The 288358-nt window shown below is 38.8% G+C and overlaps 5 protein-coding genes and 1 pseudogene across 7 annotated transcripts; 5 read left to right on the top strand and 1 right to left on the bottom strand.

Annotated features, from left to right (window-relative positions):
• The first annotated feature begins 50480 nt into the window (after nucleotides 1–50480).
• Nucleotides 50481–71384, top strand: dkk2 (dickkopf WNT signaling pathway inhibitor 2). The gene is made up of 4 exons (XM_041784592.1): nucleotides 50481–51029; nucleotides 64400–64550; nucleotides 67994–68119; nucleotides 69372–71384. Exons 1-4 carry the CDS (start codon nucleotides 50826–50828, stop codon nucleotides 69620–69622), a joined length of 732 nt encoding a protein of 243 aa, XP_041640526.1. The 5' UTR covers nucleotides 50481–50825; the 3' UTR covers nucleotides 69623–71384.
• Nucleotides 71385–123368: 51984 nt separating this feature from the next.
• aimp1a (aminoacyl tRNA synthetase complex interacting multifunctional protein 1a) lies at nucleotides 123369–143082 on the bottom strand. The gene is made up of 7 exons (XM_041785926.1): nucleotides 142940–143082; nucleotides 136646–136776; nucleotides 134488–134601; nucleotides 130433–130594; nucleotides 128188–128396; nucleotides 126272–126440; nucleotides 123369–123659 (listed from the first exon to the last, which is right to left on the bottom strand). Coding segments are annotated over exons 1-7 (954 nt in total). The 5' UTR covers nucleotides 142942–143082; the 3' UTR covers nucleotides 123369–123492.
• Nucleotides 143083–143367: 285 nt separating this feature from the next.
• tbck (TBC1 domain containing kinase) lies at nucleotides 143368–241245 on the top strand. Its single transcript, XM_041785922.1, has 26 exons — nucleotides 143368–143482; nucleotides 143809–144021; nucleotides 144905–144977; nucleotides 145239–145353; nucleotides 145472–145545; nucleotides 146206–146347; nucleotides 146469–146529; nucleotides 146620–146681; nucleotides 147767–147828; nucleotides 148100–148248; nucleotides 149132–149270; nucleotides 149370–149469; nucleotides 149821–149870; nucleotides 149989–150118; nucleotides 150337–150435; nucleotides 153155–153217; nucleotides 153319–153445; nucleotides 153647–153697; nucleotides 153795–153878; nucleotides 157033–157118; nucleotides 161571–161607; nucleotides 170104–170265; nucleotides 192626–192798; nucleotides 218203–218366; nucleotides 224872–225031; nucleotides 238662–241245. Exons 2-26 carry the CDS (start codon nucleotides 143829–143831, stop codon nucleotides 238770–238772), a joined length of 2667 nt encoding a protein of 888 aa, XP_041641856.1. The 5' UTR covers nucleotides 143368–143482; nucleotides 143809–143828; the 3' UTR covers nucleotides 238773–241245.
• Nucleotides 241246–241358: 113 nt separating this feature from the next.
• LOC121508827 (arachidonate 12-lipoxygenase, 12R-type-like) lies at nucleotides 241359–254544 on the top strand. Of its 3 annotated transcripts, none has more exons than XM_041785925.1 (15): nucleotides 241359–241474; nucleotides 241658–241834; nucleotides 241958–242162; nucleotides 242301–242382; nucleotides 245581–245703; nucleotides 245802–245905; nucleotides 246139–246305; nucleotides 246447–246590; nucleotides 249105–249308; nucleotides 249429–249515; nucleotides 249613–249782; nucleotides 252483–252604; nucleotides 252735–252835; nucleotides 253751–253921; nucleotides 254102–254243. In XM_041785925.1, exons 2-15 carry the CDS (start codon nucleotides 241682–241684, stop codon nucleotides 254108–254110), a joined length of 1842 nt encoding a protein of 613 aa, XP_041641859.1. In that variant the 5' UTR covers nucleotides 241359–241474; nucleotides 241658–241681; the 3' UTR covers nucleotides 254111–254243. The 3 variants fall into 3 exon arrangements, with proteins under 3 accessions (XP_041641859.1, XP_041641858.1, XP_041641857.1); XM_041785924.1 differs by having other exon boundaries at nucleotides 241360–241474; nucleotides 241658–241808; nucleotides 254088–254544; XM_041785923.1 differs by having other exon boundaries at nucleotides 241361–241474; nucleotides 254088–254544.
• Nucleotides 254545–256921: 2377 nt separating this feature from the next.
• On the top strand, nucleotides 256922–270179 carry LOC121508344 (annotated as a pseudogene).
• Nucleotides 270180–273999: 3820 nt separating this feature from the next.
• Nucleotides 274000–284792, top strand: LOC121508343 (arachidonate 12-lipoxygenase, 12R-type-like). The gene is made up of 15 exons (XM_041785134.1): nucleotides 274000–274104; nucleotides 274307–274466; nucleotides 274619–274823; nucleotides 274962–275043; nucleotides 276320–276442; nucleotides 276556–276659; nucleotides 276920–277086; nucleotides 277258–277401; nucleotides 278883–279086; nucleotides 279244–279330; nucleotides 279826–279995; nucleotides 280439–280560; nucleotides 280866–280966; nucleotides 282912–283082; nucleotides 283218–284792. Exons 2-15 carry the CDS (start codon nucleotides 274314–274316, stop codon nucleotides 283395–283397), a joined length of 2013 nt encoding a protein of 670 aa, XP_041641068.1. The 5' UTR covers nucleotides 274000–274104; nucleotides 274307–274313; the 3' UTR covers nucleotides 283398–284792.
• Nucleotides 284793–288358: the final 3566 nt, after the last annotated feature.

Raw genomic sequence — 288358 nt, 5'->3', positions numbered from 1 at the left:
TCTTTATCAAAATTGTGCTAAACTGCACTGGTTCTACACAATGCTATCAGTGCTATCAGTTCACCATTGTTAACATTCTGGTTAAAGAGCATGATGACAGCAGTGCATGAGCCAAACACCACAGTCAGCAAATCTCATGAAGAAAGGGGACCTCAGAATTTCATCTTTGCTTTTTTGCAGATGATGTGGGTCTGTTGGCTTACTTAGCTAGAGACCACCAACAGGCACTGGGGTAGCCAAAAGTATTAGCTAAATGCATCCATACCCATCTACACGCCACCAACGAAGCAGTGGGAGCGTCTTGCCCAAGGATACATCGACATGTGACTGCAGGAGCTGGGGATCAAACCACAACCTTCTGATTGTGAGACAACCGACTCTACCTACTGAGCCACAGTCGCCCCAGGTAACGCTGGAGATATCCAAAGTCTAGATATCAGATCAGCTCATTTAAGACTTTTGTGATCGGGGACACAGAGCAGTCAAAATTGGCCGTGGCAATCTTGATTGTTTACTACACCAGCTGGCAGATTCATCCTGTTTCTATGGTAGTGTCTTCTACTGGCCTATGTTACTCAAAATAAAAGAAAGCATGAGCACACTACAAACTTACCATATTACAGTGAAGGGCTTCAATACGCTTAAAGGACATTGAGGTGATATTGTTTTGATAACCTGGAGACGGCACTTGTTAAAGGAAGCGAATGACTCACAGCAGGATGCTGGATGCTCAGTAAATAGAGCTCAAAATTCCCACGTATGTCTCATAGAGTTTCTGCAAAGCCACAAGCTGAGACATACAATGATCTAATGTTCAAAATATGACTGTTATTTGACCATTGTTTCCAGGATTTGAGCCAAAAGTTGAGCAGGATAATCCAGGGAATGTCATACTTTCAGGAGCAGCAAAACCAAATTCCATCCTCATTAGTTTGAGATAACAGCTGAGCACTTATCTGGACCACTAGTATCTAATAAAGTTTTACGGAACTCTTAAACCAGACATAAAACTACTTATGACAGATTAAATCCTTTGCCAGCACCTCTGTAAGAGCTTCCTCTCACAGGCCTTCATGTGAGTTCAGAATGAGCCCCAGCCCTGTAGTGAGTTGTGCAACACTCTGTTCTTTGTCGATTTCCACAACAATTCTTATTGGAAAACATCTTCAGTATACATGTAGGGAAATATGCACCCACCAACAGTATCAAATGTGTCTCCTGAGGGAGGTCATTACTTTGTGATGTGGTGTGTTGAGATGCCAACCTACAATGAACCACCTCAAGACGGTTTGTTCTCTGTCTTGTGCTGGTGATCTCTGGTGTTCAACATAAATACTCCTGACATATCCAGGGCCCAGGATTCAACCATGTTCACACGGCTCACTTCTGCCTTGGCTTTGTTACCACACAAATACCAAAGAGAAAAATCATCTTATTTCAACAATGAGCTCAGAGAAGAGTTTTGTTTAAAACGTTGAATTTTCTTATCACGCAAAGTGACGCATCTGGGCCAGAAATGACAGTGACTTAACACCAAGAATTACAGACGTGTTTTAGCTCTATTTCAGTCATGAAATAAATACCTCACTAAAACTGGATACATTTCAAAAATAGTCTATTGTGTGCTTTTTTGCTCAAATTGCAAATGATATAAGTGTAACAGTTGAACTTGTGTAATGTTCCTTTAACCCTCAGGCCCTCCTTTAAAAAAAAATCTCACCTTTCCTCTTAAAGCCCTTTTAGGACATTGGATATATTTCAAAGTATTAAAAATGAATGAAAAAGACTTTTTAAAAAAAAATTTGTTCCTCAACTCCAGTCCTCGTCATGTATAGCAGATGTGAATTATTTTTCATAATTTTAACCCTATAAATGCCAGTTTATTTACATAATGCCACATTTTCTGACACAAAAATGAATTATTTTATTTAAAAAATTCAAAGCAGATTTTTTTTGTGCAGGGATTATCAGTCTTGGATATGTCAGTGATTAGCAGCAACACTGATTTTGACGTACTATTAAGTTTTGTGAAATAACATAAAAATTAAAAAAATCACACTCTCCCTCTTAAAGCCATTTTAGGACATTGGATATATTTAGAAATATTAAACATGAATATTTTTGGTCCTTAACTCCAGTCCTCATCATGTATAGCAAATGTGAATTCATTTTCATAATTTTAATTTTTCACCAGACTGACATCCAAAAACACCCAAAGTAGTTTTAGTTTAAATAATTAATTCCACTGGCCTATAGTCACTGATATATCCCATCAGTTCAAACAAGGTCATTATCTCCCACAATATCTCTCTGCAAACATTGAAAAATTGTGAAATTTGGTGGTATTTTTTTTTATTTTTTTTCGTGTGCAAATATTTTTACCTCTGAAGGACTGAATTACAGAGGAATTAACAGGATTTCTTATTTCTGTATTGCAGTGGCAGTAGAATGAAAATAAGTGGTTTTAATGGTAGTCAAAGAGGCCTAAAAGGGCTTTAGGAGGGAGTGTGAGTTTTCTGTCTACACAGTGGAAAATTCTGTCAACAGTGTGGGTAATGAAATTTCAAAAAATCATCAAAAAACAAACATCTTTGTCAAATATCATCATCTTCGCATAATGACTGCAAAGTAAGAGCAAAAAGTACAAACAAAAAGCCCTGAAAGGGCACTAGGAGGGCCTGAGGGTTAAGAAATACTGTGCTGCTAAATTACAAGGGGATCAACATCAACATTATGAACATTAAAAACCATTATTTAAACAAAAAATACTGAGTAGTACAGCTTAAATCAAAAACTGGTTTGCAAAAACTGTCTACATCTTAAAAACCTAAAACCAAATTGCTTTGCTGAACCTAATCCAAGCTCCTGCTTTCTGTCTTTTTATAGTGTTCTTAGTGGTTTTGTCAATTAAACACCTATAAATTAATTCTGATGTGTATCCACTTAAAGTGAATCCTTAGGGATGTCATTTTGTTGACTTTTTCAAGCATTTATTCAGCTCTGTGTGGTTGGTATCCTGCCTGGGGCTCAGTTTGAGTTTCAGTCATCAGCTGTGTCACAGCCCTAACCTCAGCATTAGAATTTCCCTCATTAGCCTGGGGATAAGACCTCCAGTGCATGAATACTCCATCTGTGGTAGTAATATCGTACAGTGTAAACAGATAAAAAAAAAAGTTCAAAGTTCCTGGCTCTTTTTCAGGATCACAGTTTGTTTGTCACTGTAACAACCTGTTAAAAAGGCTTCTCATATTGCAAACATTGTTTTCATTACACTTCCATTTGGCCTATTTTTCTGTTGTGGCTTGTCTCAGATTTAATTTTAAATATTCACATGTGGTTCCATGATACTGCATCTGGGTTGAAAGGGGGCTAAAGGTGCAAAAGTGTTTGTAGTAAATATTATGTAATGCCATCTTGGTGTTCTAAGTCTGCTGAGATGTGCTGAAAGCTCTGGGAAAAGCATTAAATGGACCTTGACTTTATTTTTGTTGTATTGAATAACATGTCACAGCAACCCAACTCACTGGTTTTTGCTGTATATAGAGTAGGTAACCAGCTTCTTTTACAACCAATATTACAAATCAAAAATTAAGACTCTGGGGTTATCATGAACTTTATTCACAGGTGACATATACCCCTTTTCCACATTTTAACACAGTGCTCTGTGCTTTGGTCAAAATATATTAAGTTTCAAGCACCAGAGGTGGTTTTTGACCCTGTATAAACCAGCTCTAACCAGCCTTAGAACACCTGAGTAAGCCGGGCATACACTGTGCAAATTTTACCTAATACAGACAAAGATTTCACCACTCACTTGGAAGTTATGCCGACTTTCAGTAAGATTGTTCTTCCTGTGTTGTGCAATGTAAACGGGGATATGTTGGCTGACCACAGCCTGACTACAGTCTGACCAGCTGCTCACAACTGGTGGGGTGGATTTCTGACATGTTGGATATTTTCGAATGTGGGAGCAGAGCCAACTTTGGAGAATTTTTATCTTAAAACTGTCAAACACCATCCTAAATCCCGACTACATCAGCAGGAATAACTTTCTATAAAGGACCAGGAAGCAAAATGGGCATGATGGAGTAGCAGACGGCAGGGACAGAGTGCAAGATGAGGTTGATGAAGGAGTAGAAAGCAGGACGTGAGCATGGTGAGGATGATAGAGAGGAAAGCAGGGACAGTGTAAGTTTTTAGATACTCTAGATACCTAAATATATGAGCAAAAATACCAGCAAATAGCTTTTTGTGACAAAACCCCTTTAAAAGGGGTCAGTTGATCCCATGGTATTGACTGACTTAATTAAAAGTTCATAAAATGTGCACAAATAAAAGCAGAGTCACAGAAACCAAATGTGAGATTGTGTAAATTTGTACAAAATTGTGGGTTCATTGGGATGACATACAGTGAGCACAGTAACCACATCCCACTGAAGAAATGACAGTGATTCCAGTGCTGACAGGATAAATAATGATTGTACGTCAGCTCAGTTTAAAGTAAAACGGATAGTTTTCTTTTAAAATCAATGACAATACATCTTTAAGATTAACCACAAAGTTTTAGCTCTCAGGGCTCTCTATCCTCTGAACAGATGTGAAAACATGATGAGTCATGGGAATGTAGCATGACAGTACCAACATGCAATATTAAATATGGAGAAATGGCTTGCCTTTTATTGATCTGGGTCCTTTATGGTGGTCTAAACAAACTGTTTCTCATTAGAAATTAAAAAAAAAAATCTAATCTGATTGTGTCATTAAACCAACAAAAAGCCAACTTGACCTCCTTTGCACGTTCCTTTGTGTTGTAAGAGTGATGTAGGCGGTCAAGTCAAAATCTGCCATGAGAGCATGAAAACAGAAACATCTATTTTTTTTTTTTTTTGCATCAAAAACATTATATTTTTAATTTATTTTATTTACATTAACTTTGAACTTATCTAATTCTTTTTTAATTTTCTTAATGATAAGCTCTTTATTTAATAAAAAACAGTTGAAATTTATTAATCAACTTATATAATAATTTTATTAAGTATTTCTTAATTTGTATTTTTATTTCATTTCCTTGTTTGTTTTTTATTTTTGTTAGTAATTTCTTTAAGGATTTTTAAATTTCTTTTTGCTTTGTCTTCAGTATTATTTATTTTTTAGTTTTTGATTTCATAAAAATTGTACATTTATTCATTAACTTCTAAATTTTTATTTTATTTTTTATTTTTAATATTTTTATCTTACTGAATTTTATCTGTTATTTTTCTTTTTTACACTTTTATTTATGTTAATTTCTTTTCCTTTTTTAAATTTAAATCTATAGTTTTTTATTTCATTAAAATATTGAGAATTTATTAATTCTTAGTTGGGCCCATTTTGATATTTCATTTATTTTTTTTGTATTTGACCTATTTTTTTTCTTTGTTATTTTTTTTTACCTCAGTTTCTCTATTTAGTTATATCTTGTTTCTTTTTAGTAGATAAAGTTCCTGCAATTGCTTTTGAATTTTTTGCACATGCATCACCAAATGCACTTAAAAAAATATGCAAGTAAAATACAGTGTAAGTATCATGTTCACTGCATTGCCAAAGCAGCTTGAAATTGATTTAACTTTGCATACATCTCAATTAAAAAAAACTGTCTGTTTGCACTTGAGTTTAAAAACATAAATATTCATAAAATAAATTATCAGGAAAGCAACATATTCTTCCTTTCACTGAATTATTAGTAATCACAGGGGTTCAACTGAGAATATCCAACAATCTGTGAAAATTTGGCTCTTTGGCATTGACAATAAAATTATTGCAGCCTTCTTGGTAACCAGAGTTGCTCATCCCTGGTATCGATGGACGGTGTTATGCATTTTCAAACATATCACATTTTGACTTTGTTTAAGAGATTCAGGACTCGGGCAGATCTGAGGCACCCAAACAAAGAGCTTTTTGAGCTGTTGTGGTCAAGGAAGCAGTGCCACAGTCATACAGCAGGAATTGAGACAATGAAGAGGAGCTACTTCTCTAAGGCTCGGACCCTGACTTTATCAATATTGAAAAAAAGATTGACTGTTTTAAAAATTACTTATGGATGAACCTCTAACATAATCATGAAATAGTCCGTTCACAGTATTTGTTTTGTGATGTTTTACCTGTGCCGTGTTGGAGCCAGTTTTGCTTGAGCATGTCATGTAACACATCAAGGGTTTCAGTGGATCAGGAGCTGTAATATTACATAAAAACATTCTCAGAAAGTTAAGGGTGTCGATTACATGCATGAAAGAAAACATTTTGTTTCCTCAGAAATTGATCTTCTTCATGTCGCTGACCACACACTTTGTTCCCTTCTCAGGGCAGAATTCACACCATCCTCAGATTCTGCAGGGGTAAAGAAGAACAAAACATGCCCAACATGGATCACATCGGACCCAAACAACTCTCTGGAGAGAGGATGGGTCGACATGCTTCTCAGAAATTCCCAAGACCCTTTTGAGTTTTGTCATGACAAATGTGTTTCTTGGCCACAAAAAGGGCCAGCTGAGATTTGACCAAATATTGTAAAAGTTTGTTCATGACATGATCTTTAAGAAGAGCGCTTCTTTGACTGGGCTGTGTTCGTCTTACAGCAAACCATTACTGTTTCATTTGGTTAGACTTTGTGCTTTTTAGACTTTTCTGATGTTTTTGAGGCAGTCAGAGTAAATCATTTGTCTTTTCAAGTAGCAGACCTCCATGAAGTCTAACATCTGCTATGTAAATATGCCTGCCACAGCTCTGCTTCACATCACTCTGCATGTTGTGGCGTCATCTCATATAGTCACAGAAGCTTTCTCTCTGTTATGCTAACTTACCTTCCCGTGGTGCACCATCATCAGTGCTAGGTTACTTCTGCCTTCAACAAGCCTACCCATCAGGTCCTCTGCACTTTATTTCTCCTCTATGGGAGAGAGTCTGGCATCTATTAACAGCACATATTGGATTCACACACATATAGTCCAACATGTTTGTGTAGTCATTGTTGTCATAGCTTCCCAGCTCGCACGTGGATCTTATTTATCAAAATGGAGCCAACAGGCCTTTTCATCTTTTATCTCGGCTTTAATTTTTTCATTAGGCCTTTTTGCAAGTGACACATTGTTTGAAACCAGTGGCGTTCCTGAAGGCGGTGAGGGCTTCGGCTTTGACTTACACAAGTGAAAACAGAAACCTCTTCACACACGGCCCGTAAGAAACTTGAGAGAACTTCCCTGTATTTTTCAACATGGGTTTATTCTCGTAATTGATGCCGTTCTGACTACAAGTCGTGCAAACTTTGCACTCGTCTACAAAAGATAAAATATCTGTTTGAAGAAAAGCAGTGTCAAAATACTGCGTATGATGAGAGCAAGCCATTTGAGCCTCCTAAAGCTTTAAAATAAACTTCCATTTTGTAGAAATAATTTAAAACACTTGTCTCTAAAGCTGACCTCATGTAGACACAGACTTATGCCCTGAAGCTTTTAGCTAAACGCATTAGGGATTACCCTCTACAGCACTTGCTAACAAAACAAGCATATGGCGATTTTTACACAGCCTGTATTCATGTATAGGAAATAGTAGTTTTTGACATTTCCCAGCTGCAGAGGTAATGTTACTGGTTTAGGCTCCTAAAGCCCCAAAAGTGTGATTAACTGCATTATTTTAATCAGGAGAGACTAATAAATAAATCAGAGATTAACATTTATAAAACATAAATGTGATTTTAGAGAGCCAGTGTTGCTTAAACTGTACTGGTGCACAGGGTGACTGAAGGGTGTCTGCCCTGAGTGGCAGCAAGATCGTTTTCAATCCCCTTCCCAATTTATCGCTTGTGATTTTAGTGGGTATCCTGTTAGGATAACTTTCAGAAACCTTGGTCCGCAATTGTGTCTCAAAACCCCCTCCTTATGACACACTGCATACGATAACTGTTGCCTGGGTTCTTCACCAGTCAAAGCTTTAGAGGAGTGGTATGTTGAAGAAAACTCATACTAAATCTTGACTTGAGTTCACCAAAAGGCATGTGGGAGACTCCATGGTCAAGTGGAAGTTCTTTGGTCTGATGAGATCAAACTGGTGCTTTCTGGCCGTCAGACAAGGTGCTATGTTTGGCAGACACCAAACACTGCTCATCACCACAAACACACCATCCCTACTCTGAAGCATGGCGGTGGCAGCATCATGTTGTGGGGATGCTTCTTGGCAGTCAGCCCTGGAGGGCTCTTAAAGGTAGAGGGTAAATTGATTGCAGCAAAATATAGGAAAATGATCATTTTATTCGGTCTGTAAGAGAACTACAGCTTGGGAGAGGATTTATTTCCAGCAAGACAATGAAAGCTACACAGAAACGGTTTAATGACAACAAGGTGAATTTAGTGGAGTGGCTGAGTCGATCTGTTTTTACTTTGACATCAAAGAATTTTTTATTAGCATTTTTTGTCTGAAAAGCCAAATTTTTATTGACAGATTGATTTATTAAAAACAAGGAAAGAGTCAAACATCCAAGGGATGAGTACTTTTTAAAGGCACTGTATCTTGCTTTTTGTGTGTGTGTGTGTGTGTGTGTGTGTGTGTGTTTTTTTTCTTAAATAATGGAGTCCATTGAAAACTTTTACACTAAATCCCTACATTTTTTATGCATGTAACTTACAAAAAATAGTCTTGTTCACTGTTTCTATTACGGTTTTATAATGGTCAGTTTGACAGTATTTACATAAAAAAAAATTGAGATTTATTTGTTGGCATTTTAAATCTAAATTGTATTTTGAATAGTATCAAAATAGCATATTTATTATAGCCAAGCAAAAACAAATTCTGGGAACGCCTGTCCTGGACCTGCCAAGGTGCGCTCTAAGCCCTGGATATTTAACACCTCTGGCTCCACCCCAGCATGCAACACTGTAATGACTGAACTATAGCGGAAGAGAAAGAGGAAGGAAGAGGAGCAGTGCTATTGGATATATATGACCAGGCAATACTTGTGATTACACAGAAATAAGAGAGCATGCATAAAGAAATGCATGAAACACAAAGAAAGAATGAACTATTAACACATGCAGAATAAACAGTAGTCTGAACTTTCACTAGATCCACATTAAAATTCCAGTTTTAACAGCAGGAATAAACACTTTTTCGCTCGGTGTAAATCTTGATATGCTTAACTTACTGGTTTTGACTATATCATGGCTCCAATATTTGCATCCATTTGCATAACTAGGGGTTTGTAGCATTGTAGCTGTTTGTCAGGAGGCAAATATAAGTTTCTTGTTTTTAATCTTTCCTTTCTTTAACAGCCATGTCTCCTTAAATATATTGACTTTGGTTGGCTACTAATTTGTTTCACTCAGAACATTGTCATGTCAAATACAATGGATGAAGTTCAAAGACTTTCGCTTTTAAAGTGAGCGGAGCTCTTCATTTGTGTTCTGTCACAAACAGGAGGTTTCCATGGAGGCCTGAGAACTATTTTTGTTAGTGTTCGCGAAAGACTGTGTTTCATTGGTTATGTCAAATGTTAGTAATCCAAATGTAATCCAGTGGCATTGAATTTCCCCCATCATGTATTTGATGTTGAAATAAGCAATTCATGATGAAATTTATTGGAGAAAGGATTTATGTGAAGCAGAAAAGACAGCCGAGGAACTAAATCAAATGGGAAAGGGATGACAGAGAAGGGAACAAAACTGAAGACACTGTTGGTGTTCCTGTGGTCACTGCTCTTTACAGCTGAATGAAAACTTGGAGAGTCAGACTTTTATTTAGGGAAACAGCAGCAACAGAGCAACATTTTATAATGCCCAAATGGAGAACAATTAGGGCTGTCATTAAATTGTTAACAATGTCTAATCCATGATAGGCTTTCCAGTAATTTATATTAATCAATCACAAATTCTGATAATACAAGAAGGATTGCAGTACAGGTAGATTTAAAAAGACAGGAATGAAACAAACAGAAAGAAGGTACTTTTGAGACTGAACCTTTTACAAACTTGTAAAACAGCGACATTTTAAACAGTAGTAGTTTGGATGAACCTCTTCCTATGGGTGTGTTTGGGAATCAAACGAGAGGCAGACAGGCACAGGAGGAGGAGACACTGAAGGCAGATATCCATGTATTTATCAATCTCAGATGCAGATGAGCCTTCTGATGGAATAAAAGAGAGCACAACAAATTGTTGGCACGTTTTATTAAATTCATGAAAATACTGTTGATATTGTGATACTATTTAACTGAAGTGAGTAGAGGTCTTTAAAGAACGCCAAACTTGTTAAAATCCTGGCTGACAGTGATCCTGATATGATTGTTAGGTTAGGTAGACTCTCATCCTGGTTGCTGTTTTAGCGGAAGGAGCTCCACTTTGGCAGATATACTGGTATGTAACCATCACTGAAGTGAAGCTCTGGCTGGGATTTTTTTTTGTTTTTAATTATTATTCTAGTGATTGAAATGGTGTCCTGGGTGATGTTAGGGTCCAATGTGGCAAAATCTTACATTTTGAACGAACATCTCAGTATTTCTGCAATTTTCAGGTGATATAAACATGCTCCAGTGTAAAAAGACTGAAAATAATTGCAGAGACTGAGAATAACAATGCACAGTTAAACCTCTGCAGATGATCCAGAACACAGCAGCATGTCTGGTCTTCAACCAACCCAAGAGAGCTCATGTCACTCCTGTTCTGTTGTCCCTAGATGGTGGACTGAACTACCCAACTCCATTTGATCCACGGAGCCCCTCTCTACTTTCAAGAGAAAGCTAAAGACCCAGCTCTTTAGAGAACACTATGCACTTAGCTAGACTATTTTCCACTGTTGTCCCCAGTGGTAGAATAAGTCTCCCAAATACTGCTGGCTCGCACTGTCCTGCTCTACTTCTGGGATTTTTATGCTCAGCTCTTTGTGAGTGAACCAGCACTCAGTACTTTGGTCATTAGTTTATAAAAAAAATGAAAACAAAAAAATGTATACCGACGTTGTTTCTTCTTGTCTAGATCTTTGCTTGTGCTGTTCTTGCTCTTAAATATAAGTTGCTTTGGATAAAAGTGTCTGCTAAATGACATTGTAGCATTGTAACCTTGTACTAAAATGCCTGGTGCTGCAGCTCCACATAGTGGTCAGTGTTAGCTGCCATTGTCTTCAGCTCTTTTTGCCCCTCAGGCTTGTTGGGAAATGAAAGCTAGAAATTGTACATGGGAGCATATGAACACCCACACACATAGGCTGACATGCATGCACATGCACAAAAAGTATCCCATGGATCGTAATAGAGGGGGTCAGAGCTAAGGATTTGAAGCTGTGCTTACGGGCAGTACAGCAGTACTCAAGAGGTGAGCTGAAACCTGTCTATGCTCCCAATTTCCTCAAGTATAAAAATGTGCCTTTATCCTTGATGATTTAAGATATCCTTGTTAAGTCACAAAATCTGAAGAAGTAAGGAGTAAAAATGATTAGTTAAGAAGTCATGAATGTGGGAAAATAAATTAATTTGTGTTTTAATTTCACATTTTCCTCTCCTTTTAGAATCTCATAATTAGGACTCAAACTTAGGATTCTGACTTTTAATTTCATACTTTGAACATTTTAACTCACAGCTTTGACTTCTCATATAATATTTTGAGCTTTAAGATTCATAATTCTAATTTTTAGGTGATATTTTGACCTTTTAAACCAGTTATTTTGTTTTTTACCTCAAATTTTCAACTCCAAACTTTGACTTCATAATCCCATAGTTTTATCTTTTAGACTCACTATTTAAAATCTGGAATCATATTTTGACTTCTAATTTCATGATTACAAATTTTTTTTCATATTTTGACCCTTTAAACTCATGATTTTGTCTTTCTTTCTAATATGGTTATTTTTCAATTTCAATTTCTTGTTTTGACTTTTTTGAACTACTAAATTTACTTCCTTCAGATTGTGAGCCTTTAAACTTATCTTTTTAACTTTTTAAATGTCAAAATTGTTTATGATCAGTGCTAAGTTTTTTTTTCATATTTTGTTGCCGGTGAAACAAGGATCACAGTTTATTGCTGAAAAGGTGACCCTGTTAGGCCCTCAGGTTAGTCCTGAATCCAGAATCCAGCCCCTGCTGTGATTGAGTTTGACACCCCTGGTCTATAAGAAGGGGAAAAACTTTTGATATTAACAGGCCCAGACAATGCTGAAGCACTGGCACTGCTCCTGGTCCATCCTGATTTCACTTGTCATTGTGAGAACTCAGGCCATGTGGATCCCAGTGTGAGGACAGAAATCTGGAGTTTTGGTCGTATGAGGTAAACATTTCAGTCGCACAGTGAACCAAAATGGAAAAGTAAAACTGCATGGCTTGGTTTGGCTCGGCACGGCCAAAAGTCATAGTGGAAAAGCCCCACTGGTCTGACTAGGGCTTGAACCAGCAACCCTCCAAACCCAGTAAAACTCTATAGACTGAGATATGCAGCTGCTGAGCAGCATAATGTGTACATCAGTGAATGTTATACTGTATGATTAGTAACAGATGATCTGCAGCTAATGACTGATGTCACAAGTTTAAGAGGATATTCAAGCTTCCCATCTTGAATGCTCTGATTTCACGGCTGTTTGTGCCTCTGAGGAAACAGTAGAAGGCAGGCTTCTGGAAGATTAGCTGAAGAAAAGGATGCAAAGTAATCAAAACGCACTTTAAACATCAGCTGTGGTCAGCAAAGCACAAAGGAACCAGTGATTTTCTGTTGTAAGTGGAGAGGGTGCACCTCGCCACATGTTCATAAAACATCATTTCTGAATGATGAAATCATGCACTGTCAAGATAAGCCCTCAAATCACTGAATGGGTGGCTCAGAAGAAACAGTGCTGTCCTTCATTTTCTTGTCGTCCCGGAAATGTCTTGGAGTGCTTAGCGTTCAGTAATTTGCAGAAGACACATGAAAGGAGGCCCTCCTTAAAAGATGTTCTTTCAAAAGTTGCCAGGTTTGAGTTATCACTCTTAGCATACAAATTACTTTGGTTTAGCTTTGCTGTAGAGAAATTGGAAACATACCCAAGGAAAATGCCTCATTTTCCCCCCTTAAGCTTTTCTTTCCTGCAGGACAAAGACAAAAAAAATCTTACCAGGTCAAAGTGAACACCTCCAGACATCTGGCCGCTTCACATCAAACCAATAAAAACACAGAGGACCAGGACGGATGACAGCAATAAAAAACACCCTCATGTCTTCTCTCTCAGTTGTTCTGTGATGTATGCATGTTAGACATGCCGCTGCGGTCTACAAGGCGTCCAGAGGTTGTCCAGGGGGTTAAGCCCGGTGCCTCTGGGATATTGGTGAAGCTCAAAGGGTGAAAGGCTTGGACAACTGGAGGGGCCCAGAGCTGGAGAGAAATTCCAGTAGGATTATTTAATTAAGAGAAGAAGGTGTCTAGTGAGAAAACAGTCTTTTAAGGGGAGCATAATTCATAGCTGCACCTCTGCACACATGTGGCTGCCTCACTCAAGAAACAAGAAGACCACAGATTTGCCTACATCTGCATTCTTAGTCCCCCCCCCCAAAAAAAAGAAAAGGAGAAGCTGGCATTTTAGAAAATCCTTCATAGCGACATCATTTCTGCCTTCAACACTAGAAATTTGGATAGCACGCAAATTTAAATTTCGTATTTCTATAGATTCATCCCATCTGACCTCACAACAGTGTTTTTACCAGGTTAATTCTGTAGTACTTAAATTCAGCAATATCACTGCGTGGATATGAGTCCATGTGGATAGGTCTTGCCCTAAGGTCTAGGCTTTGACACAGCCACTCTAGAACATTCACCCTCTTGTCTTTAAACCATTTCTGTGTCACTCTCGTTGTACGCTTCGGGTCGTTGTTTTGCTGGAAAATAAATCTTGCAGACTGAATAAGATTGTCCTCCAGGATCATATTACCTTCTACCTTCCAGAGCCTTCCAGAGGCTGCTGCTCAAAAGTATCCCCACAGCATGATGCTGCCACTACTGTACTTCACAGGGGGATGGTGTGTTTTTGGTGATGTGTAGTGTCTGGTGTCTGCCACACTTTTAGTCTGGCCTTATCTCATCAGACCAAATAACTTTCTCCCACTTGACCACAAAGTCTCCCATATGCCTTTTCAAGTCCAGTTGAGATTTAACAGGGATTTTCTTCAGTAGTGGCTTGACTGGTGAAGAACCTGGGCAACGGTTGTCATATGCAGTCACTCCCAGCACAGCTGCCAAAGCTTGTAACTCCTTCAGAGTAGTCATAGGTGTCTTGGTGGCCTCTTTCACTAGTCTCCTTCTTGCACGATCATTCAGTTGTGTGCCATATTCCTTCCATTTCTTGATGATCGATTTAACTGAAAGCCAGGGGATGTTCAGTGCCTTTTGGATTTTTTTGTATCCATCCCCTGATTTGTACTTTTCCCTTACCTTTTCTGTGAGTTGCTTGGGATGTTCTTTTGTTTTCATGGTGTAATGGTAGCCAAGAATACTGATTGATCAGTGACTGGATCTTTCAGACACAGGTGTCTTTATACTAAATCAACTGGAGTAGACTGCTGCTGAACAAAATTTAATTTTATTTGAAGTGCTAAAAAAGTCTATCTGGGGGTTTCTAACAGTGTTCTCTCTGAAAGACAAAGCATGCTGTTTGTCTAACACAGGGAACATCTTTTAGCAGAGCCTTGTACGCCAAGTAAAACTGTATATCCATTTTGCAACAAGTGGTGAAATGTATGACAAGAGTTTTCCTGAGTGAAATGGTATATATGTGCAGAGTAATGGGAACTTCTTGTATATAAACCACTGAGGCTGCACCTACAGAGTGTTTTGAGTCATATGTTGCTATTCCAACAGTTTGGTTAAAAGTAAGTGAGTAAGTAAGAAGACTTTATTTATATAACACTTTGAAAACACTTGGTTACAAAGTGCTTTACAAGCACAAACACAAAGATGACAGGATACAAACAAGCTGTCACAGAAGTACACAAAAAGATAATATCAAACAGAAGTCTAAATCAGAATGGGCAAAGGAAAAGAAAAGAAAGCCAAATGAATTATATAGAGGACAAGAATCGTGGGTTATGAGAAAGCTTGTCTGTACAGATATGATTTTAGCTGCTGCCTGTAAGAGTCCACAGAAAGAGCAGATTTAACAGATTGCGGGTGCTAATACAGCAGAAGCACAATCACTGCTGGTTTTACAGTTTGAGTGGGGGATTAATAAAAGGCCGAGATTAGATTACGAGAGTCAGGGATAGTTTTAGCAATGTGGAGGCCCCAACTAAAGACCAATTTGGGGCCCTTACCCATTTTATTAAAGGCAATCATAGCTTTCTGAGTGAGGAGGCTGAAGCTTTGAGAATGCACGTCTTCTGGGTCAAAGCAATTGGATATTGGGATTTGGAGATGTCTTAGATGCTGCCATCGAATCTGTATCTGTGAAGGGTGAGGGCATGGAAGTTGTAGATCAGTTCACCTAACCTGGTAGCATAATCCATTGATCCGCTGAGGAAACCTGGAGAGATGGAGCATGCCTGGACAGGCCTGGACTATGGCCATCAGGGGGGGCAGAGCAGTACAGGACCAAGGTAAACACACAGAAGTGCCACACTGGCATATGCTCCCATACCTGATCTGAATTACAGGAAGTGAACAAAATGTTTGGAAGCATCTCTATTCAGGTAAGAAGCCAAAGAACTACAGGACATGCCCAAATCTGAATCCCAGTGCATCATACCTTAAACCCACCACATCATAATTTTTGAACATGTTGCTAGTCCAGGTTAAGTTACCAAACTTAAACATAAACCCACTGGTACAATATCTGTTGTTCTGGCACAAATCAGAAGTTTTTTTTAATCTCCATCTTACCATACACCAATTCATCGTTTTAATATGCCAATCCACGTAACTGTAATTTGCTTGTTTCTGCAATATTTCCTTCCTTGGGACTTAGAGGTGAAACAGAGTCCCTTGCTCTGCGGACAATCCGCCAAGACATTGCTTGTCTCACTGGTGAGTCAGTTGATTTCCACGTGGCCTCCCTTGAACAGCCTACAGAGCAGCACCCGGTTAAGGGTGCCTTCAAAGCAAGTCAGCTAGCACTGGCAGAGCAATCTTACCCCATGACTGCACTACAGAAGCGTTACAGACACTTAAGGGGCCTCCCACTGCGCACATTCAGTAATGTGCAACCACTACTGCTGATTGGTGCAGATTGCACCCACCTGATAACGGCTAAAGAACCTGTCAGGTTTGGCTCCAAGGGTGGACCTGCCGCTGTTCACACCCAGCTTGGCTGGGCCCTCCAGGGTCCAGATGGTCTGGTACCTCCTGTTTCCTCGTGCTACTTCACTGCTTTAAAACCGGCACCAGATGACCTGCATCAACATGTCGAACGCCTCTGGCAGCTTGATGTGCTCCCTTATCGAAATGAACGATTAGCAGTGAGATCCCGCCTTGACCAAGAGGCTATAAACATGCTGGAAACACGCACTGAGAGAGTGAAGATTGGAGATACATTATGGTATGCCACGCCTCTGCTCCGTTCGAAAGGTGCACCATCACTCCAAGCCACTCCTGATGCAGCTATGCCACTGCTCCGCAGTACTGAGCGACGGCTGGTAAAGGACCCAGCTCTGGCTGAAGTGTACGAAACAGAGATCCAGAAACTTATCAGTGGAGGAGTTGTGACCAAGCTAAATACAGATGAGGTGAATTCTTCCAGCGAGTCATGGTTTATTCCCCATCATCTCATCCATCATAACGGCAAGGCTCGTCTGGTCTTTGACTGCTCCTTCGTCCACAAAGGTCTCTCCCTCAACGAGCAACTTCTCCCGGGCCCAACCCTTGGTCCATCACTCATTGGTGTCCTCCTGCATTTCCGGCAGTACGCTGTTGCCATTAGTGGAGATATCCGTGCGATGTTCCACCAAGTACAACTTCTACTTGAGGACAGGCCGTTGTTGAGGTTTATCTGGAGGAACCTGCGGAGAGAGGAGCCACCAGGTGTCTACCAATGGCAAGTCTTGCCATTTGGTACAACGTGCAGCCCATGCTGCGCAACATTCGCGCTGCAAAAGCATATCAGGGACCATATGGAGGGGAATGAAGACATCCAGCAGTCAGTGGAGCAGTCCTTCTATGTAGACAACTGTCTACAGAGCCTTTCAACAGCTGAGGAAGCTAAGCTGCTGGTTGACAAGATGAGACAGTGTCTAGCCTCGGGAGGGTTTGAAATCCGCCAGTGGGTGAGTAACATACCCTCTGTTGTTTCCCATCTGCCACCTACAGCTCGATCAGAGAGTGCAGAGTTATGGTTGACTGAAAAGTGCACTGATCCTCAGGAACCAGCCTTAGGTTTACGGTGGCATTGTCCAACTGACCAACTTGGTTACAGGTCTAAGCCTCCAGAGAGAGAGAGTCCCACTATGCGTCACATCTACAAGGTGCTTGCACAACAATACGACCCACTTGGAGTCATTATTCCCTATACAATGCGAGCCAAGGTCCTTGTCCAGAGGCTTTGGGCAAAGAAGAGGAGTTGGGACGACCCGAACCTCCCTCCCGAGATTCTTGAGGCTTGGGATAGATGGGAGCGGGAACTCCCTGAGCTGGCAAATATCACCCTGCTGCGGACCTATGCACCACCAGAAGTCGCCACTGAAGCCACAGAGTACACTCTGCACATCTTCTGTGACGCCTCGGAACAGGCTTATGGTTCAGTTGCTTACCTGGCTACAAAGATGGACAACACAGTCTATGTCTCATTTGTTATGGCGAGGTCTAGAGTAGCACCAAAGCGTCAGCAGACAGTGCCAGGGTTAGAACTCTGTGCAGCACTGACCGGTGCTCAACTGTCCTCCCTTCTCCATTGTGAACTCACTCTGAACATCATCGAAACCTTTGTTTGGACGGACTCTGCCACAGTTTTGACCTGGTTGACATCCGAGTCATGCAGGTTCAAAGTCTTTGTAGGAACAAGGGTCGCTGAGATCCAGGACTTGACAGCTATGCACACCTGGCGGTATGTAGATACAGCCAATAATCCAGCTGATGATCTCACTCGTGGGAAGACCTTGGCTGAGCTAGCAGCACCAAGTCGGTGGATCCAAGGACCATCGTTCCTTCGCAGTCCATCTAGCGAATGGCCATCACTTCCTGGGCCCCCAGAACCAGAAGACACTGCTGAATTCAAGCAGATTATCGCCTGTAACCTCACACAGACCGATCCAGTATCTCAGACACCAGATGTCAAGCAGTTTGATACCTGGACAAACTTAGTCAGAGCCACCCAGCAGCTGCTTGATGGGGCGGCTACTGACCCATCTTCTCCTCTAACCAACCTTCATGATGCTGAAGTCCTCTTGCTTAAGACTAGTCAAGCAGAAAGCTTTCCTGAGGAGATTAAATGTCTGAAGGCCGGAAGATCAGTACCACCCAGCAGCAAACTCAGTGCACTTTCACCAGAGCTTGATCAAACAGTGGGTCTCATTCGTGTTGGTGGACGCCTCAGGCACATTGACCCTTCCTGTTCCACCAATATTCACCCCATTGTCCTTGATCCTCGCCATGCAGTGACACAGCTTCTGATGAAAGATGTCGATGCCCGCCTACTCTACCCGGGGCCAGATAGGGTCTTCGCAGAAATCCGACACCAATACTGGGTCCTGCGTGGAAGACAAGCTATTAAACATCTTCAGAGGGCTTGCAGCGAATGCAGGAAATGGAGAGGGAAGCCTGTGGTTCCCATGATGGCTGATCTACCTCCTGCCCGTCTCCGACTTCTGAAGCCTCCATTCTTCTCGACCGGAGTGGATTGCTTCAGACCATATATCATCAAGTATGGACGGCGCAGTGAGAAGCGCTGGGGAGTCATTTTCAAAGGTCTTACTACACGATGTGTCCACTTGGATTTGCTGACAAGCCTTGACACTGATGCTTTTCTCCTGGCTATGAGGAGATTCATTGCACGCAGAGGAACACCTCACGAGGTTCTCTCAGATCAAGGAACGAACTTCCGAGGTGCTGAGAGGGAACTAAAGGAGGCTTTCATGGAAATGGCACCACAGCTGCAGGAGAGACTTGCCAAGCAACAAATCGAGTTCAAGTTCAATCCACCAGCTGCTCCTTACTTTGGTGGCGCATGGGAGCGTGAGATACAGTCTGTCAAGAAGGCTCTACAGGTGGTTATTGGAACACAGACTCTACAAGAGGAAGTCCTGCTCACACTTCTGATCGAAGTGGAAGGCATCCTTAACACCAAACCTTTAGGATACGTCTCGTCTGACGTATCTGACCCAGATCCTGTGACGCCAAACATGTTGTTGATGGGGCGGCGGGACGCCTCCTTGCCCCAGGTGTCCTATGCTCCAGACACCCTCACAAGGAGACGATGGCGCCACTGTCAGATGATGGTCGATCACTTCTGGGCACAGTTCCTCAGGAACTACTTACGAACGCTTCAAGTCCGCCAGAAGTGGCAAAGACCTACGGATGATCTCGACCAGAATACTGTTGTGATGATCGCTGACCCTCAGCTCCCACGCGCTCACTGGCCCATCGGGAAAGTGGTCAGGTTGAATGCCAGTGCTGATGGACATATAAGGTCAGCTCAAGTCCAGGTGGGAGATAAGACTTACCTTCGACCGGTAGCACGACTTGTCCAACTGTCTGCCATCCAGGATACTGACGCAGATCCAGAGACTTCTGTAGCTGTCTAGGGAATTTATTTGTGTACATAATAGCCATGCTATTCTGGGGGCGGCTGTTCTAAATTCCCCATTAGTAATGCTAAAATGCAGTTTTATTGTTTATTTTTAGTCAGGCATTCTACTGAACAGCCTGGGGTCCTTTCAATCTCCTGCAGGCATATTGTTGAGCAGCTGGGGTCCTAGGGTGATATGAGGACCAGCTCAGATGACAACGTGTGTATTACCTGCAGAAACTCCCGATTTGTTGAATAGAGGTTGCGTTCGTGAAGAAAGTAAGTGTTAATGACCTGAGAAAGTGTCTAAGAGAGTGAAAATGAGAGTTATATTTCATCCTGTTCATAATAGTAGCCTCTGTGTGTGTTACTAGGCTGTTTTTTCTCCCGCTATCTTGCTAGTTATATGCTAATGCTAATCAGCTAGCTCCATTCTATTATGTGTTGTTGATGAGGGCGTGTTTAAATGCTAACTAAGCTAATTCATAGCAATTTGTATGAAGCATCTTTGTGCTTAATCTCCTGTGCAGTTTGTAGCTGCAGCATTGCACTGAACATTAAGAGAGATATATTTTCAATGACTTAATAAGCTCCTTAAACTGTAAAAAGGACAGCATTTTGATATTCTGTACATGTTTATTGTTTTACAGAAACCATCCTCTGTTCTTCATTGGTTGTATCCCCCTTCTGACCTATATAAATGACATAAACAGTTCTCTGTGTACGTCTCTACTCTCTGACCGGAGTCACTGTTGTGGATAGAGTCGATCAGCATCACACACAACATCAAGAAGCTCTTAATTTCTAATAGGGACATTAAACTAACTGCAGTGGAAAGAGTTCCTGGTCCTATTAACTGTATTTTCTTCAGGTTGAGTAAAAGATAAGAGAGTTAATTTAGGTTATTTATCTTATTTTATTTTTCAGAGAAATATATTTGAGTGTCGTCTGCAAAGCAAGTGACAGGATACGTCATAAAACTAGTTGAGAAAACCCAGGGGCAGCATTGTGAGAAAAGGACTTGGGTCATAAGAGAAGTCCCATCATTTACTCTTTATATCAGGAAAGCTCAAAAGCATGATATTCTTTATGGTTCTCAGACAATCTGTTGGCTTCTGATCACAGGATATTTACTGTGAGCTTACTTTACCATTGGGATGTCATCGTCCTTTTCCCAAATTCCAATAAAAAACTGTTATGGAAAATAAAAGAAGGATATACAGTACTACATTGTTCAGAAATCCAGATGTAATAACTTGGAAATGTGAAAGGATATACTGATAAAAAATGTCCAAAGATTTACATCCCCAGCTGTGGGAACAACAAGTTTCTCATGGACCATGGCCTGACAGGACGTCTGTGATTTAGGACTTATGCACCTAAAACATTTGTGTATGAGTCATGGGGAAAGCAGGAAGCTGTGGCCTGAATAAATGTAGTGGTTGTTGTTGTTGTTGACTGAATGCTGGCAGAACGTTTGTCCATCTCTGACCAAGAAGCCCAGATGTCCAGAGATGAGTGATCTCTTTATGACGGGATGGTCACTGAGTTTGGCCGCTGACTTGACACAGTCTTTATACTTATCCAAACCAGAAATATTCGGAAACTGACCAGCTCATCTTAGCTCCATAAACTTAACACGAAAACACTGAAAAGTCACAGATGTTTGTGGAAAAGCAGGGAAGGGTGATATACTGATTTTAGATGCATCAGTGGGGTCTTTTGACACTCCCCTTGATTGATTTAAGCCGTTTTCATTACTGACATCAAGACTTTGATTCCTCAGATCCACCACCATCAGTCTGGTTGGGTGAAAACTAAAAAAGATTTAGCAAAGCTGAAAGGCACTGAGCAAGAGAAGGACAACTGATGGAGTTGAAAACAGGAATGAGTGAGTGGGGATGATCTGCAGTAGCGCTGAGGGTTGGAGTTGAACCTCTCTACATGGGTTGCATGGCATGACCGCTAGGCTATCCCCTACTGAGAAAGAATTATTAACATCCAACTCTGTTTCCAGCTTCAGAGTATGCTCACTATCTCTTCTTTTTGTGGAAAATGGATCAACTGTGGCCCCTCAGCCTCCACATTCTTAACTTTGGTCATACAGACAGCTAATCAGTACAGAAAGCACTCATGGACAGCCACATGTGGTCTGAATAGAGCTGGAGATCTTTAAGGTTGAGAAATGGTCAGAAAAAACTAATTTGTGTCATCAGATTTGATTTATCATTACTGCTTATTGTTTGGGAATTTTGATTTCTTGTGTTGGTAGTAAAACATATGAGGCATTTTTAACATTGATCTGCTGAACCTGACGTACATAATGCATCTGCATTTCTCTCTAAAGCACATCTATCTGATCAAGGGTAATATATTACAGTAGAGAACATCCTATAGGAGAAGATACAGGTAGTTTTGGTCAAATCCTCCCAGGTTGATAGAGAAGAAAGAAAAGAAAAAGAAAAACAGATAATAATGGAAATCAGAATAACAGTGAAAATCATTAGTGCTTTCAATAAGTTCATCAGTTTCCATTAGTCCACCACAGCATGGAATATTGGGGCAAATAACAAAAATTGAAATAGGAAAACTTTTGTGAGAAAGTAAGAGTGAAAATCTGGCCTTCTACTGTATTTACCGATCCAATTGTATCCTGTAAACAGTCAATGTAAAAATCAGGAAGTGCAAGAGATCTGTCTGCACTTAGATTACAAATGGAATCAATGAACAAGTCATTAGCAAAGTAAAAAGCCATTTTTGGACTAGGGTAGAGCTGGGTGATACGGCCTATAATTAATATCAAGATATATTTTGCCTTTATTGTGATTCACAACATATATCGCAAATTATTAAACTTCCTCTAAATTGCGGTATAAAGTTAAATTCAGCGATCTGATACATAAAATGACCCCAGTATGATGACTAAAGTAGATCCTTCTACTGGATTTAAAAAAATGTATGCAGAAAGGGTAAAAATCAATATCAAATTAAATATAGCACACTCTTAAATTTTGAAAAGACTTCACTAACAAGCTTTGAGAAATAAAATGAATAATGGCAAGACAGGCCAGCTAAAAAAAGAAAAAACAAATCATAAAATACTCAGTCTTTAATAGTGAATATAAAGTTACAGAATGTTTTCTCTGTTATGTTTACTATTGTTGATATAAAAAGAAAAGAAAAAAGAAAAAACCTCACCAGTCACAGGATGCAGCCTTCGGCCAAAACACTCTAGTCCAGTCCACCATTCAGGCTCACAGCTTTGGCTACTTTAGTCCGTTGTCTGTAAGGATGCACAATAGACCATTTTCTCATCAATTACATTACATGAGAGCATCTTTCAGACGTTGTGCACGGAGCTCTCCTGAGTGTTCGTATAAAAAGTCTGATACGACTGATGGCCTGCCAATATGCTGGTTCTGACCCAAACAAAGCCCATAATGCACTGCTCAGTGACATCTGTTACCAAGATCTATGAACTTTCTCTGTTAACTCAATCTCTCTGCTTCAGCATGAGCATGCACTTAGATAAAAGTGGATGTTAGCGCATCATTTCATGCTTCTTTCACAGAGAGATGATCAGTCAACAACTGTCTGAATATGTCAAAGTTTTCTGGTTAAAAAAAAGAAAGAAAAGGAAAAGTCCTCCTTTTATTCTGTTTCTTTCTTCAGTTGTCATCACTCCTCTGTGTTCAGCATGGTCTGTTTTCATTATTTATTTATTTAAATCACGTCAATCTGGAGTTTTCCTCTCTTCTCTTAAACATGCTATCATTAATCCACTGCTAAAAAACAACAAACTTGACCCATCAATAATCAACAGTTACAGATCTATCTCTGACTTTCCTGCCATAAGTACAATCACTGAAAAAACTGTCTTCAAACAATTACACAGTTACCACACCTACCATAATCTATATGATGTGTACCAGTCAGGTTTCAGAACCAATCACAGCACTGAAACTGCATTGGTAAAGGTAATCAATGACCTCAAAATCAACAGTTATTCAAACAAACTTTCCATCTTCGTACTACTAGACTTAAGTTCTGCATTCGATACAGTTGATCATAACATCCTTTTACACTGACTAAAAAATCACTTTGGCCTATCCGGATCCGTCCTTCATTGGTTTACATCATACCTGAAAGAATGAACATTTTCTGTATCACTTGCCAATTTTACATCTGACAACTTTAACATTCATTGTGGGGTGCCACAAGGCTCAGTTCTTGGACCTTTTCTGTTTAGTCTCTACATGGTACCCCTGAGTTCTATCATACAAAAACACAACATTTCTTACCATACCTATGCTGAAGATACGGCGCTGTACGTTTGACTTTCTCCTGATGATCACAGTCCTGTACATTACCTTGTAAGATGCATTGATGAAATAAGCAAATGGATGTCCAATCATTTCTTATAACTAAACAAAGACAAAGCTGAAATACTAATAGTAGGTACACTAAAACGAAGGCAAGAGTTCGTCTCCATGTCATCATTCCCTCCACAGCACAGTGAGCATGTCAGAAACCTAGGAGTTATCACTGATTTGAATCTAAACTTCCAAAATCACATAACAGCTATTACAAAGACAGCATTCTACCACCTGAAAAACATTTCTTAACTAAGGTACTTCATGCTACGATCATGCTCCGAAAAGCTGGTTCATGCATTTATGTCCAGCAGGTTAGTTTACTGCAACGCCCTTTTTGCTGGACTTCCTAAAAAGTCAATTGGAAGGCCCCAGCTCATCCAAAACGCTGCTGCCAGAGTGCTTAAAAGGACAAGGAAAACTGAATATTACACCTGTACTCAAACATCTTCACTGGCTTCCTGTTCAGTACAGAATTGATTTCAAAATATTACTTCTAGTCTATAAATCTCTGAATGCTATGGCAGCCCAATATCTTTCTGACCTTCTCACTGACTACCATCTCATCAGACGTCTAAGATCATCAGGCATGTGTCTCCTCATTGTACCTAAAATTAAAACTAAATCTGGCAAAGGTGCATTTAGTCACTATGGTGCTGTCCACTGGAACAAACTGCCTGCTGAGCTGAGATCTGCTGAAACACTTAGTTCCTTCAAAAGTGGCCTTAAAACGCTGCTTTTCTTGCAAGCATTTGGCTGTTGGGTTATCTTTGTGTGCAAACTTGTTCATGCATTTGAATATGCTCCTTTAAGGAGATCCCAACATTAGTATATACAAAATGTTGTACAGACTGTTGCAAGGTGTGTCCAAGATCATTATTTGCCTAAAATTTCTGTTTTTCTGGACTCAATAGTGTATCTTTGTTGCTGTTTGTTTTGTGTCTGTTTTCATCCTCTGTAAAGCACACTGAGTTTAAATTTGTATGAAATGTGCTATATAAATAAAATTGAATTGAACTGAATTATTTAGGCTGATGTAGGTGGGACTAATCAATGTTATTTGAGGAATTCCCTGGAACCACATTTATTTCTAAACTCCTGAAATTTCTCAGATTCTTTCTTAGGTTAGCAACAGCATGCCTGTCTGCAGCCTCTCAGCAGCACATTGTATAACTCTTAAGTTTAATTCTGTTAACATGCTGAAGCAGCAATATGTAACATTACCCTCAAAACCTGAAAACACTGTTGCTGTACTCAGACAGGTCTGTGAGTTTGCAGACCAAAAATTGTATGCTGTTGTAATTACTGCAGACATTTTTGAGCAGCACTTTAGGGTAAACTGCAGAGAGATTGCATGAGCCAGACATAGTAGGTACACCACCGCGGCTCACATACATTTGGCCAGGACTGGCTTCAATTAAAACACTATTACTGTCAAAACTAATCAACACTCCTCCTGGGGATCTCAGCAGGAATAATTAAGTGTACATTTATCTTTGCTGTCCATGCAGCACTCAGCTCGAAGTATGCCATTAAAATCCCACACGTGGTATTATCTAATTTTCTGGTTTACCATATTGATTCAGTGGAATATTTGGAAAATCACAGTTTATCATGAGAACATGGTATTTATAGCCTATATTGGTCAGGCACATCATAAATCTCACTTGGAGAGTCGGCCACAAGCTGCCAGACTTTCTCCTCAGTGCGCAGAGCTCTGCTGAACATGTACCTGGTGCCTGTTATTCATGGTTCATGCTACTCCGAACCACAGGCTTTTCTCTTCAAATATGTCAAACTCAGCATGGACAACTAAATTTAATCCTGCCACCCCTGTGATTTTACAGAAACCTTGGTGTTAAACAATGAACAAAGCACAGTATGTTTGTATGAACACTATTGTGCTGTGTGATACCTGTGCTTTCAGTGTAAATCCCTGGCTTTACCTCTGAGACATCACTGTGGAATGTCAAAGATGCCTTTTCTCTCTTCTCAGTTGTCTATCTTGAAACTTCAGGAGGTTGGGCGGCCACATCCTTAAAGAAGACTTCAAAAAGGAAGCGCAGCAGTGACAGTGTGCTTCTGTGTGTCCCCACTTCAGACAGCCCCAGGCAAAGAGGGCATCGTTTGATTTAGAGGTAGGAACGGCCCTCTGGGCCCTTGATTACCCAAACCCTGTGAGCTTTCATGTGGTCAGCATTCTGCCACAGAGGGGTCACTGTTATCGATTAAATAATCTGAGTCAGTTAAAGGCAGAAACAGGCGGCATTCATGTTCCAAACTGGAGGCATGACTCTTCGGAAATGGCCTAATCCATCTTCCTGTGAAGTGAGAGGATAGCAACAATTATCTGCACAGCGACGTGTCTTCCTTTAAACAGAGGCGCGCCCACGCCTCACAGCAACCTTCAGTTCATCTGCCTGGAATGTGTTGTTGCAAAAAGTTATGAGCAGTGTTTGACTTTTGATTAAAGTGATGTTAACAGTCCAGATCAGAGCAGCAGGATGTGAACTGTATGTGGACAGAGTACCGCTAGAACAATGGACTGTTTGATTTCAGGAGAGGTTATTTGGTGGTTTTAACCCCAACGGATCAAATCTACTTCAGTAAAAGCAGTGAACCTCTAGAGCTTTCTAAAATCATTTTTGTTTGGTTAATTCTTTACTTTCCTGCTCTCATTCATGAAGGCACACACATATGGCACAGATTATATTCCTGCAATTTATGTTGATGACTTAAGAATTACCTTAACAAATACATTCACATGATCAAGCTCTTTGAATACTTATGTTTCTTTAAGATTATAACAACATATAACATTCATACATTCGACACATTTGAGACATATATGCAAATATTTAGATTTATGTCTTTAAAGCCCTTAATGGTTTGATTTCTCTCTATTTTTCTGTCTTGTTGATTAACTACAGTCAAGTTAGACTGATCCTATTAAGAAGCTGCGGGTTTCATTTGACTTTGCCTCTTTGTCCCTCGTACAATTTGTGGATAAAGTCGAATTTAATGATAAAGTACATGTTGCAATCTAATCTGATAAATGCTCACACATTTAGACTTAAATACTACCTAAGGTTGTCCTGTTTTTAGAGTACTAAGATGCAGTGTTTTTATCTCTTCTTCTCTTGATTCCCTACACTCTTGTATTAAAGCAGAAAAAAAATCTAACCTTTATTTATACCTGAAAGATGAATCAAGGGCAACACTCATTTACAAAAATGTTCAGTCATCACAGAATCAAATTAAAAGGTCAGACAACAAATCATTAAAGGAACCAAAGATCAGATGGATGTAAGTCCATTGCAAACAACAGACTGGAGGATTTCTAAGAAGCCAAGAAAATTAAAAAGGGTAATAAGGAATCCTAGAATACACTAAAAAGATTAAATGAGTTGAAAGTTCACTGTAAAATTATTTCTAAATATCAGAAGACAGTTATGTAAAACAAGGTTGGGAGGTTCAAAATCAGGTTTCTTAAATGTTCAAGAGGTATAAGTGGATTGCCCTCGAGAAGATGTTGTATTTTGTTTCAAGAGTCAAGTGCAGAATAAGAAAAAGCAGCTTTTTAAAGTTCAAATTCTACAAGATAATTGGGTCGTGTTTAGGCCTGATTTCACTCTTCTCACTAAAGTCATGAAAGGCTTGATAGTCTGGTGGTTTTACAAATTATTTTGTTAACTTTTCCTACGGTGTGAGGTGTGCTAAAAATGTTTTTACCCTCTCTGATTTGCACAGACAGAGACATCCCACTCTTAAATCCTAAATATTACATTTGTTCAATACAATCAGAAATCCTCTGATGTAGCAGGTAGCTAATACCTAACTAGAAATGTAGCAACAATACAATGGATGTTTTAACCTCTGACTGATTTATTCAGTCATGGCCAATATAATTTGGCTTTTTTTTTTTTTTTGAGAAAAACAAAACATAAGAAAACAGATTTCTACAGAATAATGCCAATTAAATAAAAATATGTAAGGGAAAATAAGTTATTGCAAAAATATTCACTCTCTTTAAAGTGACTGAGCTAATTCAACAGAGGACAAGCTACTGGTCTCACAATTAGTGAAATGGGGATCATCTGAGTGCTGTGAATGTGTCTGAAGTAACTGTAGTGGAAAGACACCTGTGTCCAGAAGGTCCAGTCACTGGTTAATCAATATTCCTGGCTACCATTACACCATGAAGACAAAAGAACACTCCAAGCAACCCAGAGAAAAGGTTATTGAAAAGTGTAAGTCGTATGGATGCAAAAAAAATCCAAGGCACAGAACATCCTCACAGTGGAAGGAATATGGCACATGTTTAAATCCGCCTAGATCAGGCCGTCCTCACAAACTGAGTGACTGTGAAAGTAGGAGACTAGCGAGAGAGGCCACCAAGACACAGATGACTAGAGGGAGTTACAAGCTTCATCAGCTGAGATGGGAGAGACTCTGCATACAGCAACTGTTGCCTGGGCTCTTCGTTAGTCAAAGTTTTATGGGAGAGAGGCAAAGAGAAAGCCACGGTTCAGGAAAACATATATCAGATGTTGACAAGAGTGTACAAAAGGCATGTAGGAGACTTGATAGTCAATAGAAAGTTCTGCACTGCACATCACCACAAACACACCATACCCACGATGAAGCACGGTGGTGGCAGCATCATGCTGTGGGGGTGCTTCTTGGCAGCCAGCCCTGGTAGGCTTGTAAAGGTAGAGGGTAGAATTAATGTGACAAAAACTCCAGGAGGATAATCTTATTCAGTCTGCAATGAAACTACAGTCCTCCTGGGTTTACACCTGACATAGACTATAATGGTCTTGTTTTTTAAGACCTGAACCAGGCAGAACAGCAACACCCACAGTATGCTCAAAACATTGCATACCAGTGGTTGCAAGGAGAGAAAGAAACCATTGCTTAGCCCCTACAACTTGAGAAAATCATGAATTGATTTATGTAAGCCAGAGCTACAAGTTTCATTAAGTTTAAATTAAAATCATTTGCACATATACTGGGATTCTGCCAACTTCCTACACTTGAATCCCATTAGGAATAAGAGTTAATGTTTATGGTCTATGTGAGAGTTTATTTAAAAATGGTTTAAATGTAAAATCCTACAGTAGATTAAACATCAAAAACAGTAATTAGAAAGCATTTAACATTTTAATAAGGGGATAAATCTATCAGTTCATCTGTGGTAGTAAACTGTTTCCAGTAAAAATATTTTATTTTAGCAACAACACAAGTGTCACTTTGTCCATTCAAGGTCCAACAAGACCCTTTGATCCAATTTCTTAATTTCTGTCTGTTTCTGTTACAAAGCTGACCCCTGATGATAAACACATGCAAAGGATGTTTATTTTGTTTGATTTGGACAGAGCTGAAACAAATCTTCCCAGATATGTACTCATCTCCACAACTATTAGTCCTTATCAAAGATTATGTTGGAAAAAATGAGTAAACCATAATCCTGTGTGGAAACAAGTCTAATGAAAAGGACTTTCCAGATAATCAATCATCCATGTCATCTTGAAAGATGTTGGTAATAAAATTAAGAACAGTCATCTGCATTTAAAATCACAGCAACTCCCAGCAAATGTTGTTTTCTAATGACGTCCAAACGCCTCATTTTCTGGAACTGGACCTGCTTCCTCTTGGCCCGACGTACTTCTGGTTAGCCACCTGCCTTGTGAGCCGCGTCATCAGGCGGCCAGCTCACATCTGTGGCCCACAGAGGTACTGATCCTCAAAAGAAGGGAACGACAGACAGACTCTTGGATCATTTGTTTATCATCCAGCATGGGTGTAGTCCATATGCATGTTCTGTGTGAGTCACATCAAAGTCAGTGAGACAGCCTTTCACTGAGCTCCACCGCACCAGCACAGCATGATTTACAGACATGTTGCTGGGTCCCAACTGTGGGGAACCCCGTTCTGCACAAAGCATAAACACCCACGATTCTGAACAACCCCGAATCAAAGGCAGACTATGGGTGGGCTGACTGATATGTTGTGCCGATGCATGCCTGCGGGTGGTCAACCAGGAGGGTGAAACCGGACTGTGTGATCCATTAATAAGAACCAGTCTCTTTGTACCATAGTAAAAATGGTTTGCACTGTCTCCAGTTAGAGGAAGAGCGTAACCCACAAACTCCTCAACCTCAAGACTTTGATGTAAAACTGGGACTTCGAACAGCGTGTGAAATGTTGTAAATTGATTTTATACATAGTGTCATAGTCGTTTAACACATACAAATTAATCAGTGTCTGAGGGTTGCTTGCAGCCTCTGTTGACTCCTCGAAGGCATTCAACCCGGTGAGTACAGATGCCCTCAGGAGAGGGTCTATGAGCTCCCACATTCGCTCATCCAGCTGATGCCTGCCCTATACCTTGGTACAGAGAGTGCTGTGAAGTGTGGTGGCTCCATCTCTGACTTCTTCCCAATTGATTCTGCATTGAGGCAGGGTGAGTCTTAGCCCCTACGTTCTTCAGTACCTGTATGGACTGGATAATGGGGTGTGCAACAGGGGAAGCAAACTGTGGAGTGACACCTTAAAATATACTTTGTCTTTATTTGTTTTCACCTGCAATCTGATTTTAAAACAGCTGATCTGCGCAAGGAAGTTGGATAACGTCAATTAATTCCTGGTCAGAACCAGCGCAGGAACTTTACAGAGTTTTACCATATATTCACAAACAAAAGGATAGTAGAAGCTGACTTTTGACAAGAGAGGTTGCAGAATAACAGGTGGATAGATACAGTATAGGCTACAGGACAGACGTGATTAGAGTTTCTGTGCTGCAAGCATCAGGAGAGAGAGAGAGAGAGAGAGAGAGAGGGAGAGCGAGCACACACTGAGCACACTTCATTGATCACAGATGGCACTGATTTCCAAAAATAAGGCCTAGATACTAATTGGTCTACATATCTACATTAGTGCACGCATTTGTGGATCTTTGTACAAATTTGCAAATCTTTGCACACATTTCCAGATCTTTACACACATTTGCAGATCTGAAATCATATTTGCAGATATGTGCACGCATTTTCAAACACAAATTTGTGAATTTTTGCATGCATTTGTGGATTTGTGCATGCATTTTAAATTTTTTCAATAATAATAGCTCTGTAAGTATCAGCACTTATTTTTTTTACAATAAAAGCACTGGGAGAAAAGTAAATCTTTTCATTAATCTACTTAGCACTGATTTAAAAAGACGTTCAAAACGAACAATTGCTTTCACAAAATACTCAGACTTTAATACTTAAAAAAACATATCAATAAATATAATAAAATAAAAATAAACTGAAGCTTTATTTGGAGAATGATAAAATATCATGTCTTTCTATCTGTTCATGCACTCACACGCACGTTATTTGTTGTCATGGAAACAACCTGATGGTATATATACGGCCTCAAACCTTCAATTCTCCCCTTTGCAATTAAACTTTGAACGAGTTGACATGCAAACCTGAGCTGACTGAACTTTGGAAAGCGCACAACAAAAACTTCAGAGACACTTGGACCGGAACTCTGCGAGGATTTTAAATTTTTTTTTTTTCAGCGAAAAGCGGATAAGTCAGTAAAATGACTATAGGGAGAGAACTAAACGACGCCAGATGCCTGCTGCACCTGCTAGCAGATGGTATTGCCCTGGTGCAAGGTAAGATAACTTTAAATTTAGCTTGATTTATCTAGACTAGTCCTTACTGAACAGCGTAGTCTGTTCTTATTTCTAATCCACTTGAAAAAATATCAGTAGGTCTACAGGAATAAGTCAAACTTTTAAAGACTAAGCTAACTTAATTAGGCCTGTTTGAATGGAATGACCATCAGACTTGTTGATGTCAGTTTTTCACTCAACGATTTTTTCCATTTAATTTACTTGTTTTCAAAGATTTCTATTTTTTCCATATCCCAGGAAAAAGGGGAGGGAAATTTCAGTTGATATTGTGATTTGAAAGCACATTTATTTTGGTTTGGGATTTGAGATTTTTCAATATGTTCAAAAAGAGCTAGCTTAAAAGCGTCATTTGAAAATTGCTTCGAACATAGACAGTACGACATAGACTGCCATCATCTGATCTTAGAACGTCATGACGTACACAGGCAGGGTCACGTGCTCTTGTATGGATTTAGAGCTGTGTTAATGTGTGCGCAGCTAAAGGAGACTCACATTCATGAGCCGGAGAGTTAAACATTTTTTATGTTCTAAGGCTGACCCTGTTGAGACATAATTTTTTAGTTTAAACAATTTTATTGCATTCTGACTTCAAAAAATTAGTTCTTACAGTAAATGTGTAGTTATTTTGTCAAATCTGTCATTGTCAGTGATCTAGATCAGTGGTTCCCAACCTGGGGTCCACTGGAGTCCAGGGACCCCTTGAAGGGGCGCCTAATAGGTCGTTTCCACCGAGCAGTTCGGTTCAGTTCGGTGCAGGGCGGCACGCTTTTTTTGTCGTTTCCATAGAGAAAGGGTCCCAAAAAAGCAAACTGTACTGTCCCACTTTTTGGCACCCTTCCGTAGGGGTGCCAATCTTACCTAACCGTACGAAAAAGGTGGAGCTACACACACAACAATAGGGGCTGCACTGACATCACGTCAGCGTGCGACTCAGCTGCTCGCCTCCTGGCTTCAAAGACGGAAGTCTGCGCTGTGAGAAGCGGGCGAAAACCGGAGAAAAAATGGACCAATATCTGCCTAAATGGGAAATATTTGGACTCGACGGAGATCCAAACTGTTCCCTAGTCTATGGATATTGATGTCTGCCCATAAATCAAGTTTCCTGACGTTTAGCTGAATGATTTTAAGAACACAAAGCAGAACCTGAAGGCTCACATCAGCCTGATCCATCCACGATGGATGAGAAACTAAATTAATGCATAAGTTTTGTGAATACGAAGCCTTTGAACAGTTCATGCTCATCAGTAACGAGTTGTTAATCTACGTCTCACGTTAGATAAACTGTGAAAACATCGCTCTGTGGTTGTTTAACGGGCTCGTAAAACTTCAGGCTGCAGACTATTTTTAAACGAGATCAGCGCACCCCGGATTTCTGACTTAATCTAGCTTGATTTTAACACCAGCTGAACTTTAACTTTATTTTGAATATGGCGAATTCTCACAGTTCAGCTCTAAACTTTCATATTTTGTCCTATAAACTGTTCTAGACTAGATATATTCACATATTAACGTAGCGTTATGACTTAAACCATCTCTATACACGTATTCCATCAGCTGAGGATCTTTACTGACAGCAGTTAACATCATTAAGATGTACTTTTTTTAAAAGCACTTTCAGCTGAAATAAAGCTGTTTAATGTTTATTCCCGATTGATTTCTGTCACTCATTCTCTCTATAACTCTGCAGCTGGAACAGCTGACTCGCGCTGTCTGTGACTCCACATGCATGCTTTCACAGCCCCGCCCACCCAAGTGAGAGCACGGGTGTCTGTGGACACAAGTAGAGTTTCAAAAGTCAGACATTAACAAGAAAAATCAAAGTTTTATAATTTAAAAAGTCTTTAATTGACATTAGATTTTTTTTTTTAGGTTCAAAGGTTTTTCAAATCCTAATTTTACAACAGTGTAAAGTCAAAAATTTACAAGAAACCAAACTGAAAACAGTGGTCAGATTTTGACTTTTGGGCTTGATTATCCTAAAAATTCTTATCCAGGGTTCATGGACATTTACTGCCTTTTAAAGTCATAAAAATGCATTTATTTAAATAATTAATTTTTTGAACCTGATTTTTTTCTTGAAATTAGTCTTCCTTTTTTAAAGAGTGGTCCTAATGCACTGCAATAATAATGGATGGTTCTGACATAGATCTTTAGTCAAGAACAAGTCTATATAGGTCTGTTATGTTGGGATTTTGCCAATGAAAAATTTGTAAATGATGTGTCCTTTTTCCGAGTGGGTATACGGGGAGTAGCTTTCTTGGATGCGAGTAGGAGGGGCCCTGAGGAAAAAAGGTTGGGAACCACTGATCAAGATCATCATTTTGACATCCAGTGATAATAATAAAAAGTAAAATTGACTTAATAATTAGCATATTATCTCGGGGTCTTGTTCACGTGTGAGGGAAGAATGGAGCAAGAGATCGACAGGCAGATCGGCGCGGCATCTGCAGTGATGCGGTCTCTGCACCGGTCCGTCGTGGTGAAGAAAGACCTGAGTCGAAAGGCGAAGCTCTTGATTTACCAGTCGATCTACTTTCCCACCCTCACCTATGGTCATGAGCTGTGGGTTGTGACCGAAAGAACGAGATCATGGATACAGGCAGCTGAAATGAGTTTCCACCGCAGGGTGTCTGGGCTCTCTCTTAGAGATAGGGTGAGAAGCCCGGCCATTTGGGAGAGACTCGGAGTAGAGCCGCTGCTCCTCCGTGTTGAGAGGAGCCAGATGAGGTGGCATCTGGTCCGGATGCCTCCTGGACACCTCCCGGGTGAGTCCCAATGGGAGGAGACCCCGGGGAAGACCTAGGACACGCTGGAGAGACTATGTCGCTCGGCTGGCCTGGGAATGCCTTGGGATCCTCCGGGAAAAGCTGGACGAAGTGGCCGGGGAGAGGGAAGTCTGGGTCTCCCTGCTTAGGCTGCTGCCTCCGCGACCCGATCTCAGATAAGTGGAAGAAGATGGATGGATGGAATTAGCACATTTAATTTCTGTGATTTTCCATTAGAGTTTATTGGTTTATGATCAAAACTGACATCTAAAGTAGGGTCCGACTGATTGCTCAGCCCACTGATTTAATCTGCCTATTCTAGCCTATTAAAAATAATTTTTAATGGGCCAAAAAAAGGCTGATTAACGATTATTCATAATGTTCAGGAAGATAGAGGAGAGAAAGTGTAAATGTACTTTTAGAGGGCATCAGAGAAGCACATTTCAAATCCTGTTTTACCACTCACCTATTACCTACAGATAATAATAATGTCATCATTTGTAACTCACTGACCACTTTATTAGACACATCTGTGCCATGTACTGTACACCAATAACAACATTTTTACAGGGGCATAAGGGTTAGCTGTTAAAAGGCCTCATTATGTGCAGGTAGATTAGTAGAGTAATACAGCTGCAGTAAGCAAATGTAATACTTAACCTTTTTATTGATTATTTACTGAAAATCAGTAAAAGTTCTTCTTCATATTTTCAAACACTGACTTTGTCTCTTCCAGAAGACGGACGATTCTTTTTGGTCAATTCTCTTGGAGATGATGACCCAGAGATTGTATGGGTCATCCCTGATGAAGAACAGGAGGCAGGTGAGTTAGAAGGTGAGTTTGAAGATCCTTTCTTAGGTGAAGGTGCCCCAATCTCTGACGACGAGTTCGATGATGAGATCGAAAACATCATCGCTTTACATTGTTGGGTGGATGATGAGGATGGAGAGACAGACGACAGCAGCGACTGGAGTAGTGGGGCTGAGGTGGTGTTCTCTGATGAGGAAGAAGACGAGAGTGAAGATGAAGAGGAGAGTGAAGATGAAGAGGATGAAGAAGAAGAGGGAGAAGTTGAAGAGGATGACTTCGGTTCCCCTCTCGTGCAACGCTTCCAACTGGAGGACTTCTGGCAGGGCTGGCGCCAAGTCTTTCTTCCTGCCCCTGCTGGACCTCCAGTCCCTGCTAGACTTTCTGCTGGACCTCCCATCCTCGATCATCCTCCTGCAGGACCTTCCTTCTCCTCTGGACCTTCTGTCCTAGAAGAGTCTGCTCCATCCTCCTCAGGCCTGGGCCTGAAGAGGAGCAGGGAGGAGAGCGCTGCAGCAGAGCAGAATGCAAAGAGGCAGAGGATGGATGAAGATGTGGAGGATGAAAGGCCTTCCACCTCTGGAGCCACCTCCTCTTTGCAGAGCAGGTCCTGGCAGTGGAAGCCTCCGTGTGATGACAGCGACTCGGATTAAAACCTGTATATGGGACAGGCTTTGTGTCCAGCAGGCTCCATGGGTCTCCTTCAACCTTGGATTTTATAATTTTTCAATTTTCATCATCTTTTTAAATTTCATTTTCCCCTTTTTTAGTTTGGGTTAATTATTTTTTAATTCCAGTTTGTACGTTTAGTTTTTAATTAAGCAAAAATGAAATTATTCATTTTAGATTTTTTTTTCCAGTAATTTTGGGGTAGGCCTACCTGTGAGACCTAAAAGGTCATGAAACAATTTATTTAAGTTTGATATTTGAATACATGTCAAGGCTTAAAATGACCGTTGTTTTAAGTATTTATCAGTCAAATCAGGCCATTTTACATCTCCACTCTTGGGTGTACATGTTAGTCAGTAAAAGCACATTTATGTATATATGTATTACATAGTTTAACACTTCAACAAATTTAGATGATAAAAAATAATTATTGTCTAGTTTAACAATTTAAAAATTAAATTAAAGTAGTTTTAAGAATTTAAAAAGCAGAATATTGTATTTTTTCAGTAAAATAAAGTTATTTAGTAGTAGTTTTAAAAATGTAAATTAATTTAGTATTTTTTTCATTTAAAAAAAGTCATCTGTCCTCCAATGATGGGAGGTGGTGGAGGGATTAGATGACAACACACACTAACTGTCTAGTCAAACAAAATTGAATAAATGTAGTTTTTAAAATAAAAAAATAAAATATTGTAATTTTCCCCGAGAATAAAGTTATTTTTCCTCCAATGGGGGGGGGGGGGGGGGTGTTAAGATTAGAAAAGATTATGATTGTCTAGTTTAACAATCAAAAAATAGAAGAAAAGTAGTTTAAAAAATTCAAGAAGTAAAATATTGTAATTTTTTTACTAGAATAAAGTCATTTGTCCTCCAATGATGGGAGATGGTGGAGGGATTAGATGACAACACACACTAACTGTCTAGTTCAACAAATACAAATTAAATAAATGAAGTTTTAAAATTAAAAAAGTAAAATATTGTATTTTTTCAAATAGAATTATTTGTCCTCCGATGGGGGGGGCGGGCTAAAATTAGAAAAAGTAATGATTGTATAGTTTAACAGTTAAAAAAATTAAATAAAAGTAGGTTTAAAAATTTAAAAAGTAAAATAATTTTTTGTTCACTAGAATAAAGTTATTTGCCCTCCGATGAGGAGTGGTGGTCATTATAAATCATTATAAAAGATAATGATTGTATAGTTTACCAGTTAAAAAAATTGAATAAAAGAATTTCAAATTCAAAAAGATGGGAGTGCAGATGGTCGAGTGGTTTAAGGCACTACCCATGTACGCGGGCGGCCTGGGTTTGAATCTGGCCTGTGGCCCTTTACCGCATGTCTCTCCCCACTCTCTTCCCTGTTTCCGAGTCTATCCACTGTCCTTACTCTATCAAATAAAGGCATGAAAAGGCCCAAAAAAAAAGAAAAAAATTCAAAAAGATAAATATTGTATTTAACTTTATTCTAAAAGTTTTTTGTCATCCGATGAGGCGTGGTGGTGGCAGGTTTAGATAAGAAAAGATAATGATTGTGGCAGGTTTTGATGACAACAAACACTTAAATGTACGTATGTATGTATGTATTTATTTATTAATTTATTCATTTATCTATTTATTCATTTACTTTAGTCCCTGCTAACTAAAATGATTTTCACATTTGTAATTGTAGTTGTTTAAGGTAGTTGTAGTGAACTCTAATAACCTAGCTTCACACATGTCTGACATGGTTGGAGACCACTCAGGTCAGGCTGTTTTAGTTTCATTCATAATTATTCTGCTATTTAATGTGATTGTTTTAATGACTTTGACAAACACAGGTAAGTTAACAATTCATGACAGCAGTACTACAAATATAATTCAGATTTCAGTTATTCAAAAATGAAGACGTTGTTCCTGCTAACTCTTTTATACCATTTATCTTCATAAAATGTTACTGAAGACAAAGGTAAGTCGGCCAGAAAAGGTAAGGCTAAACTTTTAGAAGAATCAAATGAAAATTTAATTTGCTTTAAGAAATTTCAATTTTAACTGATTTGAAATATTTAAATTTTCAATTTAAATTTGGTTTATTGTTAATGGAGTAGATGGCTGTAACTAGTTGGCCAAGGGAGAGTTATGACTTAAAACAACTTAAATGAAATTCTCTTGTCTTAAATGTGATGTGATAATTCAGCTGTTGTGATTTCTCACTCACTATGTTGTATCTTTCTCTTTTTTAGCTGCTGACATGGAGAGAATTGTTTACCCTGGACCAGATCAGAAGGATGGATGCCTACAGGACCAGCTGGAGAACCGTGGCCGCCTTTTTTTCAACATGTCAAAGTACCTAATCCCTTCAGTGAGTGTTCAGTGGTAGCAAAAGATACATCAAATAATCAAAAGCTGTTGTAAATATTTGGATTTTGTTTATTATGCTGTAACATTCCTGGAAGGCAGATTTAACATCAGATCTCTCAACACAAAAGTGTTTACATTTTGTTCTAACGTATTCAAACTTGTCTTTCTGTCTCACAGCACAGGAACCTTCTGTGTTTTTGGTGTCTATGGAGCAGCTCAACATGAGCCGATGGATCAACCCTCCTGCCCTCCTGTTCCCCCCATGGAGAAATATCCACAGGGGGAACAATGACTGAGGAAGAAGGAGAATGGCAGTGTCACACCTGTCACTTAAAGAAATGGACAAGAGAGAAGATGAAGGGATGCAAGTCACAAGATAGCAAGAAAGATGGAGGGGAAGGAAGATAAAATATCAAACTGGAAGCTGGGGCAGCAGGCTTTGGATGAGTTAACCTACTAGAGCTATCAGAGGCACTCAGAAAGGAACTGGGGCACATCGCAAACCTCATGGTAGTACTTTAAACAATGAAGCACTAAAAATACTTTACAAATCATCAGGAGCCAAGTGCACCAAGGGTAGCATAGAACTGTCGTAGCTACACCTGGCCATATCAGGTGTGTCCATGTGAACGTTTGCTAGCTGAGTGCTGCCAAGTAACACTCCCACTCTAACTTCTATCTAGGGGTGACCTGAAGTAGTCGGCGATTCGATGATTTGCTTCAGAGGAGTCTGATTCGACTATGAGCCTCATAGTCGAATCAGACCCACCCACTGTCCTGCGGTGCTGGGGTTGTTTATCGCCTCAGACAGCAAGCACATGGCTAATTATGTATGCACAGTGACATCAAAGCAAGCCTATCTCTCTGTGCAAGCTCAGTAGCTGGGGTCTATGCAGGAAAAGTGGGAAAGTTTGACCAGAACTTTCTTGTAAAGCAGAATTTTAATCTAAGTGAGGTTTTCCTGGTTAACCAAAGGTTTAATACCATCAGCGGTATGGAGGGATTTTGTGTCATCGCTGCCAGTAATGAAGAGGTTGAAACGAAGTGAACTATAGCTGAGCGGCTAAAACACAGATGCAGCAGCAGGGAGAGGGAGAGAGGCCTACACCGGCTAATTAGCAGAAGTAGTCTTGGATAAGCCGTTAATGAGAGGAGGACTGGATGGGACTATCTGCTGTGGAGCTTTTGTCTTTTCGGGACTTGTCCAAATAAACCAGGAGGGTTGGATTTACAGCTTTAGCAGAGGTTTCAGTTATATCATCATGAGGACTGATATTAGCAACTGATGGTACGACCCATTTCTCATTTGAAATGTAGAGTTCTAACGCAGTGTCTAGTTAAGAGAGCACTTTTGTTATGTGTTTGGATGCTTCGTTGTTGTCACTGGAGGATGGTATTGGCTGTTGTAAGCTGCTAATTTATAGTAATGGCCAATGTGCTAACAGGCTAACGGTGCTAATGTGAAAATGACTGTTGTTGTTTATGAGTTTAACGTGGGCATATATTGTGTAACTTACTGCGTAAGGAAAAGCACGCATCTTTCATTTTGACACTTTAAACTACTTACACAAAAAATAAGAGAGAGCTTTATGCGTTTTGCTACTGTTAATGCAGCAAAATAATGTTAAAGCAAATGTGAGGTAGTTGTTCTAAATGGCTGGAATTCTTGGGGACTGCCGGTCCGGGGACAAAAAAGTCTAGCAGAAACACTGTTCAACTATTAGCCGACTAAAGGCAAAATCTGACAAATCAGATTCGACTATGAAAAACCTTAGTCATTGACACCCCTACTTCTATCAGACTACTGTCAGAAGAATTAAATAAATAACACAGACCAAAAGACAAGGAGTCATTATTCTTTATAGCGCCACAAAAAAACAGCTCTTGTGAGCCAGCATGATGTCAGATAAATATGAACCTGTTTCTCTGAGGGTTTAATGTGCCCAGGGCTGAACTGGGGAGAAAATTCTGCACTGGCATTTTTGACTCAGACCAGCCCCTAAAAGCGGGTCAGAATATAACATATTGTTACACACATTCTTCTGTCCCCCTTACTACATACAGCTATGAAACAAATCATCAAACTATGACATAGTTAAGAGCAGGGGTTCTCAACGTTGGGGTCAGGACCCGATTGGGAGTCGCGAGACACTGAGATGGGGTCTCCAGATGCCTTAAACAAATAAAGAACAATTTTTAAATGACACTGTTGCCACTTTATACCAATTGTGCCAAATGTTAACATATTTTTGCCACTTTAAACCCTTTATTTCCCTCAAATTTTAAACCCTTTCCACCATTTTTTTCCTGCCTTTTTTTTGCCACTTCTAAACCAAATCTTGACACTCTCTACCTATTGTTGGCTCTGTTGTCCCATTATTGCCACTATGAACCCCTCTTGACCACTTTTTAAGCCACATTTCACAATTTGATATGCCCATTTTTGCAGTTTTAAGCTAGTTCTTCCAATTTCTGCCTCAGCTAACCCTTTTTTTGCCAGTAAATATCAATTTTTGATCCCATTTCACCAAATTTCCACCTATTTTTGGCACTTTAATGGCATTTCTGCCACTTTTTGATCCCCTTCTATCACTTAACATGCCTTATTGCTATTTTTGCCATTTTTTTTTTGGTTATTTTGGCCACTTTTATCTAATTTTTGGCACTTCAAACCCATTTCTGTTAATTTTAAAATCCAATTTCACCACCTTTTACACTATTTTTTTGTTGTTGTCATTATCAAACCATTTTAGCCTTTTTTTAAACTTATTTTAACTCTGTTTTTAACAAAAGGATTTACACTTTTAATAGGGCTACTCACTACACAAAAGAATTTAAAAGATATTTGTTTCTTTGATTCGCATATACCACAGCTTAACTTTAAAATACACCATGATTTTGCTGTACATGACTATTTTTGAATGTGCATGGCTGTGTTCAGCCACCTTCAGGTACAGTAGGGATCCTCGGTTTCTTGTACTTTTATTTTGTGGGCTGGTCTGGGCATCAGGGTGTGGATGGTGCAGCTGGGTTGACACCTGGAGAGACATGACATGGGCCTAGCACAGGCCTGGTAGGAGGCCAGAGTAGCACAGGACCAAGGTTGATGTGGCGAAGTGTTGAACTGGCATATGCTCCCATACCTGACCTGACCTAACCTCCTATGAAGTTCTTGCTGGCAAGACATCTTGAGACCCCTATGTTTTGTTTTGTTTTTTTTTTTTCAAACTTTGCACAAATGTTCACTATTAGTCAAGGAAGTTCTGATTAGATTTAGAAAGTCAGAGGTCAAGGCCAAGGTTATTAGACCTAATGTTACCCCTTTCACGTGAAAGCAGTATTTCAAGAATACTTGTAGCATTTTTCTTTAAACTTTGTTCAAATGTACACTCAGGCCTCATGTACATCTTTTTCTTGTGAATGCAATATCTCTGGAATACTTTAAATATTTTTCTTTAAACCTTGCACATATTTTCACTATGATGCAAGAATAAAGTGAGCTTTTTTAGTTTATAGGTAAAAAAGTAAGAATATTAGGCCTCATGTTCATCCCTTGCTTGTGAATGCACTATTTTCACAAGAATTGGAGGTATCTTCTTTAAAATTTGCAAGAATGCCCACTATGACTTAAGGATAACCTGATTTTGGAGATGAAAAGTTAGGATTATCTGGCCATTTGCTCATCCTTTGCTTTTGAACATGATTTCTCAACAACATGCTGAAGGATTTTGTTCCATTTTTGCATGAACTTCCACAATGCATCAGGGATGAACTGAGTAGATATTGGAGGTCAAAGGCAAAGCCTCCTGTTTAGCCCTAATTTATGAGTTTGTGAAACACATTACCACAGACACCACCATTGACCCTCTTCTTAACGCAACACTCTATTTTTGCCAATTGTATACATTTCAGAGGCACAGAACTGCCAGGCAGTAGATCTAGTTTAGACTTATGTTAAGTACTTTGAATAGACTAAAATGAACTGTTTATTCTTTGCCTTTCCTTAGGGAAAATTGCCTTGACTTAAAATGCCATGTGCACAATACAATATGATTTGAACATGATAATAATAAAAAGTAAGATTTAATACAGCGGACATTTCTGCAGCTGCATGTCTTTATCTGTGGACAAAGAGGATCATCAGAAGAATGTGAGAAACAGTTTGGGAGATGATCACTCAGTACATTAAAAAAACCCCACTTAGCAAGATTGCCAAAATGTTTAAAAGAATAAAAACTTTTTTTTCTTAAAGATTAGTTTTTTGAACTACCAAGTCTCTCAGGGACCAAGGGACAACTTCAGAGATTAGCTGCTATAGGAACAAGTGAGTCCTTATGAATCTTGTGTTTAATTTTGTCTGCCTTTTATACCAAGTTTATGAAACGAGAACATTTCAATGGCAGAATGATTTGTGCCACACACGGACATTTTCAGAAGATTTAGAGTTTATGAGCTTTGACAAAAGTGAATGTTCTCAAATACTGTTGTTGTTTTCATGCAAGCTTGTCCCTTTTAATTCATTTTTTAACTGTTGTATTATAGAACTCTGATGTTTTTCTTCCAATCCCCAATAAACCTTTTCAGTGCTTTTTTTGTATTTAATCAGTTTCGAGCCACTTGGGACAAAACTACTAAATCACAGCCACTGTCCACTGTCAGTTCAGTGTAGCGGTTTGTCAGGAGGCTTAAGACCCATCACAGCTCCATCTAGTCTGTTTCTTGGTTGATCTGAAGCTAGTTTTAGATCATGTTTTCCACCACAGATTTGTTTCAGAAACCCCTTTCAATAACCAAATGGTCGACTCCGCTCAGCTTCTCACAACAACTGTGCTTGTCCATGACACTGCTCCCTCACTGACCAATCAAAATCAAGTAGAGCATGAACTTCTGATACCAATTTTTGTAAACAACAATAGCTTAAGAGGAAGTAGCCCAACTCGTCTCTTGCAGGGCATGAATTCCAGGTCTGAAGCTGCTGCTAAGGCAAAAATATGATTCCTTTACATACTTCTTAAAATGGTTTACTTGTAAATACCCTTGAATAAAGGAAACAATAGGGAAATAATAAGCAGTTTAAAACAAACATTACAAGTCAATGCAAAAGACCATGCAAAATAATGGATAAATCTGACTGATACCCACCATTTGGTTACTAAAGGTAACTTTTGAGGCTAACTTGTGGTGGCTGCGTTGAAAATGCCATCTCAAACTAACTTAAAAACAAACTGGGAAACAAACAAATAAGTGGAGTTGAGGTGGGTCTTAAGCCTTCTGAATAAAGCTACACAGTACTAGCTTGCAGTCATATCAGCCATGCTCCAAATCATGCAATACTCAAATAATCTTCCAAAAGAATATGAATCAGCTATTAGAAAATTAACCCACATACATTGTCAGGTTAGGTATGGGAGTATATGCCAATTCAGCAATATGCTGTGTCAACCTGGGCCTTGTGCTACTCTGGCCTCCTGATGGCCATCATCCAGGCCTGCAACAGGGCCATGCCTCATCTTTCCAGGTATCCTCGCAGCTGTCGCCTCGACAAAACATGTGGTCGTCCCTGGCGTCTGGACTGGCCCAGAATGCGCTGAGCTGGATCAGGCCCAGGAAAGCACGCCAGGTGCCAGTAAAACAGCTGCCATATGCCCTGTCACCTGAACCATTTGCCAGTCCAAACTGGTACTGAAGGGCATAGGGGCCGCACCCCTGCCTCAAACCAGAATCATCTGGGAAGTCAGACGTGGAGCCAACACAATTCACAGCACTCGCTGTACCAGAACATAAGGCAGACATCAGCTGGATGAGCGAATGTTGGATCTTGCGGAGCTCCAGAATCCTCCAGAGGGCATCTCCACTCACCGAGTCGAATGCCTTCGAGAAGTCAACATAAGCCATAAGCAACCCTCCAATTCCCAGGAGCACTCAGTGAAGACCCAAAGTGGCAGGATGGGGTCTACCGTAGACCTCTTAGGTGTAAAGCCTGACTGTTCAGGTCGCTGGTGTTGCACACCATGCATTGTGCGTCCATAAATACTTAAACTATTCTGACAAAAACTGTCTCTTACAGCCAGCCTCAGGTTGAGACTCAAGGAACTGCAGTTTGTTGTATGTCTGCACTGGCTTGATTTTTGAACAACAGAGGTTGCCTATTTGTTTGCATCCTCTTCCCTAGGATTTGCAGCCTGTTAGCCTTGCCTCTAACATCATCCTTTTGCCATTTCTTAACAATAACAACAGTGGTGCACTCCTTGGTGAACTCATTGGCACAAATTTATTGTATTTTTCAAGGAAGTGAAATGAGTTGGCACATTTTGGCATCTTTGTGCCTTTGGCTTCATTTTTCAACCATGAAGGTGCTGTTAGGTCATTATAGCAGGAAGTAAAAGTATCCAACATTGGTAACCTAGGATCAGGGAGCACCAATAAGAGGCACTCTGAAATTAAATGCATGAGTGCTACCAGCATAATAAATACATAATATAACCCTAAATGTCTAGCTAAGTTGTTGGGGGTTAATTGTCTGACCTATGATGCAGGTAACATGCGGTTGGTTCAGCAGAGCTTGTTTTGAACCATCTGGAAAATGGCCACTAAATTTAATCTTAACAATGAAGCTGCAAACTGTGAAACCAAAGAATGCTTTAAAGAGAACTAAATGTAAATAATCAGGCATTGGTTGGTCATTTAACAAAGCTATTTCATCCTTTTTAGCATGGAAAACAAATAAGTAAAGCAACTTTCACCGAGGCAAAGAGAAGAGAAAGTAACTAAATAAGCCAGTTTTTAAATTTGTACAGGTCTAACTAGGTATTTTGAACAACTCTTAACACTTTGCCTTTCCTTAAACTGTGTCAGAGTAGCCTCGAACTTTCAGCCACGTCAGCAGAGACAAAGACCGAGAGACTGAGACTGTGGCGCCTGGCAGATGACCACCTGTGTCTCATGACTGTCTCTGCAGCATTAACATAACTATTATTCCACTGAAGAGGACCTTTTCCAGTTATGATTCACCTGCGATGGATGCCAGAGTTTTCCAGCCAGCATCAAGGGAATCTACCTGCTGATACGACCTAAATCATTAGAGATTGCACACAAACACTGCTTTCTATCTTTCTGGTCTTGGGTGATATTGATATGTTTCCTAATACTATTTCACAGATGGTTTGGATTTTCTGCTGGGGCTTTGTGGATGTTGTGTTGTCAGAGTGTTCACAATGTAAAAAACTGGTCAGAGGGTGATTACCATGTAAAAGCTGAAGTGATGATAACATGTAAGAACACAATAATCCTACAATAAACTCTTTCCAATTGTGTGAGCCAAGAAAACAATCACAGATCTTGGCTCAGGTGCTCATCTCTGTACTTCTGTCAAGCCAAGCTGTGAAGAGCCTGTTTCCTGTCTCTTTTTTTTCATGCTCTAATTGGTGACATCCTAACGGCTCTTTCTTTTAAATCCATGCGGCTGAAACAATTCACAACGCATGATGAGCAGACTCCCAACGTTTTGTCTACAAACTTCATAACAGAGTCACAACATGCAGAACCTTTAATGTCCAAAAAATTCACCTCACCTTCCCTCCACAGGGTTACTCTATCACCATTACTCAGGCCTGTCACATCTTATCTGCTGCGTTTCTACTGGACGTCTCCACACTTTTCAGCAACGGGGCATCGACATGCTGCTTTTTGCCTTCCAAGGTTTCAGCAATATGTCATTTTAAGTGACTCCATTTTTTCTGCTTGTATGCTTCAAAGTGATTAATGTGTTTAAAATACCATAGATACTCCAAACCAGGCCTGCTCTGGCCTTCTGGTCCAATTTGAGCCTCTTCTCTGGGATTTTTCAGCTGTTTAATCAGCAGCATTACAGGCACCCAAGTTCAGCTGGGAATCACACAGAGTTATGGAATAAATCAAACTGTTTTCTATGACGTTTGGCTTTTTGTTTGGTTTGGTTATTTGAACATAATCTTTCATTTATCCCACAGAGAAAGATACTTAAATGTCAACAACTGGTACTTATTTTGTTCATGGATATCTGATGAAGTCTCACGATTTTCTGAAATATCAAAAGCTCTCAATTGCTTTTGAAAAGTTTGAACATACAAACATACTGTGTATATATATATATATATGACATAGATGTGGACTCAAAATCACATGGCTGAAACTCAAGTCTGATTTTTGTCCCTAATTTGATGACTTCACAAAATCATAAAAAACAACAACTTGACTTGGACTTTCACACCAGTGACTCGTGACTTTTCTTGGACTGACTTAAAAATACTTGAGATTAGATATTCAAGAAGAACCCCAAATTAGTTGCAGATAATGTTAGCTTAACAGCTAGCTTAAGTAGCTTGGTGTATTTCTTTTTAACCTGGAGAGGCTGGGAACTACTATGCTGAACTTAAGGAAGCTGAAGTTAAGGAGAATGCATAATGTTACGTCATTTGGTGAAGAAAGCTAAAGACTTGATAAGGAAGCAAAAGCTAAATTTAGAACTTTGGACCTAACTTAGGCCGGCCACACTAGACGATTTTTAAATCTGAAACGACTTTAAAACCGTGGGAGACCACAGACTTCAGGGCAATTTCATCTTTAATCCTCTGAACGCACACACTAGACGACTCAGCCAGACTGTCAGATCACTGGAGACCACACACTTACCACCCTGCCTATGACCTCACGTGATCACGTGACTTCAGAAAAAAAAAACGTGGATGTCTGTCGATACCGTCTTGCTGTCTCTCCACAATAGGCTGTCCTGGCATGCATTATAGGTAAAGCAAAAATCCTAAAACAAGGGAAAGACTCAGGACGAAATCCTGGCTGGAATTAAGGTACCGTTGTGTTTCTGGTTGTGAGCAGTGAAAGTATGTATGATCCAGCTGGTTACGCTTCCCGGTATGCTCGTTGTCATTGGTTGTTGATGGTACTCCATCAGCGGCACTATGGCCTAGAATCGTAAATATCAAACATGTTTGATATTTACGATTCAGGGTCTGGGAGGCTACGACGCAATTTGGAGCAGTAAATTAATCGTGTTGACACCACACACATGCAGACGACTCAGAAAAATAATCATTTGCTATGAGGCTCCAGTCGGTATACGCCCACACAATTGTGGGGGGAGTGTGTGTGTGTGTCAAATCTTGCCTAAAATCGGACTTAAAATCCTGTAGTGTGTGGCCTGCCTTAGTCTTTCCTTACGACTCGACTCAAGACTAGTCCATCTTTACGTGGGACTTGTCTCACTACTTGCCTGTCTTTATATAGGACTTGACCTAGTATTGGTTGGTCTGCTCTTGACTTGAGCCTGTCTTTACTTTGGACATGAGTCTGGACTTGTCTGTCTTTACTTGGAAACTGGCTCGAGACCTGTATGTATTGTCTTAGGACATGAGTCAGGACAGCCTGTCTTCACTTTGGACTCAACTCAGGACTTGTTCATCTTTTCTTAAGATTGAAGCAGGTCTTGTCTGTCTCGACTTGGGACTTGACCTGGGACGTGTCAGTCTTTACTTAGGATTTGAACCAGGACTTGTCCGTCTTTACTTGGGACTTTACTCAGGCCTTGTTTTTATTTACTTTGGACTTGTCTCGCTACTTGCCCGCCTTTATTTGGGACTTGACCCAGAACTTGTTAGTCATTTCTCAGGACTTGAGCCTGCCTTTACTCTGGATTTGATTCTGGACTTATCTGTCTTTAGGTATTTCTTGACTTGGAAATTTTTTGTGTTTACCTGGCACTTGATTTGGGACTTGTAGTTGACTTAGTGCTTGCCTGCCTTTACTTGGGACTTGAATCAGGACTTGTCTGTCTGTACTTAAGACTTGAATCGAAACTTGCTTGTCTTCACTTGGGATTGTCTCACTACTTGTCTTTATGTGGGACCTGATCTGGTACTAATCAGTCTTTACTCTGGAACTGAGCCCGTCTTACTTGAGCCTTGACTCTGGACTTGTTTGTTTCTTACTTTGGGCCTGAAATGTGACTTGTCTGTGGCAGATCTTGCTTCAAGACTTTTTTTCTTTACTTGGGACATGACTCAGGAGTTGACCGTCATCAAATGAGACTTAACTCAGGACTTGTCTGCCTTTTCTTGGAACTTGATGCGGGACATGTCTGTCTTTACTCAGGACCTAACTCAGGGTTTGTTTGTCATTAGCTGGGACTTGAGTCTGGACTTGTGTGTCTTAAGATGAGTCTGGACTTGTACCTTTCTTCATTTCGGACATGCTCGACAACAACTTTGTCAAACGTCTGAACATCACAAAGACAGAATACAAACGAATAAAAACAATAATACTCAGAAATGTAACTTTACACTCGTCACTGTACGACAGGTATCACAATACCAGTTTCATGACATGATTTCATCAGGATTTCAGACATTTTTTAAAGAAATATTAAAAGACTGGCAGTAAATTGATGGCTAAACAGGATGATTTTATGTCCATTTCCTGACAATAAAAAGCGAATTATTGCTCTTTTTGGTGTTTTATAGGTTGAAGTACACATGTTAACTCATTGGATTTAAAGTTCCTTACGAATCATTTTTGTTACGAAATGTTGTCACTGGTCATATCTTAAAAGAGATGTTTTTAAAGTATTTATTTGAGATACAGGATTCCTAATTTGAGAGATGAAAAATATAATGAACAAAAGCGGTCAGAGGCAGACATTCTTATATTTTTGTACTATTAATTTAAATTATACATATTTGTAAAAAAAAAAAAAAAAGGTTAGTTATTGTGAGGTAATTTTATAGCTTGGTCATCCTAAATACATTTAGATTACACAATGGAGGAGTCAATCAGGTGCATTGGATGTTTAAAATGAACATAATGCTGTGCAAAGCACCTGTCTGATGGCAGTCTTTCAAAGTAAATCACTGTGCACTCAGGTGACAGAGGTGGCTAGAATAGTATCACCTCTGAGCATCTACTGTTACATCAAACAAGTCCAATACTTCCTCCCACTCCCCAGTTCAGTTGGTTTTCCATTGTTCAGAACAAAAGGACTTGACACTTTGAATTGGAGCCTGTGATGGATCGCTTTTGAGGTCAGAAGCCTTTACCGGTGTACTGGTTTCATCTCAGCCCAGCCGAGCATCAATAGAAACTACTAACTGGTGTGAAGCATCATGAGAAGTGATACAGCCAATGAAGGGGAGATAGTCACCACACATTTTCATCTTGTATTACATCTGATCATACCAGCATTTTATGCATATGTTACATCAGTTGGTTTGTATGTGTACTCTTAGTAGGGAATAGTTTGTGCAAAGAGAGGATGATCAGATAGCTCATTCTCTTTTACAGCTGCAGAAAAATGTAAAAAAGCTCCTATCGCACCAATGTACATAAAAGATAAAGCAATAAATGTCATCCATTCATAAAAAAATGTAGATTAAAAACTGACAGCAGAATCAAAATGCATTATCAAGCAGAACTCATGTCTTGTTTCTATTCCCCCATTATCTTAGGCTTTACCTGGCTGCAGCTGAAAGAGTCCATTGTCCCTCCACATATATTATCAAGCCAACATGAATATAACTTATCCTGATTAAGGCTCAGAAAGTCAAACAAAGGAGCCACTATAATACCTCTATCACTAACTTTATCACTGTGGCATTCTTTGCATCATGAGGGATGCCTTTCCCACAGAGGGGAAAACAATGGTTATCAGATAGCTTTTTATTCTAAATTATTCCGGAATGCTGCTTAAATGGACTCTGGAACGCCTCCTGATTATTTACATTTCACATTAGCTGGATGTTTTATAAATTTCTGCCTAATTCAGGATGATTTTACATTTTTGCGCACAGATAGGACTTTCCTAGAAAAACGGGTGCCTTCTTATGATAACTGAAAATGTTCCACATAACCTCGAACACCTCTACAGAGCAGAATAACATATTTTTCCTCCAGGTAAAGAGGGTCAATCGCCCAGTTAAAACACACAGAGTATGATTTTATAGCTCCCTCCCAACGGGGCTGCTGGTGCCGGCGTGGAGACGACAATGCCCGAGCAGCAGTGGCGCACACAGATCAGTTTCAGTCTTTGTCAGTGGAGGATAGGGGGCGGAGGAAGCAAACTCATTAGAATCCTATAAAAAGAAACTATCCGAGATCATAAAACAGCCGGCAGCAGGACTCAAGTACGCACTCACAGCCCGAGTGGAAACCTCCTGTCAACTTTCTCTCTGAGCCCCACAGCATCAGCATTTTCACAGAGCGTCTTCTTCATTGTTTCCCCTCCACACTGGGCTCTCTGTGTTTTTCAGATGACTGTCGATGGCAGTCATTCTTCTGATTATCTGATTTTCAGGAACAAAACCTTGGCTTCTTCACCACTCCACGCAGACGGGCAAGCGTGGCGCATGGACTCTGTCAGGGCGCACACTCCTCTTTGAGAAACGTCTTTTTTTTTTTGCAGCACGATATTATTATCTTTTTATTTTTTTTGGACTTTTAGTATTTCCTTTCCCCCAAGGATGCTCGTCTTAACCTGGAATAGATGCTGTGTTGTGATGTTTCTCGTCGCCACGCTACAGACGGGGACATCTTACGGATCTGACGCGCGCCCGAAAGCGAACTCCATCAAGCCAGCTCTGCTGGAGGAAGCACCTACACCCGCTACAAACCGATCCTCACCCGGTCACAGTGGGATCACCAAGAAATACAACATCCTCACACAGGTACGTTTCAATCTGAGCGCGTAATGATTGTGCCAACTACATTTACGCACAGCTTGAAGTTGGTTTCGTGGATAAGAGGCAGTGGAATAACTTATTATTAGTTGCCATTAAAACTTAACGACTCCTCAGAGTGTTATCGTATTTTATTTAGTATAATGGAAGGATTATTTTTGAGTTGTATTAAATTATAAGGGTTTAGTTTGCTCGTAATTGTGCGGAACGTCTCCAAGACGGTGTCCGCATGCGTAAAATGGCGTTTAAATAAACGCACGCTCACGTGTGAATCGTTATTGGAAATTGCAGGGATCGGACCCCTCATAAACCCTAATTGCCTCACAGACCTGACGCCACCGCCGGGTTCAGCGCACTTCCTCATAAATCATTAATGCCAGCAGAAATGTGAGAAAAAGTTAACACTTGGGGTAATTTTCTGTCTGGGTCTTAGTGTCATTAAAGTGGCCCAGACGCTTGCTTGGATTATGAGATTCTTACTGTGGGGCCTCTGAGGGATACTCTTACCGACTACTTAATACCTACTCAAAGAGTTATCAATTCCTGCTGTTTCAACAAAGTGCCACAGTGCTGTAGCTTGAGGGCTGCAAACGGTGAAGATTTGTCAGGTTTGATTTGGTCAAATGGGAAATTTGGGAACATTATTGGCGGTTTCTATTGAATTAGGAATTCAAGTAACATGTGTCCTATTGTTTGATGTGGTTGCAATGATTTATGTGAAAACTAATCCTCATAAAAAATCTTGTTTTAGTTTGTTTTTCTCCTTCTGAAGATGATCCAAAAATTGACATTTACCTGGAAGAGAAACAAAGGAGATTAGTCAAAAAGGGCCTTGATGTGCTTTAAAGATCACATCTTCTTCATATTTAGGAGTCTGATTGTGTTTAACTAAATGACCCATCACATTCTGAGCAGCAGATGGCACTGCCACATCTCAATCATGTCCTCCACAGCAGTCAGTCTCTACCTCTCCTCTCCCAAACAGCTGATTTTCCCCCCTTCTGTCTCTGATGGCCTCACCTTCTAGATTTAACGCTAGCTCGTGTTTACATTTGGCCTGCTCAGCTGTCTGTTATATCACTTGCCGCAGTGATAGTGTTGGATATCTGTGAAGCGTTGAGAGCTGAGAGCAGTGCTCTGACATCCAGCTCAGACAGGAGAAATTATGGAAAAGCCACTTTCTCTCTTCTGCGGAGTGTGTAGCTCCAACCTCAGACAACCCTGCCAGACCTCAATTTGAACGCCTGCTTACATCTCTGCCATCGCAATAATGTGGGGCGGTTTGGACGGGTGGACTGAGGGGAAACAATATGAGTGTGCGCAGACCACCAAACTGTCACAAAAGTAAAATGTCATGGTATACTGTACGGTGTGACCAAATGAAGATGGCTTATAACATTTACAGCAGGAGGGGTACTAATATGTGTGCGTTCCGGCTGCCAAAAGGTTTTTCAGAGTTGTAAAGAAACAGCCGCAGCTCAGCCTTGGCCAGATATGCGGCTTGGGGCTGGCAAACAAACTGTGCTGACCCTCTGCATCTCATCAAACAGTGGCCTTTTATGAGCAGAATAAATCAAAGATAATAAATCTCCTCTCTTCATGAGGCTGTAAAGGCAAAACATGGCCTATGTTAAGTTTATGAGTAATTACGGAGGGATTAAGACTGCAATTATTCAAACTTGGACATCTTAATTATTATATAAGCCTACAAAAAGGCATTGCAACAGCTCATAACTTTCTAAAGTTGTTTACATCAGAGTACTTTCTTCTTCTGCTGATTAAGACTTGGGTGTAAGTTTGGAAAATGGGCACGCACCGACTCAAATTTCTCCTCTGACATCTGCAGGGAAACCTCAGAGCTGATATCCTACAAGTAGATTTATGTTCGAGTTGTCATGTTGCTGAGTTTGTTAAAATTGGTGAGGAATAGCTGGCAGATTTTCACACCTCCAGAGAATTCAAAGTGGGTTCAGGATGTGAGAGAATGGGTGCATGCCAGCTATTTGAGTGTGAAAATCTCCATAATTCAGCATTAAAAGTACTTTTAGCTTTTTTTCTGACATCCAACAGAAGACGAGACAACCTTTTATCACAATGTGAGGCAGGTCTTTGAGGCTGTGAAGACATATCTTACGGATGAAAATAGATTTCCCTTGAAATGCACTTATTTGCTTGCATAAAACTTACTGGAAGTGTGTGACAGTTTGATCTTACTTTTATTTCCTATTCTTACAGTCCTTTGCGATAAGGCCTACAGTAGTTAGGGGAAGGACAAAGTATCGATTCTGCAACATATCGCCATCCAGACTCCTTCTTTTCAGATGACGTCACACTGCAGCGGAGAACACCGCTTAGGAGGCGAGAAGTGATTTCTACATAGAGAAATGGTACCAAGGCTAAGCGTTGAGCTGTTTATGGCTATGCCAAGTGTTTAAAGTGCAGAAATAAAAGCATTCTTAATTCTTAAGCTACTTTTGTGTCCTGAAAGTAGTGAAATATTCATATCAGAAATGGCAGCAGGCAGGGAAAAAAAATCACTTTTTGTAAAGTGTAGGAATCGTATTCAATGTAGAAATTTTCTGACGACAATCTCAGCCTAAAGATCCACTTTGAGCTGTTAGGTACAAACTTATCTGCATTCCTTTTCATTCCTTATGGTTGCCCCCCTCTACCTGACCCCCAATGCACTGGACAATCCTGTAACTAGCTTTACTAAGGGCAGATTGATTTCTTCTGCTAATCAGATGTATCATGTATCATTATGTAGTGGTCTTGAAATTAGAGATACACCCATAGTAAAAGGGCAGATGGCCAATATCGATGTTTTCCGTTACTTCCTTTTGGTGTAAAAGTCCCACAATGGCAACATGTTCTGTCATATTTGACAATAAAAATAGATCAAAGTTTGTCCAACAGGTCACATCTTCTGCCCATTGCCTAATACTAAATCTCCTCTCTGAATCAGTGGTTAGGTCTAATAAATGCCAGCCTGAAACTGATACAACAGATAAAATCTGCTACTGACGTCAGTTCGTGCCCACATTGTTTGCCGATAGCTGGTGTCTGTGAAAAGGGATGATATTGTGGGTCATGCAGGGTTTCCACAGATGGTTTGAGTAGTCAGCATGTGGAAAAAGATTGCTAGCTAGGGAGGTCTGAAAAATTAGGCACTAATAGGGCAAAAGAGGGCATCTGGGGTCCTCCACCATGATTTTTTGGGTAGCAAACTTGATTAACTTCAATCTGGTAAATATTTCAGCAACAATTTCTTTTTGAAAACATTTTTTTGGCCAACTGTCAACATAAAAAATTCCCTTTCTAAATATATGAAGCTCTTATTGTTGCAAGAGTTGATTTTTTTTCTAGCTGGTTCTTTTTAAAATGAGTGGTTTAATGTTTAAGATAAAACAGAAAATAGAATAGAATTGCTTCCTTCTTTGAATGCATCAAAAGCATGATGACTTTGAGAGTTTTAAAACTTTGTCGCAGTCTTACATAACAGCCAAATGAAGTGAAGTTAAATGTATGGATGCCTGTCTGGCTCAGTTGGTAGAGTGAGTGATTTGCTGCAGTAAGGAGGTCAATTTCATGGTTATGTTGCTAGAAACATTCTTTATCTGAGTCTAAAATATGCAGAAAAAGCCAGCTGTAACTTTTTCAGTAAGACTATTTCATTGAGCCAATGATAGGAAAAAGTAGTCGGGCATAATTTGGTGAGTAGTTGGCTGTTTGGCCAACAGCTGGCGCTAGTGGAATACCCTGTCATATATTGTGTTGAATTTTATCACATAATAATCCCGTATTATTGCTGAATTGGTGGAACTTGCTGTGCACATTCCTGCCTTCTTGCCTATTTTCCGTCAAAACCAAAATTGGGTGGTCTTTATGAAAGGGAAGCAACAGATAAGGATAGCTCAGACAATCGTTAATCCAACGAGGGAACCCACAGTCTGGCCGGCACTTAGGCGGGACGTGTCTGTAAAACTTAAGCAGCCGGTCAGTCGGCCTTAACTAGCTGCTTAATTTAATCTGAGACAAAGATTACAAGGCCTATAAAAGTAGATCCGCCCCCCCACCACCACTGACTGAAGTGATCCTAATGAGCTGAGAAAGAGAGAGACAGCGGTAAGAGGGTGTGAGTGCTTGTTAGCTCAGTTTGAGCTTGTCCTGTTGCTTTCGGAGTCTGTGGGTCCCCTGGGTGCTGTGAGGGCCTCACACTGGAGCCATTGGAGGCCTCCTGTGGCAACCTCTTTTACTGTAATTGGACCTGTTAATGAGAGAAGAGATGCTTCGCACCGATTATACCGCCTATATTTCTATCACCTTTTTCTTTGATAATCATTGAGGAGAGAGGCCACGTTTCTGTCTTCATTTCTCATGAATAAGATCTGCTCACATTGTATACTTAACTTAAGGAGGGCCTAGATTTCTGAGACCCTGGGTTCTAGCAGTCAGACCATAAACACATGTGTTTTGAGTGATGAAAGACGCCAAGAAGCGTTTGAAGACATGGTTTGTACGAGTCACTTGTGCGCAGCCATCCCTATGTTATCTGATACCGGCTGTCTGTGCTTTCAGGGCATATGAAGTTTGTTTATGGAGTGACATCGTTTATTTGACTCTGTAAGGCCCCTGCCACTCATTAACACCATTCACGGTTTCATGTTACATGCCTGATCCCTGAAGGTCAAGTGCAATCATGACACAAAACTTAGTCAAGCTTCCATGGAGTTTTCATGCTTTTGTCCTGAGCAAACATGGGATGAAGCATTCTAGTATTCAGGCCTAGGCTCAAAGAAGACAATAATAATTTTATTTATTTATTTATTTATCCATTTATTTGTCAGGGACAATACATAAGCATTGCTCCATTTAATCACATTGCAGTCTGATGCAATGTGTAAAAGACTTCTAGCCATGGCTAATTTGCAGTTCTTGTCCCTGGTTAGGCTTTTATGAAAGGGAGAGAACATTAAAAAAATGAGGTTCAAGCCCTGTAAACATCCTGATAAATCTCATACTGTCTCTAAATCTTAAACCCACACACAAAAACTAAGCAGGAGACGTACCTTGTGTTATTTTTAAGTATTACAAGGTTCTTCCAGCCTGTTATATCAGCACATTGGAATGAGTCCTTAGAGGTAAATAAGGGACCCAAAGTCTGGGGGTGGAGGGTTCAAAGCCCTATATATCCTGCAGTAAATCCCTTGGAGATTGTTGCTCCCGCACATTTAAGGTTCCTCTTCAAAGCTGAGGCTCTTAACCAGCACGAGAGCAGCACGAGACAGGGCCGGGGGCTTCCCTTATGGCTCTCCGTCTGTCTCTTCCTTTATCGTCTCACCAGCATACCAAGAGAAGCTACGGAGGACATGCTCTTCAGCCCACTTCCTGCTAAGGATCCCAGGCAGGGCTTTTATGTGTGAGGACTGTCTAGGGAAAAATAAGGGAGCAACAGAAATAAAAGATGAGACGAATGAGATGCATCCAAATGAAGCGCCGTTTCTCAGATGCTGTGAAAGAGGCGTTTGAAAACATGACAAGATAAGCCGAGATTATCTGTTCAGATTCGAGGGTCAGGCTTGTATCATTGGGTTTCAAAGGGTTGTCTCACAGTTTGAACCATGATGGAAGAGGTGAGGCCTGGTCTTCTTTCCTACCACCTGGCCCCCCACCCCCCTTTCATGCACTTTACACTGTAATTGATCCAGGCCTGCTGTCCAGAGAGGCAGATAGGAATCAGAGCAGGTAGTAAGAAGGACTACTGCACATGGTCTGACTCATTTATCTTCATATTTACAGAGCAGCACATTTTTCATGGTGAAGAAAAAAAGGTCTCACAGCACTTTCTTGAACTCTTCAGAGCATATTTCCAGCACATTTTCCTCCTCAGCTGTGATTATACCAATTGTCCATGGCAATGTTAAAGTTTCTGTGAATGCACAGAAAACCTCCATGAGGTTGAAATTTCATCTTTGGAGGAGTAGTTTGCCAAAAATCCTGATTGTCTCCCTCCGCAAAGCAAACTCCATCAGCTGTGGACTGTAAGATGTGATTAAATGATCTTGAAAACCTATTAAGTAAGATTTACTTTCATGTTAGGTGTAAGATGAGAACATTATTACTGTGGTAATGTCTGCATAATCAAAACAGAGCTTGAGCTGGGATGTAATTAGCCTAGCTTAGCAGTGATCCTGTTAGGACTTTACCAAGGTCTGGCTCCTTTAAAATCTACATGATTTGGTGGAGATCAATCAGATTTAATTGACTTATCTTTATTGATTGAAAGAAAAATTAAGCATATAGTGATAGTTCAGGCAAGCCAGCTGATTCGCTCTAAGACGCTATTGGCTAATTGCTCTCATGCTGCCTTTTTTCTTAAACTGCTCCTCCCTGGCTACGCTCTGCCGCTCATCCACAAGGTGTTTTTGCAGTCCTCCTCCACCCCAGCTCCTCCTTCATTCTGTTTCAGTCTTCATCAGTGCCATTCTGTTGTCATTGATGCATACTCTGCTCTGGGTTTTTGCCGCTTCTCTCACTGCTTTATGCCTTCCTTATTGGCACAGGAAGAACAGGAGCATGTGCCATTCCTGCTTAATACTTTCCACGCAGGCTTGTTGAAAGGCAGGGAGGATCCGAAAACAGCCACCCCACCAAATATAAATAGTAGCATAAGTGCAAAGTAATAACTGCTAATAAAGAAATATTTATGGCTGCATTCATGTGTGTTTCTTGACAACGTGGTCTGGACTGAATCACAGTAATGGCAAAACAGGAAATCTGTGGGTTTAGATAGTTCTTGGTGCTGCAATTGTTCCTTGCCCCTGATCAGTAGTTTTTAAACTTTTATCAGATTGATGCTTGAAGGGCCTGTGTCTATTAACAGCCTTTATTGAAACTTCTGTCTTTCATGTTGCACTCCTGTGTCCTTCAGTAGTGACTATTATCTTGAAAATTGCTCTGCATTCTTGACATTTGCTTTTATCCAAGAAAATGTCACCAATAAATCATATAGAAAGGAATCGTGTCCTGGCATCAGCTGCATCTTTAGACCTTAAAAATTGCAGCCTCGAAAAGACGAGTCAAGTCATTTCCTCTTCTGCCATTGCTGTTGACAAAGTTGATATTAGAAGTCATGTTCTTGATTTTGGTTGGTCAGCGCCAGACAGAGATAGATAAGTGCAGCAGTCTTCCAAAAGATGATTAATTTTCAACTGAGCAGGCAGCTGATACTGTCCAGACAGCATTAAACTCACTGTATGTCTGCTTTTGAATGTAGGACTAAACTGCCATTTTGCAGAAAAATTACAGCCCATATCTTTTTTTAAATGATTAGTTTTGGGCTTTTTGCCTCTATTTAGAAAGCAGAGCTGAAGAGAGACAGGAAACATGGGGAGAAATAGTGGGGGGAAGACATGCACCAGATAGCGCCAAGACCGGCTATACATCCTGCGACCAGTAAGCCGAGCACTTTAGCCTCTGTTTTTGGGCATCTGCTCTACCAACTGAGCTAAACTGGCATCTGATTAAGGGATATATCTGTAAATCTGCAGCCTTGTAACAGGACATGATAATCTTTACAGCTCTTTAAAAAGCTCACAATCTGACAGTGAACTTGGCAGAGCCGTACAGTATTATGCAAAACCATTTTTAGGAAAACAATACAAGGTAGGAGAGAAACAGAAACAGTGCAGGTACTCTGGGGATTTTCTTTTGCTCTAGTGACAAAAGGTGAAAGGGAAATAAGGAAAACTACTTCTACAGTTGCCATATAAAAACCGTCTCAAACTAGCTTCAGATCAATCAGGAACCTGGCAAACAGCTACACCACAGTGGCTTGCAGTAGTATCAGCCATTGCACTAATAATGCATATCATGTATCCCACTTGAAACCCAAACAGATTAGAAAAAAATACCCCTTGCACAGTATGTGCCCTGAAAGACAAACTATTCAGAACAAAACTGCATTTTAAACCATGATGTACACAAATGTATCTTTTGTACTTACTACACATAGTAAACTACACTTTTGAAACTCTTATGTAATTGATAATACAACAGAGCTGCAGTAACTCTTAAAATCTGTGGCAAAGTGGGTCTCTTCTTGCACGAACAAAGCAGAGAGTCAACATAGCAAGACATTAATACTGATGAATATGCTCTATGTGTCCTTTAGGAGTGCCTAAAGTCCAAAGGAGGGAATTCTAACTCAGTGGATAACTTCACCCATGGTGCAAAAGCATCACACATCAAAAACAACAGTCATGCAGTAGACATGTCTATCTCTGTTGTAAAAACTGGCACTTAAACATGTAGTACTTATGCGACTTCTAGTGCTTCTGCAGTCAGCCTCTGTTGGACACTCAAGAAACTGCCGTTTTTTGCATTTCTGCAGGGGCTTCATTTTTCTAAGAATAGAGATTGCTGCTTGCATGCATTCTCTTTTTTTTATAGTCAGGCTGGCCACACAATTGATCAGAGCTTCTCAACTGCTTTGGCTTCAAGACCGACCACCAACTCAGCAACCAGATTTATTTTATGAAAAAAGTAATGCAGTTTGGACCTCAGTAAAAAACTCTGACAAAACAAAGAAAAAAAATGTGTTTTAAGGGGCTTCATATTTACTTTTTTTTTTTTTTTTTTTTTTTTACCAGTCACATCTTCACAAACCACTGAAAATGCCACTGCAACCCACTTTTGGGTCCCAACCCACCAGTTGACTATCGATGCTATAGACGATTTTAGGCCACATTTGTCCTCCCAGATGATCATAGGGGCTTTACCTGATTGACAGCTTATCATAAACATTTTTTCCTGAATTATCCTCAAGTTTGTGTTAGTCTTTACAATTATTTTACTGCCCTCTACTGTGCTGGAGTCTCCCCACCTTCGATTGTAATACAACATCCAATGACTGTGAGCAGACAGTAGGGCTGGGCGATTATGGCAAAATAAAAAATTCTAAAAAAATGAATGAACGATTATTCCACCCCCAACCTCCAACTCGGTTTCAACTCGGTTTCAAACAACTGAAAGGAACATGCACAGATTAATAATTTATGGTTATTTATTGAAAAATTTGAAATCTAAACACACATCAGCTGAAATGAAAATGTTTTTTTGTAAAAAGTCAATTTTTTTCAAGAAAAGGGGAAAAATTGAGATAATTGCCAAGACAGGTTTATGTCAGTTAGAGGCTTTAAATGTCAGTTTTGATTATCTTTCGATTAATTGCCCAGCTCTACTTGGTAGCATCACCAGCCTGATGTTAGGTACTTTACACAGACAAGAAATCAGTTCTACTATCTTCTAAGATAGGATTTAATCTTAATTCTTTATCTTGTTTTTTTACATTTTTGCTGTAACTGTTATACCTGAAATGATGGACAGTCAATTGTCCTCCATGTTTTTTATCTATAATTAGTGTTCATAAGGTCAATGGTTGTCTGATTTAAAAATTGTCTTGTGTGTAGCCAACCTCAGGGAACTTGCAAGAGAGAGATTGAAAAACATTTTTTCTTTTTATAATTCAACTGACCCTTATTCGATATCCTTTGCCTTTTATACCCCCTTCATTTGGTAAAATGGACCAAGAAAACTGCTGGAAATTTTGCGGTTGTGGTCACCATGAGTGTCATTTTTCAGATTTTTCAAGTTCTACAGCTGTGCTCCCGATGTCTCCTTGAAAAGGTAAACCCATCTTGTCGTGGTCCATTCCTGTAGTTTGCCATTAAAATAATACTTTTGACTTTTGAGTACTTGAGGAAAAGTTGTGCACAGCAGAACTTTAGAATATTCAGAACTCATCAGATATTATGGCTTTGTTACTTTCATCAACACGTTAAGCATGTGCGCTGTGGGACTGTGTCATGATGATTAATGAGTATTCAGCTTAATATTCCTGCTCATTTTTCTACGTGTGTATCATTGCCTCCATGTGTTTCCAGCCTGAGCAGTCCGTATGGCATCAGTCCAATATGTCTAATCCTGTTCACTCTCTGAGGCACCAGAACATCAAGTAACAACTCCTAATGTGCTGAAATACTCATGATGTCGGGGGTTGGTTTAAACATGTGGCGTACATTCGTACTTGCCAGTTCTCGAGGGAACTGAAGACCCTCTCAGCTGACCTTTCTACCAAATGATTTTGCTTTTTATTATGGTTATAATGATTTGACTGTGTTTTAAAGCTCTCTCTTGTTCCGTTTAATGTTTATTGTTCCGTGTTTGTCAGTGGTAAGCCACACTAAATCAGATCTGTCAGAGCAGTGCCAGCTCAGTGTGGTTGTGGTGCGGATGGTGGAGTGCCAACCAAGCATGTTGTTCTAATGTCTTCACTGGACATGATTTACTCAGCCAGAATTCACATCCTGCTTATTTTCCTACATATTTGAATAGGTGTTGTGTTGTGGAATGTTGTAACAGAGATATCCTAGCATCAAACTGAAGGGCTTTAAATGAGACAAAGATGTGCAGATTTTAGACACACAGACTCTCACCCAGTGGATGTGGACTTCTACTGATGCTTTCCTGTAGCTCTTTAAAATGTCCCCTCTCTCCTTTTCTTTTCATGAGATCTGTGCACATTTGTGACATTACTTTATTTGTCAAAGGAGTTCATTTGATTTTGAGAAACAATTTACGTAGAACTCCTTTGCTCCTGCTCCAAGTGAGCGTCTGACTTGCATGTGTAAGGAATTATATAAAGACAGCAGTTCCAGTAAAACTTCCCATTGCTGCACATACTTGTTATGGAAAAAGTAAACTTGGACTTAATTGTACTTCTTGCTGCTGTGGACTGAGGATGTTATGTTAGTTAAGGTGGTGGTTTTTCTCCAGTGGCCATTTAGTTCACTTCTGGAAAAGACTTTTAGGTTGTAGGTGTGCTTTGCTGGACAACAGGACAAAATGTCCAAACCTTTGGGGATAAAAACAAGACATTCTCAAATGAGGCAAAAATTGACTTTTAAGGAACATAACTGGCTTCATTAGCTTATCCTTGATGTCTAATAATTCATAAGTTTCTGTAAACTTTGTCGTGAAAGTGCTAGAATGTCGCTGATATCAGTAATGCCATAACTGCTGCCCTTCAGTCCTCTCTGCAGGTTAACATCCACATTCCTGAGCTGAATATCATCACTCAGTGCTTCAGTAATTTTTAAGAACAACCTGACACAAACAGGTGTTAAACCACACTGTTCCATCAAGGTGAGCAATTAGTGCCATCAGTTCACTGTTTACATCAGGTGCAAAAGCTTAATGGCTGAGCTACAGTGGCTAGTAGAGGCATGCAGCTGCTGCTTCCATCAGCTCCGCTGCAGCACGTATCTGCTACGGCGGTCTGGGGCCCCCTGCAGCAGTTCAGGAGGACTTCTATCTTTGCCAGATGCCGGATCAATGTGCATCAGTTGAGTACAGAGAAGATCGAGCAGGGCAGGAAGTTTTGCCAAAACCAAATTGAAATGTCAGGTCAAATTTCAGAATAAAACGCTCCATGTTGATGCTAGACAAAGCCAGAATATATTTCACTTCACTACATCAACAAAACGTCATCGGGGGGGGGGTAGCCGAGCCCGGGTCAACAGGTCAGAGGGACAAGAAGAATAGGTAAAGTTTTTTGACACTGTACTTCTCAAACACATCAAATAAACTGTTTATAAATGGGTTACATAGTAGAAAGTCCAAATTTAAGGACAAAAAAAGAGACAAGTCCAACCCTCACAAAGTCCTTTCTAACAATAGCTTGACGTGTGTCAGTGACATAGTCAAACTACAACACGCTGGCGTACTGAGTGGCTACATTTGACCCCAAGGGGCTTTCAAGGTGAAACATGATCTTTCCTGAAATATAAACAAGAAAATATGGTTGTTTATTATATGGTGTGACTTTACCTGAAAAGACACTCAAAAACTCAACTCAATCATTCTCGTGCTGTTTTCTACTGGCCATCATATGTTGTAGAAGTCAAACTTTTTACCATTTTCTTGCTTAGACCTCCTTGTTTTTGATTCCAGTGTTTATTAATTTTTACTTAGAACAGAAGATTTCTCCCAGAAGACTTGAGTACAAGTAAAAGTAGTGTTTTATAAAGTACTCAAAAAAGTAAAAGTACTCAATTACAGTAATTTCAGTAAATTTGATTAGTAACTTAGCCGTTATTCCCCTTTACCTTTTCACATCCCCCACACCTCTCTTCCTCCCAAACCCTTTTTGTTCTTTCTTTCTATTCATAAGGCCCTTAGGGCATTTGATGTGTATGGGAGCATTGGGGATCAGCAAAACGTTAAACACCGACTGATTCAGAATAATCATTCTGATAATTGAATAATTGTCCAGTTGCACCCTGCTGATGGTGTAGTCCATGCTAATGAATGCATGTAGCAGAGAATTCACGCCACACCACCTTAGTTCTGGTTGTGTTCCTTAAACTTTAAGGACGGACTAGTCTAACCATTTTTTTTATTTGTACAGAATCTTAAGTTTCCTCTCTTAAATATGACATTATTTCTCAATATTTCATGGCACTGATGCACATTTATTACACTCAAATTCAGGCAGACTACAGTCTGGCATGTAGTTCAACTGCTATGAAATATTAAGTACCAAATTAACAAAATTTCATTTAATAACTTTGGACGAGAGTGTTTGGATCCAGCTAAATCCTGTGGGGTAGGGTTGTGCTCTCCAGTCTTCTGACCTCAACAGATTTCTGTGCTGAACATAACATGGCTTTTATTTGGCTTGTTAACTGCTTCAATTTAAGTTTTGAAACCCCCAGGTGCATGGTGAAAATGTGGTCTCTTGAATGGTATTAAAAAGATTACAGTCAGTGTGTGAGGTCTGGGTAAGTAGGGTTATGAAATTCCTCGTCTGTCCTTGTGCAGCAGAATTACCATCGTAAAATAAATGCTGAATTTAATCAAATTCCATTGGGAGGAGAAAGAACATTGGTTTACCATCCCAAGAAAGCTCATTCATCTTCTGGAAAGCCACAAGTATGTAACAATGGTTGCACCTTGGAACATGCACCTTTGACCTGTCTGAGCAGATAGGCTATGCAAATGCAACCATGTAAGCAGCAACACTGTTTTTAGGCACTTGATCCTACTGGTCTTATCTCTGTGCAGCCTATTAAACAAATGTATCAAGCAAAATAAAGCACCATACAGTCCTGGGATGTCTAACCCATGGACACTTTCCAAATTTAGTAGTCTTTACTCTGCTAATTCTACGTCTGTATCTCAGAAATCATTCTTAAACTACACCTGTGTGAAGATAAATATGTGCTTGAACAATAATTAGATCTTACTTTTCCAAGCGGGTTTCCACAGGTTGACTAAATGCCTCTTTCTCTCAGCAGGTGTATCCATGCAGCAATGATAAGGAGTGCAGCGTAGGAAGCTACTGCCACAGTCCTCAGCAGGCCCCGTCTCGCTGCCTCACGTGCCGCAGGAGGAAGAGGCGCTGCCATCGAGATGCCATGTGCTGTCCTGGGAACCGCTGCAGCAATTGTACGTAACAAAAAAAAGAACATAACTTTCACTCCGTCTACATTCATTTTGGGCATTTGAAAACCAAGCTGTAACCCTTAATGTCTTGTGTGGATGAACTTGAACGCCAGCTGAAAAAGGTTTGATATACAAAAGCTCATACTGCCCACTGCGGTGGTCAGGGATGCCTTCATCTGGAGTGAATTGGTTGTGTAGACGCAACTTGTACTTGTATGAATTGAAAACAGCTAGTCAACTTACGTGATCTGCTGTATTCTGCTAGTAAACAAAAATCATGGCTTTATTTCTATCCAGCCTTAGTCTCAGAGTGATGGGATTTGAGGTGCTTTTTATTAGTCCAGGTTTTTTGTCTTAGCTCAGTAATAAGAGCCAGCCGTTGTTCAACAACTGGTTCTTTATTTGGTAACATTTTGCCTTTTAATATCTTTGAAACAACACAAATGGAAAAAAGGAAAGAGTTGGCTCCCGTTGCCCACAAGAGGAGCCAACTGACCGCTGCTCTCAGACGCCTGTCTTTGCAGACCTCCACTGTCAGGACAGATACACAAGAAGAAACTGTCAAAGTCAAATCCAATTAAACTTCTGGTGAGAGTTAAGGGAGGGTAGGTAAGGAACTGCCTGGATGACAGTAAAACAGGAACACTTTTACAATTTTTATCACAAACTTTTAGCCTTTTACAACAAAAGTAACTAACCTGACCTGCCAAATCTAATTAGAAACTTTGAAACTTTAAAAATAGACTAATAGACTAAACTGTGCTTACAGAGTGAAGCTTGTCCTTCATGAAAACCCAGCTAACGTAGAAACAGCGAGCCACTTCTTGCATAACTACTACTGAAACAGCAAATACGTCATCCTGGCAAATTCCGTCACTTCTGACCCGACAAAGGTGGTGTCTCACAGTGCACCTTGTCATTTAAAATTAAGTTGTCATTTCGACTATTGTGTCCTTTAAAAGTAACCTGACACACCAGACGGATTTGTCTCACACATTCATCTGGAAAACCTTTGATAGACAGCATTTGGGAGAGGGCAGAGCCTTTAAAAAGAAAACTCGGAGGGTGACTGGATGAATGTTCTGTCTGTCAAATATTTACAGGCCAATCAGACAACAAAACACGTGACATCATCGCCGCTACCGAGGTACACGTGCACCGCTACCGAGTAATAAACTACATAGAACAGCATAACATGAACCATGGCGACTATAGACATGTCAGTACACAACGTTTGCCATTTTTGAATAGAAAACAACTCACTGCTGTTCTTTGTTCTTCTTTTAATGAAGAAATGTCATCAAGTTCAGATAAAACTGGCTTCCACGCTAATGTCTTCTGCAATAACTGCACTGGCTTCTTGTTGCTGCTTGCTTACGTCACGACTCCGCCGTGCCCAAAAGTACGGCCCCTCGTCACTGACTGGTCCTACTGACTGGACCTTCTAACTGGGCCGAAACTGTTCAGAAGGGAGCTTTGCAAGATAGATTCGCCAGTGAGAAACACAGAAACGGGTGGATCCATCTGCTTTACAAGGTTGCTTAAAAAGTACGTTTATGACAACATTAGGGAGAAAAGCTGTTAGGAGGCAGCTCTAGTCTCTTAGCTCGTGGCTAATTTGCTTCATTTATTCTTATTACCAGCATCTTCACTGGTCATAACGGAGGGATACCAAGCCACCCTAAGAGACCTTTGGCAATGATGTATAGACTGTTGTTTGCTAAAGAGGCAGGCAAGTTTGCTCTGATATCAGGTCATTACTGAAGATGTACTGTTAATGCAGAGGAGGACATAACCATTAGGTAAAGGTGAACACAGCTTAACTTTTTCCTGCATCTGTCTGTATTCTGAACGTTTGGAATTAAAGGGTTAACTCACTTATCAAGAGCGTGAAATATAAAGTAAACTTGGTCATGTTATAGTTCATTTAAAAAACACCAAAACAAATCATTTGGTGTGACTATGTTATTATTACAAATATTTTATAACCAATATTATACAAATATATTAGCACATTTATACATATTTGGGTTTGTTTGGTAAAACATTACCGAAAAGAAAAAAAAAATCCAAAATGGAACAAAGATTATTTTTCTTTGTATTAATTTGTGTTTTTTTTTTTTTTTTTTTTAAAGTCATTCATTAATGAAATAAACATGTAAACTTTGTGATATAGCCCTGATGTTATTTGATCAGCAGTGATCATCAACTGGAGGCCTGGGGGCAAGATCAGGTCCCCCACAGCTTCCCATCTGGCACCCAGAAGATTATTAAATTCAGAAAATGTGAGGAAATTGTATTGTGGTATTTACAGTGTCTTTTATTTTCAAAAATCCCTGACTGAGAGAAAAAAATCTGGATTTGCTTCATCAATGTCACAACCAGAAAAACACTCGGAGAGCAATCGCTGACATTTCCTGAAAAATTCCAGCAAAATCTGTCCACAACTTTTGGAGTTATGTCACTAACAAACAAACAAACAAACAAACAAACCCACCTGTCAGCCATTATTAGTAAATAAGATGCATAATAAACACACACTCATCTAACCATTCTTGATGAGAACTGCCGGTACAGTGTCAACCTACTGGTTTCCCTGCCTGGATATCAAAAACAAAAGACCTGTTTACTGCATGTGTTTTTCACCAATCAGGATTAAACATATTTGACTCAAACCCAGTGATGCACCGCATTACAGCCCTAGAAATACGTGGCTAAAATATCTCAGTCACCCCCTTGTGGCTGGCTGCAGTAGGCGACAGGGACGGAATTTACTGCTAATGCCTACAAATAAGGTACACGGTATTACAAAGGAAATCAAAACATCTCAATCATCTCATCTTGGCAGACACTAATTTGCTCAATTAGTGTCTGCCAAGAAAAAAATCTGGCCCTGGTGTAAATGTAGTTGGTGATTCCTGATCTAGAGTCTTCAAATCCACCTGGACATTTCTATACAAACATACATTTGTGGTTGGTTTTACACCAAAGTACAGGTAGGACTCTATGAGAAGTAGGAATTTGCCAGGGCTGAGAACTATGGATGTGCATGTGCATGCATGTGTCACTGTGATAATGCATAGTATGGAGGCATGTAGTAAAGTGCAGTTATTTGGTATCCAAATGCCCAAAACTGGTTATTAATGCAATATGTAAACAGGGGCAATTTCACCTAGAGAGTCACTGCTGGGATGTAATTAAATATTTGACCAGTTTAACCCAGTTACTGGGAAGAAATGATGACATTTTTGAAGATGTTGTTTCATTAATAAATAGTGCAGTGCCACTCTGAGGTTGAGCTGACATTGCCTTTTGTTTATGGTGGACAAAATAGACAAATGCAAGGTGCTTTCACTGTCATTTACACTATCTTATTTTTAAACCATCTCTTAGGTTGTTCTTTATAATGTCTGACCTTCATATTTGTCTGTTTTCTCCTTCTGCAGATATTTGTGTCCCTATCTCAGAGAGTGTGCTCTCGCCTCACCTCACAGCTTTAGACGAGCACAACAAACTCTCCACCAAAGAGCACAACTGGAGGAAGAGCGGGAAAGCGAAACATTCTCTTAAAGGTAAGATTTCATTACTGAAGTTACGCATTAAACATGTCCACTAAATCTCATGACACTGTCACATTTGTATTTCTTTCATCTTTTCTCTAGTCATCCTCTCTGAATTTCATATTTTTTAGCCCAGTCTCTCTGTTGTTCACTGTCTGCGAGTCCTGCAGAGTTCATGGGCAACACCAGTCCACAAACTATGTTGATAATTACCCCTCTGCTCGTATGTCAGTGTCTGTGGGCACGAAATCACTGCGTGGGGAACCACAATGCCTGTGCTGTTTCTGCACCTACATAAAGCCATACACACACTGACAGCACACATTATATGATACACAAGTGAGAACCACAGAATGCAGGTTTGGCACCATTATGGCTGGTAACTCTCAGAGCCCCCTGCTTAGCATCCATGTCACCTGATTTAAAGTCAATGTAAAAGGCCTCTATATAAAGCAATGCATTTAATGAGACACTTAAATTACTCAACTCTAAATGCACCCTCAGGACAGCAGGCTGCAATGCTAAAATCAATGTGAAAATAGCAGCGCAGCTTCAAGTTGCTATAAATAAGTCTTTTATGTGCACTAAACTGCATTATGAAGTCTGTGTGCAGGTTGCTGTTTGGAAAAAATCCAACAACACAATCAGTAGTGTTAAAGCAATGCACAAGCAAGTCTCTTTTAGCAGCCCACTGCAATGAGAGCTGGAAATTTCTATTGAAAAGCCATCCATACGGGATCATTTTGAAGAGCAAAGCAGCTTTTGGCAAGGGGTGACACAATTTTGGAGTTTTTTTTTATTTTGAGCAAAAAACCTGCATAACTAATTCATACTAATTATGTGCTCATTGGAGGACTGCTAACTTCTTGCCAAGACTATCAGACTCAGACCAGATGGGGCGATATGGTCAATACACAGAATTAGCAAGTTGTTTGCTTGATTTATGTTGAATGCTCCGTGCATTTCTTTTGTCTCTAAAGGCCGAACATAATGCAATCAAATTGAAACTTAGAGAATGGTTTGCATTAACTTAACCGTATGGAAAACATAACAGCTTAATGAAGCATAATCATACATTTCCTCTGCTTTATTTCACTGAAGACCTATACGTCTGAGATGCTGGATGGGTTGTAATGTCACACAGCTCTTTTACAGCCTTGATGATGTATTTAGTTCTGTTTTTCTAAGAAATGCCAACTCCATGTACTGTTTGGAGTTGTATTGATTGCTGGTTCACCGCTCCATGTGCTTTTTCTCATCTTAGGGCATGAAGGCGACCCCTGTCTGCGCTCATCCGACTGCTCGGAGGGCTACTGCTGCGCACGCCACTTCTGGACCAAAATCTGCAAGCCAGTACTGCGGCAGGGCGAGGTGTGCACCAAGCAGAGGAGGAAAGGCTCACACGGCTTGGAAATTTTCCAACGCTGTGACTGTGCCAAGGGCCTTTCCTGCAAGGTGTGGAAAGATGCCACCTCATCGTCCAAGTCCAGGCTGCACATGTGCCAAAAGATCTGAAGTGGAGGCAGCTGCAGTCGGCATCCAGGCCTCTGTCTCCATCTGCCAGGGGAAAGTTTTCTTTCTTTTTTTTTTTTCAAAGGATGGGTTGTGGCTGTATTGAAAGGAGAAAAAGACAGAGACTAACAAAAGACAGAACAGACTGCGTGGGTTCAAGCTCGCTATTCTGCAAGCGGCGAGTGAACGGGATTGCTTTTATGTGTCTGCTGCGAGTGCTCCATCCCTGCACCGACAAACAAATACACACAGAAGCACACATGCGCTTCATGGTTTTCTGAGAGTCAGTGATCTTCTGGTTTGCTTGCTCACAAATATGACAAACTTTATACAATCTCATGACAATCAGGAGGCCACAAAGTTAGCTCATAGATGCTGTGTTAGACATGAAACTTTGTCTAGATGGAAGCAATAGAAGTAGCACTCCATCAAGCTATAGCTTATAATAATAAGACTATTTACAAACAAGCCATATTTCTATTTACTGCACTAGAAACTCCAAAGTGGAAATCAGTTCTGTTATATCCAGTCTTTCATTACCGGGCCTGATTTCTCCCACAGTGTGTTGACTGATTTGTTTAATTCTAATATCTCACTCTTCATGTTGTTTGTAGTAAGTCTTGAAGAATTTAACTGTTTGTATGCAAGCCATTTACAGCCAGTAACAACGTCCAGACCCATCACATACCAGCTATGTTTTACCAGCAACTAATTGCATATACAGTTTACTCCAGAGCTCCACTTGTGTACTGCAGCAGCACGGACTTCAATGCAGCACAAAAAATCCTCTTAAACCAAAGAATGAAAGAACATTTAGATCAGAGTGATGAGTTTCATCTGGGACATTAGCTCCTCGGTCGATTTTTAGCCACAAGAAGAAAGATAAAGCATTGTGTCCGTTGTGGGACCCTCGTTTGATCTGTCATGTACAGCTGCAGTCTATTGTGATACAACTTTTGTGGGTTTGCACTGAGGTACTGCTCCTCTGCAGACTTGGTAGGTCTGAGTGGTTCTGCTTTTCCGATCACAAAAACAGGACTCGAGAAGGGTGATTTTTCTGACATTTCCATCTCCAATAGGAAGGGAATTGCAAAGAATTTTATGTGAGTTGTCCAAAACACTCGTTAAACCTTAGTTACCAAAGAGAACTACTCTTCGAATCACCTTTTTTAACCTTGGTCAGATGCAAGCGCATTTTCTCTCCTCATAGATACCATGCAATTCTCTTGTGCTTAAGGCAAAGCCATGCTTGATCACAGTGGAACTTAATCTAACACCCATTTGTCAGCTACATAGTCCCTATATCACATCTTTGCATTGTCTTTAGAGCATCAAATACACATATTTTGTACCCATTCAAAATATCAATAAGCTCTTATATTGTAAATAGATTGGAAACGATGAAAATGTATTTAAGAATAACTGTATATCATGTACATATAATAAAAATATTAATCTTAAAGGATACAGCAAAATGATCTAGGTGAGAAGACTAATGAGGGGTGAAATAGAGCAAGCACAGTTACACAGTTAGACTCAGAGAAATGTAGTTCAAATGAGAGTAAAAGTTGTGTTTAGATAGACTGGACTGATGTTACAGACCGGGACAAGGAGAGACAAGCACATTATTTCCCATGACAGTTTGTGTACATGGTGTGTAAATGGTGTTAAGATTAATATCCCACTAAAATGTTGTTTTTGTCAATACATTGATTTGTTTTGTGTATTTACAATGATGGATGAATAAAGAATGTATTTTGTATCAGCTGTGATACAGGACTGGTTATTCACTCACTTATGGGCTTAAAGCTTCACTGATGAACTTATAGTTTCTAGGGATGGGCAAACTGTACTGCATTAACATAACAGACGAGCTGGGAAGTATGTCTTACTTAAAGGGCTAATGGACTTAGCACTGAAACATGTAAATCAAGAAGTAGCACAGGTTATTAGAAGTTAAATACATTTTGAATCATAAATCATACCCTCTTTTTTCCCTTCTTGAAGTGCAGCTGTGTTGTTCCAATGATGCTATCCACGCCTTCGAATTCCTTATGGATGCTTTTCTGGCAAGCCTGGACCTTTAGTGACTTTTCAGGGTCTTTAAAGATTATATCCTCCACACCAGTGAATCTGATATTCCAAATCTTTTTTTTTTTTTTTTTTTTTACAATTTTCAGTCATTTATGTCACTAAATCTGAATGGTACAACCGCATTGTATCCCACAATGCTTTGACTGTGACAACCAATGGCAGGCTGCTCTGAAGTGGCATTATGCTTTGTTGAACTGGGTATCTTTAACCGTACAGATCATGCAGGAGATGGCCTTAATAGTTCATAATAGAGAAAAAGAGAGACAGAAAGTCTGTGATGTGGCCCTCTGTGTCACTGCAGACAGAACTGTTTTGAATAATGTCATAAATACAGCCAATACAAAAAAGCATTAGGACTTCTTTATGTGAAACTGTTGCTATTTTGAAGACTTTTTGTCACAGAATGATTTTTTTCACTTTTTGGTCCCCAAGAGATTGGAGAACAAGTTGGTACACATTTAAATTTCTGTTCAGTTTTTTCTTTTGCCTTTATAGTCCCAACTGTTTTTGTTTTAATTCAAGTGACATAACTGCGGTAATCATATTCTTAAAGCTCAGGATGTCCTGAAATAATAATATTTAGAGCTTGACTGTGCACTTTAGGGTGGATGTTTTACAAGCTTTTCAAGACAATAAGTCCAAATGAGACAGAAGTGTTAAAAATCGCTTAGGGCTTGAAGGGTTAAAAGCCTGTCATCACGTGTCTTTATTGGTTACATTTTTCTTGTTGGCTAAACTAGCAACAAGCTAGCATGTCAATCTGTAAATTGGAATTCAAGAATAATGGCAGCATGGCAGTAATTGAAGCTACAGTGGCTACAGTAGAAAGAAGCTGCATTAATGTTTAAACAGAGCATTTGATCAGGGTTCTGGGCCTGAACTGATAAAATGAATAATGATCACTAAAACTAATTTACAATTCCAGTGCCAACAAGAATTCAAGATTAACCCTTTGGCTGGCTAACCACAAACAACCTTATTTCACCTCCTAAGTCCCTGCATGTACATATGAGGACATTAAACTTTGGTGTTTTCATTGGAATTTAGGAAAATTGTTCAGATGTTTGGGGAAATAAGTTCTAAAATTTTCAGGTATTTTCATGGACATTTGGAAAAATTATTAGTACAATTTTGGGAATTTGGTTGGGAGAGTTTCATTGTAAGTTTAAGGGAAATTTGTTTTGAATATTTCTCTGACATTTTTGGACGTTTCCATCATTTATATGGAAGTATGGGGAGGTATTTTAAATTTTTGGTAATCCAACAAGAAATGGGAGGGAATTTGTTTTGAAATTTGGGGGATTTACTTGACAATTTTCAGGAACTTATGTGACATTTTTGGAGACATTTTTATGCTAACTTTAAGGCTTTATGATAAAGTTTTACTGAAAAATTTGGAGACCATTTAAAGAAATTTGTGTGTAATTTTCTATAGGATACTTTAAAAATATGTTGAATGTTCAAAGAAATTGTAGTTGATTTTTTGAAATTTTAGGGAATTTGTTTGGTCTTTGGAAAGGAAAATTTCCTAGAACTTCCTGTTTAAAAAAGGCTTATCACATATTAGGTCTTACCCATCCAAAAAGTGAAAGAAACTAAAAATAAATTCCAAACTAAAGATCAGGTCTCAGGAGGTTATAAGAGCTTCACATTTATTACAATGTGATTTCACAACTTTTAAAATGTTTACCAGTACATTACTTTAATTGTTACATACTATGCTAATGAATAGTCTGACAGCCATGTTGGTTTATTTTAAAATATTGTTCAGTCTCTCAAACGTCTCGGGATTTCTTTCATATACAGAATGCATGCTATGACTTTAGATTGCACTGCATAATCAATGTCACATTTAGAATGGCTAGTGTCAAAGTACGCCATTTCTGACTAAGCTAATATCTTCTGTTATTTGATGGAAAGTGACAAACAAGATTTAGCCAGCCTCTGGCACTATAAAAGTAATAGAAAAAAAAACATTTTTAAGATAAGAGGCGGATATAATCTATGAATTTTATAGATGAACAACTATTTGAATATTCCAAAATCCACCCCATTGTGTGTTTTGTGTAAATGTTGTCGCCCCCTGTGGACAAAGACCTCTTACCACAATGCTGACTAATCCTAATATTTCTGTTGAAGGTCTGTTTTGGCAGTGCGCTGTTTTTAACCTCATGGGACACCTCCCTCCCCAGCAGATGGCAGGCATATGAAATTAAATCAGTCTTCTCTCTGATGGTCCTATTTGCATATATTTATACATCATGTAGATTCATCAATATGATTTCAGTCTGTCTTATAACCTGGTTAAAAAAAAAGACCTCACAGGACCTTTAAGTAGGACAGTTGGCTTGTTAAGTCATCTTTATATTAAAAATATTCAAAGCCCATTCCTTAGCTTTCCTCTCTGTTTAACATGAAAACAGCCCAAAAAAGAGTTTCAGATCTTGAAGGAGCTCTATGAAGTTCTCCTGTAAACAAACTAAGTCATGTTTACGTTCAGCTTTATTTACAAAAATGCTTTGTATATATTCCTGAAATTTAATAAATGTGTTGTTTGGCATTCTTTCCTCACAAGACATTTTAATAACAGATTTTTGGGACAGATGTTTTCATCCAAGTGTGCCAATAATTTCAACAAAATGTGGTCAAAAACTACAAGTTTTTCCAGGTTACATTACATATGCCTGATGTGTTACCCAATAGTAAAGCTTACGTTTGGTAATATAGCATCTTTTGGGAACTGAATGTGTTTTAAAGCTTATCCAATCAGCTTTTCCTGATCTTTGAGGGTGTGGTCACATTGATGGACAGCTGTTGGCAACGGAAGCAAAAAATGTCAAACTGATTTCTAAAAAAAGCCAAATCCTGAGTGCGTGAAAATACACTTTTTCCATGTACTTGGCAGACCCTGATTCTCACTGTAGGCCAAATAAGAAACATAGCCCTTTAATAGATATCATCAACACAGCTGGATGATATCAGAGTGGCTACAAGGATGAGAGCTTCAGTATATGGATTACGATTTTCAACATATAAATGAGGCACCAGTAACATCTGTGAATTTAAAGTTTTTTACAAATGTTAAAAGTTTTTTGCAAATACTTGAGGCTACTTACCAGAGTCTTGAACACTGAATATATTAGTCAGATTATATGCTGTCATGTCAACCGACCATATAATCCCAGCTGAAATAATCACAATTTAAAATGCATTTGGAGAAAGACCGGTGCGGTAAATCCTGAAGCAGTTCAAGGGTCACTAAAACCGCCAAACCAACTGTGTCTGCATTTGAAATCTTTTCATGAGTACAAATAAGACTTCATGAGAGCCATTACAGGCTGATGCTTTGCAGATGTGATCTATAGACAATCAGCTTTCATATGGTCCTGTTTCAGTAAAAATGTGCAGGATATGTTGGTTGAGGTGGAGATCACTTATTTTTTCATTGCCTATAATGTTTATCTCATGCTGTCCTCCCAAATCAGACCATGACCCAAAATATCTCCAAGATGCCACTTTTAAACCAAACTAATGATTTTCAGAACATTTTGTACAACATCTTCTTTAAAGAGGTCCCTAGAGAGTGGCATATTTTTCCATAATTTCAAACAGGAGACCCCCAATTTGCACAAACATCAAATGCAGTGGCGTCGATGTAGGCCTGCTACATTGTTCTTCCCAGTGGGATTTTTTTTGCCTGCAGGAGTTGCTCTTTTCATATTGTAGTTTAACTTTTCATGCCCCTGACTGCAAATAACAAAAACCTTCAATAAAAATAAAGTTGTTGAAAAGTGTCTGAGCAGTAATGTCATGCTCCCACTTCCAGGCTTTTGTTCAGGGTTTTATAAATGCAGCTTGAACCAGATGTGAAGTTACGCGGCCCCTTGAAACTGCCACAATGCCACAATATGACTGCAACGATATTATTTGTGATTTATAAGTGCAGTGAAGTAAGTTTTGTAGCCTTTCTGTCAGTTTACATTTGAACTGCAGTGCAGCCCACATGCTAAGATAAGGCAAGCTAAGGCAGGTATATTTATAGAGCCCCATTCTAACACAAAGCACCTCAGTGTGCTTTACTGAGATAAAACACAACATTTATGACACAGAAATCAGACACATCACTTTGAGTGAAAATAAGACTTAAAAAAAAATACAGTTTATCTAAATGTTTGATAACTTAAGCTACTGTCTGGCATTTCTATGCCTCTCTGATGGGTGTTTCAGACTGGGTGCATGTGTGCAGCATGTTGGCTTAAATTAACCTTAATTGGGCAATTAGTGAAAAGGCTCTGTGCACCTATTGTGCTCTGAAGTCTCGGGTCTTATCTTCCCATTCAACACAGATTCTCCTACTGGCCTGGCTTATTGACATGTAATTGTTTAACAATCCCCACAGTAGTGATGTGGTGGTGAAATTCACTAAAAAAGCTTATGAGCCTCAGCACTTTACCAGTTGTAGTTAAAAATGCGCCAGACATAATTCACAATTTTAATTTAGCTTACTAGGTAATTATTAGATATTTTGTACAATCAATAGCTTTTGTTGATCGTAACTATTTTACTGCTCCTGGTCGAGTTTTTGTCTCTCTGATCTAGAATCCTTAAATATCAAATATTCCTGGATGGGTGGCCTCCAGTGGATTTACAATAGTAAAAGAAAGCAAGTAGACCATGTAGTGTCACTAACCTGATGTTTCCGCAGCTCAACAAAACAGGCTTGTGCCTTTAGGATCACTGCTGTGAAGACTGTAATGGATGGATGTTGATTTTAGGTAGAGAGGCTAGCAGCATTAGCAGAAGCTCCAGAATAGCATGTTAGCTCAAACAGCCGACAGGAGGGTTGTATGGAGATTTCCATACAGCACTTTATTCTACAAAACGCACTTAAGCCACTAATCATATATGAGCAGTAAAATATAGACATAACCTTCATCAACTCATCACGCAGTTTGAGAGAGATAGAGACATACTAACTACTTTCTGGTTCATACAACGTAGGGAAGAGGGCTTCACCTTGTGGTGAATTTAGGTACAACAATAAGATTCTGACTGTTACAAGAAGTTACTTCAAACAGCAGATGTGTGTCCTCCCAATCAGGCAGAATCATCACAATCACAATCACAATTGCAATCACGATGACGATCATAATCATGATTCAATCCCATATGGTATCAATAACGATACTGATTCTTTGGACAGCAATTTGATTTGATATGTGAGTCTACAATCAATATATGATGATTTTCTGCACCAATTTCATAAGTCAGGTTAAGTCAGGTATGGGAGCATATGCCAGTTGAGCCGTTCCACTTTGTCGTGTGCTGCTCTGGCCACTGGATAGCTTTCATCCAGGGTCCTTGGCATCCAGTATACGATGAGCTGGATCAGGCCCGGGAAAGCAAGTCTGGTGCCTGTAAAAGCATAGCTGCTGTTCCTGTATCAAGCAGCTGATCCTTTCCATCTCTGCTCTCCTGAGCATGTCAGCATTAGACACGCTGTTATGCCGTAGATACCGGAAGATGCACCAAAGAGAAGTTGTCGAAAAAGGGTCCAGTTTGTGGCTCTGGCATCAGTCAACATCCAGGTCTCACAAGACTATTGTGAGACGGGGAGGACCAAGGATCGAAACACTCTGACCTTTATCCATATGCTCAGACGTCAGGAACGTAACAATGTCTTCCTCAGCAAAACCATCGCCCCATAACCTGACACGCCAGATGGATTTGTTTCACCCATCTGGTAAACCTTTTAATAGAAAGTGTTTGGAAAAGGGCAGAGCCTTTGAAAAAAAAACACAGAGGCTGATTGGATGAACGCTCTCTGTCACATCTTTACGGACCAATCAGGGCAACAAAACACGTGACGTAGCCCCTACCAAGGAGTAAACTCCATGGAGAACTGCATAATGCGCACCATGGCGACTGTAGATATGTCAGTACACAACTTTTGTCATTTTTTAAAAGAAAACAACTCACTGCTGTTCTTTGTTCTTCTTTTAACAAAGAAATTTCCCGTTCTGATAAAACTGGTGCTTTAGCAGCATCCACACTAATGTCTCCCACAGTAACAAGAGGCCAGAGCAGTTATGGTGGGAGACATTAGTGTGGTGCTTTAGCAGCATCCACACTAATGTCTCCCACCATAACTGCTCTGGCCTCTTGTTACTGCTTGCTTACGTCACGACTCCGCCGCGCCTAAAAGTACTGCCCCTCAACGCTGATTAGTCCCGTCACTTTCTAACCGGGTTCAAATGGGAGATTTGCAAGATGGATTTGCCGGTGAGAAACACGGAAATGGGCGAATCCATATGCTTTGCAAGGTTAATCGCCCCATGCACGAGTCCACTTTCAAGAATTAAGACCTGTGTTTCACTGTACAGTCAATCTACCTAAAATAGATGCCCCCTGATTGCCTCTAAATTAGGAACATAACTATGGACATTTGTGTTAAAACATGTTGACTTTATAACAGCAAACACTTTCTTTTCCTTTTCTGTGTACGATCAATCAACAGCACCAATATTTACCTTTTCCGCACTGTTTCATAATCATGATCATGTCTTTTGGCCTCTTTTCTTCCTATCTTAAAATTCCTCTTGAACACAATGGCACACATTTGGACTTGATTAGTTATTTCTGCTCTATTTGTAGTTTTGGAAGACATTATGAGGATTTGAATCACATCGATATCAGACAATTGAAAGCGAGACATCAGACTACATTCAGTGGATCAAAGGAGTTATGATACAGCAGACTTTCTCGTCTCTGTTTAGCTGCAGAGCCTGTCTCAGATACCACTTGTGCTACTTCAGCCATAGGTAGATAGTGAGGGGTAATCAACTTATGCCTATAAAACATCATTTGGCAATTTTTATAAAAATGTAAACGCAAACTATCCTGTGTAGTCTTTGTCTGAAATATGGCCATACAGCTGAGACAGGAGGGGATATCCTCCCCATCCTTTTAATTTTTGCTGCTGGCTGTTAGCAGATTACTGCTAGCTTGTTTGAAAGTTCAGGATGGCACACAGCTGGGTGGAAACTGTCAACAGGCATTTTGGAGAGTTTTCAAAATAAAAGTGTAACTTAAAGGTGACGGTGTAGATCAATGCTTTGTCTTTCTACTGATCTGTCTGTTTAATTGATTTACCAGTCGATAGATCATTACACCCTAAGTCCTTATGTCTGTTGTTTCCCACTTCCTTTGAATTGTAAATATTAAAAAAAAAAAATTCTAGTGTATTGCAAATCTTAGTAAGTTCAATTTGTGTGTTTAATAATATGATACTAAATAATAGAATAACCAGTAAAAGTCTTTGGGTTCATTATCTGGAGCGTCTATAAAATTTCCAGACACCATTGGTGGGTTATTTTGTTTTCTGTTCAAAAGTCTTTTTGTAAAGATGCTGAGTTTCCTCTCCAATCATTCGTAATTATTTTATAATGCATATCCAATTTTTCCATCAGTCATTTGCGTCTTTTACAGACTCTATGGAAAGATCTGGGAGTGATCCTTTTATTTAAATGTGTTCACCAGATGTTTAATACTTGTATTTCAAATAAGGTCAGAAAAAAAGGTACAGACTCTTTAAGGTAAACCCGTATACACCAGGTATCACTTCTTTAGTTCCACTAGTTGTGTTTACTTATAAAAGCAATAGAAAATTTTATGCAAAAGAAATTGGGACCTTTTCTCCTCCAGTCGATCAGATTTGATCACTGTGTTATTGCCTTTCCTCAAATTAATGGTGCTGAGAGGCTCAATAAATCATTTTCTCACACTGCCTCACAAGAAAAAAAGCAGAAACCTGCTGTAATTATTCAGCATCAAACTCAGCGCTCTGCACTTTACAAGCTTGTGTTTCCAATCCAACAAGTGTCCATCCAGTCAAGTTTTTTTTTCCTTGCATGTGCTTTTGATTTTTTTAAAGTAATGACTCTACCCTACCTTTGTTTGGATAAGGTTTCTATTTACTGAAATATTGGATGCCTTTTTATCTCCACAGACACTGGAAAGGCTACATTCAGGGGGCCTGGAGACTGCAGGTCTCTATGGAAAGAAAAGGTAGATACAGATTCCGCAGCTCCAGGCCACCCACAGGCTCCTGAGTCTCCACCAAGAACCTGCTAATGAGAGAGTGACTGTCACTGGCTCTGCACTTTCCAGTATGTGTCAGCAGAAAACACAAATGAAGGAGTTTACACAGACAGGTTTGACTGGCCGTGAAGCTGCCAGCTAAATAAATATGCTAAATGATTCAGTGGAAGGCTTTGATTTTGTGCCATGTTGGCACAGTGAAAATCATAAATGTAATTTGGGTTTGCATGGCTCATATCATTTACTGTGGCAGAGAGGGAAAGTCTTGTCAAGCAAATAGGCTTCATGACTTAATCACATGGACTTCTACATCTGTGTGTGGCATTACACTTACACTCTTTGTGAGCTGATGAAAATGATCAGGGCCATCAGTTTTCTTGTTGATCTTTGCACGCAGTTTGTCTAATGCATCCATCAGTCTGTTTGATTTTATTCAGAAGGAACACAAAAACTCACAAGAACCAAGCCAGACTAATATTCGACTATTACAAGGACAGAAGCTTTTTCCTTAAATAGACAGAAACAATGAAAGTAAGAGGTGCTATACGGCATGACTCAATGTGCTGTACAGTTTTCTATAGCCAACAGAACTGCATCATCTGTAAAACACTGATATCGGAGTCTAAAAGTGAACACTCTCCCTTACTCTGACTGCATCTTAAGAGCCTAAGGGACAATCTTGTTGGAGGCTTGTACTCACTGAGAGCTCGTTTTGCTTTTTTTGTCACAGAGCTTCTGTTGTAGGCCGGGCTTCAGGTTTAAAGTCTTCTAGGATTTTGTTTCAATGCTAGACAATTTCTTACAGTCCGACTCGCAACTTGAGAAAAGAGACAGGACTTGGTGTTGGAAAACAGCTTCTCGGGGAGAATTTTAGCTAAACTTGTAGGCAAATCTGTTTATGCACATAAATTAAAACTAAATTGCTGTAAGATGACAGTTAATGGGCGCCAGTGTTATATTACAGTGAATGATGTTCCAGCTGCTCTGCCATACAGACTTTATGAGCACAACCAATGCCCAAAGCCCAACTAGTTGGAACAGTAAATCAAGTTAAAACAAGTTACTGCCTTTTTGTGTGTATCCTGTGTTTGTAAATGCCAAATATGAATTATTCCTGAAATATTGTACCATGTGTAAAGGTGAAAACACTGAAATCAATGTGTGCCTGAATTTTGAATTTAGTCCGTGAGAAAGTTTTTCACCTCTTTCCTGCTGACCTTTCCCCCCCACGCTCCAACAATATAAAATCACAAGCAGTTTTTCTAAATAGTCTGCTGTTAGCTGATGCCACTGCCTTCACTGAAAATTAACAGCCAGCTAGAAGTTGTTTTTGTTCACTTTGAGGGAAATCTGCCAACTCTGTCAGCCACAGTAGCCTACAGGTCATTAAAAGCATGAAATCAGGGTGGTTTGTGACAGAAATAGATTCCTGTCTCTTCTCTGGCGCAGAGCCAGGCAGCTGCTCTGGCCATAGTTCATGGTAAGGTCAGGGAGCAGGCTTATTGCTGGAGTGCTTCTCTATTTTTCTTTTAGACAAGGCGAAACAGGGTCAAAAATCTCACCTGCTGAAGGTGTGTTGTGGTCGATCCACATTTCACTTGTCTTTAGTCTTGGATGAGAAACAGACTGTGGCTTTGTCTCTCTTAAATCAGCAACAGTTCAATCCCTCTTGTCTGGTAGCATTGTAACGCTAAAGTTTAGTAAATATTTGATGAAAGATGTGTTATTTTCCTGCCACGGTTGTCGCAATAAAAATCTCCATTTCTAATCATCATTGAAGACACTGATTTAAAAGAGCAACATCGGGAAATTTTGTTTTTAGCAGCAACTTAACAACAAAGACAGATCATAAATGGGAGGGAAACATAACTTCACATAACCCAGAACATAAAATATTAGGAATACATAAAGTGTTAAATACAGGATGAGAAAATGAAACTGGCACTTTTTAGCTCTAAACTTTCTGCCTATCATGACATAAAAAAATGTTGTTCCTCTGGTGGCTTACAAAACAGAGTTTTAACACAGCAAGGACACATTCTGTTGTAGCTCTTTTTTAAATCTTGAGAGATGGTCGTATTTCTCGTGAGTGGGTGTGGCTTCAGCGCTTTCAGTGGACACACCCACAGCATCCTAGAGCAGATTTAACTGCCTCATTTTTCATGATTTTGAAGCTTAATTTTATAAACTTAGACATATAATACAGATTTTTTAAAACCCCATTAGGGAACTTTAGGCATAGATAATCATTCACTGAACTCGTTCAGGCACAACACTAAATGTCTTCCGCCATAATTGCATCGGCCGCATCTGAAAGTACTGCCCCATGTCGCTGATTTGTCTTGTCACTTTCTAACCAGGCCCAAACAGCTCAGATGGGAGCTTTGAAAGATGGATTCACCAGTGAGAAACACGGAAACAGGTGTATCCATCTGTTTTACAAGGTTGCATGAAACAATGATGAGAAGAATTTCTTGCACAAACTTGTTCTCCCATCTTTTGGGAACAAAAAGGTGAAAAAAATCATTCCGTGACAGAAAGTCATTTACTTTTTTGAATAAGGTGTTGGTGAGCCATTATTCAAAGCAGTTCCTGTCTGCAGTGACACAGAGGGCCACAGCACAGGCTTTCTGTTTCTTCATTATGAACTGCTCAGGCCTCATCCTGCATTATCTGAGTATGAAGACATGCGCAGTTTGGAAAGGATTATGCAATGACGGGACAGCCTGTCTTTCGTTGTCACAGCCCATGTGACATAACATCTTGGTGCATAGTGTCAGCCACTAGTGTCAGGAACGAAAAAAAATTGAATAAAAATTGATTTAAAAAATATGTTCAATATCAGAGTTAGTGGCCTGGACTTAATCTCTAAAGACCCCATAAAGTCACCCAAGTTCCAGGCTTGATAGGAAAGCCTCCATAAGGGTTATGAAGTCATGGATAAAATCATTAGAATAGCACAATAGCAGGTTGCAAGAGGGATAAAAAAGTAAGTGACAACGATTTATGGTTCAAAAGTTAGTTTACTCTAAATAACCACTGCCTCTTCATGTCATTTACGAAAACGTCAGGCTCAGAGGGTTAAAAATTGATTTGAAAATCATCTTTGATACTTGATGATTAATGGACTAAAGCATGTATGCCTTGCTTTGACTTTCCAAACACATTTTTTGGTCAGTCATCTGAGTTATTGTTCAGAAAATACATCCATTAACTCAGCGGTAACATGGAAGTATTGAGTCAGCCAAAAGATTGTCAGAAACAGAAAGTCTCAGTCTGGAGTCCTTTGTCCTGCGCCTATCTTCTAAATCTAAATCTGAAACCTGCTATGATTGAAGCAATCATTACATCTGGCAAGGTTTTGATTTTATCATTGCAACAAAGATCAAGGTTTAATGTTTTCCATGACCTCTCTTTGCAGCAGCGTGTGCTCCAAGAAGGGAACCATTTTAAATCAGAGGTTATCCAAATGGATGAAATGTCTCTGCCAACACTCAATCCCTGGACCCCTGCCTATTCAACCGCTGCTTTTTGTCAGCTTTCAATATCTCTGCTCCCCTGTTATTAAACAGTTGCTTTATTCCTGATGGAAATACCACAGTGTGGCTAACAGAAGTCCAATAAGTAACACTGTGCGAAAGGTTCATCAGAGGAATTGACATATTACGACTGATTAAACATGACTTATATGGCATTAGGTCTTATATTTGGACACCAGGTGTTTCTTCCACTCATACAGCACCTCATTTATATCTTTGCATATGAAATTCTCAAAATAACCATTGTGAGTTTCCTCTGTGTTTCTTATACATCTTATTTCAATAGTCCGGGACGATTCGTTCCTTGCCAATCAAACAGTACAACGATAGCAGTTGTTTGTTTGGTCAGTGAGTCACTAGCAAAAGCACACGATGGTGCTGGGAGGCTTTTCAATGTGGGCTGCTTGACAAATGAAATCATTTATATGTATTTTTTCTTCTTTTTCCCACTACTCAGTACTATAAATCACAGCTAAAGCAAATACAATAGCGGAGTATCAGTATAAATTGATGAGCAGTTGGGCTCTTGTGTTATTTAATGTTATGTAAGAGTTCCTGGAGTTTAGTTTGTTAAAAACATAGAATACATCCTTAAGGAAAAGCTCTCAATTTACTGCTACATCCCTGTTCTAACCCTCGCCCATGGTCATGAGTTTTGTGAAAGTGAGATTACGGATTTAAGCGACTGAAAGTTGAGCGTCCTCCAAAGGGTTGTTGAGCTCAGCCTCAGAGAGAGGGTGAGGAGGCCAGACATCTGGAGAGAGCTCCAAGTAGAGATCCTTCTGGATGTCTGGAGTCTAGGGTGCTTCTTTGCATTTAAAGGAGTCAGGTGGTTCAGAGATCTGATTAGCATGCCTCCTGGGTGCTTGCTTTTGGCATGTCCAGCTGGAAGGACACCCAGAGTAGACTGAAAACCACTAAAGAGATTTTTAATCCCATCTGGCCCAGAAACGCCTCAGACATTCCCAGAAGGAGGTGTTCACAAATGATGCAGTGGAGAAGGCTGTCTCGGTCAAGCTGCTGACGGCTCTACTCTACCCAGGACAGATTAAAAAAAATAAAAAATAAAAACTGATATCCAAGATCTGACATGACATTTTAAGATACCCTCCAGACATAATTCCATACTCTCTACCTAGAATAATAATCTGACATGGTTTTATTTAAAACAGTATATAAATGACCAACTGTCAAAAAAATAAACAAAACGATTATGTTTATGCTAACAAGTTCATATTCAAAGTTCAACTTTATTTTTCTTCTTGCTAAGCCTGGGTCTGTTGAAGGTGGCAATGCTTTTAGCCATGCTGTAAGGTTGGAAAGAAAGAGAATGTCTCCATGTTGGCAGGGTGGAGGGTGGTGGCTCTGGGGTGCTGGTATGACTGTTCAGCCCTCTGGAGGTGTCGTGGGACTAATTGGAGGAAACACAGACAAAGGAGGGTTCCCACTTAACACCCCTGGTGATGTGGCAGCTTTTGCTGCTTATCCATTGGCACAGGTAAAAAGTTAGGATTTAACTGAGGTTTTTGACTTCTTCGCTGAGTGCTTATCCTTTCTGTAGAACTCAAGCATTTTGTCTTTGCTTCAAATTTTAGTGTGCTTGCAGTACATTCATACTTTTAACAAGTACTCTGGACAAAGATTGGAACACAGGGTGTGGTGCCGTCACACAATAAGGTCTTATGTTGATTTGTAAAGGTTAAGATGGACACTAAGTATCACCCACCACAATGTCTGATGTAAAAGGGGCATATCTTTTTTTCATCTATTGATGCAAAAGTTTGCCAGTATAAAATGTTTAAGCACATGCCGCCACTACTACAAGTGGAGCTGCTGCAATCACATGTTGCACATGACCTACATGACTAAAATCTGCCCCCATTCACTGTGTTCCTTCACTGTGCTAGGTGCTGTAATCGACAGCAACACAGACCAGGTTAATGGTGCCACTTTCAACACTTTTTCTCCCTAATTAGTTCATATCCCTGCATTTAAAGAAAACTGTGGTAATCCTTTAAACAAATGAACTTTGTGTGTGCCGGTAGTTGAGTGGTTAAGGCGTGCACCATGTATGCAGGCAACCCAGATTCAAATCTGGCCTGAGGTCTTTTGCCGCATGTCTCTCCCCCACTCTCGCCTCTGTTTCTGAGTCTATCCACTGTCCTCCTCTATCCAAATAAAGGCACGAAAAGGCAAAAAAACAAATCTTGAAAAAATAAAACCTAGTGGATTACTGGTTTGATTGTAAAGACTCCTCAGTTTAAGACAACAAGTGACCGGCAGAGGTGGGCAGTGCTACTCGCAGGCTGAGTCTGTACTTCGCAACTATCACTGCAGACAGAGAGCTCAAGTACTATGCTGTTAGCTAGCGGGAACACAAACCCACATGATGAAAACAGATGGAGCTCAACAGCTTCACAGAAACTGAGCCTTGTAAATTTCGCTGGATGCAATAGAAATTGTCTTGCAGAAACACAATTTAAACCTTTTTCCCTCTGGGAGAACCCCTAAAACAAAATGGGTCTATGAGCTGGTGCAACAAACACTATGGAGTCTAAGGTATCTCAAATCATGCATTACTCTTAATTATGAAGGGCAAGTACGGGAAAGAAGTTACATCACAATGAGCAGATTTTATGGGAATAAAACTGCGGGAGATGTGAGTTGACAACAAAGAAATGTACCATACTCATGTTTAGTTATTTTCCTGTTAATTTCATTTTCAAACACTTTTGTGTATCCGCCCTGTAGGTTTATGACCACTGCTGTTCTGTTGATTCAGACCGCCTTGTGTTTGTATGTGTGACACATGTTCTCTTAATTCCCTACAGAGTTCCTCATGACTTACCAAATAAATTGGGAATTTGGTCACAGACAATTTAACATCTTTGAAGCTCTGTTATTTGTCTCATGTTGTTTTGAAAACCATTACATTGAAACGCTCATTGCCAGATTTTATTTATGGTTTAAACATGCTGAATTCAACTTCAAATGACCTAACTCTGTTGTACTTTTTCGTCTTTTTTATGAAGTAGCTTCAAAGTTGCTGTATTTTATTTGCAACTTGTGTGTTTTTCTGATCAGCAGTATTGAGGTCATGCTGGGTGGTGGTCATGAGAAGCAACATTAAACGTTTTTCATCACCAAAAGATCAAAAAAGAGATGCTTACATGCCAGACACATCCTTTTTGTCCATATTGTCTATATATACTATTTCTTGTTACTTCTGGTTATGTATTATTAAGGCTTTTAAAGCTCCTCAGGCCTCAACTTTTTGTTGGAACCTCCGTAGACAAATATGTGTTGACAATTCAGTCAGGAACACTCTTGTCACACATTTAACAGTTTCATTGCAAAGTGGATATAAAGTTTTACTTGGTGGAGAAGGCTCTGCTCAAAAGATGCTCCCTGGGTTATTCAAGCAGCGGGCTCTGACTTTCCAGGGAGTGCATGGCTAGAAACCCCCCTATAGAGAGATACATTTATGAAAATGCATATTGAATACAATAACATTAGTTCAAAAGCAATTAATACATAGTAGCTTGAATCTGAATATTAGGGTGCAACAAGCTTTATGCTATAAAGGAGGTGGCTGGGGTGGAAGAGGTGAAGCTTTGCAAGCAGCAGCAGCATGGTGAATCAGCAGCGATGCAAGCAGGGATGAATGAGAAGTTCATCATATTTAATACACAGAAAGAGTTGTGATTGGCTGGGGGAGCTGTGAGGCAATGATTTGGATCAGCTGACCATCAGCTGATCACGCCTGAGCGTTTGACTACTGTGTCCTGCATGAACTAATGCTAAGCTTCATTTTTTCAGATTTTCTCCTGTACAGTGCTTTAGGACAAAAAAATGTTGTGGAAAAATGTAAAACACCTTCCCCCCTGGCAGTGGTTTTAAGCATAAAAAATAGAGGCTAGATATTATTAGTCTCAACACCAATGGTTCTATCTGCTTTGGTAGGACAAAAAGTGGCATCATAATAAATTATAGTCAGTTTCATGACTGGTTAAAAAAAGCCTCACAGGAGCTTTAACCACCAGGATTGAGGAACATTAGACCTGCGTCCAAACCAAGACAACACACAGACATGGCGCACTACTAATAGGTATCCTGAAAAGTTTCAGACGGACACTTCAACTGGACACTAAACAGGGCATCCAAATTATAGATCCAATTACTTCATCCTAAAGCTATGAATCAGACAACATATGCTCAGAGTATATCCAAGGCCTCACATCTGCATAACAGCCCACTTAAATGACATCTGGCAAGCGATGTCTGTATATACTAATATATACATAACCTCTTGTATGTTTATTTGTCAACCTAATTTATAGAACAAGATCTAATCAAAGCTCAATGCTTTGGTTTTATTCATTAAATGTTTTAAAAGGAGGTGAATTACTCAGCTATCGTAAAAAGATTATAAATGTAGGAGTATGTGAAGATAAAGAGTTTATTTTGACTTGGAAACTATGCCCTGAAACAGCAGTTCAATCACATTAACAAACCCATTTACACCTGCTAGAGGCTGATTTCCAACTCTCTCTCAGGGTCATGACTCTTTTACTCTCAGAACATCTGTTTTCGGCTTCCTGTAGCTCTGACTCTGCCAGACTACAGAGTGTTGAAATTTATGAGAAGCCCAGAGGGATCTAGTTGTTTGTTGGTACACACATTGATTTTCTCTTCAGGAAACAGCACAGGGAATCAGGCCAATCGAAAGAATGAGTTATTACGGGAGGAAGGCCACCCTGGTGAGTACAGAACACGAGAGGCTAAGTGAGAAGTGAAAAAGAAAAACATGGCAGGTCCATTTTATTTAGGTAAAAGGAAATTAACATGATCACGTTCTTCCTTGCTTGTTGTCTCTTGTTTGTTAGTAATCACGGCTAATTTTAACGCCAAACATGTGTTTTTGCGTGACCAATTAGGTGTCTGTTACATTTCACTATGAAGCTGAATAAATATTTATGAGCTAAGAACAAACGGACTAACTGACTCAAACATGCTTTCCTTTCTTATCCCTCTCTCTTCTGGGTCTTAACCTTTCCCTCTGCCTCATATTAGAACTCATCCGCTATTGTCCAATGAAAATTTAGCCTCTCAGAGTGATAGTTAACTTTTATAGACTCTCAGTGTAGCCACATCGGCAATACAGGATTTCAGGCCAAGACTTCTGTCATGCAACTACATTTTCAGATGCATTTATATAAAGATGTCTTTTGAAGAGATGAAATTAATCACGGTTGTCAAACAAATCGAGGTTTCTATTATGACTGATTGTTTCTGTTTCTATAGCCTTTCACACAGCTTGTTATCCAGCGTACTGCTAATGTCATCAGAGACACTGGAGGACAGCAACAACTGGAACAAGAGGGTTTTCCATGTCTTTAGGTGTTGAGTTAATATGGAGTTGGCCCCCTTTTGCAGCTATAACCGCTTCCATCTTTTGGGGGTTTTTTTGAGGGAATTTGTGCCCATTCATCCATCTCAAAGGTGCTTGATGGAGTTAAGGTCAGAGCTCTGTGCAGACCAGCCAAGTTGTTCAACACCAAACTCCTTAAAGCATGTCTTTATAGTACCTGCTTTGTGCGCTGAGACACAGTCATGTTGGAATAGAAAAGGGCCTTCCCCGAACTGTTGCCACAAAGTTGGAAGCATAGCATTGTCCAAAATGTCTTTGTATGCTGAACCAGTCAGATTGGCCTTCACTGGAGATAAGGGGCCTAGCCCAAACCCTGAAAACCCCCACACCATTATCCCTCCTCCACCAAACTTCACTGTTGGCGCAACGCAGTCAGGCACATAACCTGCTCCTGGCATCTGCAAAACCCAGACTCACCCATCTGACTGCCAAACAGAGAAATGCAATTCGTCCCTCCACAGCACACATTTCCACTGCTCAACAGTCCAGTGTTGGTGTGCTTTATACCACTCCGACACTCTGTATTGAACTTGGTGATGTGAGGTTTGCATGCAGCTGTGCTGCCATGGAAACCCACTCCATGAAGCTCCTGCTGCACAGCTGTAGAATCAGCAGTGTATGCAGCATGTGCCTTAGTAGTCATTTATTCTGCTCTGTGGTCCTCATCTTTGTGGCTGAGTTGCTGTTGTTCCTTAATGTTTCCACTTTATAATAATATCACTAACAGTTGACTGTAGAAAGTCCAGTAGGAATTAAATTTCACAAACTATCTTATTGCAAAGGTGGCATTCATCACAACTCCATGCTTGAAGTTACTGAGCTTTTCAGAATGACCCATTTAGAATCACAAATGTTTGCAAATGGAAATTGCATGACTAGGTGCTTGATTTTATACACCTGTGGCAACAGGTCTGATTCAAACACCTGAATTCAACAATTAACAGATGTGGCCGTACACTTTTCTTTGTTCGGTTCTGTTTTACATTCCATGGTGGAGGACAGCAGATTAACTTTACCATCATAGGCATTTTAGTTGTTGTTGGCAAGAGTTGTTTGTTTTTTAGAAGTTTTTAGAAAAAAGGAAAAGGGTGTCCTAGTTGTCTAGTGCGGTGGTTCTTCAGTTCAGGGTAGGGACCCAAAAATAGGTCCTAGAGAGTTTTTCAGTGGGTCACTATTGTGTGCCTAAGAAATAACATTTATCGAAAAATGTTCATGATGTACGCAAAGCTGTAGCGAACATGCATACAGTGCTTAACAACTTTATTAGACCACCCTCACCCTAACCAAAGGAAGGTTTATGCCACAGCTGCCCTAAATTAACAACATTGGTAATTACCAAAATCATTTTTTATGTTTCTGCAATGGTTAATACATCAATATGTAGAAGCTCTTTAACCCAAATGATATTCTTAATGCTAAAATATAATTATTATTGTTATCCATGGATTTTCAAATTTACTGATTTACAAAAACATCACTGAAAAAATAATAAAGCATATTAATATTTCTTGATTAATATGTCAAATTATAGTTATTTACTTGCATTCCTGAACAGAAAAATGACTTTTAGTGGTTGAATGTTATGCTTTATTAATTTCTGACTTCTCAGAGAAGCCCAGTGAGCCGGCTCAAATTTGGGTGAATTCAGTTTGAAATTCCTCATTCCTGTTCAAAATGGTAAAACGTGGGGAGCTCACTGAAAATGAAAGAGTCCACATTAAAGCACTTCATGGTGCTGGATGGTCTTTGAGACAAATATGACAGGCGGTCTAATAAATTTGTTAAGCACTGTATATAAATATTTTTCTTTTTTCCCACAGTGTTAATGATAAATTCTAGTTGTGTTCTCAAGATCTTGACTTATCATTCAGTTATCTTAGGATAGCAAAGGTAGTTTCTGATATTACGTTACCTTCTCAAGCTCTTTAGAAAACAACCTAAACTCATATTTTATCACAGGAAATGAATCAAAATAAATGTATACATGCAGGGTTTCCATAATGATGTGCTTTTAACCATTCATTTGTCCTCTATTTTTGTTCAGTTATATATTTTGTTCCATCTAAGGTCCAAGCTGCAACATTTCTTGTTGGATACATTTGAGTAGTTGGGAATTTTCAGAAATTCAGGTTGCCATTTCTTGGGATAAACAATATTACCAGTATCATATTGGCATCGGCAGATATTAGCTTATAAGGTTAATTATTGTATTGGAAGATATTAAAATCTGTGTTGATATTTACAACCCATATTTTGCCCCAAAAATCTGCTTATGACAGCTGTAAATACTGGCTATTTGACAAATAAGTTAATAGAGTTTAACTTTGGACCAACAGACCTACATAAACCGATTTCTTTTTCTTTATTATTTATCATCCCTTTCACCTTACAGTTTGTTTGAAAGACTGTAAGTTTTAACTCATTTGTCCTCAAACTTTAAACTGTGTATTTTAAGGATTGAAGTTTTAAATTTAGGTATCGATATTGGCTAAAGTTATTTTGTAAATATTGGCTATCAGCATAAATCCAATACTGTGCAGCTATGAACCACTGGTCTTTGGGCTGTTGTCCTTGAAGCAGGTCTCTGGCTCCTTTCCCTCATGCCACTCCTCTTTCTCTCTCTCCTTGTGAATATTCACTGTCCTAACACTCTATCAAAGGCATATAAGCCCAAAGACAAAGCTGTGAAATCTTTGTTTTGTTTTGTTTTGTTTTTTTAAGATTTACTTTGGGCATTTTTGTGACTTTATTTGATAGAGGAGGACAGTGGATAGAGTCCGAAACAGGGACGAGAGCGGGGGATAGACAGGCCTCAGGCCGGATTCAAACCCGGGTTGTCCGCTTACGTGGAGCGCGCCTTAAACCACTGGGCCACCTGCGCCCCAAAGCTGTGAAATCTTAATAAAAATAGAATAAAATCCCCAACCCAACCACATGCACAAATCAGTCTTCACTTTTCAGCTTCAGTATGAAATGAACCTCAGCATTCTTGAAATGGATCTGGGGTCAACAAACAAGTGCTCCGCTTTTCAGCGCAGCATGTGAATGTGTTTAGCGTGGAATGCAGGATATGCCATGTAAGATTCACAGCCCGTCTTTGATCAGCGCTCACCCTGATTTACAGGGTCTGGATTGAAGATTTGTGTGCGGTTTTATTGGCGAGGAGAAAGTTGAGGATGGCAGCCAGCAAGTTCAAAGGCTTTTCTTTCGTACATAGGTGAGGGCTTTATTGACTTTATGGCCAGGTACGTCAGAACAGGTTAGGCATTAGGCATGAAAATGTGAGTCTGTGTGGGGTGAGAGGGCTGTCTTGTACGTTTGCCCAGAGACAGTTTGTTGATGTTGATCCTCTTAAATCTTTCTTTAGTGCCTGTGTGTGTTTCTTATCAAACGCTACAGTAAAAGCTGAAGGAAACATGATGTGAGGTCCAATGAGCTTGAGTCTACTTCTCATCCCTGTGAGGAGGGCTTGGGTGGTTTGCAGGTGGGGATACATCTATGTTAGAATTGAAAATGGTTGGAAAAGTGAATATTTACAAACACCTTTTTCACATTTAAGTAGAGAGTTTTTACGGTTTTTATGTAAACATCTTTTTAAAAGTTGTAATGAACTGTGAGTACATTATACATGTTTGAGGTCTTATTTTAAAGCTTTTCTGCTTAGTCAGTGGCTAAAGAACAACCATACATATTTAAAGTGACATAAAGCATGTTTATTTTGGCCGCTTTTATGTGTGGGACATGTTCAATCAGATAGTTTACTCTGAAAATGTTGTATGGATTTAACTTGACTGGGTTCCTCATTGACTTCGCTGATTTCAGACAGCCAAGCCCTGGTCATTGAGTCATTCATTTGCACGACAGTCTTTGATTCTATCATGTTTGACATCTCCAATTTTTTGGGACATCGAGTGTGACTAACAAACACAGTCTGTGTTTATTTTACAAGGTCCTCTAGGAAGTCACGAGTATTGAGGATGTAGTGTTCTTCAAGGACGAGTTGTTTGTTGCTAAATCAACATAGCAAGGCTTATATAGTAGCACCTCTATCCAACTGAGTTTCCTGTAAGTCACTGAGCAGCTTTGAACAACATTCCAGATATGAGAGACCATAGTTACATTTTGCACCTGAGTAACAGCAGCCATGTTTACATGGGACTGATGTCCATATAACCATAAATCTACAGATGATGCCTCCGAGGGTCCATCTCAAGGACCTGCACTTCTTTATGGATGGACCTGATAGAAGCTACCTGTAGTCATCAGCAAGAAGACAATGTTGTATGTTCTCAATCTTTTGGAGTAAGTGTTTAGAGAATTGCTAAAGCAGAAAGAGGACTAATATAACATGCCAAAGATAATGTGAATGGGTTAGCCTACCAGGAGCTGATAAAATTTTGATATTAAATCAAACCGCCAATTAACAGCTGGATTAGCTAGGCTATGCTCATTTGTTTCGCCAGTCAAATGTTCATGTTTATTTAGGCTGGCCACACACCAGTCAGATTTTTACGGGCCCAGTTTTTCTCCCCAGATGGCCATCAGCCATATGGTGTCAACATGATCATTATACCGCTCTAAACTGTGTCATAGCTTCCCAGACCTAGAATCCTTAATATCAAACACGTTGAGAGGGGTCTTGCTGCAAACCGTACATCTCTGACAGCCACGCTCATAGACTGTTCATCTGAGATGCCATAAATCTCAGAGAACAAGTGTCATGATTTGCAGGTACAACATACAGTATTTCCAGTTTTAGATTTTTTTTGCAAACTATTGCAGCTACATTCATTCTGCTCTTACTGCACACGACTGCCTCTCTCTGTAACTGCACATCTAAAAGTCTTCCTGCAGAACTGAACTGTACCTGCTTTTTTTCAACTGCAGAAGAACTCAGTACCATTAAGCTTTCAGTTTAATCGAGAGAACAGCAGAAAAAGGATCGCCTGCAGTGCATAATACAGATTCATTTTTAGATATGACAGAAAAAACAGACTTCTTATGCAAAAGACAGGAGATTGCAGGAGAATTAAATCCACATCGCACAGTGAAGGGTATGCAGCAACTGCAGTGTTTGTTTACACAGGCAGAGTTGGTGACATGCATACCAAAAACAAGACTGAAATAATAACAAGAATAAACGCAGAACAGAGCATTAGTTCTGATTAAACTGGATCTCATTCTGGAGAAAAACTTTATGGACATATGCCCATTAACAAAGACACGAACTTGACTTGTCATACTCTATTACCATCAAAATGTTTTACTGAATGCTGCTCCTGTCTAGTTTGTTGACTCATTAACACTGAGCAGAGATCAAGTTGTTCTCAGCCAGAGCATATTTTTTAATTTATCATAACCTTTGTGTTGTCTTAATTTCCTGCTTTCTCTACTCGTTTTACGGTGAAACACAACTTCACAAAACTCCTATAAAAAAAGTCGCTTTACTAAAATGTAAATGCTTTACATCTAAAACCACTCATTGGGCCGCACTGATCAATATTTTCCCAAGATTTTCTTACCATTTCTTCTCTTGTTTTTAACAAAATTTCCAAGACAAATTTCTGTGGGATTCATGACATGTTCGTTGACAGCTACATTTTTTGCACCTGTGATTTTAAGTTGATTAATGCCAGGTGTTCATAAGATGGAAGCGTGTGCACAGCATAGAGAAACACCTTTTTATGCCCATATAAGGACATACAAGAGCTGTGTGCGAAAAAATAGAAGGCAAACAGGAGTGAGAATAGAAGAAGCGTCCGAATTAAAATTAAAACTTAAAAAAAAAAGTTATAAATTTTTTGAAATTTCTAAAGCGGATGTATTTCTACTCTAAATAACATCAAAAGAGGAAGATTTGTTTCTATTTTTAGCACCAGCAGTAGATATTAAATACATGCCAAAACACATTAAAATCAATGGTTCAGTTGGTGCTTTCATCAGAACTGACATGCATCTTGCTGTAACAGGAAAAGATCAGAGTGGTGGAACAACTCTGCATATGACTAAATGCATTCATTCTGATCAAATGCTTGATGCATGTTTGAGCATGTCATAATCAGATTACTTTTCTGATAGTTGAAGATAACGGTCCAATCAGGACAGTTTTAAATGTCGCACATGTGGAAATATTGCTACTGTTGTGTTTTTCCCTACTATTTCTGGATTTTTAAGTGATGCTCCATATTTATCTCTATCTGCTGTTGTTTTTTTTTTGGAGATAAAGCTCTCGCGCTCGCCACGATCACAGCAGGAGATCCATTTGTCAAACAGGCTAACCCGATACCGGGCATCATTGTGCTCCTTTCAACAGCTCCAAACGGTGACACTGCCCCTCCTACTCCCATGAGGGCGAGCTTTAACCCCCACCCCGTCCCCGCCTCGCTGTCATCCCTCATCTCTAAAAGGAGGCTTTGTCACAACGTCTCACTTTGGCAGTTTAACTTGATAGTTACCATTGAGTGCTTGTGGGTGGCAAAGGGTACAATTTCCTCTGGCTAGATAATAAACTCCAACAATTACTGGAAGCTTCCCATGGATGATCTACAGATCCTTTCTCTATTTCTCTGTCCTTGATCTCTTGGTTCTCTGTGCATCTATCTATTATTCTAAACCTGCAGCAATCCATCTCTGGGTCCCTCCCTTTGCTCCGTGGTAAAGATAATAGAATATTCCAAACTGCACTACCTGCTATGCTTTAGCTCCACTGCTGGCTCCAACAAGCAGGAGCCAACCAGTTCTGAAAGCAATCAAGCCAATGAGACATTCACATGCAGAGTCCTAGTCATGCAATCACCATTTACCGGTATTCACACCCAGAGAAGCCCTGACCTTTGTTGAACATCTCCTTCACACCATGTACAACTACTTGAGCAGCTTCTTGACAGTACTTTTCAGTCTATGCTTTAAAGAAATGCAAGCTTCCCTGTGGTTATTTCTGTTGCAGAAATTGGATAGAGCAGCTGAAAATGTTGCTGAAGTTGTTTCAGAGTCCTCCTGGAGAGCTGGTCCACAGCAGGCCAAGGCTGCACCGTACTTACTGAAGGTTGCTCGATGGGTGGTTTGGATCCCAACAAGTTCCTTTGCTCTCTCTGTTCATGGCTAGAGAAAATTTGTTTAAATAAGCACGACTCCATGCACCGCAGGGAGATTCAAACCCACACTTGTGCTTGATCATGTATTACAGCTGAATGAGTGTATTAATAGAGGTGAAATCTTCAGCCAGCTAATAACTCTGTCTTGTGCTCGAGCTGCCACTCAGGTGTTTCTGCACTCACAGAGAATGTGGTTGGATTTAATTTAAATTTGGGCTGCATTGTTAATCAAACTAAGAGGTTTCTCATAAAATAACAGCAAGCTGTGGGTGTTTATAAGAGAGGAAACTTCAGAGCATGAGCATGGTGCACCAAAAGGACAAGACCACACAGAATCACGATTCAATTCTGTAACAGTAACGTTCTCAGAGTTTTATAGCATGTTTGCAAAAGCATTGAACTTTTTTGGTAAAGCTCCTGTCAGGTGTTTTTAGCTGGTTTTGAAACATACTGAATAGATATTGTTATTTCAGAGGTTTGAAACTGCTAGGGATGGGTACCTTTCACATTTGAACCAGTACGGTACCGATTCCTTGTACCTGTGAACCGACCGGTACACAACAGTACCCATTTTCGGTACTTTTTTGTGTGAATAATATGCCATATTAAATGTTATATAACCTAACAACTTCTGAAATTTTAGATATTTATTTCTCAATATCAAAACACTATCAAATAAAAGCAATATATCAAAACGACATCAAATACTTTTTGTAATGCAAGTGTTGTATTCCAAGAACCAGAGACAACGTCAACAGCGTCTCACCTGAGCAAAGGAGAAAAAGAAGTGGAGTGTTGCTCAGTGCTCCACAGTCCTGTTTTCAGATGAAACTAAATTTAGCTTTTCATTTGGAAATCAATGTCCCAGAGTCTTGAGAAAGATCAGAGAGGAACAAATCCAAGGTGCTTCTTTTTATATATTTAAAAAAAGCAACTGTTGACCTACCCTGTAACATTTAAACCCATTCATAACAACAATATAATAATCACCTCTCAGTTATGAGTTATTTGCTTTGCATATAAGGCATCTGTTTTAAAATGCATCTGCTTCATAATCAGATTAAAATTCCTCAAGGAGCTTTAAAACCTGAAATAGAGATCTTTCTGACACCATGTGGTGTTAAAACCTGCAGCAGGAGACCACATGTGTGATCTAAACCTAAGCTGTGTATTTATGGAAAATCAAGCACAGACAAAGGAATTTAGCTAAAGCAAGTTACGTTAATGCAATGCACTCTAAAGCCATTTTTGTTGAGTTTATTTTGTCTAACACCACCATATGCTGCTGCCACTACTTTTTCCCTCCACCTGTAAAATCCCGCCTCCTCCTTCCACTCACACACAAACAGAAACTCACACACCGTCCCTTGAGGGCGATCCTTTACCAGGCTTCCCTCACTCTCTCTGAGCGGCGTGCTCAGCAGGGACCAGGCCATGAATGAACGACCTGGAAATCTCACTGTTTCACATGACAGGTGTGCGGAAGTGGAGCTGCGAGCTGGGTCCATTATGCTTCCCAACATTCATTCACTAAAAAAAAAAAAAAAAAAAAAAAAAGAAAGAAGAAGACACTCACAAGCACACAGAGAGAGGGAGGACAGAGCGGAGGTATGGCCCCACCCAGCCCACTTGTCCCCCCACCCCCACACCAGGGACTACACTAACGTGACATCATGTCTCTGTCACAGAGCAGACTGCATTGTTGTCAGTGACTGGCTCTCTAACTTTCTGCTCTCCCTCCCACCCTCCCGTCTCTCTTCCGCTCCCTCGTGCTCCTTTTTTCTCCCTTCCTCTCTCCCCTTGTTCTCTTCTCTTTTTGTTTTGTTTTCAGGAACAACAAAGGGACGCCAGAGTCAAGGCTGGAGACATCCTTCTTCTCTCTGGCTGCTTAAAAAGGCAGCTCACCCCTATCACCTTCTAATTGAACAGACGGCACGCACACCCAAATACACCCATATAAGCACAATCTTGCACACATAAATGCCCGTGTGCAACCTGCTATCATTCACTCTTTGTTCTACAAAAGCACTCTAGTCTTCATAACACCAGATTTTTAAACTTTAATATAAGTCCAGTTCAAATCCAAAAATATCATCTCTGTTTGGATACCATGGCTACAAGTCCTGGCACTGAATACTGGAAAATAATTTCTTCTTAATTTACAAAAATTGCAGGCAAGCTTATTCACATTCTCTAAATCAAACAAGTACATACCCAAACGTTGCCAACGATGTTTAGACTGTGGTCTTTCTCCCTTACAGCAGTTTTGGGTTAAAAATATGACTTAAGTACAGAAATTGCCAAAAAGAACGGGTAATTTCTGGTACAACATCAATGATCACAATAACACAGATTGTATTCTTCTAAAACACATGGTATCAAAAATTTGACAACTTTTAAACACATGCAAAAAATATGCACACACAGATTCACTCAAAACCGCAACACCTGCTGTGCACCCGTCATTTATCAACAACTCGCTGGGAGGTTTTCTCACATTCACTCGAAGTGACATTTCGCTCACTTCTTGATTAACTGCTACCACCCAGATTCATTTACCAAAACCGATAGGAGAGGTCCTGTGTGGCGCTTTCACCCGTGGAACACTTTACCTTTAAAATGTTCAGACACTGACTCCATGTTCCATAACATAATATCATATGTGTTAGTTATAAATCATTGCAATGATGGATTCTGCAGCCAAAACTGTAAGAAAAAAATCTGATGATCAAAGGTGATCCAGAGTGAAGATTAATGGCAGAGCATACACGGTAGATATAACCGTTTCAAAGGCATTATGCTTTTTATGATTCGGTCCATTTTGTATTAGTCATTACTCTTTTATGTGCTCTGTATTTCTTCTTTTGTTCTTTATCTGTGTGGAGTCACTGAAAGTGTCGTCATGTATCATTAGAGGTCATGGCGCTTGTAAGGAATAGATTTATAAACTGCTTTCTCTGCAGGACTCTGTCAGTGTTTGAACTCAGAACAATGTGCAGTTTAGTTGCCTGATAAGCTCAAGTGCTTGCATAAAAGAAGTCTGTTGAAATTAATGATGCTTTATTTAAAGCCCCTGTGGGGAGTTTTTAGCTGCTTATGAAAGCGACTGAAATTAATACCGCTATCCTTTTATGACCTACACAGGCAAACAAGTCTTCAAGTGACAAGACTGATTATTTGTGTATTATCATGAATCACTCATCACTGTTAACTTCGAAAATTAATGTCAGTGTGGACATGTATTAAAAACATATCCAAACCCTTAATTTCCAGTAAATTTGGTGTCTGTTAATGTTACATTCATGGTATGAATTCCCTTTTTCTTTAGAAAAAATATCTTTAGATACTGTGTACCATGTGGCACTGAGATTCATTACAAATCTGAAGTCCTCAATCTGTATGACTGAGTCAGGTGGCCCTCATTATCAAAGTGTAGGAGCTAAACAAAAGAGTGATATTTGCTGTTTTGGTATGATTGAAGATCCTATTTACTGCTGCATTCTGGATGATCTGTAGAGGTTTAGATGTGCATGCAGGGAGGCCTGCCACTATGGAGTTGCAGCAGCCAATGCATTGTATATTGCACTCATTCAGCCATTGAAAGAGGCATGGATAAGGAAATAAGCTTCTGATTAGGGATGCATGATAATGGATTTTTGCTAATGTTTACAGATTCATTCATCAGCCGATCCCAAAATCGATACCAATATGTAAGTATGCATTTTGGACAAGAAATTTCAGTCCTTTTTGACACACTTTAAGGTTTGATGATGACAAAGGAAACAACTTTAGTCCTTAAAAAACACTTTAAAGTTTAAAGAATGAGGATAAATGAAAAAAAATTCAGGTCTGTTGGTTAAGCCTAAAACTCCACTAATTTATTTGTATATATGGACAAAATTTACAGTCGATATATGCTGAAATACACAGGCGAAACATTGGATGTAAATTTTGATATCTGCCAATACCAATAACAAACGGATACTATCGTGCATCCCTTCTTCTGATATTTTCAGATGGCAGCAAGCAGATTTAACAAAGAGACCTGCAGTCACCAAACAAACCAATCACAGGGCTTACAGTCAGTTGCTTTGTCATGTGGTTATATTTTTGAGCTTTTGCATGTTTGGCTATGTGCTTAGGCCAGTGCGCAGTTTCAGGGCTAGATGAGATTTGATGAGATCCGGCTTTATGAACTTAATATGGATGAGTTCATATTAAGCACTTTCCTGCTTCAGCAAAATGTTTCTCGCTCTGTTCTTACTGTTAACACTGAGAGGCACTAAGTGGACTTATTACAACTCTTGAGCTCAAATGGGTCGTCCTCTGGCTTTTGGAAATCTACATTTCAGTTTCAAAATAACTAGAAGGTCCATTTAGAGGTATTACTGACAGGCTGTGGTGCAGAACCAGAAATAACACTTTGTGTTTATGCAGTGCAGCCAAGCAGGAGGTCTGTGTTCTGCTGCAGATATGTAGTCCTTGGCAGGTAAAGTGATCTTTTATCAGAAACTAGATCCTTTACTGTCATAACAGATTAACAGCTTCCCCCCTCTGGATATTTTATGCTTTGCACTAAAAAGAAATATGTGTAATCTTTAAGTTTTAATGGTACATCACACTGAGCACCCTAGGTTACTGAAGAAAACAAGACATGAATGGATGCAGGAGCAGAAATGTGCAGAGTGCAGATCATTAGGAAAACTCCTCATATATGACATTTACGACATTCACAGGCTTAATACTTTTCCATGTAAATAATTAATGAGACCTGAACTATTCATATAATGTCCCTTCTCTATGTTTTGTTTGGACAATAGGTGCAATAAAGTACTTCTCATATGCACGGCTCCCTGCATATTATTAATGAGCGTGGCGTTTTCCTCTAGTAACTCTAGCCATGCAGAACCAAGCAGAGTGATTTCCTTTGGCACAGTGAATCTGACACACTTGATTACCATTGAGTCAAGATTATACAGTACATGTGCTCTCATATCTGTTTCACAGCATCCTGATAAAAAAGCCCAATGGGGATTTAAAGCCAGCCTTCATGTTGAATGAATTTAAGTTTGGTGCAGTTAAAAGAATTCCAGTGTACAACAAATGTCTCAGCCTTTGTTGCTGTATCTCATAGCTGAGGAGAAAAATCAACCCTGACAAATCATGTTTTGACTGTCAGGATGTCTGCAGAGCTGAGGTTATTTCATCGTCATCTCCAGTGCTCATCAGTAACCAATGCTTGTTTGGGTTGAGTTTTTGAATTTTACTAAAAGATGAATCCTGAAGATCATATGACTGGTAGGTTTTAACTGCCAAAAACACTATACCAATCTAGGCTCCACATACAGTATGTCCTTGGCATGATCGGTTTAAGAAATGAAAAGTGTTTTTTGGAAAGCTTTCTACTAAAGCAAAGATCAACTGTTCCCAAAGCCTGATGTAACACCATACTGTGCTTATTGTTTCTCCACAATAGTCATCAGATTTGAGTTATTTCTATCAAAGTGTTGTCCTTTGGCACATTTATTGTTTCACTGTGACACATGACTTGATTAAAAACACAAACATCTGTGTTAAAAAGCCCCCTGCAATCACACTCTTGTTTGTTTTTATTGAATCACTGCATTGATTATGCTCAGGCATGCTCTTATTCTTGCCTCCCAAATGATATCATTCAATTTCAAACATATCTGCAAGAGGACAGAAGAGAAATAAATATGTAAGGACAGCTCGAAGATGTACATGTCAACCCCACCAAAAACTCTTTGACTCAAGATACTGATAGTCTGACTTTGGTTTCCCAAAGCTCATGTGTGATTCATAAGGGGAATTTTACTTAGGCGTTTTACTAAAGGTCTTGTTCTTTAATGATAAGGTGGAGCTGAATGAATGAGTCCTGATTGAACAACTGAGAAACACAGCAGAAGATTTGTGGGTAGTTTCAATTGTGCATGGCAGTAACTTGGCAGATTGCTAAAAACAACAGAGCGCAGATGTAAAATGTTGCAACGCAGCGCTTAGCTCGCTGATTCAAACAGTGATTCAAGCGTCAGTCAGTGGAAGTCTCACTGTCCGCTGACTCCTCCAGTGAAATGCTAAGTGATGACAGTTGTAAGTGACCTCTAACTTTTCATAGTACTTTTCTGTTTCATTCCTTGACCCCAATGACCGTCGACCGATACACACGGAGAGGTCTCCAAAAAAAGGAAGCCTCATTGGTCTGGCTGTCTCCTGAGGCCATGGCTGACTCCTGAGAGCCACTCTGCTCACCCAACTCCAATTATTATATCAGGTCTCCAAGCCTTTGTTTTCAGGCTTTGAAGGATGTTTTCTCGTGTTTGTTTGAGAAATTATGGGTGTCCGGTCTGCAAAGAGCGGGAAAAAAATTACCTGGGATAGAAAATAGAGCGACTACAATGCTTTCACAATGCTTTTTGTTTCTCCTTTCTCTTACCAATACCTCATGGTGCAACCCGACTCCCCTCCTATTTTAGCTGTGTGTTTATCTAAGCGTCTCCACGGGACACGCTGATGTGATTCTTTAGTGGACATCCTTTCAGTGTTCCCCTATGAGAAAAAAACAGGATTCCCATGCAATCTATTATTCTCACATAGGCCACAACTGGCCTATACACAAACGATACACACACTTTCACACACTAAAATGTATAGAAACTATTTAGTCTTGCTATAAACATATCTTTAGGCAGTGTCAGATAACTTGAAATAGGAAGTTGAGAACATTTAATCATACATAAAGACAAAATTAATGATTAGAATTAAATGGATTTATGTTTTAAATACACATAATTCTTAATAGGCACACTGAGAAGAGGTTTCGACAAAGGAAATGTGCCATTTTTCACGTTATTGTCATAAAAGTACATTTTTGTACTTTTTTGCTGTATTTTACATCCTCTTCCTCTTGATATTCAGCACATTGGACAGCTCACTTTCAAGTTCCTGGCGACGCCTCAGTGCCATAATCCTTAACATTTGTCCACACATACACGGGAAATATTCAAATAATTCCCCTTAAAGGGGAAAAATCCTTCCTCTACACAGTTTCATCTTATAAAATATCATGAAAACTCTCCCAAATTCTTCATCAAAGCAAATAACAGCGATGGCTCAGAACTGATTTAACTGACATATTTAATCTGCCCTCTAAAAGAAGAGGCCATTAATGATCCGTTTATCAAGGGAAATGATTTGCATGTCTTAGTCATTTTGTTGGGGAAAGGGCCTGTTGGGAGCTCCATTTATCTCAGGGACTTTTTTTGTTTACTCTTGTAACATAATCTGAGGCCTCCTGTGAGATAAGATCAGTGGAAGAGACGGCTTTATCCTCCTACGTGACACTGAGCGTATCTCTCAATCAGCTGCTGGTTGATAAGGCCCATCTGACTGACAGGGCTTAAACTGCTGGATTTAGAGCCGTTATTTTTCTCCTTTAAATCCTTAAATTAAATGTTGGTGCTTCAGACTGGTTTACTGCAGCATGGTGGTAGTTTGGCATGCAACTTGTGGGTTTGAAAACATGTCAAGCCACCAGAATGGGGGATGGCAAAAAAAAATTAGGAAACACTATTCAAGGTATCTAATACAATAAATACGCAAAACAAATTAACCTATTGATCCTAATTAAAAAGTAGGCATGACCAAGGGCGTGGTTGATTTTGGTTACAGGTGTTGACCACATCCTAGATATCATCTAAACTAACTTCAATGGTGATCTTGACTTCTTGGATATGCTTATGGTTTTACTTTTATGTAATTGTCCGACAACTGAGAGGGTTTAGAGATGCCTTGATTGAACCAGAACTAATCCTCATCAGACATTTTCACTAAAAATATATGATTGCTACATCAGAATTCATGCTTCCAAAAAAACAATCACCCGTGGTTAATACTCTGATATCTGCGGCTGGCAGAAGCGCCACACGCCAGCATGAGACACAGTTGAATTGTGTGTGCACTGGCTTGTTATCTAAAATTCAGAATAAAGTCCATTTAACAGAATAAATAATCTTACCTAATCATAAAAAGGTAATGTAGCCTATTTTTTTTAAAGATTTTTGGGGGGCTTTTTGTGCCTTTTATTTTGATAGAGGAGGACAGTGGATAGGGTCGGAAACAGGAGAGAGAGTGGGAGAGATACGGGGCAAAGGGCCACAGGCCAGACCCAAACTCGGGCTGCTATACTATAGCTACATCTGAGCTAGTTGCTACACCAGTGGCTGGAGATGGGTGGTAAACAGGTATTAATACCGTTACCGGTAACATTTCTGCCTCAGATTGGATTTTTGCAACACCGTCATTACCGTTTTAAATGCCTACGTTGTGCTGAGGTGCACTTGCAAGGCATATCTACTCCTAAAGCTGGCAGAGGGAGTGATTTGTGACAGACAGCTCAGGCTGAGTCCAGTCATTAGCATGCTTTGCTTTAGCATTACATGTTGCCAGTAGAGGTGGGAGAAAAAAATCGATTCTTGGATTCATCATGATGTGGAGGTGTAAGATTCTGAATCAATTTATAAATGTCCAATAATTGATAATCATTAGTAATCTAAATGTTTAAAACTGTGGAATAGTAGGAACAAAAAGGTGGAACTCTGACACTCAGCGCATAACAGCAAGATTTAGATTACAACTTGTTCATCTGTGAAAAAGGACATTTTAAATTTCCAGTTTACACATATCTTCCGTTAGAGGACAATGGACATTTAATTTATCTCCATTTTTGTAAATACAAATGTAATGTTTTTATTATGTCTGACACGGTGAAAACAACAGAAATGTAAAAAAAAAAAAAAAAAAACAAGTGCAAATGCATCAATAACCGATTAAGAATTGAATCTTAGCCCTATGAATCGTAATTGAATCACACTGTGAGATGCCTAAAGATTCCCACCTCTAGTAGCCATGTAACTTACTGAGTGTCGCTTTTGCCGTTGTAACTAAGCACGGTCAACATGTAAAATGTGTTCTTTCCTCTCAAAGTTTGAGGACTGTACCGCAACATCATCAGTGTACCGTCTCTGTCCGCCTGCCTGGGGCTTTAACACAAGCTGCGTGCTGCTTTGGCTGGTCTCAATTTGTCGTGAGCCCAGCGCTGCAGCCATTCATCTTACAATGGCTGAAACAACTGTTTAAAGGTGTGTTTTTAACTTCTGACTTTCTTGTCCAAGTCCATGGTGAGTCAAAGATCCAGACTGCGATGTTAAATGAGGTCAGAGAAGCAGCTGTAAAGTAGCTTCAAAAACTTGCTGGTATGGCAGCCAAAGCCAGTGTTGCCAGATACAGCTGATAGTTTCCAGCCCAAAACTTGTCCAAAAACCTCCAGAAAGCACACACACAAAAAAAAAAAAAAAAAAAAAAAAAAAAATTTAGTCCTTTTTCTTTTGACAAACGTACAAACTCAATAAAAGTCCACTGACAACTTAAGTACACCAAAAATAACCCCTATAATGACAAGCAACAACAGTCAACCAACATACTGATTTGAGGTGCATGACCACCACCTGCATCTCTATTCCTCAAGAAACGGCAGATCTTACGAAGCTCAACAACACAACAAAATAATCTGTATTTTTCATATCATCGATACAGTAACTGGTTAGTGTTGTACACACACTTCACTTTCAGAGAGATAAATAGACCTATTATCACGATTATCAAAATTTTTAACACACCGATGAAGAGCACAGAAACATCTGATCATAACAGCTGTCTACATCAGCGTGTGTGGTAGTTGGGTGTGCAATACAATAACATGGGGCTAATTCATAACTCCTTTCACCAGAATGTTTTGCTGGTTATAATGTATAATACTGAAGGGTTCAACTTTTTGTATATTTCAAAAGGACCCCCACTTTTCCTATACAACAGGACGTTTTCCAGCTTTTTATAAACTTTAGCTAACTCAGTGCAGGGTACTGTGGGCCATAGCCAACGCCAAGAACAACAAAATTTGCAGTCTTTATCGGTCTCTGAGAGTTTAGTTCTCTTGCAGAAACGCATGCACACACATAAAAACACACCCGGCCTGATGTGCACAGCCATCTCTCGCTCACGCGTATTCTCTCCCAATCAAATCACGACTCCCTTTATTGAACTCTACAAGATACTCAAAGTGACTGACAGGCTTCAGAGGTGCAGCTTTAAGTTTGACACGTTCACTGACATCAAGGAAAACTCACTTGCTGTCATAATTGTCATTTTGCTAAATAAACAAAACAATTAAGAAATGTTAAGATACAGTTAAAAACCCGCCTTACTTAAGGAAAACCAGACCAAATTATATCAGCCCGCCAAAGCCCGTTTTTATCCACACAATTGGCCGAAAAACCACCCAGTTGGGCGGAAAACCGCCCAATCTGGCAAGACTGGCCAAAGCTAAGCTAAATCAGTCTAAACACACTACTTCTGTCAAGCTTTTCATAATAAAAGTCCTCGGCTGTTATTTTTCTGAAACGCTTTTATTGTGAACACCCCCCTCAGGAAATGTTCTCAAGTCATTAGCAGCTTAACACACCTGAGCAGGATAGAGATGAAATGTGAAACTTGGAGCGCAGTTTGAACGTATTAAACATAGAGAGACTTTAAAAAAAACATTTTTTTCTGCACTCCTAAACTTAGACATAAGTTGAGTATGCAGAGTATTTTAATTGTGTAATAACGTGATATAATACCAAAGGCAAGAAAAATACAGTGATATGAGATTCAGGCCATATCGCCCAGGCCTACCAGTGGAAACCATTACCAGCGGCTCCCAGTACAACTTAACTCACAAATGGTCCAGACTGGAGCTTCGCAAGATGGATTTGCCTGATGACAGACATAGATTTGTAAATATATCTGCTTCTGCTTTTCACTTTTGTTAAAACTGGACCATAGGCTGTAATAAGATGGATGAAGTGTCCTCCTTCTAACTGGCTATATTAAAATACATTTTAATTTTTGTCTAGCCAGATTAGATAGTCGTGTCATGATAATAACTTATTATCACTTTAATTTATGTGCAACTGTTCACTTTTCCAAGTAGTTTTGTATTTTATTGGTTACTTTGAGTCAAATAGAGAAGATATGTTGTCACAACCAACAGCTCTGTTGACAAATGAGGCTCCATTATCATAAATTAAATTCACGGAGAAGAGGAGGATAGGTGACAGAAAATGGAACAGAAGAAAATAATGACATGAACTTTCCTTAACTATAGGTGTCTGCTCACACTGACACAAGAATCTGTACTACTGTGGACTGTACATATTAGAGGGATTATATTATATCATTCAATAAACAGTAAATATGCTGTTTTCTTTTACCTTTAGGTTTAATTCATGAAAAACAATTATAAATAGTATTATTATCACACACCAGAATGTGTGTACATTAAAGCATAACAATTCATGGATTTCCCTGAAAACAATAGATTTTAGTCAGACTCTAGCACTACAAAAAAGTCCAAGTATTACCAGGATTCTTATTTGGAAAACATGAGTGTCTGTTTAGAAATTGAATTTCAGTCCGTTAAACTGTTGAGATACACTTGAGTCAGAAAGTGTTGAACCAGCTGACAGACAAGACAAGGCTGCCATCCCACCTCTCTGGCATTGCTTTAAACAAACCTCAGACCATCCAGGCACTGAACATTTAACAGATGTCTCAATTAGAAAATCTTTCAGAGCAGAAATTGATGATGTTATTCTTAAAAACTGAGTATTGCTTCATCACTGAGCAAGAGATGTCACACATAGTTCATGTGCGTCATAGCTCCTGTGTTTTTCCACTGAGGGGTATCATCAGAGCCCACCATACCCTCTTGGCGGCTGAGTGGCATTAAAACCAGGACACACACACAGCAGTGAGTCAGCAGCATGGCTCAGGTGTGTATTTTGAGGTCTGGAGTTCAGCCCTTTGGTCTGACTGTTAGGAGACACTGAAGTCATTTCACTCAGTGTTTCCATTGTCTAATGTTGTGTTACTTGAGTGATACAGAGCTTGAATGCTTTGGCACGGGTCATTAACATTAGTCAGCTGCTGAGCTGTACTAAGTTACAAAGTTATTTCAAAGATGGAATCACCTGTTTCACATCTGAATAAATGATGATGATATGATAATGAAATCACAATATTACTGTTCTACATGGAAAACATGGATATGCATATTAAGGTTGGGCCATAGCGGGTTTTAATAAACATCACATCACCGCAATTTTAGCATCTTTACATTGGCTTCCTGTTACTTTTAGAAATGAATTCAAGATTTTACTCATTACTTTTAAAGCGCTAAAGGGTCTAGCTCCAATCTATGTAACAGAACTTTTAACCCCATATGAGCCAGCCCGCACCCTGAGATTCTTGAGTGGGGGCCTCGTGGTCATTCCAAAGTCGAGACTTAAAACTAAAGTTGATAGGGCTTTCTCCATCAGGGCCCCTCAACTTTGGAACAACCTACCTGAAGAGTTAAGGCAGCAGAATCAGTGACTTCTTTTCAAATCACTTCTTAAAACTCATTTTTATAGACTTGCTTTTATGTGATGTTGTCTTCTTACTCCTTCTTATTCCTTTAATAATCTTTCTACCTTTTTTAATCTCCATTTTTATCATTACCATTACTACTACAATGCAGAACAAGCTGTTTCTTTGTCTGTGGCTTTAAATGTTAATGAGCTGTCTGACTCCGCCCCTGGTCACGCCCCTCTCAGAAAAAGGATGTGGCTTAATGGATTTGGCTCTCAGAGGGAGATCAGTAGAGGAGGGCAGCACTTTCTTCCAAGCGAGGAGGGCCGAACGAACCTGAGGGTGGTGCTAACTACATGACATCATGAGGGGAAAATTTGAAAACGGCTTGTTTCAGCACACATTTTCTGAAAGGTGTGTGTGTGTGTGTGTGTGTTGGGAGGGGGGGTATTCTTGGAGTGATTGTGGACAGGCCAGGGGCCAAGTTGTTAGCATTAATGCTTACACAACTTTGGTTTTCTTTAAACTTAAACTGAAACATCTGCGCTGGAAAACTACAAGAGGAAGTTGTGGTCAAACTTGGTTGTATGAATAATTGCATTATTATTTTTTCAGTGCGTTAAGGTTTCCAGATTACTCACAAGCTTATCATTAGTGTGGCAAGCCCTACAGGTAAATAAGCATTTTCTTAAAGGATTAAATGAAATATGTAAAAGCCAGCACTCCCAGTGTGTGCATTGCACATTACATGACAGTAATGCCATGTAAATCAAGTTTTGGTCATAGCTTGCTTAGGTCCTGTTTAACTCAACTCCTGTCCTTGTCCCACCGCACAAAGACCAGGGTTGAATCTAGAGGTGGGTGGTAAACCGGTATTAATACCTTCACCGCTAAAATTTTTGCCATGGAATGGATTTCTGCAATACCGTCATCACCGGTTTAAATGCCTACGTTGTGCTGTGATACACGTGCGAGGCGTATCTGCTCCCACAGCTGGCAGAGCGAGTGATTTGTGACAGACAGCTCAGGCTGCGTCCAGTCAATAGCACGTTTAGCTGTAGTATTACTGTAACTAACCGAATGTCACCCCTTCTAAAACTAAGCACAGTTGGCAGGCAAAAACATGTGTTCTTTCCTCTCAAAGTTTGATGGCTGTACCGCAACAAAGTCAGTGTGCCGTCTCTGTCAGCCTGCCTGGGGCTTTGACATAAGCTAAGTGCTGCTTTGGCTCATCTTAAAAAGAAAACACAACCTTTTTTTTCTGTGTTCCTTTGCTTAGACATAAATTGAGTATGTCATCAAATGTCTGTTTTAAGGGGAGAAGGGGGTTAATAACACTTGAATTTCACTCATTTCTGGTCATTTTAATATACATATAGACAATTCTGCTAATCTGGACACAAAGCAATTTCTTAATATCTTCGATAAATTTGAATTTACTCAGCATGTTACTGGACCCGCACATAAGCATGGACACACCCTTGACCTGGTTCTATCAAAAGGCCTCAATATAACCATAACAATCACTGATATTTTGGACATCGCACTCTCAGACCATTTTTGCAGCTTTTTCAATATGACCTGTTTCACCAGTAATGACAATGTGGTCAGAACTGTTAACAAATGTTTTATTGGTGAAAATGTACTCTAAGGAGTGCACATGACTTGCACTGTACATATATGTGTGTGTTTGTGTATGGTGGGTGGGGGTGGGGGTTTGCTTGAATTGCTGACTGCTTTTCTGTTCGTTTTTAACCTTCTGTGAGGCACACTGAGTTTACACCTGTATGAAATGTGCTATACAAATAAAGTTGAATTGAATTGAATTGAATTTGGATTGAAAAGCATCGTCTCTTTTCAATTTTGCAATACTGCGATAAAACACCGTTACCATCAAAGGCAAGAAAAATACCGTGATATGATTTTTAGGCCATAATGTCCAGGCCCAGTTGAATCTATTCATGGGTAGAGGTATGTCTGACTCTGCTGTTGAAGTGGTGATATGACCCCATTTGACTTTACAGCATTCAACATGTCAGTGAGAGGCTGAATGGTAAAAGCATGTACAGCTCTGAACATTCTGGTTTGCTTTACTTTTGTTTATGTTCATTCAAAGGCAGAAAAAAATTTTAAGGTCAAAGCTAAAGACAGGAACTATGAAGAATTCCAAGAATGCAAAAGCTATATAGAAAAAAAGAGGAAGTCCACCCCCAACGTCATAAAATGGGTGTGCAAATCACAAAGTTTTACAGTCTGATTTCAGTCAGAATAGTCTGCTTACATTTATTTTTTAAGTTCTGTTTTGTTTAAACTAAATATGATCAAGATTTTCCTCATCAAACCTTCCAGGTTTCATCTATGATCTTAAGTTAGCTGCTCTTTGACTGATTGTGTGTACGTGTTGTTATTTAATCATTCAGTGCCAGGATGTTAAAACCTGACATCAGCACCTCCTCTTCTGCCTGTGAACCAGGGGTTTTCCCCCAAATGCTGTGGGCAAATTAAGCAAATCAACAAACATTAAAAGAGGAACATTATATCCAATGTGGCAACGGCAGTTTGGACTGTGGGCACTGATAATGCCTGCCTTTGTTGTTTATACCTAAAACAGCTGCTTCGCTGAGTGCACCGAATGTTATTCAAGACAAAGCTGGATTACATGCTGCTTCTCACTAATATCACTATATCATTTGTCCGCGTATGGTAATTGACTGCATGTTCACTCCATCTGCTTTCACGTAAGCTGGATTTTGTCCTTAAACAAAACCCCTGACGGAGCTTACAGAGGTAAACCGATCTCATTCTCTGAATAATAATGCATTATAAGACAACAACCACAGCGAAACAAGAGCTCCTTGTCCAACTCATTCTCTGCAAATCAAATTAGTGTGTTTGCCAATCCACCAGGTATAAAATTTCCCTTACCTTACACTTCTGACTGTCATCCAACATCATACCCAAAACCCACTAACTGGTGGCATACAAATAACCCAAAGTGTTATATGAGGGCCCTTTAACAAGCAAGAAACCATAACCCAAAACAGCAAAGAGTCTCAACTTCAAGCCTTAATTTGCCCCCAAAAAAGAGGCTCCCATTCACATCTCTCTTCCTTGTTTTCTTGGGTTTCACCTGTGGATGTAGGGGACAGTGGTGTCCTTGTTTGATTCTAATCACAGTCCTCACCTCAAAAGTTTCCCCCTGGGAACTTCCCTCCTCCCTCTCCACGGGGCCTAAAGACACTCACACTGACTCATTAAGTGTGTAGGAAAATTAAGACACAGCAGAGCTGTCTGAGAGGCCTGAGCTTCAGCTGGAGACTCTCTCTGTCAATTGTCTCACTAGAAGTGTCTCTGCAGGCCTGCTGACTGATGAGAGATGAATGAGTTCATCAGGATGCCGGCTAGACCATGAGCAGTGTCTGCATTGCTTCTTTTGGGGTCAGTTTTGAGTGGGGTGTTTTATTTTTAGCTTAGGACAGGTCACAAAGTGAATCTACAATCTGCGCTCACAAATTTAGCTCTTAAAACTGTTTTGAATTAAAATTTTTCTCAGCCTGCTCAAAAGACAAATGAGGTTAAAGAGCGAAGGGTGCAACAGAAAACACATGTCTCAGCAGCCTTTTCCCTTTCCCATTCTTTGGCAACAGGTCTTGTAATTAGCGCGGTTAACCACATCCTTATTTATTCCGCTCTGATAGATTTTTTAAATCTCAAATATCTGTTTTTAATAAAGCCTTTCTTCACCTTGTACATTGATAACAAATGGATGGCAAGATGTACCAGCCCCGCATGGATCAGTATCACAGAAATGATCAGATAAGCAGAAATAAAGCAGATAATTATACAGTCATATAATACTTCCTCCTGCTCTGCATCCTCTCACACACTCTGCAGCTATGAATGATTCTGCATGAGCAGGACTTTCCTTCTGCCACTTCAAATCGGCTTAAATGTCAACAAAGGAAAAAGGCAGTTCTCCATACTAAAGGTCAACTCAATCAAGCTCATTTAACTCTTCAATGAAACACACAAAGCCTGTCCTCTGTGTGTACTGTGAATGGTAATTTAGTGGTGGGGCTCTGCCCTCCTGTGGTCAGCACAGCAACTCTCAAGGTGTCAGAGGTACAATAAATTATCCCCAAACTGAGGTTTCTACTTATGTAGAGACAAAGAGTCTTTGGTTACATAAAATCTTCCCTTGGTTTCCAATTATTCAGTTTGTCAGCACAAATGCATGCCCTTTTCGAAGAAAACATGACATTTCACAGAAGGAAAGCACAAGTGTGAATAATATAGTTAATTATGTCTAAATACCATTCATCTGATTCAGTTTCAGGATCCTGATGTTGTGAAAAGAGCAATCCTTCATGTAGAAAAACAGAGCTTGTGCTTTTCATAAAATGACAAGTGAAAATAGCTGCTGTGGTGGAGGGGAACACTGAAGTGAAAAATGGAAAATTTTGTTAGCTTGGTACATGTTAATTTATGAGCACATACTACATTAAATAATTACCCAATCTAATTAGGTTTCACACATACACAAGATTACTAATCTGTCATGCCAGATAGACTCCTAAACCCACTGCATGGGATTCACAACCATCTGAGCAACAGCCCATACACAGTCTCTGGGAAGGGCAGAACCTTTCAGAAAATCTCAGTGGGTCACTGGATGTATATTTTGTCTGTCACATTCAACACTGATAAATCAGACCAACAACACAAATGGCACAGTGGGCATGCTCTGTCCCGGGGAGTAACCATACAATGTGAGTTCAACAGACTGTCCTTATTGCAAGTTGGTAAATCAGGAGGAACAAGAACAGCAAAAACATATTTTCCTCCATGAAAGGCTTTGAGCGCTTTTCTTTGCTGTGCTTTGAATCTAATTCTGGTGTAAGTGCCTCTATAGCTGTATCTGTGCTCATCTCTTCCCTGGCCACCACTGTTTACAGGCTTCTTGTACAACTAGATAGATAGATAGTTGTTTATTGTCATTGTATTGTAAAAACACAATGAAATTATGTTTGGCAGTCTCCTCTGTAGCAGCAAGCCGTGGTTAGAAATCCGCAGCCTTTACATCGTCCATCCAGCTGGCGAGGGAGCGGGCGCCTGCAATAAAGATGCAGGTTTGGTGGGGCTGCTCTTAGCCTAGCCTGCTTGTTTGCCCCGCCACCGCCTTCTCACACAAAGCTGTCTCTGCCTCCTCCTCCCCTGGCTGTAGGTGTCGTGATGCTTTGCATCCTCCTCCTCTCAGTCCCTGAGTGCCCCCGCTCTCCAGAAAATCTCCATCAGGAAAGATGTAAACTCCATGGACATGCTTCCTTTGCAGTAGTCGAAGAAGCAGCCTCTTATGACGGAATGTCAGTTCTGGTATGAGTGTAGGGCTTTGTTTTGCTGCTAGTGATTGAGTGCCGGGCCGCTGCATTCGTACGCGGCACCCCATGCTGTCTCAACAGGTAGCATTAAGTCTCCTGTTGATCAGGCAGTGTTTTGTGGCAGTTACTTATTCTGTATGATTCATATGTTTTTGATCCCATGTAAGTTAAACTGTTTACACCACTTTAAAGTAGAGTAGGGATGTTTTCAATTCATTTTTTAGTTCAGTTTTTTTTGTGACTAATACAGTCAAGTTAATTATCACGTCTAAGTGGAACTGTAATATTTAAATTCATTTATTGAATTCATTTGTTAGTGTGACTATTGATTCTGTTTTTTTTTTTTTTTTTCATTTTGACTGATCAGGTGTTTCTGCAGTCTTGACCACTTTAAGTGGATTTTTGATTGTCTGGTTTAATTCAAACACTGCATTAAGTGAATAGTAAACAGTAACAATTGAAACTCTAATCTAAGTAACTATGAGTATTGCATCGGGATTCAGTATTGGCAAATATTCAATATTAAAAATTCTGATTGGATGTTTTGTGTCCAACTCTTTTGCTTAGTCTGCCATCTTGGATTTTGGTAATGTCTTTTTAATGCGTACCTTATGTTGTGTTCACACCGAACGTAAATGATGGCAAAACTAAAAATGCAAAATAGGGAGTTTACTCAATTATTAATTATTACTTAAGTTTATTCATTCATGCCAATAAAACTCGAGAGTATGAAACTGGGTGTATGCGAGCGCCCACAAGATGCGAAACGGGAGGGGCTTCTTCTCCCACATCCAGCCATGTCAGTTGTTGACAAACATGGCTGAGCTTCACATGTTATGTAGTCAATATGATCTGTCAAAAGACTTAAACTAAGGATATTCTGCCCTTATCTTAATTCTTTAGTTTTAATTTTTTGATAAAGCTACGTTTTTATATTGTTTTAGTGTACAGCGTAAAGCGTGTACAGTGTAAAGCTACAATTTTTAATTTAGTTCATTTAACTGAAGTCATTATTTATATTCTAGTTTCAGTTGTTCCAGTAGTTTTAGTTGCCATAAATACCTTGGTTGTAAGAGACATGTGCAAATAAGCAACTTAGGAGGATTTCGAGGGCAGGTTTTCTAGAAATTTTCAGGGGTGAGTTGAGAAAATAGCTTAAGGGGAATGTATTGGAACTATTCAAATGTATAATAGAAACAGTCTCAAGATGACAGGTACTGAGTAGTCTGACAGTGGAAATTTATTGATCTGTCAGTCTGTAGGTCTATCTATCTACAGTCAGGTTTGTAATTACTTGGACACTGACAGTTTTTTTTTTGTTTTTTTTTTTTTATCATTTTGCTTCTGTTTACTACCATTAAAATACTTGGAAAGCGCAAAAAGTCAAAATCTAATCAGTTCTTCCTTATGCCATTTCTGACATTTCCTGAAAATGTCATCAAAATCCATCCATAACTTTTTGAGTTATGTTACTAACAAACTAACTAACAAAACCTGCCGATCACACAGCCTCCTCGGTGGAGGTAAAAAAAAAAACAAATCAAGGTGTGACTTAAGTATACACTCTCAATTTAACTGACTTTTTTTTTCTTTAAAGTATGGCATGTACCATTAAGGTATAACAGCCATTTTATTCAGAGTATCTTCATTATGAGGGGCACAACAGTATTAGAAGTAACAAACATCATAAAAAATATAACCACATATTATAATTTGCAAATGAAAATTCTTTGCAGCCAGTGACTACCTGAGGTTTCGAGCCCATGGACATCACAAGATTTTGAGTTTCCCTCTTGGAGATTCTTCGCCATGCCTTTACTGCAGCTGCTGCTTGTTTGTGGGCCTTCTTTCTTTAGTTTCTTCTTCAATAATGGAAAAAATGCTTTATAAGGTCATAAGAGCACAAAATTTTATTTCCTTTAATAATAGGAAAATAGAAAAAAATATCTATATAACTGTATGTTTATATTAAAAAAGCATCAGATAAACCCAAAAACTGCTTTTGCCAGTGAATACTGTTGCCTGTTTATGATTGGTGAACACCCTTTTCTATTTATGAATGTAGACTGTCAGAAGTCATGCAACATCAAGAACCTTTAAATTCAAAATTTTCTTAATTTTCTCAAATCTTCATGTTAATCATTTTATGTTAAATAAGAATATTGACTCTAGGTTATACCGCATGATTTTAATCAGTTGTTCTTAAATGATCATCTTCTTTATAAGTACAGTTTCTCTCTTTTTTTAATCGTTTACTTTGTATACAGAAAAGCAGTGGCAGATTTCCTGCTTCAAATCAGAGTCTGAATGATACTCTTGATAATCTACAGCTGTTTCCTCTGGTAAAAGTGTTATATATTCATCTTTGCTCCTCAGGAAATAACAGATCCTTTGATTCCTGCGGTTGTCTCATTTTTGCCTAATGATGACAAAAACAAACAACAAACAAAAAAAAAAAAAAAAATCACAACAATTAAGCAATGAGTGAAGACACAGCACAGGAGTTTATTCACTAACGCTACCAGCTGAAATTACAAAGGCTCTTCAAATTTCTATGAAAACACGCACTTCGCCAAGACGATGTTAATTTCAGCGTGAGCAATGCTTTTATATGTCAAACAGGGCCTGTAATATGGATAATAGATTTCTTGCAGCTGAAAGAGAAGCTTGGATAATTAGGTTCATTGTGAATGCTGGTGAAGCGTAAAACCACATACAGAGGAGCATGCAAGAGCTTCACTTTTAACTGCAGCCAAAATATGTATGAGGAGAACTGTCGCTTGCTCTCTCAGCACTCAGCCTTTTTTCCTACTTTCTCATGTTTCTGCACATATTTTGCTATTTTTTAAATACGATGAAGATAATTGTAATTTGTAGGTTCCCTGATTGGATCTTAATCTGAATCGGTCACGCTGTGCAGAATGTATTGTGACATATGGTGGAGCATGGAGGAATTTGGCAACTACTACTCTGCTGTGTATCTCAGACTAGTTTTTATTTTCCTGGTAAGTTTCTTCCTAGACTCTTTGAGGGATAAACTTTCTGAATTAACACTGATTCATTTAACGGCATGGTATTAAAGGTGTTTCAACCCTGCATATAAGGACATATCATCCTTATTAAATCAACATTAGTGTCTTTTATATGTATGTTATACAAAGAAACAGACTAGATTTTTACATTTTTCAGAAATTTTAAGATAAAATCATAAATAGGTTGTACTAAACTTGATCTACACTACAGTTTCTTCTTTCTTATTGTTGTAAAAACTGCACTTGATAGAAATTAAAAAGCATTAACAATGACAATAATTAAAGATGTAGGGAGAACAATGCAGCCATTTGAATCACCAACCAGGGTACATTGCACAAAAAGTTGTCCATTCTTCAATACTATGTGCTTTAAACAATACAATATGCATTATTTTATGTTCAATATCGAAAGTTATGAAGAAAGAGATGGATCTGCATTCTCATTTTAACTAAATGAGTGGAGAGAAAGAGAAAGAGAGGGCACAGTGATAGACGATCAATGAAAACAAGTGCCTGTGTCCTGTTGCTAAAACAGAGCAGTGATATGGAGAAAGAAGATGTTACATTCCCAATCCCAGTTACACTCTAAGACACGGGTGTCAAACTCAAGGACCAGGGGCCAAATCCGGCCCATGGCACAGTCTGGTGGGCCGGGTTTACCGGCCCACAAGATCATATTTGAAATCTAACTGGCCCACCAGTACAAGGTCTGCCGATTTCCTCCAGTATAAAAATGTAAACTTAACCTTGATGACTGAAAATATCCTTGCTAAGACATAAGAATTAGAAATAGTAAAGAGTTAAAATAATTTGATAAAAAATCAGGAATGTGGGAAAAGAAACTTGTGTTTTCATTTCCTATTTTCTTATTTGCATCTCACAGTTATGACTTAAAGTTTTGGTTTGGTTTTGGTTGACTTTTTATATCATATTTTGACCATTTGGATTCACAACTTAAATTTTAAGTCATATTTTGAATTCATGAATTTGAATTTTAACCCCAAATATTAACCTGTTCAATTTAAAATCTTAACTTTTGATCTCATCTTTGGACCTTTATAACTCAATATTTTTAATTTCATCTCATATTTTAAATTTAAGAATTTTATCTTATATTTTGACCCTTTAAATTTGTGAATTTGTATTTTATCTCATATTTCCCCTAAAAACTCCTGCTTTACATTTTTTTTTTTTTTTTTTTTTTACATCTTGACCTTTTTAACTCTTAACTATAACTTTGATTTACAATTATTGACCTTTTGGATTCAAAAATGTAACTTATTGTTTTGATTTTATCTCATATTTCACCTTTAAAACTCTTGATTAAGAATTTTTTGCTTCCATCTTGACCTTTTCAACTCTTAAATTTAACTTTTATTCCCAATTATTGACCTTTCGAATCAAAAATTGAACTTATTGTTTTGAATTTTATCTCCTATTTTGACCTTTTTAACTCTTGATTTTGAATTTTGTTTAGTACTTTGTTAAAAACTATGAGTTTAACTTTTAACTTTTTAATTTCAGAATTATTTATAATCAATGTTACACATTTTCCCCTATGTTTGGTTACCGCTGAAGATGAGGTTGACAGTTTATGGGAAATTTTGACCCAGTTAGGCCCTCAGGTTAGACCCAAATTCAGAATTTGGCCCCTGCTGTGATTGAGTCTGACATCCCTGCTCTAAGAGGTTAGAAACACACCAAACACACCACACCTCTGCACAGACAAGAAGGAAGTTTCTGGATTTTGTTTGACCTATGTTGAAGACGTGCCTCTCTCTGCCTGCTGCATACCTCTATCCTCGCAAAGAGCTCATGTATGCTCCATACATGTATGAAAATAGATTTCACTGCAGATACTTATTCTGCTTTAGCCATGATAATTTAAAGGATATATTTGATTTACGTAGGCCCTAGAAAAATCATTTCTATTTTGCTTTTTGTTATTATAACCAGTAAGGTTTTGGTGTGTTTACTGTTTAGAGAACCTTTTTTATACAGAGGTTGTGAATGAAAAAAATATAACTTTCAAATACTTTAGGCCATTGGTTCCCAACCTGGGGTCCTGGACACACCCGGAGGGGCGCCAAAGATCTAGGGGGTGGTGCTAGGCTTTGTCTGCTCTTAGGCTGCCAAAATTAGATATGCAAATATGAAGTAAAACCATGATAAAGCAGTTATTAATTAGCTTATACAGAGGTATTTTGGTAAGAAAATCATGTACAGGCCTTTTTTAGGGTTTTATCAGTGAAACAATTAGGTCCTGGGGTCTCCACTGATCTAAGGTACATATTGGTGGGGGGGCATGGACTTTGTCACTGTATCAGTCTAACAGTACCAGTTTTGGGTGTCCAGGAGATCATTTTTGAGGCCATAGTATTGAGACAGGTGTTGATATTTTGATTTTAAATGGAGCTCAGTGAAAGTTCAAGCAGGAAGACTGTTTCTACCTATTCATAAGTAGCCACTTGTTCATATCTCTCCCCTCTTCTTTTTTTTCTCTCCACCCTCTCTGGCGATCAGCTGATTATCAAGCCAATCAGATTCTGGCACAATCTTGTTTGACCAATCATCATGCACCTATCGTATTTTAAATCTGTTGTTCTCTCTTTCACAGTCAGTCATTTCAATGTAGACGCTGCAACCCTCCTCCACCCCAGCCACCTCCATTCAGTTCATCAGCATTTAGTCCAGATCCTCAGAGTACCTCAGTCTCTGCCAAGCCACCTCACTGATTCCTGGTTCAGCTTCTCAGAGGTCTACTCCTCATCTGATCCTGCATCCCTCAACACCACCACCAGTGTCTAGACTCCATGGGGGGCATCCTTTTCCTGCCATTTGCCTAACTACCTCTTAAGGTAGATGAAGCCAAAGAACTTGCACATTTCTCTTTCAATAAAAATCTGTAAAATAAATAAACTTAAATTTAATCTCTTCTGACTGAATTGGTATTGCATTGAAATTCTAAATTCCTGTGTAGTGACAATATGAGAATCTATAAATAAAATTTCCCAAAATTTTGAAATCCAGAGTTTCTTTGCACAACATAAATATAAAAGGCACTAATGAACATATAATATATTATAAAGCAAGCATGTCTTTGTGTGCAGGGTTCCTTTAAGGGTGCAGTTGGACAATATGCTGCATTTATTGTTTATACATTCACTCAGGTCTGAAGAGAAAACCACAACAGACACTGAGCCATAACTACTACATTAAGCAACAAGAAGACTACGCAAAGCTTAGCCTTTATTCACTTGCAAATATAATTTGTACCCTTTATATGGATATAAAATAAAAAATAACTGTGTAATAGGAAAGAGTGGGGCAGTGCCAGAGAAAATTAGCACCCGACTCTGCAGCTCCACTTGCCTGGGAACTACACGAGTCTGTGGGTCCGTGCTTTATTTGGTCTGGCAGATGTGTCTGGTCCTCCTCCCACTCAGACAGTTATCCAGCCCACCTGGTCAGGCCAATCACAACACTATTATCTAATATGTTGCAGGTTCAATATCATGAATGTGAAAAGAGTGCGGGCATTTTAGTAAACAATATCTGTCACAAATGTTGCTTTAAACTCATTTTGGGAAAGAGGGGTCCTAAAATAATGTGCATACAGATGTTGGTCTGGATGTCAGGCCTTGGCTCCCCTTGCTGTTTTTTTAATCTCAGCTCATAACTTTGGTTTTACTACCTGAACGTTTATGGTCAAAGTCAGTGTGTTACCTACACAGCTGAAATAACACATTTTCAGAGGATAGTGAAGAATGTCTTCATCAAATCGGAGGACAGCCTGCCCCTGAAATCTGCATTTATTAGGTGAACTTAGATCAAAAAGGCTGGGAAGCTGGTCCAGGATGTAAATGCCTTCAGTGTTCACTCATGGTGATTTGTTCTGAATACTACACATCAGATCACACTGACTTCTTGCTGAAATTATTCAAGGAGATCACACCAGGAAAAATCTGTTTCAAGCCAGGGTGAAAACTTCAGCAACCTTTGTCTACACATGAAGCTCATATCAAAAGCTTTGGAACTCTTAGATTTGTACATGTTTGAAAAGGATACATCGTTTGATTATAAATCACAAAGACTCTCTAAAACTACAGGAAAAAAAGGATTCAGTACCTGTTAGCACCAATAATCTTGGAGGGAATGCACATCTTCTGGCTGCTGCTTCATCATGCCTCAGGCTCCACAAAATGCTCATCATTCTCCAACCCTTCCAGGATATCCCACATTTCAAATCATCTCGAATGGAAGGATTTTATTCCTACAAAACAAACGTGATGAAATGATCAACAGCTGATACATCATCTTAGAAAAGAGGTGGGGAATATGTTGTTAAAATAAGAAGCAAAACAATAACACATTTATCAATCTGACAGTGCCATACACACATCCAAAGGGTCTTGAAGCAATCAGAAAACACACCATCCCTTTATTCACACCAAAAATGATCACTTGTAATAGTGAAATATAAATCAAACAAATAAATCATCCATTATAAAGCCTGGCTGCAATCCCAGAGGTTTACATTCCTTCATAAAGACCTGTCTTAGTTTGACTTTAATGCTTTCCACAAACTGACTACTTGGCCTCAGAAATGAGAAATACATTTCTCACGCCCCTCCTGTTTCATAAGGATCTGGCTATTGGGTCACACTTTGTGGATCTTTGAACAAACATTGAGAGACAAATACTATCAAATGTTTCTGTTAGTCACAGTTACAAAAACACCAAATCCTGTTTTCAGATGGGTGGGTTAGCTGCCGTGGCATCAAAGGTTTTGTTTTGGTTTTTTAAGGATTTCTTTTCCTTTCTCCATATGTTATACCACTCAGCCATGTCCAGAGGTGTCACATTTGTATGTGTCTACCTCAAAAAAGGCATCAGGGAAGAATTCTTTTTTTTTTGCAGAGGTCATATTCAGTGAAGTTTAACCTGGATGATAAAGAATGGGGTGGAGAAGATTAAAGCAACAGCACCTAAAGGTGTCTTTTCTTTTAGTTTTTGGCAAAGAAAAGTGAAACTTTCTGTCTGCAAATGACTGACTGAAAGTATTTTGATATAAGGCTGCAACACTTCTTGTGGACCCAGAAAGAACAGTGTGGTCACTTATGGAGCTGTCTGTGTCATTTACACCAAATTGAGAAGTTTTCTTGTTTAAGGAACCATTAACAGTTATAACAATAACTTTAGCTGCACATAAAACTTAAAAAATTAAAAGGGGATATAAAATACTTAAAAGATAGTTTAGTAGTTACTCATATTCCAGATGTTTTCCTCTGGCATACAATCAAGGTGGAAGCTTAATCGCTTACTTTGGTGCTACATTATTTTTAGCCAGGTTCTTCTCTAAATGTAGGAGCTGACAAATCACTTTTACCATTTCTATACTGTCTTGCTATCTCTGACAAGGTATTTAGTGGACAGTCATTGGACATTACATTCAATATAAAACATACTGGTAAGTAAAGGTGGAAGTAACTAATTCCATCTACTTAAACAACTATAATTGAGTAGCTTTTGCAGTCAATGCTTCACAGTTTAAAACCAGTCATTTTACTGAAGTATATTTTGGAGAAGTTTCGTACTTCATTCTATCAAGAAAAATGCCTCCATGACAATACAATAGGCGAACAGCTGCTTCAATTTGGATATTGACTATGTGCTACAAGTGAGCAAGCTCCCATGCCCGATCATGGATTGACTTGGGCACTTTTTCCTACTAGTGATATATGCAAGCATGTAACTGTTTAGTAAAACAAACTATTCATATTTTTTCCATAGGAGAGCTCATCATAGATACTGTTGCTTGACTGATGCAACACAGTCAATTTTAAACCTGTTTCAAACATCATCCCCTGATTTAACATTACATTCCACTATTAACATAATCTTGTAACAGCTTTCAAAGGTCATGTATTTGCTTTACTTTTTAATACTGCCAGACCAAACTGTGGACACTGATTTATCAGCTAAAGACTCTGCAGCCTGCTATATGTACTGTAAATGTACAAATGCGCTTCATGAGCTTCAAAACTTCTCACAAGTTCAGTGCAAAATCTGTGACCCATGACAGATGTTTTAGTCAGGATGGCCTTAATTACTGTTGATGTAACATTAGAGGCTCTGTTGAACAGCTCTGTCTGCTTCTTTTGTGTCGTCTGATACTTCCGGAGGTGGGAGACCTTTTCTTTCAAGAGGACAATAAAACAAAGCACATGGTCCTGACATCACAGAGCCAAGATTAAGATTCTTCTAGTGGGACAGAAGATTGGAAATCTGTATCATCTAAATAGCCCCTGGAAAAGCTCAGAAACCTGATCTGCTTTAGTTGGGCTTTTGATCTCCTGCTAATTAAAACACCCAAGACTAGATAAAGCAGGGACAAATAGTGCTCATTTCAGTCCAGTACAGGACATCCTTTGGACTCATTACTTAAAAATAATCACAATCAAGCTGACATGCCTCAGTAGATGAGACGAAGCTGGTGAATTAAGTAGGAACACAGCTGTATTGATAAACTTCCAATGTATAAACCATGAATGTGCATTGATTAAAGTTTGAATAAGAAAAAAAGTCAAAGGACACAATTGAGGACAAAAATGCATCAATTCAAACTGATTTATTAAACATCTTCAAAGCATTGTCTTCATCTTTCACCAGCCTGTTTCTCAACACCATTGTGGTCATCATTGCAGATGACTGCCAAGCTGAGCTATTTCTCTGTTATTTTACTTGATTCCACTGTTGCTCATGGTTTGAGCTTTGCACACTCCTTTTCCAGCAACTTCAAAGGCAGCTCCCTTGTAGGTAGCGACACACTGGTCGTCTGTGCGGAGGTCTGGCTGAACCTGCTCCCACACCTTCTTTTTGGGGTTCAGCTCTTTGTCCGGCTCACCTGTAATTACAAAGTAAATAGATGCATTAAGAAAAGTCACCTTTTCTATTCTCACCCATGCTCACACATGCAGGATTTATGGATCCATGACTGATTTATTATGGACTTTTACTGAAGTGTCATGTCCTTGCATAACCTACAGCAAAGCTGTTTTAATACATTCACGCTATGACACATTGATAGATGAGTTCAACTTTCCATCCACTGATACCAGCTGTATTATAAGATGAAGCCAAAACAAATCGTGATCAAATGACTGACCATTATATATAGATGATTTATCAGGCCAATTCTCATTTTATTTCTCCCACTCGAATTGTGAGTGCTTTGACTTACTTTTGTGTTCTAGTCGAGCATCAGCTTTTTCACGCTGCCATTTGTTCTTGGCTGTAATTCGAAACACGTTTGCTGAAATTCTTAGAATCAAAATGTGCATTCAGGGAAAACAATTAAGGGAGGCTCTCATTTCATGATGCCTTTGTTTTTGATGTTGCTTGGCATTTGTGAAATATCATAGCCTGTACTGTCTGGCTTCTGTCCGGTGTCAACTTCTTGCTCTTTGTGCAACTCTTTCAGGGTATGAGGACACAAATGTGTTTCATTTCCCAAAGCTGCCATTTCTGCCGGTTTACAACCCAAGAGTGGCAACAGTCTTTTTTGATCTGAAGCGTGAAGGAGGTTTTGATGAGCAACTTGCGTACATTCTTAAGTTCAAGCAGAAGTACTGGGCCCAATTAGTTGAGGAAATGTGGGCAATTACAACCATGTACTCACACCAGCATAGGGCTCGCTGTAATAGAATCTCTACTGTGGCGCTTTGGAGAGAGAAACACAGGGAAGGACAAACTTCTTTCACCTCTTATTTTCCATTATATGAAGCCTCACTTTGACTTTATGCCACAACAAAAAAATCTGTTTCTGGTCAATCCCCTTTTTCTCCTTTTCTCTTGAGAACATTTTTTCCAAAGACATTTACTGCAGGGCTTTTTTTTTTAATGTAGCATCTATTAAAAATATTCTGGCCAAAAAGATCCTTCATGAATGAAGCAGCTTTTAGGAGTGGCTGCGACATGTGGACAGCAGGGATGAAAGCCCCAGCTTATTCAGCTGGGCTGTGGGTTATTGGACCGCAGATCCACCTTCATCATAACCTCCTTATCCTTTTCTAGAGGGCATCCCTTTTTTTGTAATAGTTCTCAAAAGACTGCATGAATATCAAGATAATCCTTGGCTGGGTGGCAATAACCAGTTTCACAAACTTCTATTATAAATTTGAGTTTCAGAGTCAGAATCTTAAATAATGGTCATTGATTCTGGGACACATTAAATACAGAGGGTCCTTGACTCTGAAACAATGTTTTCCATTATTTATGTCTTACATGTACTTTGATTCCAAACTCATCAACATTTGTTGAATTTAAGATTACAATTGGGGCATTTTTCTCTCTCACTGCCAATAGAAAACCAGTGGTTAACATTGCTGCCAGTGAGTATGATTAGTAAGTTAAATCAGGCCGTTAAGCCAGCACCAAATAGGACTAGAGAGTCAACTAATAAGAGTTTTCACCAGGATCTGAGATTGTAACATGTCAGGAGAATGAATGTTATTACCTCCGCCAAGGAGGTTATGTGATCGGGTGGGTTTGTTAGTTTGTTAGCAGCATAACTCAAAAAGTTGTGGATGGATTTGATTAAATTTTCAGGAAATGTGAGAAATGGCACAAGGAAGAACTGATTAGATTTTGGGAGTGATCTGAATCACCATCTGGATCCAGGAATATTTTTAAGGATTCTTCACTATTGGGAGATAGGGCTAATGGCGGAGGTCTGCGCTCTCTGAGTGCTTTTCTAGTTACTAATGTGTAGTTTCTAGCAGCTAGAAGGTTCAACAACAACCTTAATTTCTTAAAGACTGAAGCATTTTGTGGAGACTGTCTTTGGTAGCGTTTCTCTATGCAGTAATTGCTTCTTGCTTCCCTGAGGGGTATTCTTCACTGCTGTGACATCATCTGCAAAGAACATTTTGTCAAAAATATCCAAGGTCAACTCTTCTCTTGACTGGCTAAGAGTTTGTTGTACCAACTTGCTCCACAAAGAATGAACAATGATAGCCTGTTGAGCTTGCATTCAAAAGGTTTTACTACTTGGTGGCAGAGCATGCCAACTGCATCATATTTTCTGATTTACCCATAATGAATGTGACATAGATAATACAGGTTTTTTTAAAGGTCCTACCCTTTCCTGTCCCTTTCACTGTCCATGCAGTGTTGTCATGATGGATGTTAGGCACGTCCCATGCCATGGATATGTGAAACAGTCAGTCTGGTGTGACAGGTTAGCTGACTCTTAGACCGCACTTTAAGTAAATAAAAGAACATGTGTGATATGATGTGGTGACCTATGTACAAGCGGTACCTGTGTTCCAGCCCAAGCAGTGCAAAGGGAGTGAGGATAATATTGTTTCAGCATGATACGGGGCAACTGGGCCAGGTGTGAGAGTGCCGTTAGTGATGAGAAAGAATCCCTTTGTTTGTTTGGTTATGATTGTAATTCTAAATTTTATCCTAATGATAAATATGTTTCTGGGTAAACAATCATTGCATGTTTTATACCTGGGAAGCCCTGGAAGGTGATTCTGTCCCCGGGTACTGATCCACTTGGAGGGTCCAGTATTTCCACTTTTTCTGGTGAGCTAGCGCACATGACCATAGCCTGGGACACCACTCCTCTCATTTTAGCTGGCTTCAGGTTACACATGAGGACTGCCATGCGGTTTTGCATCTGCATTAGGGACAGAAGATTTAACACATTTATTTTTTTTACCATTTTGCACAGGAAAACAGAGACAAAACCACCATAGTTTAGAAAACATCACAGGACAAGTACTTCAGGATTCAATATAAAGCGTACTGACTGTTACAATCAATCAATTTCAAATGACTGTGTCCAGCGTTTTCTGGTTTGTTTGCCTCATTTCAAAAACCAGAGGGAGCAAAACAAAAAAACTCGAGCCTGGAGACCTCTGTGGTTTACCAAAGTTTGAAAAAAAAGACCAAAGGCAGTTTCTGCCAAAAACAGAGAAGAAGAGCAATCCAGCGTTTCATGAGATGATGTATAACAGACCTCAGAAAATAATCACACATCTTTTTATACACAACTTTTAAGAAATGGCTTCATAAATTCAAAATCCCTCATGCTGCTTGGACAGAGGTATGGTTTTAGTTTCATTTTTCATCCCTGGGCAGTTTAGGCAAGTCGGGGTTAGTATGTTAATGTTCTGTAACGTTATTTATAAAGCAAACTGTTGGACTTGAGCTATATTTTATGTGAGGTGTAGAAACTTGTCTTAACAGTTATTTTCTGATTAGCTCGTCTCAGACTCGGGTTTCTGCATGCTGCCTATTATTTATTCTAGCTTAACAGGCACTCCAGAGTATAGCCATAAAACCCATAATGTATTTCCTCAAATATTTCACTCTTGCCTGCTTGACAGAATGGCCTCAATACGACAGTTAAGGAAATTTACATGAAGTTTTCAATTTATTGCCTCAGTAAGTACTGCTGCAAAAGGCTGTCATAGTTTGGCCTTTCCAGCGGTAGTCAGAGAGCATTTAAGGTTGTGTTACTGCTGCTAATGCTACAACAGTGTCGACATTTTTACTGGGCTCATGTCTTATGTATGTTTAGAACTTGCATATTGAAAAGTCAGATACGTGCACATGAATTTAACTGGGCTGAACTTTAAAAACAGCAGCAAACATTTCAGTCCACTAATAAAAGTCATGGACTGAAATATTTACTGCTGTTTTTCACCATTTTGCATCTGTGAGCACTCGTTATTAGCCTCCAATTTTTAATAAAAGACTGCTTTTGCATTCATCTCAGTAGTAGTCACAGTAGTAGTTGAGCAGCAGAAGACATGATACCTTTAGTGATCTAAACCTGAAATGCTGTTGTTTCTGACATCTAAATGACCTTATTAATTGTCAAGCAAACAAAACACAAGCTACATCTTTGATGTAGTTGTGTGTTTGCAATCGTTGCATTTAACAATTGAAAGAAATATATAAGATTGGAGAACTACAAGAGATTGTATTTGTTTAGTTTTCTTTTTTAAATATTTATTTTGGGGCTTTAAGCCTTTATTTAAATAGGATGGTGGATAGAGTAGAGAATTAGGGGAGAGAGTGAGGAATGAAAAAATAAAAGTATAGGAGCAGCAGGTTGGATTTGAACCAGAACCACCCACTTGGAGGACTGCAGCCTTCTTAAATGGAGTGTAAAAAAACACCTGCATCCCAGGTGGCCAGGCAAATGTTATGTCATGTATCAAAGTAGTAAAAATAACCCACTTGCAATAAAATAAATGACTATTACTCTGTGGGAAACACTGCTATAAATTTGTAATAAAAGAAATAATGTCAGATAGCAAATATTTATAACCCGAAGATGAATTTAGGGTCTTGTATGAGGAAGGCTCGGTGTATAGAGTAAACTAGCATGCAGGTATAAGTGAGTTATACTATACCTGGTCCAAAGGAATGTGTTTCACTAGCCCACTGACTACTGTTCGTGGAGAGGCCTCTCCCACATCGACCTGTTCCACATACAGACTGTCTGCATCTGGGTGCTTCTCAGCTGTGATGATACGTCCAACACGAAGGTCCAGACGAGAAACATCCACCTTGGCTTCCTCTTGGCTTGGAGCTGCCTGCTTTTTCTCTGCTTTCTCCCCAGCTGGCAGAAAAGAAAGGCAAAAATTACTGTTAAAATTCAGTTTGTAAATAATAATAATAATAATAATAAAGGTAAAAATAAATAAAATAATAAATAATAAAAAAACAATCGGTATACTGTAATAGTTTTTGTATAGCTTATATATTTTTGTATATCTTTATCTCTCTTGTTTGGTAAGTTGCATTTTCATCACATAAAGTCAGACAGTAGCCATCCAAGGAGGGGTTCGCTGAAGAAAGGCATCTGTGAGTGTTTTCATGCTATTATATTAAATGTGCATGATATTTTAAGAAATGTTTGTTTTAAGGGCACTGAGGATATTTCAGCCAACTGGTATCTTTCCAAGGGAAATTATAAAAAACAAATCATACTTGAAACGATACTGGGCATCTGTCTGGAATCTGATTTAATTTCCTCTCATAAATGAAAACAAAGCCCACAAATGACCGGCCCCAGGGTTTCATGCAGGGCAGGAGCATGCTTTTCAAGTGAACCAGAAGTAAATAGTATCAAAGAAAAGACAATTCCTCTTCACTCCTTCCCAGAAATGTTGAAAACACCTTGACTAAATGACAATACCAATACCCACTCTTGGCTGGAGGTGCTGCATGATCGAATGACAGAGCAGAATAGCAGATGCTTCCTCCCGAGAGACAAAGTACCTTTCACTTGCCTGGTTGGCCTACACACATTTACAGCAGCGGGTTGCACTGATCAAATGATCAAGCAGTCTTTAATCATTCCTCTGAACCCACACAAGCTATGAAGAATATGAATTCCAACCCCAGCCTTTGATATTTAACATGACTCCTCCGTACTCGGCTGTGATGACAGCATGGTGACGTAAGGCACCAGGACCGCACATGGCTTTGTACTTAACAAGTGATGACTGCTAGCTGAGGTGAGAACACAGCTACTTTATAGCCTTAAGTAACAACCGATAGAAGAAGTCGACACATCCCTCATTAACATACAACTAACATCTGGATGTAAAAAAAAAAAAAAACTCTAATCCATTTGTCATTGTCTTTTCTGTTCCTCTTTAAGTTATAATACTCCAAAACACATGGAGAGCTAATCATTCCCAATCAATGCCTGAAAGTTTTCCTGATCAGTCCACATAGCTTAGCTGAAACCAAATGAAAACAGAAAGTAATATCCTACAAATGATTTGACTGGAATTTTCTAGTTTTGTAATCAAAATTTTACATCAGTTGAAGAACTGTATAGCACCATTACATAAGGCACTAGTTACCAGCCTTTTTCCTTGGACCCCCTCCTTCTTGTATCTGAAAAAAAAGCTGAGCCCAAACTCCAAGAAAATAGGTGTAATTTCTTTTTTATTAAATATTTAATGAATGGTTTACATTCAAATGTAAAAATCTAATTTTGAAAACCTCAGAGCTGACAAAGCCTCACGTTTCTCCTGAGGTCTTTGGTGCTCACCCTAGTCCTGGACCCCAGCTTGGAATCTACTGATATGACAAACAGGACAGGTCTAAAACGGTTGAGTCTGGGTTGAAGAATGATGCTTCTCCACAAAAATCAACATTTCCTGAAAACTTTTTCAACTGCCAGGGTTTAGGCATGGATGCCTTGTTCCAAATAAATATATGCACATTAGTAATACTCTTAAAAAAATAAAACAAACAAAAAAAACCTCTGCAACAAATGTGTCCCAGGTAAACATTTTCAAACTGGCACTAAGATGAATGATTTATTAAGAGGATGATATTTCAGCTTTATATGCATTAGCATAAAAATGTAAAAAAATAAGGTTAAAATAATGTTGCAGAAGGTACCCCCCCACCCCCCTCTAAGGGGTCCCAGACCTCAGGTTGAGAACCAATAGTATTGCATCAATGGTTGTTAATGGTTGTTCTTTTGTCACAGTGGCTCTGATAACAATCTGACACCCACATGTTTTGTGAGGTATACGAATTCAACCGTTTTATCAAACCGTTTTATTGCATTAAGGCTTCAAAGGATTCATATAAAACCCTTCACATGCCATATTTTCCCCCTTCAGCTTTTACCTTTTTTCTCAGGCTTCTTCTTTTTATTGTCATCTTTTGGAGGGGGGCTCTGGACGGCAGCAGCAGGAGCTGCAGAGGATGATGGTCCAGAGGGTTTGAGTGGAGTTGGCTTGGAGGCACACTCAACACTGGCACTACTTGATGGCATTGGCACCTCACGCACTACAGAGGGAACACAAGGGAAAGGACAGGGAAAGTAAGTTATTAGATAGTGGATCATGAGCACTAAATGACTGACTTTTCTCACACATCTCTTTATTCAATGAAGCGTACCCAATGTTGTGTAAAGTATAAAATTAATTGATTATAGCTACATTGCCAGTAGGGACATCACTTACATTACTCGTTACACACAAAGGGTGCTGCTTTAAGTTGTTCTTTTTCACACACAGTTCAGGTCCCATCTCCACATACGATGAAATAATAAAGAGGCAGCTTTATTTACACACCCAGGGGGGAAGAACTGCTCTCCTGATGCAAACAGTTAAGAAGGGAAAATGACACAGTGGCCAAGAAGATGGAAACAAGGAAGTGGAGCCATAAAAGCAGGGAACAATGTCCTGCAATAGCTCTCCAGGAAAAAGTAACCCCTCATTTAAGGCGCCTGACGTTTGAGTTCCTACAAAATCCAGTGTCTGTGTCTGACAAACATTGGTCTGCAGGCGCACCACCATCACCATAATGCTTCTAATTACCTTAATTCTATGTTAGGACCTGAGATCACAATCTTTCCGGTTTACCTAAGAATTACAGGCAATAACCTCTTAAACTCTTGACATGCCTCTGAAATTTAGCCTTAAGGGTTCTGACATATCACAGAGTGTATGGTACTTAAATCAAGCTCCGATGGCTGCACACATCAACAATGAAGTAATGGTGAATTTTGAATACATCAGTTTTATTTATCCATCTTTCAGAGACATTAAGAACGCTCCTTAATTTTTTGATTGATTGATCATGTTTTTAATAGTAATTCAGAGTGATGTTTAAGAAACTGCAGTCATACAAAAACAAGTAGAGCTGGAATCACAGGGTATCTCACAATACAAAAGGATAGGATAGGATAGGATAGGACAGGATAGGATACATGACACAATACATTGCACTGGCCCAACATCTCAGGCCAAAGTCAACCAAAGAAATACTTCTTGCACACTGACCAACCGATTGGTTGTTAAACAGAAGGAAAGAATAAAAAAACAAGGAAAAATACTGCACGTCATCTCCAGGTTTACCTTATCTGTGACAGTATAGTCAATGCACCCTGACTGGTAGTCCAGGCTAAATAAACTTAAAATAAACCTGCCTATAGTCATATGGATTCTGAAAATATTGTCTCTATGAACAATATATATTATCCTAACTGGTAAACAAAGCACAGTAACTACTTAGAGTTGAATAAAAAAATACTCCAAGTATATCTTCATGTCATATTTTACAAAAATAATGAAAACTTAAATATTCCAGGATGTGATGTGTAATTTTTAGCAAAAAATACTGCCCAGACAGCATGCAGCGTCTATCCACCAAGGTGTGCAGGTAAGACTGCAGGTTGGAATTGAAGAAAAACTTAAAGAGACCTGGATACACAATTGTCTGTTTCCTCTGCTCTCAGTCAGTAACAGATAATAACACTAAAATGCTGCAATTCAGTAACTTCATTTAACATATTTACTGATTTAGGGGAGAGGCTGTGACAGAGTGGAGCAGCTCTAGAAACGCCACTACGACAGAGTGGACTTGGACTATGAATAAAACTGCTCATTGACTTCCTTTTTTCCACGAGAAAGACTAGACAAAGACAAGCCAGAAACAGATCTTTGGTGATAAAAACTCTGCTAAAAATGTGTTTAGACTTAATTGTTAGTACTAGACTGCTGGACATCTGCATAGACTGTAGTACAATAATCCCACATACAGGGTATTAAAAAATAGAAAATGTATTGCTTTAATTACCATCATGAAGACAGTGCTCTTTAAGAAGCATAACTTTTCAGTAAATGTCTTTGGAATATGTGTCTGTTTCTGGTTGATGCAGCACCGTCTGTGTGTGAAGATGCTTTAAAAGTGATAACAGAACTCCTGCTAATAATGTTGGGTTTATTTCCAACAAGGGTCCAGGGATGAAAAGGATTTGCTCATACTGTATACTTACATGTCATGGCATGGCACACACTACAGCACAGCACTGTGTGCCTCTTTAAAGTCAAATGTGAATTTCTGGTTGTAATGTAATCAAAAGCAATGTAAGTTTAAGAGCATGTTAATTCCTTTTTTCTCAGGGTGATACAGTGATGGGAAATGATCACTGCAAGTCACAGTTAACTCATGGCTAAACAAGCTTGTTACTGATGAGCAAAGAGAACATAAATATTATTATTATTACATCTAGGGATGGGCGTTTGGAAGAAACCTGCCAACTCGATCATCTATAATGGTAACGATCAATTAATTGATTAATTGTTATGTATGTATAAAAACATACATACATGGGCATATATATATAACATTTCCTTAACATAAAACAATAACAAAAACAAGTAACTAATGAGAGTGTTTCTCATTTATTTATTTATTTTCACCCTTCAAGAGCCTGGAGCTCCTAAACATAAACAAGGCATGGTCCCCCTCACAATGTCATGACGGTAGATATTGTTGTGCAGTGCAGAATAAGACGTGTTTAGTCTCTATCAAATGGCCACATCAGATCGACTAAATTCCCCGTGATTGACCAAATTCTTAACGACCAATTAATCGATTAATTGTTCCCATCCCTAATTACATCCTATTTGGTCCATCAGAAAGCATGGGAAACATCATTTAAAATTTCTAGCTCCTGTCAGATAATTCAGGTAATTATTTCTCATATTACCTCTAAAAGAAGAGGGAGCATATCTGTGGTGTTACGCAGTCATCAGTCCTGATATTATTCTGTTTACCTGAAGAGTCTGAAAACAATGCTGCAGGTATAAATCACTTCCAGCACCCCTGTAACTTTTTTTAAACTCAAAGCATTTTTACAAGGAGTGAATGAAGCATGAGTAGAGTAGAGGTGTGCGCTCTGATTGTGCTTGCAGGAACTGTACAACATGGTTTTTAAACACCTATTGTATATCGGTATAAATATCTGTGAAGGCTTAACAATAACAAAAAATGAATACGGCCCAATCCTAGATCTAATTTGCATTAATACTACTATTTGGCATATTGATTTAGTTAGATTGACAAAAATGAAGAATATAAAATACCCTTCACAGTGTACACTGCAGGAATTATGTCTGGATTCACTGTAAACTGGTGTAAATTTCATGCTGAAGGATTATTTTTATTTCTAGAAGACAGCTATGATGTTGTCCCAGAGGCGCTGTAACACACACGTCTCAAAGCTTCTTTTACTCATGTCATGAACAAATCACATCAGCCCTCTGAAGTTCCTTTGAAAATGATCATATTTATCCTTGTTTTGATTGAGCTATTTTGTGCCACCTTAAAACCATTGAAAGAAAAACCAAAAAATAAACATCACAATTAGATACAATGTGTGGAAAAACATAGTCTTGAGTGTATTGGAACACATTCTTTCGGCGTTCCAACACTAACATATTGAGTTATTTTGAATAACGTTAAATAGCTTATTTCTTCCAGCTTTCTTTAACCATACAACTTCTCTCTGGAAAACATTAAGAGTGTGTTAATGATCTGAGCTGTTTGTCCTTGAATGTCAACGCATGTCAGACATACAATAGATGACAGACACATTGACCCCATTGTTCTTAAGGGGATTCTTGAAGCACAATGGTTGCTTAGAATGAAAACAGAAAAAGATCTGGTTGTAGTGGGCTAAGGCGAAAAAGCAAAAGATGTTATCAGTGATAGAATAAACCAAACACTGCTCTAATCAGCAACAACTGACATCAAATGTTCCTAAACCAGTGCCACATAACTGTTTCAACAACTAGATATAAAAGGATAACAACATGAAGGGCTTTCTGAAGACAAACAAACATACTTTTAAACTTCAATGAAGTCTTTGCTGGGAACCAAACTCTGCATACCTCCCCTGCTCTTCTCTTTTTCCAGCAGCTGTTTTTTTAGCTCCTCGATGTCATTCTTCAACTTGGCATTCTCCACCATCAGTTTCTTCTCTTCTCTGACACTGGCCTGGACAACTGCAAGAAGGCAAATTCTTGTTACCTCTCAGGACTGGAGTAAAATTTCATTATTACACAGGAAAGTTTAAAAACTCACTCTCAACTTGCACAAATAGACTAACCGCTAAGATGTGTAAAACTGACTTTTTCAACCCCTACTGTAGCTTTTTGCAGTTGTAGAAGCCTATTAATGATACATTCATCCAGTCTGAGAATATGAAATAGTACAAAGCAGTCTCACAACACAGTAGAAATGCCTCTCTTGTTTGGCAAATTTAAGTTAAACTCATTTCTCCTACTGTCCAAAACACATATATGAAAAATATTAAAACAGCTTCAATGAAGATTATCCTGATAAGTTAAAGAAGAGGTTTATAATTAATACCAAAACACCAGAAATAACATTTTATGCTTTTTATAAAGGGTGTTAAAATTAGACAACTAAAATCATTTTACTGACAATTTACAGTAAATTTTACACTCAAAGTGTATAAAATATATTTTAGCTTACTTTAAACCCTTTGTTAAGGGTCAAAATTGATGGTATAATGTTCAGAATTACTTTTCTGTAAGATGAGGTATGCTTTCCTATGAATAAAAAATCTGTTTTATATAATGATAATCCAAATCCAGTTTAGAGGACCTTGAATTATGTGAAGTCTTATCACTCATATAGGTAAGAATGATGTAACCATACAGCACCTGAAACCAGAAGAACTATTTAAACACCAATGTATATGTGGACACATTTGCAGATATTACTTTTTAACCGGGATGCAATAGTACAATTACCAAGTACCATAAAAATACTAAACCTCCCGAGACCCTGCATGTACATGAGGACACTGTTACATTTTGCCTTTCTTATAATATAGTGGTAAATTCTGCCCCTTGAATTTTTTAGATAATTTTCCACCTGTTCTGTAAGTAAAAGTTTGAGTAATTTCCTTGAAATGTAAGGAAATTTGCTTACTGGAGAAAAGCTTACTGAAGTGTCTGGTGAAAATATTGATGATAAAACAGCAGGCTAAAATGTGTAATTTTTTAGAAATAAATTAATAAAATAAAGTTGGAAGAAAGTGTTAAAATAAATCTAATAAAGTAAGGAGATCTGGTAATTTTAAGATACTGCAGTTCAGTCAGAAAGAGAGAGTATTATATTTTCTTTAATTATTAATAGGTATGAACCTGTGTGGGTTAATGAGTTTTTGAATGTGCTGTGATAAAGAATCTAATAAAGCATTTCCATGCAAACTCCCTCGATATGCGTGAATCAGTGTTCAGTTTTCCATGGTAGTGGGATTCTCCAATAATTTTAAAGGGAATTTTCCAAGACCTCCAAATCTTTCAGTGGAAATTTAGTTCAAACCAGCCCTTAACAACTTCCTGTGGTCCATGACTACACCATAAATCTCTTACTGACTGACACTAAGTGGCTGAAACACACAGAGACTGTAAAAAATAACAATAAAAAAAAAATATATATATTTATTTTTGTATTGTACAGTAAGATAAGCCTGTTATCCTTATATGCAGACATTGTTTTCAAGCAAAACTACTTCCTGTTCAAAGAAAAGGCTTAGGTTTTATACTTATCAGGTCCTTCTTATCCCAAATTAGTGGTAGAAACTATAAATGTATTCCAAACAAAAACTCAGGTCTCAGGAGGTTAAGAGAACCATTACAGTTCTTACAATGAGAGTTTTTTTTTTAATCAAATGCTCCTCACTGCTCCTCCTGAATATTTAGCTGTACATAGTTTGTAGTCAGTTCTACTCTTGTCATCTTCATTTATGTTAAAATACCACCAAGCTGTAACCACTGCATCAACTTGCCTGTCTACTCAAAATAATGACAGGCTTACATCATGCTGTAAAATTATATCAAGAGCAGTGCCAGCAATGATTCATGCGTTTGAGTACAAATACTGAGGCTTGGAATTAGCACAGACAACACTGGTGTCAGTGCATCCCTTCTTTATAACACATAAAAAAGCTCTAAAAAGCCAAGTTAATTTTGTAAGTCAGCGTCGAAATATTTAGGTGTTGTATGTGTGTCTTACTGGCTTTCTCCTTCAGCAGCTGGACTTGTTGTTTGAGGTACTCGATGATCTGGTCAGCCTCTGCCGCTCGCTGCTCCAGCCTCAACAAAGGATTGTGACCTGACATCTTGAACAGGGAGCGCGCTAAAAACCTAAACCACAAACAGTTAAAATTTAATAAAATCCGCAACACTACAAATATAAGACAATAAGAGTGTTTTTGTTTCAATGTTGATGATCACAGTTTATAGCAAAAAAACTCCACTATATAAAAATACTACAATATCACAAAACATCAGTCCAAAAATGATTTATAATACAGAAATTTTGACCTTCTGGAAAATTATGCTCATCTATGCACTCAGTTATTATTGGTCTGAGCTTCTTTTGCACAGATTGCTGCATCTATGTGACGTGGCATGGAGCCAATCAGTCTGTGGCACTGCTGTGGTCTTATGTAGCCCAGGTTGCTCTGATGGCAGCCAACAGTTCGTCTGTATTGTTGAGTCTGCTGTTTCTCATCTTCCTCTTGACATTTCTCAAGAGATTCTCTACAGATCAGTTGGCTGGCCTGTCAAGCACAGTAATACCATGGTCAGTAGACCAGTTTCTGGTAGTTTTGGCTTCATTGTGGGCAGGTGCCAAGTCCCGCTGGAAAAGGGCATCAGTATCTCCATAAAGCTTTTCAGCAGAAGGACTGAAGTGCTCTAAACTCCTGGTAGATGGCTGATAGCATTAACTCTGGACTTGATAAAGCACAGTGGACCAAGACCAGCAGATTACATGACACCCTAAAACCATCACTGACTGTGAAATTTTACACTAAATTCCAAGCATCTTAGATTCTGCGCCTGTCAGATCTTCCTCCAAACGAAATTCAAAATTGACTTTCATATGAAAGCAGGACTTTAGACCACTGAGGAGCGGTCCAGTTATTTTTCTCCTTAGCCCAGGTGAGACACTGATGACGCTGTCTGTGGTTCAGGAGTGGATCCACAATGGAAACACAACACTTGCAATCCATATCCTGGACTTGTCTGTGTGTAGTGGCTCTTGATCCACTAGCTTCAGTCCACTCCTTGTGAAGCTCCCCTAAGTTCTTGAATCTCATCTGAAGGTTGAGCTCATACCAGGTGCTTGTGCATCTTTTCTTTACGCCACGTTTCCCTTCCAGTCAACTTTCTTTGAATATTTGCTTATATAGAGACTTTGAGAACAGGCTACCCTTTCAGCAAGGACCTCAATGATTGTCTTCTGGACAAAAGTCGAGTCAGCAGTCTTCCCTATGATTGTGGTTGTGTGTATTGAACCACAGTGTAAGAATGAAGGCACAGGAACCTGCAAATTAGACTCTTCCACAATATTCTAATATTTTCAGATAGTGGAGTTTTGATTTTTTGTAGGCTGTAAACCGTAACCATGAAGATTAGGCAACAAAGTCTTGAAATATTTCACTCTGTATGAGATGAATCTAAAATTTATAGGTTTAACTTTCTGATCAAATCACAGGGTTATGAACTTTTACATGATATTTTAATTTTCTGAGATGCAGCCTGTCCAAATATATCTATCCGAAAAGAATTTCATTAAACCCACACCAACAAGCACATAACTACTATTAGCTCATCTGATAAAGTTAAATTTGTTAAATTTTTTAAGTGTTACAGGGCCTTTGTGGATATTACTGGAGGCAATGGTTCATGACTGAACCCCATAAAGTGACCTTACTCCATGCTATTTTAAGCCAACTCCAGAAACACTGGCAGAAGAGAAAGACATGTTATTCTTAAGTGCTGTGCTGAACATCTACAAAGATAAATGTTTAGAGTTACAAGGTTTGCATGCCAGAACAACTTCACCACAAACAACCGGCTTCATTATGACCCCTGTGTAAAGTTAACTCCTCTCTGACAGTCTAAAAAGAAGGCAGTGGATGTTACTGAAGTGGATCTGCTGGATCGGGCAGGCTTTAGAGTGTAGTATATTATTCTTCGCTCTAAAATTGTAAAATCTTGAATCATAATTCAAAAACTTTGAAGGCCACACTGAAATATTTTTGAGAGCCTTCAAAACCTGACATGTTATCAGTGATATGGAATCCCAGTGGGTCTGAACTATGTGCAATGGGATTTTCATGACTGACATACTTTGGCTGATGCCTGAAGTGAGAAAACGGATTTTTTTCCTCAAGTTACACAGCTAGATAACTGAAAGAATATGCTTTGCTTAAAACATAAATTAAAATGAAACAGTAAGTCAGAAAATATGAGTATTTTAGTGCATAAAAACCTCATAATAGCCCTAACACAGTCCAGATTCCCTTTGACAAGATAGATTCTTGGATGAATTCCACCTGGCTCTTACAGTTAGAACATAGGAGAGGTGAAATGGTGCAAATAGTTTATCCTTTAAATCATTATGATCATTGATGTTAGACTGGAGATAAAGTTAAAAAAAATATAATCTCTTTTTTAGCCTCTAAAATACAAATAACTAACCGCACTTGAATTCAGGTTTGTGCTAATTTCCTTTATCATGTTAAGCTGTGAAAATAATATCTTAAAGGAAAAGAGGAAAAGAAGGATTTTTACAAGGCTAAGGCATGGAGAAGAAAACGTCTTACACATATTACAGGGAGGCGCTGGAAAACAACAGCTGGCCTGAGATGAAAACAAAATGTTGGGGGACGAGGAAATTAGAAACACAAAAGAGCTGGAGTTGATAAAATCAAGGATCAAAGCATTGTTTTTGCAGAAACTGAATCGATTTAAACAGGACCAGTGGTGGAGTAATAGCAAGAGCCACAAAAAGGCTGATCTCATTTGGATAAGCTCTTAAAATAGGTCCTGGGGCCGGGGCGGCACAAAGACATACAGAGGCACTTTTTCAGTTTTTGATTTTAGATGGAAACGGCTAAATGTGTGAACAAAGAGATGCAGGCTTTCACCAGCTTTTAGTGCCTACTACACCTGTCTGCTCTGTGGTAGTCAATCTTTGATCCATTTTATGATTTGCCACCCTGTAAATGAAGCATGTTAACTCTGCTGTACAGAGGACAGATGGTGCTACAAAAGGCATCTGACTTTACCCAGCCTAATCAAGCAACTAAAAATAGACATGGCTAGTTTGCTTACTAACACTGCTTTTAACAGTCCATGAATGCTTTACATGTAAATCTATTTACTACAGTCAAAGACAGCATTGCAGGTCTAAATCAAATCTGTAAATCTGTGAACTTTTATCACCAGCCCTCTCTGGAGTAGCCTGTTAACATATCCTCCAGGATACAAGTGTTTCCTCTTTTCATGCTTCACTCTCACAGTAAAAACACATTGTAGAGGGATAATGCTCTACCTGTCTGCCAATCAGACCATTACAACTGAAAAGAGAGAGAGAGCAGTATGCCAGCACCACCTGAAGGCATTGCATGGATCTACACATTTTAAGATAAAAAAAATTAGATGTGTGATCTTCAGCAATAGATTTATGTTGATCAGGTGACATATTGACCCATCAATGCTGCATTTGCAACTTTCCTTTGAGACGCTTATGGGAAAAAAAATCAGCAGCCAAAAGAACTGAGACACTCAGTTCATTCGATCATGACAACATGTCAGCAATTTATCAGTGCTTATCTTAAGCATTGCAGTATTGCATCATTTTGAGGGAATAATAAGGGAGTTGTAGAGTTATTAACGCTGGTTGCCATAAGCCATTTGACAAAAAAAGAAATTAAAGGTTATAGTTTGATTTGATGCTGCCAGTTTAATACGCAACATAATAGGACACAAATTACTTACTGTACCTAAGTATGTTTTTAAACTATAATAAAATATCAAACATGTTTGATATTTACGATTCAGGGTTTGGGAGGGTACGGCGAGATTTGGAGCAGTAAATGAGTCGTGTTGACACCACACACATGCAGACTACTCAGACAAATAATCGTTTGCGACGAGGCTCCAGTCGGTATACGCCCCCACGATCGTCAGGGGAGGCAAATCTTGCCCCAAATCGGGCTTACAATCCTGGAGTGTGTGGCTAGCCTTAGTGGATAACTGGGACTTAAACCTCAAAGTAAGATATAAAGTTGTCAGGGGGATGACATGTAATTTGGATTAAATCGCCATACAGCCTACTGCAATCTTCATTTGCAGAAGGTGCAATATTCCTTTGACCTGAAATGTGTGTCAAAATAACAGTTTAATACCTTTTTTGTAGCAGAGATGTTACGCTCTACAAATCATGCAAACATTCAAATGTGATTCTGTAAAAATAAAATAAATGTTTTTCTTAATTAGAAAGACTGTGGTATAAGAAAGATCACTCCCTTCAATACAAAAAGTTATACTGGAACACAAGTTACATTTTAATCTATCTAGTACTGTGTTGGTTATAATACAGACAGATTTATTGCTTATATTTGTTGAAAATACATAAAAATGAGGAACTTAAAAAAGACAATGTTTGAATTTCTTTTTTTATTTTCCAAAATTGTTCAGTCCTTCTGTTAATGCAACTGAAAAAAACCCTCTGCTTATAAAGACTGCTCTCAAAGATGACTTCTGTTTGTGTGTACATTGTGTTGTGATGTTCATACTCTAATGTTTTGTTCCATCTACAGTAGGTCAACTTACCACATATTTATTTTGTTGTTCAGTTCTAAAATTTGAATACTAATTTGTGATGATGGTAAAGGTGGGTTCTGAGGCTAGACCAGTTGAGGAACACTATAAAGTTTTGGAAAATCATGCAGTTCAAAAGGAAGAAAGACCTTCGGCTCAGAGCTGAAATTACTACAACAGGCAATCTAACAAGTAAACAACGCCCTTTAATTTTTTTCCTGTCTCATTTTTTCTTTTACAAAATGAAAGAAAAACTTAATTTTTATACAAACAAATTTAAAGTTTAGAGCATGCAATTTAATCTTTACTTATCAAAAAATGTATTTCCTATTCCATTTTCTTAATGCTTAACAGTCTTTACAAGTGTTAATCATGTCGACTAAAACTATGACTCAAAATGTTAGTCGACTACCTTTTCCCATAATTAAGACAAGACTAAGTCTAGACAAAAGTAGTTCTTTTGTGATTTAAAAAAAAATGATGAAAAGTAAGTTTGTTTTTTCTCAAGGAGACTAAAACATGATGTTAGTGATGGACTGATTGACATTCAAAATCCACCAGACGTCTGTGCATTAAAGGTATGACAGTATTTACATCAGTGTATAACACAAAGTATTGATTATTTCACAGTATTGCATTAACATGAATGTTTTACATTTACATTAATTTTACAATTTTAGGGATGCATGATAATGGATTTTTCTCAACATTCGATATGCAGAAATGGATTTGAGCAGTTGCCGATTTGAAACCAATACGCTGTTCAAACCTAAAACTTCAGTCCTCAAAACACACAATTTACAGTTTGAGGATGAACAAATTGACAAATGTCAGTCCTTAAGGAATGATAATAAATAAATAAAAGGTTTCTGTTGTTGTAGTTCTTTTGGCTCAGCCTATTACTCCAATGACTTATTTGTTCACTTGTCCAATATTTATAGTTAGACAGATTTATATGGCCAAAATATTGGCAGAAATTTCCATATCTGCTGATACTGATAATTCACTTTATATGTTAAAATCTGCTTCATAGATATCATTTTGCTAATATTGTGACTCCCTATACAATTTGGCTGATTATATAAGTCCAAAGAAAACTAATTCCTTGACTTGAGTACAAAGACTAATATATAAGGATTATTTATTGACTAAAACTGAAAAAATATTTGTAGTATAATTTATGTGTACTTAGGTCATTTTAGCACTCAAATGTGCAGGTTACACTCATCATAAGTGAGGTTTATTAATGAATTGCTGTTGTGAAGAAATAGTAAATTATAAATCATTAACTTTATAATCAATGTCACATTCATGATACTCGATAAACGAAAAGTGAAATTGATTGTTGCAATAAATATTGAATCAGGCAATCATCTGCAAATTACAGCTAAACAATCAATTATCAATTATAATATTTCCAAAACAGTCAAAAAACTAGAAAAAACAGTGTCACACAGGGAAAGTCCTTTCTAAAAAGGCACAGTGGAAAAAAAAAGGTCTGCCTTGTCAGTTTATGAGTAAGCTATTAGCCTGTCCAGCTAATTCAACTGAACTGAACCAGTCGACTTTACAGAATAGCTCTGGGCTAGTATTGTTACGCTGCTAGTTAGACGGTTGATCAGACGTTATTGGCAGCATTTTATTCGTTAATAAAACAATAGTTGTAACATAGTAGGTTTTAAAAACTTACATGAACTCTGAGCAGCAACCCCAACACGTTTCGTGAAGGGCTGAGGGCTTGACAACCGGCTGGCTTGATCATTTACTAAACAGACAGGCTGCTAGTGCGAGAGCCCTGAGAGGTCGATGCAGGCCCCCCTTTTCAGATCTCTACAACACATGGATGGACTACGGACCTCATACATTTCCGTTAGCCGTCTCTAATCACATGTTCTATGCATCAGGCAATCTTAAAAAGTGGAGGGTAGCCACGAGGATTGCCTGTTTGTAATAACAATAGTGAAATAACATTTCGTCTAAAATAAAAAAAAAATAAACTCATTAACAATTTTACTGAGAGCAGAAATATTTTATTCGAATTAACGGTGAGAACATTTTCGAAAATTGATCATTCATAAATTACTTTCGTCGCTCAAATTTTACGTCGACGATCACGTTCACCCTCAGCTGTTTTCATCGCATCGCAGTCTCAGAAGAAGATTTCATTCTGATGATATTAGTCTAAAATTGATATACAGTTTGTTAATAAGAGCATGCAGCCTTTCATTTAAAGGTGAGTAGACGTATTTTAGGAGATATGAGTATTATATGACACTACTAGTTTTACAAGAAGGCTGTTGTTTCTCAACCTAGCTAGATGCACTCTGTGTGTCTAACTGTAGCATCACTGAACACAGTTACAGTGCATGTAGTTCCGCTATACTCAAAATGAAAGACTTATGTGTTACTGTGGGTGAGCATAAAGTTTTATCATACTAAACTGATTACTAGCGTGCATACCATTCTCATACAAAGACACGTTTCTTCCTCTCATTGATGGTGATAAAATTTATCTTGTTATTCATGTATTATATAAAGACTCCTCCTTTCTATCCCCAGTTTTGCAGGATAGTGGAAAGATGAGACCTCTCAAAGACGCCCAGCTGGGTGCATTCACCTTCTTTGCATCAGCTCTGCCTCATGATGTCTGTGGGAGCAATGGCCTTCCTCTTACCCCCAACTCTATCAAAATCCTGGGACGTTTCCAGATCCTCAAGACTATTACTCACCCTAGACTCTGCCAATATGTAGACATTACAAGAGGAAAACACGGTATGACATTGTTTTGCCTTGTGAATATTCTCTCCAACAATGTCATCCTTCCTTTTGTGGGCTGATGACTGTAGGATTGCTTCTTCCGTTTTTCCTGATTTTAGTCTGTGTTTTAAAGATTGCACAAAGCTTTGCATTTAAAGTAGGGTGACCACTATTTGTTTTTCACAGCCCGTAACGATACAAATTATTTGTAGTTCATGAGACTGATAACTGATATTTGGAACCGATATACATTGATTTAGATGTATAAAATGTAGTAAATTTGGCAAAAGTCAAATTGCATTATCAAACAAATGAAGGAAAATAAATAACTTTGCCCAAGGTCTATCAGCACGAGGAATTGCACTAGCAAGGAACTTGTTATACTAGCAGGAAACAGGAACTGATGCCATATGCTCACTGTACAGGACCTTTGTTACACTGTGTAGAGTGAAATAAAGCCAGAGGGGAAGACACACTTTGTAGTGGAACCAAAGAAGTGCACTTTTTGTTAATTAATTGTATTGATTATTGGTCAAATAATATGCCGACACTGATAAAAATCAGTGAAATGCCAATCTTCAACCCCAATAACTGGTCAGGCTAATAAATGGTCGACCCCAAATTTAAAGGGGATTAATGCTTCTGTTTATGCCCAAAATTTTGAATGCTCCAACTCAATGCCACAAACCACAGTTTATTATTAATCAAGCATCAATCAGCTAAGACCAACCCTGTGTATCTGGGTGACAGTAGTGTCAGCCTGGTATTTTCTATACCTCACTTTTGTTCGTACAGGTACAGCACCAATTTAACCTTACTCTTTTCAGTGGATGTCATTAAATATTTGTGTAATCTGTGACAAATGTTTAGATTGCTTTGTTTTCTTCGTTCTCTACAGAACGGCTAATTGTTGTTGCTGAACACTATGAAAGCAGTTTGAATGATTTCCAAAAACAAGGAAAAACAGCCAGGTGAGACCATGATTTGCAAAATTATATACATCATAATAATAAGTATGTTATGAACTATTAGTTTTTTTCCTCTTTTCGCTTTACTGGTGATAAGTGACTGTCAAAACCTGCCATGTTATGGCCAGGGTCAGGTTTGCATAATAACAACAGTGCCAGGGAATACTTAATACTATAGTACTGATTATATAGATACATTCTGAACAATATTAAGAAGAGTTTCTACTTGACACTAAAAATGTTTTCTTGTAATAAATGTTTCAGCTCGGAGAAGGTCCTGCAAGTTGCCTATGAGGTTCTTGAAGGTCTAGACTTTATGAACAAACACGGCATGGTGCACAGAGCCCTCAGTGCGCACAATGTGCTCATGGACTGCAAGGTAAAAGGGAGTTGTGGAATGCATGAGTGTTACAGACTAAACTTATGTTTATTTTAAGATAGTAAAGAAATTGCCACAATGTGATGCTTTAATTTAAGAAGGATTTTTTTCTTCGTAGGGGAATGTCAAGCTGGCAAAATTCGGCCTTTATCACATGACTGATCATGGAGCTGATGTCGATTTTCCCATTGGGTATGTCTTTTTCTCCTTATTCTTCACAGAAAAAGGTCCATTAGTGCCTCTCTGGAACTTAACTGAGCTATGTGAGCTGCCAGTTCAGGGTTAAAGGCCCAGTTGTATCTGTTTGCTGTTATTCAAATCTAGAAAAGGTAATTGACCATAACATTGATGCATAATGGCCCATCATTTCATGGAAACCAAGTTCTGGGGGCATCAAAATAGCTTCCTGGTTGAAGAACTGAAACAAATTGTTGGACTTTTATCCTAATCCACAGGCCTTTGTGGTCTACAAAGTATCTTTGTGTAATATCCTTTTTGCAGATTGAAAAGACATGCCCGTGACTTTGAATAAAACATTGGAATAAAAAAATGTAATAAACGTAGCTGTCAAACAAATATAAAGGTTGGTGTTATGGGCAGCTGAACACATTTGAACAAATACAGAAATATTTGCTTTATTATCACTCTAGATAGACTTATTTTATAGTCTTGATAAACTTATTTCTAATATGAGACATAGCATTGAAGATGCAGACCCACCAATGTACATAAAACCTTTTAAAACTGTTAAAATAGCTTGGTTCTGTTATAATGAGCATTTTTATCTGCAACAAACATTATCAAAAGGCAATCAAAGTGCCCTGTTTATCTTATTTGTGATCCTGACCTCAGGTACCCTTCATACCTTGCTCCTGAGGTGATCGCTCAGGGCTCCTTCCACCCCAGTGACTCCTCTCATGATGAAGCTCCTCTGCCCTCAGGACCAAAGACTGACGTCTGGTCGCTTGGAGTTTTGCTCTTTGAATTGTGTGCAGTGAGTATTCTTTATTAACCTCTTAACACAAGAACAAGACATTCATGCAAGATTTTTGGAGCCTGAATCTACTCCATTTCAGATCATTTTCACCTTATTTCTGATGCTGTGACTCTTTCAGGGCAGACGACTGCTGCAGAATATTGATATAAGCGAGAGACTGAAATTCATTCTGACCTTGGGTAAGAAAAAAAATCTAATTACCTGAAGTACTCAGCCATATGCTCTTCAGCCCCATTAGACTTATGCTGATAAAATGTTTTGATTCTCAGGTTGCATGGACGACATTGTCACCGTCCTTGCCGAGGAACATGGTTGCCTGGATACCATTAAGGTGGACTCAAAAGATTCTGGTCTCATTCAGTAAAATACTTAATTTATGAGAAATTTCAATTGGTATCATTTTAGTGGGGAAAACTATTATAGATGTTCAAGTAGGGGCTTTTTACTGTTTTGAGAGGCCCTCCTATTATGATTTTTTTTGTGAGAAAATTATCATTGAGAGATGCAACCAAACAACCTTTTAATCTCAAGTTAAAGTTAAGACATCTCCTTGAATAAATTTTAGTCTTAGTGAGTTGTAGTTTCTGATTTTTACGGGGATGTATCCCACAATATCAATCAATCAATTTTTATACTGTCAATTCATAGCAAATCAGAATCAGCTTTATTGGCCAAGTCTGCTTACACAACAAGGAATTTGACATTGGTTAACTTTGCTCTCTTAACTTTGCTCTCTCTCTACACAAGCTCTTGTTGGTATTTTTTCTAGCATATCCGAGTACATGTGCATTGATAGTATGGTTGCTACAGGTGCGAGGATGCTGACTAGACATGATCAGAGTATAAAACAAGCAAGGATGTTGGCAGATTTACATTAGGTAGATATGATCATTTAAGGTAGCTGATTCGTGCCATGTGCATATGAGGTGAGGCATTTTACCACAGAGAGCATATCGGATATCTGCAAAAATTCAGTATTATGGATCCCTAGCTCCTTTTGGTCTTAAGTCTTCTCTGTCCCTTTTAGACAGTAAACAAACTGAAAATGTATGACAACTTTGTTGCTAAATCTAATTTGTTTTGCTTTTATTAACATAGACTAATTATTTATACATAAGGGTCACCCTCCACAGAACCATCTTGCATCACAATGTTTCTACACAGAAGCAACCAAAAACAGTTATGCATTCTTTTAAATCCTAAAAGGAGTTAAAGCAATATTTCCAGTTCCACAAAATAACTGTCAATACAAATGTATTCCTATTTAGTGAGTTAAAACTACTAATTCACATTCAAATGCAATGGATCACACAGTTCCAATTTAACTAAAACACTGGGATTTTATTTCTTTCTGTATGAAGCTAAGCAGTGAGTCTTTAGATGTATGCTGTACTTAATAAAGTTGATTTTTTACAGGAGCTGCCTGAGAATGTTCTGGAGTTGTTGAGGAAATGCTTGACCTTTCTTCCATCCAAAAGGTAAAAAGAAAGTCTGGTGGGGATCATATTAAGTTGGGGGACATAAGCCATTTAGTATAAAAACACATTAGACACACAGCTGTTGAAATACCTGCAGGCCAGAATAAACACTTTTGCCTGACAGTGCAGAAAAAATATTCATGACTTTAATAGTTAAATTTTTAGTAAAACACATTAGGTGAATTCTCTGTACTCTTTCAAGATAGAGGCTGGTTTTGCTTTTGTAAATATTTTTGTTAATGACTTTTATGTCTTTCTGTCTGTCCTCCAGGCCGACCCCTGCAGAGCTCTTAGGAGACCCTGTGTTCAACGGGGTCTCCTGCCTCTATACGCCTTTCCAGAAACCTGTTAATCTGTTCTCCTCTTCTCTTCGCTGTGCACATCTGGAGCTCCCAGAGGACATCAGCGACCTTTGTAAAGGTTTGCCCTGAGCTACACTTAACTGTGCACTTGGCCTAACACACATACTACAATTTTTTAAAGCTGGATTGATTATCCGTGACTTCAGTTAAGCATGCTGGCAACAGTATTTGTACAGCGCCTATAAAAATGATAAATCTCTTGGATGTTTTATTCTTTTATTGATTTTATAAATCTATCATGGAAAGTATAATTTGGCTTTTCTGACATAAAATGACAAGTTGTTTTCTACAAAATAATGTCAGTTAGATAAAAATATGTAATGTAAAATTAATGACTGTTTGGATAGGTGTCAATATGGCTTTCACATCTGGACTCTGCAATTTTACTCCGTTCTTCTTTGCAGAACTGCTCAAGCTTTCTCAGGTTGCACAGGCACAGGAACAGCCCTTTTCATTTTACCCTCTACCTTTATAGGCCTTCCAGGGCTGCTGAGAAGCATCCCCACAGGATGATGCTGCCACCACCATGCTTCACAGTGGGGATGATGAGTTAATGTTGATGTGCAGTGTTTGGTACCTTGTCTGATGGCCAAAAAGCACCATTTTAGCCTAATCTGACCAACAAACTTCCTTCCACTTACCCATGGAGAACTTTTGGCGAACTTTAGTTGAGATTTATTCTTAGTTTTCTTCAACAGTGGCTTTCTCTTTGCCATTTTCTCCCATAAAGCTTTGTCTGCTTGTTACTCCGTTAGAGTAGTCATAGGTGTTTTGGTGGCCTCTCTCAATAGTCTCCTTCTTGAACGTCCTCTCAGTTTTGTTAGGACGGCCTGATCTAGGCAGATTTACACATGTGCCATATTTTTTGATGGTGGATTTAACTGAATGCCAGCTGTGCACATGAATAACTGCATAACCCTCTTTTAAATATGTTTTATTAGATGATGATGATGACTATCTGTCAGAGCGAGCCATAGATGAGGTGTACCACCTGTGGTGTCTGGCTGGGGGAGACCTTGAAAAAGAGCTGACCAACAAGGAGATCATTCAGTCCAAACCTCCGATCTGCACACTGCCCAAGTACGTCATTGATATTTAAACAGTCTATTGATGGAATTTATGGTTTCAGTTAATTTTCGAAAGAGGTAAATGTCTTCTTCCCTGTCCTGTATTTTTTAGTTTTGTCCTGGAAGACGGAGAGACGTTTGGCCAGGGGAGGGATCGAAGTTTCTTGCTTGACGACACAACAGTGACGCTGTCTCTGTGCCAGCTGAGAAATGTAAGACTACCAACTTGACAGTAGACAGACATTTTGGTGTAAATGTATGAAGGGGCTCATAGGGCTGGGCTTTGGAGGTACCTTTCTATATTAAAACTTGCTGAAATGTTCTTCCTGCTCATAAGGGAACTCCTTTCTGACAGTTGTATATTAACTAAGGGGAAAAAACCTCATAGAACTCTCTGTGTTAACCTTTTTTATTGATTTGTCATCACAGTGACTGATTACATGGTGTTTCATAAAAGTGATCTTGCTTTTGAACATGGTTAAAATAGTTTCAAAATAATTTCTACAAATATTACCTTCATATTGAATCCAGAGAATGTTTTTAAGCTTCTATGTGTCTTTCAGAGACTGAAAGATGTCGCAGGAGAAGCCTATTACCCTCTTCTGGAAGACGAGTAAGCAATCTCACTCTCCTCTCCTTTCCCCTCCCCTGTCACTATTTTTCACATCACCCCATCATTTATTTTGGCCTTGGTAATGTCATCCTGCCTTTACGTCCCCTCCCTCCTTTAGACAGTCAAATCTGCCTCAGTCCAACAGCAGCAACGAGCTGTCGTCCACCGTCAAGCTGCCGCTCATCATCCGTGAGAGAGACACCGAGTACCAACTCATCCGCATCATCCTCTTTGACAGGCTGCTCAAGGTCTGTGCTCTGTACACATTCATACTCGCACATGAAGGGACAGACTCTAAACACACAGAGGATGCTGCACATGAGCATGTCTGTCCATAATAGACCAAGTGCCTACAGAAGTCAGAGCTCGATGATTTTCATAGTGGCCCCTGTAACCATTATTATTTAAACAGGATATTGTTATTGACTTTGAACAATATGCTCTCATGTTTATGCTTTGTTGTCAGGCCTATCCTTACAAAAAGAACCTCGTGTGGAAAGAGGCGAGAGTAGATATCCCTCCTCTTGTTCGAGGACTGGCATGGGCTGCACTGCTGGGCATTGAGGTATATGAAAAAATGTAAACCTTAACAGTTTGTTGTTTTTGTTTTCACATTAAATGCATCTATTGAGTGCAGTTTATGGCCTCTTGTATTTTAATGTTACCCTCCTGTACATCCGTCGTTGCAACAACAAACACATTGGGGAAAAAGTACACTTCCCTTCCATCCTTGCTCCACAGAGAACATAAAAGGTCACATTTAAAAAAAATCTAATTTAGTGACTATTATTACATTGAAACACAGAGCTATACTATATGGACAAAAGTCTTTGGCCACCTGACCATCACACCATCAGGGACTGTAATGACATTACATTCAAATACATGCACTTTAATATGGAGGTAGACCCCCTTTTACAGCTGTAACAGCCTCCGCTCTTCTTGGAAGGCTTTCCACAAGCAACATTGCCCCCATTCATTTAGAAGAGCATTTATGAGACCAGGCATTGTTATTGGACGAGAAGGCATGGCTCACAATCTCTGTTCCAGTTCAGCCCAAAGGTACTTGACCCCTGACCTCAACCCCATCAAGTTCTTCCACAAAAAAATCATCAAACCATGTCTTTATAGTCCTTGGTTTCTGCACAATCATGGTGGAAAGGAAAACGGCCCCAAACTGTTTCCACAAAATTAGAAGCATAGCATTGTTTATAATGTCTTGGTATCATGAAGCATTCACTGGAGATAATGGGCCTAACCCTAATCCTAAAAAACAGCCTCATGGCATTATCCCTCCTCCACCAAACCCCCTCCTCCTTCACAGTTGGCACAATGTAGTCAGACAGGTAACTTCTTCCTGGCATCTGCCAAACCCAGACTCACCCATCTGACAGCCAAACAGAGAAGCATGATTCATCACTCCACAGAACATGTTTCCACTGCTCCGAGGTCCAGTGCCGGTCTGCTTTACACCACTCTACTAACGCTTGGCATTGGGTTTGGTGATGTGAGGCTTGCGTGCAGCTGCTGGGCCATGGAAACCATTCCATGAAGCTCCCACTTTACAATATTTATGCTTACATTAATGCCAGTGGAAGTTCAGAACTTGTCAGCTATGAAATCAGCGGAGCATTTGTGACGTTTACATACCATTCGCCTTAGTGGTCATTGACCCCGCTCTTTGATTTTATGTGGTCTTCTGCTTTGTGGCTGAGTTGCTGTTGTTCCTAAACGCTTCCACTTTCTAATAACATCACTTACATTGACTTTGGAATATCCAGCAGGGATGAAATTTCACAACCTGTCGTATTGCAAAGCTGGCATCCATCACAGTACCACGCTTGATGTCACTCTTCAGAATGACCCAATTCATATCACAGCGGATTGCAAATGGAGACTGCCTGACTATGTGCTTGATTTTATTCACCTCTGTTAACAGATCTGATTGAAACACATAAACTCAGTAATAAATGGGGGTTGCCAAATACTTTTGTCCATATAGTGTATATTTTATCAAAGCCCCCAAACCATCATAGCAGTCTTTCTGTGTTCTTCATTTCCAGTCCTGAAACCATTTTCTTCTTCTGTATGCACTATTAATGCATTTAGAACCAGAGTTGGTCCTGCTGGCCAAATATGCGGGCACATATATGGATGCTGACCCTGGATTTACAATACTCAAAATGTACAGACTAACACGTTGCAATACTCGACTTAGAAAGACAACAGGTTCAAACAGTACCACAAGATCTTAATGTCACTTCACACAATAAAGCAGGATAGCATTTGCTGCACTCTAGGCCAGGAGGCTGAAATTACATAAATGAAAAGGTAGATATCCTCCGACTTAGCATATATTATTTATTTATTTATTTATTTATCCTTTATTTTAGCAGGGGAAAACCCACTGAGACCAAGGTCTCTTTTCCAGGGGTGCCCTGCATATGGTTAAAGACCTCATGCACAATCTGACCTGAGAAAAAAATACAGTATAAAGTATGCTATAAGAGGATGTGCTGACAACTTTTAAACCATTTTACCCCTCATCTTCCTTTTTCTTTTTTCTTCTTCTTTTTAATTCAGCAACTCATTTGCATTTTTTTAATTGTAGGCTGTGAAAGTGGTGAAACAGAGTAGTTTTTTAAGATTCTTTTGTTTTGTTTTGTTGGATTAAGGGCTGTTAAACTATTAGATTTTATTATTGTGATTAGTCAGAGAATTTCTTTGGTTAATTATGGTTCAAAACTCTACTTTTTAGCATTTCTAAAAGTTTTGTCTCAATTTGGATTTTTGTATTGTCCTAAGCAAATGGAACCTGACTTCCTGTTTGGATATAGACCTGCTTTTGTTTTGAAAGAAAAAGAACAGAAAAATAACTTGTTATGGATCTTTAAGGAAATAAGGGAATGGTTAAAAGGTTTCATATCACAGGATGCAGATGACTTTGACTTGTCCACTGAGGTGACTGAGTGTTTTTAAAGTGAGACAAGACGTTAAGGAGCAGTGGTGGACTTGTATAGTTCCTTTCATCCTGGTATTATTGGGTGCATGTCTCCTTCCAGTCTCTCTCCATGTTTCCTGTCCCTCTTAGCTGTCCTATCAAATAAACTAAAACTACTCTATGCAGGCCTTTGGGTATGAAAATACATGTACAGCATCTGTAGAAAGAAAGAAATAGGAAGAAATAAGTCTAAATTCCTTAACCTGCTGTCAAAGATAAGCAGAGTACTTAACATTACAGACAGTATTTTGTGTTCAAACTTTTATTTTTTTCTTACTCACAGGGTGACATTCAAGCCAAATATGAGAGCATCGACAAAGACACTCCCATTCCAACAGACAGACAGGTACAGTGTTTTAACTCCAACGGAAAAATGTTCTCACTTTTTAAATGGAGTCCAGCTTCATTCCTTTGATTTTTGTTTTTGCTTTGGGTGTATGTTCGCAGATTGAAGTGGACATCCCACGCTGTCACCAGTACGACGAGCTGCTGTCGTCTCCTCAGGGTCACATCAAGTTCAGACGGGTGCTGAAAGCCTGGGTGGTCTCACACCCTGAGCTGGTCTACTGGCAGGGTAGGACTCCTGTTAATTACCATTCCTGTCTCATTTGATGCTTCTGTTTTTACTCATCATTTTTGGTAAAATGACAGTATTACTCACTGTACTTTACATGACTGTACACTAGATGGTGCTCTTGTCCCATCTTTTTGCCCTCAACCAGAACTAGGCAACACAATACAGTAAATGCCTATAATGATTCTTTCATTGTTCTAGGTCTGGATTCCCTTTGTGCCCCTTTCCTCTATTTGAACTTTAACAATGAAGGTAACAGATTTCATTCTTACCCTTGTTCTGTCAATGCTGAGTCATTTGTCTTTCACTTTTTTGGCTTCCTTTCATACTTGTGTCATTCTCTTCACAGCCTTGGCTTATGCCTGCATGTCTGCCTTCATTCCCAAATATTTGTACAACTTCTTCCTGAAGGACAACTCTCACGTCATTCAAGGTGAGACACACTGGAGGAGAACAACTGTTGCTCTGTACAGTGATGAAATATTGAAATCTAGGACCTTCAGCTTTTCATTTTCTCCTACTGTAATAAATATAATACCATCTGTTGATTTTTCAGCAACTGTAGTCTACTGGCTCTGCAAGTCAAATAATAGCATTAAACATGGTCAAAGCATAAACAAATTATCATCAGCTGCCACAAAGCACAAGGCTGTCAGCTTAGTGTTGATTAAATTTTGGCTCCATGTTGTTCCTAAACGGTGAAAACTAATTTCAGTGGCTCTTAATGGAGTTTGCAGCTGAGTCACATCATTTAGAGATAGGAAAACAAATGAAACAACAAAAGCCTGCAGAGAAATGTCGCAAGTGATTTCTATGTGACTGATAAACAGCTACACATTACACCTCTTGAACTCTGCAGCAACACTGCTATTATTTTTTCTTTCTGCTGCTAGATACCCCAGAGAGCTAGTTAATGTTTATCTGTCTGGTCAGAATAGCAATATAAAGCGACAAAAAGTCTGACTGTCCATTGTCTCTGTGCAGTGGCAGCAACGCCTACATGTTATGTAAAAAGCTGATAGAACAAATCACCTAAGATATCTGTTAAATTTAGCCCTCCTAGCATTAGTGAACGTCATTCCTGATGGCAGAAGTCTAAACTCTGCAGGGAGGTGAGGCTCTCATAGGAGAGTTTCTTTACCGTTAAATCATGCAGTGTTTACATAAGGTGTTTTTACTGTGTATTTCTGGGACAGCGACTAAACAAAGACACCGGTATTTACGCCCTGAGACATTAATATGAATACTGCAGTGGCCTGATATAATGTGTCCCTGTCTGTCAATTCACAGTGCTGTGCACCTGCGCTTGGTTGGCTGATTTTTGCATCTCAGATTCAGATTTAGACAACTTTATTTATCCCAGAAGGGCAGTTTGGTTTTACAGTCTACCAAGTCTTATTAAAAGAAGATAAGACAAACCACACAAACAGTCTCTGCAGCATTTGGACAATCATATTCACATGTCAGTGCAAACAGAAAAACTGATGCGAAGGTCACCAAAGGAAAAATAATCAATATATAAATGAAAAAACAAACAAGCACCATCTGAATTGCATTAAAATGAGATAAAGACATACATGAGCCTTAAGTTACTAACAGTGCATTGACCATAAATCAGTTACAACTGTCAGCATTGAGCAGCCTGATAGCGATAGGAACTAAGGAGTTTGAGTGTCTGTTAGTTTTCCTCAGAGGGACAAGATAGCGCCATCCAAAGGGTGCAGAGAAAAGTCAGATTTGAGTGCATGGTCAGGCTGAGCTATTATTCCTTTGGCTTTCTGGACCACAGGTTCCTCTCACATGGGGAGAGCTCAAGTCTTTCACCTGAACTCAAATGATCTTGGAGCAGATTTTGACAACGTGATTTAGACTGCTTCTGTTTGCAAACTCGTTTTCACCTCTGCTACTAGCTGTGAAGGAGGCACAGAGGTGGATCACCTGATCCCACCTCTGCACAGTTCATAGTGAAGGTAGAGCGTCGCAGGGAAGTAAATACCACAGCTTTGAAACACCACTGCAAATCAGGCAGAGCCAAGAAAAGTGAAGGAATGACACAACAAGTTTAAAAAAAAATACAGTATATAAATACATAACTGGACATGGCAGATAGACTGTTTCATATATCCATTGCTACATTCATCTGGGAAATCAAAGCATTTGGGAAGGGTAGCGACTTTTTAAAAAGTTTTCTGAAGGTGACTGGACAAACGTTCAAGAACTGCTGATCAGTGACAAGACATGTGAGGCAGTAGACATGCACAACTCCAGTGCTAACCTCAGCCATTCAGGTTAAATTTTGCTGTAGTATTTTAACAGCGGAGCTTATCTGGGGCTAAAATTCATGCCAAAGCCTATCAGAAGATGTGCAAAAAATCTCCTTTGCTAAGGGAGGCTTTTGATGTGTTTCTTTGTTTTTGGTTTAATAAAGAAATGTTGAGGTCTGATTGAACTGCCGGTTTACTACAGCTAAATCCACACTAATTGCTACCAGCTTACAGTAACACCCCCCCCCCCGGCGCTGCATCTATGTCTGAGCTAACTGCTTCACAAGCAAACATTGTTTACAGGTTTGCAGTTAAACTAAACCACACCCAAAGTTGCTGCCTCATTCTCCTCAAATGATGCTGATTGATTGGTTGCTGATAGAATTGCCCAATCATAATCATCAAATCTGGCTAATACGTCTGCTTTGCAAAGTCATTAAAAAAATCAACAGATTATCTAGATTTTCATTTTGATTTTCCAAAAATGTGATTTATCCGTGAAATTGGCTTATCTTCCAGGCCTTCCATACCAATAATTATTTTTCATAACTTTGTTTTGTGTAATACGAACATCTTATGTTTGACCATGAAAACAGACAAGTGTGTGTTCAACCCGTCCCCTCTTCTGTCCGGTAAAAGTTATTTGAGTGTACTTTTATTTGATTTAGCAGTTGGGTATACAGGATGCCAGCATTAAATTGATTTCACACTGATACATACTGGCGTCTAATATCTGTTCATGCCACATTTATTGGCATTGTCCAGTGTCTGTCGACAGGGCTGATATCAGCTGATACGGATGTTAAACACATACATCGGTGCATCCTTGATTTGGCCTGTTTGTCTCCTTTTGATCTCACAGAAAAAGAAAGATAGACTTAAAATTTCAACTTATTCTCATTACTTCTTTCAGAGTATGTGCCAAATAGTTTAGAAAATTTATCTAAGACACCAGTTCCTCCTTAACAACAAATAGCATCCAAAATTTCTCAGATTTTTAAATCACAACATGATGTTTTTAACGGATAATGGGGAAGTTTTAAGTTGCCATTGACTTTTAGCCTCATATTTCTAGGCGCACATCTGCAAATGTCTACAAAACCCACTTTTGGTACCCAACCAGTCAGGTTAGGATTGAGGATCTATAAGATTTATGTTACAGATTAGTTCACAAAATCTTCCCTTTTTCAAAGTTTCTGTACATTGACTTATTGTGTAGAACTTTTGCATTTTTTTCTGTTGACCTTAGTATTTTCACTTCCTCAAGCTTCTTTGCCCTAAAGCTACAGACTGTCAGACCTTTTGCCCTTTTGCCTGTTTCAGAGTACTTGACTGTCTTCTCCCAAATGATCGCCTTCCATGACCCTGAGCTCAGCAACCATCTGAATGAGATTGGCTTCATCCCAGACGTAAGTTACAACTCAGTTAAGAGCACAAGTCCTCTGAAACACTTAAAATAAATACAGAAGTGGAGGACTTTTAGGAAAACTTCTTCTATGGGAAATGTACCTTAATGTGAAGTCTAAGGTAATAAGAAAGAATTGTGGTTTGTAGCAGGGCACCAGGGGCAAAGAAAATCACCAACCATACATCACTTAATATATCTCTGACACTGACATTTTTTGTTCCACATCCTCCTTCCCAGGATTTGTAGTGAGGGTCAAGTTCTCCCTATAGTCCACTGCTGATGATTTATACAGCGACTAATGTCTGCTAGGCACACTTAATGATTGTCCTCTGCCAGGCTTACCTTATTTCTCTTACTCCGTGCCACCTCCTCCTGCCCTTCACTCTCCTCTTCACAGCTCGGCTCTGACAGTGACAAGGTTAAAGCCTGCTCTGTCTCTCTGGGGTTTCAGTTAGTGCACTGATGAATGTGTGTCACCTGTGGAGTAGCCTGTGGGACATTACCCAATGGAAAGTAGGGTTTTTATCACAGAAGAGTCATGGAGTTAAGCCTCTTCCTCCATTTCCTTCTCCTCCTTGCTGTTTTGGATGCAGCTGCTCCTTTCTTGAAGCGGTGAAAGTGGAGCACAACATTGTTCTCTTAGATTAGCAATAATAATTTCAAGTGTGCAGGAAAGCTAGAAAAAATTACCTGTGTACGGAAGACTTAAAAGTAAAAGCATCAATACTTTTTATACTTTGTTTCCTGTTATCATAGTCACATTTCAGTTGTTTTCACAAGGTCTCAACATGTGACATTATCTCAGGACAAGAACTCTGGTTTCCCATGAGTTAAATCTACCAGATCTAGAGAACACAACTAAAATGGTCTGTTATTATGGGAAAAACAGCATTGATATACTGAGATAAATACACTTAGTGCAAAAAGTGAAGAAATTTGTGTTTGGTAGATTATTTCTTTGTTGTAACAATGCTTCTTGGCAATTAATCTTATACCGTTGGAAAGCCTGTTTATTTCCCTTTTAAATGGTACCACATTTATAAGGAACAAGCATTTGTGGGATGAGCAGCAGAGTGGAGTATGTGGCTTGCACTCATGAGAATTTGCCAAATCTTCTCTGCCAATGCCAAACCACTTACTCTTCTGTTGCTTTTGACTCTTGTTTTGAGCTTCTGCTACCCCCCAGCTTTGGCCCTGCAACTGTGGTCAGTAAGTGTCTGCTCAAGGAAACGACATGCCACTGGCCCGTGCAATATGGCAACTTCAAGCTTGTGTTCTGCAAAACCAAGTTACACCATTATTTTGAGTGAGCCCTTGTACCATCTCTAAACTGAAGGTCAGGTTCCATATAATGGGGGATGTCAGAGACAGGCTGTGAAGTGGGCATCCCAAGAAGAACATTTCCCCACCCTACTTTGAAACTGTATGTTTAATTGTAATTTATTAGTTTATTTAACAGGGGCCATGCAAAACAAAACTGTGAAGTCTAGCTATAAAGCTAATTTTTATCTGTGGTCCCTGGGCAGGAGATGTAGAAGAATATACAGAACAAATGATAAAAACAAACATACTGGCATTCAAAACAATTCTTACTCAACAACAGTCTATAACTAAAAAACAGACATTCAAAATTACATTTCATTGTCTCTAAGATTGATGCATTCAGAGAATTGATCAGTGATCACATGATTGTTTTTCCTTGAGCCATGATTTCAGTTTATTTTTAAAAACATTGAGGCTTGTACAGTCTCTGATATGGGTAGGAATTGAGTTCCACTTTTCTGCTGCTCTGAAAATGCAGACTGTCCAAATGCAGTTCTCCTAAGTTTAGCTGAACAGTCTCCTCTTGCTGATGCCCTGGTCTCCCTAAGATTGTTCCTGCAGAGTAACAAACGTTTTTAAAGTGGTGGTGGGGCCTGATCATGAATTAATTTATACATCCGACACATATCTGCATAACAAGGAAAACTGTCAAAGGCCATTAAGTTATATTTCTTAATGATGTTACAGTAGTGGTAGTTTCTTAGTTTTTTATCCAGAGTTTGTAGAGAGTGTATAATGGTTTTAGAGTGGTTGCTCCAGCCTGAGACCAGCTTGTGACACAGTAAGATAAATTAGAAAAAGTCACTGAGTGCATGAATAGTTCAGCAGCGGCCAAATGTTGTCTTCTACATACTAGCAGTCAAGGTTTGCTGAAAGATATGGCCAACGGCCCAGACAACCTGGAACAGACTGCATACAGTCAATCTCTCATAGAGCTGCCGTGAGGCCTGCCATGACTGCCTATCACTGTCAGGCCTAGTAGCGCTGGTGTCTGCAACACGTGCACTGGAACTTGAACATGTGGAGGAATGTTATGTTCAGTGATGAGTCCAGGTTCTGCCCACAGCAGTTGGATCATAGGGTCAAAATGTGGAGAAGATGCGGAGAACGCTGAGCTGATTGCTGCATCGATAAAATAACATCTTTTGGTGGAGGCAGTGTGATGGTGTGGGGTGGCATCTCCCTCACTGGCCAAAAGAAAGGCTTGTCATCATTGGAGGCAATCTCAATGCAGAGAGATATGGAGATGAGGTTCTGCAACCAATGGCAATCCCATATCTCCACAGTCTGGGACCAAACTCTATTGTCCAAGATGACGCCCCCACAGAGCGGGGTTTATCAGAGACTACCTCCAGAATCTGGGAATGGAGAGGATGGAATGTCCTGCCAGCAGTCCTGACTTCAACCCCACTGAACTCTTGTGGGATCAGCTTGGATATGCTGTTTGTGCCAGAGTGACCAACACAACCACTTTGGATGATGCGAGAAATGCTGGTTGAAGAACGGGATGCCATCCTACAGCAATGTGTGACCAGGCAGGCAAGGAACCCGTTTGGCATTGGCAGAGAAGATTTGGCAAATTCTCATTGGTGCAGCCCACATACTCTGCTCTGCTGCTCATCCCACAAATGCATGTTCCTTACAAATGTGGCTCAGTTTAAAAGGGAAATAAACAGACCTTCCAGGGGTATAAGATTTATTGCCAAGAAGCATTGTTATAACAAAGAAATAATCTACAAAACACAAATTTCCTTACTTTTTGTTCTAAATTTATGTTGAGATCTCAAGAAAACAACCAAAATAACTCATGGTAGGAAATAAAAAGGAGTAAATTGTATAGATGCATGCCTACTCAGGGCTTCCATAGTTGTGCACCAGTAGTTGTTTATATATTTTCAACACCTTATCTTGAACAGATGTGCAGCTGAGATCCTTACAGTATCTCACTCATCTGTTGTTCACACTTGGCATGCTTACATGATACTGTTTTAACACTGACTGCATGTACAGTGCTACCAGCAATGACTTGCCTTTCAAAGGAGGCTTTGTAAACCTCTTTTCATCATTGGGCCAGGATAATATTGGAACAAAGGTTGTTGATTCAGCTTTCATACTTGATGTCAATCCCAGTAATTAGACTTTACAGTCCATAAATCCCCTTTTTTCCGTGAACTTCAGAGAAGACTCTGAATGCTTGTTTTACTCAGGCAATAAATCTATCCATCCCAAAAGACCAAATGTCACTGCAGCATGAAATGAATTTGATTTCCTATTTTCACATACCAAAACATGCCTAGTTTAGTGCCATTTGTCTGTCAGAATAAGACAGATCTTTTGAAAGCTTTCAGGAATCTCTGCAGCAGTGATGGTGTTCAAAGGCTAGAGGCAGAGATTCAGCCTGTATGTGGCCGCTGGTTTAACTCAGGCCACTCTTAATTTGACCACATCTCCTCTCCTGGGTTGGCCATTTACACCTACACTAATCCAATCTGGCCAGGCTCTCAGTCCTGCTGCTGCTGAGCAGCTGAAATTGAGGCAGGGACTCTCAGTGCAGTGGCTCACTTTCCTGTCTGCTCAACACTCTTAGGTTCATAAGAGGTCTACTGGAAAAGTCGCCAGCCTGGTAACAATTAGCAGTCAATTAAGAAGCCGAGTTAAGCTCCAGCTCTCCTGCACCTTACACCGCTGAATTACAAAGAGCCCCGGCCACTTTGTCCAGTGATTAGCAGGTGTTATAGCAGGTGGTTAATGGTGGAGTCTGTGAGTGTTAGTATGCTATGGAGAGTGCAGTCTTTAATTTCAATTTCCCTGCATTTCCCCTGTGGGAGCCTGTGGAATAGAGGGAGTGAACTAGAGAAGAAAGAGGGATAGATGACAGATCGGTATAATGAGATTCATTGTTAGCTTTCTCCCTGTTGACTAATAACCAGACTCAGCAGTTTGTTCTTTATTGCCATTCGTCGTTTTTCACAGGCCATAGAGATGTGCAGTCATTTATGCTTTTGCTTTTCTTAAAGACAGAACTCTCTGTAGGGCTCTTAGGAATATGTGTATACTTACTGAAAATTATATACACATGAATGCTGTATTATCTCCATTATGTAGTCATATTGTTTTTCTCCCCACACAGCTCTATGCCATCCCCTGGTTCCTGACTATGTTTACACGTAAGTAGCCTCTCTTTCCTCTGTGGCACCGTGCATAGTGTAAAACTTTTCAGAGGGTATTTTGAGTCTGCTTCAATTAGAGTATCAATAAAAGAGAGAAAAGGTCAGCAGCTTCAGTGCGGAGCACTTCTGAAGGGTTTTGTGTTTTTTTTCCTCTTGGTGACCTTTATGCCAGCTGCTAATTAATTCTTGTCCTAAAGGGAAAAGAGTCAAGCGCTCAGACCTACTTCACCTCAGATCTTCACCAGAACGTCTTTGTCTTTATTTTGTTTGTATCGGAAATACAGCCATAAAAATCCGAACACAAAGCTGATCAGACATCTGTGTGCTGCCATGCTTTTTCTTCTTTATGTAGAAAAATATCCTTACAAAAATCTCAAATGGTTTTACTAACAGTCCACTCACAAGCTCCTAAAGAGATCCTATGAGTTCCCTATGGTCTCAGTGATTAACAGTATTTATGACAGCTGTGACAAATGGCAAGCTCGTATTTCAGGTTCAGTTGATTGATGAGAAGCCTGAGTAGTTCCTATTATGAGTTAAAACATTTCTTATGTACAGCTAAGAGGTACTATGCTATTTGATCTTCTGTTGTGTTGTGTTCAACTAAATATCTGAAGAAATATTGGACTTTTTATTCTAGAGATGTTGTATACAAAAAATTTAAATATTTTCTCAACATTTGATTCATTATTATATATTAAAACAGCCACAAGTGATTTACAAAGTAGTTGACTTTAATTCCCTCCTAACTAAATGGTAATAATGTGTGAAAATAGTTACATTTAAGGAGGTATCTTCACATCTATGAAGCATACAAGTAGGGAATACAACTAAAGCTTGTCAAGAGAACATCATCACGCCACGTATTACTTCCTCTGCACCTATAGTTGTTTTTTACAGAGAGCACCAGGAACTTCTTTTAAGGAACCAAATGCTACCTGTAGCTCACTATTGTCTGTGTTTCCACCAGGGTCTAAAGTCTCAGGAAGATATGAAAATCAGGTATCCTGAAACAGCAAGGTTTCAGAAATCAAAGTAAATCCATCCATCCATTTTCTTATGCTTATCTGGAGCTGGTTCACAGTGGAAGCAGGCTAGGGAAGTCCACTGAGATATCTCTCTCCCTAGCAACATTTTCCAGCTCTTCCTTGGGGATTCTGAGGCATTCCCAGGCTAGATGGGATATATAATCCCTCTAGCAAATCCTGGGTCTACCCCGGGGTCTCCTTTCAGTTGGACAACCTCCACAGAGAAGTCACCCGACCCAAAACCCTCCTCCCCCTGGCTGTGCCTCAAGATCATGTCACTTAAAATCACAAATAGAATGTAGACTGATCATTTATTGATAAAAAAAAATTAGATTCCAAGGAAATTCTATTTAGCAGACCAGATGCAGTTGGCAGATAACTTTAGAAATATATATATCTCAGTGAGGACCACTTTGTCAAAAACCCACACTGTTTCTTTTTACGCAGTTATTAATGAGCACTTTTGCTGTACACATCCCTGCTTTTCTTGTGCCGATAAGGTAACCCTGTAACAGGTGGGAGAAGCAGCAAAACCCCAGGCCAAGCAGGCATCAGTGACAATAGAATGACATTGATTGAACAGAATAAAGGAGGAGCTGGGGTGGAGGAGGGTTGCAAGAGCTTGCAGAGAGAGCGGCAGAACGTAGCCAGGCAAGAGCAGGTTAAATATGGTAGCATGAGTGTGATTAGCCAGTAGTGTGCCCGCAGGAAATCAGCTGTCTGCCAGCTGATGAGGGCTTGTGTGAGATCAACTCTCAATTTTAGCAGCTGACCCTGTGGCCTACTTTAACTATTTGCTGTGTTTGTAGCTTTGATTATATTTGAAGGGATGCAGTATTTTTTCGGCATGATATCTGTATCAGTAGATAATAGCTGATGAAGCTGATGATCGGTAAAGATAACGATGACAGTTTGACACATTTCTGCCAATATTTACAACCAAAATATCAACTGTAAATATTGACAGTATAGTGCATTCAGAAAGTATTCAGACCCCCTTTATTTTTTCAGTTTTGTTTTTTGTTGCCTAATGCTACCATAGAAAAATAAATCATTTTTATTCTCATGAATCAGAATTTTAGAAATGTTTGCAAATATATGAAAAATAAAAAACTGAAATATCACATTGACATAAGTATTCTGACCCTTTGCAGCAGCACTTTAAATTTAGCTCAGGTTCCTCCCATTTCTCTGGATCATTGCAGAGATATTTCTACACCTTGATTGGAGTCCACCTGTGGTAAATTAAAATTGATTGAATATGATTGGGAAAGGCACACACCTCGCTAAAAAAGGCCTCACTGCTGACAATCATATCAGAGGAAAAACCAATCCATGAGGTCAAAGAAACTGCCTGCAGAACTCAGAGACAGGATTGTTGCAAAATTCAGATCTGCGAAAGGCTACAAAAAATCTGTTACACTGAAGGTTCCCTAGAGTACAGTGGGAGAAGTTTGGTACAACCAGGACTCTTCCGAGAGCTGGTTGCCCGGCCAAACTGAGCAGTCAGGGGAGAAAGGCCTTAGTAAGAGGAGTGACCAAGAACCCAAAGGTAATCCTGACTGAGCTCCAGAGATCAAATTATAGCTATAGTTGAGGGCAATGTGTAGGATTTTCTTTTGTCAACTGAACAATTTATTGCATCAGAAATAATGATTGGATTGTACGATCTATAATATATAACATGGCAGTGATCTTGTATACAAAACCGTAATACTGCTATGCTGTAAACTTTCAGAACAAGAGCACACATCCATGTGACTTAATATTGTATGATAAAACATATAGGCTTTTCTGAGATTGCCTTTTAAACCACCTTTTGTTTAGTGAAATGATGACAGTTTCGATGCTTATTGCCTTGAGCAAATCAAAGTTCTGCTTCATTCAGAAATGATAAGGAACGTATTGTAATTTTTAAAGGCAAATGTCTTCAGTATGCAGGAAAGTGTCTGCTCCAAGTGTCACATCTCTTTGACTGTATGATTAAACAGAGCGAAGCTTTGGACTTTACAGGCTTATTAAAGCTCTCCTCATAGGACAGTCAGCACCACTGTCTTCATTTGAGTAGTGACTCACCAAAACTGTCAATGCAGCATAACTATTGTGTGCCAGAAATGTTTGATGAAATGCAGCATAAAAGCTTTTGTGGGTACTGGGATGGTTGTCATCACATAGCTATTTCAAGAGTATTGACTACATGATTTTACAGCAGAAATGTCTAGAAACATTGTTGGAATGTGGAAGACAAATCAATTCCAGGTGGTCGATATGAGCGTGGTGAAAATGAAAAAAGACTGATGTGTTCAGATTATTCATTATTAACTTACAGCAACACTTCTTGTCAATCTGGACTTCATCAGGTGAACCTTGTTAAGGGCAGCATGCATTTTACATGATACCTACTCGTAAAAACCTAACCTGACCTGCCAGCTAGACTTTTGACCGTATCCACTCTAAGGGATACATTTCACATCCACCTAGACAACAGTCTGTAGTCTGTGCTTTGGTAGGGGCAGAACCTTTATGATAGGAGGTTTATTCTGTCTGTCACATTCATTATGGGCCAATCAGAGCAACAAATATCTGATGTAGTGGACATGAGCAGCCCTGGAGAGGTACTCAACACAAGCTCGACAGTCACCTGTTATTATTGTTCAGTATCAGTGGAGCAAGTTTCTAAATCAAACTTCTGTGAAAGTAAGTTAGAAGAAGAAAAAAACACCTTTTCCATCAAGAAAAGCTTTAAGTTTCATTCTTTGCTCTTCTTTTGAGAGAGAAATACTGTCCAGTTCTAACAAAACTGCTGCTATAGCTGTATTACCACTAATCTCTTCATCAGCAGCCAGTGAAACGGAGCTTGAAGTTTTGCAAGATGAGTCCACCTGATGACAGACATTGAGTCTGGCCAATCCAGGGATTTTGTATGGCTACAAAAACTGGAAAATCTAGAAAACATTTGACCAATTTTCCGGTCATGAAAAACACATGAAAATGAGAGAAAAACAAAACTTCAGCAGTCCTAGGAGTTATTGAAACATTCTTTTAATGTCATGTCAGAGTTACTTCAAACCAATGAAACTGTCATTTAAAAATTAAGTCAGTTATTCATCCGGCCATCCATCTCCCTCCCTAGCTCTACTCTGTCTGCTCTGATGTGTCAAAATTATTTGTGCAAATATTTTTAAAATCATGATTAGAACATAAAGGACAGTGTATAAACCCTGTAATGAAATAAATAAAATAAAAAGGATCAGCTAATTTTTACCAAAACAAGGCTAATTTTTTACCAAAACAAGGCTAATGTTTTGGGAAAATAAATTGAAATAGTTGAGCTAGAAAGTCGGAAATTAACTAGAGAAACTTGGAATTTCCGAGTTTAAAAAGCCTTACATTTTACCATGAGAAACTGATACATTTCAAGTTTTTAACATTTACATCAGTGTAAAGACAAAAATGTATAAACAATGAAAGAAAAAAAGGGTTTGACTTTCAACTTTTCAAATTTAATTGAAGTTTTGGTTCACTTACATTTACAACATCCTGTGTCAAGATCAAGTTTGTATGCATACATGTTGGGGCATTCTCAATGAAAACAATTAAAACTGGTGTTTGATTTTCCAAGTGGGTCCTGGGAGGGCTCAGCTTTTCTTAGATACAAGGAGGGGGCTAATGATAAAAGACTGGGAACCACTGGCCTAGGGTACAATCTGGGTGGGAAGTTGGGTTGCCACAAGCCTCTGGTGGTGCTGTGGATGTGCCAAGGGCCTTAAAACCACTGGTGGTCTCTGGGTGTGTAGGCAGGTGTGAAAAGGCTCAGTCAAAAGAAATGCCATTGAGCTTGACCTTGAATGGGGATACACGTGACCTGACATTTGTCAAGCTTGACTCTGGTTGCCTTCCCCTCCTCACTAATCCTGGGTTGTGGCACATCTGGCCCATGAAGAATCCTTAGCGCCTTAAATGCCTTAAATTTATGCGCATGACTGTATATTGATAAAAGTAATCTACAAGTGTATTTGTATTATTTTACGACCGTTTTTTGTCATTAATAAGCATCTAAGAGTTAATGGCTAAGGCCACAGAGTGCACATCTTTTGAATCAGACCTCTTCAAAAAGGAGCATGGGTACGATGTGTTCTTGTCATTCTAACTTAAAAGTCAGAGAAAATGTCCTGGAAAAGTCCTGAAAAATGATCTCTAGAGAAGAGTAGGACCCTATTTTTTTTTTTTTTTCTGTCATGGTCACAGTATTAGAGTCTCATGCAACATTTTCACTTCATTAAATAGCTTGAATCTATTTGGTATACCACATCATACTCATGAAACATACTAATGCAGCTTTGAGAGCACCTTAGGATAAAAGGGTGTAGGGGTAAAGACAAATGCTTTCAGAGACTTCTCTTTTCTAATCTCAGGAGATTTAAAGCCTGTTAAAAACTGGCAGACAGACATCAGAGAAGCTTATGGGGACCTTTTATTCAGAGCTATTCACTTCAATAGAATACATTTAAAGAAATAGTTCTGGGGATTCACATAATAAGGAAAAAGCATCTCTTTAATAGAAGCCGTAATGATAGCCTCACAGTACCTTCTTTCTTTGCGAAAGCGTATGTTAAACTTCAGCTACAATTTAAAGGCTTGTATTGTGAGAGCATCTGAGAGCATTTATTCTCTAAGGGTCACTTTTAAGAGTGCAGTTTATGCGTTAAAATGGAGATTAAAGCATGATATTGTCTGGTTCTATTGTCTTTCACTGTGATTGGAGAATAGATTAGTTTAGGGTCAACAGGTGCAACTTGTCTGACCGCATTGTGCCAAGCGTAAAGTTTGGTGGAGGGGGAATTATGGTGTGGGGTTGTTTTTCAGGAGCTGGGCTTGGCTCCTTAGTTCCATTGAGAGGAACTCTAAGTGCTTCAGCATACCAGGAGATTTTGGACAACTCCATGCTCCCAACTTTGTGGGAACAGTTTGGGGATGGCCCCTTCCTGTTCCAACATGATTGTGCACCAGTGCACAAAGCAAGGTCCATGAAGACATGGATGAGAGAGTTTGGTGTAGATGAACTTGACTGGTCTGCACAAAGTCCTGACCTCAACCTGATAGAACACCTTTGGGATGAATTAGAGTGGAGACTGAGAGCCAGGCCTTCCCATAAACACACTCCTAAACCTTGTGGAAAGCCTTCTGAGAAGAGTTGAAGCTGCTATAGCTGCAAAGGGTGGACCGACGTCATATTAAACCCTATGGATTAAGAATGAGATGTCACTTAAGTTCATATGCAGGTGAGCAAATACTTTTGGCAATATAGTGTATATGGAAAGAGAAAAGAGAAGTTTTTAAACAATATTTACAGTTTATGAATGCCTGTATACAAAAATGAACACTATGAACAGATGGTTGTAAATGTTCTCCAATACTGACAATAACGGCATTTTCATATATGTACCAAGCTATACAATTACAGTAATAAGAATGAGAGCAAAGATTTGTTGTAGTGCAATTAAATGCAGTATAAAAATATAAACAGGTACCATGTAGAAAAAGTGTTAGAAGATGCAGCAGTGACTGTTGAGGGGTCATCAGGGTAACTTTGACTGTTGAGTGGTCATCAGAGTAACTCTGTGACTGTTGAGGGGTCATCAGAGTAACTCTGTGACTGTTGAGTGGTCATCAGAGTGACTCTATGACTGTTGATTGGTCGTCAGAGTGGCTCTGTGACTGTTGAGTGGTCCGTATGGCATTGCCTTATTTGAGATTGATCTGTAAGATGCCATTGTAAAGGGAGATAGTTGTATTAAACAGTTTAAAGAGTCTGGGGTGGGGTCTGGGAACAAAGGTTGCTTATCCTTTGTGTCCTGCAGCAGGGGCAGTGGAGGCAGCGGAAGCAGCATCCTGAAGGGAACCATTTGGGTTATAGTTACACATTACTGGATGTCATACCAATTTGCCAGATGTGAATGTACTTACCATGCTGGTGCAAGTATACACTGAGAGTTTTAGCTAGTTGTCTGAGTGATATTTTGGCATCTGTGAGTCATAAAGTTTCTCTGAAAATGTCCAAAACCAAAATCAGAGACTGAATAGCAGGCTATTTTTAAAGGTTAAAGCACACTAGAAAATTGTTATAAATTGCAGATGTAATTTCAAGTTTTCTTGCCTGAACGTGTCGAAGAGAAGTGTTGATTCCATTAAGCATCCTCTATTACTTCATTCCTCTCACCTTCTGTGCTGCAGTTGAAGTCCATAAAGTTTTGTTTTTGGTTCCTTCCCAGCATGCAGTTTGTCAGCTGATGGCAGCATTACTCTTTTATCTTTCCACAGAGTGCAGCATCAGCTCTGAAATATGAGCACAGATCCCAGATCATTGTTACAAATCAAAAGATGTGCAATTAACCTCTGAGGCTTCTCAGTACGGCCCCATCGCACAGAACAATTGTTAGAATAACTTTTTACTCTCCTGAAATAAGTAAAAATAGCTGTGTTACAACCTCACTAGTCTGCAGCCTCCCACAAAACAGAGCAAAGCTGTGATTTACATAAATTGTTGCAAAATTCATCTGGATCCTGCACTTTGGTGTGGGGTATTTTATTCCTGAGTTTAACACACACATAGGAAACTTCTTGTAGTGGTGGAGAGAGTGAGATGTGACCCTTTTAGCCCCGATCCTCCCCCAGAGGTGGAGTGTGAGTCCAGTATTCAGGAGAGCTGCCCCTCTGACTGCTAATGTCCTCAATCCAATATGAGACAAGGTTGGAGGGTCATCTCCCATTCACCCACAGCCACACACACTCTCTCAAACGCACTGCCTGTCACTCCACACACAGCCGTGTGCTCAGCTGACTGCTAATGTGGCGCAGACCCTCTAAGGCTTTTTTTTACTCAGTCACACTAAGCCCACACACGTCTGCTTCCTCGCATTTCTCTTAACGAACCCCATGATGGCATAAACAGGTGGAGAATTCTGCTTTTAATGTTTGAATCTAAACACTGAGGAAACATTAAGTTTCCAAATACTGTGGGTAATATGAAGGTAATGATAAGTGCAGAGGGACACATTATCAGGATGTGGTTTGGTTTGGTTTTAAAAACAACCTGTGCAGGTTTCTTTCTCTCTCTCCAAAGCCCCTCAGCCCCCTGATGTTCCTCCTGTCATTTTTCCACAACAACACCCACCTACAAACATTTTCCCCTCACATCCCTTCATCAAATATCCCTTCAGGCAACCTTTAAACGCACAGCATTTCAGCAAGCCTCCCATTTTAAAACCATAGAGCCATGTTAAGTAAATGCACTATGCAAATCATACTCATTATATACAAAGTGATTCACCGTTTCTCACTGTGTGTGCTATTCTCCTGCTGAAAGGATGTTATTGTGGATTCCTTGAGGGATTTATTCCTTTCTTTGCACTGGTTTTGTAAAATCTTCTTTTCTGTTGTGTTTATTTCTGTACACTTTATGCAGATGTGTTTCCACTGCACAAGATCTTTCACCTGTGGGACACGCTGCTGCTGGGTAACTCTTCGTTCCCCTTCTGTATCGGTGTGGCCATATTGCAGCAGCTCAGGGACCGACTCTTGGCAAACGGCTTCAACGAGTGCATTCTACTCTTCTCCGATCTGCCAGGTCAGAATCTTTGTGCAATTTTGTCTCCCTCTCATCCCTCTTTTTAGGTGCACTCCATGTTTATTAATGTATTTGATGCCCCACAACCTGTAACATCTTTTTTTATTCTTTTATGCATCTAAGGGTTGCTTCAATACCCAAGTTTCCTTTAATATGATACCGGTACAAACTGAACAACATTCATACCTGTTTTGATACAACTACAACATAAATAGAAGTCCAACCCCAATATTGACTGGTTTCTTATTTTGTCAGGGTAACGCCTGCACATTGTCTTAACAGCACAAATTAGTCGGCAGCATTTTGGTACTGAGACATTTCCAACACATTTGAGCAATATGGACAGAGTGAAGACTGAATTTCCAGTTTTTTTCTCACCTTATCAGTGGTCTCATGGAATAATGTGCTTTTTTTTAGCTTAAATACCTTTAAAAAGGGATGCAAAATATTTGATTTTGCCGATGTCCGATACACCAGTATTTACAGATTCATTTTAGCCGATATCGATATCAATACTGAAATTTTAATATGCTTTTGGGACAAGAAATTTCAGTCCTTTTGGACACACTTTAAGGTTTGAGGATGACCAAGGAAACAAATTTTATTCCATTAAAAACACTTTAAAGTTTAAAGAATGAGGCTAAATAATGAAAAAGACCCCAATTGACATAGGTTTGTTGCTTCAGCCTAAAACTCCACTAATTTATTAGTTTATATGGACAAAATTTACAGTCGATATGTGCTGAAATACACAAGCAAAATACTGTTACAAGACTGATAATATCATGCATACCTTTAAATACTATCCATCATTGAAGCCTCTGGGATTATGGTCTGAAATGTGAACAATTCATATGTAATATAAAAATCTTATGTTTTAAGCATCCTCAAATTCTGAGTGAAAATAAACATGTATAACTGTGAGAAAATGTAGTCTAAAAATAGTTTATTTTATTGACATTTCTTAGGACTTTGTGGGCATGTCAGCTCACAATTGAATTTACAGATGTTCATGGAAAGCTAATTTGCATTGCTGTAATGACCAAAAAAACAAGACATTTATGATTTGGTTGAAAAAATTACAGCTTCTCATATCCACATAAACCTCCTCTCTCTGCCCTCTTATTCCACTCATTAGTCTATCACACAGTTCTCTCCTTCTTGTATATGCCAACACATACTGTGCACCCAATGCAGCCAACAGGATGTGAAAGAAAACAATCTATTTTACAGAACATTTTTATTCAAAAAACAACAAATGATCTTTGTAACTTAATGCTGTCAAGTAAAAGTTAAATTGTACACCAAGCAATGCTAAATCTGTTCATCCCAAAAGACACTGGTGCCATCTGATGCACATCCGTATGATAACCCCCATTATTTTGTGAGAGCAAACCCATACCAGTGGTGGCCAGACCCGCTTGGACACACCATGCTACTTTACACCACTGCTTTATTCACAGCTTTATTCCTGTAGAGCAGCTTTGTTTGAGGGCACAGAAAGAGACATTTAGCAGCACCTTTGTTCAAGGTGTAAAATAAATGGTTGGCTGATGGTGAAATACTACTGTTCCTATCATTTTATACTTACATGGTGAGGTGGTGAGGTGAACCTTGAACGGGCTTCCAGCTCTGGTATTAAGCACCTAGCTATTTAGTGGCTGGTGTGGAGTTTGACTGTGGATGTGCTGCTGTTGGTTTGTGCCAGGAGCAGCAACTGAGGGGCATCATATGATGCAAAGCAATGGTCCTGGTGTGTTTTGGGCTTCAGCTGTTCATGGTTATGTTAGCATCAAGCTTACAAATGTAGATTTGGATAAGATGTGCATTCAGATGCAGATTCTGGTCCATTTCTTAGAGTCTTTGAACTTTCTCAAGACTTTTGAAAGGTAATTTTCTTTGAAATGTATATCCTTTACTTCCAATATGCACAGCCAAAATATTGACAGACGTTTTCATATCTGTCAGTACCAATTATAGACTTTATAGCTGTTGTCTGAATATCCGTATCACACCAATAATATTGTGCATCTCTTCTATTTATTTTAAGGCATAACAGATGACTGCATCTGTGATTGACTGCAGTCATTAAGAGGTAGTTACTTTACAAATAAGTGGCTTTGTGTAATTGCATGATTGCACTGGGCATGTTAAAGTCTACAACCCAAATATGGCAACCTCTTTTTTCTGGTGTGTCTCATGGAAAAATTCTGTTCTACTTGGGTCAGTACAGTCTTTGATAGAGAGTCTGAAGGGCTGTTAGCAGAGCTGCTCCAGGTAGAAGACAAAGAAGTTTGGCAAAGCACCGAGCCCACTCGGCAAAACTTGTACTGGTTTTGGGGGAAATAAGTTTAGCATGTAGGAGTGGTTTTATATGTCTCCACAAAGATTTATCAAAGATATTTAAAGACAGACAGACAGAGCAGCAGTACAGTGTTTCAATAGAGGGGCAGACTCAGTGTGCAAAGAAATGTTGTTGCACTTGTGTGGGTTGGACTTGTGGTATATTATGAACGGTAAGAAATGTATTTTGTAATAAATGTTGTAAAAACACTATACAATTTACAACCAATTTCAGAAATGTTTCAAAAAACTTGAATGGTAAAATTTAATAAATGGACATGGTTTTAAGATGCTTAATCATTGTGAAGGGTTTGTGGATTTGGTTTACCAGAGGCTTTAGAATATCAGAAATTGTATCATTTTGAAATATACACTACATTGCCAAAAGTATTTGCTCACCTGCCTTGACTCGCATATGAACTTAAGTGACATCCCATTCTTAATCCATAGGGTTTAATATGAGGTCAGTCCACCCTTTGCAGCTATAACAGCTTCAACTCTTCTGGGAAGGCTTTCCACAAGGTTTAGGATTGTGTTTAAGGGAATTTCTGACCATTCTTCCAGAAGCGCATTTGTGAGGTGACACCATGATGTTGGACAAGAAGGCCTGGCTCTCAGTCTCTGCTCTAATTCATACCAAAGGTGTTCTGTCGGGTTGAGGTCAGGACTCTGTGCAGGCCAGCCAAGTTCATCTACACCAAACTCTGTCATCCATGTCTTCATGGACCTTGCTTTGTGCACTGGTGCACAGTCATGTTGGAACAGGAAGGGACAATCCCCAAACTGTTTCCACAAAGTTGGGAGCATAGAGTTGTCCAAAATCTCTTGATATGTTGAAGCATTCAGAGTTCCTTTCACTGGAACTAAGGAGCCAAGCCCAACTCCTGAAAAACAACCCCACACCATAATCCCCCCTCCACCAAACTTTACACTTGCCATAATACAGTCAGACAAGTTCCATTCTCCTGGCAGCCGCCAAACCCACCCATCAGATTGCGAGATGGAGAAGTGCGATTTGTCACTCCAGAGAATGCCTCTCCACTGCTCCAGAGTCCAGTGCCGGCGTGCTTTACATCACGGCACCCGACACTTTGCATTGCCCTTGGTGATGTAAGGCTTGGATGCAACTGCTGGGCCATGGAAACCCATTCCATGAAGCTCTCTACACACTGTTCTCGAGCTGATCTGAAGGCCACATGAAGTTTGGAGGTCTGTAGCCATTGACTCTGCAGAAAGTTTGCGACCTCTGCACACCATGCGCTTCAGCATCTGCTAACCCCGCTCCATCATTTGACGTGGCCTACCACTTCATGGCTGAATTGCTGTCATTCCCAATGGCTTCCACTTTGTTATAATACCACTGACAGTTGACTGTGGAATATTTAGGAGCGAGGAAATTTCACGACTGGATTGTTGCACAGGTGGCAACCTATTACAGTACCATGCTGGAATTCACTGAGCTCCTGAGAGTGACCCATTCTTTCACAAATGTTTGAAGAAACAGTCTGCATGCCTAGGTGCTTGATTTTATACACCTGTGGCCATGGAAGTGATTGGAACACCTGATTTCATTATTTGGATGGGTGAGTGAATACTTTTGGCAATATAGTGTATGATATGAAGTACCCAATATTTGGCCAATCTTAGTACAGCTTGAGAATCCCTGAAGTTATGAACAGTTAAAACACAGAAATACTTTCTCTGCATTCCTCACTCAGAGGTTTCCCATCTACACCAGCACCTGCACTAGCAGGAGGCTGTGTTTCTTTCCTCAGAATACTGATGGGCCCTGATGTTTCACAGTTAATGATATTCTCAAAGCAGGCGGCTCTGCGGCCCTACGCTGACACACTCCCACCTGGATGTGCTCTAGGCAGGCCACGCTCTGCATTACATCTGTCGAACAATCAACCACTGCACTCTGGGAGTGTTACAGTCCACAGAACTCACACTTTGCATGATTTTTTCCAGCTTTCCCATCACTTATTGTCTCCTCTCGATGCTTAAGTCCATGTATAGCCGGTTAAGATTGTTTATCCACTCAAAGATATCAAATTAAGCTGCTGCTGTTAGGTTTTTAGTCCTATCAGACATAAAGCAGAATGACTAAGTGGCACTTTTTGTGGTTCACACTATACATACAGGATTACTCATGCAGGAAAATGAGATACAAGAAGGCACAAATAAATAAAGACAAGGGTTATTATAGGAATGTAAGGCTGCCTGGAGCTGCTGTCTATTTTCATGTTTGAAAAGCTGCAGGATTTGTTTTAAAAACTGCAGTAACCAAGGCTGAGGGTGGCGGTGTTGGTATGACGCTGTCAGGGGGAGAAAAAGAGTAGGAATTGCATGAACTCAGGCATACCGTGAGATACATTTGCATCAGTTCTGATATTTTTTTGCCAAGGTTATTAAAAATAATAGCAAAAATTGCAGCTTTTTAAATCCTGTTAATTACCCTGTGTGATGTGTCTTGTATTGCAAAGTGAGAAATGTGAAGTGGAAAGATGTTACTGCAGACATTGAAATATAGTCTTTCAACTTGTACAGATTCATATCCTTGCAGGTTTGAGCAAGAGGAACTATTTTTCCTCTTTTAGTTAACGGGACAAAGAAGGATGGCAGAACAATCAAGGACAAATTCAGGGGCTTCAGTCAAAGCTGGAGGAACATTAATAGTAATTAGCATTGCTCTGAACTTGTTGAGCACATTTTCAGTCCAACCATCAGTCTGTAGAGGTTTTAACGTGGCAAAAGGAAGACATATGGTGTGTTTCTGCCGAGCGGTCTGGTTTGGTTTGGTGCAGTTCAGCACGGTTTGGTGCAGTCCTAATCTTGCTTAGTTTTCTCAACTAGTGTTGGTCAAGCCTTGTAAGTAGTAATGGGAATAGTGGTTTATTCATAGAGATTTGGATCATTTGACTTACATCAGTAATAAGAGCCCATCTTTGCCCTCCCAAGTAGTTCTTCATTTAGTACCACCTTGGCTTTTATATCTCTTAAACAATAAAAAAGGAAAAAATAGGAAAACCAGCTCTCAAATTGGAGCAGGCTTCTCTGAATGGGCTCATTTGAAAAGGACTCATCACTACATCTTGTGATTTGTCATCTTGAATTGAATTGTCATTTCAGTCTAATCACTGAGAAGACGACTCTCTTATCACAATATGATAGATAGTATTTCAACATTTTAAAGAATGTTTATGACAAAATGAGGACGATAAGCTTCTAAGTGTGATACAAACCATAGTGCATTTGTGTTCTAGGGCAGTGGTTCCTGGGGGGGGGGCTGTCTACTGTGACCTTGTCAAAAATAGATGTTCATATAAAAAAAAGAAACATAATGCACGGTGATGTATAGGGGTCAACCTAAAAGATTCAAATATAGGAGAATTTGTAGATTTCTAATTGAAAAGGTCAAAATTTGTTTGGGAAAAAGGTTCAAATTTTTGAGATTATGAAGTCTTATATTTACAACATTTCAGAGTTTCAAAAGTCAGGAATTTACAAGAAAAAAAATCAGTGTTTTAAAAGTCTTAAATTTTGACATTAGAAACTCAACAAATTCAAGTTTTATTAAATCATAATTTTACATCAGTGAAAGTCCAAAATTTTCAAGAAACCGGCCTGAAAACAGTGGTCAGATTTTGATTTTTGGGCTTTATAATCTCAAAAATAAAGATGTATTTTTTTCTTAGAAATTAACTTTTTAAACCTGATTTTTTTTTTCTTGAAATTAAAATTTATTTTTTGCTAAATTGGCCCTAATACACTGTTGTAATAATGGATAGTTTGGACATGGATGTTTAGTCAAGAACTAGTCTGTATAGGCCAGATATGTTGGGATTTGTCAATGAAAACAATAATTAATGATGTGAACTTTTTCCAAGTGGATCCAATGGGGGCTTAGCTTTCTTAGATGCGAGTTGGGGGGGGGGGGGGTGCTAAGGAATAAAGGTTGGGAACCACTGTTCTAGGGGAAGGTGCCCATAAAGAAGGATCCTAGAAATATTCTTGAGGTGATAATAAGCTGACTTTGTAATTGTTTTTGTATGGTTTTTAAAATTCAGGTCTGAATCCATGACAACACCCAGATTTCTGGCCTGGTCTGAGGTTTTTAACTGAAGTGACTGGAGCTGCATGCTGATTTTTAGAGATTCCTCCTTTGGTCCAAAAACAACTACCTCAGTTTTTTTTTTGAAGAAAATAATGGCACATCCACTCTGTAATTTGTTCCATGCATTTACCCAGTGCTTGTATGTGGCCATGGTCACCTGGGGACATTAAAATGTAGAGCTCTGTGTCATCTGTGTAGTTATGATAATTTATTTTGTTGTTTTCTATGATCTGAGCAAGTGGAAGCATGTAGATGTTAAACAGAAGAGGCCCCAGGATGGAGCCTTGGGGGACCCCACATGTAATTTTGGTCTGCTCAGATTTAAAGTTACCTATTGACACAAAATAATCCCTGTTCTTTAAGCAGGATGCAAACCAATCAAGAACTCTGCCAGACAGTCCCACCCAGTTTTCCAGTCGGTCAAGTAATATATTGTGGTCAACTGTGTTGAATGCAGCACTGATGTCCAATAACACTAAAATTGAAGTTCTGCCATGATCTGTGTTTAAGCAAATGTCATTAAACACTTTGACCAGAGCGGTCTCAGTGCTCTGATGTGGTCTAAAAACCTGACTGGAAGACGTTAAAGCAGCTGTTCACTGTTAGAAAATAATTTAGCTATTAAAAAAGGAAGATTTGATATCAGCCTGTAATTGTTCATTACGGTCTGTTCTAGATTGTTCTTTTTTAAGAGTGGCTTAATAACAGCCGTTTTCAGGGTGTGTGGGAAGACACCTGAGATTAGAGACATGTTTACAATCTGCAACAGATCAGATACCATGACATGTGAAACCTTTTTGAAAAAATCTGTGGGTAAAACATCTAGACAGCAGTAGGAAGAGTTCAGTTGGTGTAGAATGTCCTCCAGATTTTTGTCACTGATTGAATTAAACTGTGTCATTGTGTTTAAACAGTTTTTAAATGGACATAGCACAGAACCTGAACCTGGTGTGGAGGTACTGACTGTCTGTCTAATTTTCTTAATTTTCTCTTTAAAGAATGAAGCAAATTTATTGCAGGCCCTGGCAGAATGAAGTTCAGGTGCTATTGACAAAGGGGGGTTTGTTAATCTCTCAACAGTAGAAAACAATGCTCGAGCATTATTTTTGTTTCTGGTGATTATGTCTGAGAAGAAAGACTGCCTTGCATTCCTCAGCTGTAGATTATAGGTGTGAACTTTCTCTTTATAGATGTCAAAATGAATCTGGACATTTGTTTTTCGCCACCTGCATTCAGCTTTTCGACACTCTCTTTTTGTTTTCACTTTTCACCACCATGGCATTTCTCCATGGAGATATTTTCTTGCTAGAGACAACCTTCAACTTAATGGGAGCAATGGAGTCAATAACATTTAACATTTTAGAATTAAAGTTATCTACCAGCTCACTGACTGAACAACAGCGCAGGGTGACTGTGGAAGAAAAAAGCTGGTTAAACATTTCACTGGTGTTTACAGTAATGCATCGTTTCATGACAACTTCTCTCTGATTACTTGTATGCACAGAGATCATGCTCTCAAAGAAAACACCACAGTGATCAGACAGGGCCACATCGCTCACAACAACCTTATGTATGTTCAGACCCTTGGAGATAAGCAGGTCCAGAGTGTGCCCTCTATTATGTGTGGGCTCTAAGACATGCTGACTCAGCCCAAAGCTGTCAAGAGTACAGTACAGTTCTTCAGCCCCTCTGTCCTGGGGGTTGTCAACATGGATGTTAAAATCACCAGCAATGATTATACAGTCATATTCAAACAGATTTTGGACAGCAGTTCATTGAAATCATCAAAAAATTCTGCACAGTATTTAGGTGGCCTGTAAACATTTAGTAACACGGCTCAAATTGTTGTGTATTATTATTATGTCTTGTTTGATCATGTAAGACATGATGTGATTTCATTTTCTCCTTCATGGATTATCAGTTTTATTTATTTTTCTTTTTGTGAAGCACTTTGTAACTGAGTGTTTTAAAAGTGCTGTATAAATAAAGTTTTACTTAATTTTTTACTTACTCGAGGGGAAGACTTCAGCTGAAGAGCCACATATTCAAGGTTAGAAAAATTACTCAAAGGTAATTTTTTTAAATTGGGAAGACTTTTTGAATAAAACTGCCTCTACACCGATTCACTCTGGCCTCACTTATAAAACTAGTAGTTGGGAGGCGTTGACTCAATGAGAGCAGCTGTGCTATTATTTTGATCCAACCAAGTCTCAGTTAAAAAACATAAAATCAAGGTTGTGCTCAGTGATAAAATCATTGATTTCAAAGGTTTTTCCAGCCAGAGATCTGATGTTGAATAAAGCAAGTCTTTAATTTTTGGGACGGACTGTGATTCATAGGGAATGAATTTCAAGTTTGACACTGTTGTGCCGTCACTTTTTTGCCTCCAGTTTCTTAGCATACTTACCTTTGTTTTTCTGTGACCAATCAAGACAGGAATTTTGCAACCTGATAGCATACAGGGCCTCGGCTTGGCCTGGGAAGACTCATGACTGCTGATAATCTCACAGCCTGGACCCAGAACACATCAGTTTGTACTTGTAACATTTCCAACTCAAGCAGCCTTATCATCCTTGTCGGGCTGAGGAGACAGTGCATGATGCTTCCTCGGAAGCACAGGGGAGGCTGGGGGATGGGACTGTAGAGCCTGTGTTGGAGGTGGTGGAAGTGGACGACATGGGGTGTTAATAGGAGAGAAGAAGGGAGAGGGATGGGGGGGGGGGTACATCTTAGTCCAGCATTGCCCATTGCCTTTATCTGGTCACTGAACTCCAAGTGGGGTGAGGAGGGAGAAAGGGAGAGTAAGGAAGAGAGGGACCTGGTTGGGGTTTGAGGGGGTGAGGCAGGTGGACTGTCATAGGTGCTGTGGTTGTTGAGGGGGATGGAGGCCTGTGGAGACCCCTCCTCGTCTTGAATCTGACACCTCTTTGGCTCAGAGCTCTCCTTGGGTGAGGGTGAATGTTGTTCCTCTTCAAGGTTTTTATTCTGCCGTGTTTTGTCTTTCTCCCAGGCTGATTCCTTTTCTTAAAAGTCCTTGGCAGAGGGGACTGATGGGTAACATGGGAAGTAAAATAGGTTAGAGGCCAACAATTTTACTCCTGGCTTGTTTAGGGAAAGTCCATTTGCTTTAAAAAGATGTCTGCGCTCCCAAAAGATGTGGAAATGTTCAATAAAATGCAGTGAAAGGACAGTACATGCAGTCGAAAGCCACTTATTTAGTGCCCGCAATCTGCTGAATCTCTCCTCTGCATTTCTGACCGATGGTATAGGTCCACTGATAAACACGTCTGCTTTCACAGAGCTCGCTGTATTCAACAGCTCAGTGAAGTCCTGTTTTAACACTTCAGATTGTTGTTTAGCAACATCATTTGACCCTACATGTATTAAGATGTTCCTTACAGTTGGATGTTCAGCCACGATATGCAGAATCCTTTCTGTCATGTTGGAAACCATACCCTTGGGGAAACAGATCACTTTGGTGTTTTTACTGCACACCCTCTGTAAGTCTTAACAGCATTGTCACCCACGATCAAAGTTTGAGGCCCAGGCTTTAGCTTTCCCTGTCGCATTTTGCTGTTTGAAATGCTTTCTGTCCTTACCCCGCCGTCTGAGGATGGATGGTCTGATGGAGATCCAGGGTCCTTCATCGGTGGAGAATATCTGTTCTGCAGCTCAATACTTGGTTGTTTGGAGGTTTGTTGCTCATCCTCCCTTTTGCAGCTTTCCATGGCTGTGTCCTTCCAGATTCAGGGGTTGAGGAGGCACTTTGCCTGGGAGGGTGTGCAGGCCAGCCGGTCTCATAACATACCTCAGCTTGCTGTGCTCTGCCTGTTAAATGTCCTCCCGTTACCCAGGGACATAATTTGTTCATTGGCTTTGCTCCAAGGTGGTTCCAGGGAGGACTACTACTTGTAGATTTATTACACAGAACAGAGCCTACCTGTTTCGTGGTAGCTTTTTCTGTGCTTGTTACCCATGTGTTAGCCAGCTCCTGTCCACTGATTTGAGCCAATGGTAAAGTGGTGTCACTCCCACCTAGTCCATTTACTTCCACATTAATTTCTAGACGGTGAATTTTTGTCTCCAGCACGGCAATTTTCTGTAGAAGTTTGTGGTAGTTGTCTGTAGATAGAGGAGGCATCTTGAAGCTAATTAGCTTAGCTGAGTGCTGTGTTTCCAAGTGCTGTGGTACAGGCTTGTGCTGTTGACAGGCCATAGTCAAGTAGCACTGAAGAGGTCATAAACATTGAAAAATGACAAAAAAAAAAAACTCTTTTGTCTATCAAAAAGTATGTCTCCTGTTATTAACGAATGTCAGAGACCTTCTGTCCGCAACTTTAAGTCCAAAATAAAGATGTCATCGAAAGAATGTAAGCAAAGCAGGGAGCAAGCAGCAAAGCGTCTGCACTGTAAGAAAGCAGGAAGCAGAAGAAAGAAGTCAGCTTGGTGTCTTCAAGTATTCTCCCTTTTGTTCTGCTCCTTTTCAGTGGTACAAAACAGCCACTTCAGCCTGGTATGGGTCGCATTAAATCTAAGAGTTGCATTCATAATTTATGTCTTCAGATTGTACCTATTGCCAAGGGTATAGTGAAAAGAATTTCCTTTAAAACTCTACTTCCGCTACTGCTCAGCCCTCCTTTTTCTGGCTGTGAGGCAAAATGACATTGGTGTTTTAATACCAACACGGACAGGGGCGATTTGTCCAAAAGGCATGCTGGAGCACTCTGTAAACTAATGCCAGCAGCCTCTTCTTCAGCATGAATTCTGTGCTGCTGTTCTTCACTGTGTTTAACTGCCCAAGTCCAACAGATTCATGTGATGAGGGGGAAAGGAAAGGGAGAGCCAGTTCTCCTTATAAAGGTAAAATATGTTGGACCAGAGCAGCAGTCAGCTTCCCTGGCAGGATTTTCTGAGAGTGGCTACCGATGCCAGCTAGTTTCTATATATCACCGCCAGCCTCATTATCGCAGCTTGTGTATACCTGGGTAGTTGCAGTATTTGGCACTGTCTCCATCTATAATAGGAACAATCCAGAGCTGTAGACTGACCTCAAATAGCAGTTGTTTGTTTTAGCTTCCAGACACTTTCTGGTCTACTCTCAGGATAGTTTTATACAACTTGTTACAGACATAGATAGCTTAATCTAATCCAGTACAAAACAGTGTTTGCACCATTTATAACCTGTTCTAAACAATATTATTTCAGAGGGCTGTTTGGCAGGGAACATGCAGGTTTTCTTTTCAATCATGTTTTTTTAAAGGCACTAATGATGGCAGAAACACTCTTCTAATTAAAACTTCTCAGTTGCAAGTCACTAATCAGTGTATTAGTGCCTATGCTGCCAAGGCTAAATCACTTCCTATGTGACAACAGATGAAGCATTTTAACCTTTTCCCAATGTACACAAATAAAAACAAAACATTCAGGAGTAGAAAGAGAACAAGGATATTGTACTCAAGTTAAAGGACAGTTACCTTGATGAAAAATATATATTTAGATAGGATTAGATAAGATAAGTAAAAGTAAAAAGTATTTTGTTTTAAATTGACTCACCATACTGAGTCTTGGGAGTATGTGCGAAAAAGACATCATATTTCTAATGCGGTCATGTCTAGCTCACCTCTGCATGTTTGTGCAGGTTTGATGCCAGGCTGCTTCTCTGCATGAATACAGACTACACCTGCATGATCAAGATGCTGGCTTTGTTGACCTGAAGCCAAACAGGCTGTTTCTGTGTCACTAGGGTTCAATAATTATCTTTGTTTCACTTCATCTTAAGCAGGACATTAGACAGGGTCCACAGAAAGATTTGTTTTTTAAATCTTTATGCCTTTACTGACAGAGAACGACAGTGGATAGTGTTGGAAACAAGAATGAGATAGTGGGAAATGACATGCAGGAAAGGAGCTGAAGCCAGGCTGTCTATATACCAGGGCCGCAACCCAACCGACAGGCTATCTGCCAATACAATGCATTTCAAGTTTTTGATTTTTTTTTTTTTTTATCTAAATTTATTTATGACCAAAGTCTGGTAGCTACTTTCATGAAATGACCACACTGCAAGAAATTTTCATCAATGAAAAAGAGAACAAGCTCAGAGGTCTAACCCATTGTAAATTATGTTTTAACCTGTTTTAAACTGAGTTACACAAATGGTGGCTCACTTTTGCTTTGTAAGTTTTAGCTGATGCTAACATAGCTACGTTAGCTACAAAATTAACGTTATACATGAGCCAATATAGCTAGGGTAGCTTTAGCAGCTGAGCTTTAGCAAATGTAGCTAAAACTGACATAGCTATGAGCTTAGCCTAGCTATTTTAGCTACAATAGCTACATAGCTATATAACCTATGTAGCTTATGCCGCTAACAGAGTTATGTTTGCTGCATGAGAATGTTTTCATGGAGGATAAGCCTTTGTCCTTTAAGCCGACTGTTTACTCAGCTACATTAAATTTTTTGTAATCAGGTTTTGGGGGTTAATTTTTTTAAGTTTTAAATTTTGGTACCCTAGCGCTAAACAGTAGTGTCGGATTTTATTTTGAAAGTTTTTACTTGTATTTCCGATCCGACAAAGATGGCATCTCAATTGAATTGTGTGGAGGCTGGGCAGTCAGAGATGTACAGTCTGTAGCCAGACCCTTCTCAGAGACAAAGCTTAAAGGGGACATATTATGCAAAAATCACTTTTTCAGGCTTTTCTAACAAAAATATGTGCCCCTGGCCTGTCCCCAATCCCCTCAAGTACCAGAAAAAATCCATTGACAGCTCATTGACATTTAAAGCGACAGACAGAAACGGCTTGTTCTGAGAAGGGCTGAAACAGAGGGGTTTTTTAGACATGCAAAAATCCAATCCTAGAGTGTTTTTTCAGCAACAAACTAAACAGGCATGTTTTTGGGACCTCTGAGACCAATATAAACTTGTCTTTAAAGGGTATAATATGTCCCCTTTAACAATTTTGCAAAGTTATTTCAATAACTATATTCCTGACTAGGAAATAACTTCAGAGTAAATGCATTGTGTGAAAAGGCGACATTTTTTGTCATAGAAGGTGGGCTTTTAATTTGAAATACAAACAAGTAGTTTTATTGCACCTTACATCTTTGCTTGGGGCTTCAGCCCACAGTTGTCACCTCTCTGTACATCATGGAGTATGAACGCTCTCTCAGGAGCCTATGATGTTGCCAATGGCATGTAAACTGAAATGTTTAATTTATTTCATCAAAAACAAGCAGTTAGCTCATTCAGACAGTCAGCACTCAGTGTGCTGTGAAGGCAGGGAGTTTGCATGCACGTCATTTACTACAGGATAAGACAGGTGCAAAATGGCATGTGGCACTGTAATTATTTCATCTGAGCTTTTTTTATGATTGTAAGAAGCAAAAATCAAAACTGAAAATCAAAAATCTCCCAGCAATCGTGTATGTTGGTCTTAGAGTTCAAGACATGTCCCATCTGCTATCATAGACAAGGCAGGTTTTATGATTCATACTGCAGCCAGTCAGCAGGAGGCACTCCAAATCTTTTGGCTTTACTTCTGTGGAGCTGTTAGGCTGTCTAATTCTTATACAGTATATTTATTGGCATATTAGAGTTAGTATAATGAGTGTTTAAGTAAGATGGTGTCTGCATTCAAATCAAAATACCACCAGCTATCAGTTTCCCAGAAATGCCGCTTACCTGCAGTCTGTTTGATGTTGTCCTTACCCCTACCCTTTTGCAAAATGCTAAAAATTTTCTAGTGAGTAACCTACATGTGTCATTGACTTGAATGCATGCAAGGCATGTGATGCAATATATGGAAAGTGGAAGTAAACCTGAGTTTGAAAAGATTAAATACATAGGAGAGTTTTTCTTCGAGACCCTGTCAGCCTCTGTCTGAAGTGGTGTTTAAGGGTTCAGTCTGCGCTCTACCTTTAAACATCTGTGTAGTTACAAGCATACACTAACACACATACACCCACCACACACATGGATTGTGAGTTATGGTAGATACCCTGTGATTTGTGGCTTGCACCTGCTCCTTTCTGCCGTCAGTCGCACAGAATTGATGTCCTCATACAACTGAGCCTTGCATCCATTTGTTTCAGTGCTCTCCACACGCTCCACATGCCTGTTACTACAGGAGCTGCATGTGGGATGCCTGAAATGCTTAGCCTGATGCTGGCTGGACACCATTAAGATAAAAAGACCCAGTTCGGCTTGTGTAGTAAAATAAAAGGGAAAGAATATGGACCATATTTTTAAATAGATTTTTTCTAAATAAAGCCATTAAACCATTAAAGAAAGAAGTCAGTATAACATACAACTCATATGTGACACTGCATTTACACAATGATTATAATAACAACAACGTTATTTGTCAAAAAAAAAAGGCTTATAAAGTGCTTTGACATGTGCAGAAGCAAACAGAGGAACAAAACCCAACAAAAGGCGAAGACAACAGAACAAGGACACCAACAACATCAGTAGAATCCAAACAGTACAAGGACCGCAACAAAAAGGTGCCAAGATAAGAACTCATCAGCTTCATAAGACTTCAAGACCCAAACGTCATGAGACCACATGAAAACAGGACATCATTAGAGCACAGACATCCTAAGATACTATGCAGATACTAAGATTTTACGGACAGCTTCAGAATGCAGACATCACATTGACATCACAGATACCGTATAAAGCAGGGCTATTCAACTACAAACGCAACTGGGCCAAGTTTTAAAATCAAGAAATGTTGCTGGGCCGGACATGTTCGGCGCCCAGTAAGCAGCTGTCAAATTTTGGACCGATGCATATCAATTTGATGAAACATATGCACTTTTTATTCATATTCTCCATTTTAAATTAGGCAACATGACAAAAGTACATCAAAAAGTGCATAAAAACACAAAAACAGAGCTGTATTAGAACATAACCTGAGGTAGAAGAAATATTTTTTCCGCTCAAATAAAAATAAAATTCATAGAATTAAAAAATAAAATAAAATTGTTTCCATTTCTGTCATTTTCAGTGAATACATGATGGAAGTCTGTATTTATTGGTGATGAATTTGTCAGTGGTAAGAAGGTAGACAGCCCTGCATTATGTATTCTGACTTAATGTAAGGTTCAGAGAAATGGATGAACTTTAAATGATGCACAAGTTCACTTGACATTTAGTCGTGAAATAAAGAAAAGTCTTCCCACTCTTTTCCTGTCTGCAAATGTCGGGATAAAAGCTAACAGTCAAGATAACGTTATAGGACAGAGACTCTTAAATGATTCAGACACACTCTTCTCTCTCGCTCCTTCTAGGCTGTAAATGCAGCCAGTGACAATAATTCTCAGTGACAAGCCTATTACACAAAACCCTGTGAAGTCTATAGTTGCCAATATCCCAACGAAGAGAAGAGGTCCAGATTTAAGGGAAGTGTTGGAGACTACAAGGTCAAGTTCAACCACCAGTTCTCCAAATCGGCAAATGAGTCAATATCTGTCATAGGAGTTTCACAAAAACATTACTCAGGTCATCTCAGCTTTCTCACACAACAAAACAAATGCAGATGTTGCAAGTTTTTTTTTTCCAATGTTTAGTTCTGTTAATTCTTTCAAAGTCCAAAATAAAACTAATTGTGAAACAGGTACGACCTGTGCTGCAACATTTCGCCTTCAAGGCAGCAATACATCTCAGCCTGCCGTTTGCTCCCAATTAATCTCATTCTGTGATTCCCATTTGCTGAGTCCTGTAGCCTCAGGTAATCTATAACTTTCTCTTGTTTGGAGACTTCATTGATTCACAATGGTCCAGGGAGACTCTCCGGCTGACAGGAGCCGTGTGTTTACTGATGATGCAGCGGCATTTGCCTTCACGGGACATTAGCATCTGTCTCAATGAGCAGAGCGCAGCACACAACTGATTTGCTCCAGTTATAAACGTTTAGTTCTGAGAAAGACAACCATGAGCTGTCGACGGCGCTCAAGGAAACATCGCACACAAGGCTACCTCGAGAGCGACAGCAGGAGGGGAAGCGGAACATCGATGTTGAGGGTTTTGCCTTGGGAGTGCATATCGAATTTGGCATGACATGTTTTCATTTACCTTTAGCAGTTTCTTTGATTATCTCATCTAAAGCATTTTTAAAGGAGAGTAAAAATAAAATTAGCTTGAATTTTGTTAAAGGCAGCAAACATTCAGGACGAAGGGAATATATAGTACCCTGACAGTGAAGATTTAAGGGCCTTTTTTATGAATTTGCATGTAAGTCAACTTGACTATAACTCAAATGGTCCAACTCTGACCTCAGAGGATGTGAGAGTTATTTTTTAGCCTGCTACACTCACTCTCAGCAAGGAGTTTAATTCTCAGTTAGGAATGATTGACACTGAGTAATTTTGACATTCAGAACTGTAAAATTAAATTAATAATGTCTTTCAGTTTTTTGGTTCCACTGCGCAATTAACAAACTTAGAGTGACAGGCTGCTCCGTTTACACCTCCATGCAAAAATTAAAAGCCAATCACAAGGTAATTTCAAAAAGAAAACATACAAAGGAGCACTTCCTGCACTCAAAAAATGTTGGTTTGAAGTGCTTTAAGGATATGGATGCATGCAGAGAACAAGAATAACTCCAAGGTGAAACATGTTAAAATTTATTTTGGTCTCTGAATGTTCATACATGTCATCTAGTGTTTTTTTTTTTTTTTTTCTTATTCAACATATCAGTGTAGTGTTTCTCCTGACAACTCCCCTCTCTCTTTCAGGTGGTCCGTTCGTGTCCGCCTTATGAAAAACACAAGCGTAATATATGTTCCTAGAAAACGGTTAATTCCTCTAAGGGGACAATCCAAAGAAAAGGATAGATAATGACAAAGCAAAATTGGTGCTGGAAAAGACTGAAAAAACAACAAACTGGGAGTTGCCGCAACACAAACAACAGAATGTGCAAGTTTATGAATGGATTTAGTGAACTGTAGTACTTTATATCCCAGTGTAAGATAACGATATGATATAGGATAAGATTTTATCCACCTTAGCCTTAAAGGTACAGTATGTAAAACTGGGAATATTAGCAATATCTAACAGTCAGTTCTAGACTGTGATGCTCATTTCTCAGTGGAATTGAAGAAAATGTGTATCTGTTATTTGGTCCCTTCTGCGGTACCGTAGAAGCATACCAAATGCAAAAATCCAAGATGGCAGGGTCTCTGGAGGGGATCCTATGTATAAATAAAAGCGTTAATTTAAAAAATATATGTGACAGGTGATTAAACACTAATTCAGAAAGACGTTCTTGTAAATATTATGTTTTACTTTCGCCAAGTCTGTTCAACTCAGTGCTACTAGGCTAAATATTACACACTGCACTTTTAAATCAGAAGGAACTGAATTTTAATTACAACTTACATCAGTCAGGAGTTATCATCATTTTAGCCATTGAGAATTTACAAATTAATCTTTATTTGTACAACCCAATATGTAACAAAAGTTATTGTGAAACACTTTACAAAGAGGGCAGGGCTAGATCATACACTGTTAAAAGGAATATGAGAGCCCAACGTAAAATAGTTAAGTAATAATTTTTACCACTGTTTTTGTAGTTAAGGTGCCCAACTCAGGACTTTATGCTGCCACTTAGTTGAAATAACATGCATGCTCATAGTTAAAAATGTTGAGTTGGCAGATTTTTTTCACATTTAATATATATATAGGTATATACTATTTTTTTTTTAATCGCAATTAATCTCATGCTTTATTGTCCCTTTTAGTTTGGTTAAGGCATGTCAGTGTCTCCTTGCAGCCACAGTGATGTAAAATAAGTTCCTCACAAAAAAAGTTTAACATGCAAATAACTAGATTTTTAAAATGAGATAAAAAGGGTGCAATAAATCAAATAATATACAAATTCTGAGATTAATCATAATTTAAATATTTTAATACTAGCATTAGCAACAGTAATGGCAGTGATTAAACTACAGGTAAATATAATAATTCAGGTTGAGCAGTTCTTAAATTTACCTGAATATTTAATGTTATAATAATAAGTGCAAGGCTGATAAGTTGTAGTTGGATGGGTCCATAGCAGCCGGCCTTCCACAGAGACAAAACATGTATCATCTATTTAACTTCAGTTGAGACAAACAACCACTGGGATCCTGTCAACAGCATGCATCATTGTCTTTAATTCTGTCACAGAATGATTCTTCTTACAATGTGTACAACCTTCACTGGATGGAAAAACCCCCAGGACAACTCAATCAATTTTGCAAATTCAAGATCTTTTCGATAAGAGAATAATAAAGAGGAATTTATCAAAAGTACCAGTTAGTTTTTAATGTTCATGATCAAGAGTCATTTTCATGGTGTTTGCTATAATACTGGGGATTAGAACAATATAAGCAGCACATTTCTCTATAGTAATCCAGTAGATGTTCTCATCTCCATTACTGTCAGGTCTGTCTTCCTCTGCACCGCAATCCAATCCCACAAAGCCCCTAAGTTGCTCTTAACTAATCATGCCATTCTACTATTTGTGGCACCAAGTCACAGCACACAATCAACACCTATACATAATTACTGAAATGTAATTTTGCCTGACTAAAAAGAAAAATCGCTCCCAAATAGAATTGACTGCATTGGAATTCCCAGCTGAGCCCAGAGCTTGTTAACGCTGCCATCAATCTCCTCTTCCTCATTCCTGCCTCTTTTAGCACCAAGAGTGATTGCATGCAGCATTGGCCGCCCTAGGGAGGGAAAATGTGTTTCCCTAAAAGCATGCTGGCAGAGAATCTCGGACCACCGGCGTGTTTTTTACTGGAATCAACCTTGTAACTCAGTCCGTAAGGTTCTATCCCGCGAGAGCCGACAACCCCTCTAACCTTGACACAGCTGCGGGACAGATTGAGGCAAAGATACATCCTCTTTGAATTCTCTCGTGAACAGGCCAGGTGCAGGTCACACCGAAGAGCACTCATTAGCCCGACTTGCTTATTAACCACAAAAAAGGGCAGTGAAAGACAGAGGCTGTCAGTGTGAAGGAGTGTGAAGGAAAGAATTCCTAATTTACCCAAATCCTCGACTAATCCAGTGAGTCCCTGTTCCCTAATCCTCTCTGTTCTCAAAGCAGGAAGCAGGAGAAAGATAGAAGCTGCTGGAGAGGCATTAAGAGGAAAGATTTTGCTTTGCACTTTTTTTTTCCTGGAAGAATAGCTCAGATGCGGACAGAAGTTTCATGATGGTCAGTCATTATCTTTAAAACCCACTAGCACGGTTAGAAAATGCTAAGGTCAAGCTGCTCACACTTGCAACTGACCTCCCATAGAACTACTCCCTCATGATTTACAGTGCTTAACAAATTTATTAGACCCCCCTAACCCTAACCAAAGTAAGGTTTATGCCACAGCTGCCCTAAATTAACAACAGTGGTAATTACCAAAATCATTTTTTATTTTTCTGCAATGGTTAATACACCAATATGTAGAAGCTCTTCAACCAAAATGATATTTTTAATGCTAAAATGTAATTATTATTGTTATCCATGAATTTTCAAATTTATTGATTTACAAAAAAATCGAAAAAAATAGTTATTTACTTGCATTCCTTAACAGAAAAATGAGTTTTAGTGGTTGAATGTTATGCTTGATTAATTTCGTACTTCTCAGAGAAGCCCAGTGAGCCGGCTCAAATTTGGGTGAATTCAGTTTGAAATCCCTCATTCCTGTTCAAAATGGTAAAACGTGGAGAGCTGACTGAAAATGAAAGAGTCCGCATTAAAGCACTTGATGATGCTGGATGGTCTTTGAGACTTATATGACAGATGGTCTAATAAATTTGTTAAGCACTGTATGTCTCATTCAAACAATGGGATATTTTTGTTAATTATCTGGCCCTGTGGTACGTTTATTCATTCATAACTTATTCTAACATAAGAGTTAAATAGGATGTTAAACTTTGCCAGAGGTGATTGGAAAAAGAAGAGATAAGCCATTGCCTTCAGTGGTTTAAAATTTCTTAACTAGTATTTGATAGATAGCCGTTAAATTCATTACCGATAGCTGTGCCTCCCTTAGGAGTTTTCATCAAGTGCCACCATCAGGTCAAAATATTCAAAAGTCCCGAATTTATACAGGTTGGTTAGCGTCGTCATACAGAAGAGATTACCCTATTTTAGCCATTCTCTCTTTGTTTTTTGCTCTGCTAAATAAATCTTGCAACATAACAACAATAGATGTACATTGTGTGCATGAATGCATGTAGCTTTGTAGAAGGAAAGCACTGCCAAGATGCTCCTGAGTAAGGCATTGGACTGTAAATTGCTTGAGCACTCTTATATGAGCCCTCTACTCTAAATGTGTAAGTATTAGGGTAGGATCCTGTTTATGAATGTGTTTTTGTGTATTCCTGGCATTTGTGTTAAGCCTGCTCAAAAAACTGAGTGTTTAACCTGAATTTGTCTTTCTATGGTTAAAATACTGTACTGTGCCTATACAAAGTATTCACCCCCTTGGATGTTTAACCCTTTTATTGATTTTATAAATCAGCCATGGTCAATATAATTTGGCTTTTTTGACAAAACAAAAAACAACTTAATGTCAAAGTGAAAACAGTGCAATATACAGAGGTGCAGCCAACTGGTTCTAGTAGTCTCACAATTAGTTAAATGGAGATCACCTGATGCAATTATGGTGGAAGAGATTAGCGTGGATGCTGCTATAGCATCAGTTTTAGTAGAACTTGAAAACATTTCTTCGTTAAAGAGGAGCAAAGAACAACATTGAGTTCCTTTTTTTGCAGAAACTTTGTTTTTGCCCTTCTCTCAACCAGATTCGGCAAGAGTCTAATCGTCACGTGTTTTGTTGCTCTGATTGGCCTGTAAAGATGTGACAGGCAGAACGTTCATCCAGTCACCCTCCGAGTTTTTTTCCAAAGGCTCTGCCCTTTCCCAAACCCTGCCCATGGAAGGTTTTCCAGATGGATGTTATCCGGCGTGTCAGGTTAGAACATCCCTTGAGTTCAGTTAAACCCATCATGAAGAAATGGAAGGAATATGGTATGTGTAAACCCGCCTAGATCAGGCCTTCCTCACAAACTGAGTGACCACGCAAGGAGACTAGCAAACGTTTCGAATGAAACTCTAGAGTTTCCTTTAAAACTGAGTTCGCCAAAAGGCATGTGGGAGACTCCAAGTTCTATGGTTGGATGAGACTGAAATGGTGACGATGCATTGTTTGTCGTACACCAAACACTGCACATCACCACAAACACACAATCCCTAATGTGAAGCACAGTTGTGGCAGCATCATGCTGTTTCAAAGGTAGTGGATAAAATGAATGCTGCAAAATATAGGAATATCCTGGAGGACAGTCTTATTCAGTCTGCAAGAGAACTACGGCTTGGGAGATATTTTCTGGCAAGACAATGACCTGAAGTATACAGCGAAAGCTACACAGAAATAGTTTAAAGACAGCAAGGTGAATGTTCTGGAGTGTTTGGGTCAAAGCTCAGACCTCAATCCAACACAGAATTTGTGGCTGGTCTTGAACAGGGCAGTTCACGCCAGATCCCTGTGCAGCCTGACAGAGCTGGAGCAGTTTTGCAAAGAAGAATGAAGTAAACTTGCAGTGTCCAATTTCTTCTTCGTTTTCTTCTCCTTTGTCCATGTTTTCTTACTTCTTTATCTTCTTCTTCTCCCTCACACAGCTATTGATGTGGCTGTTTCACTCAGCTATGTTTTAATATAAAAACATCTCTTAAATTCATCATGGCTGCTAATTTCTGCATTTCTCTGATTATATCTGGTTTATGTGCCGTATAAAAAGTCCATGTGTGCTGGTTTATTGTGGTAAACAAAGAGAAAGGTCTGTTTGATTGTAATGAGTTACTCAGTTAACAGTTTTCACATTTCTTTTCTTGTTTGGCACAGAAATCGACATTGAACGCTGTGTTCGTGAATCCATTATCTTCTTCTGCTGGACCCCAAAGGGCGCTACATACAGACAGCATGCTCAGCAACCAAAGGCAGCTGGTGACAACGGCTTTGTGAAAACGGCAACATACTACTCATCAGACTACCAGGATATACCAAAAACAGACCTGGTGAGTTTTACACAGACACCATGAATGTTTTAGATATAACAACGAGGCCAGACATTCAAGGTTGTTAGATAGATTTTTAACTTTGTTATGGCACAGACTTCAAACATGAAGAGCAGCAGACTGTTGCCATTCATGTATTCTGTTTGATCGGAGGATTTAAATATTTACTACTTCTTACCTCGTCTTGATAAGCAATTTCTACAATCAACACAATTGTATAACAGCAGAGTCACTCCAGTAAGCCTGTTGAGCTGTATTGATTTTTCATGCTAGAATGAATCTCAGCGGAATAAAATGGTACTGCTTTAAACAGTACATAGAAATCTCAGTTTTTTATTTTCAGAGGCCAAATGATATTGATTTTTTTTCAATGAGTTCTAAAAATCCAGATGCACAATTCAAAATGTCTCACTATAACTACAGCTTTTTTATATTAAACCCTTTCATTGTAATGAATAGGACATTTAACATTTCCATTTTACAGATTTATACCGTTTATACTTAGAGAGAACAACACAACAAATTGTGTTATACTCCCTGGGTAAAAATCCAATAACCTGAAAATTTTGGAATGGCTGAAGCCACAAGAAACACAATTCAAACATGAAATTGAACCCTGCATCATAATACATGTTGTCTTTTCTAGACTAGCATAAATGTCTTCTGGATGTTTTTGCTCAAAATTAGATTTATATCCTACATATTTTTTAGCTGATACTGATTTGCTAAACCAATATGTAGGTTTTTTCCAAATATTTATTTCATAATGTTATTAGATTTTTTTTTATATTAACACCAAGTCTTTTCTGTAGTACAGTCATTGTGATAGAAATCTTTTTAGAAACAGGCATAAAACAAGGCAAACAATATTTGATTTGATTTAACTGTAAATGATAGATCATTTTCAAATAAAGACCTTCAGTAATAAAACACTGAAATTAGTTTTTTTTTTTTATGTATAATAAATGAAAAATGTACTCTCTGCAGTACCTGTATCTGCATTGTTGAGGGGTATAAAGAGTCTCCCTATTAATGAGACTTATACTTTGAAAATGAAATAATTTACCTGCTGACTCCCTGTGACAAACCTGAGAATTTGCTGTAAATAACACAAAAACCCACATTTTTCTCAAAACGAAGCAAGGTATAATCCAGACTTAAACTTCAGTCCTTGCAACAAACTTGTAAAGTTTAAGTAGGCTATAATTCAAAAAGAAATGTAATAAAAAAAAAAGAACTTATGCAGAGGTGGGTCTGTTGCTGTTGCTTAAAAACTCCACAAACTTTCTTTTGCATTCTGCTGATATGTATGGCCAATACCGATAACCGATATTGTGAAAAAAAAACATGTTGGATTTCTACATTTTGAGGAAATTTTAGAAATAGATTTACATGTAGGTTGCCATGTTTTGCAATGCATTTTGAGTAGTCATGTCAAATGGCTGTTTTTCTCCCTATGGAGTGCCAACCTTGGAGCTTTTCTCATATTTACCCAAAGGTAGTTGTTGTGTAGGTCGGCGTTTCTTTAATGTAGATGGAGTTAAGTACTCTGGGAGGAAATTAGCACCTGCCACCAGCCAAATGCAGGTACTTTTGATCAGTGTCAGGTGTATCTGCTCAACCTACCAGCCACTGGGGCAGGTAAATAAAAGTAGCCTAACCTAATAGAGGGATTTTGTTACAGTAAATGGCACAAATTTTGCTCCTTTCTTCTGCTTTTTCCTTCTGACAAATTGTGCAAAGCTGAGTGGACCTACACGCTCAAATCCACATACTCTTCCCCATGTCAGAGCTGCTGTGAAATGTTTACAGGTGGCTCTGTGCTGGGATGATTTGACTCAGTATTATATCGGAGTGGTTCACTGCAACTGGTATGTCTTCTAAAAGTGTGTTTGAACCAATGTCTTGCTTGTCGCCAGTACAAGGTAGTTACCCAAAGCCTGAACTTTGGCGTGGGACAGCAGAAATCATGTGAAATGCATACATAAGCGAGTAGTGAGTCTGACACTCATAATGCAGGAAAATTCTTATGAATTTACAGTGCCCCTGTAGGAAGCACAGCAAACATTTACATGGTCAAATACAGGATAAATTATACAAACTAGAAAAGCACTCGGAGAGCGCAGACCTCCACCATTAGCCCTATCTCCTTTCCTTTAAAAAATTCCTGGATCCAGATGGTGATCTGTATCACTCCCAAAATCTAATCAGTTCTTCTTTATGCCATTTCTGACATTTCCTGAAAATGTCATCAAAATCTGTCCATAACTTTTTGAATTATGTTGCTAACAAAAACTAACAAACTAACTGACTAAAAAACAAACCCTGCCGATCACATAACCTCCTCAGCGGAGGTAAAAAATGGTTTAAAACTGAGCAACAGTTTGGATCATTTATGCACAATCTCTCTCTTCTCAAATTGCTTATAACTTGAATACTAGAAGCCTTGTTATATGTTATACCTTAATGAATAATGCTGCTGGTATAAAAATAGTGTGTGCTGGTAGATTTTTGAATGCACCAGCCAGAGTGGCAGGTAGATGAGAAAAGTCAAATTCTAACCCCGGTGAATGTGATCAGAAAGATGTGAAAAATGAAACCATTTGACATCAGTACCTAGAGTGCATTACACAACAATGGCAGCCTACATGTTAATGTTTTATCAGGTCTTCTAAAAATTTAAAAATCTTGTCCGTTTCTTTATAAGAAATATAAAAACAGACACTGATGATGATTAAATATGCATAATGTGTCATAGGCAGGGATTTCACAACACAATAAGAGCTTGAAAACAATATGATGTTTTGTGCAAAGACGAATAGGCAGTATCAGCATTACATTAAACAAGATATTTGAGTGTTTTTCATGAAGTAGTGTTACTCCGTTGGTAAATAATTAATTATGCAGAAAACATAACCTAAAACAGTAATCCCCTTGCACCCAAAAACATCTTCAAAGTGTTAATACTTAGTTCTAAGAGTGGTTTATTGATGTCTCGCTGTCTTTCACAGTGGCTTCTTTTTTTGTACCAGCGGCACAGGATTGTTTGTCTTTCACACTTGAATGCATCTTGTCCAGAAAGCTCACAAGCACTCTTGTCAGCTCTTATCTGCTGTGTGCTCAACTGATTGCAGTAATCTTTCTCATTCTGCTGAGGCTGAATGAGAAATAGGTGGGTGGTGGCATTGATCCATGGTCGCATCTATCTGCACCTCACCTTTTCCCTCAGGCTGGAGCGCGCTGTGCTATAATGTCACTGGAATGACCACAGACGCACAGAGTGCACTAAATCTTATTGTACAGTGTGACTGTATGCAGGGAGGAAATCTCCTGATCTACAGCAACATGTTGATGCAGAAACTCTTGGCAGTCATCACAGAGCCCTCCAGCAATGGTGATGATAATAATCTGATTTGATGCATTCACATGCACTTCAACAAGCCTTTTCCTAGAAAAACCTTGTCAATATAGTTCTGTCAGTTGTTTGATTTCTTTCCACAAGAGCACAACTAAACTCAAACTTCCTGTTGTTTTCAAAACTGTGTAATGTAACAAAACAGGCTGCAACCGTCATAAAACACAGCAAAGAAGTTTTAAAAACAAGCTTTCTTGTTTGCAACATGGCATTGTGTTGAGTTGGCTTTGCTTATGCAGGTGTTGTCCTGCATGCTGGTTAGTGGTCTCCGTCTTTGCATTGTCTCTATGACCAGGACACAGTGACGAGCTTTAATCAGCAATAATCTGCTTTTGGCCTCAGTTCTGTTCTTCCTCCACTCCTACCAAAACCCTGAGCCTGCTGGATTTGCGTTTGGAGCGGGAGTTGTGCTCAAGGAATTCCCAGATACTAGCTGGAGAGAGAGTTTCAGAATTAGTCTGAGTGATTTCCAGAAGCAGGGATTCCACTCAGCGCTTCTTGTAAACCTCACCTTGACCATTTTCACTGACACTTTCTTAAGTACTGTGCTATTTATTTATTTTCTCCTGTCTAGCAAAACACTTGAGCACTTTATGTTACAAAACTGTGGCTTCCTCTCAAGGCAACACAATCATTTGTAAGTGATATTTACAAAAGACCAGTCAGAATTTGAGAATCTGGTAGGACAATGGTCTTGTTAGTTTTTAGGGTGCTGTTATGAAATTTTAAAGGTGCTTTGTCAAATTTATGTCACCCACTTCTGTTTACCAACCATCAAATTAAAAGCATTAGATGTCATATTTTTACAAGGGGAAACTGAAATTTGAACTGAAATAATGGATGCAAGCATGTGATGCTGCACAGTGCTGATACTGGTGCTGTTAGGTAACAATGATACCCTGGAAAAAAAACTATGTTTTAACTGATGATGCCTCTTTAAAAATCTTTGCAAAAATTTAAGTGATAGACTGATGTGTTATCTGTGTAAAAAGACACTATGTTAGCACCAGGTTAACTCACCCTGTTAACATAGCTACTACCACAATAAAGCAACCTAAAAACTCCAAATAAGGGTTAGGGCTAGATCATTTATTTAAAACTGAAATCCAACCATCTTGGTTTATTTGAAGTAGTTGAAGAAAGAGAAAAGCCTCCACCTGGAATAATACAGTGTTGTCCTCCTGTGGTTGATTTTTCCTCCCTGCAGCGGCAGTTGTGTTTACTACAGCTGCTTCAAGCTGCATTAGCTGCAATGCCCAGTAGCTTCAGGTAACTGAGATGGTGCCCCACCACCACTCCAAAAGATCCATGTCATTCAGCATGACGAGATTCTGTGTTGAATAGCTCTTCTGTGAATTAGCCAGAGGTACATTTTCCCAGCCCTCAAAGTCGACTGCATCTTTCTGTAAGGTCAAAAACCAGTCTCCTCACCCAGGCTGCTGTGTCACTGTTTACATCACTCATCTTTCTTCAGCTACTGGTTGTGGCTTCATTATTTCCCGCATCAGTAACAAAACCAATATCCTTCCATTCTGTCAATTTTTCTGCTTCGTTTTAAACTTCCTGAAAGATAAACTTTGTCTTAAGTCCATAATCTCTATAGCATGAATATTCATATTTTAGAGATTAGCCCTGTGCTGCAGTATGTAGATAAACAACCCTCAGCACTCACTGAACAGGAAGTAGCATGGCCACATAAAGGAAGTAGGTTGCCGAGTCATGACTTCAAGTTTATATTATAGCTCTAACGGCAACACATCTTAAAGCAACACAATATATAATATGTTGTTATTCACTATTTATTTATTTGGTTACTGGCATACTTTCCAGCTGGACATTTTGGTCGGCAATGTCTTGTTTGGGAAATTTAGACAGAAGTATTTATTCAGCACTGGTATGGAATTTGTAGAACAGTGGTACTCAACGCGTGGCTCTTGAGCCACATATGGCTCTTTTGTGATGATTTGTGGCTCTTTTAGGTCTTCATTTAAAATATTTTTCCCCCAGAAAACCCTGAAAAAGGTAAACTTTAACCTCAGAAATTATCCATTGCAAGTTACCTTTTTGCCAGTTTTAATCCATTTGTGCTGCTTTTTAAGCCTAAAATTTGCCACTTTTTTTGCCCCTTTTCGCCAGTTTTTGTCCCTTTTTTTCCTGTTTTTTGTAAATTAGAGCTGGGTGATATATATACATTTTAGGTCATTTTGCCCAGCTCTAATTTGCAATTTTTTGCCCCATTTTTTGCCCCTTCTCGCCCATTTAATCTGCCTTTTCCGATTGAATGACACTGTATTCCCCATTTTTGCCACGTTTGCCCATTTTAGTCTATTTTCACTCATTTTTGCCATGTTTTTACAGTTTTGTGACCATTTTTGCCACTTTTACTCCCCATTTTTGACATTTTTCACCCAGTTTTTGTCATTTCATGCCTATTTTGTCACTTCATCTTTTTTTTTTTTGCCACTTCTTTGCCGCTTTTTGACCATTTTGCCGCTTTAAGTTAGTTTTATTGCCACTGAAACCCAGTTTTGCCACTTTTCACCACTTAGATTGTGGCTCTTGCAACAGTATTTTTCAACAGTTTGGCTCTTTGGTTGAGCAGGGGTGTTTTTACCACCCAGGAAAAGCAGGGGTGAAGGGAACTGTGTGGTGTCACAAGCAAACGGACTAGAGCATTAGAAATTACCAGCTCTTAGAGCCACTCTAACATGTATCATAATGATTAAATATGTCAGAATGATATTGATAGTTGAAGCTGTTTTAGTACAGCAAGTCCACAGCAGCAGGCTGTCCCTGTCTGTAATAACGTTATCAGTATGTGTGGTATTTGAGGGATCACAGTTCAAGGGCATACAGTGTTGGTTTTCAGCCTTGCCCTTAACATGCATTGATTTCTGTGCATCCTCTCATGTTATAGACCTGTGATACTCAACATGTGGCTCCTGAGCCACATGTTGGCTCAAAAATATTGAGCAAAGTCTCTTTGTTTCTATGCATGGTGCATCACTTTGTCTGATTCAGATCCAGTGATATCTGCTTTTTAAGGCACATTCAGGCAGTACGTTTTAAACTCAAACCATGATGTCTTGGGAGAGCTACAGCTGGTGTTCATCATCAGCATAATGTGAAGAGGAAGGTATTGATGGTAAGGCCACTTAAACAGATGCTTATAAGACTTTAAAGGGGAATAACAAGGTTACAAATAAATGAATAAGAGTCAGTATGAAAACGCAAAGAGTTTCAAAGTAGCAAATAACAAAGAATGCATAGAGGGTTCTCCTCTAAATCACTCCAAAGGTCGTTTTAAGTCTTTTGCTTCAGGCTAGAATTAATAAAAAATATTCTGTCAAGTAAATGATAGTAATTAATTCAATATCAGTCCACCATTAATTTAAATAACTAAAATGGCAAACAGAACAGGCCTTGCTGTGAAGCCTTTTTTAATGTTGTGGTATAAAATGTCCTGAAAAAACCCATCTAAAACTGTCAACGCATGATCAGGACAAAATGATAACTTCCTTTTAGTCTGGACATGTAGAGCCGCAGTTATACAGTCATGTTTGTTGTGGTTCTCTTGTTAAAAATGCTCTAGCTGATACTGTAATGAGACAACAACACTGCTGTATGTTTGTGCTACATGCTTCCCTGTTGGCCCCCACTCTGTTAACTAACCAGCAGGCTCAGTCAACACATTCTTGGCCCTCGTACCGAACAGACATCCATCTCACTGGACAGCTGCTGCCTGGTCTGCTCACTCTGATCGAGTGAAAGGAGGAAACAGGCTCTCCTTCTCGTCTCTCTTACCCACAAATAAGAGAACCTGAAAATAGCTAAAACAGATGATATTGCTCAAGCTGTACCGTTGATTGAATGAACGCTGTTCAATCTTTGACGTGGATTCTGTTTGTTGGGCAGCTACTTCAAAGTTCACCCTCCACACCAGTGATAGAGCAGCTCTTCATGAATGCAAATACTGTCAGCCTCAAAAGCATGCATGATACACGTTGGAATTGCAAACCATTGTAAAGTACTGTACATACAAAGGATGGTGTTGGTATTGAATAGAGAGTTTTCAACAGCATTGAGTCATTGAAATTCACAGACAGTGCATGGGATCTTGGACTTTTTCCCCCTGTGGATCAGCAGATGTTTTGTTCAGCTGGCAGAGGTCACATTTCAGTGATTGAATAAATGCATGTCCATGAGGAAACAGGAATGCTCCCTGGTTCCAAATTTTAAACGCTAGTGCTCCACATGCACCATGGAGAAGTAGAACTAATAGCAAGGAGAGCATGCCCACCTAGGGCTGATAGCTGAAATACGATTTGAAATAAAAGTGTAATAGTGGTCAGTGCTTTATAGGGTTTTGCACAGAGCTTGGATCACAATAACACAAAATCATCTATTATATAGAATAAATGATGCAATCTGAGACAAAGATACTGCAACAGAATGGAATGCTGTGAAGCTCATTATGTACGCTTTTGTTGACCAAATGTTTCAACCATGAAGAAATTCTCTATAAAATTCTGCAATCCAGTAAACTACAGCTAGTAACTCAATAAAGAATAATGATGTAGTTGAATGATTTCTCCTGACAAACTGTCAAAAGACTCAATCCTACAAATGCTAAAGACCTGGCTCATTCACAGCAGTAGTAAACTTTTGAACTGCAGCATACAGTCCATATAAAAGAGTATTTATCCCCTTGAATGTTTTACCCTTTTTTAATTTTGTAAGTCAGTCTTAGTCAGTATAATTTGGCCTTTTCAGCAAAACATTTTTACAAATAAACTGGTTTAATGTCAAAGTGAAAACAAGTTTCTACACAGTATTGTCAATTAAATAAAATATGTAAAGTGACTGACCTAACTCAACAGAGGTCCAGCCAATTGGTGCTAGTAGTCTCACAATTAGTGAAATGGGGATCACCTGAGTGCAGTGAATGTATCTCCGGGGATTGCTGTATAAGACGGCTGTGTCTGGAAGATCCAGTCACTGGTTAATCTGTATTCCTGGCTACCATTACACCATAAAGACAAAAGAAAACACTCCAGGCCACTCAGAGAAAAGGTTATTGAAAAGTATAAGTCAAGGGGTAGAAACAAAAAAATTGCCAAGGCACTGAACATCCCTGGAGTTCAGTTTAACTCGTCATCAAGAAATGTAAGAAATATGGCAACCTATGTAAATCTGCCTAGATCAGGCCATCCTTACAAACTGAGTAACCATGCAAGAAGGAGACTAGCAAGAGAGGCTGCAAAGACACCTATGAATACTCTACTCCGGGTTCTTGAGCAGTCAAAGCTTTATGGAAGAGTGACAAAGAGAAAGTCATTGTTGAAGAAAACTCATATGAAATCTAAACTAGAGTTGAATGTTCTTTGGTCTGATGAGACCAGATTGGTGCTTTTTGGCCATCAGACATGCAGCTATGTTTGGCAGACACCAAAAACTGTACATCACCACAAATTCACCATCCCCACTGTGAAGCATGGTGGTGGCAGCATCATGCTGTGGGGATGCTTCTTTGCAGCCAGCCCTGGAAGGCTTGTAAAGGTAGAGAGTAAAATGAATGTGGCAAAATTACGATAAGTTCTGGAGGAAAATCTTGTTCAATCTGCAAGAGAACTATGGCTTTACAAGATGAATGTTTGGTGGAATTTCAATCTGTCTTCCTGTGTGACGATTTTCATAGCGTTCAGTGAAGTCCACAATGTACAATCTCTGTCCAGCTGTGCAGCCCTTTTAGCACTATTTATTTACACCTTTTAGAGTTTGAATCCTGTTAGCTTCCACTATGGTTCTTATCATTCTTATCAGTACAGTACTGTTTTCTTTAAATGCGTGGTTATAACCTTTATGACCTAATGTTGAAAAGTGGTGCCAACAGCCTGGTCTGTGTAGCTAATGTGTGTAGCCCACTAATTTCTGTTTAGTAAAACAGCTGCTTGCAAAACACAATGCTCTGGGGTGAGTTTAAATCACTTCAGGGCAGGTGCAATATGTGATGGCAGTGCATTTGCATCAGTGACAGCATGCGCCTCATTATTTCATAGTCAGTTTATTAGTTACACTGATCAAGAGGACCCATTCAATTATTGGTAGAAAATATGTATTAAAAGGGCATTTTAAACACTGGATTATAGATTTTTTGTTTGTTTAGTTGAGGTATTGTGTGATTACCAGCTATATTTTGCTGTTCCATTGTGTTGTCTTGGACTGTTGAAGAGGGATTGGACTCAGCAAGCCAACCTGTTGGTTTGCTGTCCAACCTATTAGCTCTGGGAATTTACCTAAAAAAGAGATTGTTGATACAGACAGCCAAAATGAGCTCCCAAGGTTGCTGGACTGAGAAATAGGGAAAAGAGCTTGGACATCTGGCACAAGCTGCTTCTCCTTTGTGTCAGAAAAGAGGCAGCATGGAGATTTGGGTTCTAATTAAACTGCTTCCTGGACATAGATTTTCTGGCCCAGTCAAACTGGGCAACACTGGAACTTTCTGGAGGGATTATTTTTCCAATTTTCCCTGAGATTGCCTTGGGATTTCCAGCACAAACTGGAAATATCTCTTGGGAGAGGGATGTCAGGAATACCTTGCTCAGCACATAGTCACTAACTCCAGATCTTTGATAAGTCAAGAGAAGCATGGATGCATAACAACAGTAAAACTGTGGTATTATAATGTCTCTTAGCATTTCAGAAACAAAACTTAAAGTGCAAAGAAGTTGCTTATGAAACACTAAAGCAGCATTATATTTCAGCCACTGTATCTCAGCTGCCAAAGTGCACGCCTGGTATCAGATTCTGTCTTTTGTCAGCAAAAATAGAGAGGAATTTTCATTACAGGAGGCCACTCTTTGCACCCTCTCTAAGAAAAATCATTCATGCTCGAGCAATAATGGTGGCTGCTGTGTAGCAGAAACTAAAACAGAAAATATATGAAGATGTTTGCTTTGAAATCCTTCTTCATGTGGAAACGGGGGTCTGTGTTTATGTGTGCAGAGGCAGTAAGGAGTATTCATTGTCAGCACTTTCTCTGATCTTGGCCTCAATTATCCTCTTCTTCTCTTGTCTCACTTCAGTCTCAAGAGATACAAAGCTTCTTAGTCAAGAAATTATGCTCAAGCACCCTATGAGCGTTTTTTGATAGGTTGTGGAAATCCTAGGACAGTTAAAAACAGGCACCATTCTCTGAGAGAATCATTGACCATGTCATCAAGCTTTGTCAGACCCTCCCAATTCAGCATGTTAAATGATCTTGTATTTTTTAGCGACTATGTGTACCAGAAGCATTTCTATGTCATCTTGCTCACTGACACACACCACTGCAGAGGATTTGTGTCTGCTTATCAGCGCCCCCAGTTTAGCTTCGTCACTGTCAGGCCAGTCAAACGTGAATGTGTCATTAAGCCACACTCTGCTGGCACACAGCGCTCATTGCGACATTTAAGTCACCATACAGAGCTCCATCAGCCCCGGGCAATGACAGGCTGCATATTCTGACTATTTCTGTCACTATATTCTGCATGTATGGGGACATTTATGTCAATTTGTGGCAGGAGAGAGGCGTCAAGTGCTTTACTGAGCAAGCCCTTTAGGTGCTGCCAATCACCTTTGCTGAAGAGCATTAGAGATGTGTGCGACTGGACAACTAAATGATTAAATATCCTCATTCTCGCTAGTCAGCTCAAGAACTACAGATCTGTCAAAATAATTTTACCATTTTTATTAATGTTGGCTCCCTGTGGAAGTCAAGTGGGGTGATGCAGCCACCTGCCACAAGCAGGGGCTGCACCTTGGGTTAATGGGCCTCTTCTCCTTGCTTTCTTGCCCATATAAACCAGCACAGTAGATGCTAGGGATGGGAAATTTTGATTATTTTAATACTTAACCCTCTAAGACTAATGTGTCTGTATGACAAAAAGAAACACGCTATTAAAAGTTAAATAACTTTTAAACCATAAATTTTAGCCACTCACTCCTTTTCTCTGTGGAAGCCCTCCATTGTGCCGTTTTAATTACGCTATGTCTTCATAATCCTTACGGAGGCTTTTCTAGCTAGCTAGAACTTGGGTGACTTTCCAGAGTCTTGTAAGGTTAAAGCCAAACCAGTAACTCCAACATTTAACTTCTTTTTATCCATTTTTTAATCCAATGTCTTTACACTTAACTCATGCAGGAAACAGCTTGAATAGTTTATCATGTTTTCAGTCCAAACTCACAAAAAACACTTGATTGGAGCAATACCTCAGCCATGTGAACATTAAACTTCAAAGGGGGTCCAGTGCTTGGACTGCTAACATCAACTACAATCATTAACCTAAAGAGTAATACGAACTTGGCACAAAAAGTAAGAAAATTGGTGTTTGGTAGATTATTTCTTTGTTGTAACAATGCTTCTTGGCAATAAATCTTATACTGTTGGAAAGCCTGTTTATTTCTAATGCATGTTTCTTACAAATGTGGCACCATTTAAGAGGGAAATGAACAGTCTTTCCAACGGTACAAGAATTATTGCCAAGAAGCATTGTTATGACAAAGAAATAATCTACCAAACACAAATTTCCTTACTTTTTGTGCTAGGTCTACATTACTGTGCAGAACATTTAGGCATGTTTGGGGAAATTTAGGCTGAATTAAGGCATGTAATGGTGAGTTAACTACCTGATGGCACCATAGGGTGGAAAGGAGGATTGACACAACTCAAGTCATGCTTTGGATGTTCTTGCACATTACCAGGTGCATTGGAACATAATCCTAAGAAACATTTTAAAAAGTCCACACCTTTAGGGCAGAGTCAGGTGTGGATGTGGTGAGTAAGCATGGCCTAGAGTACTGTCTGGTCACGTAGTAGGGTTGCCACAAGCACCTGGATGTCCCACGGTACTGATAACCGCTGGCTGTCTCTGGGCGTATCACAAGGTATGGAAAGGCCTGGACAAAAGAAATGCCATTGAGCTTGACCTTGGCTGCAGGTTGACATGTGTGTCGTCACCTGTAAAGCTTGACTCTTGCTGCCCCCTTTCCCCTCTCCAGACCCTAGTTGTGGCCCATCAGGCCCTGTGATTAATCCTTTGGTGGCAAAACGTATGGCACAACATGACTGAACATTCAAAATAACTATCTATTTCAATAATTTATGCATTTAAAATAAGCACCAGTTACATCATTGAAGACTGTGATGAACTTATTGAAATACTTAGAGTAGGATTATAGACTGTGTAAACTGTGCTTATTTTTGGAGGTTTTCCAATGGTTTTCTCATCTTTAAACTCTTTCACATGTCTGAATTTAAGTTTTCTTTTAATCAGCTGGTAAATTAGTCGGTAAGAACATCCTCAAACAGCACGCCTTTTCACCACCTGTGTGTGTTTTTAACGATCAGTCGGATCAGATTGATCTAGTGATAAAAGATCTTAACCTAGCTGATGACCCTCCCCACAGAAATCAGAATTCCTGTAAACAAACACAGCATGTCAGCTACACACCCATCTATCACTTTGTTGTTTTTATATGATGTGTACAGAAGAGATTAGGTTTGGCTGGTTGTCATAACAACTGCTTATCTGGGCTCTCCTGATAAGTATCTACGTTGTGCTTGAAAGGCTTTTTGTGACTCTGGTGAGTAATTTTTTTAAAAGCATTCCCTGCCGACTAACTGGCAGACCCACTCCCACCATTTTCAACATTATTTTGTTGGTGTGGAGTATTTTAAGAAAAAAATGGTTGAATATATGGTTTTAAAGTTTCTTTTTCTGTAATAAATAGTTCTTATCGTTTGTTTTGTTTTAGGTTGACTTGCCTTGTACGTCTCACACAATGAATTCACTGTTAGTCAGAACGATCCTGCTCACTACTTTTTACAGCATGAGATGCTTTGGGTGCTCTGCGGGCATGTTTTCAGCTTTGGGTATGACATTTGATGGGGCTTGCTGTTATCGTTATTCATCACAGTGTAAAGACGTGCCAGCTTAGGATGTTTTGACCCAGCTGAACACACATGCTGTCCAAAACCACACAGCATTTCATTTACCGTTGAGGAATTGGATGCTTCCTTTGGGTTTGGGTGCCGTTTTCTGTTGTTCAAGTAATATAATTTGAGATTAACTAACATTCACTGATCACTTTATTAGGTACATGTCCAAGTAGACTGCTTTTGAATGAAAATATCTAACCAGCCAATTTCAAGGGAGGCAACCAGTGTGTTTGGGCATTAAGACATAGTCAAAACAAATGCTGAAGTTCAAACCAAGCACCAGAATGCAGAGGAAAGATGTTTTAAATGACTATGAATAATGGGATAATAATGGGATTTTAACACACAAACATCTCTAGGGTTTAGAGAAATATTCAGTGAGCACCAGTTCTCTGGACTACATTATCCTTTCCACATTATTAAGCAAATTACATTTTTCTCTTATTTTCCTAAGTATTACAGCAAATGACAGTCAGAGTATTTTTCAAGTCATCAGCCATTAGAGCATAATTCAAATGTTTTTGACCAAACTTCATATGATAATTTTTTTTTTTTTTTAAATAAAAACCTCAAAATGCACTTTTCACATATTCCACATTATTAAGCAGGCCACAGGTTTCAGCAATATGGGAAAGAAAAAGGATCTCTCTGCTGCTGAAAAGAGTCAAATAGTGCAATGCCTTGGACAAGGAATGAAAACATTAGATATATCATGAAAAATTAATCGTGATCATCGTACTGTGAAGAAATTGGTGGCTGATTCAGAGCACAGACGGGTTTGTGCAGATAAAGGCATAATGAGGAAGGTTTCTGATGGACAAATTCATCAGATTAAGAGAGCAGCTGCTAAAATGCCATTACAAAGCAGCAAAGAGGTATTTGAAGCTTCTGGTGCCTCTGGAGTCCCACCAACCTCAAGGTGCAGGATCCTCCAGAGGCTTGCAGAAATGGTTGCAGTGGGCCCAGAAACACATGAAGACTCATTTTCAAACTGTCTTGTTGACTGATGAGTGCCGTGCAACCCAGGATGGTCCAGATGGAGGAGTAGTGGATGGTTGGTGGATGGCCATCATGTCCCAATAAGGCTGTGATGTCAGCAAGGAGGGGGCAGAGTCATGTTTTGGGCCAGATTCATGAGGAGAGAGCTGGTAGGTCCCTTTAGGGTCCCTGAAGGTGTGAAAATGACCTTGGCAAAGTATATAGAGTTTTTGACTGACCACTCTCTTCCATGGTAAAAAAGGGACTGACCACTTTCTTCCATGGTAAAAAATAAAAGAAAAACCGTGCCTCCTGTAGCAAAAATTTCTTCATGCATGACAATGCACCATCTCATGCTGCAAAGAATACCTCTGTGTCATTGGCTGCTAAGGGCAAAAGCAGAGAAACTCATGGTGTGGCCCCCATCCTCCCCTGACCCCCGACCCTATTGAGAACCTTTGGAGCATCCTCAAGCTAAAGATCTATGAGGGTGGGAGGCAGTTCACATCAAAACAGCAGCTCTGGGAGGCTACTCTGACATCCTGCAAAGAAATTCAAGCAAAAACTCTCCAAAAACTCTCAAGTTCCGTGGATGCAAGAATAGTGAAGGTGATGTTGAAGAGGGGCTCCTATGTTAACATGTAACTTGGCCTGTTTAAGATTTTTTTGATTGAAATGGCTTTTGATTTCAGTGAATATAACCTCCTAATGCTGCAAATTCAACACATGACTATTTTAAGTTCTTTACAACCAATAAAATCCTTAAAACTCTGCTTAATAATGCTTAATAATGTAGAACAGTGCATTTTTCAGGTTTTTATGTTTTTTTTAAATAACAGTTATCATTACGAAGTTTGTTCAAAAACATTTGAATTATGCTCTAACGGCTGATGACTTGAAACATACTCTGTCATTTGCATTAATATTTAGGAAAATAAGAGAAAGGTGTCATTTGCTTAATAATGTGGAAAGCGATGTAAAACACCTTGCTGATAGCAGAGGTCAAGCTAGTAGGAAACAGTTATAGCCTGACCCCATGCTTGTAGGGTTTGGAGACCTGTTGGCTCTGAAAATCTGTCCTTTTATTTCATGTAGAGTGTCAAAGTGAACCACAATCAAGAACACATCTGAGACACCTCACAACCTCCAAACTGAAAGTCTAGCACGTTTGATTTTTCTCCTCATCAGTGATGCTGTCCAATAGGAGCGCAGAGCCCCGCAGCAGTCATAAATATCGATCCATCGATCTTCTTCCATTTATTCGAAGTCAGGTTGCAGTGGCAACAGGTGAAGTAAATCAACCCAGACGTCCCTCTTCCCAGCAATGTTTTTCAGTTCCTTCTGAGGGATTCCAAGGCATTCCCAGGGAAAATGACATATATAATCTCTCCATTGAGTTCAGGGCCTGCCCTGGGGTCTTCTCCCAGTTGGACACACCTGAGACCTCCTGGAGGCATCCTGATCAAAGCCCTAACCACCTCAACTGGCTCCTTTTGATGTGAAGGAGCAGTAGCTCTACTTCAAGATTCTTCAGGATGTCAGAAGTCCTCACCCTATTTCTATGGCCGAGCCCAGACACCCTCCTGAGGAATCTTGTTTGTACCACCTGTAGCCGCAATTTTATTCTTTTGGTTATTACCTAAAGTTTATGACCATAGGTGAGGGTTGGAACATACTAGATTGACCAGTAAATCGAAAGAATCGGCTCAGCTCCCTCTTCACCACAACAGTCTGGTACAGTGCACTCCTGACGCTGCAACAATCCACCTGTCAGTCTCATGGCCCATTCTACCCTCACCCGTGAACAAGACCTCAAGATACTTGAACTCCTTTATATGGGGCGAAGACTCACTGGGGTTGATAACACTTGAATTTGGATTGAAAAGCATTATCTCTTTGTAATTTTGTAATTTTTATAATACCGTTACCATCAAAGGCAAGAAAAATACTGTGTTATGATTTTTATATAGATTTTTATATCACCCAGACCTATTACATGCATTAGTTGCTGGCATGTGATTGGCTGATTCAAATTTTGTATAAATGACCTGAGCAGCTGACCAGGGGTACCTAATAAAGTGATTGTTGCATGTAGAAACTCTGTTTCCCACTTTTCAGGTTTTAATGCCTTAAGCTTAGTTATCTTTAAAGGGTATTAATCTGTCTCTGTGTCCTATGTAATACTCTTGTCTTCTCATTTTTGGGTTTGTGTGGTAAAAATGGGAAACTGTGATGCAAAGCAACTATAACTGCTGTAATTCTTCCATTTCAGCTAATGTTTCAGTAGATATCTATGTATAGTAGATAGTGTGCACTTAATTTAAGATAGTGGCCACTTAAAAATTCAGCCTGATTACCCTGGTTTGGAGTTTTTTTTTTATCTCACCCTGCTAAAGTTTGCATGGGCAGAATTAATATAACAATACTGCAAACAACTCACATGAAATGGCATTAAAATCTACCTGCACCTCATCTGCCTTTGTGCAACTTGAAAATCATAACAGCTCTTACATACACATGTCCAAATTATGTCTTATGTCAACATGGATCGCTATCTAAATAGAAGGAATCCAACATTTTACGGTTGGTTTCCACCTGTTTGCTAACTCTGCACAGGCAAGTTTTTGTAAGCAGGTGTGTTCAGTCCCACCCAACTTACACTCCAGCTGAACTAACTAAATCTCTTTCTTTATTTGCTTTGCATGCTCGTCTTTTGTTTCTACTGAACTGGGTATAAAACTGTTTGCCTTTAATGGCTTTGTTTGAAGATGTGCAGCACCAATACAATGTTATTTTGTCATTTTGATACAACTTTAATGAAGTGGCACACTGAATTTTCCTTCGATGCATCCAGTTAAGGTCATATTTCAGCAATGCTTGAAACAAATGGCTTAGAATTAATCAAAAACTTAATTTTGAGATAAAGTTGAACAAGTTAGATTTTTACTGTACTCAGCATAACTTTCCGTCCATCACAATGCAAATGAACCGATACCAAAGCAGCAGCAGGAGGGATTTTTATAACATTAGGTTGTGCTGTGTTTTTCTATCTGACAGCAATGTGACAACCAGGACTGATCAGTGGAGGGCACACCCTCCACTTCAATGACTGCAAACCTGTACATTTTTCTGTCACTGAAAGGTCTGCTGCCAATCCCAGGCTCTACAAAGAAGAATAAACAGAGAGAAAGAAAATAAGAGGGCGATGTTCTTCAGCATTCTATTCTTCCTGCAAATATTTCCCCACCCACTTTCTTGGCTACACTTCCTACTGTCATTTTGTAGGAAAGACTAATGGCTTTAAACTACAGCTTTACGGGTTGGTGAAGTCGTACAGCTGTTATGTAGTAATTCTAGTTTAAAGGCTAATTCTGGAGGAATTAGCGTGTGCTGCAACAGTTTTATGTTGCCATCAAAGTAAGGACCGGTTAGTGTCTCTTAGATCTCTGCAAAGCTGAAATGTAGGGTTAAAATGTAAGCTGTCATGAGTCAGTCCTGTAATAAACGCTGCATTTTTGACAGACGTCACCATCATGTCACAGACATGTCTTCACAGTTGTGTTACTGTAGAAGCTCATGTTGTTGCACTGCATTATAATCAGTACTTTGTTTCAGTGTAACCAAATTCATCCTCATCCACTGGCATTTAATAGAGAATGATTATGATGTGAATTGAATTTGTTGAAGTTGGTAAGAAACAATATGATATGAAATGACACAATGCAGTACAATACAAAATAATGAGATGAAGTATCAAGGGATGCAATCCCATAAGAAACAATGCAATATGACATGCTTTAATATATGAGTCTGTATGTTATAATACTGTATGATGCTATATGATTCAATTTGATATGATAGTCTTTCTGGCAAGAACTACACACGATCAGCTATCACTTCTGTATTATTAATTATGTATACCATACAATACAGAATGGTACGATGTGGTACAATAAATGCAATGCAGTGCATTCCAACAATACCATATGACACTATACATCACAATGTGATGCAATGTGATGCAATACGATGTACCATACAATACCATACAATACAATTTGGCAAATTAGGATGTTATGATGCAATGCAATCTGAAACAGTGCGATACAATATAATACCAAATGACACTATACAATACCACAGTATCAAATGATATAGTACAACACAATATGAAATAAAACGATCCACAACAATTCCATGTATGATCCTATACTATGTGATACGAGACAATACGCCATGAGACATATGATACTAGACAACACATCACAAAACCATACCGTATGTTATGATATGATACCATACAATATGATACCATGCACTACGATATGAATCAATTCATTACGATACAATACCATATGACACTATACAGCACCATACCATACCATACTATACCAAATCCTACAATACAGTATGGTATGATAGCTTAAAACAGGTCCTTGATAAACACAACAAACTATCAGTGTGACCATGGGGAAATTTGTCTTGGTTAAGTGTTAAGTGGTTAAGTGTTGCATATTTTTGCCAGCCTTCACATTAGCTTTAATAAATAGCTCAATAACAACAAACATTCCACATGTAGAAAGTAATACAGTATACACTATATTCCACATTTGAATTACAAGGTCTGCATTAAAATGCATATTACATGCTACAATGTAATTTAAGTCTATACGATATGGTATGATACGATGGTCTTCATTGTATTAGACAAAGAACTTAATAAAATTAGCTTTTGTCACATTATTAATAATTTAGTATGATAGAATACCATACACTACAGCATGCTGCATAAATACAAATTGATAGCTACCAGCACAGTATTATTAATTTAGTATGATAGAATTCCATACAATACAGCATGCTGCATGGCGCTACAATAGGATGCAATACAGTGCAAAATGTTTCAGTATGATTCCATTCCATAGGAAATGATATGATATGATATGGTACAATACAGTGCCATATGACATCATATAATATGATGCAGTGCAGATAGGTTCCCATAAAATACAATGTGATAAATTAGAATGCTTTTTTTGATGCGATGCAATTTGCAAAAATGGAATACAATACAATATCAAATGACACTTTATGATACCATAGTATCAAACGAGAAGGTATAATATGATATGATATTATACTGTACTATAAATACGAATTGATAGCTACCAGCACAGTATTATTAATTTAGTATGATAGAATTCCATACAATACAGCATGGAACATCGTAGTATATTGGGTTGCAATGGGATGCAATATAATGCATTCCAATATAAAAGGATTCAATATGATATGATATGGTACAATATAATGCTATATGACACCATACATCATGATATACCAGATGCAATTCAATGCAAGCAATGTGACGGAATGCAATACAAATGCATGAAAATAGATTTTTTTTGTGATGCTATGCAATCTGGAACAGTACGATACAATACAACAACAAATAACACTATAAGGTACCGCAGCATCAAATAATTCAGTACAACATGATATGAGACGATACAATATGAAACGATGCGATGCAATGCGTTGCAATACAGTATGATACGACATGATACAAACAACACAATAGAGTAAACCATACCATTCGTTACAATAGGTTATCATGCCATCTGACACTAAATTGGTTCATAACGATGCAGTGCCATATGGCACCATTCATCACCATACCATACCTTTCCAAACAGTATGGTGGGATACATAAAAACACAACTTTAGAAAACACAACACAAATAATTATGTCACCATGGGCAAATTTGTTTTGGACTTGAGTGTTGCATATATTTGCCTTATTTTTACTTTTGTTAAAGTAAAATAACAAACAACTCACATGTGGACATTGATACAATTTACAGTATATTGCACATTACTCATATTGCACAAGATTTGCATGAAAATACAAAAAAAAAAATCACCAAGAAGAACACTATAATGCTAATGCATAACGTGTACTGAAAAGACAACAAATCATAACAAGAACAACACATCAGTTTTGTAAAGAAAATTCAGGAATTTGGCCAAAAAATTAGCAAGTCCACCATATTTATGATTGTGGATATTTTATTCGGCTGGCTGGCTCATTAATCTACTAAACATTTATATGTTGGAAACATCTTAAAATAAAGATCTTCATCATGCAGTCTGCCAAAACAAAGCAACAAAAAATACCATAATACTGACTGAAAACACAATCCAAACTGAACATTTTGTTGGAGGGCTGACGTGCATAGTCAGTAGAGTTTTGCTTCTCTCCTGCTTTTGAGTGATTGTTAGACATTGGATTTAAAATTGAAACGGCAATCCAAGAGAGTAGTCACTATTCCCTTAAAATAAACCAAATTGTCAGCCAAGGTGGTAAGTCGTCATGAATATGGAGATCTTGTCTCTGCTCCCGCTCCCTCATGTTTCCTAGAATTACTATTACCAAGCTTTCTGCTCTTAATTCAAAAGTGAAGAATATAGTTTTTGGTAGAAAACAGTCCACTATTCAGATATATTCCCTTTTCCATTTCTGACCCTGCTTCCAGCAGAGTGAAACAGCACTTTTTGAATGGATCAATACAAGATTTTTTTAGCATCAACAGTTGAGGCAGAGATTAAGCTGTAATCACAGTTCAGTTCTGAAACTTGTTGAAATGTTCATGCTATGAATAATGATTCAGAGCAGAAAAAGTATCCAGTTTGATAATTTTTGTTGAGGAAATGTAATCGATTTTCACAGGAGAAAGGGGTTAAGATTGACTCAGACGAAGGCTTGAGGGTATGGAAGACCAGCATCACTTTGCTGCCACTTTATGCATTTGGATGAGAAAACAAAAATGTCCTAATGCCTAGTTTGACTTTAGTGAGTAATATTGTTGCACAGCTGATTTGATGTTTTGGTTGAAATGATAGGCAGCTGGGCTACTTTGACTTTTACTGATTTTTTTCCCCAAGTAATAAACATCAACATTAAAGTATGGCCCACTTAATTTGTTTAGTTTATTCCTGATGATGATTGATCTGCTACCAAATAATGTGAGATAATTTCATGGTTCCCAGATGGTAGAGTCTCAGCACATCACAAGTAATTGGCCCATCACTACTCTGAAAAGGGCTCCATGTGTACTCAGTTCATAGATATTAGTAGAAGTTTTACTTTTTTAACTCAAGCTCTGAACATTGCAGCAATCATCAATGCCTGAGAGAAAACACAGTGACTAGAAATAGTCTACACCCCCCTGATAAAATGCCACATATTTGTGATTTAGAAAATGAAGCCAAGACGTCCCCAGTCAGTTTTGGCACAAAATATTTAGGTATCTGCTAGAAAGCTGAAGATAAAGAGCAATTTAACATCTCAGGATTACAAAGACACAAAGCATAACTCTGCCTTCACCAAAAAGATAAAAGTTTTGGACTGGCCTGGCCAGATCCCAGGACCGAATCCTGCTAAAAATCCGCAGTGTGACCTGAAGAGATTTGTGCACAGGAAATGACCTGATAATCTGACAGATTTTGAGTGCTTTTACAAGGACAAGTGGGAAATGTTTGCCAAATTGAGTTAGGCTACACTGATAAGACTCCTGCCAAAAAGGACTGAATGCAGTGATGAAATAAAATAGTGTTTCAACAAAGTGTTACTCTTGGGGTGTGCATATTTAATGACACCGGGGTTTTTTTTTTCAGTTCATTTCAAACATTTATTTATTCTCCAAAGATCATTCAAGTTTCCCTCTTTTCCAATGCTGTCTAAACTACAAGCACATTAAACCCACAGCACAATTAAACAAAGTATAAAGTAACAACCCTAAAAAACAAAAACACATAGTCACAACGAAAGATGGATGGAAATCAAGTAACATAAAACGCAAGTCCAAAACTCCACAAGAGAGGGAGGAAGTTTGTTGGAGGGCGTTCCATCAACTAAAACTACAACTAAAAATGTTCATCAACAGCCTTTTTCTTCCATGACTAAAACTAGACTAAGACTTAAAAACAGATCTGTGATGACTAAAACTGACAAAAATTAAGTCATCGTCAAGATGACTAAAACTAGACTAAAATGTAATGTAGTGTTTGTCTGACATTCAAAATCCGTGATATTTCTCCACTGTGGGTAAGTCTGTCAAAAAACAATGCAGCTGTAGCTATTCCTCCTCTCAACTGTAGAAAACAGGGACCCCAGGTTAGGCAGAGTGCATAGAAACACTACCATGATTTGGTACCAGATTTAGGCAAGAAAATAAATGCTTAGACTAAAAGTAAAGACTGAAATGTGAGGACTTTTTATGGACTAAAACTAGACTAAAATGTTTTGAGTTTTCGTCAACTAAAACTAGACTAAAACTAAAAAGGGCAGAAATGACTCAAATGTGACTAAAACTAAAAGACATTCCATCTAAAGACTAAAATTAAAAATATCTACCAAAATTAACACTGGTTCAGTAAAAGCTCGAGGGACTCTAAGCTGTAGACAAGAGCAGAGTGAGTCATGCAGCTACATGCAGCAAGGTTGAGGTATAGGGTGGTAGTTTTCCAATGAGGTCCTTAAAAATGTATGATTTTTTTATTTCCTCCTTAAAGGTTTTTTATTTATTTTCAACTGAATTGTATTCATTATACAGAATGTTACATTAAAGCTAGAAAAACTTCTTAAATTCTATATCCTGGCCTCCATTTTTACATCACAAAAATTTAGTGTTTTAGTGTTTTTAGTGTGTAGACTTTTATAGCTACTACAGTTTGCATCCGGAAGCAGTCAGTGCTGAACGGCTTCTGGCTAAGACTTACTTTTCCATGCAGCAGTTATAGCTGCAATGTAAGTCTGCCATTTCTTGGTCTACAACCAGAGAAGCATCCATTCATCAGCTTAAGCACTATTCGCACTGGGTTAATATTCCCCGCTGTCTTGGCCAGGACACTCTTGAAAAAGAGATTTTTCATTTCAGTAATGTTTTTCTTGGATAAATATTACATTAAAAAATAGTCTGTGCTTTATTAATTTTGGGTCATCACACACCACCAACAGCCCTCCTCGCACGGATCAGCCGCTGTAGCCTAAACACTGAATATTGAGCGACATATTTTAAATCATAAATTGTGTTATGCATGAAATGTATGGCGTAATAATACCAACATAAGATCAGGCAGTTGTAAAGAGAAGCTGCAAGAGGAAGAGCAGAGGCGCTGTTCTCGTCAAGAGAGCAGTGGTACACACACACAAGTACATTTAATCAGTAGAGTTTAAATAAGCTAAGTAGAATAAAGTCATTTTAGACCATAAGGTGGAATTAACTGAAAGAAAAGCACTATTAATAACCTAAATGTGTCAAAATGCTTCCTATGTTATTTTTTTAATGAGAAAAAGAGGCAGAAAAATCTGCACTGGACTTAAAAACATAATTACCACCAAAAATTACGGCGATGCAGACTCACACCGGATTAGTATTACCTGTGAACCTCTGAGTGCACTAAAATATAGTAGGCAGTTTACCCTGGAATTTTACCCAGCAAATTACAGACATGGTTGATTAATAACACAAATCCCCTGCATGATTTATACAAATTACTGGAGGTCCCCAGGTAAAACTAATCCTGTGTGAATAGGGCATTAGTTCTTATTCAGTTTAACAGTAGCTTATAAGTTATACAGCAGCTTTACTCTCTCAGATTTATGCTCGCTTTGAGGGCTTGTTAAAGAAGAGAAGAATGACACCTTTTATGGTCATAGTCAGCAGCTTTTTAACACTTATTATTGCTGTAAATTTTCTCAAAACCCACTGACAGATGTAAAGTGTGACCAATAGCAATGATTTATTAAAAAACACAAAATCATGAGAAATAGACATGCAAAGTTTTGGCCTGACACCAGACATAAGTGACAACATCATGATGCAGATATCTGAGAAGTAAAAAAGTCGAGCTTTGTAAGGAGCAGAAAACTTTTCAAGTGTTTGTTGAAGGGTGGTCAGATTGATTCTTTCTAATGCATTTTAGTTGTCTGGAAATCTAAACAATGATTTGCTTTCACAACACGTAGCAGCCTCTGCCACTAGTGTGTGAATGGAGAGTGTGACCCACAGTGTAAAAAGCACTTTGAGTGGTCAGACGAGTAGGCTGCTTTAGAAGCTCAAGTCTTTTTAGCATCTCCTCATTGTCAAGCAAATAAGTGGCTTAAATTGAAATGTTTGATCTATATAATATTGTTAGTTTTAGTTTACTGCACATATCTGTTTTTGGAGATCAATGGACAAATGATGGTAATGGGAGCCGATAATGCCCTGTTTTGCTGTTTCTACAAAGCCTGGACAATACAGCCTGACTTAAAAATGTACTACAAACAGAAACCATAACCCTTCTCATGCTGAAAATCCAGACCCTGGTGTACAGAGTCTACATTTAAATAGATTGTGTAAATAGATTAATTAGTACCTGACTGGATAGTGATCACACCTAGTCAATCTTTTAATGTAAAAATATTTCAGGAACTTGGAAAAAAAAGTTTTTCTTCCTAAATTGCATTCTCAGTAAATGAGTGTATCTCAGCCACATGGTGGTGAACGCGCTCTCTCCACAGAGGAGAGCAGGGTTCAATCCCCTGCAGCCCTGCCTCTGGCTCCAAGCTTTAATGAACCTATTTTGGCAGTGCATGTGGAAACTGGAAAAGCACCATGTTCTGGTCTCTGCTGATGGTCTTTGCTCCTCTCTGGGCTCTAATTCTGTTTTTTATGCTTATACATAATTTAATTCCATCCCTCAGTGAGCAAGGCAAACTATCTAAAAAAGACAGTGTGAGGAAATTCATTAATACAGAGGAGATCTAGTTAACATAAAATGCATAAAAGTCTCATCACAGTTTTCCTGGTTTTTAGAGAATATTAATATCCAACCTGACACTCTTCTTTGTGTCTCTCTGGTGTCATTTTCCAATGACTACGTATCCAAATTGCATTATTCAAATGATATTCAGAAATTCTTTGAAAGCCCACTTAACAATTTTGTCCTTCTTCATCCTATCTCCTTTGATTTTCTTTTCTTGTAGTCTCGGGAGCCTCTAGCTCTGTGTGACCTGAAAGCAGAAGTCTCCCCCAGGATATCGGCAGAGGACTTAATCGACCTCTGTGAGCTGTCTTTGTCCGGACCCATGAAAAGGACCAAAGCAAGCAAGCCAAAAATCATTGCTGTGGACATCCGCAGTGTGGAAGAGTATCCTTACTTTGTCTTTTTAGCTTTTAAAACTATCCTTTATTTTCTCACCTGTTTTAACAGATCTTCTTTTGTGTGAATTTTATAAGTCAGGTGTATTGTTTGGTCTTTCTCAGCAGAGGCAGACTAGAAAATGGTACGAACAGACTCGAGCTTGTTTGGACAACCTTGGAGTGAATCCAGCAAAGGAAAAAACAACAAATGTTCTGCTGAGATTTGTGTTCACATTACTAAAATATGCAGTATTGGCAGGCACAGATAAGGCTGCTTTCAGAAGCTTTTTGTCCAACAAACCTGCTCCAACATGAAGCTTTTGTGTTACATAAGCTTTAAAAATATTATGTTTAACGCTTCATCGAAACACATAGCAGATATGCGAAAGATATTAACTCTTCTCTACCTCTTTCCTACCAGAGAACAGTTAATGTGAGATTTTACAAGAGAAGAAGTGCTTTCCAGATATTGATGTCCCATACTATTGGGTCAAAGCAGTAAAAAGTCAATATGAAGAGGCACACTGAGGTAAACAAGACTAGGTTAAAACCTAGTACATGGCTGACTGCAACTATCTGGGATGCCTGTTGAAATGCCAGACAGGGAAAGAGGTAACCTGACACACCAGATTGACTGCTTCAAATATCCATTGCATGAATATATTTCACATTCATCTGGGAAAGTTCCCATTCAAAGAGTTTGAGCAGGACTTTTCAAAATATCCTCAGAAAGTGATTGGAGGGACATTTCATCTGTCACATTCATAACAGGCCAATCAGAGCGACAAGACAAAATGATGTTTTAACCATGCACTGCTGCCATAGATGGTTAATGGTACCAGTTGATGCCGAGGCTTGCCGGGAGACCAGCAAAAAGTCTTCTCTGCCAAGAAAAGCTTTTGGTCGAAAGAAATTTCGAATGTGAGAACGTGTGAACAAAATGGTTCTGAGGAAAATATTTTGACAGCATATCTGAAGAAAAACACTTGGAGCATGGTGTTTACTCATAGGCTGCAGAGGAAATCACACCTGATGTGTATGTCCTTGGACTAGTCCAACAAATCCCAGGATGAAGCATTTTAATAAGAAAAACACTGATCTGACAACTGATCTGATAACTTAGACCTGCCTTCTTTGTAAAGTCTCTTGAGTCAGCTGCGGTTATGAATTAGTGCCACTCGAACAAAGACTGATTTATCTCTGACAAGAGTGTTTCTGACCTGGCATTGACATGAATGCCAGGTTATTAAAACCTATGATGAATGACTCTCTAAATCCATGCAAGTCGTTTCCACATCATACCTTCACCTGTTTGGCATGAATCTGCCAGATCTTTATCCGTCTGACACGTAAACCTTGTTATTTTTATAGGAATTAATTACAGGTGCTTTTAATCATTCATTCATGATTTATGTGCCCAAGGTCAAACAGTCATGACACATGGTTGACTTTTATACTCTGATTTAATTAAAGCACTTGGTGCTGTAGGGAAGACAGGAACAATACATTTTAAATTTTGGGATAGTAGTTCACACTGTGACAGTCTCTCTGACACAGATCTTCTAAAACACACCTGGCTGTCAAACAAACAGACTCCTCTGCTTCAAGGTTTCTCTGTTGAACATGTCACAGTGAAGTCCTGCAGGTAAACCACACTGCACTTGTTTGATATGAGTCCTTAAATGCATGCAAGGTCTCTTTAATAGTTCTGATTTTTATATAAAAGTACCCTTTAGCTCAGATATGTCTTGACTATACCCTCTTTAGATCTGAAAAACACCTTTAACTGGTGTTTAATATACATGTTACATTTGTTTTGGCTTATTTTACAAGTTTACTAAAAGGCTCATGCATCACAGTAACAAAAGTTGTCCACAGCTGCAGCGTGCATGCAGAAAACCTTTGTATTTACTTCACTGATCTCCTGCTCAACTCTTGACCTGCTGCCAGTGTTTTGCAGAGGTTTGAAATTGAACCAGAGGCTGTGAGAGTAAAACGGCACGTCTCCCATGGAAGGCAAGTAGGGGCAGATTCAGGGTGGATGATCTGCTTCAGTTATCAGTTGCCAGATTCTGCATCACTCAGTAAGGCCCTTCTTATCCTCGCAGGCTGCCCCTCCACACACTGCAGTCTGAGATTTAGATGGTAAAGAAGTGGAGATTAGCCCGGGAAGCCCTCCAAAATGTATTCTTCTGACTTTTTGGAAACAAGTTTTCGCTTCAGATCTTTATTTCTCTGATGGAAGTCTGTAATCGGGTCATTGTTAAAACTACTAGATAATCGTGACTCACAACATCAATAAATGCAATGTAAATATATTCTGCAGCTGCATGCAAAAATGAGTCTTTAGTTAGGCTAAACTGCACAATGACAGGGTATATCAAGTAAATAGTGTTTGCTGGAGCTGACATTATTTGTGGGTGTGCATGTTTGCTGACTAAATATTACGTTTAGTCAGAAAGTTATTTTGAATTTTGCAAACAAAGCAAAGGTTAGGTTAGAATAGAGAACATGTTTGGTGCCATTTGCACAGGAACAGGAGAGTACAGGCACACTAGAATATTTGTGCATTGCTCCAAGGGTCAGCTCTGCAGCAAATGAAGCGTTAAAGAGTGAATCATGGGGCACAGATGGCTTAGTGGTAAGGTTGGCCTGGGTTCAAATCCAGACTATGGCTCCTTTCCCACATGTTTCTGCCCCACTATCTCATCCCTGTCTCTGACTCTATCCACTGTCTTTCTAAATAAAGGCATAAAAGGCTGAAAAAACTTTCTTTTATAAGTAAATCATCATGAACAATATCAGTTTTATCAATTGCAACTAAATTAAATATTTTAAAAAGTATTGATTGCTATTGATATTATGATTGCTGGATATGGTTAACTTTTGAATTTGCAATTTTTTTTCAACTATATTGTTAAACTAAAACACTTAACATTTTACTGTTTAAATACTTGAAAAATGAACAATAGAAAAGAAATGTAAAAATAACAGATAAGTAACAATAAAAAAATAGGTCTGTTGTTGATTGTGTTTAATCTCAGACTTTCTGTAGGTAATTGTGATAACTCTCTCTTTGTTGCATTTTGAACTTCCACTATTTTGCATTTAAAACTGTTTTTGTTTCATTTTAACCTAGGGGTGAATTAGATAGAATAGAATAGAATTAGATTAGATAGACCCGTTTTAGAAATAGGAATGCGAATGGTGGCTCACTAAAGCTAAAGCTAACATAGCTGTGAAAGCTACGTAGTTAACATTTTAAATGCTGCCTACTTAGCTTTAGCAGTGTGAGCTTCAGGAAACAGCTAAAGCTTATTTGGCCATGTTGCTTTATTAGTTTAGATATTCATACGCTTTAGCTTACGCTACATTAGCTGCGAAGCTACATTGTTTGCATAGCCTACATAGCTAGCATAAACTTTATAGCTTCATTAGATATCTGTCTACATAAGCTTTAGCTTTTTCTGCATTAGCTGCATAGCTATGGATTTTATGTAGCTTACGTTGCTCACATTAGCTTTGTAGCTTAGTTAGATCTCTGTCAGGTTCATGAGCTTTAGCTTTTGCTAAATTAGCTGCATAGCTATGTTTTCTACACATCTCACATAACTAACATTAACTTTGCAGCGTCATTAGATATCTGTTAGCTTTAGAATTTGCTACATTCTCAACATATCTTACATAGCTTTTGCTACGTTATCTAAATATCTTACATTGCTAACATTAGCTTTGTAGCTACATTGGTATTGATATCTATTGGGTTCATGAGTTTTAGCTTTTGCTATATTGGCTATGTAGCTGCATTATTTATGTAGCTTATACAGCTAACGAAACAGCATAAGCTATGTTTGCTACGTTACAATGTTTTCATAAAGAACAAGTTTTTTTTCTGTTAGCAGACTGTTACATGGCTTTATTAAACATTTTGTAATCAGGTTTTGCATGTCAGGTTTCAAACTTTTAATATTTGGTATCCTTACCTTAACCCTTATCCTGATATAACGTGAATTTTAAATCTGACTTATTTGAAGGTTTTAGAGTGTATTTCCTTTCTGACAGACGCAGAACCTCACAGTTATGGTATGCGAGGGGATTAATGCATTTATCACAATGCATTAATGTTATCAGCTCTAAAAAAGCTATATTTTTAGAATAAATGTCTAAACAAACTCAGCATGGCATGTGACATAGAAATTATTTCAAGCCAACATCAGGAATTGGAATTGGAATTGAAACTTAAATAACTACCCAGCTTTTCTTTACCAAAATGCACTTCTAAAACATAAGAGACACTGTATGATAGAGTCATAAATGATGTGAATATTTTGTCCATCAGCTTTTGCAAGTGTTATTTTTTCATTATTAGGGCTGTCAAGATTAATTGCATTTATTGCAATTAAGTCAGACACACAATCAGTACACTCATTTTTTTAATCGTGATGAATCTCATGCTTTCTCTTTCAACACACTTTTTTTTTAAACCACTGCAGTGTTTTTATGCAGACACTAGTGAAGTTAAATAAGTTTGCCAATGCTTTTTTATGTCTCATTTCACTCTAAAAAACTCACAGACAGCTCAGTGAAAAAGTCAAGTCATCTGCACCTTGTATTATCACACATTGACCTTTTTACTGTGAACTTATTTCCTTTTTAATCCAGACCAAGATCATTTTTCCACAGTTAAGCTCATGTTAAAATCTCCAGTCTACTTTTAAAAGCAGGTCAGTACCCAAACAGGAAGTCATTTAAACTTAGTTTAAGACAAAACAACTAAAATGAAAGAAAAACAGTTCTGAATGCAAAATAGTGGAATCTAATTATTATACAAAGTTAATGTACCACAGCTGTCATTGTAGAATACTCTAACTACTTCTGTGAGTCGTTCTTATTACTGCTCAGAACTTTGAAAAGCTTGATTTAAAGACTGTCTACACCCAATGAAACACCATCTTCATCTTTTCTTTTAAATGTTGAAGATTACAGAAATAATGGAATTATAATGTAAAGACTAGCGTAGAGACAGAGGGCCAGCGGTGAAGTCACGCACCATGTATGGAGGCTGTGGTCCTCCAGGTGGGCAGCTCCCTCCACTAGTCATTCCACACTCTAGTTCTCTAATTTTCCACTTGATCCACTGTGTGACACAAAAGTGTGTTTCTGCTTCATGTCATTCCCCATTTCTCCCTGTTTTCTGACTCTATCCACGGTCCTGTCTCTTTAGTAAAGGCACAAAAAGAAGGAAGAAAGAGAGAAGAAAAATGTTTAAAGTCACACAGTCCTCCAGAATTGTAGCAGCATGCTTTGGCTGAGAAAGAGCAAGCATTGAATACAAACCAATTCCTTGTAAGCCCCTCAAATTAAAAATTAAGTTTCATTCTACTTTCTAAGACTCCACACAGAATCACAATTCTGCTTAAAATATTCATTTTCCTTTTGTAGATTGGCATTATTGTATAGTGTAAACCCAGACCCCTGCCTTTAAAACTTTCAGCCTCCCCCCTCAGGTCGTCACTGGAATGATAACGGTAATAACAGGGTTAAAGAGCCATTAATCAATAAGGATTAGTGAATATAGCAGGGATTTTGCCAAATTCCTTTAATGGTGTGGAGCCTCCTGATAGACAGAGGCTCCTCAGGCTAACTCTCAGGCACAAAAGGGATTTGACCACTTTCACAGGATTTGGCAACCTTTGTTCACCTTTAGTATGATCCTAGGCAAAGCTGTGTTGTGGGTGTCTCCGGCCACAAAAGTGGATTAAATTAAGACCTCTGTGGAGTAAATCAGGGCCAATCTAGATTAAGCTGTCAAGGAATCCAGTGATTAATCTCAGCTATGAAATAACTGGTATGTGTAGTTCATAGGCTGGTTTTTGTACAATAGGATTTGTCAGCTTTTGGGTTTCACACTGAATTATGTAATATACTGACTCTAGATGTTCTTGTGGCACTTGATGTGATTTAGTGAACACAGTGATTTTACTGAGAAAGAAGCTGAGCACCACTTATCGTAAAGTATGGAGCTATAATGGCAGTAGTTACACTCTCAGGAACAGGACAATCTCCTTTTCTCCAGAGTTATCTTTCAATTATAAACCACTGTCCCTGTGCTGAGTTAATACTCACTCTGTTTTTTCTCACCAAGGCTTATTCATTCCTTTTTTCCCTCTGGTTTTTCTTTCTCTTCTATGGCACATTCTTTATCTCTTTCTTTCCTCTCCTTCCCTCCCTACAGTTTTGAGAGCTAATTTTCTCCTGCTTCCTTACGGTTTGCCTTGCATGCTATTGAATGTGGAGTCGGCTTGATAAGCTGCAGCATAAGCACTCTAATTAGGCTATCATTGTGCAGACTTGTTAGTTTCCTACTGTCTATTGTATCTCTGTTATCCCAGGATATTATGTCTCCCATGATAATTCAAGTTGTAGCTCTATGAAATAACAGTTTTTGGCCTTCATCCCAGTCGTGCATTGTACCCGTTCAAAGCCGTGCTCCTTAACCTCACCGTCTCCAGCTTCAGCAGAGGCCACATTTCCGGAAGCATCAACATCCCCTTCAGCTCGGTGTTCGGCACTGATGGTGAGCTGCTGCAATGTCCTGCAACAGGAGCCCTCCAGAACTACAGAGGACGAGTAATCGTGGTCATTAGCCATGTTATGAAGAGTGCTGCTGTGGTGAGAAACATGCAAAAACACACACCTGTCTGCAGCACGTCCATGTACACACGCAGCCAAAGATTTGCATTAAATTACCTTCTATTGTGATGTTTAAAGCACTTTATTGTGTTGTCAAGGTCAGTGTTTTTTTCTGTGAGACATTGCAATTAGCTTTAAAATACCCTGACAGGCATAAATTGGTGCCATTATTGTTCTGAAGTGCCTCGGATATTGAATTTGAGATATGCATTGAAGTGCCTTATTGTCATTGAGAGCAGAGAGAGAGGAGAACAGTATTCAAGACAGATTTAGATAAACAAAAGTAACATTATACTGTTGGTTAAGTGCCCTGTGGCTCTTTTAACCCCCAAACTCGCCCCATGTTTATTGTTAGACTTCAAACCAAGCAAGCTCCATAGTTTAAGGGATAGAAATGTTGGCCTGTTCAGCTCTGACAAAAATATCTATTATTGGTTTGATCCTCATGAGAGATGTGTGCAAACCACAGAATGCAATCTACTGACTTTAGTCATACCCCTCTCTCTCTCTCTCTCTCTATTGGCATTAATCTCTCTGTACAAATTCTACATAGAGATACAGAATCTGAAGATGTTTGTCTCTAAGTCTGCTGGCTTTCATTTTAAGTTCATGTGTTATCCAAGCTGTTTTGACCAGTTACATTTCAGCAATGTTTGCTGTATGCAGTAAAAATGTTCTGTTCTGACAACAATAACCAGGTAGAACTTTCTCTCATCCACCTTGTTTTTATGATTTATCATTCGCTATAAACAGATATCTGCATCAAAGTAGAGCTAGCAATCCATTATAGATCAAACATTTAAACTTGAGCCACAAATCTACTTGACCATGAGTATAAACCTTGTCAGCAGTAAGATTCCCTCACCACCTGAAACACCACCTGTTTTCTTCTCCTCTTAAGGAGAGACCTTTTACCACTTACTTTTGGTTTCACCTTTGTTCCTTAAGGCAGAGGTTCTCAACCTTTTCAGCCCACCACCCCCCCAAAAAAGGTGCCAGAGACCAGGGACCCCCACTGTATCTGAAGGTGGTTGAACACAGCCATGCACAATTTGGAATAGTCTTGTGCAGACTAGGCCGTCCATAAAGGGGGACAAATGGAAGAGCTTTCTGGCACCCAGCCAGACTGGGGGCCCATGAAGGTCAACACAATCATGGACCATTGTAAAGTTAAGCTGTGATATCCATATTTCATTTTTAACCTGAAAATCACTCTTGTCAAAGAAACAAATATCTTTTTGTAATCATTTGTGTAGTAAAAATACTTCTTAAAATGTAAATCCCTTTTGTTAAAAAAAAAAGGATGAAAATGTTTTAAAAATTGCTAATTGTTTAATAATGGCAAAAAAAATGGTGGAAAAGGTAGTGAAGTTGGATTTTAAAAGTGGCAGAAATGGGTTAGAAGTGGCAAAAATTAGATAAAAATGGCAAAAAAAAGGCAAAAATGGGTTGAAGTGGCAAAAATGGGCATATATTGTGGTTAAAAAAAGAGTTAAAATGTGGCTGAAATGGCTTTAAATTGGCAAAAATGGGTGGAACTTTGGTGAAATGGGATGAAATTTTGATATAAACCAGCAAAAAAGGGTAAACTGTGAAAGAAAAAAATGGGCGGATATCGACAGAAATTTGTTAAACAAGCAATAATGGGCATATCAAATGGTGAAATGGGGTTAAAATGGGAAAAATTGGGCTGTTGAAAGGGGTTATTAGTAGCAATAATGGGTCAACAGAGGCAACGTTAAGCTTAAGTGGCAAGAATTGATTTAGAAAGTGGCAAAAACAGGCAGAAAAAAAGTGGTGGAAAGAATTAAAAACTGATAAAAAAAGATGTTAAATGATAAAAATGTGTTAAAATCGGTTGGAAAAAATGGTGAAAATTAGTTAAAAAAAAAATTACAAAAATTAGTGTAAAGTGGCAACAGTGTAATTTTAAAAATATTCTTAGTTTTTTAGGGCAACTGGAGACCCTCTCTCAGTGTCTCATGACCCCCAAGGGGGTCCCGACCCAAAGGTTGAGAACCACTGCCTTAATGTATAAATTGTCAGTCAGACACTGATACATATACACATAAAGTTATGTCATTAATGTCATATGATCTTTTAAAAAGTTAAAAAATCAAATGACATGAATTAATTAATGTTCCCTCATTAAGAGGAACCGTTAATTACCATTGATAACTAATTAACTTTAATCATTAAAAATAACAACATACATCAGCTTTCTGCAGTACCTGGCCTTGAACTCTTAGTTGGAGTGGAGGAGGTGGGGGGGTCTGAAGACTTTGATTTCTTGTTTGTTTTTGTAATTATGGTCCAGTTAATATGGGGGTTTTCTGGCTCCATCTTATCATAAAATCCAACTTTAGATGTTGACACCTACTTGTCTGAAGACATAACGGCAAATAAATAGCTTTAACAATAGAAAGCATTTCAAACCCAAAGGCAGTTTGCTTTGTAGTCATCTTTAAGGAGCTTTTGTTTTAATTAGCCTTTCCCTTTAGGGTCCTGGTTGGGAGTCATGTCAGGGCAGTGAAAGCTGACCTCAGGGTCATATTGTCTCCTTGAAAACCCCCTGTCACTGGTGGGCAATTTCAGTGAGATCATGTTGTTTTAATTTGAAATTATCTACAGAAATCAGCAATTACATTTAGCATTTATCCCTCCTTGATTGACAAATCAGCTTTTGCCAGCTTGAGTTACTTCTTTTCTATTGGAAACAATTTGTCTTGAGATTTAATTTTTATTTTGATTAAAAAAAGACGTTGAGACACATACTCAAATGAACACTGGAGATCATTTTGAGAATGACTGTAAAAATTAAGATTTATACAGTAATAAACCTCTGGCCTCCCTTCACTTAAACAGTCAAGTGGATAATACTGTGTTTATATGAAGTAATCTATAGTGCATCCTTTCCAAAGCTGATGACTACCATCTTTGTGGTCAGAGTCATAAATGAGACAGCTATCAGACAGACAGGGAATCATAAAACAATAACAGTATGAATGGATAAGTGAAGGTCAATAATATTTGCAATGATTTACACAGAAGGGCTGTTTATGGTCTGGTCGTCTTCTTGTGAAATTTTGTTGGGTCATAGTTGGGTCATTGCTGCTTAAGCTATATAGATCACATACCTAATGTAGCTAAAGCTAAGCTCACAAAGCAGCTATGTAAGCTATGTTATCTATGTACCCAAGTTTACATTAGCTACATTTGCTATAGCTATAGATAACTTAACTACGTAGCTAATGTAGCTACATATCTAACATAGCACAAGCTAAGCCCACAAACAGCTATATTAGCTTTAGTTATGTTTGCTAAAGCTCACGTCGCTAAAGCTGGCTTAGCTACATTTGCTTATGTAGTAATGGTAATTATGTTGCTAGTATAGCTATGTCAGCTTTAGCTAAAGTTAATGAAGCTAAAGCGAGCCACTGTTCATTTGCCCACTTATAAAAGAGGTCTATACATACTTAAATCCTGAATTGGACCTTTTTCTCTGTCTTATCTATGAAATATTTAGCCTGTAATGGTTCCTCGTTGTTACTTCATGAAAGTAACTGCCAGGCTTTTTTCATGAATGAAGTTGAGTTTAAAAAGATCTGGAATAATCTACTGGCAAATTACAGCACTTTGTTTTTGAGATACGTGGCGTATCAGATGAACGCTCTTTGAGAGTGGTTACCAGAGATGTACGGTCTACAGCCAGACCCCTGTGAAACTTGCAGTGGGATTTTCGTTGCTAATGAGACTTTCGACATGCTTACACGTACACACGGTTGCTCTCCCTCTATGTTGATAAACAGAGATGTCTTAATGGATTACAGAGATCACAGCTGCTTCGTGAAGCATTTCAAAGACACAAACCCCACTGCAAACATCCCCGTCCAGGTATAATGAGGAAATTTTCACATCAAGGACATTGTTGCTGCCTCTGAGAGAGTTGGACTTATTATTGAAATATAGAAACCCTCATAGTATTCCATCAGGGTGGACATGCTGTGTTTCTCACAGCATGTTTAAGTGTGATTTTTGTGCTTTCATGTGGATGAAGATGTTTTTGAAAACAGTGTATGTGGATGAAAACATTTTTCAAAAAATATCACCCTTAGTGTGGACAAGGTTTCAGCCTGTCAGATATTTTATTTTTTCTACAAAGGATCCTTTTAGACAAACTAGCTCTTCTGTTCTATTACAGGTGAAGACTGTGTTACCCACACAGGGACTTCAGCCTTGACTGAAATATCTTGACTGTTTGATCCACTGCAGTGAACTGTAGACTAAGATGATCCTTTCTCTTTTTAAAGCAGGTTATTTTAGATTAATACATGAACACTTACTAGATGCAGTGTTACAATTTCATTCATAAAATCATGGCTTCCGGATAATGAATCCTCACCACTTTTACCCATTAAGCCATGACACTCCGTCCCCTTTTCAATGCCTTTCTAAAGAAATATTCGATGGAAACTTTATACTTTTATTGTTCATGTTCCCCACATAATAAAGTTTGCTTTGTAGTCATCTAAAGAGGTTTGTTTTAATTAGCCTCTCCTTTTTGGGTCCTGGTTGGGAGTCATGTCAGGGCAGTGAAAGCTGACCTCAGGGTCATATTGTCTCCTTGAAAACCCCCTGTCACTGGTGGGCAATTTCAGTGAGATCATGTTGTTTTAATTTGAAATTATCAACAGAAATCAGCAATTACATTTAGCATTTATCCCTCCTTGATTGACAAATCAGCTTTTGCCAGCTTGAGTTACTTCTTTTCTATTGGAAACAATTTGTCTTGAGATTTAATTTTTATTTTGATTAAAAAAAGACGTTGAGACACATACTCAAATAAACACTGGAGATCATTTTGAGAATGACTGTAAAAATTAAGATTTATACAGTAATAAACCTCTGGCCTCCCTTCACTTAAACAGTCAAGTGGATAATACTGTGTTTATATGAAGTAATCTATAGTGCATCCTTTCCAAAGCTGATGACTACCATCTTTATGGTCAGAGTTGTAAATGAGACAGCTATCAGACAGACAGGGAATCATAAAACAATAACAGTATGAATGCATAAAGTGAAGGTCAATAATATTTGCAGTGATTTACATAGAAGGGCTGTTTATGGTCTGGTCGTCTTCTTGTGAAATTTTGTTGGGTCATAGTTGGGTCATTGCTGCTTAAGCTATATAGATAACATACCTAATGTAGCTAAAGCTAAGCTCACAAAGCAGCTATGTAAGCTATGTTATCTATGTACCCAAGTTTACATTAGCTACATTTGCTATAGCTATAGATAACTTAACTACATAGCTAATGTAGCTACATATCTAACATAGCACAAGCTTAGCCCACAAAGCAGCTATGTTAGCTGTATGTTTGCTAAAGCTCATGTCTCTAAAGCTCACTTAGCTACATTTGCTTATGTAGTAATGGTAATTATGTTGCTAGTATAGCTATGTCAGCTTTAGCTAAAGTTAATGAAGCTAAAGCGAGCCACTGTTCATTTGCCCACTTATAAAAGAGGTCTATACATACTTAAATCCTGAATTGGACCTTTTTCTCTGTCTTCTCTATGAAATGTTGCTTAGCCTGTAATGGTTCCTCGTTGTTACTTCATGAAAGTAACTGCCAGGCTTTTCCTCCACAGTGATGTGAAAAACTCATCACCAGCTATCACAAACGCTTGATTTCAGTTATTGCTGTCAAGGGTGACACAACCAGTTATTAGGTTCAGGGGGCATTACTTTTTCACATAGGGCCCGATATGTTTGGATTTCTTTCCCCCCTTGAAAAATTGAAAAATCATTCAGACACTGCATTTTTTATCTACTTGGGTTCTCTTCGTGAAATATAAAAATTGGTTTGATGATACGAAACATATAAGTGTGATAAATATGCAAAAACTCAGGAATCAGAAAGGATGCAAATACTTTTTCACGGCACTATATGCAACAAAAGTCGCCCCGTTTTTTTAGAATAGATCTGGCTAGATATTTTTATCATTGTGCATACTCTCTATGGAAACCTTTTTGCGATTAACAGGCAAGGAGCCATATATGGTCACTTCCACAATCTTGATTTTCACCGTAATAATGTAAAATACATAGAAAAGTGACAAAAGTCAGAAAAAGAAGTCATAAATTTCAAAGTGTTTGAATGAGTGGCCTATAAAGGGTTAACATGTGCTCATGTTAGCATTTAACTCAGAGCCTGTTTGTTTCCAAGTGAAACTTCACAGCTCATAGTCCCCATGGTGTGGTTATAGACTGAGGGCCTGTTTAAAGAGCAGATGCCTCCTGCTATTTTCGTTTGTGTACATCCAGCAGTGCAAAGTGCAGAAACGCTGGGCGAGGGGGAATATAGATTGTTGGCTGTGGTGATAAACAAATACACTCATGACAGCCAGTCCTCTCACTTGTTTCCTGCTTTTAATAACTACACAATAAAGATTTTTGGAAACAGTGGCTCAACAATGAGGTATAATTTATTCAGTAAATAATAAGAGAGGAGGCTGTGACGCACAGCATTAATGAGTCATGTATCAGACATCTCCCACGTAAACAGACTGATTATGTGATAGCAGACCCACTAGATGTGTGTGGAGGTGTATGAGGTAATTTTGTGGCAGACTGTGTATAATGGCTCTGCATTTTAGTGCTGTATGTCTCTAATCAGAGGCTGTTGTATTAAATATATCGCTCCTGTATGAGTAAAAGCAGCAGAATCAAATTTGGTTGATATGTATTTCCAGTTTTTACACTTTCTTAGGCTAATTCTGAGCATTTTGTTTCAAGTATTTTGATGATAAATCCACAAAAATTGGAGCACGTTGAAACAGACACAATTTGGGGACATCTATTCTTGAAAAAATTCTTAGACCGAAATACCAACAGTTTGATTCATGCCTCATTTCAAGGAACCTCCCATCTGTTTGTGCTGCTTCCAAATGTGCACAATGCAATGTGCTTGGCAGCCAAATATCAAACAGGCAGGGAAGGGAATGTCAAGGTCAGAAAATAAATCAAATGCTGCTTGTGCTGGTTGTAGGGCTGCAGCTGAAATAGAGAACCTCGTCTTGTTAATACAAAAGATTTTGCTAAGACACTAATCCCCGTATCCAGACTTCTGTCTGTTAAATCCACAGCAGTGAGAAGAAAACCCTGGAAATCCTGAGGTAGACAGAGGTTTTTGTGTGCAGTTAAGACACAGCTTATGAGGGGAAAGGGAAACAACACAAATGCCAAATATTTTTGGTAAATGAAAGTGTTCTATTAACAGGGAAGTAAAAAGTGTGTTACAAATCAATAGGTGAGGCAAATTGTAACTGGAAGAGCCTGCGGGTGCTTTTCAAAACAATAAATAAAGCTGAGCATTAGTTTATGTAGGACACTGTTATCATACACCGTGATCACCTGACAGCCAGCTGATCCTAATAACTGCCTCCCAGCTCTCACTGCCAATCACAGCTCTTTCTCTCAACACAGTGGTGTATTTAAATGTGAGGTACTTCTCACTATTCCCTGCTCACATTAATGCTAACGCACCATGCTGCTGCTGGCAAAGCTTCACCTCCTCCACCCTAGCCTCCTCCTTTACACCATAAAGCTTGTTGTACCTTCATAATCACATGCATGCTACTGTGGATTAATTGCTTTTGAACTAATTTTATTGTATTCATTACACATTATCATAGATGTATCCATCCATATGGGGGTTTTAAGCTATGGAAGCCTGGAAAGTTAAAGCATGCTGCTTGACAAACCCAGGGAGCATCTTCTGTGCAGAGCCTTTTCCACCAAGTAAATATCCATTTTGCTATAAAATGGTTAAATATGTGATGAGAATGTTCCTGAATTAACTGATCTTTTAAAATAAGATTTGAATCAATTGTGAATGGGGAAGTTTGATACAGGCCAAATTTAAAAAAGTCACCAGACAGACAAACATATGTTATTTGAGCAAAAAAACCATTGTAGCACAAAGGCTTGCAGTGTGAATGCAGCCTAGTGAAACAGCCCCCTTAATCTAATGTATCAGACAGAGCAAATCTACTGAAGTGAAAGTGTTTGTGCCCCTTAATATACTTAAATCCCAGTCCCGGACCAGTTATAGCTGAGGGCCTCTCCTTACAAAAACAAACTATGTTACCTACACAGTGAGTTCTGTTTAGAACAATATCAAATGTTAACTATCAAACAAAGAAGCACAGAAGGCAAGCTGAAATCAAACGCCACAGTGCCCGGACTGATGGTTTGCCAAGCTCTTGAAGGTTTAGGTCTGCAGGTGTTTCTCTCTTCAGCTGGCTGCACAGGTGAACAAGGTTCAGTCTTGAGGATGCATCCCATGCCAACACATACAAACGCCAAAAACTGCAGAGTGGAATAAGCTGGCTACAAACTAGACAATTTTTAAATCTGAAATGATTTTAAAAAACAGGGGAGACCAGAGACATGAGGGCTGTTTGAACTGTGTTTGACATTGTAGTTCTTTGAGGACATGTAATGGGCCAGTGGTCCTCAACTGGTTGAACCCCAGGACTCACTCCTACTTTTATAATGGCCAACAGTGGCCGGAGTTAAAAAAAAAAATTCAACCACTCTATTTTGGACTAAAGACAGAACAAAACATCACAGCATGTCCACTTGATTTATGTCTTGTCTTATACGGAAAACCCACATCTCATGGGGTATATCAGGTCGATATCAGACATAAAATCGTCCAGTGTAGCCTCAGTCTCACCCATCAAGAGATGGGATGCAGCTGCAGATGTAAGGGACAGTTTTCTCTTTCAACAGTGTTTAGATAGAAATCCTGCTCATTTCTCTGTTGTTAATGTTTGTAAGTCTGATGTTCCATTGTACTTTGTCTGTACCTCTTCTACAAAAGACACAAGGACCTTAGCAGAGGCTGGGACTGTGTTTTACATGAATAAATGTCTTTGACATTTCAGAGCACAAAAATAACTTTGCTCCTTTCAGCATAACAGAACAGAGAACTTTATTGATCATTATGAATTCTCCTTTTGTGCACTCTTTAGAATAAATTAGCCATTTAAATGTAAAAACTCAGCAGGGATGTGGCTTGGGGCAACATCCCGATTTAGAAAAGATGTCCTCCTTCCATATGTTGGTAGGAAAAGGAGGAAAATAAGTAGCTCTTCCTAATTGAGGAGACAGGCCTGAATATTTAAAGGAGAAGCAGCTCGAGCTCAGTGTCTAACCTCGATACAAGAATGGTTGAAGAAAATGAAAAATAAATCTACTGTAAAAGTTGTATGATAGAATTATTACTTGGCTGGAGCCAAATGTTGTAGTAAGCACTACCAGAAATGTTTAAAGCATTTTATTTTTGACACAGAAAGCCTCTGTGTTTTTTTCCTCAGTTTCCAGTGCAAGAGCATGTAACCAGTAGCCAAAGCCTCCACTGCAAAATAGTGACAAAAACACAGAGGCTCTCTGGGTAAAAAAAAATAAAATACTTAAAAAGTTTTCAATAATGCATGTTTGAGTCAACATTGTTTTGTGGCCCATTTTTACCAAAAACTCTCTAAATTCTGCAGAGAAACCGTACCCATCTGTTATGCTGTATAGCCTAGCTTCCTGGCCGGTACAACCAGCAAGTTCTTCTTAAGGAGCAATGCTCACTTAAATCACTGGAGTCTAATGCCACTTCTACTGCTAGATACTTCATATGGCCCAACTTCAAAACACCTAAATATTCCTTTAAAACCTGCTGAAAGATGTACAAGTTGACCAATAGCACCAATTTATGGAAAAAATGATACCATGAAAAATGGACATACAAGATTTTTATGTAACACCAGTGGTCAGTGTCTAATATTAAAATGTGAATTTACCTTAAATTTGCATTTTTATTGACACTGTTAATCTAGCACATTTGAGTACTGATGCAAATCACAGATTAAAAAAAAACTGCTGAACATCAGAATCTTATTAAAAACTGCTGAAGAAGAGTTAAAGAACACAAGATAAGTTAATAGACCAGTTAACTGTGTTTTAAAGGTTTTTTGTTTTTTTGTTTGTTTGTTTGTTTTTACAAAAAGCCTATCAGTCCACAAAAGAAAAACACCCTCTTCACTACATCACACTTTGCACACCTCACACCTAAGATTCTACTGTTGAAGTTTTACGATTAACCTCCCCTATGTATTAGACCTTTCAGTTGGGCAGGGCACAAAATTAAAGGTCGATAAAAGGATTCAATTGAGCTTAAATGTCATTCACATCTCAGTGAAGTGCAGCACAGGCATTGTCATTAGCTTTAGGGCAAAGCAATGAGTCCACTCACAGCAGGGTCAAGCTTCACTGAAAACCCTGAACTTTTATGACCTATTGGCATTAAAAAGTAATCCCTCCTTATGTTCAGTTTCTCTGCAGACACTCTGGCTGATAAAAACAAGAAAAAAATTACATGAAAAACATCTTTGAGTGTATAACCTGCAGCTTAAGCTGAACAAAAACAATAAATTTGTTTTGATAATTGAAAATAGACACACAAATAAATGAAATGAATGACAGAATTTAGAGAGAATTAATAAATGTATCTGCCAACAAATCAATTATATTCATAGAAACATTTGCACATACATTGCTTAAAAACATAGTTTACTTTGTTTTTCAATTATCCTCATTGTCTGTACTTAAATCATTGCTATTGATTGATTTTTTTAAAATCATATTTGCAGTATTTGTGAAAAGAAAGAGTCACTTCTTTCATCTTAAATGAAAGATAAATGATATAACCTACACTTAGGTTCATGCATTGCGTGGGAAAAAAAAAGAAGTTTATTCAGCTTTCCACATATCTATTGTGTAAGATGAAATCGGATACAGAAGTTTCACCATTAGATTTCATCACACTTCTCTAACCACATAAAAACAGACGAGGTCACATGTTTCAAAACACGATGTAATGGAGAGGTCACAAAAGGTAATTTTGTTGAATTTTATACGATATCCTAGATATCAGTCATCACTCATTTTTTAAGAGCTTAAGAAGGCAATAATGATATATAGACTCAGTATTTACAGTCTGAAAGAAAGGGAAGATCTGATTCAACAGACTATGTTGCTACTGTGATGAGGACTTCCACATACATTATTACATTTTCTAAAGTTAAAAAAAGGGAAAGAATGCGCTGAAATACTAAAGTGAGAAAAAAAAAATTGTAGTGCTGGTTGCAAAATGTATTATTTCCTGCTACAAGAGAAAAAAACCTGTGAAATGTAATACAGTGCTTAAAACATTTATTAGACCACCTATTTGTCTCAAAGACCATCCAGCATCATGAAGTGCTTTAATGCTAACTCATTCATTTTCAGTGAGCTCTCAACATTTTAGATTAAATATGACCCAACAAAATTTCACAAGAAGACGACCAGACCATAAACAGCCCTTCTGTGTAAATCATTGCACATATTTTTGACCTTCACTTTATCCATTCATACTGTTATTGTTTTATGATTCCCTGTCTGTCTGATAGCTGTCTCATTTATAACTCTGACCACAAAGATGGTAGTCATCAGCTTTGGAAAGGATGCACTATAGATTACTTCATATAAACACAGTATTATCCACTTGACTGTTTAAGTGAAGGGAGACCAGAAGTTTATTGCTGTATAAATCTGAGTATGTCTCAACATCTTATTTTAATCAAGAGATTTTTAAATCTCAAGACAAATTGTTTCCAGTAGAAAAGAAGTAACTCAAGCTGGCAAAGCTTATTTGTCATTCAAAGAGGGGTAAATGCTAAATCTAATTGCTGATTTCTGTAGATAGTTTCAAATGAAATTACATGATCTCATTGACATTGCCCACCAGTGACAGTGGGTTTTCAAGGAGACAATATGACCCTGAGGTCAGTTTTCACTGCCCTGACATGACTCCCAACCAGGACCCTAAAGGGAGAGGCTAATTAAAACAAAAGCTCCTTAAAGATGACTACAAAGCAAACTGCCTTTGGGTTTGAAATGCTTTCAATTTTTAAAACTATTTATTTGCCATTATGTCTCCAGACAAGTAGGTGTCAACATCTAAAGTTGGATTTTATGATAAGATGGAGCCAGAAAACCCTCGTGTTGACTGGGCCATTGTAGTCTATAATTACAAACATAATCAAGAAATCAAATCTTCAGCAGGTTTGGAATTAAAGTTGGGCAGTAATGACATATTATTTGAGGACTGTCTTTTTTCTCAGAGTATATACAGACCCCCCCCCCACACACACACACACACACCTCCACCTCCACTTCAACTAAGAGTTCAAAGCCAGGTACTACAGAAAGCAAATGTACAGTACACACACTTTATGGACAAAAGTGTCCGGCCACCTGACAAGCCATTCTCAGATTTTCCCCTCATGAAAATCTGTGGGGAGCAAGCACTGCCCCCAGGTTTGGTTGGCCCTCCCCGCTTGGAAGAAACTTCCATGTTCCTCTCCTGATCCAGCTGTGAGGAGGATCAGGAGAGCCACATCCATTAAGCCACATCCATTTCCTGAGAGGGGCGGAGTCAGACAGCTCATTAACATTTAAAGCTACAGACACAGAAACAGCTCCTCTGAGCAGGGCTGAAACAGAGATTGTTTTAGAAATGCAAAAATCCAATACTGGAGTTTTTATTCAGCAACAAACTCCACAGGCATGTTTTGGGGAACTCTGGGACCAATATTAAATTGTTCTCAAAGGGTAAATTATGTGACCTTTAAGTATCATGTTCACAAGCAAAGGATGCATAAGAATGACCTTGACCTTTGACATGTGGCTTTTAAGATCTAATGGGTTCATCCATGAGTCAGCGTGGATTATTGCATGCTTGAGATATCACATTTTAAAAAATGGCCTTGATGGACGGACATGCAGACGGACAGCAATGTATCTCAGGAATGGGGCATAAACATATTCTACTCACCACCACTTTCTTCTTTTGTGTACTTTTACTGTTGAGGATTTTTTTTTTACTTGATTAAGTCTGTCAAATATTTATTATTAGTATTAGTATTATTAATCATATACCCTAAAATTGCTATAATCTCAATTGTGTCTGGTAACAAATGTCCAGTCTCATGCTTAAAACTTCATCACAGCTGTTGAGAATGTAGTTTTTACTTTTATTTGTCTGCATTGCATTGTATTAAAGTTACAGAACAATTGTATACAGACGGTCCAGCGCTCTTTACATTAAAAATACTATTTGTTATTACACATAAATAACACACTAAATCCCTTAACATTGGGTGCAAACAGAGTATCATCAGGTCCGTGTTAGAGTCTCTGCATACTTGCTGGCGGGTTCAGTTTTTGTAATTTCTGCAAAACAGTTCAGTGTAATTCTCATTTTCTGTTTCAAAGTCAAACTCTTGAGGTCATTGTTTTTCGTCATGTCATTGACCTACCTAACACATAAAATGAAATGAAATGCACATGAAGGTGTTCCCAATTGTCAATGACTGTAAGTGTTCGATAGTGTCAATGCCTGTGTCCTGCTTCTGTTGGTGTTCTCAATATTGATCACAGGGAGCCATAAGAAACCAGTCATGTGAGATGATTATTCTTGTAATTCTCATTTTACTTTTATTTTTTTCTCAGTTTGCATCACACCTGGTGAAAGTCAATTTCCCACGGGTTTGCATTCTGGATGGAGGGATCAACAAGCTGAAGCCCACTGGACTCCTGACCGTGCCTTCCCCCCAGATCTGAAGTCATACCTCAGCTTCACGTGAAGAAAAGGGACAAGCAGAAAGACTGAAGATCGCTTGATCTGATTTAGATGTGGCGAACAAAACAATTTCATTACTGTATAGTTGTTTTTTTTACACAATGTAAATAGTACTGCTGGGAAAATTAAATCCATTGTGATTTATTAATCAACTAATAACCCCAACAGAGTGTTATTTTTACATGCTGTCACAAGAAGGTTTTAATCTTTTTTTTAGCAACTGCCATGTGTTGTAGCTTCATACTGAAAGTGAGCCATTTAATCAATACAAATGTCTTGATGTATGTCAGCCTGTCTGGTCCGAGCCAATCAGTTGTGAAGGATGTGTTGTTTACTCACGCTTTATAAGGTGTACAAGTGCAATCTCATGCAACCAAACATGACTACCCTGTCTGCTTTATGATGTATGTTTAGCAAAAAGAGGCATCTGCTCTTTTAATCATGTCACCTTGAAATTTATAGGTACGAACTGATTTATAGTTAAACACATTTTTTAATCCAGCCACCTTCAGTAATATGTATAAACCAGGGCTGTCAGCATTAATACAATGTAATCAGGATGAGTGAAAGGTCCGAAATTGATACTTTCATTTTTTAAAAACTGCATTATTTACATGATTTTTTGTGCATCATAGTTGAGCAATCATAGCCAGACAGAAGCTGGATGCTCCACACCACCTGGCGTTTCTTCAGTGAAAATTCGGGACCTGAGTGTCAGAAAATTAGAATCATTTGTATTTATCTTATGAAATATGTTTTTGTTTGGATTGTAAATGGAAAAAAAAAAAAAAATTTAAATGAATGGGGAAAAGAGACAAGACAAACATATTTTACTCCATCTACCTGAGATAACATTAACATTTATGGCAATTCTTCAGAGAGCTTGAGGAAATCCCTCATTGTCATTGGAAAAGCAGCTTTATTACCTCACATTTATTACAGTAAAGATAAAGAGAATGAATATATATATATATAGAGAGAGAGAGAGAGAGAGAGAGAACTGGTTTCAGTACTTCATGGTCTTTTACAACCACTTTTTAAGAGGCAAACATTCGAGACCCACTAAAAACAGTTCCACAACCCTTTTTTTTTCCCAAAGCACAAGTTGATGTCTTTATTCAGTTTAAAACTCACAGTGAGCTCAATGGACACGTTAAATGTCTGCAATGTAAAAAAATGAAACATTTTACTGTGCCTCATTTAAATCATTTCTTGCATCATATTAAATTTCTCCTTTGCTTTAATTACAAATGTTGAATTAAAGATGGGCAGAAATGTTAGAGATATTCTAATTTGTTAATATTGCAGATCAGTATTTTCCAAAATTATCTCTCTTTTCCTGAAACCTCTCTGGAATATATGAGGTCTAGGTCATGTTACATCACATTACCGTGCTCTGAATCGTGCCACGCCCAAACTTGGGAGAGCATACTCCCACTGGTTAAACGTACTGGACTTTAGGCTCAACATGCCAAGGCACGGTACAAATTGGCTTATGTGAGTGTGCACTAAGTCTGTGCAGTGCTGATTTAAATAGTACATTTAAAAGTCAACATCATTAAGTACATCTTTTTGCTCTTGTTTGCTTCTCCATTCAAGATAATGTTAAGAACTTTTGACATAGTCTATATGGGCTTAAAATTTTTTATGAAAAACACAATCAGATTTCCAACATGCAATTAAAGCTGTGATTAATTGTGATCAATAAAACGTTTTACCCCAGGACAGCCCTATTATCAAAATACTGAAAATGAAGCATTCCTGACTTTTGTGACAATGTTGAACATAGAAAACTTTGTAAAGTGCTGTCAGAGCTGGTTTTGTTTTTGTCATTAATTGCACCAGTGCACAAGATAAAGTGGCTCTCAGCATTACATGCAAGAAACAGTAAGAGGAACATTGATTTGTGGACAGTGTTTTGGTGATTTCCTAAAGCCCCTGCTAGGAATTTTAAGCCTGTGTTGAGTTTCGCATCTCCTGTGATCAAAATTGTTTATCTTACCACTTTGCTGACTCTGTATGTACATAGGCAAATACTTTTTTTTTTCTTTTTTTACATAAAAAGACTAATTCTGTGCTCATTTAACATTAAAATAACTTATTGTCTATATCTGAATAGGGTTTTTTTTCTTCAGTGAGTTTTAAAGTACTGGGTTAAAACCTACTCTGTGGTAGCAGTTTCAGACATAAAAAAGCTGTTAAAAAGTAATCATGAAAATTGTTGCTAACTGTGTTATTTGATTTCATAGTTTGTTTAGAAGCATCAGTATTACTTTCACAACCACTAACCATTTAAAACCCCCATGGTTGCTTTAAGTATTATTTGTTTAAATGTCCCTAAAGTGTCTCAACTATAGCCTCTACCATATTTTCCAAAAAATTGGAAAACTATCTAATAAATCTGGCTGATCTGTGTTTTTTCTCTCTCTTCTTTTGGGTTGAAATTCTAAACTAGTGTTTGGGGTGGTCTTGCACTGAGCAGTGAAAAACTTTGTTTTGACTTTTATATCAACATGTCATGATGTGCCAATTGAATCAACTTCCCTGCAGTTTTGCAATGTTCCTGCTTGTCCAACATTCCTTCACGCACACTCCCACATAAACCACATTTAAAAGGAGTCGGTGGTGAGGGTTTTCATTACAGGAGAAAGTCATCAGAGGAACTCCTTGGCATCATTCAAAGGTAAGACAGGTGCTTCTAAAATAGTTTTACTTTCCAGAAATGGTAGGGATGTTTATTACAAAAAAGACTATTATGTAATTTATTTTTTTAATATCCTGTTATTGCATTATGTAAGTTAATTGCAAACAGTTTCATGAAGTGATTTTTATCTAATTTGTACTTTTTTCACTTGCTCCACATCAGTATTCTTCAGCCTGCAGAGTGAAAATGGTGAAGTATGAAGTGACCATATCCACTGCCTTTATGGCTGGTGCTTCCACTTTTAACCATATCTTCATTAAGTTCGTGGGCACTGATGGGGAGAGTGATCGCAAATGGCTCCGAAACTTTAAAGGTGCTTTAGCTTTCACCAAGGGAGCAGTAAGTCTGAAATGCTGTTTATGTTGGATTGCATGATTTCCTCCATAAATACCAGCTGAAAGATTATTCTCTCTGTCTTAGCCATCTTATTGTAATAACAGAGCATTTCTGTCATCACTCCAGGTGTCTTGTTTTACTGTGTGCAACCCTGTCTCCATTGGGAGGCTGGTTCTGATAGAGCTGGACAAACAGCGTCTCCCACTTTTCCCTGAAGACAGCTGGTTTCCTACCAAAGTGGAAGTGAAATCCCCTGAGGGGCACACCTACAACTTTCCCATCTACCGCTGGATCACTGACAGCGAGGTTCACCGCTTCAGAGAGGGAACAGGTGTGTGGAAAAGTTTTTTCTTACTTTCTTTGAGTTTTCACTGTTCACAGAGTCAGCCCAACCTGCAACTGGAGCAGATTAATACTACAGCATAATATTCAAGACTAGTTTAAGTCCTCATGTTATTCTTTCTTGAAGCTCTGACAACTATTTATGACACCAATCATCTTGGCAAGTACAGTCGGGAGAAGGAGCTGAAGCAGCGAGAGGAAGATTACCGGTGAGAGCTCTGAGCTTATTCACATATAAGCTTCATGCATCCTTAAAGTGATGTCAGCCCAAACATGCTCAACATTTTACTGAGTATACTGCAGTGACAGATAGATCACTGTTTAAGACTGGTAGCTCTAGCAGGGTTTACTTTGATACTTTGGGAGGCAGTTTCATAAATGTATTTATATCGCTAATGAGTAAACAGAATGTCACATATTTAACAGATGACCCCTACCCATCTACAAACACCTGTATAATGGAAAAATGAAAATGTTTTGACGTGTGTGCATTCTTCCTCATAGCCTACCTTTCTATATTTTGCTTTCCTTTCTGTGCCAACATTTAGCAACTATAGCTTATGTTAGCATATGGAGTCTGCTGAAGTCAACAACCAGCACTGAGTCCAATAAAAAAAGGACCAAATTATTTAAAGCTTCACTGAAGGAAGCTTTCTCTTGGTAAACAGGATTAAATTGGATTGGATAAAACTGAAGGATTAAAATCAGGGTACTTGATTGACGAAGGCGTCTCCCTTTGGTGTTCAGTGTGTCCCAAATTGCCAAACAGTCTGGCTGCTTCATCTTAGACATCATACAGTATATCTCAGAATGGAAAACTTTTGTCAGAACTATAAAACTTTTGAAATAAAATTGAATTGAACTTCCATTTGGGGTTAGTGTGAGGGTTAAGGTAAGAGTTAGGATACCAAAAGTTAAAACTGTTAGCTATTAAGTTACATAGATAATGTAGCTACAGTGCCATGAAAAAGTATTTGCTCCCTTTCTGATTCCTGAGTTTTTTTTTTGCATATTTTTCACACTTAAATGTTTTGGATCATCAAACCATTTTTTATCTTTCACAAAAACAACCCAAGTAAATAGAAAATGCAGTTTCTTAATAATTTTTTGTGTGTGTGTGTGGGGGGGGTGTTCATCAATCACTTGCTGTGATTGATGGAACAATGAAATCTGCTGTGTATCAGAAAATCCTGAAGACTCGTCTGGCCATCAGTTTGCTCCCTCAAGCTCAAGCACTCTTAGGTTATGCAACAGGACAACGACTGGACACATACCACCAAGTCCACCTCTCACTGGCTGAAAAAAAAAAAAAAAAGAAAAAAAGAATTTAAGGTTTTGGAGTGGCCCAGTCAAAGTCAGGACTTAAATCCAGTTGAGATGCTGTGGTGTGACCTTAAATGGGTAGTTCATGCTGGAAAACCCTCCAGTATGGGTGAGTTTAAACAATTCTTTGAAGAAGACAAACTCCTCTACACCAATGCAAAAGACTCATGACCAGTTATCGCAAACACTTGATTTCAGTTATTGCTGCCAAGAGTGGCACAACCAGTTATTAGGTTTAGGGGGCAATTACTTTTTCACATAGGGCAAGATAGGTTTGGATTTTTCTCCAACTTGAAAAATTAAATAATCATTCAGACACTGCATTTTCTATTTACTTGGGTTGTCTTTGTAAAATATAAAAATTGGTTTAATGACCTGAAGCATTTAAGATAAATATGCAAAAAACTCAGGAATCAGAAAGGGGCAAATACTTTTTCATAGCACTGTATATTATAGCTAAAAAAAAAAACTTAGGCTTAGCTAATAAAGCAGCTAGGTAGGTTATGTATCTAGATTATCTGTATAGCTAAGTTAGCTTGGGCTATGTTTGCTAAAGCTCATGCTGCTAAAGCTGACTTAATCTGACCAAATTATAGATACAATGTGTAGCAAATATAGCTTAAGCTATGCTCACATAGCAGCTATGTATGCTATGTATGTTATCTGCGTATCTACGTTAGCTTAAGCAACATTTGCTAAAGCTACATTTGCTAAAGCTCACACTGCTAAAGTTAACTTAGTTACATTGGCTTATGTAGTTACATTAATTACATAGCTAGCATAGCTATGTCAATTTTAGCTAAAGCTAACAAAGCTCAAGCATGTCATGGTTTGTGTAACTACTTCTCAAACAGGTCTATACAAAATTCAATCCTGGATTAGACCTCTGACCTTTTCCTCTGTTTTATTTATAGACAGTTGCTTAGTTTGTAATGTTTGCAATGTGGTTATTTCATGAATGTTACTGCCAGGCTCTGTTTATGAATAAAGTTTAATCTTAAAAAATAATCTAAAACTGGAACTACGTTGCACTGGCAAATTAAGAAACCTCCTTTCTGAGATATATGGCGTCTCAGATGAGCGGTCTGTGTAAGTGGCCGTCAAAAATGTACACTCTGCAGCCAGACCCCCCTCTAGTTAAATATTTCTGTAGTAGATACTACACTTTAGTGCAAAAGTGTGCATAGTGCTTTCACTCTGAGAAGTATACTCAAATGCAGTATACTACTGGCACACTCAAAACCATCCAAGAATTAAGTGTGCACAGTTCACACCCTCAGAGACACCCATATTGGTGACAGCAGAGATTGTACTGTTAGCTAGCTAGCATTCTAGCAGGAATTAGCATCTGCTGGCTATCTTAAGCGTTATGAGCAACAGCAACATATTTTGCTTAAGAAAAGAGTATTTGGAAAATAAAATAGGTTCATTTTCTTTCAGTGAATAATGTCAACATAAAATACAAGTTACAGAAATTTATAAGTAAAAATAGCTGTCAAATTTAGATCATAACAGAGGTGGTTTAACTGTTTTTAATTCCTGTTAGTACAAACGTCAGTGGGCAATTTGAGACAATACTAACTTGCTGTGATTAAGCTCAGTGCTGCATTTAAGTGCACTGTTAAACAGTACACTAACAGAAATATGTGATTTAAGACACACTGATTGTTGTTTTGACTAATCCTGACTAAGACTTGTCATGCTGGTCCAGGCAGGATTACTTAGCTTGTCTCCCTTCACAGTGATGATGTTAGTGAACTTGTTGAAAGAATGTTAAAAGCTAAGATCTCAAGTATTTGTAAGAAGTAACTTATTATGACAAAAGGCCAGGATTTAAGAGAAAATTGAGGGATTTTACTGTGCAGAGAGAAGATGAAAACCAATATAAGCCTGGTCAGTCACTTTATGTTATCTCAAGTCAGTAGCTGTTTTCTGTTCTCTGTTTGCTCATACAGACTTCCAGGTGCAGGAGAAGACTACATGATAACTGCAGTTCACTGAATGGAAAACATAAAATTTGCATAATAATTTCAATATTGAATATGGCACACGCTTTCTCACTTTGACCTGTCTTTTGTTCCCAGCTGGGATGTGTATGAAGAGGGAATACCCCATTCAATAAAGACAGAAAACCCTCTCGATCTGCCCTGTGAGGTCCGCTTCTCCTTCACCAAGACCACTGAGTTTTTCTTCACTGCAGCATCAGGGTAAAGTCTTCATATCAACATATTCAAATGAGAATGAGCCTGTCTAAACAAATTATTTCAAACATCATTTTGAATTGATCTTTTCTTTTATCCTCTAGGCTGACTGAGCTGCAGCTCAATGGACTGGCTAATTGTGAGAAGCCATGGACTGATATCGAGGATATCAACCGGGTGTTCTGCTGCAAACGGACTGCCATATCAGGTACTGTACAGTATTAATAACTTTGTACTTAATATATTCAACAGTATTACATTTTCCACCTTTGACTTAATGAAATCAAAGTAAAACCAGTGTACAACTCTTTTTTTCAGCTCTTTGAAACATCTGTTCACTGTTGTGTAGTGCAAAGTTATTCCAATAAATGTGAAATTTTAGTAAGATGCTTTGTCCAAAAGTTTGCAAAACTCAATCAGGTGTTACTTTTCTTACTCCAGACTATGTCCAGGAACACTGGAAAGAGGACGCTTTTTTCGGCTACCAGTTTCTGAATGGTGTAAACCCCACATTGATCCGACGTTGTTCAGCCCCCCCAGTGAATTTTCCTGTCAACAACAACTTGCTCGGCTTCCCTGGTCAGTGCAGTCTGGAAGATGAAATGAAGGTGATGATTTCAGTTTTTATAATTTATCACTTCTTTGCATGTTCAATATGGATCAGCACGTTGCGCTGTTGTCTTCTCGTGTAAAATTCACCTCAGTTTGTGTGACTAAATTTTTCTTGTCCTCACTTGAATACTAAACAGAATGGCAACATATTCCTCTGTGACTACAAAGTTTTCGATGGTGTGGAACCAAACACCATCAATGGGAAGAAGCAGTACTTGATGGCTCCCCTTGTACTGCTCCACAAAACACATGATGATAAGATGAAGCCAATTGCCATCCAGGTAAGATTAGCTAAAATAGCTAAACTGCAACTTAACGGGATACTTCAACATTTTGGAAAATTTGCCCATTGCCATAATTCCTATAGTCTTAGTAAAAGGTTCACTACCTTTAGTCGTCCGTGCAAGCTATTTTTAGAGCTGCTGTGCCAACTCAATGGAGACAGACGGTATTTTTGGCTTTCCCTCATCAAACTCATCAAATACACAATCCAACAACTCCAAAACGCTCTTGTGGACAAGTTGTGACCTGCACATTCACCACGCTATGAGATAATAACGTATAATTATGTAACATTACGACACATGAAGCAAATACTCAGAACTACTTTCCGAGTAAACCACTGGGCGGAGTGACACAGTGCAGCAGCCATGCCTGGAGTGTAGTTCCGGCTTTGCATTTAGTTTTAAAACATCTCTGTCTCATATCGTTCCATGATTATTTCATGGAATTATTTCGTGAGCAGATTATCTTTTTGGCAGTAAGTGGGCGGACCCAGTCATCATCGTATCCCTTAATGTAATTGGTTGGTCCTCGTCTTTCATGACTGGCTGATGTCTGTGTGTCAGAGCAGATGTTTGGGGGGATGAGGTTTCCAGGGATTCTTGTTTACCTTTTAAATGGCATTAAAATGCAATAACATCACTTTCTGCTCCAATGTAAGACTTTATTGTTGTCTGTAGACACATTAAGGCAGTGAGGAAGGTGTTTGTGTTGTCACAAAGTTTTAAGCCGTTGAAATGGAAAAGAAAATACAGGTGACTGTGCAGGTGCCTGTTCAAAACAAAGCAAACAGAGGAGACACGCAGAGAAAAACTTCTCGTTCTAAGTGGAATATTTGTCATCAGTCATCCAGTATGATTGTGGTTATGAATCTAATGGATATGGGGATGTTTATACGTGCACACAGCCAGAACGGGCACATCCCATCTGAGGGATTTGTTTGAACAAGACTAGTACAACCACCCTCTAGGGGGGTAGAGAAACTCTGCATGTGAGCGCTGTGATAGCAGATGTAAAAGTAAAAGCAGAAGTAATTTGCTTTTGTTTGAATCCACCCTGGTGTAACCCAGGTGATAAATCAGCCTGTTGTCCCTTTACTTATGTCTACCTGTATTCTCGTTCAAGTCACGCGTTATTTCTGTTCTTTGTCACGTGAGTCAGTGCGGCCTATCGCGTGTGATTACTATAGCGCTGTGATTCAGTCTGGGAAGGTGCAGTGGGGAAGCTAGACGAGAGACGAGCTACAGGAACCCTCTACCGCGCTGAAATCTGTGAAGAACGTGTTTATGTGGGGCGTAAACTGTCGACTGGCCAGGTTCTGAAGGATGGCGAGCTAAAAGGAGCAGGCTGAGAACCTACAGACTGCGGAGGCAGTGAGGAGTCGCTTGTCCTGCCAGGCTGGTAGGGGGTTTCAGTAGCCCACCAAAAAAAAACTCTATCCCACTCATTCCGCCCACGACACCGTCACATTCCTCACCACAAACTCTTCCACTAATATCCCCGTTGGACTCAACTTAAACCCAGACGTGGGTTTTCATGAACTGTGGGTGGGATGCTTTGGTTATGGTTTTGGTTTTGAGTTTTACCTAAACTTGAGTCTATGAGACTCTAAAGAACGCTACTGTCGAACTCTTTTGACTTGTCATTGTGAATGCTGCCTATCGCACATTGTATATAATTGATTGTTAATCTACTTGAATGGCCATTCTTAGGAGGTGTTTCCTCAATATTGTCACTGTATATAATTGCACTTTATTTTTTCCATTCAATATATGGTATATTTAAAAGCAATTTCAGCCTCCTGTCCACTCTCTCCATGAGCGAATTCTAGACTTCTGATTATTAGCCTAATATAGCTTACTATGTAAGTTCATAAAGACATTACTGGGTATCCAAACAATACTATTAGTAGTCTTTGCATCTCTTTAGTGACACAGTTGTTACACTTGGCACTGTGCTCTTGAAGGTCCTCAGCCATACTCCACTCAACAAGTAAAGCTTTTGACAAACGCATTTAGGCAGATGCAGATGTCTTCATTGCTTCAAGATGAACCTGCTATAGACCCAACTGTTGGCCAGTTGGTACCAAATCTGACATGCTAATTTGATCCCTTTTTGCAGGTGTCCACCAAATTTTTTTCCAATAGCACAAATCTCCCAGGAGATATAATTTTTTTTTATGTTGTTTTTAAGTTCTGACCACCGAGTAGCAAAAATGTCAAGAGGCAACTGCAGCAGAACTTAGTGAGACAGGAAATACTAGAAAACATGACTTTATTACTTTGGTCCAAAGCTGTTCTCTGTCTGATTTTTGGAGTATTCCTCTGCCCTTAAAGTTGTTTACACTCTCAAGAATAAGAATCAGAGAAAAAGTTATATTGAAAGAATCTTATTCCTATGCTCTGATTCATTCAGAGGACTCATCAAAAGTAGAAAAATGTTCAACTTACCACCAGTTCTGATAATAGAATAAATTTATTACATGAACAGCATTCTTCTTTCTCATCCTGCAGCTGAAGCAGACTCCAGGAGACGACAATCCCATCTTTTATCCTACTGATTCTGAGTACGACTGGTTGATTGCAAAGATTTTTGTGAGAAGTGCATATTTCAATGAACACCAGCTCAATGCCCACTTATTGCGCACTCATCTGCTGGCTGAAGTGTTTGCTGTGTCCCTGCTGCGTCATATCCCTATGGTGCACCCTCTTTACAAGGTGACAACACTGAACTTGTTTTTTTAAATTTTCTATTATTATGATTTGATGTTTAAGAGTTTTCATAAGACTTTTTTGTATGGATATTACGGTTACTAACATAGTTAATTCGTCCCTCAGCTCCTCATCCCTCACACTCGATACACCCTACAGATCAACCACTTAGCTCGACTCTTGCTCATATCTAAGACTGGTGTTTTCACACAGGTAAAAAAAACTGTCAACACGCAAAGAAATACCAACTAAACATTATCTCTTATTCTAAGTACCTGTTTTACAATTTCACTTTTGTCAACCAATCTAGTTTGCATCTTCGGGTGGAAAGGATATGTTCACAATCCTGAAGAGAGCGCTGTCCTCAGTCACCTACAGCTCCCTCTGCATACCAGATGACATTGCTGAGCGTGGGGTGGAGGCTGTGCCCAACTACTACTACAGGGATGATGGACTCAAGCTGTGGGATATTATCCACAGGTACTGTTGGTTATGTCTATTCTGCTTTTTGGTTATATGCTGTATCATTTTAGTGCAAAATTGTTGATTTTTACTGATGTGTGGTTGCAAAGTTACACATTACGAGAACATTTACATGCAGAGTAACCAACCAATCGTTATCCAATTTATGGAGGTACACAATTATTTAAGTATTTACAATGCCTGTAAAAAGTATACTTGGATGTTTTACCTTTTCATTGATTTTATAGATCAGTCATGGACAACATACATTGGATTCTTTTTAAACAAAAAAAAAAAAACCTACCTAAAACCTCTTTAATGTCAAAGTGAAAATAACTTAGAAAAGTAAGTAACTTTCCCTTCCCTCCTTCTTAAAATGGTAGGAGCCTTTTTCACTATATATACTTGGTGGGTTGACCCATTGGGCTAGGGGTTTAATGTCAGTGTGTTTAGCCATGCGGATGCATGCTGTGGAAGGTGTTTTTTTTTTCTCTTTTTCAGTCCACCAAATGAAGAATGCTAGGCTCAGGAGGCGAATGTTAACCAGGGGCTAGTACTAACACTAAGCACACAATGTGCATGAGTTGATATTTTTAAACTACAGCTGGGGACCATTTACTGAGCCTTTCAGGGGCCCAGTCACTTCTATGTGCAGGTCTGCTGACAACAAGCAAGCACAGCTTTGAGTCAGGACCAGTACACCCTCTGCTGCATCAGCATGCCAGAAAGAGGAGAGGCTGCTGGGAAGAATAACAGCCTGTAGAGGATTTATGATTTTTCAGTCATGTAAACAAGTTATATTTTCCTCATAAAGCATTACTGAATGCATGAAAATACATCAGATCAATATGTTGTCATTTCCTGATTATTCATTGTTAATGGATAATTATAATCATGTAAACATATTATCAAGACTTCCCATTTGCCATAGTGAGTGAGAGCATTTTGATCTAATTTAGTTTGAAAGTTTAACTAACACGAGGCTTAGGCTGGCACTGGGAACAGGAGTTGGTCATTTCCATTTGCAGAAGAGAAGTTTTTAAACTAAAGTATAGTTGTTCACTAACACCAAGCTGAATGGCATGGTTTTTCTGCCTAATGTGATGGTGGTTAATTGAGGACAGATGAGCTGGCCAGCACAATGGCTCACATAGGTTTTAATTAGATTGTTCAAGCAGGGAACTCCAATCGTCGCTGGAGAGAAACCTGGAATACTAATTTGTAGGATTAGAGGGTACATTTCATTCCAGTTCATCTGCAAATTGTGCTCTGTGCTGTGATAAATGATGCCTGGTTGGAACATCTGACATTTAGGATGATTCCTGCCACATAAAACCATTATGCTCCAAACCACAATTCCAAAAAAGCTGGGATGTTGCTTACAGTGTGAGTTGCTAATCCTTTTCAATCTGTGTTCAATTGAATCCAGCACAAACACAAAATATGTAATATTCAGATTGATAAACTTTATTGTTTTTTACAATGGTTATGAAGTTGATGATCCAAAAATCTTGGGACAGGAGCATGGTTACAACTGTGTTAAATTACCTTTCCTTTTAACAGCACTCTGTTAGCTTCTGGAGGAATGAAGACACTGAAGACACTGTTTTGTGTTCCATAATACACCACACATTTTTAATCTGAGACAGTTCTGGTCTGCATGCAGGCCAGTCTAGTAGCTGAACTCTTTTACTGTGAAGCCATGTTGTTCTAACTCAGGCAGAATGTGGCAGGTAATTGTCTTGCTGAAATAAACAGGGACATCCCTGAAAAGATTTCAGATGCATGACAGTATTGTGCAGAACTTTTAGACACATCTGGGTCAAAAATTGAGGCTGAAGTAAGGTGTAGATGTGGTGAGTAAGCCACCTGAGGGCATCATCGAGTGGGAAGGAGGATTGACTACCCCAGTCATGCTCTGGATGTCTTTGCATCTCATCAGCGGCATGGGAAAATAATCTGTTGAAAAAATAGCAAAGTTCATACTTTGAGGTGGATGTCGTAAGGGCCTGAAAACTGTTGGCTGTCCTTGGGTGTATTACCTGGACAAAAAAAAATGCCGTGGCTGAGCTTGACTATGGCTGCTGAGTGACACGTGTGTTACATGTGTTGAGTTTAACTTTGCCCCACCTTGCCTCATCAGGCCACAACTCATAAATCCTTACATGCCTAGAACTTGGGGTTTATATTCTTATACATTCTGTAATTATGTTATGTTTTGTTCTCTGGTGTGTGGATGTTGTTTTCTATAAGCACTTAAGAGCGACAGCATATTCAAGTTTTAAAAGGATACTAGCTGTTAAATGAGGCATTAATCAACAAACATTTTTTGCCATGAATTAATTAATTTTATCTTAAATGTTATCATTTTCATTTATTCTACATCAATTCTATGTCTATCCGAAAGCTTGAGTGGAAAAATGTGATTTCTGTAGCAGTCACAGTATCAGAAGCTGGTGCTTCTGTTCGTTGTGATAATCTAAAATAATTTCCACTGAGCAAAGATAAAACAGTTGTATCTAAATGTCAAACCATCCATTTGATCAGGTTCCATAATATTTGTGTCAAATATTGCACCAATTGTGTAAAAAAGAAATCTGATCAGTCTTAGGAAATTGCTTTTTTAGAATTCCGTCCTTCATCGACAGGACTTAAAATGTGTGAGATATATTGGCAACCTTTAACTCTCTATATATATATCCTTCTCCGTTTTTAAAGGTTTGTGCAAGGAATCCTCTGTTTCTACTACAAGAGTGATGCTGAGGTCCAGCAGGACGCTGAACTGCAGAGGTGGATTTCAGACGTCTTTGAACATGGATTTCTCTCCCAGCCCTGTCCAGGTGGGACACTAGAAACGCTGTTTTTTTTAAACTAAGCAAAATCATAAAGGATTTTATTGTATTGATTAAACTTTAAATTTGGTCATAAAGGCATCTTCAAATAATTTAATTTGGTTTCTGTAATTCTCAGGAATTCCTAAGAGCTTTACCACAGTGGCTGAACTGGTCAAGTTTGTTACCATGGTGATCTTCACCTGCTCAGCACAGCACTCAGCTGTCAATTCTGGACAGGTGAGGCTTTTAATCGAATGGGTTATTATTAATGTTGTAATTTTTTTGCAATGGGCTTATGTCCTTTCATAGTTTAACTGACAACTTGGAGAGATGTACGCAATTGACCTTTAGAGGTTTTAGCAGGAACTAAAAGTTAACACAAGATGAAGGCCATACTAGAAGACTTGGGAGGTTTCCTTTAGACACTATAGTGCTATTAGCTTAATGTTTGAAACTGCTAACACATATTTGGATTAGTTCAACAAAACAAGCGACACTGTAGTGGTTATTTTTTAAGTTACACATCACTTTATGGTACACTAGCTAACAGTAGCATTAGCTAGCTAACTAGTTGTTAGCAATGGCAGCACATTTCAATCAAGATTAAGGCAATTCAGGGAATTTAATTTCATTTTATCAAAGCAAATAATGTGAACATGAAATACAAGTTGCATGAATTTAATAAAGACTGAAAATAGCAGTCAAATTTGATTATAATGTCCATTAGGCGTCTGCTGTTAAAACAGGAGTAGAAGAAGAAATCAGAGGTGCATTATTATTACATTATCAATACATTTTTATATCCTATCAGTGCAAAACAGCAATTCCGATTTGACACCTACTAATACGGTTAAAATGTGCAGGAGTGTGTGTACAAAATGACTCACTGAAATCCAAGAATGCTGCTTTTGCATTCTTGTAAATGCAACAGCATTTGCATTTTTGCTGTTTAGTTGCTTTCCCTACTAATCTCAGGTTTCTGTCTTTGTATGCAAACAATGACAAAACAAAGAAGCAGTATAGCTGAGGTACAGAAGGAATGCACTCAGCAAAGACATTTGGCCCTGTCTTTGTTGTGTGGAATTGATGAACTGAATTTTCTCAGCCTTAGAAATAAGTATTGATAACTCACCTGTCAATTATTCATTGTAGTATGACTACGGTGGCTGGATGCCCAACACTCCCATCTCCCTGCAACTTCCTCCACCAACCACCAAGGGAAAAACCAGTGAAGCCACCATGCTGCAGACGTTCCCTGATGTCAATGTAACAGTTCAGGGGATGGCCACCTTGTGGCTGCTCAGCAAGCAGTCCTCTGACTTTGTGAGTACCAAAGCCTTCATTAAAAACTCATGTGTCAAGTAGTTTGATATGTTTTTGTAGCAAATGTGGTGTACTTTATTTTGGCCCTCTAAAAAGTCTTGGTCACATTGTGAAACTGTTTGAAAGCCATTAGTCAGTTTTTAAAATGTATTCTTAATGTCATCAGATCCCTCTTGGCAGGTACCCTGATGAACATTTCAGTGAGGAAACTCCCTGCAAGCTGATCAAAGATTTTCAAGGAGAGCTTCAAATCTTGAGTCAAACCATCAAAGTCAGAAACCAGAGCCTTGAAGTCCCGTACAAATACATGGATCCAACCGAGGTAGAAAATAGTGTGGCCATTTAAACACCAGACAGTGTGACTTCCTCAGCTGGTGGCAAAATTCAGCTTCACACTGACAAGAGTAAGAAAGGTGGATCTGCATGATTTGTTTTATCTGGTGCTGTAGTAAAACATCTCCTCTGCATGTGGCTAAGGATAGCTTATCTGTAATTTTTCCCAGCTTAAATGATATGATGATTATGATGATTGTAAACATGTTTGCTTTTACTAATCCTTGTAATGTTGTCTGTGAATGTACAAAGCTGCTTAAAAAATAAACCAAAAATTAGAAACCCTGGTAAAGCTGGTGTATTGAAAATGTTCTTACAAACACACTTTCAGTTTCTGCAAAGGAAGATTTCATTTATTGATGTCAAAACAAGAATTTGTCCTTTTGGTATATTATCTGGAACATTCACACAATTTAACTTATTTATTTATGCTGTTTTATTCAAAATATTTCATTTTTCCTTTTTTAAAAATAGATCTACCTTTTTTTGCTAATGTTAACAATGTGGATGGCCACATTGACTAAACCTTGGAAAGTAATGTCAGACTTCATAGCTAAGCCAAGGTGCACTGAACATGAGGATGCAAGGAGCTGAGACAGATTTAGGGGGAAAATGATTCAATAATTGCAAAAATAAATAAATAAATAATAAAAGTTACAGAGGCTGTAATGGTGGAAAAAGAGGCTAAAGGGGTTAAGTAGTGGCAAAATGGGTTAGAAGATGCAAAAATGAGGGGGGAAATTGGAAAAAATGGGTTACAAATATTCAAAAAGGGTTTAAAATTGTTGGAAATTGTGAGAAGGGGTGGTGTGTTTGGTTCGCGCTAGTAGTGTGACGTCACAATTCTGCAGCGCTTCCTATGAGCTCCTTGCCGTTCCTATGCAGTAACTGTTTTTCAGACGGTTTTTCTGCTTGCAGCTGTTGCTGACATAACAGCTTTCATAGCAAACACAAGTTGGCACACCGTCACACCACCAGCATGGACCAAAACATGGCGGCCTCCTGGTGAGTTTATAAATTCAAATTAGTCAAAATGCAGACATCTAGAGAGTTTTTTAGTTCAATATGTATATGAGAGATACAAATATCTATCCTACAAGAGGAATTTGTCTGATCATGCAGGGTGCCTTTTAAGGACTGTTGCTCAATTCCCATGCAGAATAACTGTGGGAGTTCATTGTATTTCTTCCCACAAACCTTACAAGACTAGTTATGTGAGGTAATTAGTCCATGTCACGCTCCTCCCTTTATTTTTCTTCCCTTTTAGTTGGCATCAGTGGGAATTTCACATTGATTTGTGTCCTGGATGAAGAGTAGATGACACCCACTGGTCACCATCCCTTACACTTACTAAATGGTCATTTCAACTATAATGCTATAGAGAGGTTTCCTTGTATTTAGACTTTTTATTCCCTTTTTTTTCCAGGAAAATTGCCATATTGTATCTTCACATTGATAAACTAAGCTGCCTGTGATCAATGAAAACCCAAGGACGCTTTTCAAGAACATATAAGACACAGACCGACTATGTGAGGGATAGGATAAGTGTAAGGGCTGGTTTAGTGAAGACTGTAGGCTGTGGTGAACAGGTGATGCTTGAGACATTTTTTGAAAATGTCCAGAGATGGAGCGCTACGAATCTCTTCAGGCAGAGTGTTCCAGAGGTTGGGGGCTGCAGTACTGAAGGCTCTGTCTCCATTGGTTCAGAGTTTGGTTATGGAAATGGAAAGTAGGCCAGTGTCTGAAGACCAAGGGTCGCAGGATGGAGGAGATCAGAAAGGTACTGAGGAGCCACGGCATGGAGAGATTTGTATGTGAGGAGGATTTTGTAGTTGATGAGGGACCTGATAGGGGAGCAGTGAAGGTGGATGAGGGTCGGAATGATGTGTTGGCACGGTCTAGTGTGGGTGAGAAGACTAGCAGCAGAGTTTTGGACAAACTGGAGCCTGTCCAGGGTTTTGCTGGTACCCCGGACAGGACTCCATTGCAGTAGTCTAAGTGGGAGGTTATGAGGGTGTGAATGAGGGTTTCTGCCACAGGGTCCGAAAGTGATGGTCGGAGTCTGGAGATGTTCTTGAGGGGATAGATGACAGATTTGGTTTTTAAGACTTTAAGTCAGGGCCAAACAAAATGGTTAAGTTGCATTTAAATCACATCTGATAAAGTGATGAAAGACTGAGTTTTTTCATCACAGCACCAATGTGGGGGATTCCTGGGCAGTTTAGGGTTTTGACCGACACCAATGGAGCAAACAGTGAGCCAGAATCCTCATAAAGGTGTTCTGTGTTCACCTTGCAAAGCACATGGATACACCCATTTCCTTGTTTCTCACTGGCGAATCAATCTTCCAAAGCTCCCGTCTGAACCGCTTGGGCCCGGTTAGAAAGTGACAGGACTAATCAGTGACGAGGGGCAGTACTTTTGGGCCCGGCAGAGACGTGACATAAGCAAGTGGCAACAAGAGGCTGGTGCTGTTATGGCGGAAGAGATAAGCATAGATGCTGCTAAAGCGCCAGTTTTATCAGAACTTGACGACATTTCTTCGTTAAAAGAAGAACAAAGAACAGCAGTGAGTTGTTTTCTTTTCAAAAATGACAAAGGTCATGTACACACTGTCTACAGTCACCATGGTTCGTGTTATGTGGTTCTATATGGAGTTTATTCCTCAGTGGCTGCGCACGTGCATCTCAGTAGCAGCGATGATGTCAAATTTTGTTGCTCTGATTTAGCTCCGAGTTTTTTTCAAAGCCTCTGCCCTACAAGTTGACTCAGCTATAGTAGTGGTGCAGACGATTTAAGCTGAGACCCCAGAAAATGTTGTGCTAATGCTCAACTTAAATTTGTATGTTCACTTGGTTTATATCCCTTCTTAATTTAAAACCCAATATAATGTGTTATATCAACTTATGAAGTTATCAAACGTGCATCCAATAATTTATAATGTCTTTACTCAACGTAACTCAAGTTGTTTTTTTCTGTTGATTAGGCAACAACAGCAGTTGAGTGTGTGTTCACAGGAAAGGTTAGACTCTGTAGTCCGGCCTTCAGAGCACTGTAAGCTCCTGTGTCCACAGCTGTCATATTTTTGTGCTGGAAGCGCTCATTTTCCATACAATACCAATGTAGTCCAGCATTTTGAGGCCTAAAAACCCCCCTGGCATCAGCTGTTTTATGTCGCTGTATTCTCAGTTGCAAACAGTCTAGCTTTTGGAGCAGCACAGCACATGTTTGTTTTCTATCAGTTTTATCAACAGCAGTTATGGAGGAAACAATGCTTTGACTCATCTGTTTATCAAATATTTTAATGTAATTCATTTTTACCATCTTTTACTGTCTTTTAATGTTTTAAATACCATAAAAGTTTAGTTTTAACTCAGTAAAGCACTTTAAAATTGCACCCTGAATAAACTTGCCTTGCCTTGCCTTTATTAGGTACACAAGTTCAAGCCAATGCAGTCTGCCCTGCCTTAAATCTATTGTGTTTTGTCTGTCATGTCCAGTTGTTTTCAAAGCTGTCTGGGAGGCTTTAATACAGTTGCACAAGTTAGAATATTCAAGGCTATAGGTGGTGAACTGACTGCATCAAATGTAGAAGTAATATACTGCCTGCCTCATATGAAAATAAGAAATACTAGTGAATATTGTGGGCAAACAAATATCACTTCATTATGTTTTACCATTGTGTCATGATAAGAATATGCAGGTGAAACTAAGTCATTCATATTTTAGATTAATATTCGTTGCATATTCTCACATAATCATGATGGTCTCACATTGAGCTGTTGAAAAGCTGCTTTTAGGATGGCATGGTTAACATAATTTCCTGTCATTTTGCAACGGTAGTCAGTGTTCGTACTTGTCGAGCATTCTTTCATCATAACCGTCTATACCATCAGTCTGCACACTCCCACTAAACCGTTTTAATAAGGGAGTCAACAGGAAGAGCTTGAATCAGAGCAACAATTCATCAGAGGAACTTCTTGGTCTTGTTTAAAGGTAAGACAGGTGCTTCATCATAATATCTAAATGTTCAATTTGAGTATATACAGTAACTGAGATAAGATTATTTCAATATTGGTAAATTTTAAGTGTTTTAGGTTTTCTTTTGTTTTGTTTGGTGTTCGAGTTTTTCACTGTATTTCATTATGTGACTTTTGGGGTAAAACTAACTGTTCTCTGACTCTGCTTTCAGAGTGAAGATGGTGAATTATGAAGTGACTATATCGACTGCTGATGTGGTGACAGCCACCACTTTTAACAACGTCTTCATTAAGCTGGTGGGCACAGATGGAGAGATTGGTCGCAGCTGGCTTTTTAACATAAAAGGGCCTTTAGCCTTTGTCAAGGGAGCAGTAAGTCTGGAATTTTCTTTATATGCATTCTCCATCATCTATTTCTTTATATCTTAATCCATTATACCAAGTAAGAGGGGCTGTTATTGATTATTAACAACTCAGACTTCTTTAGTGAGCAGTTTCAAAGCATTTCTGTCATCACTCCAGGTGTCCACTTTCACTGTGTCCAACCCTGTCTCCATTGGGAGGCTGGTTCTGATAGAACTGGACAAACAGCGTCTCCCACTTTTCCCTGAAGACAGCTGGTTTCCTACCAAAGTGGAAGTGAAATCCCCTGAGGGGCACACCTACAATTTTCCCATCTACTGCTGGATCACTGACAGCGAGGTTCACCGCTTCAGAGAGGGAACAGGTGTGTGGAAAAGTTTTTTTCTTACTTTCTTTGAGCTTTTCACTGTTCACAGAGTCAGCCCAACCTGCAACTGGAGCAGATTAATACTACAGCATAATATTCAAGACTCATTTAAGTCCTCATGTTATTCTTTCTTGAAGCTCTGACAACCTGGCAAGAATAGTCGGGAGAAGGAGCTGAAGCAGCGAGAGGAAGATTACCGGTGAGAGCTCTGAGCTTATTCACATATAAGCTTCATGCATCCTTAAAGTGATGTCAGCCCAAACATGCTCAACATTTTACTGAGTATACTGCAGTGACAGCTAGATCACTGTTTAAGACTGGTAGCTCTAGCAGGGTTTACTTTGATACTTCGGGAGGCAGTTTCATAAATGTATTTATATCGCTAATGAATAAACAGAATGTCACATATTTAACAGATGACCCCTACCCATCTACAAACACCTGTATAATGGAAAAATGAAAATGTTTTGACGTGTGTGCATTCTTCCTCATAGCCTACCTTTCTATATTTTGCTTTCCTTTCTGTGCCAACATTTAGCAACTATAGCTTATGTTAGCTTATGGAGTCTGCTGAAGTCAACAACCAGCACTGAGTCCAATAAAAAAAGGACCAAATTATTTAAAGCTTCACTGAAGGAAGCTTTCTCTTGGTAAACAGGATTAAATTGGATTGGATAAAACTGAAGGATTAAAATCAGGGTACTTGATTGACGAAGGCGTCTCCCTTTGGTGTTCAGTGTGTCCCAAATTGCCAAACAGTCTGGCTGCTTCATCTGAGTCATCATACAGTATATCTCAGAATGGAAAACTTTTGTCAGAACTATAAAACTTTTGAAATAAAATTGAATTCAACTTTCATTTAAGGTTAGTGTGAGGATTAAGGTAAGAGTTAGGATACCAAAAGTTAAAACTGTTAGCTACATTAATTATACAGATAATGTAGTTACAGTGCCATGAAAAAGTATTTGCTCCCTTTCTGATTCCTGAGTTTTTTGCATATTTATCACACATATGTTTTGGATAATCAAACCATTTATTATATTTCACAAAAACAACCCAAGTAAATGGACAATGCATTGTCTGAATGATTTCCTATCTGGCTCTGTATAAAAAAGTAATTGCCCCCTTTGTTAAATAATGAGTTAACTGTGATTAACCACAGATCCTGGAAAGCTGAGTTCAATTTCATTGGCCACACCCAGGCCTGATTACCGCCAGATTTGTTGAATGAAGAAACCACTCAAATAGAAGCTGTCAGACAACGTGAAGTAGGCTACAAGATCTCAGAAAGAAACGCATCATGCTACAATCCAAAGAAATTAAAGTACAGAGTGAATGAAATGCATCAGTCTGGAAAAGGTTACAAAGCCATTTCCAAGGCTTTGGGACTCCTGTGAACCACAGTCACAGCCATTATCCACAAATGGAGAAAACTGTGAACAGTGGTGAACCTTCCCAGGAGTGGTCGAATGAATGACATCCAAAGACCTGCAGGCCTCACTGGCCTCAGTTAAGTTCAGAGTTCATGACTCAACCATAAGAGAGACACTGGGCAAAAATGGCATCCATGGGAGAGTTCCAAGGCCAAAACCACTGCTGACAAAAAAGAACACAAAGGCTCATCTCACATTTGCCAAGAAACATCTTGATGATCCCCTAAGACTTTTGAAGAAATATTCTGTTGGCTGATAAGACAAAAGTTGAAGTTTTTGGAAGGAGTGTGACCTGTTATATCTGGCGTATAAATAACAGCATTTGATAAAAAGAACATCATACCAGCAGTCAAACATGATGGTGGCAGTGTGATGGTCTGTGGCTGCTTTGCTGCTTCAGGACCTGGACCACTTTCTGTGATTGATGGAACAATGGATTCTGCTGTCTACCAGAAAATCCTGAAGGCAAATGACCGGCCATCAGTTTGTGCCCTCAAGCCCAAGCGCTCTTGGGTTATGCAACAGGGAAACGACTGGACCCATACCACCAAGTCCACCTCTGGACTTGGTGGCCAAGTCAAAGTCCGGACTTAAATCCAGTTGTGACGCTGTAGTGTGACCTTAAATGGGTAATGCTGGAAAACCCTCCAATATGGCTGAGTTTAAACAATTCTTTGAAGACAAACTCCTCTACACCAATGCAAAAGACTCATGACCAGTTATCTCAAACATTTGATTTCAGTTATTGCTGCCAAGGGTGGCACAACCAGTTATTAGGTTAAGGGGGCAATTACTTTTTCACACAGGGCCAGATACGTTTGGATTTGTTTCCAACTTGAAAAATTAAATAATCATTCAGATACTGCATTTTCTATTTACTTGTGTTGTCTTTGTGAAATATAAAAATTGGTTCGATGATCCAAAGCATCTAAGTGTGATAAATGTGAAAATATCTCAGGAATCAGAGAGGGGTAAATACTTTTTCATGGCACTGTATATAGCTAAAAAAAACCTAAGGCTAAGCAAACAGAGCAGCTAGGTAAGTTACGTATCTAGATTAACTGCATAGCTAAGTTAGCTTTAGCTATGTTTGGTAAAGCTTACGCTGCTAAAGCTGACTCAACTATAGATAAAAGATGTAGCTAATATAGCTTAGGCTATGCTCACATAGCAGCTATACTATGTAAGGATGTTATCTACATATCTATGTTAGCTTAAGCTACATTTGCTAAAGCTCACATTGCTAAAGTTAACTTAGTTACATTGGCTTATGTAGTTACGTTAATTACATAGCTAGCGTAGCTATGTCAAATTTTAGCTAAAGCTAACAAAGCTCAAGCATGTCATGGTTTGTGTAACTACTTCTCAAACAGGTCTATACAAAATTCAATCCTGGATTAGACCTCTGACCTTTTCCTCTGTTTTATTTATAGACAGTTGCTTAGTTTGTAATGTTTGCAATGTGGTTATTTCATGAATGTCACTGCCAGGCTCTGTTTATGAATAAAGTTTAATCTTAAAAAATAATCTAAAACTGGAACTACATTGCACTGGCAAATTAAGAAACCTCCTTTCTGAGATAAATGGCGTCTCAGATGAGCGGTCTGTGTAAGTGGCCGTCAAAAATGTACACTCTGCAGCCAGACCCCCCTCTGGTTAAATATTTCTGTAGTAGATACTACACTTTAGTGCAAAAGTGTGCATAGTGCGTTCACTCTGAGAAGTATACTCAAATGCAGTATACTACTGGCACACTCAAAATCGTCAAAGAAATAAGTGTGGAACGATGGACAGTTCACACCCTCAGAGACACCCATATTGGTGACAGCAGTGATTGTACTGTTAGCTAGCTAGCATGCTAGCAGGAATTAGCATCTGCTGGCTAGCTTAAGTGTTACGAGCAACGGCAACATATTTTGCCTAAGAAAAGAGTATTTGGAAAATAAAATAGGTTAATTTTCTTTCAGTGAATAATGTCAGCATAAAATACAAGTTACATGAGTTTATAAGTAAAAATAGCTGTCAAATTTAGATCATAACAGAGGTGGTTTAACTGTTTTTACTTCCTGTTAGTGCAACACGTCAGTGGGCAATTTGAGACAATACTAACTTGCTGTGATGATTAAACTCAGTGCTGCATTTAGGTGCACTGTTAAACAGTATAGTAACAGAAGTATGTGATTTAAGACACACTGATTGTTGTCTTGACTAATCCTGACTAAGACTTGTCATGCTGGTCCAGGCAGGATTACTTAGCTTGTCTCCCTTCACAGTGATGATGTTAGTGAACTTGTTGGAAGAATGTTAAAAGCCAAGATCTCAAGTATTTGTAAGAAGTAACTTATTATGACAAAAGGCCAGGATTTAAGAGAAAATAAAGGGATTTTACCGTGCAGAGAGAAGATGAAAACCAATATAAGCCTGGTCAGTCACTTTATGTTATCTCAAGTCAGTAGCTGTTTTCTGTTCTCTGTTTGCTCATACAGACTTCCAGGTGCAGGAGCAGACTACATGATAACTGCAGTTCACTGAACGGAAAACATAAAATTTGCATAACAATTTCAATATTGAAAATGGCACAAGCTTTCTCACTTTGACCTGTCTTTTGTTCCCAGCTGGGATGTGTATAAAGAGGGAATACCCCATTCAATAAAGACAGAAAACCCTCTCGATCTGCCCTGTGAGGTCCGCTTCTCCTTCACCAAGACCACTGAGTTTTTCTTCACTGCAGCATCAGGGTAAAGTCTTCATATCAACATATTCAAATGAGAATGAGCCTGTCTAAACAAATTATTTCAAACATCATTTTGAATTGATCTTTTCTTTTATTCTCTAGGCTGGCTGAGCTGCAGCTCAATGGACTGGCTGATATCGAGAAGCCATGGACTGATATCGAGGATATCAACCGGGTGTTCTGCTGCAGACGGACTGCCATATCAGGTACTGTACAGTATTAATAACTTTGTACTTAATATATTCAACAGTATTACATTTTCCACCTTTGACTAAATGAAATCAAAGTAAAACCAGTGTACAATTCTTTTTTAGGCTCTTTGAAACATCTGTTCACTGTTGTGCTGTGCAAAGTTATTCCAATAAATGTGGAATTTTAGTAAGATGCTTTGACCAAAAGTTTGCAAAACTCAATCAAGTGTAACTTTTCTTACTCCAGACTATGTCCAGGAACACTGGAAAGAGGACGCTTTTTTCGGCTACCAGTTTCTAAATGGTGTAAACCCCACGTTGATCCGACGTTGTTCAGCCCTCCCAGTGAATTTTCCTGTCAACAACAACTTGCTCGGCTTCCCTGGTCAGTGCAGTCTGGAAGATGAAATGAAGGTGATGATTTTACTTCTTTGCGTGTTCAATATGGATCAGCACGTTGCGCTGTTGTCTCCTTATGTGTAAAATTCACCTCAGTTTGTGTGACTAAATTTTTCTTGTCCTCACTTGAATACTAAACAGAATGGCAACATATTCCTCTGTGACTACAAGGTTCTGGATGATGTGGAACCAAACACCATCAATGGGAAGAAGCAGTACTTGATGGCTCCCCTTGTACTGCTCCACAAAACACATGATGATAAGATGAAGCCAATTGCCATCCAGGTAAGATTAGCTAAAATAGCTAAACTGCAACTTAAGTTAAGATGGCAATCATTCAAACAGGAAGACAAACATGGAACAGTCCAAATAGATCCCTAAGTATAGATAGATACACAGGTAGACCTCTTTTTAGATGAAGCTGCTGTTGGTACTTTCTACATGATAGTCACTTTTCATTTCCAAGTTGTGAATTTTTTTTTCCATAGTCAAAGCCAAACTGTACAGGTTAAAAAATGAGAGTGACAGGCACTTGTGAAGGCCAAATTTTCCATTTTACCCTTTAAGAGGTTTTTGGTTGTACAATACAAAACAACCATTTCCTCCATCAATAAATAAAGAACAATACAAAAGAAATCTACTTTCTAAGGCAATCAAAAAATGCAGCGCAACCCAGTGCATTGGAGATACCATACGTTAAGACAAAATATACAGTTATATCAGTGCAATGAGAACCAAGGCCTTGGGCTTATATGCGCCCACAATGCTACCTCATTGCTTCAACATGAACCAGCTATAGATCCAACTGTTGGCCAGTTGGTACCAAATCTGACATGCTAATTTGGATCCATTTTGAGGAAGTGTCCACCAAATTTTGTTCCAATAGCACAAATCTCCCAGGAGATATGATTGTTTTTTTTTTTTTTTTTTGTCTTGTTTTGTTTTTAATCTCTGACCACTGAGTAGCAAAAATCTCAAGAGGCAACTGTAGCAGAACTTAGTGAGACAGCAAATACTAGAAAACATGACTTCTGATTTTTGGAGTATCCCTCTGCCCTTAAAGTTGTTTACACTCTCAAGAATAAGAATCAGAGAAAAAGTTATATTGAAAGCATCTTATTCCTATGCTCTCATTCATTCAGAGGACTTATCAAAAGTAGAAAAATGTTCAACTTACCATCAGTTCTGATAATAGAAAAAATTTATTACATGAACAGCATTCTTCTTTCTCATCCTGCAGCTGAAGCAGACTCCAGGAGACGACAATCCCATCTTTTATCCTACTGATTCTGAGTACGACTGGTTGATTGGAAAGATTTTTGTGAGAAATGCATATGCCAATGAACACCAGTTCAATGTCCACTTACTGCGCACTCATCTGCTGGCTGAAGTGTTTGCTGTGTCCCTGCTGCGTCATATCCCTATGGTGCACCCTCTTTTACAAGGTGACAACACTGAACTTGTTTTTTTAAACTTTCTATAATTATGATTTGATGTTTAAGAGTTTTCATAAGGTGTTTTTGTATAGATGATACTGTTACTAACATAGTTAATTCGTCCCTCAGCTCCTCATCCCTCACACTCGATACACCCTGCAGATCAACAACTTAGCTCGACTCTTGCTCATATCTAAGACTGGTGTTTTCACACAGGTAAAAAAAAAAAACTGTCATTACACAAAGAAATACCAACTAAACATTATCTCTTATTCTAAGTTCCTGTTTTACAATTTCACTTTTGTCAACCAATCTAGTTTGCATCTTCGGGTGGAAAGGATATGTTCACAATCCTGAGGAGAGCGCTGTCCTCAGTCACCTACAGCTCCCTCTGCATACCAGACGACATTGCTGAGCGTGGGGTGGAGGCTGTGCCCAACTACTACTACAGGGATGATGGACTCAAGCTGTGGGATATTATCCACAGGTACTGTTGGTTATGTCTATTCTGCTTTTTGTTTATATGCTGTATCATTTTAGTGCAAAATTGTTGATTTTTATTGATGTGTGGTTGCAAAGTTACAAATTATAAGAACATTTACATGCAGAGTAACCAACCAATCGTTATCTAATTTATGGAGGTACACAATTACTTAAGTATTTACAATGCCTGTAAAAAGTATACTTGAATGTTTTACCTTTTTATTGATTTTATAAATCATGGTCAACATACATTGGATTCTTTTTAAACAAACAAAAAAAAAAACTACATAAACCCTCTTAGATGTCAAAGTGAAAATAACTTAGATAAGTAAGTAGTTGCATAAATATTCAACCCCTTCAGTCAGTATTTAGAAGATGAACCTTTGTCTTTGTGGATAGGTCTCAATCAGGTTTGCACATCTGGACACTGCAATTATACTCCATTCTTCTTTGCAAAACTGCTCGAGCTCTGTCAGGTTTCACGGGGATCAGGTGTGAACAGCCCTATTCAAGTCGAGCCATAAATTCTCTATTGGATTGAAGTCTGGGCTTTGACGCGACCTCTCCAGAACATTCACCTTGTTGTCTTTAAACCATTTCCATGTAACTTTCACTGTATGCCTTAGGGTATTGTCTTGCTGGAAAATAAATCTCGTCCAAAATAGTAGTTCTCTTGCAGACTGAATGAGACTGTCCTTCAGGATTTGCACATTTATTTCACTGTCTACCTTTAAAGATCTTCCAGGGCCGGCTGCCGAGAAGCGTCCCCACAGGATGAGGCTGCCAACACTGTGCTTCACAGTGGAGATGGTGTGTTTGTGGTGGTGTGCAGTGTTTGGTTTCTTGTCTGATTGCCAAAAATGCACCATTTTAGTCTCATCAGACCAAAGAACTTTCTTCCACTTGTCCATGGAGTCTCATGCATTTTGGTGAACTCTAGTTGAGATTTAATGGGTTTTCTTCAACAGTGTCTTTCTCTTTACCACCCTCCCATAACACTTTGACTGGTGAAGAACCCAAGCAACAGTTGCTGAATGCAGTCTCTCCCATCTCAGCTGCTGAGGCTTGTAACTCCTTCAGAGTAGTCATAGGCCTTGGTGGCCTCTCTCACTAGTCTCTTTTTAGCATGGTCCTCAGTTTGTGTGGACAGCCTGATCTAGGCAGATTTACACAAGTTATATTCCTTCAATTTATTGTTGATGGATTTAACTGAACTGAGTTGCTTGGAGTCTTCTTTTGTCTTCATGGTGTAATGGTAGCCAGGAATACTGATTAACCAGTGACTGGACCTTCCAGACACTTTATACCGGTAGTCAAGTGGTTAAGGTGCGCACCATGTACGCAGGTGGCCCGGGTTCGAATCCGGCCTGTGGCACCATGTCCTGCAAGTCTTGCTCTTGGGGCCATTAACTCTTCTTCTAGCTGTGCTAGGCTGTCTCTCATTCAGTTTAAAGTACTTTACAGACTTCATTATAGCAAACATAAACTTTCCAGAATATTTCCAGATACAATTGATGAAGCTTGTGATAGATGTTTCCAGGCTCCTTGCAAGCTGACTTATATGTTTTGGTCATGTTCTGGACTAGTTCATTTTTTGGCAGTCCTTCTTTAAGTCCATCTCCGACATCTTAGGTTTAAACATCAATCCATCCCCCCATATAGCTATCTTCAGTAGGTCTCCTGACAATCTTGCTACCTCAACCACTCAGGACAATGTTGTTGCCTTTGCCTCTTTGATTGCCCGTAGAAGGATCCTTCTTGTATGGAAACCTTTACAACCCCCCCTCCTTCAAAGCATGGCTGCATGATGTCTTATTTCTCCTTAAGTTGGAGAAAATTAAATTCACTCTTAGAGGATGCTCTGATAGGTTTTACACTCACTGGAGACCTCTGCTTCAATATTTCGACAAACTTTCCCCTGATGAGATATTATAGTAGTACACCATCGCCTGCCAAAACTGATCCTTTCCTCTCGTGCCTGTCCCCCCCCTTCCTCCCTGAGTCAGGGCAAACCTGTGTATGACTAAATACCAAATTTCATGTTCCGTCTACACCTCTTCCTAAGTGCGGGTTCTTCATCCGCTGAGGTGGTGGCCTGGATGCGAGCAGCTGTTGTTGTTTCCTTACATAGATCAAGTTGAGCTGGGTGTGTGAGTGACTCTGTCTCTTTCACAGGATATACTGTTTTTTCTGTGTACTTGTATTGTATGCACATAACATTCATTCCAGTTTTTTCCTCTCTGTCTCGTCACTTTGTGTAATTCTTAATATTATTATTATTGTTTGACTCTACTCATAAATGTACTTTAATTTCACTCATTTTCACGCTTACCTATTTATTTTTATTTAGTTATTGTACATTATTTTGGTGAGCTTTTCACTCTTGAACATTGATTCTTGTCTTTACTAAGAGGTCTGTTTGTTGGTCTGGGAGGGTTGTTTATAGGGTGAAATTTTACAGGGTTTTTTTTTATGTTTGGGGGGGGAGGGGACGTTGACTGTACCCCAATTGCACTGTATGTTATGAACTTGCTTTAATAAAAATATGAAGAATTAAATGATGAAACATTTGTATCTAAATGTCAAACCATCCATTTGATCAGGTTCCATATTATAATATTTGTGTCAAATATTGCACCAATTGTGTAAAAAAGAAATCTGATCAGCCTTAGGAAATTGCTTTTTTAGAATTCCGTCCTACATCGACAGGACTTAAAATGTGTGAGATATACTGGTAAGATTTAACTCTCTATGTATATCATTCTACATTTTTAAAGGTTTGTGCAAGGAATCCTCTGTTTCTACTACAAGAGTGATGCCGAGGTCCAGCAGGACGCTGAACTGCAGAGGTGGATTTCAGACGTCTTTGAACATGGATTTCTCTCCCAGCCCTGTCCAGGTGGGACATTAGAAACGCTGTTTTTTTAAACTAAGCAAAATCATAAAGGGTTTTATTGTATTGATTAAACTTTAAATTTGGTCATGTAGGCGTCTTCGAATAATTTAATTTGGTTTCTGTAATTCTCAGGAATTCCTAAGAGCTTTACCACAGTGGCTGAACTGGTCAAGTTTGTCACCATGGTGATCTTCACCTGCTCAGTACAGCACTCAGCTGTCAATTCTGGACAGGTGAGGCTTTTAATAGAATGGGTTATCATTAATGTTGTAATTTTTTGCAGTGGGCTTATGTCCTTTCATAGTTTCCCTGACAACTGGGAGAGATGTACGCAATTGACCTTTAGAGATGTTAGCAGGAACTAAAAGTTAACACAAGATGAAGGCCATACTAGAAGACTTGGGAGGTTTCCTTTAGACACGATTGTGCTATTAGCTTAATGTTTGAAACTGCTAACACATATTTGGATTAATTCAACAAACAAGTGACACTGTAGTGGTTATTTTTTAAGTTACACATCACTTTAAGGTATTACTGACTTCTGAAAATGCTGATTTAGCTCTCTTGTAAATGCAACAGCATTTGCCTCTTTACTGTTTAGTTGTTTTCCCTACTAATCTCAGGTTTCTGTCTTTGCATGCAAACGATGACAAATTACAACAAATAAGCAGTATAGCTGAGGTATAGAAGGAATGCACTCAGCAAAGACATTCAGCACAGGTCTGTTGAATATGTGCCAGCTTTGAGCCAGATCTGGCTGAATGTCTTTGTTGTGTGGGATTGATGAACTGAATTTTCTCAGCCTTAGAAATAAGTATTGATAACTCACCTGTCAATTATTCATTGTAGTATGACTACGGTGGCTGGATGCCCAACACTCCCATCTCCCTGCAACTTCCTCCACCAACCACCAAGGGAAAAACCAGTGAAGCCACCATGCTGCAGACGTTCCCTGATGTCAACGCAACAGTTCAGGGGATGGCCGCCTTGTGGCTGCTCAGCAAGCAGTCCTCTGACTTTGTGAGTACCAAAGCCTTCATTAAAAACTCATGTGTCAAGTAGTTTGATATTTTTTTGTAGCAAATGTGGTGTACTTTATTTTGGCCCTCTAAAAAGTCTTGGTCACATTGTGAAACTGTTTGAAAGCCATTAGTCAAAGTTTTTAACTTATTTTTAACGTCACCAGATCCCTCTTGGCCGGTACCCTGATGAACATTTCAGTGAGGAAACTCCCTGCAAGCTGATCAAAGATTTTCAAGGAGAGCTTCAAATCTTGAGTCAAACCATCAAAGTCAGAAACCAGAGCCTTGAAGTCCCGTACAAATACATGGATCCAACCGAGGTAGAAAATAGTGTGGCCATTTAAACACCAGACAGTGTGACTTCCTCAGCTGGTGGCAAAATTCAGCTTCACACTGACAAGAGTAAGAAAGGTGGATCTGCATGATTTGTTTTATCTGGTGCTGTAGTAAAACATCTCCTCTGCATGTGGCTAAGGATAGCTTATCTGTAATTTTTCCCAGCTTAAATGATATGATGATTATGATGATTGTAAACATGTTTGCTTTTACTAATCCTTGTAATGTTGTCTGTGAATGTACAAAGCTGCTTAAAAAATAAACCAAAAATTAGAAACCCTGGTAAAGCTGGTGTATTGAAAATGTTCTTACAAACACACTTTCAGTTTCTGCAAAGGAAGATTTCATTTATTGATGTCAAAACAAGAATTTATCCTTTTGGTATATTATCTGGAACATTCACACAATTTAACTTATTTATTTATGCTGTTTTATTCAAAATATTTCATTTTTCCTTTTTTAAAAATAGATCTACCTTTTTTTGCTAATGTTAACAATGTGGATGGCCACATTGACTAAACCTTGGAAAGTAATGTCAGACTTCATAGCTAAGCCATGGTGCACCGAACATGAGGATGCAAGGAGCTGAGACAGATTTAGGGGGATAATGATTCAATAATTGCAAAAATAAATAAATAATAAAAGCTACAGAGGCTATAATGGTGGGAAAAGTGGCTAAAGGGGTTAAGTAGTGGCAAAATGGGTTAGAAGATGCAAAAATGAGGGGGGGAACGTGGAAAAATGGGTTACAAATATTCAAAAAGGGTAAAAAATTGTTGGAAATTGTGAGAAGGGGTGGTGAAAGTGGGTTATAAAATGCAAAAAATTTAAAAAGTGGCCAAAATAGATGACAAAAATGTAAAAATGGGCAAAAAATGGTAAAAGAGGCAATAAGGGGTATAATAGACAAATATGGGAAAAGTGGGAAAAAATGGTTTCAAAAGTACAAACAATGGGGAGGGAAAATGTGAAAAGGGGCTAAAAAGTGGTTTAAACAAAGGGGTTTTAAGCAGAAAAATGGGTTATAAGATGCAAAGATGGAGGGGGAATGACAAAAGGTTACAAATATTGCACAAATAGGGCAAAATGGGTTTAAAAGACAAAAAAAATGTGGCAAATATGAGTTTAAGAGGCAAAAAGAAAAGTGGAAGAAATTTGTTATTAAAAAAGGGGGGGGGATTGGTGAAAAAAAATTGTCAAAAGAGATTAAGAAGTGGCAAACGTGGGTTTAAAGTGTCAAAAATGTAAAAATTCGAAAAATTTGGTTGCAAAAATGCGAAAAAGGGGGGGTGGATGGAAAATTTGTGAAAAGGGGTTAAAAAGTTGCAAAATGAGTTACAAAAGCAAAAATGGGGAGAAGTAAAAAAAAACAGCTGATGCCAGGGGGGTTTTGCTTAAAAGTGACAAAAAGTTGCCAACATAGCTGGATACATTTTTGGGTTAGAAAGTGGCAAAATATGCAAAACTTGGCAAAATTTGGTTTTAAGTGGAAAAAAAAACTGGCGTGTGGTAACCGTGGTGATATGGGGTTAGAAAGTGGTCAAAAAGTGGCACAAATAAATCATCTCATAACAGCTTTACGCACTCTCTGGCTCCAAAATGAAGTAACTGTTAGCCAGGATGTTAGCACCAATGCTGATCCAAAACAAATCATCATCAGTAAATCACAACTGGGTGGGGCACATTCACTGGGTTTTTCAGGCTTGCTTTTAACCTACATCTCACCTACACCACCATCCACTTCTGTGAGCCAGAGAAGTGTTTACAGCCTTTATAAGTCATGTTTGCTCTTATTGAACTGCAGCGCTGTAACCCAAGGTGTAGAACAATTACAGAGGGACAAGCATTCTTTACACAAGACACAAGTTATCAGAGCACTAAAATGTTTGATTTATCAGCACTCAGTACACAAGGAGTATCAGGCTCTTATAATGAAAAAAAGTCTTTGCAATACCTGGAGGCAGGTTCACTTTTTAAAATAATGTAAAATTATGTAAAGTCTCTTTTAATCTCACTTGCTCAAAGTCATTCCCACGTTTCATGTCATATCTGATGCAGACGTTGATACACATGATGAAATTATTTACACATTGCACATGAAGGAGTTTCCTAGTTGTTAAGGACTGTTGTGTAAAGTTGTCAATTCCCATGCAGAGTAACTGTGGGAGTTCATTGTATTTCTTCCTGCAAACCTTGAAAGATTAGTTATGTGAAGTAATTAGTCCACGTCAATCTCCTCCCTTTATTTTTCTTTCCTCTCAGTTGGCGTCAATGGGAATTTCCCATTGATTTGCGTCCTGGATGAAGAGCAGATGACAACCACTGGTGACCATCCCTTACCCTAAAAGCTGAAGCCGTACCTCAGGGAGGGTAGAAAGAGGGCTAAATGGTCATTTTAACTGTAGAGAGGTTTCCTTGTAGACTTTCTATTCGCTTTATTTTTCAGGAAAATTGCCAATGATCAATGAAAATATTTTGATGTCCATGAGCCTATAAATTAACTGCTAAAAGTCTACTAAACACTAAAGAAAATAAAGATACATCACAAATTAATCTCTTGAAAACAATATTGTTGTATGACAAGAAGAGACACAGGTTACAAAAAGTTAGAAACTTTACTGCAGCACAAATGTTGTGAATGGGGGTTTCTGCCACAGGGTCTGGAAGTGATGGTCAGAGTCTGGAGATGTTCTTGAGGTGATAGAAAGGAGATTTGGTTATTAAGACAATAAATCCAGGCCAAATAAAATGGTTAAGCTGCATTTAAATCACATCTGATGTAGTGATTTAAGGTTTTCAGTTTTTCCATCACAGCACCAATGTGGGGGATTCCTGGGCAGTTTAGGGTTTTGACCGACACCAATGGAGCAAACAGTGAGCCAGAATCCTCATAAAGGTGTTCTGTGTTCACCTTGCAAAGCAGATGAATAAGCCCATTTCCTTGTTTCTCACTGGCGAATCAATTTTGCAAAGCTCCCGTCTGAACCACTTGGGGCCGGTTAGAAAGTGACAGGACCAATCAGTGACGAGGGGCAGTACTTTTGGGCGCGGCCGAGTTGTGACATAAGCAAGTGGCAACAAGAGGCTGGTGCTGTTATGGCGGAAGAGATAAGCATAGATGCTGCCAAAGCGCCAGTTTTATCAGAACTTGACGAAATTTCTTCGTTAAAAGAAGAACAAAGAACAGCAGTGAGTTGTTTTCTTTTCAAAAACGACAAAAGTCGTGTACTGACATGTCTACAGTCGCCATGGTTCGTGTTATGTAGTTCTATATGGAGTTTATTCCTCAGTGGCTGCGCACGTGCATCTCAGTAGCAGCAATGATGTCAAATTTTGTTGCTCTGATTTAGCTTCGAGTTTTTTTCAAAGCCTCTGCCCTACAAGTTGACTCAGCTAAAGTAGTTGTGCAAACGATTTAAGCTGAGACCCCAGAAAATGTTGGCTCAACTTAAATTTTTATGTTCACTTGGTTTATATCCCTTCTTAATTTAAAACCCAATATAATGTGTTATATCAACTTATGAAGTTATCAAACGTGCATCCAATAATTTATAATGTCTTTACTCAACGTAACTCAAGTTGTTTTTTTCTGTTGATTAGGCAACAACAGCAGTTGAGTCTGTGTTCACAGGAAAGGTTAGACTCTTCAAGCCAATGCAGTCTGCCCTGCCTTAAATCTATTGTGTTTTGTCTGTCATGTCCAGTTGTTTTCGAAGCTGTTTGGGAGGCTTTAATTCAGTTTCACAAGTTAGAATATTCAAGGCTATAGGTGGTGAACTGACTGCATCAAATGTAGAAGTAATATACTGCCTGCCTCATGTTTGAAAATAAGAAATGCTAGTGAATATTGTGGGTAAACAAATATCGCCTCATTATATTGTATCATTGTATAATGATAAGAATATGCAGGTGAAACTAAGTCTGTCATTTTTTAAAGGTAATGTTCCTACAAAATCACGATGTTTCACATTGAGCAGTTAAGAAAGTTGGTTTTTGCAACACCGTTACGTCAGGATGGCATGGTTTACATCATATTTTTGTCATTTTGCAACGGTAGCCAGTGTTCGTACTTGTTGAGCATTCTTTCATCATAACAGTCTGTATCATCAGTCTGCACACTCCCACTGAACCGTATTTATATGGGAGTCATCAGGAAGAGCTTAAATCAGAACTGCAATTCATCAGAGGAACTTCTTGGCCTTGTTTAAAGGTAAGACAGGTGCTTCATTAAAATATCTAAGTGTTCAGTTGAGTATATACAGTAACTGAGATAAGATTATTTTAATATTAGTTGGTACATTTAAAGTATTTTAGGTTTTCTTTTGTTTTGTTTGGTGTTAGAAAGAGTTTTTCACTGTATTTCATTCAGAGACTTTTGGGGTAAAACTAACTGTTCTCTGCCTCTGCTTTAGAGTGAAAATGGTGAATTATGAAGTGACCATATCGACTGCTGATGTGGTGACAGCCACCACTTTTAACAACGTCTTCATTAAGCTGGTGGGCACAGATGGAGAGAGTGATCGCAGCCGGCTTTTTAACATAAAAGGGGCTTTAGCCTTTGTCAAGGGAGCAGTAAGTCTGGAATTTTCTTTATATGCATTCTCCATCATCTATTTCTTTATTTTATCATAATCCATTATGCCAAGTAAGAGGGCTGTTATTAATTATTAACAAGTCAGACTTCTTTAGTGAGCAGTTTCAAAGCATTTCTGTTATTACTCCAGGTGTCCACTTTCACTGTGTCCAACCCTGTCTCCATTGGGAGGCTGGTTCTAATAGAACTGGACAAACAGCGTCTCCCACTTTTCCCGGAGGATAGCTGGTTCCCTGCCAAAGTGGAAGTGAAATCCCCAGAGGGGGACATTTACCACTTCCCCATCTACCGCTGGATCACTGACAGCGAGGTGCACCGCTTCAGAGAGGGAACAGGTGTGTCTTCTTTAAGCTTTTCACTGTTCACTAAAGGTCAGCCCAACCTGCAAGCTAGACCAAGACAACTGGAGTAAGTTAATGCTGCAGCATGATGTTCCTGGACTATAGTTTAAGCAGTCATGTTCTTTCTTGAAGCTCTGAGAGTCTTTGATGACACCCATCATCTTGGCCAGTACAGTCGGGAGCAGGAGCTGAAAAAAAGAGAGGAAGATTACCGGTGAGAGTTTAAACCCAATGAAGCTTTGCGTATTCATACCAAAAGTATTTTTCAAAATTGCTCAAACACTGGATGGAAATATTTCTTATTGAAATTTTTAAACAAAATTTGAAACTAAAATCCTGCCCAGTTTAACAAAGATACTGTTTACAACTATGAATTGATTTATTGTCATATATTGCTAATGTGTAACTTTCACATGATTTCTTATAGTTTACTTAGCATCTGTTTAGCTCCCCTACAGCACCAACTGTTGGTAACAGGTAGTTAGTGGAATCAGTAACCACAGAACAGTAAGTCCAAGACAAAAAAAAAAAAAAATTAAATCCACAGAAGTTCCTCTTGGTTAGCAGAATTTTGTTAGTTGTACATTAAGGTAAGAAGATTAAGTTCATGGAGGGATCTTCCTCTAATATAGTAACTGTACGCCACTGTTAGCTTGGCTGCTCATGCTAGCTAATAGCTAACTTGCTTAGTTAGCATACTTTCAAAAACATAGCTCAGAGCAAGCGCAGTAACTTTTCCTTTAATTTGCTTTCTTTCAACTCCCAGTTGCTTCCCAACAATTATCCTGGACATGTAAGTTTGGTAGCATGTCAAAACACTTCAGCAGCTAAGAAGCTAGCTGTGATGCAGCTTTATTAGTTGTGACAAAAGATTTAAGATATTTTTTAGCATCCACTGATGTTACTAAAAAAAAATGTAAAAGTGCTCATGATGTGAGTCTGGTGAATCCCTTTCTGTCATGAAGTGTCAGCCAACTGTTTTAGGAAGCAGGCCTATTCATTCATGTTTACAGAGCTGGCTAAATGTTAGCCTAGCTAAAGCGCACTGAAAGACCAGTATGATAATCTGGTATGGTAATAATTTTCCAACCCAAAATAGTTTTGTGAAATTGTAGTGTCCTTAAAGAGTGCAAAACACGTGTAATATGAAATAAAATGTGCCATATATGGGCTTTCATACTTAAAACTGAAAGTGCATACACAGCGCTGTAAAAAAGTGATTTCCCCCTCCCTGAGTTGTAATTGTTTTGTGTATTCGCCACGCTTAAATTTTCAGCATTGGGCCAGGTTGGTTTGAAAAGCTTTTTCCATTAATAAATAAAATCACAATCTATAAACTGCATTTTCTATTAAGTTGGATTTTCTTTGTCTAATATGAAAATTTGTTTGATGATCTGAAATTTTTAAGTCACAAATATTTAACATAAAAAAACATCAGGAAGGGGGCAAACACTACAAGCTTTCTCACGTGGTCCTGTCTTTTGTTTCAGCTGGGATGTGTACGTAGAGGGAATACCTCATATAATGAAGACAGAAAACCCTCTTGATCTGCCTTGTGAGGTCCGCTTCTCCTTCACCAAGACCACTGAATTTCTCTTCACTGCAGCCGCAGCGTAAAGTCCTCAAATACCATTTAATATGTATCTGGTGATATTCAAATATTTTTAATTTTAATGAAATTAGTTCAGACGTCATTATTCAGTTGCTATTTTCATTTATCTTCTAGACTGACTGAGCTACAGCTCAATGGACTGGCAGATTGTGAAGAGAGGTGGACTGATATTGAGGATATCAATCGAGTGTTTTGCTGCAAACGGACTGCTTTGTCAGGTACGGCATGTCATGGTACTTCATGAGAGTATCTGACACTGTTTGCATGTTATTTATAATTTTCATATTTCCATGTATTCTAAGGAGTAGTAACATTTATTATACTCCAGAGAGATCCTGAGATTGTGGCTAATGATTTTTTTCCTCTCTATTTAACAAAAAGTGATCAGTTAGGCTAATAACTGCCATTGTTGAGCAAGTTTGCAACATTTCTGCCAAAAAGTTTGAAACACACTTAAAGTCAGTTTCTCCTTTTCTAGACTATGTCCAGGAACACTGGAGAGAAGACGCTTTTTTTGGCTACCAGTTTCTAAATGGTGTGAACCCCATGTTGATCCAACGTTGCTCAGTCCTCCCTGAGAATTTCCCTGTCACCGATGGCATGGTCAGCCTGCCTGGTCATGGTACCTTGGAAAATGAAATGAAGGTGATTGTCTTAAATTGATGATCGGTTATTGATCTATTTTGATTACGCTTTTGAGTTATCATTTAAATCATGTTATTCCCCTTAACATTGTAAATATGGACATGTAAGTTGCACTGTTTTCTGTGTAATATTCACACAATTATCCCTCATTCTATCTACTATGTCAAACAGAAAGGGAATATATACCTGTGCGACTACAAGCGCTTGGATGGGTTGGAGGCAAACACCATCAATGGGAAGAAGCAGTACTTGATGGCACCCCTCGTCCTCCTACACAAAACAGCTGATGACAAGATGATGCCGATTGCTATTCAGGTAAAATGAGGGCTGAAAAATTGTAAAAAGTTAAGAAACTTTAAGGTGTATTTTTGAGCTTTTATATCTATTTGCAAAACAGGACTCTAGATTTAAACTTGGGTCATCTGCACCAAGGACAACATTGGACATGTATACATATCAACCATAACAAACGCATGGTACTTCTATCACATCAGGGCCCTAAGTGCATTAGCTCGACTCTTCTCCTCTATTGTCCCTTGATATTGAAATGAATTACCCAACTCCATTTGATCAGCAGAGTCCCTATCTACTTTCAAGAGAACGCTTAAGACCCAGCTCTTTCAAGAACATTATGCACCTAGCTAGTCTCTTCTTTGCTGTTGTGCCCAGTGGTAGAATGGGTCTCCCAAACACAGTTGGCTTGCACGGTCTCGCTCTAAAAACATTACTGCAAGAGGAGCTTTCAGCTCTTTGCTTTTATTTTAATAAAGGAATATGTTTGAGGTCTGCTTTTCTATCGCTACAGTGGCAGTAGCCATTGTATACACAGCCTTACATCTGTAATGATAGCAAACTCATGCCTGAACAGATCAGCAGAAAAGCGAAAACATCTTTTCTGTTGTGACAAGCTTCCAGTGCTGCTCTTTGCTCTTTGTCAATAAAGGAATGTGGAACAGTTCTGATAAAAGTGGCACTATACTAAAGCTACATCCAAGCTAACTGCTACACTGCAGGCAGCCAGTTGGTAGAGGGGGTCGTCTCACAATCGGAGGGGTTGTGAGTTCGATCATCAGCTCCTGCAGCCACATGTCGATGTGTCCTTGGGCAAGATACTTCAACCCAGTTTGCTCCCACTGCTTCCTTGGTGTTGTGTAAATGGGTATGGATGCGTTTGATTGGTATTAGTTAATACTGATGGCAAATTCTTCATAGCAACCTCTGCCATGAGTGTGTTAATATGGAGCGAATGGAGTGAAAGAGTATGAACTGGTAGATATGACCTGTGGTGTAAAAGTGCTTTGAGTGGTCAGATGGCTAGAAAAGCAATATACAAGCTCAGGCCCATTTTACCATAGCTAAGGCTCACAGTACAACTAAACCCCGCCCATAGCTATGGTTACGTTCTCCTTGAATGGCATTGATTGGTCAGAACCGCTTTTGGTTCAGCAAAAAGGTTGTGGATTGGAACTTTACAAGATGGATTTGGCTAATGAGAGTCTGGTCTAGTCTTTGGAAGGTTACTCCCATGGGTACTCATTGCATACTTTCCAAGACAGAAATCAATCAATGAACCACTGATGGGAAATGTATACAACAGACTAACAGCCAGACAGAAAGTCCCATTCTTATAGTGCCACCATCTGCAAAGATTAAGGATCACAGAGCAGGGTGTATTTAAAGTCTACTCATGGAAATTTCTGCTAGCTTCTCTCTCCCACTCAGGTGGACAAACAGTGACAGTTCTAGTTACACATTAAAAAGTAGAATACACTGAATCTGTCTTCTTTCTCCCACAGCTGAAGCAGACCCCAGGAGACGACAATCCCATCTTTTACCCTTCTGATTCTGAATATGACTGGTTGCTAGCTAAGATTTTTGTAAGAAGTGCAGATTTCAGTGAGCATCAACTTAATGTTCACTTACTACGCACTCATCTGCTGGCTGAAGTGTTTGCTGTGTCTCTGCTGCGTAATGTGCCCATGGTGCACCCGCTGTACAAGGTGAGTCCACAAGACAACACTGAACTATTGCAGCTATTTTTCTGTCAGCCTCAAGGTTGATTTAGTGTAATAATTAATGTTTGTAATAGTATTGAGTAGTGTTATATTAGCATTGTCTATAGGTAATGTTACTAATAGCGTTTAATGTTGCCCTCAGCTCCTTGTCCCGCACACTCGCTACACTCTGCAGATCAACCACTTGGCTCGAATTCGGCTGATATCTGAGACTGGAGTTTTTACAAAGGTATGTAAAAGAGTGCCATACAACATTTAGTTCGCACAAAGCAATGTCGGACTGCCTCTTGTCCAACCAGAGCCAGTCAAAGCATTGCTGATATATATATACTCCATTTCATGTAATAATAATTTAATGTAACAAGTAAAATCTTTAACTCTTTGAAGCCTGACACCTCAAATGATAGCCAGAAAATTGTCATTTTTTGTAACTGAGATGGTTGTTTAACCCTCAGCTGAAATCTAAAAAAGAAAAAAAATGCCATAGAATTTCATATAAATATTTTTTGTATCACGTTTGATACATTAGGCATTTTTTCCCACTAATAATCCACAGGGGACATTTTAATTATGTGTCTGATTGTATGCAAAAGGTTTTGAAATAAATTATTGGTCATGTTGGTTGAGGTATCATAAAATTGTGTTTCAAATATGATACAAATAAAGTAATCTACATCATATTCAGTATTTTCCTGTGACAGTCTGTATTTTTAACATTCCCTAGTTTACAGCTTCTGGTGGAGACGCTATGTCGACATTCCTGAGGAGGTCATTGTCTTTACTGACCTACAGCTCCCTCTGCATACCAGATGACATCGCTGAGCGTAGGCTTGAGGATGTGCCCAACTACTACTACAGGGATGATGGACTCAGACTCTGGGATATCATCCACAGGTACTGTGGTAGTTTACATTTCTGCATTTTGTTTAGAAATGATATCAATTTCAGGCAAAAGTGTAGCTTTTCCCCTTTTTGTAATAAATGTGTGACTTTATTATGGTGAATTAGACCTTTTATTATATATAATGCATATGGTTCCTCACAAAATTTGCATCAGTCATCTGCCACGATTAATTTATAAAAGGCAGATTTTAAAGAATGGAATGTTAATGACTATAGACTCAAATATTGCCCTGGTGAGTTTTAAAACATGAATATTTCCATGTTTCTTTGTATCAATTCTTAAAATTCACCTAATGGGTCAAATATTGCAGTGATGTCTTAAAAACAGAACCGAACTGATCATTGTAGAAAAATTAAAACATTTCATATAAGAAGTTTTCATATCTTACTGTAGTGAGTATTGAAAATTTAAAATGCATCCACATTTCTTAAAGGTTTGTGCAGGGAATCCTCCAATTCTACTACAAAAGTGATGCTGAGGTCCAGCAGGACTCTGAACTGCAGAAGTGGATTTCAGACATTTTTGAGCATGGATTCCTCTCACAACCCTGCCCAGGTGAGGCTTTAAGACCAGATATTTTTCATGATGATTTCATTTAAATACCTTTATTCAGGGGCGCTTGGATGGCCTAGTGTCAAGGTTGCGCCCCATGTACGCAGGCAGCCTGGGTTCAAGTCCAGCCTGTGGCTCCTTTCCTGCAATGTCTCTGCCCCATGTTCTCATCCCTGTTTCTGATTCTACCCACTATTCTCCACTATAAATAAAGGCATAAAACACCCAAAAAAGTGTATCTTTAGATAATTCAAAATTGATTCAATCAGGTGGACATCTTGAAGAAATAACATTTGTTGTATTCACAGGTATCCCTCAGAGCTTTACAACAGTCCCCGAGTTGGTTAAGTTTGTCACCATGGTGATTTTCACCAGCTCAGTGCAGCACTCGGCTGTCAATGGTGGACAGGTGAGTCCCATTAATCTCATGGAATGATCATCTGTATATTTGTAGGTTTCTTTTGACTTGAAGGGCTAATATGAATTTCAAGATAAGTCAGGCATGCTTTAAGATTGATGAGGATATTCTCAGGCACAACGCTGCTTTGTTGTCAGTGTGAGAAATGGTTACATATAATCAATCAGGAATATGAGTGAACAATAGTTTATTTTACTAATTTTGATGAAAGAGAAATATGCAATGTCTTTGGCAACTGGACTTCATCGTGATGACTTCGAGTAGTTGAAGGGGTAGTGAGGCTGACGGCAGGAATAGGATACCCTCCATGTTGTTTAGACACTGGTGGTGGTGTTGATGAGGGATGCAGGATCAGATGAGAAGTAGACTTCTGAAAAGCTAGACTGGGCCACCAATGAGGTGGCTTGGAAGAGGTGACTGAGGTATGCAGGATGAGATGAGCACAAAACTTGTGGGAATCTGGACTAAATGCTGATGAACTGGAATGGAGGTGGCTGGGGTGGAGGAGGGTTGCAGCCTCCACACTGAAATGACAGACTGACTGGACAGATTAAAAAAGAGAGAGAAAGGTACATTATGATTGATCAAAAAGTGTTGTGGTAAAATCTGGTGAACATAGTTCTTAAGAGAGTAGACGCCCATAATCAGCTGATCACCAGAGCGGGAAGAGAAAGGGAATGAAAGAAGAGAGTGATATGAACAATAGTTGACAAATGAATGACTATGAAATGGCCTTCCTGTGTGAACTTTTGCTAGGCCTAATTGATAGTAACATGCACTTTGCAGGTAAAATATTTTCAATAATCTAAGTCTACCATAATAGCATGTAAACAGTCTCAAAGAATAGAAAAACAAGAGGTACACTAGAGAACTAACTTGTATTCTTTCAAACATTAATGACATAATTTTAAACCTCCACCTAAGAGGGTATGCGATCGGGTGGGTGTGTTCATTTGTACGTTTGTACGTTTGTTAGCAACATAAATTTAAAAAGTTGTGGACAGATTTTCATGAAATTTTCAGGAAATGGCATAAGGAAGAACTGATTAGATTTTGGGACTGATCCGGATTAGCGTCTGGATCCAGGAATTTTTTAAAGGATTCTGTACTATTGGGAGATAGGGTTAATGGCGGAGGTCTGCGCTGTTACCACTTTACACCAGGAGATGGCGGACATGAGTAACCTCAATCCCAGCAGCATTTTTGGGTGTGTTTCTGTTCAAAGTTTTGGAGTTTATAGAGTTTGAAAGATGCACGCCTGGTTGAGGAGACAAGTCGGAGCGTAACAGAGAGAAGTAGCGAAGTAGCGACAATACTCTCAATGCTGGGAGGAATAGAGGAATATTCACCCTCTGCCATGACTTCCAGTCATCCAGTGAGACCATGGGTGAGACTGTCAGTGCATCTGTTGGCACCCGCAGGCAATGTTTCTGCCATGACAGTCCACCCATAGCAAAGCCAATGCTTTGCCTCACCATGTTTCCACCCCACTGGGGAGGGAGTGATCGGCAAATGCTGTGGTGGGGGGGCACATGGGGACAGATCCAGGAATTTTTTAAAGGATTCTTCACTATTGGGAGATAGGGATAATTGTAGAGGTCTGCGCTCTCTGAGTGCTTTTCTAGTCTTCAAATGTGCTTGAATTATGTGTCAGCTGGAGACTAATTTATGAGAGTTCATTCACACATAAACATAAATGTGGGAACAAAATTGGTGGCAATCCAGCAGGGAATTGTAAAATAATTTCCCCCACAATATTAACCCAAGGTAATTGTAATTCATCTTCTGGGAACCATGACTGTTTGATAAAATTTCCTCTGGTTATGCATTATTTATTTAAATATTTCAGCGCTCACTAAAATAATCAGTCTGACTGCAGATAGTATTGTCTTGGATTTAAAAAGCATTAATAAAATCAATTATTCATTCATTGTAGTATGACTACGGTGGCTGGATGCCCAACACTCCTGTCTCTCTGCAACTTCCTCCACCAACCACCAAGGGAAAAACCAGTGAAGCCACCATGCTGCAGACGTTCCCTGACGTCAATGCAACAGTTCAGGGGATGGCCTCCCTGTGGCTGCTCAGCAAGCAGTCCTCTGACTTTGTAAGTGTTTCAACATGGTGAAAAAATTACAAAAATTAGATTAAAGCAAATTTAATGTCATTGTAGAAAGCACAATGGTCACATTGAGAAATCGTTTATATAAAAAAGTTTTAAATGTATCGTTGATGTCTTCAGGTCCCTCTTGGACAGTACCCTGAGGAACATTTCAGTGAGGAGACTCCCTGCAAGCTGATCAAAGATTTTCAAGAAGAGCTTCAAGTTTTGAGTGAATCCATCAAAGTCAGAAACAAGAGCCTTGAGGTCCCGTACACATACATGGATCCAACAGAGGTAGAAAACAGTGTGGCTATTTGAACACAAGATAGTGTGACTTCCTCAACTGTTGGTCAAATTCCTCTTGTGGTCAGTGCTGATTCAGCTTGATTCTACTCTGTGAGCGTTTATGTGGTGAATGTGTTAGCTGTTACCAATACTTTTATCCTCAGTTTGTCCATGAATATGTACGGCCTCTATAAAGTAAATGAAAATAGTGAAATTTTGGTAAATTGAGTAGTTTCTCAGAAATGTGCAACCCTCATCAACACCTTGTTGTCAGTCTTTATTTTTAGATTTTCTGCATCACAACAAGAATGAATGAAATGTTATGTGTGTAGATTACTGCAGGTTCTTGATCAGTAGCCTTGCACTGATACACTGATCAACCACTTGATCTATAACTGAGCCTGCCTGCTCAGTGCTAGTCATTTGTGAAAGAAGGGACAAACAAATTTTATAACTTGAATCTGTTGCCCTTAAATAATAATGGTGAGCAACTGAAAACAAAAATCAACAAGTCATAATGGTGAGTAGTATCAAATTTAATTAAACAATGGAAACTCGAAAACGTGTAGTTTAGGAGAGTTATGCCAAGAAGCTCCAGGTAGTGACAATGCTGACACAACCTTCCCATGGGGGCTCGTCCGGGATCATAATTTTTGAATATACAAAGCAGTAAAGTATGATACAGTAATTACAATATTTTTTTGACTGTCATCTTTCCAGTGAAGTCAAGTCCAGCCACTCTTCCTTCCAACATCATCACAATGGTTGAAGTGACTGATTGTGTACCTCTGAGTAGTCTGTCTAGATAGATAGCTAGTTTATTGTCATTGCATAGTAAAAACACACCAAAATTTCATTTGGCTCCTCTGTAGCAGCAACCAGTATCAATACTTAAATAAAAAAACTAAAAAAAAGTTAGAAACACAAAGTGCAGTCTCAAGTTTGGAAGTCAAAAAAGTCAGATAAACAGGGTCTATTGGTCAAGTACCAGCATGAATTTAAGGTAAAAGTGTTGCATTTGTTATTTTACCATTACAGCAAAGCCTCATTCCCCACAGTGTCAAACGAACAATAAGGCATATTCTTCACATTGATTTAGTTCATTCGTGTCTGTATATATTATTGTATGTGGTAGTTTATTTTTAACATTTATTTATCCAGTTCCAAGATTGACTTGTAAGTTATTTACTACACTGAATAAAGAATATGTTCATGTCAGCGTTATATTTTTCATGTTTGGAAGACTATTAAAATTATTATTATGAATTATATCATATTTAAGTTATTTGTGTTGTGATGGATTAACGTGGAATTGTAGAAAGTTTAATATTGCCCACAAAAGAGGGAACTCAGTCTCTTGTTTTTGTCACTTTTTCAAATTCAAAACTGTTATGACTGTTTAAAAATAAAGTGGCAAACAACCCAACTAAATCTACAAATCTCTTATTTTTACACCAGTAAAAAGTCCCAGTGTCCTCTTTTGAGTACTTGCTGTTTAGCAGTGTTGTATTGTATTGTGCTTTTGTGATCACAAGATAAGGAAGTGTCCATGGATGAGGCTAACAAGTCTCTGTTCAGCAAAATTAAGAGTAATGGTGCAGGGGCATAATGTCATATGAGACATATGAGGAGGCTTGGATGTAGGAGGTTAATTAGCCACCATTCATGTTAATGCTGACAGCCTGATAACATAATAACAATCTGACACCAAGTTAACCTCATCGCTCTTGAGAGCCTTGTATATTGTTGTACTCTGAAAATCAAGACTTTCTTGTACAATGTCTCCAAAGATAAAGCCTACTAAGCAGTGTTCTCCTGACATTTATCTAATCTCAGTACTATTATAAATGGGCATGGATTCATATGTGTACTTTGTACTGCATGACCTGCCTGTTTTGTAACAGTGATTACTGCAGTTTTCAGTTTTTTCACTAAACTCACACAATACCCAAAATACCATGCTTGGCCCAGAAGACTTTTGAGACTTGTCCTCTTTTAACATGACAACCTTAGACAGCATTATCCCCCACTCCCCAACATAACCCTTAATGGCCTGGCATCATCGTATGTGAAAGAGCTTGATATCCTTTGTCCTCCAACCCACTTTAGCACTTTTAAAACCAAATCTATCTTGTTGTTCAGAGTCTCCTAAAGTCTGAACTCACCAGTGGTGGGTACACAGTTACAGTACTCAAGTAAAAGTACCTTTACCCAACAATAATAATTATTCAAGTAGAGGTAAAAGTACTCATTAAAATAAGTACCTGAGTAAGAGTAAAAAAAAGTACCTTATTAAAAGACTACTCAAGTAGTGAGTAACTTGCCAAAAGTTAAAAAAAAAAAAGAAAAAAAAAACTTAATACATAAATCAGCTGTCAAGTTATGTTTGTTTCTCAAAATTATGGGATAAAAAATTCAGTATGAAAAAAAACAGACTCTCTCATAATAGTTATCTAATTTCTACATGAAGATTTTAATCTCACGTACATGAATTTGTACCTTACAGTTCTTACTTTTTAATCATATTATATTTATTTATCATGTATTAATGATTTTTGGCTCATATTTATGAAATTAATCTTATGAACTGTCCGCATTTCTGACTTTTGGCCCCTTTTTTTCTACTTTTTAGCTCCAATTTATGAATGTTTAACCCAATTACAACTCAACAAATTTGGCAATCCAAACTGAAACTTATTAAAACCAGAGACAACTTTGGCCCACTATCCCCACGTTATAACCATGTTAGGTATAATAACTGATATAAGAGATATGCCACACACACACGATAATAGTTTCACATACGACATAACGTAACATAGTTTCATACGTAGGTGGTTGGACACATCACATCATTTATCACTGACACAACTGTGTCTTTGCTGTCTGTAAGTTTAAAAAGAGATTTGAACTTATATGTTTATCTAACCAGCAGTGCATTCGTTAGCTTGTTTAACTTACTTACCATACCGTGCCTTCTTAGATTTGACTTGATATTTTCGAAGCTTGACATTTCCACCACTTCAGGTAGACACAGTAGGCAGCGTACTATGTGGCTGTTGTTCCTCGTTGTTTGAAAGGCAAAGAGTCTTGATGTTGGACCAGGGATGAACATGCTCCTCTGAAGGAGATGCAGGTATTACATCTTCAGCCATTATCCCCAACTGTTGATAGTTACGGGGAATGGGTCACTCCTTCGTTTAATTTGTGGTGCTGAGGATTTTACCTCACACTGCTGTGAGAGCTCAGCTGAGTTTAAAAAAAAAATACTTAATGAAAATAAATTATAGATAAGTAAAAGTAGCAACCAGTGCATGCTCAATGTAAAGGAGTAAAAGTATATATTTTTTTATCATAAATGTAATGGAGTAGAAGTATAGATTTTTTTTTATCACAAATGTGCACACGTGGGATAGAGAGAGAGAAAGAGAGAGAGAGAGGGAAAGCGCCAAAACAGGACTTGAATCGTGATGCCTGATGGTTTTCTGTAAAGCTGTCCAGTCAATCAGAGGAGTTAATAAAATGCCCTGAAGTCTGCAGACACAAACTGATTGCTGTCCTACACCAGCAAGTCATGCAGAGAGCGCGTAAACTCGGAGATCTGCGTAGCCTCACAGGTGCAGGCATAGTGCAATATTTGCCATGAAGCCTCGGGCACTGGCTGCATAACACAGGACGTCTGCCTGTAAACATCATGCATCATCCTGAGACTTTCAAATATGACCATGGCAGGGTGATTTGATTGTGGGGGACTGTGGCAGAAACATATTCATACCTATTTTTTGCCACTTTTGTGGCTCCTGTCAGCCCATTTATGCCACCTAGTTTTGCCAAATGTTACAACTTTTAGCTGCTTTCCACCATTTTTGCCCCTTTTAACCCATTTTCATCAATTTTCTGTCACTTTAAACATCTTTTTTTCCTATCCTGTCATTTGTTTTTGCCACATTTAACCTCCACTGGCCACTTTTTGGCCACATTTAGTCAAATGAAAATATGTTTTGTAAATTTTATTAAGGAGTGCCTGATTTGTCACTTCGTGGGAAGTAAACAGGGTCAACACTGGGGTTATTCCCCTTTTCATTGTGTCTAAAGCAAGATATGACTCAACAGGAAAGGATGTAACAACAAAACACAGACACTGACAAGAATGGTGGAACAGACTCTTTATTACAGGGAAAATAAAGATCAGACAAGTGATACTAGTGCCAAGTTTGCAAGACCTTTTACTGCCTTTTACGGCCACTTTTGTGGCAACTATCAGCCCATTTATGCCACCTAGTTTTGCCAAATTTTACAACTTTTAGCTGCTTTCCACCATTTTTTTTTTTGCCACTTTTAACCCATTTTTATCACTTTTCTGCCACATCAAACATCTTTTGCCCATCCTGTATTTTGTTTTTGCTACATTTAACCCCATTTGGCCACTTTTTGGCCACATTTAGCATTTATGTCATAGTACCTTAAACCTTTTTGCCCATTTTGTGCAACTCTAAACCCATTTTTTCACCATCTTTTGCTATTTTTTGCCCCTTTCAACTAAATTTAGCCACTTTAAATCCATTTTAGCCACTTTTTGCAACTTTTAGCCCATATTTGTTGCTTTCTTGCCATTTTCTTGCAACTCAACCAATTTTCTGCCACATTTTGCCAATTTTTAACCATTTTCACAATTTTTTTCACCTTAAACCAAGTTTTGCCATCTTTATTCCCTATTCTATCAATTTTTTCACCACTTGTGAAAGATTTTTTAAAAATTGTGAAATGAAATTGTGAAATGTCTTTGGTGAATACTCATTGTGATATGTTTATGAACTTGGAGGAGCTGGACATGAACACTAATGAGATGTAATGGCGGTAACTGGGGTGGAGGAGGGTTGCAGTGGTTGCACTGAAACAACACTGACTGTGGAAGAGAGGAGAATAGATTTTAAAATATGACTTTAGCAGGATGATTGGATTGACAAAGATTGTAGCAGAAAGCGACTGGCTCA

The sequence above is a fragment of the Cheilinus undulatus genome, linkage group 4 (assembly GCF_018320785.1).
Source record: "Cheilinus undulatus linkage group 4, ASM1832078v1, whole genome shotgun sequence".
NCBI classification, from domain to species: Eukaryota; Metazoa; Chordata; class Actinopteri; order Labriformes; family Labridae; genus Cheilinus; species Cheilinus undulatus.
This window is presented reverse-complemented; position numbering and strand designations above follow the sequence as displayed.

Excerpts from the sequence above, each read along its gene's own strand:
- dkk2 (XM_041784592.1), top strand. The coding sequence starts at position 50,826 with ATGCTCGTCTTAACCTGGAATAGATGCTGTGTTGTGATGTTTCTCGTC. Across the intron at positions 51,030-64,399 it reads AATACAACATCCTCACACAG|GTGTATCCATGCAGCAATGA; the intron begins GTACGTTTCAAT and ends TTCTCTCAGCAG. Across the intron at positions 68,120-69,371 it reads AGCGAAACATTCTCTTAAAG|GGCATGAAGGCGACCCCTGT; the intron begins GTAAGATTTCAT and ends TTCTCATCTTAG.
- aimp1a (XM_041785926.1), bottom strand. Across the intron at positions 134,602-136,645 it reads GCTGCTGAAGGAGAAAGCCA|TTGTCCAGGCCAGTGTCAGA; the intron begins GTAAGACACACA and ends GCCTTCTTGCAG. Across the intron at positions 128,397-130,432 it reads GAAGAAGCCTGAGAAAAAAG|CTGGGGAGAAAGCAGAGAAA; the intron begins GTAAAAGCTGAA and ends CTTTTCTGCCAG.
- tbck (XM_041785922.1), top strand. The coding sequence starts at position 143,829 with ATGAGACCTCTCAAAGACGCCCAGCTGGGTGCATTCACCTTCTTTGCA. Across the intron at positions 153,698-153,794 it reads TTTGAACTTTAACAATGAAG|CCTTGGCTTATGCCTGCATG; the intron begins GTAACAGATTTC and ends TTCTCTTCACAG. Across the intron at positions 157,119-161,570 it reads AGATTGGCTTCATCCCAGAC|CTCTATGCCATCCCCTGGTT; the intron begins GTAAGTTACAAC and ends CTCCCCACACAG.
- LOC121508827 (XM_041785923.1), top strand. The coding sequence starts at position 241,682 with ATGGTGAAGTATGAAGTGACCATATCCACTGCCTTTATGGCTGGTGCT. Across the intron at positions 245,704-245,801 it reads TTCTTCACTGCAGCATCAGG|GCTGACTGAGCTGCAGCTCA; the intron begins GTAAAGTCTTCA and ends TTTATCCTCTAG. Across the intron at positions 249,783-252,482 it reads CTGTGGGATATTATCCACAG|GTTTGTGCAAGGAATCCTCT; the intron begins GTACTGTTGGTT and ends CCGTTTTTAAAG.
- LOC121508343 (XM_041785134.1), top strand. The coding sequence starts at position 274,314 with ATGGTGAATTATGAAGTGACCATATCGACTGCTGATGTGGTGACAGCC. Across the intron at positions 276,660-276,919 it reads CAAACGGACTGCTTTGTCAG|ACTATGTCCAGGAACACTGG; the intron begins GTACGGCATGTC and ends CTCCTTTTCTAG. Across the intron at positions 280,967-282,911 it reads CGGCTGTCAATGGTGGACAG|TATGACTACGGTGGCTGGAT; the intron begins GTGAGTCCCATT and ends CATTCATTGTAG.